Here is a 277,419-nt window from a genome sequence, read left to right on the forward strand (position 1 = left end):
CCCCCCCGACGCCTCCCACAGCTCTTGGGATTTCTTTTTTTTTCTTTTTTTTTCTTCTTTCTTCTCGTTTCGAGTTGACGCGTGGGAAAATTGCGGGCCGATCCAATACCTTGTTGACTCTACCGGGAAGCTCTTTTTCTCGTTTTACCGGTGGCACTTGCGGCAGATGAGAGTTGGTTCTTTGATGATCACGATTTGAAGAAAAATTTGAAAAAAAAAAAAAAAACTCCTTCTTGACGACCATTGACTACTATAGTTTGCAACTACCCGCGTAAGCAGGAAAACTCGTTATAGAGCCAGCTCGACTGGAGATAATGCAATTTTCCGGAAAGTTCGAGAAAGAGAGGGGAGTAAAGAAGAACGTGATGACCGATGCTCCGATCGATGGGTAAGGAAAACTCGTGAACTTTAACTTTGCGTTCGAGCCAACTTTTTCCATACATCGGATTCACGTGGTCATCGGACTCGTTTGTTCATTTTTTTGAGCCTCACAGTATAACATAAGTGTGTTATTCCTCTTTTGGTCAATTAGGAATAGGGGGTAGATTACGAGACAGTTTTTTTTTTTTTTTTTGTTGGACCTCGTTGTTTACGATGGCTATTCTCCGAATTTGTTTACCTGGGGCTCAGAAAAAAAAAGAAAAAAGTAGAAGGTGTTCTCTGGAAAACGAGTTGAGTTTGAAAAGATGGAAAGTAGTACTTGAGCGCTAACTTTTTCCCCCTTGGATCTCGCGAGGGAATTTCAAACGAAAAACTTTTTTCAAAGAAATTTTTCTCAGAGTCGATTGCGCGTTTATATGATTCATTGCAACTGATTCATCAGTGTAAACCAAAAGTTCAGTGTTAAAAGAAAAAAAAAAAATTTTATCGTTGAAATCGAAAAAGCAATTACACGTACATTTCCACCCCCTGCGAGATAACCGAGTTTATATACGATATTATCGCCTTTTTAATCACAAAAGCACGAGCTTCACTGCTATTGCGTAGAGTACTGTTTTTTTTTTTTTTTTTTTCCACGTGACACCTATGTCAATAGTCGTTATTATAGACAATATACGCTTACTGTATTGATTATCGATATTTCATTTATACCGTCATACAAAATTGATTCCGTAGTTTGCAGGTACTTAAATTTGTTATTTTTCTATTTGTTACTTTTCAACTTTGCCAATTTATTTATTCATTTAAACAACAAAAATGTAAACCTTGAAAGTCATTTCAAAAGACCCTGAAAATCACGAGGCAGCAATTACATTAATTTAAGCAGTAAAGTACGAAATGACGCGCACGTCTGACCACACGTTGACTCGTTCTACTGAAGCGAAGATAATAATGCTTTGGGGTACATTGATGAAATCTGTTCACGTGTACAAGTACCTGTATGCACTTACTCGTGGTGGGTAAGGGAAAATCCACAGATCACGGGTGATAATGCCAAGAGCGGGTCTTGATCTTGTGGTATTCGTACACGCGATGTACACGAGGCAAGAAGAGAGAAAGCAATTTGTTCCGTACGTGGGTGGTGTAGCATTTAGGGAAATTTCGCAGTTGACGGTTTTTTTTTTTTTTTTTTTTTTTTCTCTGAGCTGCATATTACACGAGGTGTCGCGTTTGACGCGCAACTTTGTTCCATACGTTTGAGGGACATAAAATTCCACGTGATTCCCATACGACGGGCGTAAAATGACGGTACGCGTAAGAAAACCGAACGGAGAAGGTATACATGAGGTTGCATCTGCGTATATACGTGACCTTATTTCCTCAAGAAAGAGCGAGAAGGAAAAAACCTATGTATTTCTCCTGTATCGTGGAATTGTACACGCGCGACAGAGAGTATACGAATAAAAATGCAAGGGAGGGCGGATCTCCGCGCGTGTACGCACAATGTACATCTCACACGAGTGTATAAGGGCAACTTATTCACTTTCACGTCTCAACTCGCGTGTATACCTTTGAGAGCCGCGTCCACTACGACACAAGTTGTATACACGAAATAGTCGGCCGATCGATAATATCGAACTCGTGTTGACGACAAAAGCAGCCGCAATGACAGCCAGCGGGGAGCAAAGCTCTTTTAATATCGCTGTTACTCGTAAATCGTGTGGCTTTTTATGGTCAGGTTGACCCACGTATATTATGTATAAGTACATATAGACGGGTGCTGAACTTGTACTGTGTATGTATTAACTATAGCTACCAGTGTACCCACTTATTTACTTTATTCGGTGCCACACGAGACAAACGTTTGTTTTTGTTTTGCCTGCAATGTTAGTCCACGTATGAAATGTGATGACGTCTGAAGAATAATACATATAGTTATATCATTTGAGGAAGATTTTTAATGTAACGTTACAACGTCGAATCGTGTACATGATTGTATTATATTACCATCGAACAAACGTAACAAAAATAAACGCGTGATAAAAATTGGTTTTAAAAAAGAAGAGAAAAGGAGGAAAAAATGTACACCGGTAGAGGCAAAAAGCTCACGGAGAGAAATTCTATATACCACGTGACGGAGTAAAGCCCGAGCTTTTATTTACAGTTCCAGGTAGCACGTGGGATACGTCGTATTTGTGTACGTTATTGAGAAGGACAGAGGGGTGAATCTACGTGAATATACTGCACGCGCGAATTCGAGTGAAAACTCAATGAGCTTCCGCAAGGGAATGATACCATAATGTAAATTCCACGCAGACCCGCTCCCCGGAGACTCGAACCGAATAAAATGCTGTCAATCTGTTTTTTTCTTTTTTTTTTCTCCGAAAAATAACTTTGTCAATACAAAGCCCACCGCGGTACATGGCCCGTTGGGAAATAAAATTCGTGTCATTCGAATACGACAAAAATAAAACACAACAAACATTGAAATGCATGGAACCCGATTCGAAAATAAGACAATCACCCGATGGACATGCACTCATCTTGCAGTCGATCATGTAGCTATATATAGGTACACGCGTCCACATTCAACGATTGTGCAGCGGCTCCTCAACGTGAAACTGATCGCTTGATTATTATCTACAAGTACACCTGTATAACTTGTAATGTCATCATTCCATCATTAGTTCCCCTTTATATGGATAAAATATATGCTCTCTCCTTTTCCTTCAAAGTCTCCTTTAACTCGATCCCGTATCCCGTTTTCTGCGACCCGTGCGTATACCTCGTTGCGCGGACAGGCCGGGCTCGACCTGTTCAGCCCACCCCCGCGTCGTTTGCCCTCGCCCACGCTTCCCTCTCCTTCTTTTCCCAGTTTGCGGGGCCGCGCGGTGCATTTCACTCCTCTCCGGCCTCCCTCTTCCAGCCCCGAAAAAATAGGTCAACTTCGCCACCCCCACCCTCTCTCTCCTCCTTTTCTCCCATTGTTCGAGATCACAGGGTAAGTCCTGCAGGACATGCACGTCTAAGTAGCTCCCTCACGCCTACGCCCTAAAGTGTACGCATACGTTTCATATACGTTATTTTTTCCTTCTCCGAGTCATTTATCATACATCGTTTCTCCTTTCCTTTTTTTCCTCCCACCCTCGGCTTGTCTATTGAAATTGTACCCGCATATGTGTATGAATTTTTTTTTTTCCAGACCATCCGAATGAAATAACACTCCTTTGGATGTGTATGGTTATTCGGAGCTGCTCACCGTCCCCGGGGGAAAATCTCGTTCGTGGATATTGAGAACAACTGCTGTTGCGGTTTTCATCATCCCCCCAATGCGGGTGATACAGACTAAATTTTTTTCTTTCTTTTTTTTTTTTTTTTTTTTTTCTTACGTTTTTTTCGCTCATAGCCAGATGTTTTAAAATGAGCACTCGCGTTTGTGTCGATTACAAGGCACGTTACGCATATTACGTGAAATAATAAAACGCGGCTGCAAATGCACCAAGTTTCAGGAAAAGTATTTCAATTTTCTTTCCGCGTGAGGTCAATTACTTTATGCAAACCTATGGGTTTTCTTTTTTCAAGTGGCTCACCTCGAACTCTGTCTTTGGAATAATTCGTATTTTAATGGCTTCTTAACCGATTTATTACACATTTCTTTGAAACACAATTTATGTATTCATAGTTTCTGGAAGATGTTGCATCGTCTATTTCAGATTTTTAATTGCACGACTTCAAAAAAAAAAAAAAAAAAAAAAAAACAGTGTCATACTAATATCCGAGTTTTTCAACAATTGTTTTAATGAGTAAAAAAAATACAGTTGCAACGTCATTAAAATTACACGAGAATTGTGCAAAGTATTGCAACAAAGATTTTTGTTATCAGGGTTGGAGCTCAAAGTTTCATGGCGAGGTGAGCAATCGATCCATCCACTAGTAAGTATCTTTCGAACTCTACACTCGGTCCAAGCTATTTTTGGTTTAAAAAATAAAAAAACCATTCGAAAGACGTATACGCTTGCTCGTTATGGGTCGAGAAAAAAAAAAAAAAAAACTAAATGCACAAAACTTTTAATCAAAGACACTTTGTTTTATTTTTCCTTAGCCACGTCTGACACCGTACGTGATTATCATATAAATTGCTGGCGCGCGTGGGAATACCAAACGGTCGAACAACCGACGAAACTGAGGTCAAGTCGGGTCATGCTATTGTCAATATAGTCCGGCATTTCCTACTTTGTACAGCTATATTTGCATCGCGAGATGACGTACTTTTAACGAAAACGAGCTCATGTGGGAAATAACGGTTCTTACGGTCGAGCTATTTATATGATTAAATTCAAGATATGTAATACGAATCGTTGACCAGCTGACGCACGGGAAATAACGAGTGTATTTCTGGAACTATAATTGACGATTTTATTGAAGTTTACGGTACACAACAGATATTAACAGCAGTAAGCGTTCATTAACCTGCGAGAGTTGGTTTTTTTTTTTTTTTTTTTTTTTTTTTACGTCACCGCATGCACGTCGACAAATATTTTTTACCCACAAGTAGAGTAATATAGCACGTAAAGAGGAAAAAAAACACTGGACGACCTGCATAACAGAGTATTCAAATTTTATTAAAAAATTTTTTTTCAAATCCTCGTAAGGCGCATAGCTACTTGAGATGCGTTGCCAGTTCGTTGCCTTGTCCACGTGTATATTTTGAAAAAATGATTAAATTAAATATCCACTGGTATTCAGACCACTGTAATACGGTATTTTACCACCAGCTCGTTTTTATTTATGGACCATTCACCAATTTATTTTTGGAGGGTAGGTAGCTTTTTTTTGGTACTAACAGCTCGTACGACACGATTATATGCGTTTTGTTCGCCATTTCATGAGTACTCGTAATTTTTATCTTTTACATGAAAAATTCGTTAACGGGGATGATAAATAAGTACGTGATTGGCATCAGTGGCGCAGTGAAAAAAATGCTCCGGTTCCACTCGAGGATCGTTTGTTTGCGTAATCCTCGTCAGAGCGCGTAAAGCTGCATAACGAGCGCTCCCAACAGCACGTGAAATTCGAATAAGCACTCGCGCAACACGTGCTTTTGTTTGTTTTTCCTTTCGTCAACGTGCATTAGTTTGCGGGTCCAACGAAGGAGGGAGAAATAAGGGGGTTGACAGAAGCCGAGGTTGACGAGACAAAAGGACCATGGAGTTATTGTTTCGTCGCATTGTCACTTCGCGATTTTTCGAATTGGAGCGATCCCTCCGTAAAAGCTATGTACATTCAAGCAATTGTTATTTGCTTGCTTTGAGAACTGCTTGCACAATAATTTTCCGAGCTTAGGAGTATTTAGGGGTGTACATCGATAGCCGAGAGCTCAAAGTTTTACAGCCAACAAAAACTATATGTTATTATTTCGAAACTGTAACGGATATGTATATTTATTCGCGATAAACCACCTTTATATGTACACGTAACAGGTGAACAAGAAAACTTCATATCTTTGACCGATTTGTGGGGGACGAAAAAAAAAAAAAAAAAAAATAGCATCTTCCTTCATACCTAACAAACTTACAAGTACACATATATAATTTGCACTCGATCCAATGCCAAACTAGCTTAACTTGTACAAAAATTATTAGTATGAATTCCTTTCTCCTGTAGCCTTTGTGATGGTGCTTCGAGAGATGGGAAAATGAAACGCACACGAGTCGAACGCGCACGTATAACTCTGTGTCTTGACGTGTCGCAATATACTTATGTACCTATAGAGCACCTATAGAGCAGCAACGGCAGCGAAGGTAAATCATTGGTTTGCGTAACGACGTGGAGGTCGGGCGTTTATAAAACATGCACGTGCGCTCGAAGGGTATATATAATGTGTATATATACTTACCTGTGTGTTGGGTGTATTGTGACGAAAGATCTCCTTGTATTATTATTTACTATTCACAGGAGAAGCCAATGAATTCGAGCTATTTATCATGGCTAGGTGTTTATTCGTATACACGTACGGGGTGGGTTGAATTTTTCATAGAAAAAAGACATCGGGAGTGAAAAAAAAAAAAAAAAAAATGAATTCTAATAAGTAGAAATGAATTATATGGTATGCGTATTAGAATTGGTACCGATGTAAGCATGGCAACGGGTTTTTTGTATGTATATATATGTATTGAGATTTGGAGGTAGAAAGAGAGAGATAGCAGCAGCACACCCACGCTTTGGCCCCAAACGACAACATGTATGGATATATACGTGGGAACGAATGCTGAGCTTCAACCATATAGCAGTTTACTAACAAAACTTCAAAAACTATTTTTCTTTAAACACGCGAGTTTTAGAGCTTCAGGAATATTTATGACACACATCCAATGCAGATGTTGCACATATATGTATGTGGCACAAAGTTTTTTTTATTTAGGCATTTTTATTCCCTCCCATTGATGACCATATTCTGTTACCCCGACCATAAGTCCATTTTACACCATGTACGCCAAGCAAGGACGAACTTTGTCACTGTTGTTTATGTTGCGGTTGCTTTTGTTTTTTAATTGATTTGAACTGAAAAAAAAAAAAAAAAATACCAGTTGCCAGTAGAGCTGTTTTCTACTTGATTCCTTTTTGCCTGTTAAATTTTTTATTTAATTACAGTAATTATTTTTATTAAAACATTATTTACGAGCTGACCTTTTGGACCTTTCATCCTTGTACTCAAATACCTCGTGCTGTGTGATTTTACGTATGTTACAACTATACGTTATACGATTAAAATGTTAAGGATAACATTTTTTTCACTCTATTCAATATTTCATATCACTTCCGTGAAGCAAATGGCCACAGATTTATTACATCGCAATACTGTACTCGTAGGTATGTGCTTATATTTTATCACCGTAACAATAAAATTGGGCGTTTCAAAATAATATCGCGACTCTGTGTCGTACAGGCAGTGTCAGCGTCTCTATTTCCGTAGGCACGTTATAGAATAATAAAACAAGAATTTTTCTATATCTCAGATAACGTGCCAACTGTTTACCTACGCAAGGGTATACGTTTCAATGGGACGCTAGAGTCAACCTCGAGCATTAACTACGAAGCGGCTACTATTTCAATACGTTTTGCCATAAGGCTTGAATAGATGATCGATTTTCACCTTCACATCGGAAAGCGCTTTAAAATAAAAATAATATCCATGACGCCATTATTACTTCACAACTGACTGTGACACGATTCTATACTATATACGGTTCTACATCAGGTATAATTAAATACAGACGTGTAAGTGTATAATATATACATACATGATATTGTATCGCAGTTGAAACATCTATCGACACATATATACATGTCTCTGAACAAGTGATTGTTAAGTCTAGCAAATAAACGTTATATAACTTCGTTCTTCCGTGCAAGTGTGCTGTGATTCAAATAAGAACGCGTCCTTGAACGAGTTTATTATTACACTCCGACACGAGGATTCCGTGATTTTATTTTTATCTGTACTGAATGATATTTTACAGCATAGTAAAATAGTGGTTTTTTTTTCTTAATTTAAATTATATTATTTCTACATTGCGAGGAGATAATACTCATACGTAAGTACCTTGTTTATTATTTGAGTAAAAAAATAGTTAAACGTGGTTGAGATCAATTTTTTTTACGTCGACGATGCAATCTTTGTAAATTTCGTCCAATTCTTCATCGGATGGTACTGTGTTTTCGACGATTTTCAGATAATCCTCGATCGGACAAATTTCTCCGCATTTTCCTAATTTCAACGCGAAGAAATCGTCGTCCTGACCCGTCCAAGCCAGCATCTGCAAGATTTACAAAACAAATCGAGAAATGTGTATGGTAAGACGGAATAGCTATTCATAAGTACCAAGAAATAAAATATTATCGAGGCTATATTTTTTTTTTTCATTCGATTTTATGGTTTTAAATATATGAGTGTATTTTTTTGGGTCAATTAAAAAAAAAAAAAAAAAAAATTTATATTGATTATTTGTAGAATGTAAAAAAACTTGTGTACTTATTTTTAAATAATTAACCAAACAAATTTCTGTCAAAAATAACTTTTCCATTTTATGGTTTATTTTTATTTTATTTTTTTTCCTGTTTTTTTATTCGACTGCTAAGTAACGTCGAATTGTGTACTTCTCTGAAAATCAGAACAGGGAAAAATATAATTCCACGGAGTGGATTGTTTGGAACTAAATTTTTTTCAAATTCATCAATAAACTATAAAATTCATTAATTTTTATTTTTATCGAACTTCAAATAATTTCATAAAAAAAAAAAAAAATTAAAAAAAAAAAAAACTAATAATTTTTTGACGAATTGTAATCAGGACTGTCGATAAAAATAAAATAAAAATGTAATTTAAACATAGAAAGGTATGAGAATTTTGAAAAATAATTCCTACCCTCACGTGAAGTTGTCCCTGAGGGTCTCTCAATTTTTCCACGACCACTGCACTACCGAAATCTGGATACTTCATGTCTTCCACCTCGTGGGCTCTCAAAAAGGCAGCCACGTTAAAATCGTGACAACTATAGAGATATATTTTTCTAGGATCCGTCATTTCGTCGTACACGTTAATATTCTCGAGGAATTTTCTGATCAAAGGTCCGATTAACATTTTCTTCAATTCCAGTGTCCCAGACATGGTGTCGAGCTTTTCAATCACGGTCTCCCGCAAACTGTCAAATATGTCATCCGAATACCATTCAGGCAGCTGACACTTTGCAGCTTTCTACATTGGATTAAATACTTTTTTTTTTTTTTTCTTTTTTTTTTCAATTACAATAACAACACGAATATACGTTATAAATTCTCACGTGAGTGTTTAAAACGTTGTAGCACAACAAGGCAGCTGAATGGCTGGATTCAGTTTTGAAAACATGCACGTCGGTATCCCGGAAAAATTCCTTCACCTTCAGAGCCACTGGCGATGATTTTTTTGCACCAGCCGTCTGGTGGGCGTGCAATTTCCGTGTGTACCTGTAAAAAAGAGCATGCATTTTTTTTACTACTTTCGCCAGCCCTACCAGATCTTTATAACAAAAAAAAGATAGAAAAAAAAGGTGCACCGACAAGAAGGAACAATTGGCACTTTGTACGCGCACATATATAATTATACTAGCCTTGGCTTGTCAAACATCAGCAGGAGAAAATCCAATTCTTTCGGAACTGTGACAAACGGCACGGGCATCCAGTTAAGACCGTCGCGAAAGCTTTGCACGGCCGAAGGGGGATAAAGTCCCGCAAGCACGAGCATCAACGACATCTTCGTGCGGCTCATGTCCGAGCTACGAGCGTACACGTCCTTGGGGTGATAATACGAGCCCAAAAAGTCATCGTAGCGCCCTCGCAAGGCACAACCGAGCTTGTACATTTGTGCTTTGCCGCACTGTGTGTTTTATTGTTGCATCGAAGCGAGCAAGAAACATACAATTGGTAAGTGTATATATTTATATTTTTTTTTTTTTTTTTTTTTAAGAATAATAAATTTACATTCAGCAGTTGTTCATGGCCGTAGGTTTCGTGTAGAGTTTCGTTTACGTAGTTGGGCATCGCCGCGGCTTCCTTGCTTCGGCAAGTTCTCGCTCCGTGTCTGAACAACTGTGCGAAATTTGTTTACCATTTATTACGTGATGGACTGTGTTTTTACCACGTGGCTATATTGCCTTTTTTATTTATTTTTTTTTTTTACTCACTATTTGGACGAGTTCCAATTTCATGTTGCCGGTCGACATTGTCGTCTGAAATTTCATTGGAAAAATGAGTACATGTGTATTTTGTTCATTGCCCAAAAAATATTTTTCACATGCATATTTGATATTGGGCAACAAATGTTAGCAGTTCAACGAAATTCATATATTTTTTAGGAACCGTTTTTTTTTTTTTTTTTTTTTGTGGAACTAAAATATGTGTGTACGCATACATAATATATACATATGTGATGAAGTTTACTGAACACCGGTCGGACCTTGAATATAATTTTTAACATACAGTCAACGACAGACATATGTTGCGACAGATATCAAGTGCCACAAGTGTACACCTTGAAAACCACAATTTAAGAATTTTTCACCTCAGAAAATCATAATTAATAACATGTGGAATTAAAGCACATGTAAATAAGCTTACTTATATTTAGTTGTTGTTTTGAGGTTATAAAAATGAAAAAAATAAATAAATAAATGAAAACGATTCCAAGACAAAATTAGACTACCTAAAATAATAATTCAATTCTTCAATTCTTTTTTTTTTTTTTTTTTTCAATTATTAAACTTTCACTTTACGATATTTAATTTAAACAACAGTTTTAAAAAACCAGTAACTTGCATCCAACTAAAATTTGGTAAATATACTCACAGTGCGTAGCTCAAATGCACTGATTTTTTTTTTTTTTTTTTTTTTTTTTTAATAAAACACTGTTCACTACACCTCACTCAAACGCAAATAGACAGTTTAAATTCGTTTGCAATAAAAATATCTCATAACTCTTACGTTGCTCGGACTGACGATTTTTCGTAAACGTAAAATATATTTTTACAAATATCGATAAGCCAGACGCCAGGTACACACAAGACACGTCTGCAGAGCGCTATCGTCGATTTCTCATTGTTAAGTATTCATTCAAGCAAACACTTTTTATTAAGCAACAAGTAGGAGATAACGAGTTGCAGCTTCCCACCATTATGCCTCATTAATTTCACGTTTCGAAACATCGAAACACTGCGTTTAAACGCATATACTGCATATTGTTTTTTATTAAATAAAAAATCATGACTCTACTGACCACGTATTTTTTTTTTTTTCATCGGTTGCCATACTTTTGATCATAGATAATTGTTTCGCATGTGTGTAACCCACTACACTTATCTTGATCAATGAGTTAACTTGCGAGCACGAATGCACGTGCAAGTTATGTAAGGTACATAAAGTAAAAAGATAATCTTTTTGCAGATTTATTCCCGGCGGTAAATTTACATCTCATGAAAAATATTTGTATTTAAAAAGATTTTTTTATTATCTAAGAGTGTTATTTCAATGCCAGATTTTGATTGGAAAATATTTTCATTTTCCTCATTTCTTTTCTTTCGTGGTTTTAAAAATTTAATTTTCTTGTTTTGCATCAGTCGCTGAGACTATAAAGTTAAAATTTTTAAAAATTTTATCATTACTGTATTATTGCTAGAATTTTATTTTGCTTTTATTTCCAATAAACTCTTAAAAGTTCGGGCTACAACTATATTTAAATAATTAAAATACAAGTGTCTAATTCGTCTACATACTCATAACTTTCTATTTATATTAAATCTTGTTTTATCACTCCAATTTAATTTTAATTTATATTTCGCTTGTATTATGCTATAAATTTTTTGTGTATCTAAAATTTTGGCTTATTTTAAGTTACGATACGAGGAACCATGTACCATTTATAAGTTACATTCAAATCAGCTGTCCTTTCAAATCTCAAATTTTGATTCCCAATCATCATTTTAAAATTAAAATAATTAAAAAAATAAGTTACTTTCCAAATTGCTATGTTTTATTTTTTTTATAACAGATCAGCCCAACGTAACAGCCGATGCAGTAGAAAAACCAGGAAACTTATTGACTACCTCTTTAAAACAAGGTAAATCGTAAAATTTCCTATGAGTAATAGTGTTTTCAAGAACAACTAATGGCTGATCTGATTTTTGCGCTTATTATCTGCGGTTACTCATGAAAATACCAATTACCTCTCGAAGAAGCAACATGAATGCACGCACTTGCACACTTCTTGAGTATATTATTTCCGTAGAAGCTAAGTAAGTGGTCAGATTTGGGCAGCTTGTGGTAAAGTAATTAGCAATGATTTTTATCATTATTTTTTATTCGTACTAAAAATATTTTCAATAAAATATTAAGTCTTAATTATAATTCTTTCCAAGTTCATGTTACGTATGATTTTGGGCGGAATGGCTCGTATACCCAATAATATATTAATTTATATATAATTTAAACCACCTACAAGCGTCACCGCTTTTTCCAAAATTTTTAAACTTTTTGTCTTCCACCGTGGGAATTTCCTCGTCGATCTTGTACTTGTTTTAGACCGACTACATGTTTTAAAATGTATCGTTCATCCCAAAGAGCTTTTCAAGACTTATGACATAGGAATATCGAGTAACCAAGTAAATATACTTGATGCCCTGCATCCAATAAGTGTTGCCTATATTTTCCATGCTGTTTCCATGATTACAAAAAATTATTTTAAGCTACTTATGATTGAGTGGATTACTATACATTGGCTAATATTATGTCCTCCACTCGACTAACGATGCGCTAGTTGCGCAAAATGGAACATTTGTGAAATTAAACATTTTTACAGTCACGCTTATAAAAAAAAAAAAAAAAAAAAGTTTATTTAAACATCCAAAAATTCTAGCACGTACACAGTAATAAATTATAAATAGTAACACTTTGTGTAAGTATATCCAGGTTGTATGTACAAAGAATGCAATCGGTCGACGGCACTCAACAAGTAATATTAATGTAGGGAATGGCCCCTTGCATCGTAAAACTAACGCATACCTCTCAATTTGCATCGGCGATTCGCAACGTCCGAGCGAAAATCTCAAACCATTATCAGACACATTTTTTCAATCGCACGCTGGTAACCGTCGATTGTCCTCTAAAAACAAACTGCGGTGGTTCCACCGCGCGCAAAATACGGCCCAACGTTTCAGATCGATATACCGATTTTCGGGTCATTGAGTATCTTCTCCAAATCACTGATTGTCAAATTCTTGATCAAACAGCGCAAGTCATCGTCCGTCGCGACGAAAGGACTGACAATCTTCAGGTACTTCTCGAGGGGGCAAACGCTGCTGCAGCCGTGCAACTTCAGTTCCGTGAGCTCTTGGTTCGTTCCGTTCCAATAATTTATCTGAACAATATAACAAAAAAAGTAATGAACAATCGAGGAAAGAAGGAAACATTAAACGTAAGACGAAAGTAAAAGTCGAACCTTGACGTGAGCACTGCCCTTGTGGTCCCTCAGCTTCTCAACGATGAAAGCCGAGCCATAGGCCGGTGACACCTTAAGGGTCAAATTGTGGGCCTTGGCTACCGCGTAAACCGTAAACTCGTGCCCGCTGTAGAGGTACAACTTGCGCGGGTTCGCGCCGGCCTTGTCCTTCGCGGCCATGTTCTCGATGATGCGTCGCACGAGGGGTCCGCCGTTCATCCTCGCCAGCTCCGGGGTCCAGGACAGCGAGTCCAGGTACAACTTGGACATGAGCCGGATCTTTTCGTGCACCGACCGCGAGTACCAATCGGGCTCGCGCTGCCTCAGCGACTTCTACAACGCCTCGACCATCGTCAAGTCTCTCGCCGCACTTTCTCATTGCCATTCAATTATAAAAACAACACGTGTGCATGTAACTTGCCTGTATGACGATGATGTTGTGGAGGTAGAAGAATTGCTCGAGCCCGAGATCGTTGGTGGGAAAGTACAGTTTCATGTGCTCGATCAGATCGGCGTTTTGATCCATGTACGCCTGGATCTCCTTGGTTCGTACGAGCTCGTTCCACATGTCGCTGAACCTGCAAAGAGATTAGAAATGGTTGAGTTTTTTTTTTTTTTTTTTTTTCCAAACATCAATCGGTTGACTTTTTTGTTTCACCGGACCTGATGCACGAGTACGTGAAAAACAGCAGATCGAGGTTACGGGGCAAAAAGTGTATGGGTATGGGTGACCAGTTGAGGTCCTCGTTCCAGGCCAGCTCGTTCGTGGGGGGGTAGAGCGAGGCGAGCACGAGCTGCAGGGAGTCCTTGGTGCGGTCGTAATCCGAGCTGGTCGCCAACACCTCCTCCGGCCTGTACTGCTCGCCCAAAAATTCACCGTACAATTTTCTCAGCTGCACGCCGATGTTGTACTCCTGCCGTTTTCCGTTCTGAAAAACAAAGCAAGGGAGAAAAATCAAGGAAAATCAGGAGAGAGAAAAAAAAAAAAAAAGGAGGCTCAACAATTGCTTCGTCCGCGTCATCGCGGATATTTTTCACCTACACACGTTTCATCGTTGCAACCGTTCGAGCGTAAAATTTATTGTTGCAAGGGTGACGGCTTCGCAAAGTAAATAAATAAAAGGCACGAGCGAAGAAAGAGAGCACGATTTATCATTTACCGCCGATTGCGGTGTTGTTGCGCCGCGTGTTTTTCTATCGGCGCTTTTAGTTGACTCAAGTGCTTATTGGCGCGGAGTAATGAAAAAACATGTGTATCAATTCGTGCTGTTACAGATGATGCATATAATATATACGTACGTTGGTCAGTTGAGAAAATCCCCATGGCTCGGCCATGACGCCAGTGGCGTTCGGTATCAGCTTGATCTCGTCCGCCTGAGGGGTTCGCTCGCCGTGCCTGAACACCTTGGGCCCCAACAAACATTTCATCGAATCAACAAATTTCTAATTTTTTTTTTTTTCTTTTTCTTTTTCCTTTAGCCTCATCATTTTTTTTTGCTTTTATTTGAGATGGAAAATATTTTTTCAAGCGCAAATGTTTATCGAAACATCGTTTTGCTCTGGATGTGATGGAAAAAAACAAAAACAAAATTAATTTTACCCCGCGAAGGAGAAAATAATGTTTCGAGTTGGCGTATACTTACACCCGCCAATCAAACGAAACTCTTTGAAAAGTATAACGCTTCGTATCTCTCGAAAAGCCGAAAATTTCATTTTCCATCTCATATAAATGTGAAAAAAAAAAAGAAAAAAGAAAAAATAAAGTAATTTAAATATCCGTCAGAGACATCCGGATAAACAGTATACACACAACTACTTACAACTTGAACAAGCTCCAATGTGAAGCACCCATGGGATGTGCAGCTACTTGTGCGTCCGATGAATCCAATGGTTAACAGTAGCGCGACGCACAACACGCACTTGCGGAACGCTATCGTATTGATCATGACGAAATTAACTGAGTAGTGGGCAGATTGGTTTGAAAAAAAAAAAAAAAAAAGACGGCACTTTGATTCGATCACGAAGTGTGTTGGTGCGTGTGGATGGGTGAGTGTATCTGGTGAGAGTAAAATCCGGAGCCGCACTGCGGCTCAAGCTCTCGTTCATTTTATATTTAAGCACCTGCTCGGGCGTCTTCCTTTATTATGCTTACTTGCTCGGGTATCAATGGAAAAGTGGAACTTGAAGAAAATGCCGATACGCGTTTACTTGAGCTAAACCCTCAATGCCTTCCTGTGTTTTTTTTTTTTTTTTTTTTTTTTTTTTCCTTTTTTTATTTTGAGTCGCATCCAAAAAAAAATAATCAAATGAGCTTTAATCGTTTTTACGATCTTTTATGAGATAATGGAATTCATGTCAATCTTGGTGTGCGTAAAAAGTTACAAAAGTGCTGCGAAGGTGTACATATACGTGTATATAATGAAGCCTACATTTAATTTTAATTTACAAGGAAACGTTTAATAACATGTTGCTAGCAAAATAATTTTCCCGATCTGGAATTTCAGGAAAATCGTGAGAAATAGATGTTTTTGCTCTTGGTAAGAAAATTCGAGTTTTATGTCATCCAGCATTCAATGTCAAATGTAAGGTGTTGAAAAAAAAAAAAGTTTCGATCCACTTGAAACAAAAAATAAATCATTGCAATTGATTTGCTGATCAGGTATACCGATCGAAGAATAATTTTAGTTGCGCCGCGTTTATACAGGTGAAGTCAATTAATATTTTTTTTGAGCTCGCATGCCGCTGTTTATTCAAACAGATGCGTCAAAAAGTCAAAACTTCCGAAATAAAACAAAAAACAAAAACAAAAAAGAAACCAATTGCTTGTTCCGTTTTGTGTTGTTTTTTTTTTTTTTTCTTTTTGCAGCTCGTGGTGTCGAATACATAAAAAGGGGAAGGACCGCTAATAATAAAAAAAAAAAAAAAATAATAAATAAAATAAAATAAAATACACGTGTGACGATTTTTTATGAGGAAAAATTCGTACTGCCCCACTTACTGTCACCGATAAATTATGAAAGTACAATAACTAGATAAGATAAATTTTCAGCTGATCTTTCCTCATTCCTTGGAAAGTAAGTTCGCAATTTTAATGGCTTTATATGTTTTGCACGTACATCAAATACATAAAATTCAATGATCCACACGCAATTCCCTATTTTATTTTTATCAAATTGCATCTACGTCGACTGATGGCAATTTTTACACGAGCTGACAAAAATGTTGCAATCAAAATTACATTATGCATTCGATTTAAGTGATAATACCCTTGAATTTTGATAATTTTTGTTCGTGTTATGTAATAATTTGTACTATGCGTGTGACGAAAATTATGTAAAACGTAATAAAAATTATTATGTACACGAGGCAAATATATGCAATACCCTCGCTTTCCTCGAGTATGTAATTTCTTTTATTTTTATTTATTTATTTTTTTTTTTATTAAAACACTGTTTTTAGTGCTCAAACGTCGATGTCCATGCAACAATTACACGGTATGAAATATAAAATATAATTGGATAAGATACCTTTGAAATTTATCAATTACTTACCAAGAAGCATTACAGCCCCACTTAAATTAATGTTGTATCAATAAGTTGGACGAACGTCAAGCTCAAAGAGTTGAAAAAAAAAAATGTGTATATATATATATATATATGTGTGTGTGTGGGTCTATACAGTCGTAATAATATACGGTAATAAATTACGTGCTTGATATAATATACGTGGAAGACTATAAATAAGACAACGCCGGTTGTTGGCATTCTTAATTGCACTTGTCTTAAGATATACTTAAATTATGATCGAGCGTGTAAAATATACAGCATCATCGAGTATGCTTTGTTTTGTTAATTCATTTATTTTTATTATATACATCAATTATATTACTCTAATATAATCAATGAGCACTGAGGGAAGGCAAGAGAAAGACGGTGGAAGAATACGGAAAATATATTTTTTCGAGTCTCATTGTATTTGTAAGTATTAACAATTAATTCGGTTTGAACAATGAATAATATGTTTTTGTCACTTTTTGCCACGAATAAACTGCTCGTTTGGATCGAGTCGTTCGTTTATCCCTACGATTTATGTGTTGATCATTAAAAGCTTGTGCCTTTTCAATTTTTATTTCTTTACAGAATAAAAAAAATTTGAGGGGGAAAAAATGCCTCCGAGTTAGCGCTTTCTTGAACACAATTTTGATTCGTCAAGTGGGTGCGCTCCACCTCCCATCAACCGAGATCTGTATAACTCTGAATTCAAACAAATAATGGTGAATGAGCAACGTTTTACCCAAACAGATTCGTCCGGTACAAATTTTAACATGTTCTGTTGCTTACAGCATTAAAAGAAACAAAATTGTTTAAAAAAACCACTCCGTCAGTTCCGTTACGCATAGTGGCGCCATCTATATTGCTTTTTATCGATGTTGTCAGGTATCTACTATACCGATAGTTACCTACTAAGCCGCCATACTTACCTACAGTGCATTGGGCAAACAGATTCCTATTTACCGTGAGTGATTACGATACACCGATGCACGATAGAAAAAAATATATATTGAGTGTGTGGCCGTGAACAAATAAATAATATTGACAAACATGTGTTACGTTGTTAATTAAACTTTTTTTTTTCGCCATTAACATGAATATCAGAGAAAAAAGCCAAAGTTGATGATTACTGTGCTGTAATAGAAACACAAAAGTGCTGTTTTTCCTCTTGGTTTCCCAAAGTGTTTTTTTAGGTTTAGTCGCGATGTCCAAGACTCAGCAGTTCAGCGTCATCGAGTATTGTTCCAGGCAGGAAAAGAACAGATGCGGCTACTGTTGCAATCCCAACACAAGCTACAGCCATGGTCTGTTTCCTCATTTGCTTATTTACCTAACGTCTAACCACCTTCTAATTAAATTACCTCGGAAATATAGCTCAAAAAATATAGTTGATGAAGCTCTTGTCTTATTTACAAACATCTGTTCCATGAATAACGTTAGTTCTGCCCCTTATTTAAATGGAATTTTAATCAGTGAAATCATATTACATTTCTTGACTCAGTCATTCTGATTTGAATTACCTTAAAATTAAGTTGTCATTATTTTTGCGTTATTTTTTTTTAGGAATGAGCGCACACTCCTTGACTGTGCAAGATTATCAAAACTTAATTGACAGAGGATGGAGAAGAAGTGGCACTTACTGTTACAAACCCATCATGGATGTAACTTGCTGTCCCCACTACACAATAAAGTAAGTTTGTTAACTGCTGAAATTGATCATTTGTGATGGTGGCAAACAAATTATTAACTTCTTTATTTTAGATGTGAAGCTCTAAATTTTAAGATATCCAAATCTCAGAAAAGAACTTTGAAGCGCTTGATTAAGTTTTTAAAGAATGAATTGCAAAATGACGAAAAGACTAGTCCTGTGGAAAAAGACACAGGTAAAAAAGCACAGTTAAGAAATAAAATTTCGTAAGAAATTGAAGTTACTGTTTATATTGTAGTCAAAAGCATGGAGATTGCAGATGTTCCTCAATTTTCTGAGACAAAAGAAATGGATGCTTCCAAAATGCAAGTTTCTTCAATATCAGAAGAGCTTGTCAGTAGTCTAAGTCCTAGTGTAAATTGTATTGAACTAAGTACAAGTATAAGTAAGCAAACAAACAAAAATGCTCAAGTATCAAACTTATCAAATCAGTCAATTGATGCATCAAAGCCAAGGTCTAGTAAATTTTGTGATTCAAGTATGAATGTACAAAAGAAAGCTAAACTTATACGTATAGAGAGAGCAAGAAGTAAACTTGCAGCTCAAGGAAAATCACCTCATGAAATTGATGAAATTGTAAGGAAAAAGAAGCTACAAAAAGCTGGTAAAACATTGGAGGATTATTTTAATGAAATAAATGGCTGCTCTAACAAATTAGAGGTAATTATAAGCCATTGATTTATAAATTTATTATCTGGCAGTCCTCTTTACTCCGACTTTGTAAATCTACAATTTTTGTAATGTTTGTCAAAGCTAAAACTTGTTAGGACGTCTCCAATTGAATCCTCATACGAAAAAACTGCCAAAGAGTCTTTTGAATTGTATAAAAAATATCAAATGGCAATTCACCATAATTCGTTGCAAGAACTCACAGAAGAGCGATATTCAAGATTTTTAGTCAGATCTTCTTTAAGGGTAATCACAACGGTTTTTTCAGTAAAAATATTGCAGTTTATTTTTGTGTACTCTGAAAAAAAAAAAAAAAAAAAAAAAAAAAAATTGGAGCAAAGTGGACCTGCCTTGGTTTAAATGATTTTGATGAAAAATTTTCATTTTAATACGATTCTTATTTATCAGATAAAGTCGTTAAGAGTCATGTCTGATGAATTTCTCGATTTACTCGATGATGAAGCTGATCTTTTTAAGAAATACCAAATGGCGATTCATAAAGACACATTGGAAGATTGTAATAAATTAGCTTTTTTTGAATTTCTTGTCCAAAACCCACTGCAGGTACACTTTCTTCAGTCAAATTACTTACGACAAAGAGTGTTGGGAGCAAAAATAAAATTTCATTTCGTGTGAATATAGGAGTGGACACCAGATGATGGTCCACCTCAAGGATATGGGGCATTTCACGAACAATATTGGCTTAATGGTCAATTGATAGCAGTAGCTGTGATTGATATATTGCCATATTGTATATCTAGTGTCTACTTATTTTATGATCCAGCTTACTCATTTCTATCATTGGGGACAATCAGGTGAATGTTTTTACTTTTTTACATTGACCTAATTGTTTTATTATAATGATTTTGTTATCGCTTTGTTACAGCTCTCTTAGAGAAGTCGTATTAACGCGACAATTAAACAAATATGCCCCAAGTTTAAAGTTTTATTACATGGGGTATTACATTCATACGTGCCCAAAAATGTGTTATAAGGCAAAAATGCGACCATCAAAACTCCTCTGTCCGGAATCTTATGTTTGGTGTGATATTAATAATTGTTTGAAAAAGTTAGATGTATCCAAATATAGCAGATTAAATGATGATTCAAACGCACAGGATGAAGATGGAAATGTAAACATAAACCAGGTAAAGATTTTTTTTTCGTTCTTTGCTAACGATAAGTTTCAGCAAACAATTTTTCGTATTAGTTTCAAATTTTTTGGGAAATATAATAAATTTCATGTTGAACACTACAAAGTTAGCTTGACATAGATAAATTACAGACACTTATCTGATCTATGTATCTATATGTATATATTTTTATGTGTTAGTACATATTTTTAAAATAATTTTTTATTTTAAAAAATCATATGGGTAACAGGTATTGGTACTCTATGAAAGGAAAGCCATGCATTACAGAGTATGGAAAAATCGTTTCCCCAACAGCGCAGTTGATAGCCTGATACGAGAGTATGCATGTCTAGTAGGTAAAAAATGTGCTACTAGTATGCTTTATTACATCAGAGATTAAACGAATATCATAAGGCATCACTATACAGTTTTCCAAAAAAGAAAAAAAAAAAAAAAAGCATTAACTAAGAAAAACTATAAAATATTCATCTGTAAAAACTACCGTGCAATTTGAAGCTTTGAATCGTCATTAAGTACTGTTACAGTATTTTAGTATAATAAACATTAATTGTATTAAATCATGACCATTTTAACAAATCTTAAAATTTTTAAGTTTTTCTGTTCGTAGCTTTTGATCAATTCTTAAAATTTTTAGCACCGCGACAATACTACTTCAACCGACTGCATAATAATACGTTAATTTTACAACGAACTGTTTGTTATAACCATAATAATAATTTGTGAAGTGAAAGTGCTTATATCATAAATTAAACTAAAATTTTTTTTAGTTTCAAAAATTCTCCAAAAAAAATTGTCATAATACTTGTTGAACTTGTCAAGGCATAATTATAAAAATTCAGTTCACTTTACTCGAAGTACGTGTAAACTTTTGTGAATATACAACGTAACAAAAATGTATATTTTTATTAAAAAAAAAAAAAACAAAAAAAAAAACGAAATGAATAAACATGTAGAAACTCACAAAGATTTTCGTCTTGACTCACTTATTTTGTATACATACGAGAGTATGCTTTGTAATGAACCTTTTTTTATTGAAAGAAATAATTCGAGATTCTACGAGATTTACAAAAATGTAAACAAGTACGACGATATATAAATGAAAACCTGCTTGCTAAGCTCTCGTTTCTTCTTGACGCGGGTCGTTCCACGACTGTACCTTGGCGCTTCCGCCCACCATGTAAATCACCGAGCTGAATATGCAAATGCCAGCACCTATCCAAAACACGGTTTGCCAACTCTCAATCGTGTTCTGAAGAGAAGAAAAAAATAAGTACAAACTCAGCCAAAGAAAAAGAAATCAAAGAATTAAAAAAACACTGACTCCTTGTTTTCCCGTGATTTCCTCAACCATCGGTGGAATAAAAATGCCGGGTATTGTGCCAATGGTGTTCATGATTCCATAGAGAAATCCAGCATAGTTGGGCGACAGGTCTTGGTTGTTGGACAGATTGGAGATGACGGCTGCACCGTTGAAGCCCAGACAAAAGAAGAAAAAGATATTGGCTGCAACGAACGAACATCCAACGTAGCCGACTATCACGAGACAGAGTCCAGGCAGGAGATGAGCTAAGACCAACGTGTGAGTTAACGATTGACTTGTTATTGTTCGAGCGTACGTGATAGTAATAAAAACAGTCGTCTCGCTTTCTCTTACAGAATACAGTCGCTAATTTGCGGAAGTTGGTCGGGGAGATGATGTTTGGGCGTCTCTTGACGAAGTCACCTATCCAGCTGAACAAGAGACCAAATATTATGCGCGCTAGCCAAGGAAGCGAAGCCAACATGCCACCCTTGGTAAGCTTAAAGCCCAGAGCGCGCGTAAAGTACAGCATCGACGTGACTTGATAGAAGAAGATTAAGTAGAGGTTGCCAAAGTGGAGTAAGACCAGGCAGATAAACGGTATTGAGGTGACGATCGCCAAGATCGGCGTTTGCTTCAGCGTCGGCTTGTCGACCCGCAAGCTGTTGCCTTGAGCTCTGATATTGCGAACGGACAAGCACACCATAAGCACCACATCACGGTGGCAACATGTTTCTCCGTACTCACGTTAAAATGTAATTCTTCTCCTCCTCACTGATCGTCGGATGATCGGCAGGCGAGTCGTAAGCTGTGAAGAACCAGATGACCACCCAGAAGAGCATGATAATCGCAGGTATGTACCAGCCCGACTCCCAGCATACGTTAGCGGCGAGGGCAGAGATTATCGGATAAGTTATAATGGTACCGAGAGCGCCACCCTGGAGGGACCAGACGAACCGGGTCTTTTCGGCTGGTGGTGCCCACTTGGCCACCTAATTGATGGTTTAGAGAAAGAACAAAAAAAAAAATATTCGTAGAGACAAAGAAAAGAGTCTTGAAAAGAAAATACTTAAGGCAAAGACAAACCATGGCGTGACAGGCTGGGAAAACCGCGCCTCCCTAATCTCCAAAATTAATATTTCATTTAAACAATGTTTTTTTTCTGCTATTTAAAATAACTTAATTGTAATCTTGAAAAAAAAAAAAATTAATTGCCATGAGGCCCACGAGGATGCGGGAGAATAGCAGTACGGCCCAGTGCATGTTCGCGAGGATTGGACTGATCAACGACAGCAGGGCGGATATCAGCGACGTCCACAAAATCGTTTGCCGTGGGCCAAACTTCATGGCCATTACACCGCCGATCAGGTTTCCCGGCACATTGCCGACACCGTACCCCGCCAACAGTTCCCCTGGTACGAGAACAAGTAAAACGGTGCACATAACTGATTGGCGATAGAAAGGGAGAAGGAAAGATAGAAACCTCGAGTCTGAGACGTCCAGTCGAAGGGTCTATTGCTCCACAGGTCCAGGAACTCCCGACTCTCGATCGGCTTACTGGCGTCGTCCTGACGTCTCAGCCTCGTGCTTACCTCGTCGCTCGCTATTCTGTACAAAAATTCGTCCTGGCCGCTGAGAAGCGACCGCGAGACCCGCGAGCCCTGGTCCTCGGGATTGATGCAAGCGCCGGACAGGTTTTTGTTGTCCCCGCCGGCTATCATCGGTACTACGAGGATCGCCATCTGTAGCCGGCACACGTACGACATCCAGCAAGCCATGAACATCATTATGGCGATTATCGCGCGCGTTGGCAAGTATCCTGGGGGTTGAAAACGATGACGGGGTTGATCGTGTGTCGACGCAAAACGGAAGAGATTTTTGGGGAGACGGGTGGCGTGCACCTTTTTTTTTTTTTTTTTTTTTTAATTCATTGTTAAACAAGGATAAGTGACGTAAGAAAATGGTTTTTTTTTTTTCAATGCGTTCTTGGCTTACGGCGTCGAAAGCAGTTGTGAAATACGAAACAGTTTTTAAGTTTAATGAAGCACTGAACAACATATCCAAATATTTTACATCGAGTTGCGTTGAGGTTTATTGAATTTAAGTGGTGTATATTTTTTTTTTTCCTGTGGTCGAAAGTTGAAAATTTACAGGTTACCCGATCATCAGCCGATTTTTTCAATAAATTTTTTATCACCGATGAAATACTTACGTTTCCAATTCATTTCGGTTCAATTTAATTTTTATTTAATTCAACGTGACAAAAATTGAATAAAAATGATGGAGAAAAATAGCATACTTTACTGCTATATGCTGAATTAAAAAAAACTAACGATAGCACGAATTTGTATTGCCATGACAACCTTTTTCCTTTGTTAAAAACAAAAAAATGAAATAAACAAACGATTGCGTGTTTTATCTAAATAATTGCCAATAGACATTGTTGGAAATATTATATTTATCAGCACGAACGAAGTTGAAAGAAAAAAATGTTGAAATTTTCTCTCACGTAACATTAAGAGTGTTTATGCGAAAATCGGCACGTACACCGATAATGTATTAGCTAAAGTTACGACTGCATTTTATTGGGTGAATCCAGCCCATTAAAAATTACATTTTCCTTTTTTTACTCCAATACTGTACGTGTAAACAATTTACAGGAATTTGTTTTAGAAAAATTACGTTACAACTAACGATTTTCGAAAAAATCGTCAGTTGAGCCAAAGCTGTTGTGGTAAAAACGCAATAAATAAAGAAGTAACATGGAACTTACGGCTGAAAAGTATCCCACCATAGCACTTTTTTCCCAACATGATTAAGAATCAATAATTACACGATAACCGGTAAAATGGAGAGTATTAAAGACAATTGGTGCAACAATCACGAGCGTAAAGTTGAAACAAAACACGAGAGAGAAAACACTCACTTAAGTGTAATTGTTAAAAAAAAAAAAAAAAAAAAAAAAAACAGATCGATGCGTTTTATGCAAGTGAACCAGTTGGAAAACAATGTACCGATACAACAACCAAAACGACGACGAGAGTGTATTATTTCTTTATATTATTTCATCGACTCCAACTCGCTCCGGTCGCGCGCTACAATGCGCGTAGGTACGGTATACCGATGTACAAAAGAGTCCGCGGAAAAATGAGCGAGGCATCAGCAGTAACAATCGACCGCGGCTTCTTCCTCCACATGTATAGATACAACAAAAGCAATAATGGTGTGGCAATCTCTGTTTTTTCCAAAATTTCAAAACAACGGCATTACAAGACGTACACTGAACACTTTTGTACTGCGATGTTTTTCATTACAGTAACACTGCACGATTATACTTTTTTATTACTGCTATTACAGGGATTTATAACAGGATTTACCGAGTTTTATCGTTGAAACTATTAAAAAACATTGTTGCGTGGTTTTTATCACAGCTATCGTAGAAGATGTTAGTGTTTTCCACCTGCCGTGCGAGCCAATTTTTTTTTTTTTTTTTTTTTTTTTTTTTTTTTTTTTTTCACTTTTGGTGGATCGAGGCTGTGAGAACATTTAACGTCATTTAATTAAAAGAAAATGGAAGAAAAATAGACAAGTCGTTCGATGCTAAAGTCATCTCCGAAGCTCGCCCGTGAGCTATCGAAATCCTTGAGTATCCGATTTCCGAAAGAAACTGTAGAGCGGAAAACGCGAGCGGATGGACACTGGAACACATCGTCAATTTTACTTTGTACAAAACATCTGAACTTCAGCCGGCAGGTATCTAATGATGTTTCCTACACGCGATATCGCCAGAAGTCATAGGCAAAAAAAACAACTTATACTGCCGGACAGGAAAAAAAAAAAAAAAAAAAAAAAAAAAAACATTAGGTGTTCGGGTGCGTGCGTGTGGTCTGTAATTTTCAAACTCATCACGAGCACGGACGAAAATGTGCCGAGCGTGAGTTTTCCGTGATTTTTCCGGACGAAATTTTCGTGCGTGTCTTTTATGGCGATAAGAGCAAAGATGAATCCTTGAAAATAATTTACAATTACCTTCCCTGCCATCGTAAATACAAATATCTCGCACTTTGATTTTCATCGTGAAAATTTTTTTTTTTTTTTTTTACTGCAAGCAAATCAAAACGAAAATCAAAAAGCTGTACAATAGTGTAGTATCACGCGATGACAATACACCTAGTGTGTGCACCTGAAGGTATACGTTTTAAAAAATATATAGCCAGGTAGCGTTGTTGGTATAGTTAATAAGCATTTGGGTATTATCTCGACTTCCTCGACAATCGCTTATCCATAATTATTAGTAGCTCATAACCACTTTTGTAATCACAAAAATATATTGTTGAAAAAAAAGAAAAAACATTGTTTTTTTTTCACCATACACCTGTACATACAAAGTGCCACTGTTTTGCGATTAGTTGGCAAGAAAAGTGCACAGGATCGGTTTTGCATACAAACGATTGAGAAATCGGCACTTTCTCTCATGAAAAATCGGTATAAGCTTTCGCAAGGCGTTGATCATATTGAAAACTAATTCATAAGTGCATTCGTCAGTTGATTCAAATTCTAGGTAAGAAAGTAAAATCGATTAAAGTCCGTTCAGCGAGCCAATGCTCATATACAATATACGTAATTATGTACCGATACGAAAAAAAATGGAAGGAATGTAATCGTAGTCATAAAAATTGAGCGCAGGCGTGAAATAAATAAATATTTATATAATCGGTATGATATGCGAGATGACGCGGCAAAATTGCAAAGGTAAAAAGCAAACGAGTATACTCTCCCGCACATCTTCATCCAAAATTTATCGTCACCAACAGCTCGCGAAATCGTAACAACACATTTTGTTCATCAAATGCGTGCTCAAGCATCCCTAGTAGGCGCTAAAATTTTAATAGTGACATATACGCAAGATATATGTGTGTAGATAGCGCAAATAGTGAATAGTATGATACTATGATTATAGCGTTTGCGAGTGGATGTACAAAGTAGACACGTATATGTTACACTGATTGTGTTGTATTTTTGGAAGTACAAACTGTACGCATAGTATGGCAGAGACGAATGGGGATCAAATTTTGGCGGAGGCTCTCAGAGATCAGGTATGGCTGAGCGTTTTTATATCATATTGATCACTACTAAACGGAAAAGTATACGTGACATTATATTGTAGGTTATAGTATTTATTTGGTTAAATAAAATAATTTTTGTTTTTAATTGAGATAATTTGGTTTCAAATTGGTGATTATTTACGATTGTTACATCGATGATAAAAATTTATAAGAATAATTGAACAAAAAAAATTATTCGGGGAAAAACGCTGTTTCCTTCCAAGCAAGAGAGAGAAAGAGAGACAGTAACGCCACCTGATTGGCGCCTTGTTTAAAAAATAAAAATTCAAGCTTATTATTCTGTATGAAAATTTTAATACAAATTGATACATGTACACATACTTTTCATAAAAAGCGGTGTATTTATTACAATTTAATTTTATTCCTACAAGAAAATTGCGTTAACTCTTGATAAATTGACGGCGAAACTTAATTACCTTTATTAATTGCCTATGTCAATCAATGGGACATGCTCGTTCGCAGTTTCGGTTTCACTCCAACTCATTATTCGATAATGGTATAATTAAAACACAGCATCAGTGAGAAATCGGTGATTAAAAAAAAAATAAATAAATTTTAACAGTTCAAATAAATGTAATTCTTAAGAACTACACTATATGTACGACGAACAAGTAAGCATAATTATTCCTCTTTATCGCGGTTGTAGACAAGAAAACAAAAGCTTTGCGTTTCTTTCACGCCCTGAGATTGCGAAATCTCCCAAGTTGGTAGGAAACTTACTGTAAGAAGATAACTCTGGACCGACCATAACGAAAACAACTTGAAAAGTATAAAATACAATGTTTGTCCGTAAACTGGATTTAGTTATCTTTTTTTTTTTTTTTTTTATCTAAAATGCTGTAATAAAAGGGAAAAAAAAAAATGTCAACAGGGTGTCCGGTATGTCTTTGGAATCGTGGGTCATCCAGTGATCGAACTGGCCCTGGCGTTGCAGGCCGCAGGATTGCGCTACCTAGGCTTCAGGAACGAGCAGGCCGCCTGTTACGCGGCCCAAGCTCACGGATTCCTCACAAGTGCGCTCTCGAGATACATATATATTAGTATATCATATTGAATCAAACAATGATGGATTAATTTTTATAAGGATGAAAAACAAGTATTAATAAAAATGACGATACAGGGAAACCAGCGGCCGTTCTGTGCGTTTCCGGGCCGGGGCTCTTGCACGTCATCGGGGGTATGGCCAACGCTCAAATGAACTGTTGGTAAGCAGCGGAGCTTTAACTCCAAGTATACTTATAACGCACTATAAAAACTAGTACAGATATAAATTTATATCTTTGTTGCCTGCAAGTCTATTAAAATTACGTAATTCAAAGTTTCCGCACAAGAGGATGTTGATGTAATAAAAGCCATCACGAAGCTATACTTAATCTAATTTACCTGCGCAACTTGTGACGTAAATCTGTGTGATGGGTACTCCTATATCTGTTTATAACATTTTTAACTTAAAAAATTGCCATTTGGATTAACAAACGGTTCATCGATGATGAAAAAAACAAATACGCAGCTAGAAAAAACTTCATACTTATGCGCTCAAACGTAATATCAATGATCGTTAGATAGTACGAAATCATGTCATTTGTGTGTCATTGTCGATTAAGCTGAAATGAAACCTTTTGCAATTATTATTTCTCCAAAAAGAACAATAGCTTTGAAAGACGGACGTTGTCGGTTGTACTACAGAACATGCAATGGTCGACGTATACAATAACTAATGACGAATGCATGTAGTGCAAAATACACTTATATTTTCGCGAAGCGTGGCAATAACAATAATAAAACATAACGATTGTCATTGCAAAGACGTTAACGATCAACACCGTGACATTTTTGTTAAAGTCAATTGTAACGGCTAATGAAATTAAAAAGAAAAAAAAAAATTTCAGGCCGGTCCTGGTGCTCGGCGGCTCGTGTCCCCAGGATCACGAGGGCATCGGTGGTTTCCAAGAATCGAACCAAGTCGAGGCGAGCCGTCCGCACTGCAAGTACGCCGCCCGGCCAGCCTCGGCCAGTCTCATTCCACTCCACGTGGAAAAAGCCGTGCGACTCGCCACTTACGGCCGACCAGGTACAAAAATAAGGTGTACAAGTAGGTACCGATGGAGAATTGATAAAAAATCAGTGGCCAAAACCAACAGGAGCGGCCTACTTGGATCTTCCGGCCACGCTGCTGAAACAGAGCATCGACAGCGATCGAGTCGCCAGAGCCCGGCCTGTCCCTGAGCCACCTCTGGTGTTCCCGGACACCCGGCTGGTCGAGGAGGCCGCTGATCTGCTCGTCCGCGCCAAAAAGCCACTGATCGTCGTTGGCAAAGGTCTGTTGTTCAACATCGCGCGAAATTTATCGAGTAAATCGGACAGATCGGCCATACCGAACGTATATAAATATATCTGTCGCAGGAGCGGCTTATGCTCGGAGCGAGGCCCAAGTCCGCTGGTTGGTCGAGTCTACAAACTTGCCGTTCTTGCCGACGCCGATGGGCAAAGGTGTAGTGCCGGATACCGATACCCGTTGCGTGTCCAGCGCCAGGTCGGCGGCTCTTCTGCAGAGCGACGTCGTACTGCTGCTTGGCGCGAGGCTCAACTGGATGCTGCACTTTGGCCGGCCACCGAGATACCGATCGGATGTGCAATTCATTCAGGTTGTTTTTTTATCTTTCACTCTTCTTTTTTTGCCATCAATATCTTGGATGTGCGATGAGATTTTTGAATTGTCGTGAGATCGGTATTTGCTTGAGAGTAGGTCGATATCTGCGCCGAGGAGTTGCACAATTCTGTGACGGCTGGTGTTGCGATCCAAGCGAGCATTGGCCCAGTGGCCGAGCTTTTGGCCGAAGCTCTGAAAAATCGGCGGTACTCGCACGACAGAAATGGTCCCTGGTGGAGAGAACTAGACAACAAAAGGAACAGCAACAGAGAGACAGTTGACGTGGGTATTTCTCGCACTATTGGTGGTGGTTTTCTGAGGGTTCGTTGCATGTTTTTTTTTATTGTCTTTTGCAGAGAATGAGCACAGACATCAGCCAGCCCTTGAACTACTACGCCGTGTTCAAAACCATTCAGGACACTCTGCCTGACAGTGGAAGTCAATCTTTAGTTATTTGAGCTTGCACAAAATGATGTTATTGATATACTTTTGCTTAATTGCATGAACCTTATGTTTGCTTGTAGACTGCATGATCTGTTCGGAGGGAGCAAACACCATGGACATTGGAAGAACAATACTATTGAACAATTTGCCAAGGCACAGACTTGATGCTGGCACTTTTGGAACGATGGGAGTTGGTCTTGGGTTTGCGATTGCGGCAGCTCTATACTGCAAAGACGAGCATCCCAACAAGAAAGTCATTTGCATAGAGGGAGACAGTGCTTTTGGGTTTTCCGGTATGGAGTTGGAAACAATGTTCAGGTACAAGCTTCCAATAGTCGTTGTCATTGTCAACAATAATGGAATTTACGGCGGATTTGACAGCGAAACATACACCGGTATAAGATCTGGTGGAGAGGCATCAGACTTGTGAGTGTATATAAATTCGATGAGTTTTTTTATGATTGTACAATTTATCTTAGAATCTTGTATTTATAATTATAATAATGCTTATTAGGACACCTCCAAATACACTGACACCTGATGCTCACTATGAAAAAATGATGGAACTTTTTGGAAAAAAGGGATACTTCTGCAAAAGCACCGAACAAATCAGGATAGCTCTGAAGGAATCTTTACAAATAAAAGATGCTCCCAGTCTCATAAACATAATGATTAATCCTCAAGCTGATCGCAAAGAACAAGCCTTCAGTTGGCTAACAGAATCCAAGCTTTAACGTCACCTGTACTATTAAATTAATTGAAAATTGTAATAGGGTGTTTTTTATGGTTATAAATAAGTAATGTATAATTTCGTTAGTAAATTATTTTATTATAAAAGTATAAAAATATATATATCTATACATTCTTAAAAAGTTATGTTTTATTACAAAATTATATGTAATTTTAATCACTTTTTCAACGTACGCTTTAGTTTAACTGCCAGTTTATCCGTGGCAGCAGCAATAATGGCAACATTTGATTGAACTGACGTGGATTTGCAGCTGGCCTTTTTTTGGTCACTACTTTCTGATTGACTTTCCTCTTCATCTGCAGACTCATTCAAAACACTCTCCAAATTACCCAGGTCGATTCCAGCCTCCTTGGCAATTATAGTCAACTTTTCATTTGCCAATTTCGCGGACGTCGGTAGCAAAGCGTTTTCTTCTACGAGGGCTTGTACTGCGGATAACTCGTCCTTTCTGAGACAAACTTTTTTTTTTTTTTTTTTTTTACAACGTAACAAAAATAAGAAGTGTAAAGTTTAAAACTTACATTTTAATCATGTCGTCGTTTATAGCTACTAGTAACTTTTGAATTTCAATTTTAGTTTTTTCATCTTGGCTGTTACTCATTTTTAACTGTTGTCTTAATTCTCAACAGTAAATAATGTTCAAGAATACAACAGAAAATAACCTGTCATACCTACTACATAAAAACGCAGAAGCGCGCACAAGAACATTAGAACAAGTATATTCGAAGTGTTAAGCGACTAGTAGCGCCGCCCTGAGGGTTCGATTTGGAACTATATGTTTCCCCAAAGTATGCGTTCAAATCCATACAATTTCACTTTTTTTTTCTCGACTTTCACGTTGTCTGCTGTTTTAACTGCAGCGCATATGGCCATATGGCCGCAGATTACGGAATATACAGCGCCAGTTTAATTCAAGGTATATAGTAAATAGTTGACTTACTGACCTGACGGTAACGTAGAGCGCAAATTTAAATTACTTGCTGGTGACGACGATTGCGGAAAACACCCCAAGCGGCGTTACCACCACGACCAACGTAACTTTACAGCCTCTGATTTTATCATTCTGGTAAAGAGAGCACGGTGGAAGATGTACGTGAAGTTATTTGTAGTAATTAAAGAAATTACTACTAAGTAATGCCATATGGTCGATTTTATTAAACCATATGAATATCTCTATTTTTAGAGGTCGACTTTTGAGTGAAAAATAGATTGTAAACTTGCCGCAAACAGCACAAACCACGTCAAAATTTTATTATCTATCTGTAAAATTAGTTGCGGCTGGTTTATAATTATCAAAGTGACTTTGCTGTAAATAGCAATAGTTATTTGGATCAGCGCCATCTAGCGGTCTTTATTTTTTGGCCAAAAGTGGCTCCTAAAATTCTCAATCAGAGCATTCAGGATTAGAGCCATCTAGTCAATAATAAACCAGCCGCAACTCATGATGAAGCTATAAAATGAAAAAATAACGATACATGTGTTTTAGGCGGCAAATTAACAATCTATCTTATGCTTGAAAATTTATCTTCAAAAGTACAAACACATAGGAGGTCGATTTTTTGGTAGAAAATAGATTGTTAACTTGCCGCCTAAAACACACGTATCGTTATTTTTTCATTCTATAGCTTCATCATGAGTTGCGGCTGGTTTATAATTGACTAAATGGCTCTAATCCTGAATGCTCTGATTGAGAATTTTAGGAGCCACTTTTGGCCAAAAAATAAAGACCGCTAGATGGCGCTGATCCAAATAACTATTGCTATTTACAGCAAAGTCACTTTGATAATTATAAACCAGCCGCAACTAATTTTACAGATAGATAATAAAATTTTGACGTGGTTTGTGCTGTTTGCGGCAAGTTTACAATCTATTTTTCACTCAAAAGTCGACCTCTAAAAATAGAGATATTCATATGGTTTAATAAAATCGACCATATGGCATTACTTAGTAGTAATTTCTTTAATTACTACAAATAACTTCACGTACATCTTCCACCGTGCTCTCTTTACCAGAATGATAAAATCTATCTACTCGCTGATCTACATTTTTTTTCCTTCGTTATGTGGAAATGAAAGGATAAAGAAGGGATAGTGGGAAATAAACAGATTTATACGCTTAGAAAATGAGAAAATACTGTTTCTTGACTTTTTTCTGAAACTGGATGTCATTGCACGATAGTTATGTACCCATCTGAGGGATTATTGAATGATCCAAACGAATGATGGATTGTCATCTGTAATGAATCAGTTAGCGCCAAAAGGTGCGCTAATTCACACGGCGTTTTAAAATTCGCATGTGCTTAAAACCATGTGAAAAAAATTGTTCTGAGGGGCGTGTGATGACAAAATAAAACGTGATTCTGTTGGTCAAATGTTTATTTTGGTATATATACAAAAAATAAATTTTACTGTTTCTGAAAAATGATATTTCAATTGCTCTTCAATTCACTCGTTTCATATGCGCTTGTACAAAAAAATTTAACTTTCACACTAGCTTACGAAAAATCACAGTGCAACTGTCTTACGAAAAAAAAAGTACTGTACTTGAGTACTTGGATATTTTCTTGAATTGTCTGTTTATTCAGTTTTGGATTTTGTATCGTCTTTGTAATGCAGAAAGACAATAGAGAACAAGAAAACGCCAACCATCATCGAAAAGGCACTAACGTAATACGGGTAGGCGCTTGGAATGAAGCGTTCATACTGAGTATGCTCTAGAGGTCGGACAGAGACTTGTGTTGTGTTGTACAGGTAGGTGAGGCCAATGCGAGTGTAATCGACTTTAAACTGGTAGACTCCATAAACGTCTGGAATTTTGAAACGAGCTTCGTACCGGCCGTTGCCAACGTGCTTCATCGTCTTTCTGATGAATGGATCGATTCTCACAAATTCGAGCTGGAGATCATCAGTAACAAATGGAATCCACTTGTCTCCATCAAGTTTTTCAGCAGTGATTGTATACACCACGTCGTCCATGATGGTATACGAAGCTGGTGGCTCTTTTTCTCCAGCCTTATGGTGATTAATTGACGACACCCTGACTACTCCGTTCTCTTTGAATACCCATTTTGTTATGGCCTCCGTAACAGCCTGGTTTCCAGAGGTTTCGTATTTTTTGCTATCTAGTATAGGAAGAAAAAAAAAAAATTAATAAAGTATTTTTACATGCTTTTTGATCAATAAGGGTAAAAGTGAAAAAAATTTATTTCCAATAGCTTTACCTCCATTTTTCTGAACAGAACTTTCAAAAGCTTCATCACTGAAAAAATACAGGGATCCAGAGAACACAACTCTAGCATTGTTTCTAGCTTGCAAAGCAGCAATAAGTAGAGTATTTCTGCCAACAGCATGTGGGTATTCCTTGACATGTTGATCAGGTTTGTAAGAATAAGCAGAGCTTGATGCAGTCAGCAACTTCAAGACCAACGGATTGTCTGAATTGGCTATAATTCCAGTTCCATTGTAGAGCATAGGTACGACATTTTTCTTGCCAACAATGACCGGGGCATCAATTAAATTTTCAGGATCAGCAACAATCATTGTATGATAGCCAGTGTCAGAGCTATCGTAGTTCATGTGATCAATGACACTTGTACCTTCTTCATCCATCTCAAATCCACACTCAGATGCCAAATCTCTGAGAGCATCTCCAGATTGGGATGAAGCAGCAACAAGAACATTGCCACCACCATCAATGAATTGAGTGATAGCATCTACACTCAAAGAACCACCAAACTCTTCAACAGTTGGGGCAAAGATGATAAGATGCTTGTAAAGAAAATCCCCATATTTAGACAGTAGCAGATTAGAATCGTCGGCCAATTTAAATGTGAGCGTGTAGCCAGAATCTGAAATGTTTCAAATGTACAATTATTTTTATTTACAATATTTTAAATCTTGAGAGAGAGAGAGAAAAAAGATGATTTTGTTCAAAGGTAAAGTTACGAAGTCGTGCAACGTAAATAAAAAAAAAAAAAAAAAAAAAAAAAAAACTGCACCACTAATCAGCAAAGGTGCGGAATACTCCAGATTTTCCAATTTGACCAGAAACAATATTTTAGTCGAAATAGACAAAAAAAATGTTAATAAATTAAGCAATATTATTATATAAATTATCGATAATGTACATAGGCTTATTTATGATCAAAGGTACGATAAGCTTAGTTAATTTTAAACTGTCAGGTGGTTGAGAGCTTGAAATATAACCATTTCAAGTACAAAAAAAACAACCCATACAAAGTTAGAGAATTGCTTATTGTGAGGAAAATAACAACACAGAAGAATAAAAAAACCTTCAAGATTTTTGAAAAAAATCGAGTGGGTCTCCTTGATAACGTAGTTGTCGAGGAGCACGAGGGTAGAACCACCGGCACTTGCCCCGGCTACAATCGCTAGGAGGCAGGCGATAACTCCGTAGGTGACTTTCATGGTCTTGTTTTTTTTCTTAAAAAAATGTTCTCGACCACACAAGTACACCACCGGTCGAAACAACACTTTAAACAGCCTCTGTTGATGATGGGTTGGCTTAATTTTTTAGACGTCGACGTTCGAGGGGAGAGAAAAAAAATGATAACACACCACGTCGGCGGATCGTCGTCGATCGTCCGCTAGATGCTTGCCACGACACGATTCACGATTCACGAACTCTTCGCATCGACAGTCGCGCCGCACTTGCATTTTGATGAAGCAGACTAAGTATAGTGTTTTAGAGCGAAATATTTGAATTTTGGAGCTGACACTGATAAGTACCTGATGAAGATTCGCCTTTCGTCATTATTAGACACATGATTTAGAATATACAAATTGTATAAAAATGATAAGCACGAGTTGGGTGATTAATTTCATGTTGAGCATGATATGATATGTCTTTGAGAAAGATTGCCACAAATAAACCAAAAACATTGTTATTTTAGGCAACACCGTAAAAAAAAAAAAAATTAAATTAAAACATAAAAAAAAAACTAGTACCTACGTAAATCGATAAAAGCCACGAATATTATTGGTACTCGAGTAGGAAAAAATATTCAGGTAATTATTTCAAATAATAATATAAAACATGCTAACAGTCTAGATTGAGTAAGGAAAAGTCATAAAAAAAAATTTTTTTTCAAATAACAGCAAAATTCACACTAACAAATCCTGAGAAAAAAGGGCAGGACATTATTTATACACTCACAAAGTATTTAGCCACCCACAGTTGCACATATAAATATTCAATACTAATGACAAATGTAAAAAATAAATATTATTGAAAACTATGTACTCCAGTACACCTGTGTGTACGTAATCTAAATAAATGACACATCGCGCAAGTACGCAAGAGTATGTACTTACATACATGAGTAAAAAAGAGCCAGGGTTAACGACGTGACCCAGAGGCGGAGGTGTGGAGGCGTGACAGAGTGAGAGAGAGAGAGAGATATTTGTGTATATATGTACATAAAATCCTTATCAACTCAGCGGATACGGATAGCGTTGTGCGTTGTGGCGAGAGATAAGAGTAGGTACGGCTGCGTCGAGAATAAAAGAGAGAATCCAATCTTTCGGATAGGTACCTACATGTTATTGTAAAATCTATGTATGTACGTGTATAAAAACGAAGCATTGGAGCAAAGCAGAGCTGCACAAAAGTGGGTAAGGGTAAAAAAACGCGAGGCAGTGGCAGTGCGCGCTCTCTTTCTCTTCTCAATTCTCTTCAGTATAGTTTAAGTACAATCCCGTTGAGGAAGACATCACTATTGCAGCCCAGGGGTGATTTCTACGCTTCTGTCAAAACGTCAGAATTACAATAATAGTAGGTGTGTATAATACAAGCGCTGTGTGTCGCGTGTCGAGTGTCAGCCGTTAGTTTTCCGTATATAATCTTTTGTACTCGTGTCATATCAGTAGTTGGGCGAGCGCCAGCTCTCCCATAATATAATACTTAGCTAAATACAGAGAAAGAGAGAGAGAGAAAGAGTACACAAAAAGAAGAAGGATTACTAAGTATACTTATTGCCAACGCGTTTCATATGGTTCGTGCAAATTGCGTTACATTTTAATATTTAAGTGCTGCTGTAGTATAAGTACAGCGTGTGCGCGGGTGATTCACAAAACGAAGAGAAGAAAAAATAACAGCGAGCAGAAGATTAAGGATGGAGCCAACTACGGAAACGTACGAGAGCGTGCTGCTGGTCAAGTCCGAGGTTTTCGTCTTCAAAATACCGCCAAGGTCGACCAACAGGGGCTATCGGTAAGTACGTTTATTCCTCGTCTTTATGCGTTGCACCACCTCGAGAATTTCGTTTTTCCATCTGGACGAAATTTTGACAAGCCTGTCTTTTCTCTGTTCTGTTGATTTTATCCAAGTATTTAGACAAAGTCAACTTGTATAATATGACACTTAGGTGATGCACACATGTTTCAGCGCCGCCGATTGGAATCTGCAGGAGCCCTCGTGGACTGGCAGGATGAGGCTGGTGGCCCAGGGTGACGCGGTTTGCATAAAGCTCGAGGATAAGGCGAGCGGTCAGCTGTTTGCCAAGTGTCCGATCGAGACGTATCCTGGCATCGCCGTCGAGCCGGTCACCGACTCGTCCCGTTACTTCGTCCTTCGGATACAGGACGACAATGGCAGGTCTGCCTTCATTGGTGTTGGCTTTCTCGACAGGAGCGACAGCTTCGATCTAAACGTTGCACTCCAGGATCATTTCAAGTGGCTCAAGAACAAGGACCAAATTGAAAAGGAGAAGCAACAGCCCAAGCAGGAATTAGATCTCAGGTTCAAGGAGGGAGAGACTATCAAAATCAACATGAAAATTACTGTGAGTTTCAATGTGTTTGCTCGTTTTTTTCTTTATACCATGCATGGTAAGATATATACTTACTCTTTGTACGTGGATGGGAGCGACAGTGGAGACGCTTTTTTTTTATATGTATGTATAACACAGGATGTATATTTGCTTTCACCATCAGTTTCATGGGTCGCTCAGATAACCGCGATGAATAATTATTTTTTCCTCTAACTTACGACGCAGTCCAAATAAAATGTTTCACAGAAATTTATCTTTTATTTTATTATGACGTTGTTGGAAATTTTGGAGGAATCAGAGAATCAAATTTTGTTTTTCAACGAAATCCATTGCAATTTAGTAATTTCTACGAAATTAAAGATAAAAGTATTATTGTTGAATCATACACAACATAAATATAAGTAAATTCGATAGTTTTATCAGCAAAATGTTTGATAAAGCAATAGTAAGTACGCAAAAGCTTAGCGATAATTTTTATGGAATATGACGTTTATACAGCACTTTTCCATTTATCTTTGTATTTGTTTCATCTTTTTTTTTGTTATTCATCAATGTTAAATTTATTTTATCAATTCCAGAAAAAAGATGGCAGCGAAGTATCGTCAAAGACAAAGCAGCGACCGAGTACAGGCATCGGACTTCCACCGCCTCCCGGTGGGGTAAAAATCGCCCCGCCACCAGCAAAAACACCTACAATGTCACCCGCGCACAAGCCTACACAGAATCCACAAAATCATAGTGGAACAGGTTCCGAATGGGGCGAATTTGCAAGTGCGTCGCAACAGCAACAACAGCAGCAGCAGCAGCAGCAGCAACAACAGAATACATCAGCAGCTCCCGCGTCCGCGACGAATGCCAGTTGGGTGCAATTTTAATAGATGTTTAAATTACAATTAGCTGCAGCATAGATTCTTGATTTCTGTATGTATAATTTATACATAAATATATTTATATATAAATATATATTTGAAAAATAGCGATGTTAAGCACATATATATTATATGCTCTTATATGGGTGTGAAGCGCGTTACGGTGGGATACTGAAAAATGAAAAAGTGTGGATGCATGGTCCTTAAGATTGTCGATATTTTAGTTTAGTTGATAAATGAATGTTAAGAGATGAAACGAAAAAAGACAAATTATAATGTTGCATTTACAGTAAACAAGAGCTAGACGTAAATCCCTGTTTTCCTTTTTATGTACTAGATTTTTAATTACAGTATTAGCATGAACTTTCTGTATGACGTTCACTGTGTTTCGTATGTTTTGTGAATTCAACTCTTGCGTGATGGGGAGAAGAATTTTCTCAACCCATGTTAGATAAGTATACCTTTCAAGTTTGTAAATATTGTTGATCTACGAAAATGAAGTATATTATACTAGAGAATCATTAGGCCTACATAGATAAAAAAATAAAATAATAAAAGATATTCACGCGTGTACGTTATGAGTTTGTTAATAATAATAATTTAAAGGAAAATGTATGGATTTCAAACTCGTCTTCGATGTACGAAGACGATAAAACGTTGCGTGCTGGTTTCAATGCAGTGACACACACACTTTATCTATAGTGTAACATAACATGTATCAGCGCGTTGCGCCAATCGTCACTGTTGTAATTAGTAATAGATAAAGATATAATAGATTAAGAATGTTCGAAAATATGCAGACATCACGGATGCTCCTATATATAAATATATTTTCTTCAAATATAAAATAGCTCTGAAATCCATTCCTATAATTTTCAGTAATCAAAACCTTTTCTCAACAGCAAAGCAAAAAGATTTATGTCGGTGGTATTGGCAGATAAGATAAGACAAAAATAACCATTCATTAATTTATTCGTTCAACAAAACTTGAGATGTTTAATCTGTATTGTAAATGTGTTCTTGATCAGCTTTCAAAATTTACACAAGTCACTTGAAAATTTATCAACACGTCTGTCACAGTTCGAGTTTTAAACTCGTAAATTTTTAGAAGCAGTTCTAAAATTATTATTGCTAATCAATATATTGTCAACCAATGATGAAAACAACAGATTATTATTTTTTATTGCTTAACAATTGGTCTTCCAAAATGTTTATTTATTTTTCTTCTTTTTTATTTTTTTTTTATTAGTATCACATCGATTTCGTCGCTTCTTGTTGTCATCTTTTACTTCAGGTTAAAACCACAAAGATTATTGCTGAGCAACGACGACGATGACAACAACAACAGGACCTCAAATCTTTGGCGTTCAAAGGTAAGTACTATAGAAGAAAAAAGAAAAAAAAGACGAAAGACGCACGATAAAAATCTCTACTGTACACTGCTTTTTTTCCATTGTTATCACGTATATCATAAATCACACGGGTCAGTGACATCAGTGTCACCGATTTCTTTTATGTTTAAAGGAAAACAACTTTTTTATTTTTTTTATTTTTTTGTCTCGTACGAAGAAATAAAAATAAAAATAATAAACACAGTAGAACTCGTCAGATCGGTCTTTCTAGGTATTGTAATATCACAAAGGGCGGAGAAGGGAGCTTCTTTTTTTATCTCATCATAATCGTGAGCTCATACTCAAGTTTTTTAACAGCGCTTTCCGTTGCGCGATACATTAAGCCGCAAGCTGCGCATCGCCATCGCGCGGTTGAAATGACGCTGGGCAGGCCTCTGGGTCTGCTCCGAACTCAACACTGGATCGTCTGCGTCGATGCTGCTTAGCACGAGCAACAGTGCTAAAAGTATCTGCACAATAATCCTCACTTAATATACGTATATATATGTATGCACGTGCGCATCCTTTGTCAACGCACATCGTTTATATTGTTATTTTGACCTCTACGAATTCTTTACAATGACAGACATACATACCAAGAGTACAATGATGACGAGCGTCCACACGTGTATACTCGCTATCGGAAGAGTCTCGACCTCTTTCAGAGCCTTTACCACCTCCTCCTGACCTGGCTTTAGATCAAGCGCTTGGCGCAAATGGGCAGCTGACTCTTGAAAATGCCCGTAAGCCTGTGGAAGAAAAACAATAAGTTACAATTTTCACACCTTAACACCGACATTGGTATTAAAAGAAAAAAATAATATCAATACGTATGGCCATGCCTTGTATATTTGACCGAGGGTAAGGTACTGTTCCCAGGCGCTACGGTCGGGCGGCTGGAGTTCGAGCGAGCGTCTCGCCAAGTGAGTAGCGTCGTCCAGGTATTCGAGCACCATGAGAACACGGGCGAGATTCAGCAAAACCTCAGCATTGTGCGGCGAAACTGCGAGCGCCCGTCGGAAGCACTCGATAGATCTCAGCGCGTTGCCTTTGATGCGCCAGAAATTGCCGATCTGATTGTATATCTGCACAGACTTGGGCTTCTACGACCCAAAGTATAAAACAATAAGCAAATAGGTTTTTTTGTATACATATTTGCGCGAGTCTGTGATAATGGTAGATATTCCCACCTCTCTCTTGGCCTTCTTGAGCCGCCGCTCTAGAAGGTCAATATCAAAGTCGGCGAGCTTTTCCTCGGGCTTGAGAAACATGTATGCTACATCTGGCTCGGGCACGAGCGGATGCTTATTGCGATTCGAAATGCCCAGCAGATTGTCATAGTAGGTGAAGTTCACTGGTTTGCCACAGTCGAGGACAATATCGTCGCACGACAGGGCGGTCGGGCCACAGCTCAGGTGATGGCTGTGCTGCTGGTTGCTAGAGGCGGCAACACCCAGGCCGAAGTTCTGCTCAGTTACGTTCGTCGTGCCGTACGCGGGGAAACGTCTGCCGGCGAGAGCGTATAGGCGGGGTAATAATTTTGCTTTCTGGCTTTTGACAGGTTTTGTATTTTTTGGTTCAAATGAGATTAAGAAAAATAGAAAGAGAACTAGGAGGCGTGTGTGCTTGAGCTATCTCGCTGATGCATGGACACGACAAGGCCAGGCCACACAAAACACACTAACTACGGGCAAAAAAACAGAAACAAACAAACGAACGATTTTACGCTACCTGTATTTGTTGTTGTAACATCGCAGGTGGGTGGGGGGATAAAGGTCATGAGAAGGGATTGTGTGACAACATAATATGAGGAATGATCATGGACATGCAAATTTTAATTGATGAAGTAGGTAATATGATCCATGGATTTAAAGAGCATTAGAGAAGGATGCCTTTTAGCTAAGTTTCAGGATAAGGCTGCTTGTTGCTGCTGATGGAGGTGATTAAATTTTAATGTAGCTACTGGATGCTGCACTAATAAAAATAATGATTAGATAATTATTAAATTTTTTAGAATGTTGTATTTGTGGTGAATAAAATGACATGAAAACAAATATTTTTAGTTATAACAGAGTATTTGTTAATCTTTTTTTTTTTTTTTTTTTTTTTTTTTTTTTTTTTTTTTTTTTAAGACTGAACGTATGTATAAAAGTGATATGTATAAAAATTTTAAATGAAGTTATTACATACATCTTAATTGCGTGATTTTTTTTTGTTAAGATGAGTACTCAGGATTTAAATAAATTGTTTCCCCAACACCACAAAAAAATTCAAGTAAATAAACATACTACATAATATTACAACAGTAGCAATTTCAAAGATAATCTATGTATGTTTTGAAAAATCAAACATACATAAAGTTATTAAATGCATCAAATAATGTTTAAGTTTGCAAGCAAAAAATTATTCAAACATAATTTGTCAACTTGTCAAAGTACTTTGTTCAATACTACTAATTGCTATCACAACCTTATTTTGTAAAGTTTATACATAGATTAGAAATGGTGCATGCTTTGTTTTATGTCTGTATTACAGTTGAGTGCTGCTTTTATCACCTTAGAGTAGACATAACTTTTGCTTGTTTTGAATGAACTTTTAACTCATAAATAATTGAAATGCCTGCATTGTACATAACGAAAATAAAATTCGTCACTAATACTTTTAAGTCACATACATTACGTTAATCATCTCATCCTTCTTTTAAATTACTTATTAGAAATGAAAACTAGAGTTCCTTTTTTTTTCAAGAATTTTGAACACATGTGTAACAATACAGTGAAATCAAAAGTCCACTATTAAATAAAAATTATGTTAGTCTTATCAGTATCGAGTCGTTGTTTCAAAATGTTATGAAAAAATGGAACACTAAATGGCTTTTTAATGGAGGCAACAAAGAAAAATATCTTAACCACTCTAAAGCAACAAAATCACCAGACACAAGTATCTAATCGACAACCAACAGTAAAAAAAACAAACAAACAAACATATCCCATGGGCAGAAATTCAAAGTAGCAACCCCAGTCACTCACCTATCCTGTACACCAGAATTGACGTATCCCTTGCACTCGTTACAGTAGACCTGCAACTTGTCCACGGTGGTAGAACTTGGGGCAGCCGACCTACTCCATCCCTGGCCATTGTCGAGGCTCGTGCTGCCCGTGAGTATGTCCAATATCGGATCATCCTCCAGGATCGGTTGCATGGATGCTGTGTCCTGTGGGGCGCTTATCTTGACGACCTTGTCGGCGTTGAGGCGCCACGAGGTGCGTGAGTTCGAGAGCTTCACCTGGATCACGAGGAAGCAGAGCGCATAGCTCGCTACGCACCCTCGTGCTCCCAACATTTCCTCCTCTGGATGAAGAAGCAAGAAGACTGACTGATGATCCTCTCAGCGCTCCCAGCCCCTATAGTATACAACATATCCGATGATGAAATATATATGTGTTATTATTTTATACACACACACACAACGTACGCACGCACGCGCTTCGTCCGCGTCTTTTTTTGATAAGAATATACCCTACCGACCTCCTGGAGAACATGCACTCCCTCGATGGAGTCTTGTCGTGCACTCTGCGAACGTAAAATCTGTACCTAAATAGATGAGTATAACAACCAACCCCCTTCAGAGAATCCAATGAGAGCGCGCGAGAAACAAGTAGGTGAATATTTATATATAGCTACACTACAATCTAGGGTTTTTTTCAAGATGAATTCCCCTAGATAAATAAATTCCGAAAATCGCAACGCTAGATGGCACTGCGTAGGTATTTTGATAGTGAATTATTTTTTTCTGGCGAAAGACCCTAGGTGAATATATATAGCTATATCGCAACACCAAAATCTAGGGTTTATTTCTCAAGACGAATTCCCCTAGATAAATAAATTCCGAAAATCGCAACGCTAGATGGCACTGCGTAGGTATTTTGATAGTGAATTATTTTTTTCTGGCGAAAGACCCTAGGTGAATATATATAGTTATATCGCAACACCAAAATCTAGGGTTTTTTTCTCAAGACGAATTCCCCTAGATAAATAAATTCCGAAAATCGCAACGCTAGATGGCGCTGACAACATAAAGTTTCCTTTGAGTTTTTTTTCTTGTAAAAAAATATAAGTACGATTCACAGAGAAATAATTAGAATCAAAATAATTGTCACAAAGTTTTATTTACACGTGCAAATGCATACCGTGTACAATACCAAATAGTACTGTTTATAAAGCGTTCGATATGTGTTCTTGCACATACAGTTTTATTAAACGCTTGGAACGTTGTCTGCGATGACGATGATTGTTGAGTTTTCACTTCCACAACGAGCTCCATTTGTTATATATCCTCATTGCAATCTGAATACTGTCACCTACCCAAGGAATGGAAAATGAGAAAATTAACCAACTATACTAAAAGTTAAATCAAGAATAAAAAAGGTGTAATGACCTGTGGGCTCAGTAGGATACGATTTATTCGCGTAACTGAAGGGCAGCTCTATCTCGTTGAAAATAATTTGTCTCACGCGAGTCGAGTCCAAAGCTTCGTGGTTCATCAGCGAACGACAAAGTTCTACCAGATAACGAGCCCACCTGGGCCCAAAGTAGTCCTTCACCACTCCGGACCACTGTTTGTTCGCGTAATCGACTATTTCGCCTTTCGGACCCCAGAGGGTTATCTGATTGCGCGCATTGAATTCAAAGTTGGCTCTCTCAATATCACTCGAAGCTACGGACTTGGCGGATTCCAACCATCTGCCCAGAAGGAAGTCCGGGGATGAGGCGAGGATCTCCTCGAGATCCTCGTAAAGGGACAGCAGTTGTTTCGAAGCAGATCTGAGGAAATCCATTTTTACATGAAAATGCGAAAAAATTTACCAGTTCATCGAGACAAAAGTGTGTCTTACTGCAATAATGTGACGTTTTGCAATTTATATGCCTGTCTGATGTCCTCGTAGATGAAATCGGCCGTTATTTGCAGGGCTTGTCTCGATAAATCAACGATATCGTGTTTGAACAACTCGCTCGAGGCCGTTTCGTTGCTCACCGTTACAAAGTTGCGCCAAATCCTCAAGAAATCTTTCAAATCATACCAATACTAAAAACGTGACGTCAAGAAGCAAATGAGACGAAAAAAAGAGCCATTAACATTATACACATGTCTACACGTGACGAATGATTATATAGTTTTATCAATACACTACACACGATTATTGTAATTATTTATTACCCATGGCTCTATTTTGAGACTCGGTCGCCTCGTTATGACGTAATGTCCTCTTATGTTGCGAGTATCATTGTAATTGTAGACAGTACTGCCCAGCTCTTGCCAAGCGATTCTCGTTAAATCATCGGCAACTCCGTATCTTCGGATCGCATAGTTGGCAAACCTAAAAAAAAAAAAAAAAAAATTGGAAAATGTGTTTCACGCGTAATATTATACACACGTGGGCTCACCAATCATCGAGCTTGACGGGACGTTTGGCTAAGGCCATTTCGTTCATTAATTCGTAAATTACGTAATTTTGATTGATTCCCTCTGGAGTGAGTCCCGTACCGATCATGGTGCTGCCGTTCATGAGTCTAGCTTCGAATACTCTCTAAAATTTACAGTTGATCATTTTACTTCAATCCATACATTGCAATACTGCCGATGTTTAAAAAATAAAAAAAATGTAATATCGTAGGTACCTCGTTTATGATCCCTGAAGACCCGAACATTCCAAGAGTACCACCAAAGTTGTGAAGCATGCACCAGATGAACGGCTGGCCGTAGTAAGACTCGAACTTTTTGTACCGAGGAAACTGCTCCGACTGCAGATCGAGAACTATCATTTTTCCCTGCGCGCGCGAGTCAGAGAAAAAACAAACCAAAAGTCACATTTTATTTTTCATTTTTATAGAATCAAAGTCCCAATAGGTACATGCATATAGAGTATGTGGTTAATTTTACGATCGGAACGGACGTGACGAAAGCTTTGACTCGTTCATTGGACCAAAAGTGATCGCTGTGCACAAACAGCCAGCCCTGCATCAACCTGAAATCGGTATGGTCATATATTATAACAAACTCGATCGTTCGATCAATGGGGGGTGGTGACTTATGATTATATACGTACCAAATAGCATCGGGATCGGCCCTGCTCATAGCCGAGAAAATTGCCTTTCCAGTGTTTCGCAAATAATCAGAGTCACCGCTGTAGGGATTGTTTTCATTGAAGGAATCACAATTGTACATGTTGTCCGTCCCGAATTCGCCGATGTACTAAAGTAATACACGTTTTTCACACACCACGAATGATGCTTTTGAAAAAAAAAAACCTTTTCTCTTGGATTGAACAAAGATCACAACAATAATAAGCCTTTACCGTTTTCAAAAACTCCTCTCCTACAACCTGAAAAAGCGGATCGGTCGGCTCCAAGGCATACGGGCTGCGTAACAACGTAAGATCGGTAAAATCATGACGTATCGGTCTTTGAGGGGGAAGGGAGGGAACTGCACTCACCAGCAGTAAGCGTCCTCGAAGTTATTCCACGGTTGGACCAGCTTGACGCTGGCGTTCGGAAAGACGCGTATGAAATCCCTGGGTACGTGTCCAGCGAAGGCAGGAAGCACGGGAATCATGCCGAGCTCTCTCATGCGTTTTAAAATCGAGTGCTGCAGCTTCACCGTGAATTCGTGCCAAGAAGACGTAAGGGGACCACCCCAACCGCGTATGTTGCCCATTCTAGCCCTGTAGCAACGATTGAAATCGGTATATACATATATCGGATGGACTTTTCGATCATAGTATACATGTGCCCTACCATGGCAGGAACGCGGGTCCGCCAAAGTGTTGATCGATCTCGGCCCTACTGAGATTCATCTTGAGGTAGACCCTCTGCCACACGGCCTCCTGCGCGTGGAAAGCCAGTGCCAAGTTGATGCCGTTCAGGGCCATCCAGTCGATGTTTTTTTCCCACTGCGGCCACTGCCACCAGGTCGAACTGTACCCGGCCGTGCACACGTTCTGATAGTATCGAAATCTGAGGGCATCAAAAGATCAACGAATCAAAAATCAACGCAAAATCCATGCATGCAATTGACAAGGATGGGTACGTATGTATACCGATCGTTCGACGCGACCATTTCGTCGACGTCCGGCAAAGTTTTTGGCAGCCTCAGTTGCGCGCCTTCCCAGGAAACGTGGCAATCGCAGTACCTCGTCAAATAGTAGTGCAAGCCCCAGGCAGCCGCGACACCGGAGCTACCGGTTACCAATACTTTGTTGTCACCGATCTTTTTCAACTGTACGCGTGACAATCAAACGCATCATATATTGCAAGCACAACTCGAAGAGAAAAAATCAATGTAAACAACATACTGACCCTGAAAGCGTCTTTTCCCGCTGGCTTGATTCCCTGGTCGACGAGCAGTTGGAACAAGTCCGCGTTCTTCTCTCCCAAAACTCTGACCGCCAAATCTCGAGCCGCGATCGTTTGCACTTGGGCCGAAGTCCTGGGGCCCAAGTGGCCGAGAGTACCCTCGAAACCTTCAACCAGGCAAATAATAAAATTACCATATCACGTTTTTCCAAACGATAATCATTATAACAATAATGATAATAATAATAATTGACGAACCATCGCTGCGATCGGCAACTACATCGACCAGCAACTGCTGCGCCAATAGGCACACCAAAAGCGCTACTACAACTGCAGCGAACCGACGATGCGGCATTTCGCCGGTGGACTACGTGATAATATATACTTGATGCACGGATGTAGCCGGACGACTAAATTCGTCGCTTCCTTTTACAGTTTTGCCATACCGAGACTTTCACTCCTACACTTGTGTGTGTATATGGACGCAAGAGCGTACATATATAATACAGGGTGTTCCCCTAGCGTCAATCTTGAATATCTTATCAAAAAGGCGTCTCTGGAGATACTATATAGTAGGTACCCCCGGGACGCCGCCTCCGAAGCTGGCGAACAAGAATGTCCGTCCGTCTGTCTATTCATCGCCAAACACTGTGCCTGACTGTATTATACGGTACATGGAGAAGACAGTTTTTCTCCGAACGCGATTTACGACGTGCCATTAGCACCGACGACGATTGTAATATATATACTACGGTTGTTTTTTTGTTTTTTTTTTTCCCTTTTACTCTTCGCTTGCAAGAAATAAGAGTGTTTATTTCAATTTGACTGTTTACCCTTCATTCGTTGTAGAGATAAACAGCAGGATATAGCACAGCTGCAACAGACACTTGTTATGATAAATTAAAAGAAAACTAGTTTTGCGCGATATCGAGTTTTACGACGCAAACAGAGATTTTTCTTCTTACAGTTTTTTTTTTTTTTTTTTCAGTCTTAAAAAAAAACGCATAATCGCTCCTCACGATGCAACAAGAAAGAAAAAAAAAAAAAAAACACTCGAGCTAGTGCTGTTTAAAAATATTACTCGCACCGATGAAAGAGGAAGAAGAAGCCGAGTGACTCCGAACGGATATGATTTATTCCTACCCATATAGGCTTAGCCCATTTAAGAAACACTCGAGCTTATCCCCATCACAACACGCAAGTTATGTTCATCGTTTGATTGTCCGCCGTTGATTGAAACCTTTTATTTTTTTTTTTTTTTTAAATCTTCCTTTCCGTTTCAAATGAATGCAAAGCAAATTAAGTTGCACGTGAACCACATCGGACACAACAACACAATATAACGTACGCATCATTTGCAATTAACAACGCGATTTCAAGGAACAGCGTGTATAAACATTTGTGGAAGCGATATGATAAAATAAGATAGCGACACGGTGTATGGCTTACGTTGTATCGGAATTACTTGGACTTGTATTCAGTGTCAAATGCGCGTCGGACGGGACAAGAAGTGCACGCGGTGTTGCGCGAATGACTAGTATCAGAAAGCGTTTCGATAAATCAAGATTACGCGCGTACGTTGATGTGTGCAAAAAAAAAAAAAAAAAAATTGTTGACCATTTGTACACGTCGTACGGGCAGTGCAGGTCCGCTACGGGGCGTTCGTTGATCAAACTGGTCACAAATTTTATTTTAACCGTTACGTGTTGTTTACCTTTACCTAAATACACAATACGTCACGTATCTATTCAAGTATCGCGTGTACACGCGCGAGGCGTCATAGATAAGTACCGCTCAAAGTGTACGGATGAAAAAGGGGCTTTTTAGCATGCATTCCATTGGCCGATTTTTATAATCTTTTTTTTCTTTTTTTCATAAATTGCAAAGTGTAGGCAAGTTGGGAGGGTGAAGGTGCTACGCTCCTTCGAGGAAAAAGGAGTCTAGCTCCCGACAAACAGGTTGCATAGGGAGCGCGTGCCTCGGGGAGAGCGAAGAGCCAATGTACACGTTACTATTAAGATACCTGGATAAAATGGCACGTGGTGGCAGTAATGTCGATGACGTGTAAAGTGTAGCGATAAGTATATATTGTTGGTAAAAATGATATTTCCAGACTTAGATTAATTGTTACTTTGTTGGTCGTATAAAATTTATATAATACCGATTTTCTGCAGTTAGATATAAACAACTTCGATTAGTTTGTTAAAAAAAAAAAAAAAAAAAAAAAAAACGGCACGCACGTTTACGGTGGCTAGCGTATGATAAAATGATTTGATAATATAATCGGATCTGGGTGTAGTTATGTAGGAGAGGAGAGGTATCGGATAAATAAAGTGGTGTATTTGAGGGGTATCGGGGACGTTTATCGGATTTGGGAAAAAAGATACAGAAAAAGAGAGCAAAGATTAGAGGAGAAAAAAAAATGTTCCGGCACTGGACGTATATACGTAACACTATACTTTTGGTAAACTGAATGGTGCTTAGTATAGTTAGGAGGAAGCGGTCGCGCAACTGCTTGGGTATATTTGAATCGTGAGGTGACAAATTTGTGTCGAGTGTTTTTTGACTTTATTTGGAGGCAGATTATTTTGCGCACTCGTGGAAAATGGTGAGTTCTCCCTTTTTATGGCGTGTTGGTAGATAATTGTTAACCAAGCGTGTTTATTGTTATATTGCAGAACGAATTGCAAACGTTTTTCATAGGCACGGGATCGATGACTCTTCTGAGTTTCATCATGTGGTATCGAAACAGAAAGATTACGTTGAAAGGTAGGTATACAATTAGCCCAGCCAAGGGTTGGTTCCTAACAATTTTTTTTGTTTTGTTTCGTTGTTTCTTAGAGGACGAGAAACAGAATGAAAAAATCTTATCGAGCCCGGACGCGTCGTGGAAACAAGTTGGTAAGGTGAAAGAAATCTTTTGCTACCCCTTGAAATCTGGAAAAGGAAGATCAGTCGAGATGTGCCGATTCGAAGAACGTGGAATCACAATAGACGAACCTGCGGTATTTCCCGTTAGAGACAGGTAAAATGATCATAATCTGTCACAGCCGACCCCGTCTCCCATGTCCCCGAATAACCCCGAACAACGAAATTAAAACGACAATAAAATTTCATACGCTAACTCATATAATTTTGATTTTTCAAACGAACAGAATGTTCATAGTGTACGAGGAGCAAACAGGAAAGTTCCAAACTGGTCGCCAGCACCCGAAACTCCTGCTGGTCAACCTGAGCCCGGTAGACGAGGACAGAGCAAAGCTGGAAGCCAACGACGTGCCGACGTGTGTGTTCGACGTGCCGAAAAACACCGACAACCGATCCAAAGTCTGCACGACTGTTACCATGTGGTTCGGCGAGCCGGTAATGTGCGTGGACTGCGGAGCCGAGGTGGCCGCTTGGATGTCCAAGTAAGCTTTTTTTTTTCACGGAAACGAGAGTTTTTATGGAATCTTGGATCACCCGGCGTGGGCGTGGTAGTACGGTGTGAAAATAATTCCAGGTATCTGACCGGATCGGACCACGGCTTGAGACTCGGGGTATTCCTCGCGAACAAGGACAGGGACATTGTGGGCGGAGTTTGGGAAGAGCACACGAGACTGTACAGCAAAGTGAGGAACGAAGACGCGGTTAGTACGCACCATCCGCAGAGAATTGAATGATTTTTTTTTTTTTTTTTTTTTTTTTTTTTTTAACTCAGCCTCCGTGCAGGGTTTGTTTTCAGACTTGTCGAGCTACATGATCATGTCCGAGGCATCGATAATCGACCTCAACGAGAGATTGGACAATCCGATTGGAGCTCTCCAGCTGAGACCGAACTTGGTAGTGACGGGCTGCGAGGCTTACGCCGAAGACGAGTGGGAGTGGATTAGAATAGGCAGCGACGCGATCATCCGCCAACTCAAGCCATGTCCGAGGTTTGCGTCTTTTTTTTTTTTTTTTTTCATTTTACAAGAGTATAAGTACTGATACACCCCGATCGTTTGCTTTCCTGGCAGATGTACGATGACTCGAATAGATCCTAATACCGCTGCTCTCGATTCTAGCTACGAACCCCTGAAAACGTTGAGATCGTGAGTATACCCGTAAAGATGTGCTAACTACAGAGAACGAGAATTGAACAATGATTAATGTTCAACTTTGTTGCAGATATCGAAAAATAAAAGATCCCGAGAAGGCTAAGTTTGACGATCACGCACCCATCATGGGCATCTACTGCGGCTTGTATCGTTCCGGTGTCGTTCGATCGGACGACGATGTTTTTGTTTACCAGCCGAATTGCATTGAATGATTTAATGAATATCACCTCCACATGGTGTTTTATCCACTTCAGACTTTATGTAAAACACGTCTGCATCTGCATAATATGTCCGTGATAGTTTAGTCGCATCTCTTGCAGTAACGACGTCGCTCGAGGATTTTTCAGCTCAATAATGCAAAGCTCCTGTATTTACTTACTTTAAGAACCTACTATTGCATTAAATAAATACTAATTTAAGAAAATCAAGAGCCTGAAGCTTTGTAGTTTTCTTAGAGTACCTAAAAAAAACAAAAAAAAAAACAAAAAAAAAAAACCATGCCGTTCAGAGAGGAACCCTGAATCTGCATCGGTGGTTGTTTGGGAGTCTTGGGTTGAGACTCAATAATTTGAGAGTTTCGCGCGAGCACGTGGGCGAGGATTCGAGTAATAAGGGTGTGTACGCACAAGAGAGAAAGAGCTTGACTGACTAGTCAAAGTCCTCCCTCGGCACCAGCGCTTGCTTGCGACTTGCGACGATGGCATGTCGTCGGCGGGCTGGGCTGAGACGCTACAGTTGTATGGATGAGTAAAAAAATAAATCATGGTATGACGTTACCTATGTCATTTTTTTCTAGGTATGCGCAACAGCTTACTTTAAGCTCTACTTGGACTTATAATTACTATAAGCGAGTACGAGATCTCTCTCGACGCGTATTACAAAAAAGAGGTGAATAAACGAACCATGTTTACGTCACCGTTGAATGGCATTCATCTTTATTTCCAGAGTAAGTCGATATTCAATTAGATTGATTATTTTTATACATACCAATATTTGAAAATAATATACCATATAGTTTTACAATCATTATAGTATTTAAAGTCTCATGTTTCTTGTTCTCAATGGATAACGATAAATAAAAACATCGTAATTATTATAATGAAGTATATATATATATTTCTTTGCAAGCTATGTTCATGGCATGTATAAACAACTTTCATACATCCAAAAAATTTAGTTTGTTACACATTATAGATTCCGTCTTTTTAAAAAAAGAAACAGCTCTCAGGGGAAAACAGTCGATCATATAGTGTCATACATACAGAAATACAACAAGTTATAAAAAATCATTATAAATGCTGTTGGTGAGTTATAAACGACTAAAGGCTAAAAAATCTATTATTCACATCGTTAAAGCACGTAAAAAAAAAAAAAATTCGTGATCACCTTTACTTTGGCATGAGAGTCAAGTACTTTTTAAATTCCGGTAGAACGCACTCTCGAGGATTCAATGAGGTTTCTTCCATCAAATGGTCGTTTAAATATTGCGGCGGGAAGCACAAGATTCCCTTGCTGGCCATCATTGCCCATTCAATTTGCTGATCGACTTGTTTCATATGTATGAAACAGTGTGTGATTTTTCGACTGTTTGGGCTAGTATCGTAAGGTGGTCTGCAATTTTATCGTAAGTATAATTTTAGTATGACAAAATCATTCAACACTAATAAACTGTTAAGGATCATTTTCTTACTTTGCTTCAACAACGATCCCACCACCAGCCTTTATAAGCCTCTCAAACTGATCTTTTTTGTCTTTTGGCGATATCAGCAGAGCAACCATACCTCGGAAAGCTCCACCGGGCTCATGCAATAGTTTCAATCGCCACCTGTAAGCCGCTCTCATGATTACTTTTTCACTCTCGCTGTGATTACCGGATATAATGTCAACGCTTTTCGGATTTCCTAATTCAAATTCTTCTTCCTGAAAATAAAAAATTATTCAACACTCAAAAGTAAGTTAAACAAACTTTACAGTAAAAACATTTCAAAAATACTTGCATTTACGAATGTCTTTTCTTCTTTACACGCTTCAATGTACAAGTAATGGAGAACCCACTTTCCGGCAGCGATGCTGCTGAGAATCTTTTCGTTTCTGGATGGTTTTAGGCAAATTAGGTGCGTTGCTGTCGGATCAAAGGCCGATTCAGAGGAGACTTCGCCACCGAGTTCTAACACGACTTTTTCAGCGCCACTTCGATCCTGTTAAAAAACTATGTTATCAACAATATTCAACCTAAAAATTATTGTATGAACAACAGTAATATGTAGTACTTTTATTCCTGAAAACATAAACTTAGGTGTCGGTTTTTCTTCCTCAACTATCAACGATGCCTCAGCATTTTCATTTTCATCTTCTAATTCGATAGGTTCTTCATTTATAATGGACTAAAAATAATGCATATACAGAATGGTGAGAATAAATAATTTAACATATTTTTTCGTTTATGTACATTTGTTGAATACACACCTGCCTCTGTGGAGGAATCCTTTTAATAGGATCTTCCCAACCAACAGATTCTGGCTGAGAATCTTTTACCACACCTACGGTTTGAATATAAAATTTATATTAAACAATTTTACACTTCACCATCACTCAAAATATTGACTTACATCTTCCTTGGATCGTTGATTCTAAGTGATAAGGATTGGCGTGTTCGGCACTCAATGACTGTCTCGTTGATGCTTCAGGAGTGCTTGAGGCCTTGTCGAGCATTTTTTCCAGTTGTGCAATTTGCCTGCAGCAAACAAAGTTGTAAAAGCATTTTCGTATAAGTAAGAAAAGAGCTTATTTTCCGATACTTACATATTGATGATGGGATTTTTTGGAGGCCTATTTGGACTATCTTCCGAAAACGATAGCCTTCTGTTAGTTGTTATTTGACTAGATTCTGATTCTTTACCATCGTTCTCTCCATTGTGCATATTATTTTCCTTTTCTGGAGCATCTTCATTTTCATTTGGTTCCTGCTTTAAAACAAGAAATAAATTATAATGTAAAAAAATTAATTAATAAAGTTTAAATCTTTTTTTACCTCCTGGGAATTTAATCGTCCGGTAACAAAGTCCCATGCTTGGCGTTTTACTTGAGACATTGGCTGTAATTAATTTTCTTAGGTAACATCAACATTTATAGAGTTAACAATTTTTTTTAAATTTACAACAATTAAATTACTGTGCTACATCTTCTTTTCAAAGGAGGCTCTTCTACCATATCCGGAAATTTATCAATCCAATTAGCCCAAGCTTTTCTCGTTCGTGGAGATGGATTCTCTTTGAATAGTTGTCCATAAGGAGTTTCTGGAGTGGTGACATGAAAAGGTGACTGCAGTGATTTATTGCCTATCAGACTTGTGACTCTTTTGTGAATAATTGGCGTTTCACCTGTTCCTCCCTCAAACTGATCTTGATTCTGAATTATATTATTTGTAAGTAGCGCTTAAAAAAAGTCTGACCAGAATGGTATCAAAAGAAATTGGACGGTATTTACCATAAAATTACTTTTCGAACTGGGCTTAGCTGGTGGTTTCATTAGCTTTGAATCGCTATTCTCTACTTCACTGTTTTTACATGTATTTATGGAATTGTTCGTTCTATCTGGAGCTTTTTCAGAACATTAAAACAAAAATTAATACGACGAAATTTTTCAAATAACATAAATACGAAAAATTACCAGTTGTTTCGCCAACGAGATAATCATTTTCATCCACAAGTTTCATTTCAGCAGCACAGCACAGTAACCAGTCGGCTGTTACCGCTGGTAGTCGCCATTTGACAGCTGCAATGTACTTGTCACCTTTTGGATTTGGGCAGACTAAATGTGTACTGCTGTACACATTTTTACTGAGATTCGTTTTACGAGCAAAGGTATCTTGATATCTAAAATGATAACTGCTGTCAATAAATTGGCCTAAAACTTTTTTTTTTTAATGATTCCTTAATCGTTTAGAATAATCTATTTTTTCTAAATGTCAGCCTCAACAACTGATACAAAGATTCGCAGTGAGATAAAAAAATATCAATTAAATTAGAACTGTAACTGTTTATAAAAAATTTTAAAGTTTATGAGTGCTTACTTTGCTCCAAGAGCTTCTGATAATTTGGATAAAAATGTTCTTTCAGCTCCGCAATATGCACTCATACCAATCACGCACTTAGCCAATGGTTTCCCGGATTTTGAAACCAGTATAGGCCTATGATAATATGCAACATCGAGCAATTTTTCATTATCTATACAATCTTCCTAAAGAACACGTAAAAATACAATTGTAAATATATGTATCTATTTTTCAAACAATAAAAAAGTATTATTAAAATTAAATCAATTACGATGAACAAGTCAGTAACGATTTCTCCCACAGTGTGTTTCAACTCAGCGCCAAATTTGGGAACGATGCCATAGTCAGGAATACCTGAATAATTTTGTGAGACAATTTTTCCCCCGAGACCGTGAATTTGCGCCACAACCTGAGTATACTCTTCATCCTCGAATCCACTAATCAGAAAAATCAATCCTTCAAAAAGAAATATTTTTTAACTTAAAATTTGTAAAACATTTTTTACACGGTTGTAACAGTAAGAAAAATACCTCGAAATATTTTTTGACTGATATAAGACTCTTGGCTAACTGGTATTGCACTATCATTGTCAGCATTGTCTCCATTTAAAGAAGCTTCAATCGGTTTCTTAGTTAAAGCATTCCATCGTTCTGACAATGATTTATTTTTTGAAGAGATTGAATCATTTGCAAGAGTCACATACTGCTGGACGATTTCTGAAAGTTCATCTTGTTCGTTTGGCTTGTTTGTTTCATCAAATAATGGAACAGCTGGTACTTTAGCACGTTGTAACAACTGTAAATTCTAATGAAGAAGTTGGTGGTTGATAAATATTTTATGAAGACTTTTCAAAAATCAAAAAAATAATCAAGTGATCAGAACTAACTTTTTTACTAAGTGGAGATTGAGGTTCCAGAGGTACTTGTTGGGCATGCTTTTTTTTATCAAAAAAGAAATTATCTTCAAGTGCTGGTGCTTGAACTTTAATACATTCTTCCAACCATTCAACTTTCAAAATGAAGGGGCTGAAACAAGAATAAATTAATGAATGCAACTTGGAAAGAAAGTGTTATTTAACAAAAAAACCATACTCACTAGAGACCTTTCGATTTAATGAGACGTAAATCAGCAGTTGCTCTTACAGGATCACCAACAATAACGTGCGTCAAAGCTTCAGATATTTCATCCAGTCGCGTTGCACTACCGACATTGAGTATCTTGTTGATTTTGTCTCTATGATTTGATGAAAAACCTGTCAAGTATATCTGAAAATAATCAACAAAAATATTTTAATAAACTTTTACTTTAGAATTCTAGTTATTTTTACAACTGTTCAGCTTACATTACATCCATCTAGAAAAGGACCAGCTTTTTTTGCTTCTGCAATACTTAGTTTGTCAACAACAGCAGAGTAATTTTCTTTTGATACAGTAGGTGCATTTTCTGATAGAGTTGCACTCAGTCCAGTGGAGCTCATTGTAGTTATAGAAGCTATTGTCTCATCCACACACACATTATTATCACCAGGTATTATGCTTATGGAAGATAGATTCATGGGAAGCCGCGCTAAATATAAGTTGATGTTATAAAGAAAAATTTGATGTTCAACTAAAATTATGTCAAACTGTATCTATACCTGCATTTTTTTCTGGAGTAGAACACGCTTGAGTAGATTCAATTAGATATTTTTTAAACGGCAACGAGTAACCAGCTTTTACACTGTCGTAAATCCAATCTATATTAAGACATGGTATATTATTTTGCATAGCATACTTTAATTTTTCACTCGGAGTACTGGATTTCACTGCAATGACGATTTTAATTTTAGTTCCATCTAAAATTCCCATAAATTCCTAAAGTGAAAAGCAAAAAAATAAATTAAAATTCTGATTGAAGGAAAACAAAATTTTTTTTTTTTACCATACTTAATAGCTAATAAACTTACTCCGCCATTACTGTTAACTAATTTTTTGACATCTTCCTTCTGCCTCTTGTTAAGATTTGTGGATGTAACTATTAAGTTCAAAAATACAGGGCACTTGAACTTATCAAATACCGGATCGGTTGCAAGCACGGTTTCTTTTAAATTTGTGTCCCATACAGATGTAACCCAATCTAAAGTTACAATTTTAATGTCTAATTCTACCGCACGCTGTACCGAAAAATAAAAAAAATTCATTACATATTCAAGGTTGGATGAGCCAAAAGATAATGTACTTACCTCATATTTTGCAGACATTACTATGTCTGTGACTAAGTGTGTTACACTACTTCTCAGCTGCTTTGTAAATATTCCACCCATGTATTCTACTTTCTTTCTGATTTCGTTCTACATAATCATAACATTGAATCATTCATAAGTTACTTAATCTTCCTAGTAGAAAGGAAAAATTAATTTATTGGATCTACCTTTACTGGAACAGAGAATCCAGATGCGCTTACAGTAATATTTCTCATGGCAGTATTAAATACTGGTGCAGAGCCATCGGGAATCGGTTCCCCTGATAAAAAACACGACCACAAACAAGGTGGCCCTACAATTCTAACAAAATAAAAATATTCAAATGCAACAACTAAATAGTATAAATTCATTTTGATATATTTTACCATTTATGGAAAAAAAAAATTTTAAGAAATTTGATAGTGGGTAACAGTTGGCTGCTTATTTGTTCCACAAGTACTTACGTGCATTTGGTCTCTTGCAACTTTTCAAAAATTTCACCCTCAAAAAGTTGCATAACAAAGACGTCTTTTCTATCAGGCTTGAGCTTTAGACAATCATTTTCAAGAATCCAATCAGGTTCGATCCCCAACTCTGGACATCTCTGAAACAATCGAAACATGAAATGTCAAATCCACAATGAAATAACGCAATAATTGGCATAGAAAGGAAAGATAATAACAACTGACATTGTACAAATCCCACATCTCCTCATCACAGGCGTCCTCATGGTCACATCCTTTGGGCAACACAAAATGAAGACGAATGTCATCGTAAGTTGTCTGATTAGTTTCGTTTTCCATTGTTGAGCGAATCACAAGAAAAGCATGACAAAAACTTCAACAATCACGATTTAATTTGATCAAGTATCTCTAAGACTGTATCTAACCTAAACCCATAAAATACATGACACTCGTGCAAAACAATTCATTTGAATGAATAAAATTCACTCGCATAGCATAATTTGATTCAACATTCGTTAGGATTTCAATAGGATGCACAGAAAGTTTATGAATTCTTAGGTAATTTGGGAGAAAATTCACGGAAAATCAGCGCTCGACGGTCAACGGCGCCTTTGCCTTTCTCCCGCTTTTAAAATATCAAAATGGTTGCGGAAGTATCTAGCCTTACCTCTCTGTCTTCCCTCTCTGCCGCGCAATTTTATACAGAATTTGTTTTGTAAACAGTAAACCATCAAAAAGTTTTGTCTTGATCAAAATGTTGATAAGTACTACTACTTGGTTTAATTTTTTCCTACGTAAGTGGTCATGTCGTTTTGCAAGTTACACACCTAGTTGTATTTAAATTGGAACCTCTCAAGTGAATTCCACTTTGGCAGAGAAAAAATTGGAGTTTCAATTGATTCATCAACAATTGTTCCTGATGAAAATCAAGTACTTGATTTCGGAAGTAGCATCTTACTATAAAAGGTTACTCAAATGCACATAATGAACTACAAGTAATATCAAGCTGTACAATGGTTTACTTTGTCAACAGAAAGACAAAATATTCACTGTCAATGAAAATGTTAGAAGATCGAAGAGAGAGGGCGGAAAAGAGGCGTTTTATCGCATTGAAGCAAGAAAAACTAACAGGAATGGAGTGAAATGGATTGGTATGTCGTTAAATTTGCGATTCTGATCTTACACGAAAGCATTTTTTATTAAAATACATTTTTTTAGCGAATAAAATAATTCTGATCCAGAGTAATATTGATATACGTCTTCAAGATAACTGTCCAGATAATACATTAAATCCTGGAGTGTATAGATCTCTCCGATAGATTCTAGAGTAATCAGGAGAGATCAGTGCGAGCTGCGCCAGTCGAACAGCTGACGCCACGGCGACACGTGGGTCTCTTCCTCTCTCACTTTTTTAACTTTAATTTCATTTTGTCCTAGAGATAAATTCGCGCTTCGTATGCAAAATTTATTTTCCTCTTCTTTAAACCTTTAGAGTCTGGAATTTCTATTGTTTTTTCTGCGCTAGTTGGATAAAAGTGTAATACAGTAAAGTTGGTGTTGGTCAAGTGATGCAAGCATGGGCTCACAGCTTTCCAAGGATGTCGAAAAGTAAGTTTTTCGTTATACCTTACAACATTGACGTTCAATTGATTTTTTCACTTTTTACAAAGCATTTATGTATGTGCTGGGAAAAAAAATTATCATGAATTCGAGAGAAAGGATGCTTACCTCGAATAGTTTCAATTCTATTATCTCTGGTTACACAAAAAAAGTATTTACCTACTAATTAACTTACTGTACATATAACTACTCCAAAAAAATTGTTCTTGGTTTAGTCATTTTGTAAGGGATTCGTAAATAGTAGCTTTGTGTAAAAATCATGGAAGTATTTAATTATTGCTAACAATTACCAAAGACCGTCCCGATCGATCAATATGTTGAATGTAGGATTTTACATGATTATTCATGCATACAGCTCGGAAAAGGAAAGTACCTTTTCAAACTCGTTTGGGAAAGAGCGCCACTTGAGAAATTCGGGTTTTATATTCAAACATCGTAACGTTAACGATATCGTTGGCTAGATTCTATATTTGAGATGGGGAAAAAATAAATAAATTCGAGGACAAACGTTTCCAAAAAGAAAGTTTCTGAGATAGCGCTTCACTTAACTATCGATTTCAATGTCAAGTATCGCCGCGTTTTTCTTTCCCGAGCCAAGTAACAACTTACTTCCACATCACGATTGTTCCTTCTTCCTTCAATCCGTACGATTGCGTGTTTTAAACATGAAAAAAAAAGAAACATCTATATCACTCAGTTATTCAACACTTGATCCATCTATTAATTTTCCTCGAGTCTCGTACAAGCCCGCATACCTAATGTAATCAATTTCAATTCAGGATGCTTGAAAAATCATGTGCATGCGCGCAAGTGATGCATTAATCACTCTCTTGTTATGTCATCATTGTGTTCTCGCGTTGTACCGATAACACGCAGCACACCACGTGCACCAGCAGCTGTGCATCTCTGTTTTTCCCTCCCTCTACTTATTTTCTTGTACTTGTTTCTACAACAACATAATTCTTACCTCTCTCGTGGAGCACCAGAAACAGCGCGCGCCGAATCGCCAATCCATTCAGTTCCTTCCCGCAGACTCGCGCGATCGAGTCTCTCTCCGTTAGCTCTCCACAGCATCCGATCGGCTTCTTTTCATCTCTTGGCGCGCGAAGAAAATCGAAACGAGTCCCTGCACTTAGGTATACACGCTGTATATATATTTTTCAAAGAAATAAAAAAAAACAAACAAAAGTCGCTGGACCGCATGTCACCGAGATTTTACGCGAATCGCGCGGCGATGACGAGGCTGATTGGCGGCGAGCTCTGCAGAGGAGGAACAACCGACAGGGGCCGCTTTTCCACTTCCGTTGCGCCGGACAAATTGACAGTTAACGATAAACATCAGGAGACTAACGCCAAATCGACCAATAGCCACGGTGTTTGGAAAATTGATCCCATCACTCATAGGTACCACACACGTATATACTTACCACATTGTTTATTGCTTCTCGTTCGTTGTCCCCCTAATATCGTTATTATTGATTTAAAATATTTCCTCATTGAATCCAAAAAGTCCGCAAGAGTATGAAAATTAAAAAAATCACCATCTCTCCTGTTTCTCCGATTTGGTTATGATATGTATATGTATGGTGTGCATCGCGTAATAAATGATGCAATGATGGCACATACTTCACAAAAGACGCTGCACTTTGATAAACAGCGCTTCATACATTTTTTTTAATTCATGGATGTCTGTGATTGAACCGTAGTTGTTTGTTTAGTTGAGTTGAATATGAAAATTTCAATGTAAAAGTAGTGGCAATGAACTATTTCCACGAGTATTTTTCTCATTCATTCATTTATCATCGAAATTTTGTTGGAGAAAAAACAAACTGCGTAATAATGATGTCCGTATTGAAAAGATGTTACTGCAGCAATGTATATTTAATAGCATGCATTAGAGTCGTCGTAAAAAATTTTATCGCGTTAATGCATAGTTTCGTCGTGCAATGATGATAAAATTTTTTGTTTTACAATGGATGCGATTGGACACGGAAAAATACGATATGAAATCCGCGTTTCATCCAGATGCATTCATTAAACTCTATCTCCACTAGACGCTACATTAATCAAAAATAATAATGTTCAACACAAATTAAAGAAAACAACAAAATCCATCAGATGTACTATTTGTACCTTATTGAATGATTTCAAGAGTAAACTTATTGTTGAAAAATTAAAAATTATCTCTCGTTTTCGTTGAAAATAATAAATGCGGTTAGCCTCAAATCAAAACGGAAAAATTGTCGACAAAGATAAAAAAAAAAAAAATTAACAAACATCCTCTGGTAAACCGTGTAATGTATTCTTGAAACATATAATCTAAACACGTGGTCATACTTTCCTAAAACTTCTGTCCTTATTTTTTGATTTCAAATAAGTACTAGTATCACTGTAAAAAAATCATTAAGTGGAGTTTTTCTCTTGTTTGCTCTTTATTTTTCATAATGTTTCGCTTTGAAATTTCGAAAATATACCTAAGTATACACTAGAGTGTTTTCCATATGCATTATGTTAACGTTCAAAACCCCCTGTCTTCTTCTTCTTCCCTTTTAAGACCCCCCCCCCCCCCCACCACACTGGAAAATCGTAGTGTCACGCGTCAATAAATACAGATATACAAATGTTTGCGACTTGCGCGCTTGCGTACAACAACAAAATATACCTTTATACCTACTCCACAGCTTTTGCTTGCAGGTTTGCTGCTGCTGATGTAAGTAATAAAAGGTGCAAGCTGCAATTCACACACACATACACACATTCATATTGTTGTCCCTCTTTTTCCCTCTCACACATACCCGCAACCTACACCACTGCCCCGCACCCAATATCTCGTCCAGCTCATTTTAAAAACCTCGAGGCTCGTCCCCTCGATCGCCACTACGTACGCGCACCTCCGCGTGGACGGACGACTTTAACTCCACTTTTCCCCGATCAGCTGTTTTCCGCGACCCCCTCCCCCCCTCTCTTCCGAATACCAATACTTCTATACGACCCAAAGTGTCAAAGCCTCTCGCCACGCTATATATGCTCTACTCGTGCATAAGTACGCATTTATAGATAGATCTTACACGTAAAAAAAGACGAGTTTTTTGCGCGCGTGTGTGTTTTCAATATCATTGTTATTGTTGTTGCCACGCGTCATAATATTTTATAATTTATATAAACTCTCGCAGGCTGCATCAGCAGACGAACCACAACAACAACAACAACAACAACAAGAAAAACGACGTCGACAGCAAGTGTCAGTGCGAGCAGACGACCGCGTTTGATCAGCAGCAGAAGACGAGCATTGGCATCATCAGGATGACGAACAGCAGCAAAAACTGCATCGGCACCCTCGAGCGGGATCAATTGGGCCAGCGAGCCCCCGGCGATACCACGACACCCGGGCTCGTTCGCGGCCTCGACCACGTCAGGAATCCCCAGCTGAACAAGGTCAGGGCGCTCTCGCGAGCTTCACATTCGATTATTATATACACACTCCTCGTTCGTCAAAAATTTCCCGCCCTAGTAATTTGAATGTCCCCTATTATCTCGTGACTATAACCAAAAAGCACAAGTTGTTTTTTTCTTCGTTATTGATTTGACGTTTTGAAGCAGCCGTTCGAGTTTTGCCGGCTCACTTTATTTGTTTTTCTGTCGGTTGAGTGGATCGATTGGTTTCATAAGTTCGTACGTATAGCCTTGTACTTGAGCGACTTGCGCTTGAAATACAACTGTACGTACACCTACGCAGGGTAGAATCGATGACGAACCGCTCGATCGAAGGGAGGCGCCTGCAAAGTATGTACCATTCAAAAATGCATGTTTACTTGCTTTGACGACAAAAGCCTCGTAAGCTTGATCGTATGGAGCGGTACTTACCGGTTTTTTGCATCACGTGCAAAGACAGTGTGTTCCGATACTGATGATTATTCGCAATAGTTCCTGTAGCGCGTTGCCGATTTGCAACTGTTGACGCGAAACTTTTCACATTGTATACGACAAATAAATTAACATTAATTGGGGCATATTTTGTACTTGTTACAGTAGTGATGATGATGATTCAGTGATTTTTTTTTTTCATACGAGCGTTATGAGGTAAGACAGCGAGTCGTTAAGTATTCTCGCGCTATTACAATGCACCGGCGTCATCGATGCGGTTCTGTAGTTCTACCACCTCTATACCTCACGTTTATTGCATTTTTCATTATTCAGCGACTCCGTGATAGTACATTTTTATCCATATCGAAGTATTATGGAGTCGTTGATCAAAATTTCATTGTTATCGTTATATTTTTTAATGAATATGCTCCACGTATGTGCCATTTATTCGTCGAGCAATCAAAACGAAATTTTAACACCACTTATAGGCAAACGATTTTATGATGTATTTACTTTGAAAACAGAGTGGCAATGCATTTTGTCGGTTCTTTGCTCGCGACTATTTTGCTTACATCATAAAATAAACGATGGGTCAGGGGGAAAAAAAAAGAGAGCTATTAAAATTAACAAACCACTTCGCCGAACCAATTTCATGCTCTTTGTAATACATGTGTAAGTGCAACGCGAATTTTGTCTAATAAAAAATGACCTCGATCACTGAAGCATGTTGAGAAAAAAAAACCAAGTAGGTAATGTATACGGTATGCCGTACACACTGGGCGTCACGGAGCTAAAAAGAAGAAAAAAAAGCACGAGATTTCCAAAAGAAAACTTAGCTACAATACGTAGGCTCGAGTCTGCATTAGAGATGGTGCAGGTATGGAACGTGTGTGTGTGTGTGTGTAGCTAGCATACCAAGGCCATGGAAATTTCCCCGAGAGAGCAGAAAAAGGAGGAATCGAAAATCCCACTGGAGTGGGTTGACGAAACGAAAAGAAAAGGAGAGCCCGAACACGTGATGGTGCGACTGTCCAACTGCAGCTGCTCTCTGTTCTCTAATGCGGGCTACGTGGATGCATTCTTGAGCCATTGATCGTTTGAAATGAAAATTCTCAACTGGCAGCATAACCGACTCCCGTTACACAATTCCCAAGCGAGTGAATCGGCAGCTCGAATTTCTTACCGGTTTTTCGTATCCTACCGCACAGAGTATTTAATATTCAATTTTCTTCATCACACCACTTTACTCGATTTCGGATGAAAAGAAAAAAAAACACGTGTCCACTCATCGTTATCCATACATTTATCATCAAATCAAATCAATGGACAATATCGTACGTGTTATGACTATTTTAAACCTCATCGCGACTCGATGTTTTTTTTTCCACACTAACAGATTAGAAAGAAAGAAAAAACAAAAAATAGCGATAATGAGATTCTTTGTGTGTCGTCATCTTACAGCTCGCAACAATCGATTGTGTTGTTAGTGTCGTATTGAGCTACGATTTTAATTACCAAAGTTAAATTCATTTTGCCGTGTTCTCGAACGAGTTTGCTGGCGCAAATTATTCAGGCCGAGTTTCAATTGCTTTTACCGAAAATCGGCGAGCAATCGCATCTAACTTTTGCAGTAGACTATACGTGTATAGAGCATTTGCACCCTTTACTGGTATCTTTGCAGTAATCGTATGTATTGCGTAATGTGTGTATTGGAGATGTGATGGGTAAAAAATGAGACAAATACTGGAACATCTAACTCTCTTCTATTTTTTGTCGATCTGAACACAAAAGCGAACAGATCGTTGAAAAATCAATTGAAAATTCTCAAACGTTACACTGCAAAGCACACACTAGTGCACCACGTGCGATTTTCCCTATCAACGAAATGAGTTAATGAGAAAAGAAATTAAAAACTTTACTAGCATCAATTTTTATCGTCCGATATCAGCGTATAATACGTATATCCAACGCATCGCAGCTCATACGGCAGTATAGCCCCTCGAGATTTTAGATTTCAAGGTCGGCCACTCGTTCGTCGTATATATAAATACATACGTTTAGGTATGTGGGTGTACGTAGTATCACTACAACTCCTAAGTAGATATATTTTTTATCTCGTGATAATTTTGTTTGTACTTATGTATTTATATATATATATATATATATATATATATATATATATAGATGTACGAGATAGCCTTCGGTGGTTTTTGCGGGGCGATATACTGCCATTGCGGTGGGTGACTCGGCACTAAGCGCTACGCGGCTCTATTTATTACAATACATACATTTGTATATGTCTATACACGGTGACGGAAATGATTAACACTTTGCTGCATTTTGTCTCGCAGACGCGTTATGTAATTTTTGTTGATGGATGTCGGTTTTTTCTTTCTTTTTTTTTTTTTTTTTTTTTTTTTTTTTTCAATCGCTTTGAGAGCGTAATCAAGTGAAAAACATAATCGATTTTTTTTTTTTAATGAGCCAATTGATCGGAGTTGAAAAAATACGATTCTCATCAGTTGGTTCGGGAACAACAATGTTTATTTATCGAAAGTATGTATTAAAGATTTCATGATTGAATCGGTCGTGAAATCGCATCTATAAAACAAAAAGAAGAAAAAAAAATCACTTTTATCTAATCAACCGTCACAGTAGCAGCTTGGAGGGGAAAAAAAGGTACGCAAAAATATTCCCCAATCTGCAAACCAATAACCCGATCTATCGCGTAATGCAAGCGCTGCGCGATAAGAACAACGCTATATCCCTAAAATAATTGGTCGTAATTTTCCTTTCCCCGCCCGCCCTATTTTTTTTTGTACTTCGTTCGACACATACGTATGATGCACGTATGCGGCATGTGCCAAATACATAAATCGAGCATAGCTCACGAATTCAGCCCCGCGATCGTAAACCATCCTAGTTGTATATATAGGCACACACCTTCACCACAGTTGATAGGTCACATTCATTTTCACGTCTTCCAAAAACATATTATATATGTAGTACGGGTATAACGAGGTGGGCGATCCCTTGTATCGATCGAAGGTAGAAATCGGCACGATCACATCGGTATGGATACACGCGTAAACATTTATAACCAATTCACCACCTCCACATCGTTCCATACAATATACAATGTCATGCTTGCCTATACGTTATAATATAACCGATGCAACATGCAACATGTAACTACAGTGCATAGCAGGCATGTATATATACATATAGTTACAATGGTTGAAGAAAAGGTGCCCGAGCACATTATAACGTTGGGGAGTACTAAGTATACATGTATGAGGTGTACGTGTTACACGGTGTACGTATACTTATATAAGTAAGGCAAAGTGCATCGGCCTTAAGGTTTCCGGCGGCCTATCGATTGCTATACTACTGCGCTCCGGAGGGCCCGGCCAAAGCTGGAAGGGATGCCTGCACTCCGCCCACAGTACACCCTTTCCGCGTCCACACGGGGCTCGTTCTTCAAGTTACACCCTCAGCTGGTCGAGTCGGCCGCCGAGCGCCGTGACGACGACGTCTCTCTCTCTCTCTCTGTCGTCACCCCCGGCAACCGATTGTGCCTGTATAGACCTCGTTTTCTTCTCTTGGTTTTTTTTCCTTTTTCTTCTTTTTCTTCATCTTCTTCTTCTTCTTCTCCACCGTACAGTCGTTCAGCTGCACGTGCATTTAGAAATAGTTAAGCTTATTACCTTTCGAACGAGTCGAGGTCGTATTATTCGCAACTGTCATGCCCACGATACCGGCGCCATGGACAACGACTGGTGGACACTCATACCCAACGAGGAGCGCCTGCCCCGTGTACCGGAATCTCTGCTGTCGATCGACGGGAGGGTAAATCATTCATTGCTTATTTTTCCCTTCGGCATCAAATTGACAATTTTATCGTATTGTATTTTTTTTTTTTTTTTTTTTTTTTTTTTTAAACACATTCGTGCGATTTGTAAATTAAAAAAAAAAAAAAAAAACACAACATCGCCCTAAAACTTGTGTTTATTGATTTTTCAAAATAATCAAGAGCTTTTTTTGCACAGCATGTATCTATATACCTACATACGCGTACGTACAACACTCGAGGGGAGAGATCGGGAGGAGATAATGGTTGCACGAGCAGAAAAAAAAAAAAAATTATGGTATACCTTGAGCGTACGGTATAAGGTTTGCATGTACGTAAGCGCCGCCAAGACAGATCGACGATAACAAACGATTCACGAGTCCGGCCAAGGGGTTATTGGATTTTATTTTGTTTTACCGCTGTAAGTATCGTCGAGCGTGCGATTTTAACTATAATCACTATTGATAATATACCATAGGGGAAAAAAAGAGCCGACCACTGGGAGCGCTAAAAGTTTTCACTCGTAAACAAAGTTCATGCCGATCGTCGAGGTCACCGATTACTTCCCACAAACTGCGTCTGGCGGTTCTTTTGTTTTTGTTTTTTTTATCCATTCTTATCAAGGTAAACACGAGACCATCAGACAGTGTGCGCTTTATCGCGAGCAGTCGCGTATTTATAATTAGGTGCTTTTAAATCGTTTGTCGTTTAAATATTTAGATCGGCGTGTACGTACATAAAATGCAACGAGTCAAATAAAGGGATGATTAACGACACCTTATTGCGACTTGAACGAAATCGGATGAAGCTATTGTCTTCCGTTCGGGATCATCGAGGACCATGGAAACTCCAACCGGTCGGAAGTATAGATTCAATAGGACTGTTGGCCAATGTGACTATGTCGTAATGTTTGGCAATGAATTTTGAAACCGTACGAGATCCATACGTAAAATTTTAGGCGCGATGACGCGAAAGCCCCGAAAAGACACATCGATTTTTACTTGTATGATGTTTATTCAATACGGACCGTGCCTTCGGATCGGCGTCGCGAAAATTGCATTTGGGTTCTCGCGTGTCGATTGCACTTTGCCTCGATCGCACGTTTTCGTCGACGAACGCGAGCCACGGTCTACGGTTGATGTGGCTAGATTTTTTTTTCCTTTGCCGTCATTATTATATACGTACTTTGACATCATCCGTACGAACAATGTCACGAATGCCTGTGTAGCGGTGTGCCGTGTCAGAGGGACCATTGTCGGGGTATCTGAAACGGGGCGTGTATACACCTTTTTATCTATACATGCATGTACAGCGCGAGCTAGCTCATGTAGCATTTTCAGTTCGGAACTTGGGTTTTTATGGATATTATGCCTTTGTTCCTTAGGAAGCTTGCCGCTGAACTTTTCCTTATACATGCCTGTACGTGCGATAGTACCCAGCACGCAAAGGGTTTTTCTTTTTTTTTTCCCCAGCTCCAGTTTCAAATGAGCTTTATGTATATACAACACGCCAAGTTTTATTAATCACTAAATTGTTTTCTCGCTGTACGAAAATAGCCGAGACACAGCAGCGATGTGTCATTGTTTTTATCAACGATCGACAGAACGATGACTTGCAGTAATTACACTAATGATAATAATAATAATAATAATAATAATAATAATAATAGTGGAAGGGAAAAAAAGTGCCACGTATATATAGGTGAATATACTGAAGTGGTCCCGAGAAAAAATATAAGCGGTCGTGTGTGTGTGTGTGTGAACTAAATATAGGAGACGGCAATGACACGAGGCCCGAGGCTATTGAGCCTTGCTCTAAAAGTATAATAACTAATGGCCATCGTAGGTACACCTCAATAGTTGACGACGACGAATATTGCCTTTTATACGAACAAAAGAGCTGATGTATAGATAGCGCCGCAATTTCAATGGGATCGGGTTGTTTTATATCTCCTAGGCAGCTATTGTCTATTTAACACAGCTCATGATCGTTAGCGTAAAAATAGCTGATGTAGATTGTTGTAATGCACCGTACTCATATCTATTATTTTCGTTACAAATAAAAGACTTAACTCGAGTAACAAAAGATCGGTAGTGCGGTGACGTGTTGGGGGAGATAGGGCTGGAGTGAAAATAAAAATCACTCATCTCAGTCTGAATGTGATTTATGTGTTAGGCATATACGCGGGTCGTATATATCTTGTGCGTTACGTACATCATGCAGTAATACACCGTAATCGGTACAAGAGCATAAAATCAACTTTGCGTGTAATAACATAAACACATGCGATAATGCACAAAAAAAAACAAAAAAAAAAAAAAAAAAAACAGATCAAACAACCCGTTTACATGGGTCAATGGCTCTCGCGCGTAAAGTTACACAGCACTCGCAACTTGCGTGGAATAATTAATTAGTCTTTTTTTTAATTAAAATCGACAGCAATTGTCGAACAATATAATATATATGTATTACAAATCACACCGAGTCGAATGAAATAAAACAAAATTGCGACTGGGACAAGTAAAACCTGAATAATTGCTGATCGGCATCGGGGCTCAATTAGCTCAATGATAAGCCGAGTCTTACATAAAAAAAAAAGAGTTAAGTATCGAGTGGCGCGTGCTCCTGTTATACGGAAGGTGGAAAAAAAAGAGTAGAAGAATAATCGGTATAGTCAGCGCGCTCTTATCGGGACACAATATATCAATCGGTCGCGCGTCTTCGGTCAGCTGATCGCGCGACACGAGCGATATTTTACGCTGTACACACACGCACGTTATACGATATAGGTGTTTATCTTTACACCAGCTGATTCATGCTTGAGCACAGATATATAGTGCGTAAAAAATCGTATCTGATCGGTATCGCATGTAAACCTGCGAGCTACGCTTTCACGCTCTGATGCACGTAATTACGGAGGTCGCAACTTTTTTTTTGTTCATCACGCTGGCTGTACCGATACAAGTGTACATGCAACCACTTCTTGCAATTTTTTCCCTTTTATTCATTCGAGTATGCTTCAACTTCTTTCCCTTAGTTTTTTCGGTCAACTCGTAGCCTTCCGAAGAAAGTTCAAGAGCTCTTTTTGCTCGTGAAATATTTTAGCATTAAAGTCCAATGTTATACCCAGTGAGGATTCCATTTGGAAAATCGTCGAGTTTCGTGACATATTCTTTATCGAGCGACTATTTGATCAATAAAATGAGAGGAAAAAAAAAAAATAATAATAATAACAATAAAATAAAACGTACGTATGTTTCGCGTGTCCGCAGGGCATGGCCTTCACGATCGAGGAACGACAGACCCTCGGCATCCACGGACTTTTGCCTGCGGCTGTTAAGACACAGGACGAACAGCTCCAGCTCTGCAGACTCAATCTCGACAGATACACCGACGAACTGTCCAAGTACATCTACCTCACGGGCTTGCTCGTAAGTTTAATTACCCTCCTCCTTCTACTTCTCTTTTCTTGATGCTTTTACACATTATTATTTTTGTCGATCCTTCGCGATTTACCGATCGATCGGTTGGTATTGAGTATACAATTTTATCGAAAATTCCTGCCATGGGAGGAAAAAAATAGCCGAATGGTTATTTTTCATTCAGCAGTACTTAGCTCGTGTACACTTGTATATTTTGCCGCCGATTGCCAACCGATCGTGCAAACGAGGCTGAGCGATGCAATTAAACGTCTTGTACAATAACAAGGGGAACAATTTTGTCTGTCGCATCGCAGGACCGCAACGAAAAGCTCTTTTATCGGCTGCTGAGCGAGGACGTCGAAAAAATGATGCCCCTCGTGTACACGCCGACCGTGGGTCTGGCCTGCCAAAAGTTTGGCCTGATCTACCGTAGGCCCCGGGGCCTCTTCATCAGCATCCACGACGCCGGTCACGTCTACGACGTCCTGAAGAACTGGCCCGAGCACGACGTCCGAGCCATCGTCGTCACCGACGGCGAGCGCATCTTGGGCCTCGGGGACCTTGGAGCCCAGGGCATGGGCATCCCCATCGGCAAGCTATCGCTCTACACCGCGCTCGCTGGTATCAAGCCCCACCAGTGTCTGCCCATCACCTTGGACGTCGGTACCAATAACCAGGTGAGCTTGCTTTACTTGAAAATCTTTGCAACCGTGTGCCATACATATTTAATTGGCACGTGCTCCTGGTAGGCCTTTTTGGACGATCCCCTGTACATCGGCCATCGCCACAAGCGCGTCACTGGCGCCCAGTACGACGCCTTCGTCGAGGAGTTTATGAGGGCGGCGGTCAAGCGCTACGGCCAGAGCACTCTCATACAGTTCGAGGACTTTGGCAATGCCAACGCCTTCAGGCTGCTCAACAAGTACCGGGACCATTATTGCACGTTCAACGACGACATACAGGGCACTGCCTCGGTAGCGGTGGCCGGGCTCTTTGCTTCGCTCCGGCTCACCAAGACTCGTCTTTCCGACAACACGATCGTCTTCCAGGGTGCGGGAGAGGTGGGTTTTGTATATACATCCTCGGCTTCGTTTGCTATAATATCCTTTGCGGTGTATTATATGTGTATTTGTGATTTAAACGCGATGCAGGCAGCTCTGGGTATCGCTTGGCTTTGCGTCATGGCGATGCAGAAGGATGGGGCCACGGAGGAGGAGGCCAAGAGAAAAATTTGGATGGTCGACTCGAAGGGACTGATCGTAAAGAACCGGCCAAGCGGCGGCGTCACCGAGCACAAGGTTCAATTTGCCCGAGACCACGCCCCGGTTGACACCTTGGAGGAGGTTGTCAAGATCGCCAAGCCAAACGTCCTCATAGGCGCAGCTGCAATTGGAGGGGCTTTCACGAGATCCATCCTCGAGGAGATGGCCAAGAATAACGCCAAACCCGTCATTTTCGCTCTCAGCAACCCTACCAGCAAGGCCGAGTGTACCGCTGAGCAGGCTTACACTGCTACCGAGGTGACTTGGAATGAAAACACTTTTTTTTTCTCCTATAATGTCGCGCCTATAACATGAACAATGAGAGTTTAAAATGAAATGAAATATCAAGGGACGCGCCATTTTCGCGAGTGGCTCACCTTTCGAGCCTGTCACGTACGGCGGCAAGACTTTATACCCGGGGCAGGGAAACAATAGCTACATCTTCCCTGGTATAGCCCTCGGCGCCATCTGCGCAGGCATGAAAACGATACCCGAAGAGACATTCCTCCAGGCCGCTACCACCTTAGCCGATCTCGTGACGGAAGAGGATCTGGAAAAAGGTACACTGTATCCACCGCTCAAGGACATTCAAAAGTGCTCGATCAAAATCGCTGTCAAACTCATGGACTACGCCTACACGCGAGGTGAGTGTGTACACGCTGTCCATCGGCGGATTTTTTTGTTAGGAAATTTCTTGGTAAATTGATAACACTTTTGTTCTTATATTGAGAATAAATATGGAGTATACTTATATTGTACAGTTTGTTACAATTTTTACAAAATTATTGGTAAAATCGTAAGTTCTTTCAATACAACCAATACAATGATCGCTCACAATTGAGATGATCTCGAGGCTCGAATTTTTTTCCTCTTTTTTTTTTTTTTTTGTTATCGAAATCACGAAAAAAATACTTTTTTCGAATATTGATCTGTGCTCCTAAAACTTAATCATGGTTCGCAATTCAACAACACTTTTCACCATGCACGGAGTGTCTTTATCAAACTAGCTTAGTGCATTCACACAACCAGACTAAAATCGAATTTTAAATATTAAATGTATTCTATTTTTTACGATTTCAGCGCTTGCAACAGTTCATCCAGAGCCAGACAACTACGAGGATTTCATCAAAGCTCAGCTGTACGACACAAGTTATACACCGTCAATACCTAGCGTATATCCCTGGCCGAAAATGTAGTCTCTCTTCTTCCCACTTGAAACAAACAAATTAATAATTTTCGCATACGTTTTTTTATTTCTCAGACTGTTAAAGCTGTTGTAAGTATACTATAAAAAGAAAAACATCAATCATATGACAAATCAAGCCTTGCCCCAGTTCATTGGAGCGTAAATTAAAAGGGCCTTGAAAATAGGGGTCCAATTTTTTTAGAAATACATAGCAATACGTATAATTACTTACATGAAGCAGTAAAACTTTTTATTTTTTTTTATTAAATCCCATTATTTGTAACGTCACTTTTATGGGTTTCTCGAAAAGAACGTAAAATACAAGAAGTATTTGAGAGAGGCTCTCAAAATTGAATTTCATATTTCTTGGCTGTTATGTATATTGTAAAACAATTTATTTAAGATTAAAGAATATTATTAACATACAAAATATTAAAAAAAAAAAAAAAATTAATCTACTGTTTTATTGCATTAATTGTGAAAAATTACTAAGTTGACTCTCAATTTTTTTTCTTTGACTGAAACAAACATTATTTATCTGGAATATTTCAACTTTTTATTTCGAGTAGTAAACTTCATAATGTATGATTTGTAAAATTTATATGTATGTACGACGTAATTGTACATTTCACAATTAAGAAAAGTATTATTTTAAGAATAAATTTATGTTGTTCACAAATAACAATTTAAATGTGTGTACATTTTTTGATGTTTCTTCAATTCAACTTTGAGATAAAGATGAATAATATTCAAGCCCTGGTTTTGTTTATAAAAATTTCAAACCTCCAAGTTTTACAACTTTTTTTTATTAAACGTGTTAATTTTTCTTTTGAATGTTTTAAAATCTACGTGAAAAAAAGTAATTATAATTCATGGATAATTTAATGTAATTAGTTTAAAATTTACGCACGTTAATCCTAAAAGAAAGTAGGTTTATGAAAAAGTCGATGATTTAGAGTTTTCAACATAATTTACTTATTTACACATCTGGCTTCATCTTCACATGGCTAGAGAGAACAAGATGAAGTTGAGAAAAATGTTTAAGTAAAATATTTTCACTTGTTCTCCACGTTAAGATTCAATTAATGCAACAATTATTTCGCTAAATTTATCCTACCCCTGCAAGTATCTTAATTTAAGCTTATCTGAAACATAAACAGACTTATACTAATCATCGATTCTTGGGTCATTCAATCCACACAACAATCAATCACAAATACACATGTGTACAGGTTTATTTTTCTTTTCTTTTCAATATTGATTTCACTTTTTTTCGATGTTGTGTTATTTCATACCAGGCATACCTAATGTTAAGAAAAATAAGAAATTTAAATGTACAGAAGATTCTTGAGAAAAAAAAACAAAAAAAAAAAAAAACGCAGTATTTCGAGGGACGCGCACTTAAGCTGCCTTCACGAACTCTTGACTCTTACAAATTTCAAATCACGAGAGTCTACAATGGTATGAAAAATTTCTTTTGTCACAATTAAAATCCTAATGATATATTTGCCTAGCAAAAAATTAAAATAATACGAGAAAATTTTTAGTGTCATCTTATTTTACACGAACAGAAGATTTTCTCGAAATATGCATGTGTACTCCAAAAGTAGAGACTTTGCCAAAAATAACGTAAAAGATGTCCTTAAATATAAATACGAGATGATTTTCTTGATTTTTTTTTTTTTTTTTCATCAGCAGGACCGATACTGCAAACTTATTCGCGATAACAAAGATTTTTTTCCTTCATACACAGAATAAAGAGAGTAGATTGAGTGTATCACAAAGCAGAAGAAAAAACGTAGTCACAGACTTCACAACATGAGTCATCTCGTTATTCTTAACAAAAAATAGACTCAAGGTACGGATGAATCTTTTATCTAATCGTGAATAAAGTCGATAATAATGTGACGTCGTCACGCCACAGAGTCAAAGTTGACGGCACGTTGATGATAATGATATCAGTGGTGCGGTCCCTCATCTAGCTTCATCGCGACAACGAGTGCGAGCGCTCATGTGACTGCTGAGAATCTCCAGCCGCCCTTGGATCGGCAAATCGCTGATGTGCTGGCAGCGCGTCGAAGAACGGATGTGATAGCGCTTCTTTTAACGTAATGCGAGTCGAAGGCTCGTACTCTAACATTCGCTGGATCAGGTCGAAGAGCTGCTTGTGCTCCTCGTCCTCTGACTGTTGATATCTCTACAAAAATATTAACACAGAAATTTTTTTTTATCAAGAGACAATGTTTTTAAGATAAATTTTCGACACTGCCGTTAAAATACTCACGTGCAAAGGCTTGCAATTATCACGAACGTATCTTCCAGCCGAGCCCCAGTCGAGTATGCCATGGTAAAAGTATTTAGTTTTGCTTTTACGAGCCATTCTGTGTGGTATGGTGCCGAGAATACGCTCCATCATTACAAGGTGCTCGCGATTGTCGTGCGTTTGGAATAGAGTTATTCCCAGGTACAGTTCAAAAAGAATGCATCCGATCGACCAGACGTCACAAGGCTGTGCCCATCCGAGTTCTAGAGAACAATTTTTTTTTTTTTTAGTATACTTGCTTCTCTTTAAGTACTATGTTACAAGAGACGTAATGTGAAGTCTCCAATGAAACGAACCTAATATAACTTCAGGTGCTCTGTAATGCCTTGTGCTGACGATAGTACTGTGGTGCTCGTTGTCAAACGTTGCGCTACCAAAATCAATGAGTCTGATGTCTGTTCTCTTAACTTTTCTAACTTCTTTTCGCTACAAAAATAAAATTTTCGTTAACACCACAGATTGTTTCTCTATAAAATTAACAATTAAGCTACAAGACACAAAAAAGTGCTATGTGTTTACTTTTTTGCTATTGTAAACAGTATCGTATTCAGAATCGACGAATAGTATATTTTCAGGTTTCAAGTCTGTATGGGTCAGCTTATTGTCGTGCAGGAATTTCACGGCGTAGCATAGCTGGTATCCAATGTGTCTCACATGTTCGATTGGGTAGGGTTGAAAATTATTGTCCCTCTGAAAAGGAAAACAGTAATTTATTAATATTGTAACCCGTTAAGTTTATGCAATCCTACAAAGTCGATATTAACCAAAAAATCGAAAACACTGAGACCAAGCATTTCAAAAGCGATGCACATGTGTCCGTGGTAGTTGAACCAATCGAGCATCTTGACGCATAAGCTGCGGAAAAACAAAACGAAATACATTATCAATTTGATTTATAATGCAAACACTCTAAAAGATAATTTGTTTTTTTGGGCTTTTAGTTGACAGAGCGAATCTTGTATATATTCTGAATACTCACTTTTTGCCCTCGGGATCCTTTCCTGCAATTTTCTCTAAAGCGTTGATCTCCAACCGGGCAGCTTCTCTGTACTTTTCTACGTTTTTTATTATCTTTAATGCCATAATGTGATCCCTGGAGAGAGAAAAGAAGCAATGCTCCATTATGAATAATCGCTAATAAAATGCGAAATACCTGCAGATATTTTTGCGAGCATTGGCTACCTAAATAAATTTATTTCAAGTAAATATTACCACATGAAAGTGAGTGGTATAAAAATGATACAGCAAAATTGTTCGAAAATTTGATGTTTGCAATTTATTCAGCGTGTTACAAATTAAAGTCTCGTCTCGCTGCTTTTGGCACTAGATTCAAACAGAGTGCTCTTAAAGGTCAACTATATAGTTTTTCTATTTATACTTTAGTTTGATCAATAATATCACTGAAAATCATTAAATTTGAAAAATGATTAGTAACTTGTCACGCTTGTAAATGAGAACAATTTAAATAACTTTGTATTTTAAAAAAAGACAATTTATGTAACGATTATTCTCATCTAAAAATGTATTAAAAAATAATATATAAGCACTATAATTTATATAAGACTGTGAAATTCGAGTATAATCATACTTTACTTAATCTTCGATACTTTTTTAAATAACCTATTATTGAAGAATTCAGATTTTTTTAGTTCATTGTAAACGTCTGGTTTATATAATTTATTTTATATTCTTTTCTTATCTTTTCTTACCTAGTACTAAAAATAAATATTGTAGTAGTTTGTCAAAGTCAAATAATTGTTTTACGTAATTTTCTTTAATTTATTTTCCATCACTTGTACAATGTGTGTTACCTTGGGTGTTAAAAAAAAAAAAAAATTGATATAATGTTTCGAATATAAACAAGGCATTTGATCATTTGAGAAATTTATGACACAGAAAATACTTCGGTAAGTGACGAATTTTATTTTAATACTAGACAGGGATATCAAAATATCAAGAGGCAACAACAACAGTAGTGATAATAATAATAATAATAATAATAATAATAATAATAATAATAATAGTAATAATAATTATAATTAATTGAATCAAGATAAATAAGTTAATAGTGGCAAATACTTACATTAGCAAGTCTTTAACCTTGACAACCTTTCCAAAAGTACCCTCTCCTAGGGTGGCCAGTATTTTATCTGCAATTGAAAAAATAGTGTCAATCCTTGGTTGTTCTTTGATGAGTGGCTCGAGCCATATTATTAAATTCATCTTAGCATCGAATTTCACTTGTATCATCTCTAAGTTAGTATGACGTTAGTATCAGTTTTGATCTTAAATTCATTTAAAATTACGTGACTCATAATAAAATAATGTTAAATAAGTTGAAAAGCACAAAAATTTCGAAAGATCTTAGAGATGGACAACAAATCGGCGAATGATAAATTTAAATCGCTCGGCCTTGCGAATTAACACAATCATTTATCTTATAATTAAAAGTTAAAAGTAAAAGTTGTTTTATTCCTGTCTTCTGCTTATTGACTGAATAATAAATTATTAAAAGTATAGAATAGGATAGGCGGTTCATTTATGCTACTGCATTATTTGTCACTAGATTGTTTTAAAATTTTTTTTGTCCATGGAGTCACAGACTGAATCGTTGTGTGCTCCAAAGACCTTCCTAAGATCCTATTTGTGGTAGAAAGATAGATAGGTTTTATTGTACACTTTTGCGTGATATGCAAACAAAATGGCGAGTAATGTTTCAAGATTTAAAATCGTTCGTTACGGTTCATATGCATTATTTTTAGAAACGAGTAGAAATAGTTAATAATAAAATCTTTTACTAGTGTTGCCAAATTTCAGTAACACTTTAATTTTACAATTTACATTTTTATTGACGTCAAAAAAATAAAATTTTTAAAAACGCACGAAGCGCATAAACCGTGACAAGAGCAAGTTTTTTTTCTTCTAATCGTTTTTTTAAGTTAATCAAGCAAAAGGTACTACTTTCCTATCGATCATGTGTGGATGATGAAAAAATATGTGAAAAGATGAAAAATAAGGAAAACTGTAAAACAAATTTTTTTTAATTCAAACAAAATATTCAAATTATTAACTTCAAAAAATTTAAAGAAGAAAAGTTTGCGCATGCTTTAGATAAAAAAAAAATACGTTCTTGAAATCGCAAAGTTTTAAGTTAATAATAATTTGAATCCATCGATGATTTTTATTCCAAAACAATTGAAAAAAAAAAACAAAGAAAAAATATTATTATAAAACCAAAATGACGTTAAATTAAAATTTATAGTATAAGAACAAGAAGGATGATCATATGCAAGACAGTAATAAGAGTAAGTTGTAGTCGTGTAAATAAAAACAGTGGGAAAAAAAAATTTAGTAGTAACAGTAAACAAATGAAAAAAAAAAAAAAAAAAAAAAATTCAAACATAAGTGTTTTGTAAATCTGTAGCAATAGGTCGATTGACACATCGTTTGTTACTATCCTTTTTCCTTTCTTCACTCAATGAAAGACGGAAAAACGGGTAGCGAGCACGAAAATTCACAATAAAAATTAGGTACCATTCTTTTTCTGATTACACACAATTATCTGCAATCAGCACAGGTGATGTTGATTTTGAAAAAAAAGTAAAATAGAATTTTCGTACACAAACCGCGCCGACCGATCGAACTCTGCTGTCTGTTTTGTCTGAATGAACAACGAATGATATCACGTGATGGCATGAGTGTGTACGTGTATCATGAATTGTGTGAGCGTGTGTAAAGTGTGTATGACTTGTGCGTATAAGTATGTTGTTGTTGTTGTTGTTGTTGTTGTTGTCATAAAATTCTACTACAATGAGTGTGTATTCACGTATTCAAGTTTGGTATTCACGAACATCTATTCGTCAGGACGTCGCCAGATTGGTAAATGAGGTGGCCGTCATCGTCGTCCTCGACGGAGGGCGCTCGTGGGCTCTGTGTTATTCGGTCGCAATTCGCACACGCATTTCGCACACACCGCAATTTGCGGATGAAGAAGAATTGGCATTTTGATTACGACGAAGATACGAAGAAGACGGGGGGGCGCAGTAGAAGATGATGGTCGTGGTTGGTTGGTTGGTTGATTGGCCGAGGTTCGGTGTCCAGGTGGGCAGGCAGGCGTCCATCCATCCGTCCATCCACGTGGTCCAGATGTTGCGTCGATGATTTCCAAGTTCACGCGTAATCGTGTATTCGCGGGCGCAGGGAGCAGACAACAGGAAAGAGGAGAAGAGACACAAGTAGCAGTAGACGATGACGACGACGAGAGATGCGCGTGTGCGTGCGTGCGTTAGATTCATTAACCACCATCATCATCATCATCATCACCACATTGATATTCATCATCACCATCATTGTCATCATTGTGTGCGTGAGTGTGACAGAGAGACAGACCCCCAATGAGCGGTGCCATTCCGTTCCGTAGCCATTTTCCATAATCAACGGAGTGATGGTAACCCAACAATCAGAGAGAAAGGGGAGAGGGCAAAATGGTTTGCCAAGTCAGACAAATTGTGCGACATTGTTTTTTTTTTTTTTTTTTGCATATATAAACTTATTTTATATATAATTTTTTTTTTTTTTTTTTATATATAATTTCATCGTATTCTCGTTGCGCGCATTTACTTTCTGATATTGATAAAGCGCACTTATTTCATACGTTTGTTCATCATTTCGACGTCATCGTGTTACTTGTTGTACGTTATATATACATGTACTCTCAATATGTAAAAGGTAATTCTACAATTCTCTAATGCTCATTACTATCAATATCGTATGATTTTTTTTTATTTTTAACGATTTCTGTACAACCATCAGCGACGAAGAGGCACAAAGTAAAAGTCGTATGGACTGATCAAAGTCAAAGACGATAGCAATTGTAAGTAAATGAAAAAAAAAAAAAAAAAAATTCGAAGCGTGTTCAAAATTTACAATTACTATCGTTTCGGTGACAACACATGAACCAGAACGATGTTTACCTTGCGCATTTATGTTCATCATAGTCTCGTATTTCGTGTTTGTTTTATTGTTTATCATAACTATATATATATATATACGATAATGACCCGCGCGTTTTATCATCGTATTTCGTAACGAAATGCAAGCCTCGCGGTTTCGCATAGCGACAATGCGATACTCCAGCTGCATCACTCGTTGTCAATGTAAACCGGCCACTTTCTTGTTTATGTTTATTGTTATTGGTATTATTATATTGATTCATGGACATGCATTAAATTAATTACATACTAATAAATAAATAAATAAATAATGTACATGTTGCATATGTGTATATAAATATATTTTTTTAATTTATACGCACCGTGATGTCAGTTAGAGTATGAGAGAAGATTTACAGATGGAGAGAAAGTATTTAGAAGTAGAGATGAGAAAGACGAAAAATGATGACAAACAAAAGAGAGGAAGTGTAGGGTTTTAGACAGTTATAAGGATTAGTTGGAAGATCATTGGTTTCAGGACATAGGATAAGAAAAATCCAATAACATGTAGATAGTTGATATTTACCAAAAAGACGTGAAAATTATTATTATCTAGCTCAAACATGTACGAGCTTGGAGTCACATTGTCAATAACTAGCGAGGAAATTGATCCGAAATACGTGACGGTTTTCATCACATTGTGCCAACAGCGTGACTCTTTGAAAACATGCGGTAGAAGCAGTTAATCGCAATGAAACGAAGTTAAGATTTGTAAACACTTGTGATGAGTAGACAAGCCAGGAAATGTAAATACTACATGAGTCAGACGTTCAAAGGAATGAAGTGCAGTTTGATCTTCAAAGCGCGAAGGAACTTTTGAAATAAGTGATAATTCACCATTAAAAATCACATGGGGTAAAGAAAACGACACGGTTGAATCGAAAAAAAAAAAAAAAAAAAAAAAAAAATTAATAAATAAATAAAAGAAGAAAAAAAAGAGGGTTGAATTGATTGGAAATGGGGACGATGACGGCGCGAAATATGGGTGCTCTCTCGTTGGGGCATTATTACCTGTACGACAACCTGACCTCGCCTCAATTTCGCGAACGCGATCGAAGGACGGCGCGCTCGTGTGCACGTGTATAATACACATACGTGTGAATGATAAAAGACCCCGAAATAAACTATCAGCAGCGCCGCGAAAAATAGAGAAAGGGATGGCAAGAGCCAACACGTGGTCTTGCCGTCAGCTTTGATAGGCCGTTTGGGAAGATATAGCCTTAATTAACCTGCCCTTACACTTGGTGGATGGCGTGAATGTATCTCTGCTGGGAAGTGGACGATTTTAATGTGTTACTTCATGCGTTACATGGTGTATGAGAGAGAGAGAGAGGGACAACATGTGTGCGTATTGTTTTTTTGCATCAAGTATGTCTGATTTCAAACTCACACACGCATGAAGAAAACCATCACTGTTTTGTTCTGATTTTCTGACGTCCGTATAGTGTGGGTGATACACAACAACGGGGGAGAGAACAAAGGTTAGTGGGAGCGATGCAACGATCATCAATATCAGCTTAACGAGACTCGTGTTACGAAACATTTCCCGGGCGTGACTCGACGGCCGGCAATCGGCTCGCATAAAAAACAAAAAAGTCGGTAGGGGAAAACCCTCGGTAAGTTTTCCGTGTGAATCCACTTTACGTCATTCCGTTGTCAGAAAAGCATCCCCTTTTACCGAAACCCTCGCCAGAGGAAAGCCAAAAACGTCCGATCCACAACTTACGATCGGCGCCCTTTTGTCGAACTTTTTGCTCGTCGGCCGGCTGCTGTCGGACACAACGACAAAGTCGTCCTCGTCGACCTCGTCATCCTCGACGAGCGTCTCGTTATTGTTATTCTTACGGTCGTCCGCAGTGGCGGTAGCCGTCGTTTTCGTCGTTACCACATTGTTGTTGCTTAAAGCACCCGAGTCCTTGGCCTTTTTGTGGTACTTGCTGGCAATGGCATCGGCCGCCGATTTCCCGTAGATGTCGTCCAGATCCGCGTACTTCATGATCAAGCTCTGGATCTCCTTGCGCTTGGCCTCGCGCTCCACGATGGCCGGGTCGTCGTCCACGACAGCTTGCGGCAACGGGGCACAAGAGTCGGGCTTGGCGGTCTCCTCCTCGATGACGGGCGTTTTTTCGGGATCGGCCGAGACGAGGGATCTGCTGGCCTCGGGCTGCTCGCTCTTGCCATACCGAGCTTGGGGCTGGACCTTGCGCGTCCTGCTCTCCACGTGGCCGGACTTGTGTCTCCCGTAATGCCGGTACGACTCGACCGGGCTCTGGAGCGACGTCGTCGACGCGTAAGGATCGTCGTGGTTGCTGCTCAAGTTCAGCCTGCTGCCACTGTGGCTGTTGCACTGGCTATACGCAAGCGCGGGGATTTTACGTGAGTTACAAAACGAGGGTAGTTGTCTTGCGCGTTGGTCATACGTGCAGGTATGGCTGGAGCTTTTGCACCGGACGTACGGGTGGGACCGCGGTGATGACGATATGTGCGACAAAGAGTGTCCATCATCGTTAATTGCAAGGTAGCGCCAGGGCGCGTTTAAAAATACGTAAACGCTTTTACCCCGATGTCCGTGGGGTTTATTATAGAGTGTCGCCGAAAAAGAAGAATAAGCTCGAGACGAGCCCGGAAACGCGGGGAACATTTTTGGCGACGAGAACGCAAAAAACATGAAAATAGAATCACGCGACCTTGACGCGGTTCAAAGTATAAGTGGGTGATATTACAGCCGTCCACGTCGATGATCCGAAGCGTCTACGAAATCTCATGAAGAATTCCCTGGTGTAAGCGCTTTTTTTTTCAAATTAAATTTTATAGCTTTATTTCGTACTTGCGAACGGAGACAACAACTTTTGTGTGTATTATTAGCGCGAGCATATTTTTTTTTCCATTCACTTTGCGAGCGATGAACTCTCGAAGAGGACTTTTTTTCCACGCAAAGACGCGTCGAAATAGTTTGCAATGGCTTCCGGCTTCGTTTGGAACATTTTTTAGTAACAATCTAATCGAGTTAATTAACCGCGAGATGCTAATTGTGTCGAAAGTTAATTGCGCGAGCGAGCCAAGGTATTCATCGTTATTGGGGGATTTGGGAAAAAGGATTTTCACGAAAATTAACCACCACCGCCACCACCACCACCGCGTTATACCATCTCTTTCGTTTTCTTTGAAACTTTCGTGCGCGCGTGTGTATCATCAATTGCGTCAGTGGCGAAAAAAAAAAAAAACGGTCGAGCGCGTGCAATGTCAACACAAAAATTGGAAACTCACGATGATACTTATTATACAACGAGCCTCTCACCAGTCGCTCGATTATTATTTTTAGCTTTTCAACGCTTTTCGCGGACTTAGCAATGATATTCCTCAATGGGGCTCTGATCGCGAGGAAACACCGCAGAGAATCACACGTGCTCTCTGGTGACAAAAGAAGCGAAAATTATTATGTACTGTATTCTCGCGCGTCTACCAAAAAATATTACCCGTTCCGTTCGCAAGTAAAAAAAAAAAAACAAAAAAAAAAAAAAACATTCTTGTCTCTTGCTACCCCTACAGAGCGATACTTGGTAATTTTATTTGGCGCACCTGCCAGGTTTATTCTTCGTCGCTTTGCGTGTCGTACCTTATAAATACTCGCCGATTTTATGATATTTTTAGGCAGCGATGATTCAAAATTCGCACAAGTGCGTGTTTATCCTTTCTATGTGTGCATGGTCAACCATGTACTGTACAATCCAAGTGGTACGACAACACGAATTTCCGATAAACAACGCCAGAGGACCGAGTAATCGTCACTTTGAATTTTCCGGAGCAGAAAAGACATCAACGTTGGGGTTTCATCGAGTCGTAAATCTAACGTCCTCTGCACCGCGCGCAACACTACCGCCACCGCTGCCAAAATCAATTATTGAATCGAGTGTAAAAAAAAAAAAAGAACAAAAAAAAAGAGATGTCGTGGTCCTCGTACAGCTCGGTGCAAAAACTCCGTGGTCCGGCAAAAGCGCGAAAAGCAAAATAAAGGGTGTACCCGCTGGCCCTGCCCTCGGCGTTTCTCCTGGGCCTCTGGGCCCTCCTCTCGTGTCCACTGGGCGTCTTGTCCCTCCTCACCACCGGGTTCACGTACGGATACGCCTTTTCGGTCAACAGTATCGTGGAGCCGCTGCTCGGGCTCTTGATGACGCTTCGCCTGACCGAGGGCTCGAGGGTCCTGTCCTCCCTGACGAAGGGACTAGGCTCCCTGTGCCTCGCTTGGCCTCTACCGCCGGCCAGGCCCAGGAAACTCGGCTTCCTCTCGAGGACCGACGAGTACTTATCCTCGAGCCTGCTCCTCGCGCTGGCGGCACCCACGTCGCTCTCACGATGACCGTTGGGGCGCCTGTGAGGGTTGCCTGGGCCACTGGGGGCGGTGGTGTGACGGGGTCGGGTCGACACCGGCGATTTGAGCACCGAAGCGGAGGAGGCGGACGGGCCGATGGGCCGAAGAACGCTGACACCAGAGGCACTGGTGAGCAGGGTGCCCCGGTCGTTGACCGTCGAGGGACCCCGTACTCGGTTGGTCAGCCTCTGGAGCAGACTCGAGCACGAGTCGCTCAACAGTTGGGTCACGCTGGTCGTCGAGGACCGGGTGTATCGGTTGTTGGTGCTGCGCCGCGAAGACGGCCCCGTGGTGCTACTCGTCGACGGCTTTGGGGGTTGCACGCCGGGGTCCCTCGACGAGCCAGACGCGAAGATAAACATCCTGCTGTTTTTACGGGAGACTAACGGATGATCGGGAGTGTAACCTCACGGTTCAACTTCCTCGGGTGAAACTTCAGGCAGCGCTTGTCATCGCACCACCACTGATTCTTTATCTCAGATCCCAAAGCGAGAGAGACGCGCGTCGCCTATCGAAAATAGACAGGGCAGCGCGTAGTGCAACAACCAACGGTAACGTATCGATGAGCACCCCGGCAGATGATGGCCCTGGTATAGCGTTACACCACACAACTCGATGATAATGTACGGCCGTTGTGTTTACCTCGTAGTCAGCGCGCACTTTTCAGAGTAAATGAGTAACGAGTGAAAGGGACGAGTCGTCGTCGCTTGATGATATTGCACTCGATGTGTTATTTATTCGTCCAACCGGGCTTTTAGTTTATTTTGAACTCGTCCTTGCGCATTTTCATGGTACCAATTAGTACTGGTGGCCCTTTGTTGATCCACGGCGACTCATTGACGGGTCGCCGCACTCGCGTCAAAAACAAAAGTGAGTACAACAGAGCACGACAAGTATTACCTTGACCTTCCAACAACGTTGAAAACTATACACACACGAGAGGAGGAGGAGGAGGAGGAGCGAAAACAATAACAATTAAAAATGGGTTATATGTTGTAGAGTGGTGAGCGGCCATCGGGCAGATTGGGAGTCGTCGATCGCCCGTGGGCCACTGAGTGCTCGCGCGGGTGCTTCTACCGCCGCTAATTCGTCGACGGGGGAATTTTCGAGAGGGGAGGACCCGCTGCGAAGACGACGTCGACGATCCAAGACCGAGCTGGGGGGGCTCTCTCTCGAGAGGGAGAGAAGGGAGGAACGGCTAACGCGCAAACTACTAAAAATAATCGGGCAGCCGAACCGAGGCTGGCTCTTTTCTACGCGGCCCCAACCGAGGCGAGGGAGACGGAGGAGAAATTCTGATATGTGACTTTTTTTTTTTTTTTTTTTTCCTTTTTTTGGGATTAAAAAGAGAGAAGACACGCCAATATATGGGCACCCGTAACCATCGACGCACCTGTAAATCAATCGAAAGCCCTTGTTGGTTGTATTCGTATGGCGCGGGGTTGAAGGTATTTTCAAGACTCTCAGTTGGGATCGATTAGTTCGTTTGCGATACCAAACTTGCGTACACGCCGATTTGGCTGGCGGGTGTAAACACCGGCCGGGTATTTATAGATCCTCGAGAGAGAGAGAAAAAAGCGCGAGTCTCAAGTTCGGGTGTTATAGGAAATTTCGATGTTTGGGAAAAAGTTGAATGAATTGAAAAGACTGTCGGGGGCACGCAAACATGTGCCGATATAGAAAAGACCTGCTGGTCACGTTTATTCGTGGACACGAGATGGTAGAAAAAAAATAAGAAATATGTCAGACGCACGTGTTTTTGCGCTCGATGAGACGTCTCAAATGATATATTTTTTCTTCCCCCCTCCCTACATAAAGCTTTGCAATTTACACTTTTAAAGTTTGGACGCTGCAGCAACTGAATTTTAAAGATTGATTAATGACGCATGACAGTGCGATCGACAAAAATAGGCAATAGTACGATATGGAAGAGCTTGCAACGAAAAAAACAAAAAGAGTCATCAAGATCAGCCCCGCGTACGAGGAAAGAGAGAGCCCTGTGCTCCATGGGTAACGAGAACGCAGTGCTGTCGCGAGACAAGGTCAGCAGCATCATGAGTGCGCTTCCTCGTTGCCGTCCTCTTTGCGGATCTCATTGCGAGGAGAAATAAGGGAGGGGAGAGCCTCCCACGCGAGTACGGCTCTCGTAGTTTCCGCGAATGTCCAAGAGTGCAACGCGTTACATTTGTTGTTATGTGGCTCGCGCGCGGCGCAAATAACGCGTATAAATAACCTCCGGGAGGGGAGGAAAATTGAGGCTCTATTATGATTGAATTTGCCCCCCCCCTCCTACCACAGTTACAGCTGGCTTTTCTATTTCGGAAAATTATTCGAGTGCGCAGGAGAGAGAGGCTGAACTTGAAAGCCACGCTCTCGGCGAAAACTTTAATTGACGCGCCGATGCTGCTTCGGTTTTCATCGCCAATGCGCCCATTGATTTACGACACTGGGTCAGCATCGTTTTATTTCAAACTGCGTCTTTTTTTTCCCCGCTTCATTTGACGGATCGCCCGTCGGAGAGTTGGTGCAATACAATATAAAGCGCGCCACGTGAATGAATTTAGCGATTTTGGATCCCGGCTGCGGAAAAGTGCAGATCGAGAAACTTCAACTCGGCGTAGATTCCGCTCTTTTTTCTTTTCTCCTTGAAAGTTACTTATTACCTTTCGATAAGAAGATGACGATCTCGTTGTATCGATGAACCTAATTACGCAGTTTGGGGCAACAAATCTACCTCGACGCTTTACAACGCGACGAGGGTGCGCAAAGACCGTAGGGTCGTTTGCCAAAGGAAACTTGATACCACGACGTACTTGTGTGCAAATTGTGTACGCGGGCAGCGGGCAGAGTTTATTTGGCTTGTTCGCGTGTGCGGCTCTCCGCTGTACCACCACGTTATAAAATTGCCCGCGGTGATTAGTACAGTTAATTTTAGGATTCACGCGGCCTACTATACTTGATTCAATGATATGCCCACTGTATACTCGCACTCGCGAACGCGGTGGCTTCTGCAATAAGTTACGACAGCAGCTGGGTGCATCTTAATGTTTTTTCCCCCCAATATATTCCGCCGCGTTTTGTCAAAGTTTCAAATATTCAGCGCCGACAGATCGCGCGAGCACTCAACGTGGACCGAAAAAGAATCGGCCGTTAGCGAGAAGGAACAAAGAGCAACACATCTCAACAGTAATTGCAATAGTGTTCTCCTCTCCCTCTCTCGTGGTTTATGTTTACCAGAGCCAGCTGGCCGCGGGAAGTCGTTTTGCGCTACGCAAACACACACGTACGCACCTACACAAGCGAAATCGATACGCATACCGATACAACGTGTTTGCATTGTGTTTTAAAAATCGTTACTGGGTCAATAGCTAGCCCGAACTAGATCAGTTCGCGGTCGTCGTCTGAGTAACATCATCTGCTGCTGGATGCTCTTGACGAGAGGTGTATATGCAGATAGGACGTTTCGCGATCGCGTTGCAACTGCTTTTGAACTTGTGAGAGTTTTGGATTTTTTTTTTTCCCCTTAATTATTTGACTCGCGGTTGGTTGGCACGCGTGTGCCGCGTAGGCGATTTTCTCACTTAGCAGCTCTGAATAGAGCAGAAAATTTAGTGACGGGCTCTAGTTTGCCGGCGATTTCACTGCGATGAATCGTAATTTTTGGGGTAATAGCTGCACTGATGCGAAACAAATGTCAAAAACAATTGGTTGAAGAATTTCTTACGGGTGAACAAAGGAAAAAAAAATCAAAGTCGTGTTTGATCAAGAACATTCAATGATTGAGAAAGGCGCGAATCGATGTCTCAAGTGAGCTTATGCTTGTAGTATTTACTCGTGTACACTTTACACACTCCCGAACCCGATCGCGTCAATTCAACAGATCCCACAGTAGCGCTCCATCAGTCAAAAGTTGTCCAAGTACGCTCGTTATTAATATATATTATATAAGTATTGTGTATTTCAAGTGCGCAGTTTCGAACACACACGAGTATCTGTGTTCATTCATCGAAGAAGGGTAAGCAGCGATGATTATAATTGGTGGCGTCATCGAGCAACAGCGAAACGAGCAGCTAACAAGACACCGTTGTACTTTAGGGCAGACACTTGCGTTATCATACAAACGTTGCGGTTTTCGGCCGACTTCTTGAATTGTTTCGTGCACGTGTATACAAATATATGATATGCGATGACAGTAACGGAATGTGTATTTTTCGGGGGTAGGGGGGGCCAGATAAAAGCGGCGCTGCTGTTGGAACACGCGTTACGTACAGTTTAATGTGGTACACGCGTTGAAAGCCGCTATCGGTGCGCTCGATGCATTTGAGCTTTAGCTTTCCCCCCCCCCCCCCGAAGAATGAGTATTTTTGACTATCGCTTGCGTACGCGATGATTCGTCTTCTCTGAATCGTTGGAAATTCGAATGAAAATCACTAGCTTTATTTTATTTTTTCTTTATTTTTAATCGAACAAAAGCTCTTTTTCATCGCTTTGACGCCGAGTTTTATCAGCTATTGTGCAGTTGATTGTGTTTTTAACGAGGAACAAACAAAAATAGACCCGTCACGCCCAACCGAACTCTGCGACTATCATTTTTTATAAATGATACTTTTGTTGTGACGAAAAAAATAAAATAAATAAATAAATAAAGTGTCGCACAAATTGATGCCATTATTATTTTAGTTGTCACTCACAATTTTCTCAGCAGTAGTAGCAACACCACCGCAACAACGGCCATGCACGTCACCACCAGCACTACGTCGACGACGAGCGTTCAGCACCTCGACGAACGCAGTGCTGATCAGCGGTGCTGGATGATGATGGGCCTCTGGCATCACTACGGCCACCCTTCTCTGTCCATTGTTGTTGTTGTTGTTGTTGTTGTTGATGTTACTATTATTGTTGTTGTTGTTGTTGTTATCTTTGTTAATGTTGGACTTTAGCTGCACGGGGTGTTGTAGCCAATTGGCCGGGCAAAGCCACCAGCTCTTTTCGACTATGTGCTGCTGACGGGGTTGCTGTTGTTCCGTGAACACGAGCCGTCTGGGTGGCGGCGGAGGTGGTGGTCGGGGCCTAGGAGGGGCCATCATCACTCGGAAGGTCACGCTGGGCTCCAGCTCTTGTCTGGACATTGCTCCGGGCATCGGGGGGGGGGGCTGTGCACAGCTTTCGATGTTACTCCACTGCTGCTGTTGCTACTGCTATGATGATGGGTCTCGGCACGTCTTTCGAGGGCAGGCAGAGAGAGAGATAGATGGACTCGAGCCTCCCCGTAGTATTTCTGGAAGCGCTTGGCCTCCTTCGTGCAGCGAGTGCGAGTTGGCTACTCTTGGCTGTTCTGCTTTTGCCTCTGCCTTCTCCTCTTCGTCTTCTAACTACAGGCCTACTGCTGTGCTAAACGTGCGCCGCAGCTTCTTCTTCGTCTTTGCAATATTATCTCTCGTACGGATTTCGATTTTCTTCGCCATGCGTTTCATCGACATCTGCTCTTCCTCTTCACCCACCTTCTCTTGCTAACTGTGACTTGGCTTCCAATGCTTGCGGGCCCGCTCTATACCACTTGGTGATATACTCTCGTTACTCATTGCTTTCGGAGCAATGTGTCACCCACAAATTACGTGTATCGCCTCTGGGTCACTCTCCCGAGTCGAAGCTTGCGCAAGAGCTTTCTTTCCTTTCCTTCTGCTCTGTCCTCGATATGTGCGGCTGTATACCAGTAAACGATGATGCACGTGACACTCGAAGCGAGGGAATTATCAGCTCGGTATTACCGCGTGATTACGCGCGTATATTCGTGTAAACAAACTTTGCACAGAAAAAAAAAAAAAAAAAAAAAAATTAAATAAAGGGAAAAGCCGAGGCCCCTGCACTCAAGAGGATAAATCTCACAATACCGCGGTGCAAGTCCCGCGTGGAAGCGCGGCCAGCCAGCCTGACCCACGTCGACGACGACTTCACTACCGAGTAACTACTGAAAAGCCTCTTTGGTGCTCCTCCTCGGACCTCACGAGCCGCCCGCTGTTGCTGCCTCTGTCGTCGACGCGCACATGAAAGCCAAGCAAGACAGAGAGAGAGAGGGAGGGAGGGAGGACGATGATACTGTTGTTCTTGCGCCTCCTCCCGTCCAAAATAGCCGGGTCGGTTCCGATATATATCTCTGTGTGCACGGCAGTGGAAGTAGGTGTGTTAATGCACGCACATCGGCAAAGCCTCAAGAAGAAGGAGATGGAGAGGAAGAAACGAGCAGTTGAGATCTCGGCTCTCCTCCCTTGCCGATGCTGCGTCGCGTTGGCCGATGGTGGCGTATTAAAATATATTACACGCGCGTTGCTCCTTTTTCTCTTTGCTGGTGCCTTTCTTCCGGCCTCTTGTTCCCCGTCTCCCTCGCTCCTTCGTGGCGACGCATGTACACACGACAAACAAGAGCCAAGAGGGGGAAGGGAGCTTTCTCGGGCGGCGCTGAATCATCCACTATATGCACCGTACGTACGTAGCGGTGGCGGGCGATCACGTGGCTGCTGCGAATCAATGGCGGATTAGCGTGTATTTTTATTCCCCTTTTGTGTTCCGGCGAGGCCGCGCGAGCTTTGTTTCTGCGTGTCCTCCTCTGCTTGTCCGCCGTCCAACGGGAAAAGCTGCACGAGCTTTGTCGGGGCTTTCCTGGAACCGCGGATTTCGCGAAACGGCGGCGATAACTAACGGGGGAGCTTCCGTTTCGCCATCGCAAGCTCTCCTTTCTCGGATATAACAGTGCCCGTGTGTTTACACTTGAGTTTCTCGTTCACCGTTTTGCGGACTCATCCATCTCTACCCAGGACAACGAGCAACGTACCCCGCAATGGTGCAACTCGCTCTCGCTCCGCATAAAGTGCGCATGGAACGTAATCGCTATACCCACACATTGTTGGGCCATTGCGTATCAATTGGCATTATCTGTATCTCTGTTTCTGCCAACATGTAGGCCTCTGACGTTTTATGTGTAAAGTCACACAAGTGGCGAAACTAGTTTGTCGTCGTCGTACTCTCGATCGTAAAGAAGAAATCGCGACTTTTATTGACTGCATCGTGAGTTATGTGAGAGCTAGATACTTACTGCTCTCCGTATTTGTAAGCACAAAGTCTGACAGGCCGCACATACAAGACACGTGGTAGCGAATCTCTATCTATTTGTCTTTACATAAACACCACCGTATTACGTGAGTTTCAAGGTAGTGCAGTGGTCGTCTTGTGGATTCTATATTAATTTTCAATACGAATCGTACACAACAGTTGTAGTTGTGTTGGTTATCTTCCAATATCTTTGTTCTATACAGGATACGTTTTTCTTTGTCGGCAAAAAATCATACACTCAAGTAAACGAAAACCTGTAGTTACACAGCTAGTGCGTATTTAAGAACACGGAGAGAGAAAAAAAAAAAAAAAAAAATTGCAAAATCATGGGGTAATACCACAACAGGGGTACCTTATTGCCATTCCTTCTTTCAGAGGGATCGGTGTGAGACAAAAGCTACCCGTTGAAACAAGAACGATGAAAAACCGCTGCAGGGCGAGCGTGGGTGCGAACGACAAAAGACGCAATTACTCAGCAACTGTTTTCTATATTTTGCGATAGTCTTTGATTCAGTGGCGTTAATGATGGAACAAGGGTGTACAGAATCAGATCACTGGATCTCTGTACCAATGGTTTATTCAGCTCGAAACAAAAATTCGAGCTTGAACATTGTTGAATAGAGAGTATCAAACGCACGAGAAAAATTTGGAAAAAAGTTAGAACCGTGTTAATCAAGTGTAAACGTACGTCGTGAAAAACGCTCACCTTTTCCACTGGCCACTTCATCCTCTTTGTCGGAGATGCAAGATGCTGGTAAACCTTACGCACGTGAAAAAGAAACAGCTTAGCGGCCAATAACATCAAAGTGTGTCTAACTTGCACAGGTTCCGACTCCGAGACCACTATTAACTATACGGACTACCACGAAGTGAAGGAACAAAAAAAAAAAAAAAATTCGCGCGAGGGTCGCATTGTACCGGTGCAATGCACGGTCGAGTATATACAAGCGCGTGAGTCAATCGCATGGCGCGAATCGAAGACAAAAAGAGGTGGGTATATGTGTGTGTATAAACGTGCGTGTACTTTGCGGGGAGACGGAAGTGCCGCTGCGCGACGCGAACAAAGCGCGGTATCGGGATCGGCGAAAATGGAAAGTTGTCCAAGACGAGAGGCCGGTGCTGATGCTTCGACCCTTTTTTATTTTTTTCTTTTCCTTCTTCCATCGCGATGGACAAAAAAAAAAAGGGGGTACGGAGATCGCACGCCGGGAACAAAGAGCTGAAACACACTGACGAATGGGCCCAGTGCGATCGCTTGGTTTTGACGAGGGAGAGTTTTCGCCAAGCGTTGACTCACTGCTTTGTTCCATATTTTTTATGCGAGCTAATTTTGATGTTTGCGCCCATGCTAGAGTTCAGACTGGTTAATGGTTCATACTTTGAATATGTCAGGTGGAGGGAATGAACAAAAACACTCTCGACAGATTTGTCTGTGAAGGATTAAAATATTGAAAGCACGTGCATCATCAGGTTCTTCGAGTAGACCTGCTACATTGGGACCAACAATTTTAGAGACATATTATGTACATGTAAGCGGTTGGTAGTGGGAAGCAATGGGTTGTAAGTGAACACAAGAATGAAGGAGAAAGAAAAGAAGAAGACTGAGACAGAGAAGAGAGAGAGAGAGAGAGATGATTTGAAATAAAAAAAATCGGTAATATCGGCCTCGACTCACCTGACTCTTGGAGCGCGTGCGGCGCTTGTGGTGGCTGCGCTCGGCCGGCGAGTCCGAGGAGCCAGCTCGATGCCGGTGCCCGGTTCGCTTGCTGCTGGCATGATGGTGGTGGTGGTGCTGCTGCTTGTTGTTGTTGGTGCAACTCGAGGGCGAGGTCGCGACCGCTGTTGTCGTAGTTGTCGTTGTTGCTCCACCCGTACCACCACCGCCGCTGCTTCCACCCCTGACGCTGGTAGCCACGCTGTTTGTCCCCTGGGCCGACTGGGAGCCCTGGGCCACGGCCGAGGTTGCCTGTGCGACGCGATCACGCTCACGCTCGCGGTGCACGTGGTGCTGGGCATGGGAGTGCTGCCGGCTGCTGCTCGGGGAGCGCCGGTGCGAGCGCTTGTAACGGCGCTCCTGACTCGTGCCGCGCTCGTGCTGGCGCGAACGCAGGGCCCGCTCGCCGCTTTTTGGTACACAACAAAATTTGGTTCATTACTTGCTATACGTCTAACATGGTGTTTTTTTTTCTTCCTTTCAACATCGAGTATGGTGCCATACAATCAATCTCTTTCATTTTTTTTTCTTTTAAAATCAAAATTTTTTTCCATCAAAGTACATCGACCTAACCAACTATCGGACAAATCGGAGTTTCGACGAGCTGTGGAGATGTTAACGACCCGCTCGACTCATTGAATCTACAGGGCTGCACTCGTAATATACCATACGTTTTCTCGGAGCACGTGGGGGGGTCGATTGAAGGAACCGAGGCAAGAGCGGTACGTGCGTTGGTTATATAACGCGTATGATGCACAGATTCCAGAGTTAATTCGTCACATGCGCTGAGGGTCTTTCAAAACAACTAGCTCAACGATGCTCTTCTTTGCCACTTGCACGCTGCAACTTACACATCATATGCGTCGTACGCGATATATTTTTACATATAGTTTTTAATAACACTCTCGATACCGTGTGGCCTCCACTTTGAAAAATAATCCGAGAAATATAAATCGCCCGGATAAACATCTCCCAGGGAAACCTTACAAAACGGAGAGACTTTGCTCGGATTTGTGTGCTATAATTGCTGATGGATCGATTAATACACCCAGCATGGAACTTAGCTTGTTGGCGAGAGCTTTTTTTTCCCTCTCTCGGTGTGGCGTAGCGTCTGATAAAATGGCACATTATGCGCGACACGTGAAAAGGAAGTTGCGGCACACGTATGTTTTATTCCCAGCTGTTGCTTTACCGCAGGTGCGACAGACTTGATAGTTAATAAAAAAAAAAGACACGACTCTTTGGGTGAGGATTTCTTCACCTTGTCATGTTTTTGACGCTGTTTTTATCGATTAGCTGTTCACGTAAATCATCGAGAAAATAATAGGGAATATAATTATATGCAACTTTTGACGACGACGAATAATTATCAGCAATGAGTATACCAACTTACACGAGCTAAAATTGCATACACAAATTCAAAATAATGTAATCGGGAGTACCGTGCACGGTTGAACGTCGATTTATGTTAATTACTAAAGTTCAACAAGTTCAAGAGGTTCAATTAATTACCAATTAAAAACCACGTACACGTCAGTAATGCGATAACTGTCTATTGGTGCTGTTTATGTAGCACAAACGAATTCGAGCACATCGTTTTCATTTATATATATTGCCTTTGCCGAGGACTCTGCTGGTGACGGAATAGCTTCGAACGAACGCGTGGTGAGAAAAATATTAATTGAAAAAACCAAATTGTACGGCGAGTGGATACAACACAACGCAATATATTTGAGATAATGCTAAGTTCGTACGTCGCGAGCTTCCATCCGAACGAAACCCTTCGCAAGCTCGCGTCGCGCCGAAACAATTAAATGTCGCAAGCACACCATAAACATCTCATTATCGCTAAGTTACGCCATGACAATGTGATGAATAATAATAATAAAAAAAAGTGTACGACGAAGCAAAAATCTGCACAAAATGAATAAACTTTGTTGTAAAACATTGCGCTCCTCCACGCGCACCCTTGACACGGATTCAAAGTATAATAACGCAGAGTGCGTACGAAAATGGCCAGCTGATAATCATCGATCGTTAATTTGTAAGCCAATGAGCGCACACCTTCTCAAAACTATACTGTGACCATCGGTCATGTAACTACATAAAAATGTATCCATTTTTTTTTTGTTACGATGTAAGTTTAAAATTAGGCGCTCATAAATATCAAGCGCACTCGCGCATCAAGTAGGTAATTTTCTGGGAGCTTGTTACGCAGCACATCCCGTACCGTCGCCCGCGCCGCAGTCACCGAGCCTAACGCTAGCACTACATGGAAGAATCACAATATGTGACTTGAAGCGACTACCTGTCTCTTTCTCTGGCACATCGGTATCATAAACAAGGACAGCGAAGATTCATATGCCGCCCTAAAACCGAGGTCTCATGTTGCAGCTAGAAGAGAGACCTGACACTCTAACTTTGACTCCCTTGCTTGGAAGGCTACGAGGCCTCTCTTTCCAATCGAGTTTTTGTTAGCAGTCATTTGTTGCGCGCCTTACAACACTTTGTATAAATCTCTTTCTTCCTTTTAATTCATGCGTTGATTAATATCATTATTAACTATTTCATAATCTTCGGAAATACTTGAAACGCAAATGTTTCATAAAGAAATTGTTTGTCATAATTATAATCCATTAGCGTCCTTATTGGCAAAACGGAGTAATTTTGTATAACCGACGTTCAATTTGGATTACTGTTATGGTCTTTAGAAAACGAGTTTAATGATAATATATAAATTAAACGTATAACTCAATGGTCTTTTTTTTATCCCCAATTTCGATTTATAATTATTTGGGTTATTCCTTCACCCTTCCGGGTTCGCTTGATCTGTTAAATCAAGTTAATAGTGACCAGCGACCTTCACCATTCCTCGGTGTTGTCCTTTCATGCCCCTTTTTGTTTAATAATCCTAGTGTGTGCGTTCAAAGGTAAGATATCGAACGTTACAATACACGTGCATAATATAATAGTCACGATCGAATCTTTGCCGAATGACCTTTGCCGTTAAAAAAACCGTCCCGAAAGGGAGAGCAACTGGAAAATAAAATAGACTCGAGACAAGAAGAAGTGGGAGCGTGGGTACAGCGCATCGTCCAAAGTGTAACAGCATTACGGTGTATGGGTTGTTCATCGCATGACGCACCGCGCCTTCTTCAAACTTTTGTTTTTCGAGCGGCAATAATTTTTCCCGCGACAGACACTGCGTCGACGACGTGGAAAGTTCAAGGCAAGTCGATAACCCCCTCCTCGACCGAACAACGGGGCATCGCGGACGTACACACACGTCCAGTTCGAGAGAGCAAGGGAGAAAGATGCAAGGTATCTTGTACACGTTTTAATGCACTGTTGCTTTGTTCGTAGGCTGCATGTTGTATATATATATATATGAGAGGTGGTGGTGGCGAGGGGGAGTTGTGTAGGTCTGGTTGACGCGTTTAAGTAGGTATACTTACTTACCTATACCCACCAACGCGCGTTGTACGAAAAAAAGTTTTGAGGAGAGGAGGAGACGGCCTTCGCTATGCAGGCACGTCTCTTTTTATGGGTGGTGTCTCTTCGGGTGGGCGAGCGAGCGAGGTCGACGCTCGCTCCGATACACGCTGTATTTAATTTGCACGCGGTCAAGTGTGTTTGTCATAAATTTTATGATAAGTATACCCGTTGCCGATACGTTATTATTTTAACTACCCGAGGGGTACGCGTTGCCCGTTATTATGGATAAAAAGCAAAAACAATATTTGTTGCCGACGCTCTATTTTGTCGATGGATGTAGAACAAAAATTAAAAAAAAAGTGTGATTGTCTTGCCTTTCATCGATACCCAACTTGCGATTATTTACCCTCGTTAATCGCGTTAGATGCACGAGATGAGCTTTCACGATACGTATATGGTTTTCTCGCCAGGATTGTTACAGGTGGGTGCAATCGTTGCAACGCCCCGTGATTTCGAGATTTGCTTTTTCTTGCACTACAGCGTTGCAACTTTCTCCATAACCATCGCGAGTGATGGCGAAGAGAAAGAAGATCACGTTGTGGTGTTCTCCGAGTGTGTATGGTACCATTAGAAGATCATATCGTGTACGGCAACATTAATATTTATTGTATACGAGTGAGAGAAGAAAAAAAAAGTATATGATGTGTATATAATCCGTGGGTCGGTAGCTAGATTTATTTGCAGCCAAGATGGCGTGTTACTTCCGCGGTGGTTGAAACTTTTGCAATTCGGAACAGAAGAAATTAGAAATTTCTCTTCTTCGACTCTGGAATAGAGTGCACATAGATAATATATGTATAATAATGATGTGGTGGTAGAAAGTGCATTGTGTGTCTCGCTTATGGTTGCTTTGAGCGACGATGTCGATGCAACGGATCAAAGAGCAAACTTGGCGCTGCTCATTTGATCTCTGCTCATATTTGTACATCACATGGCAATCCCAGCAGCTCCAGCTTCCGATGTAAAAATTTCATGAAAAAGTGCAAGCTTTCACTTTGTATGTACAGCGGGGATGAAAAAAAACAAAAAAAAAAAAAAAAAAAAAAAAAACACAAAGAATCAATATACGTAGTAGACGACGAAAAGTGAAAAAAAGAATAAAGGGCGCGTGTTTTATTTGGCAAAAGCGCTTCTTCCGAAGTTTGGACGGGATCCAGGGACCTTGAGCCGCGAGAAGAGGGGGAGGGGCCCTAACGAGAGTCCCTCGATCGCGAGGCTTCGGTGATGCTTGAAACTGCTGCCACGCGCACCCAACCGAGCCCATCTTGCGATGGTACAAGTATAAAAGGTCAAGCTGACGATGTGTACACTCCACCGAAGCCGCACAGCCCTTCCGTGTATACCCTTATTGTTATTATTTTTCTTTACCCTCTGGTTTAAGGTATAGGTGTAACTTGTATGGCTATCGGCTCTTTTGTTCGCGCCGTTCGCCAGCTGCTGCTCGAGGAGCTTCACTTTCGCTTTCGCGTGGGATATAACATCACAACTCGCGCGTGCCTAATTAGCCGTGTAAACTCGTTCCACTAGAGTTATCTTTTTTTTTTTTTCCCCTACATATTCCTTGCCAAGTGAAATTAACAACATTTTTGCAAAGTTCGATCGCGCGAACAAACGATATTGGTGTCCATGGCTAATCGAGCGCTTATTGTTAGAAGCGAGTAGGGACAATCATTTACAATATACAGCGAACGAACGAGGCTTGCATCGCGATGCCGCAAATTGACAATCATACCACGAGCCCGTGTCATATTTCATAACGAAAAGGAGTACGACCCATTCTATAGTTGTCACGCACAACGAATCAAATTTCCAGAGCGCTTGAATAGTTTTTCAACTCGCCATCGTAGTGCTCGTTAGGTAACCACTATAGGGATCAAACTTGAATCGTCCGATCGTGGATGAAACAAACAGTTAGTTGGCAAAGTAAACTTTGTTACTGCGGAAAAAAATGAGGAATTAAAAATTTAATTGATTTTTCACAATACCGCGAGTGCGTGTAGTACCTACATGTACACTACGGTAGCCTCGACCGTTGTTGTTGTGTTACAATAAAAGCTGTCGCATAACTCTACAACGTTATTTTTCTTGGTTTATACCAACGAGCTTTCGACAGCTCAATGTGCACACCAAACACATAGTATGAAGAAAAAAAAAAAAAAAAAAAAAAAAAAAAAAAAAATTGGCACCACTTTTATGTTCGCAGCTAGTTTGGCATCGATTTTTTTTTCTGCGGCTTTCATAATACATTAATGAGCGAGGTGTCGTGCAGTAGTGGCGACTATTCACGACAGCAGAGCTCGTTTAATATTTATATGACCAGTGGCTGCGAGAGAGGGAGAGAATACATCGGTATGCAAGAGATGCATGGACGGGTAACGTGAGAATACAGGGATACCGATTTTTTTTTCTCTTCTTTTCTTTATTTTTGCGCCAGCCGACGTTGTTTTCAAGATCGTACGGACTATACGCTGATCTAGAATGGGAAATGATTTGACGCGCCGTTGAATTAATTTGTTGTCATTGAATGAAAAAAGAAAAAAAAAAAATCAGCTGTTGATGTATTCCACTTAAATCGAACGAGAAAAATTTTCCATTCAAATCATAGAGCGCGCATCGTTTATAAAGAAAACGAAGAAGAATCGGGCTCGCGAGTCGCGTGTGCTTAAACGGCGTGTAAATTGTAAAAAAAAAACACACGAACGACGTACCTGCAGAGACAGTAAAAGATATTCCGAATCCTCATAAATTAACGCGCAACACGAGATCCCAGACTCGTTCCTCCGTGCCATAGCTTTGCACCATCGGTAGCACCGCCACCACCACGAGCGTTAATATACGAGTAGCAGTAAGGTTGCATGACGACGACGACAAAGAAGAAGAAGAAGAAGAAGAAGAAGAAGAAAAAGAAGTAGAAGAGCAATGACGGTGCGGTGGTTGTGTTAGCGTTGTTCCAGTGGTGTTAGTAGTGGCGATGATGGCAGGAACTGAGGTTACAGCTGTGCTGAGTAAGGTTATTGGGTGTTGTAGTCGTCGTCGTGTAAGTTGCAGTAGCAACGACGGCCGCAGGTACCTCAATAAAAATAGGGCTAGTGCCGGCATTCTTCTTATAAGGACTATTCGCTGCTCGCACGGTTCGAATTGCTGCTGCCGCCGTAGTTTATTTCCGCCCGGATGTCGTCACTCTGCTACTCCTCCATACACACAGAGGCCTGTACCACTGCGGTGTTGTTCAAGACCGATGGCGAGGCTGGCTGGATGCTCCCTCCTTACCTACTTCCCTTCCGTCGAGATTGTCACGATGCTACAGTACTTGAATTTAGGCACTTTTGTACACCCACGCCCACGCGATTTTTCTTCCAGAGGATAGTGCACGATGAGCTTTTGGTGAACGAACAAGCAAAGCGAATGTAGTACCAGGCGCTTCGATCGCGATTTTCTCGACCAACATCGGCAAATAAAATTGAGGGTTGATTATTTGAAAGGAAAAAAGAAAACAAAAGCGTTGACCGAAACTCATCACCACACGGTGGCAACCCTTATTCACCCGACAAACAAGAACCCACCACTCGTTTCGCCCATCGGCGGTTTAAACAGTATGCATATAGTCCTCAGTCACGTGAACGAAACAGAGATGGGGAAAAATGTAATCAAATTAAAAAACAGAAGAGGAAGGAAAAACAAAGGTAACAAAATTTTGAAAGAAACGCGAGGGTGGCGCGTGCGAGAGCGCGCACGCCGGCGAAAGGCGAGCGAGCGACTAACAGACCGAGTCTAGCCGTTGCGGCAGCGCTGCTGGTGAAGTGGCAAAAGGATTCGCTCCTGATGCCACCAGTCGCGTATATATGTATACGGAGCACGTACAACTACTCGTACAACCCAGTACTCATTATTCTCTAAGACTAAAATCCGTGTGTCTATGTGTGTACTAAGCCGCAACGGTAACTGTGCCGTGCTGCTTTGCAGGGACGATTTGCGGATGTATACGTGTATATATACTAGTGGGAGGCAGAGCCGAAAGCTGATATACGGAGGGGGAGACCGATGGAGCGCCCAGGCAGACACGGATAGAGTCGCGGCACTGCGTCATCGCGTTCGCCGAGGGGGAGCCAATTGCCGTAACGGAGTATGTATAGGTAGCGACATGGGGCTGGGAATTGGTTTTTTTTTTTTTCCTCTCGTGCTTTTATCATATAGGATTCGAGGAGCCAAACGAGAGGGAATTTTTCGCGTCTCTGCCAAGTTCTTGAGATAATGCACGGGTGAACCTGACCTAATTTTTTTTTCTTCTTACGCTACTATTCCAAAGGGAGGAGGGGCGGGACCTTTGATTTATCGAGTTTCGAGCTTTTAACTTATTGATCAACGCGTGACATCAATATTAATAACCCGATCGAATTTTTATGCCTATTTTTCTTTCTTGATCGTTAAAAACCTGTTTTGCAAAAAGTAAAACTAAAAATCCGTTCCTCATTGGTTTATCCAAAGTTAACCTCATTAGCACGACTAATGACTCTGCCCATGAACGAGAGGAGAAAGAGATGATTATGGATGAATATTGCTGACATCGGCATATTGTTGTCAACCAGAAAAGGCCAACGAGGGACGCGAGAAGCCTCGAAGAGACTCGCCCCACCTCCCACCCTTTCCTATACGTCAGACCAATCGAAGGAAAAAAGAGACACTCGCGCTTTTAAAACGTTTTATTGTAAATACCTGTCATTAGTTACTGGAGTATTATTTATTGTAGTGTTAGGCACTTTTTTTTGCACTCTTGTCGTATTAAAAGCAATGCCCAACATATGACTAGGAGATTATTATGTTAATGTAAATTGATAGGGCTTTATTAATATTGTGAATTCATATTTTTTTAGTGAGTACAAGCAGCCCTTTAAATGCTTTAAATTTTGCACGTTGATTGATTATTCTTATTACGTAAAAAAGTTTTTTTTATTATTCTTTCATTAATTTATGTTTCTCTTTCTTGTTTTTTAAAATATAACGAAGAATAATGGGTTATTATAATTTTATTCAGTATTTATTACGTTTTTGCAAAATAGGAAGAAACTTATTTGGTATGTATCTATGCTGATTTCACGAAGGTAAGTCATTGCAACACCAGGGACGCCTACATGTTCATTTCAGCTATTTTACGTCGCTTACCGAATACTAAAATACTTTGCTAGAAATTTGTTGTGTACACCATACTCAATGTTAAAAGTGTTATAATTATAATGTACGCGTTACGGTAATAATTGTTTCCGGTCGAGTATTGATTTTGAATAAATTAATAAACACAATTAGAATGAGATATAAAATTTATGATTACTAAGACAAAACGGCTTTTGAATGCTTTGATAGTTGTAAGACATTTTAATTGTAGTACACAATTAATTTTCTGCTGCTTTGTAAAACTAAATTTAGAATTTAAAAAGAAAATTAAAACATCAGTTTACCATCAGAGCAACTTACAGTCATTACCGACTGCATCGATAGTGGGTAAGGAAGATTTCTGTTTTACAACGTGTGTCATATTAAACAATAATAAAATTTAATTACCTGTAAGTTCCTTTACTGTGTGGACTGTCGTATTCAATACGACGCTTCTTGTGCTCATATTGTGGCGACGACGGTGTGTGAGCTCGCGAATGACTTCGCGAGCGGTGGCGTCTCCTGCTTCGTGGCATCTGCAGATAAACCATTGTTTATGTCAATAATTATTGTATTAAAATTGATGTACAATAAACATTGAATCAAAACTTATAATAATCATAAAAATGTTTTAACTCATACGCAGTAACAAAAATGAACACAGGCAGCAATAATACATTTGTTGCAGGCTGTATAAAAAGTTCCAACAAAGCATACAAATCTTGATCAAGATAAAGGTAAGATAAGTTCATTAGACGTACATGAAAAAATAAATGTGTTAAAGAAAGACAATGATGGTGCAAGGTAAGGGAGCCACCTTCAACCAGTACTTACATTAGTAAGACGGAAGAGGCTCACTTGATCCCAGAAATAATCAAAGAGTGATGATATCCAAGAACGTGAGGATGATGAAAGTGATGTTAGAGAAGCTTGCTGAGGTAATAAACTACTCTGTGATAATGAAGCAGATGGGGATGACATCTGCTTAAATTCTTCTGTAAGCCGATGTTTAATACAATGGTAGATGTACAATAAAATTTTTTTTTATCTAGTAGTGTTGTTGAATTGTATATTCGTCCAAGTTACTACTTTAAAATTACAGAGGGGAAAAAAAAAACGTTTCATAGAGATCTGATCACTTTGCTCATATGTATTCATATCTTGGTGGTTGCAAATTTGATTGTCACATAGGAGTAATCAATAGGTCTGTAATAGTTACTACAGAGATTAGTCCACATTAGAACACTAATGTGGACCAATCTCTCTTGAAACAACATCTCTTTATAAATTCAAATATAGAACCACATGTCTTGTGATCAAGTAATACATGTGAAGACATGTAGACAGATATTGTTGATAAGTGTTACAAATAGCATAGGAGTTGATTGTTTATTGAATGTATATGAAATATAAATAATATCAAGAAATGAAGTAGTACTATAAAAAAACTTGTATTAAGAAAGAAAAAAGTCCATTGAAGCATAACCTCTAAAGTGTTATGTAGAAAATATTTGAACTTCAAGTCATTCTGTCAAATTATTATGTACTAGTAGAAATAACAAAGTGATATAAAAGCAATGGATTTTAATTCCAAATATAGACTTGACATGATTTTTTGAGGGATAAGGAAACTTCAGGATAACGGTAGTGGAGAAAAAAAAGTTGTGCTGCAGCAAAGTGCTAGAAAAAAAGGATGCAGCACATGACGAACCCCACGCTCCATAGTGGAAAAAGGGGTTGGAAAACAACTGATGCAAAAACCTGGTATGCAAGAATCTCGGCCGACAATAATTGTGTAAAAGCAATGTAGGATCAATGTATGAAATGTATATGCAAGTATATATGCTTTGATCGATGCGACGCTGTACTTACGACGCGAAAGAAAGACAAGTTTTTCCGCCTTTTGGTACACCGAGTGGCGAATACAGATATACCTCCTCCGTGTATCTATGTGTGCATGCACGCACTTGCAAGAAATCTGAGTAGGGCCAAAAACACGTGTGTACACTACTTAGTTCGAAAGCTAACGATCAGAAGATTGTTAATTACTGAATAAGTACGCGGAAGAAACACTACACAAACAATCGTGCAAGAGAAACTGCGACATACGCGCGGTGCGTGTGCATACTTTCACGATGCGGCGGCCATCTTGGAACATCTGCTCGTGTTCCTTCTGATGCGCGCGCTGCCGATACTTCGGGCAAGCGGCGTGCACATCAAGATTGTGCTCCGTTACTTTTTACTTTCTACAATTGTTGAGAATGCCACAATAAGTACTTACTAAGTAGATGCATGGAATACTTATTGACAATTTTGGATAACTAATGGAACATTGGATACGTTAATATCGAGGGGTGAAAAATAATGAAAACAGGCGAGCCTTGGGGGCTAATCAGGATATAATCATTGTGCAAAAGGGTATGTGTATATTTATACCCACTGAAACATAACACAATTAGAACCACGATACTAACGATGGAGAATTCATTAATAAATCGATTTTACTTTTAGAAAGTAGGTCTCGACATTTTTACTTGAACACTAATGTCCATACTCGATTGCTCTCTCTAATTTGTAGTTCATTGTCAGAGAAACAGTCCAAGAGCAGTAGAGTTGGGGTTTGTACTTTTTAAAATTTTGAATACAGAACTCAATCATATTGAATAATCAGTTCTAGCAGATAAGAATGTATGTTAAAAATTTTAGTTACCTCATCCAACTTTAAAAAGAAATAACAAATTCATCAGGATGTAATTTAAAAAGCAACAAACTTTCGCGCGTTTCAAAAAACCCTTTAAAGTGACAGTATTGAGACAGTCGTCAGAATATGCGCGCACCAAAAGAACTCCGAAAACGAAAACCTTGTACATATAGGTACATTAATGTCCTTTTTTCGATAAACTTTGGCGATTAAAGAGCACAGAAGTTTGTAGATAACTTGGGTGATGTTAGAAAATTACAACTTCCGCGTACACCCTACAGATTCTGACATACAATACTTCAACGTGAGAAAGGGAAGGTGCAGTATGGTAACGATACCTAAAAACTGTATCTACTGTTATAAGAAGCCAACACTGCTGTGCAGTTGTAAACATCACTTACGTTTGAAGATAATTCGGAGCACCTCTCAGAGGCCTAAGCCTGGATTTTTTTCCCTTTTCGCACTAAAGTATATTATGTATTTCAGCCAAGGCAGATTTCTTTGACCACCCAATGCTCCCTCCGCGACCTGCACACGCCTTGATCGTGGTCTCAATTTATTCAAGTATTGAATACTGCACACTACAATATATTCTCATGCACCGCGATGCGCATATTGTTTGATCACACGCGACGATTAAGCAAAACGAAATAAACAATAATACGATTTGTTTATATAGAAAGCTAGAATATGGAAAAAATTACGTGTGACGCAGAACTGACTGCGCAATAAAACTAACAATTCGCGTAGTGTTCCTATGATGTGCTGTGAGGAGAGAGAGGTGTACCTATCCTTGTTTATTTCCTTTCTTTTCTCTCTATATATATACTCTTCCTCGATTGCGCTGTATGTGCAAGTGTGTGTCAAAAGTAAAATGCATCTAAGTAATTGAGAGTTTGCTGTTCAAGTGCTCAAGAGAGAGGGCAGTACTATTATGAACTGAAATGAAGATTTGCTCTCACATATAAGTACGAAGGTACCCCTGTTGAATATAATATGCAGAAAAATATAATGGAAAACGACAAAATAAAGACAGAGAGCCCCTGTACCTACGTATTTTATAACACACGATCAGCTGACTCGTTGGCGAAAGATTTAAATTTGGAGCAAAGACGAGGAACGAGCGAGTGCATCTGAACCGTGGTATGAGAATTAGATGAAAATGAGACGTCTAAGGGGATCATATTTCGGCAAGTACAAGGCTGCTTTTTAACGCTTTATGCTTCACGATTTTATTTTAACCCCTCAAGCCTTTTCTCATGAATATACAGAACGAGTAGAAGATGAGAGGATAATAAAAGTAACGAGAGGAGATGTTTAGAATGCCGGAGTAGATATACTTTTAAATCTTAACTATATCACGTTTTTTCAAGGCAAGGTGTAAGAGGGGTCAAACTGAAGATCGTTAAATAAAAATTAGCTTCTGCCTTGATTATTTTAATCGAATTTCACGATAACACTTAAATAGTCGGCTTATCTTTGACGCAACATAAACGTTTGTTGATAAAAAAAAGTAGTGACTTAATGGATTTTAAGTTTTTAAATATTTATATTCACTATAGAAAATTGTATTTATAAAAGTAATAATAATTAAATGAGTCAATTTAAAAAATATTATTTGACCTAATTCAAGTATCAGGATGAATAAAGGTATGTAGAACTGAAAACTAAAGCTTTCAAATCGTTGATGGGTGCTTGCATAAGTAAATAAGTATAAGAAATGTTATCTTAAGAGTACAGTCGTACTTTTAGAATGTCAATTATAAATTATAACGCCACAAACACATGCATTTGCAATCACAGGGCTGCGCATTAATTTTTTCTAAACAAATTAATATAGTTACTTCAAACAAGTAAAACAATTTGCTGAAGTGTTAACATAATACACGGCATAAAAAAAGCTAGTTTTCGTAACCAAAGGTTCATCCACCAATGCAGTTCCGAATTGAGAAGAGATTGACGATTCTTGACAGAAAAGTGTCTCAAGAATAGAAAATCGACCATCCCCAGCCAAGTGGGTAGTCTTGTGGTATGCTACAGCATAAAAGAAAGGGTCTTTGAAAACGAGTTTAGAGAGAAACCGGTAGAGTACTTCTCCACCTCTTTTGCACTGCACGATTCGTCGGCAATCGACACCATGTTTTTTTTTCAAACTTATTTTACCTTGCAGGACAGGCTCGGACGCGCGTGAAAAGACATGCCGGTTTTGGCATGATATAACCTTAAAAAAAAAACAAAAACAAAAAAAAACCGGCTAACATGCTGAATGCTCCGAATGTCTAGCAAAGAAAAACTTTCCAATATTTTCTGTCACCTGTTCCCTAACGAGGATTTTCTGCATTTTCGTCGGTTGGGAGTACTTTGAGAGCGTCACGTCGTATTTTATCTTTGTTTTTTTCTTCTTTTTTCATCCCCTTGACACTAGAATTTTGAACACGATAATTCCAAAATTTTTGAAGACAACAAGCCTTGCTTTTTTTCAGAAAAGGTTGGCCAAACTAGGACGGAGAGGGGGAAAACAAAACAATTGACTATCGTGAGATAAGTTATATACACGACAAACGCTGTACGTCTTATCAGGGGTACTTATAAGAATAAAACCGCTATTTTTTCTTCCCTTTGCACTACACTTGGCACTTGTATGTATGCAATGTAAACCCACACTTTTTTTTTGCTATTTCTGCAACGATACCGTATAAGAGAGCTACTGGTATTTTGCAACTAAAGTAGACAACACCTCCTACTTATGTCCGTGTCGTTCACATAACAAACCCCCGGTAAAACGAGAGAGTAAGTACCAAAGGGGACAAAAAAAGAGAGAGAAAGAGACGAAGAAGAAGAAGAAAAATAGTAACCACAACAGAATTTACCTCGACTTTGGTTTGATTCCAGGGATAAAACAGAGTCTTGACAAAATAATCGAAAACGCAGCGCAGCATGTTAACGTCCAGCTTTTGATTGATCTCCGAGGAGAGGAGACGATCACCTATCTGCCGTCGACATTTCGGTATTCAATTTCTCAGATTGTAAATTGTAAATGCCACCACAGTACCACACTTGTCCGGCACGAGGTGAAACAGAACGACTAAACTGAACCTGTCTGAACTCTTAACATTGGAGCTATACCTATAGGTATACTATAGTATCTGATGTGCAAAAAGTAGTAACTAGTAACGGCAAGGAGGCGCGCGCACTCATGTGCAAGATATGATTTGCAACGGCTGGTTGGAAAATTGCAAGTATGTTTGTTGTACTTAGGTATACTTATTTAGTTTATAGTTTCACGATGTGGAGAAAATCCAAGAAGAAAGTTGATAGACTATAGTTTTTCTTATTTTTTTTTTTTTTTTTTTTTTAGCTAAGCAAGCTTCTCGTAATTTATCGAAATAACATTATTGTTATACGGAAGATAGTTAATTTTGTAATTACACAGATGCAAGGTAGGTACTACAAATGCCTACATTGTCGACCGAATCGATACCACATACGGTAACTTGAGTAATATGTAATAACACCAAGATTAAGCAGATGGCGCTAAACTACTGATTTTAAATTAAAAACTTTTTGTTACGGATGTAAAACTTGGTTGAATAGTACATAAATACATGATTGACTATAAATATAACTCGAATAGTTCAGATATTTTATATTTTAAAAGAAAATGTTATTATAGCATCCAGGTACTGCAGCATATTAAAGTTTATCATTAAATTGTATTGACACTTCAATAGAAAAATATTTATGTATCTTAACAATCTCGATTTTTAGTTTTAAAAGTTTACAGGAATTTAACAACTGATAATTAAACCCTTTTGATTTTTACAGTGGTAATTTTTAAGAAAACTATATTATCGACAAATACAAATTTCCTTTAAAAAAGAGCAAAAAAAAATACAAAGGTACACATGAACCAATTTTTATACTCAAGATGTTTAACATATCTATTTCTATGAAGGCGTCTATATTTAATGAAACTTCAAACCACACCGGTAATTTTATTTACTTGAATCTTCAATGCATCTCATCAACAGCATGCAAAACATTTCAATATTATAAAACAAATACGCAGGCCTTAGAAAACGAATGAAACGGAACTGGTATCTTAATGTTTTATGAATAAAGTTCTGGAGGAAGATGTGAAAAATCTTGTTTATTATAATTATTTTTTAATGGTATACGTTATGGTGACGTGATTGTATTAAAATTTACAATATAACAGTATAAAAAATAAAAAATAAAGTTAGGATAAAAAAAAAACAAATTACTTGACTACGATATAAATCCACGAGATGAATTTAACATGAGTGAAACGTAAAACACGGGGTAATGAAACTACTCCACGAGCAATCAAACTTTATGCATAATGGCCAAGTGAGTAGATGAAAAAAAAAAAAATAAAATAATAATAATAATAATTGGAGTGATGATAGGTACACCTCACTGAAAAATACGTACTTGCAAAGCTAGTAAGGTACTGGTTGATGCAAAAACTTTTGATCGCTTTTTGTTACTACTGTCCGCAGTAATGTTCGGAAGTAATGACTTTGATGATGAAAGCACTGTTTTTAGCGATGTCATCCACAGCTTTTTACATGCCAACTGTAATGAAATCGATGATTACTAATTAGCACATAAACGTATATAAAATTATTATGAGATTTTACGAATAGTCACGCAATTACATCTTATTTGGAATTTATTGAATAAAAATGACGTTATTCGAAGCAACTGTGGTTTTCAAGGTCAGTCGTTCGGACCAAACAAAGTGCGGCCAAGTAATTTTAACGCAATGCGGTAAAGTCTCTCGAAACACGTCGAAACCTTCGTCATTTGCATGCGTCGATTGAAAAGCGAGATCTCGGAGGACTTGAGTATAATTTTATCGCTGTACGATTAATTCGATGATAAATGATATGTAAAGATACAAAAAATTCAATTATGCTGTGATTTTTTTTTTTTTCTTTTTATGGCGTGTAATAGTCGAACTATAATAATTAATCCTTTCGTTTCGAAATTACTGTTGGCGATCAGCGATAAGGTGTCAAAGATAATAATTATTGTATTAACGTGCAAAGAAATAGTTAACAACAGATATAAAAAGAACGATTGCATCGAAAATTTTAGAAAAATGGAGAAAAATCCACTAAAACACTGTGATAATTGTAGTAAAAAGAAAAAAAAAAAAAAAAAAAAAAAAAAAAAAAAACAAGTTTCGTGTACAAGAAACAGCGCAAGTTTGGGTGAAATCATGATTTGTTTACACGATTCAAATTACAGATGTAAAAATTGTTGTGGCTTTATACATTGCCCAAGTAGAAGAGCAGTTGTTTATCCAATTTTTCCTTCAGGGACTCCACACACTTGAAACTAATAATGTATAAATACAATTACACAGGCATGATGTGCAAGGGAGTACGTCTGACCTGTTCTCGCCATGATCTACTACTCGAGCGAGAATCCTCGAAATATGTTTAATCTCCCAAAACTAAACAAATTTTTCCTTACAAATGTGTGTTCAAGTGATCGAAAAACAAAATTATTGCACGTTTACGCAAACCATCGCTGTATCGTTAACGATTGTACACGAGTAAGTAGGCGTGGGAAAAAGTTAAGAAAAAGTAACAATAGACATACTAATATACTAATAAAAGATATCATATATAGATTGAAAAGAGCGTAAGGTATGGCGGTGTGCAGAGGGTCATGCATTTATTACCAAATTCCGCAGGTCCGACGCAGCATCATCGGGACGAGTCGCCCGCGAAAGGACACGTATGTAACATACACTTACAAGTGTGAAACATGTATATATATTTATACGCGTGAGTGTTGAGGTAAGACACGCGCGTATCACAGTTTTTTCTCTCCCTCTTGCAGCTCCTCTCGCTGAATATACGTACAATACTTGTATTGGCGGCAAAACAAGGCGCCCTCGAAACAATCCGTGGGTAAGTCTTATGTATACGGGCACGCGAACGCGCCACCGATGATGGGAGGAGAACAAACCTGTGCGGCCAAAGATCGCGCGGGAGTAGTCGACGAGCGAAGATGGAACAGATACTTAAAAGAGAGGGGAAAAAAAAAGAAAAAAGAAAAATGGTACTTTTGAGAAAACAAACACATTGGTTGACGATCAACGGTATAGAGATAGTTAACAACAAGAGCTTTCAGGGCCAACAAAATAATATTATTAATATTGCACGGCACGGGTATACATATATATGTATATGTGTGAGGTACCTTGCACTCGGCGAGGCGATCGAGGTACTTGGAAAAGGACCTCCGGGACGGTAGCGGCTGCTGTCCGTGGGGCACAAGCTGCAGACAGGACGAGTCGTAGGCGAGGATCAGCCGGCCGAGGAGGAGGACGGCCGTCCTCCTACTCATGCCTATGTGTGTGCCCAACGCGAGCCTTGGCGCTATCCACCGCGGCGACTGCGTGCGCGCCTATACACGCCCGTCCTTCCCTCCTCTCTCCATGTATGTCTTTTCCTGCGTGCTTCGCCCGATAATGTATATTATATATATCCTTGGACGCGTGTGGTGCACAGTGGAGGTGTATCGGTAAATCGTGCTGGGACGGCGTCTCCGCGATGTCTGGCTCGGGGAAGAAGTGCAGACACGGGCCCGCCCGCGCTCGCGTGGACCGATGTATTATATAGGTATTACAGGGATGGTATAATACAAAATAGCGTGTAACAACCCAATACGCAGACTCGCGATGGGTGTTATTGGTCGGGAGATCCGAGTAGCTGCTAAGGGCGCACGCGCCCCGACCTCCATTATTATTATCATCATCGTCGTCGTCATTATTATTATTATTATAAGGTATACTTGTACATAATGTCACTGCAACGTACCGAGCTTGCACGAGCTTTCTCGCTGTAGCGGCTTGTATATACATATATATCCGTTCCTCTTGGTCTTTTCTCGGCTACGTAGCGATTGGGCTCGATTACCACCATACACATACACCTATATGTGTACCCGCATGTTGTACTCCATACGCAAGAAGCTTGGGCTTTTCCAGTAGTACGAGGGCGGTTTTGGTAAGACGCTTTTTTGCTACACCACGAGAATTCTAGTCATTTTGGTCGCGGGATCCGTTGTTTTATTAAAATGATCACTCACCCGCTTTTTCCGGACCGGCAGTTTACGAAGCGCTCGAGGTTTTATGTAAGCTGCTCTCGAGATTTAAGAAAAAAAATATATATATAGATAACGCGGTACCCAGACAGACGTTGCGAGACTTACGCGCGATATCTGTTACTTATATACTGTCAATGTTCTCTCGCGATCGGGATTTTTGCAATAATCGTCATAGGCGACGTGTTTACAATTCGTATAATCTTACATGCCGTTTTCCCAGATGCGGCTTTGTTTGGCAACGATTGTTGTAATGTTTGTTGTCGGTGATGATGACTAATTTGAAAAAAAAAAAAAAAAAAAAACTCATTGTCGCCACTCAACATCAGAGAGATCGGGCGTCACGTGAATTCGTTCGACATGGATTATACACATTGCATTTGAAAGCACAAATCGGCACAAAAGGGAAACAAGTAATGCAATCGGATACCCCCGTTGAAACCACGCGAGTGAACGCGATCGCGCGAATAGGCGCTTTTGTTGTACTAAGTATTGTCGAGTGTCCGGCTGTTATAATTCGGCGCTTTGGGCCGAAACTGAAGATCGCCGAGTGCTGTAAGCTATTTTTGGTCGACGAACCGCTCTCAACTGACTGATAGAGAGAGGGAGAAAACGAGAGTGACCGCTGCCGGATGAGATAATTAAAGTGCTTTTCGCCACGTTGTTCACTGAATTTTGGATTTATCGAGAGAGAAAGATGAACCCATTTAGATATTTGGGACTGGCATTCTATCCTTTTTTTTAAAATTATTGTTGAGTAACGCATTTCTCATTATTATTTATTTTCATGTGATTTTCTTTTTTCAGTTATCTCGTGATCGAGGCCATTTTTTTTTCATCATTCAAATCTGGGACGCGGGAAAAGTTACTCGACCAGTCGAGGTATGAAATTTCATACGAACCGGTGTATTATTATTATTATTATTTTTTTATTCATTTATTCATAAGCAAAAAAAAAAAAATTATAAGTTTCGATGTAAAGTGTGGCTCACGCACGTGTAATAAAGTTTTGCGCTGTGAAAATCAACGATACCTACACGTTTATTCGAGTGGACTTTAGCAAAATACATTATTTACATGAAACTTTATCCATCGGGTGCTTTTTACTTTGTCGTGGATTAATTATTTGTTATTTTTCTCTTTTTTAATATTAAAACGTGCAACTCACGCGCGAAACAAAACAAGCACTGGCCTGTATAAGTATTATTCCCCGTTTGCGTGTGTATCCGCGTGTATAAATCATATCGCGTCGACATCACGCACACGAGACCCAACAAAGAACCTCCGACGTATACATACTCGTGTAATGATCGCCGTAGCAGCACTTTTCCTCCTGGTTGCACTCGCGTCACGCAAAACACGAAATTCATTCGTCTCAGAGATAATTTATCCGTACAGCCCTACCCCAACTCCCGCTCGCAAGCTCAAACACCGCAGGGTGTGTACGTGCGTGCACTTGCGGATATCATCACGTAGATTTTCCGTTATTACATTGGAAGCAAAAGCTGAGAAAATACACCTTCGTGCGTTTACACCCAACTCTCGAGCAGCTTTTTTTTTCTCCTCCCACCCCCTTTCCTCCTCTGGGTTCTTTCAACACGAAAAAAAATTTGCGTGCCCCCAATCCGGCGAGCTTTCACGTAAACGTTCATTATTATGTTTTTCTTCCAACAATTAAACGCACGCGACCTCATTTTTGTTTCCTACCATTTTATTTGGACGCGTTTGTTTCGAAATCGAGTTTTTGTTGTATACTGTGCAATAAAGTAAGAGGGTTGGGTCGCCCAATGGTACATTTGATACGATTACTCGCGGAGTGGTCGTACAAGAGGGGGGCACATCGATCGTTGCCGTTTATACGAGTTTTACGTAACGAAAATAACCGGAAATGAAGGAACAAGTAAATGCAACTCGTGTGTTTGTTTGTTTATTTCAATTAATTACCGAAAAATTCAGAGTATCGCTCGATAGCAAAAAGAGGGAAAGAATAATTCATCATTTTCGGCTCAACTACCTTGTGTGGGTATAACAACGAAAGCCAATGGGAGACAGGGCCGAATGTAGGTAAGTACGTATACAGAGCACACAAAAGCTCCCTCTCGCCCTCGTCTTCCATCGCTCTCTAAATAAACGAGTTGTCTTCTATCGAAGCGAGACCCTCTTCGATCGTGCACATATGGATCTATCCATCCATCCATGAAATACCAATGCGTATAAGCTCGAAGTTCGAGCTGGTCCTCGAAACTTTTTTGATTACCGCTTTTGATGACTTTTCTCGAGCCGAGAGTGCATATGTTGATCGAGCCGATCCATCGATCGATGATTTAACATTTGGATCGAGCCTCGGATTAAAAAAATTTTTCAACTTCCCCGCGATTACTCTATACGAATACATTTGCACCCGTACGTCCCATCTCGCATATAAAGTAAAACCTATGAAAAAAAAGAAAAGGCCTATAAAGTACACATCAGCATACGTTGAAGCTTCGCGACTCGCGCGCGTGCAGTGCATCAGCTTGTACAAGACCTCTATTACACGTATATACGTACAAAATTGCCTGTACGTTATAGCCACGCGGGGAATAGTGGGTCAGCGGGTGGCGGCGGCCGAAAATGAACTAAATCCGAGTATAGATGTATGTATAGGTATGCACATATCTGACCTGCCGAAAATCGCATAGCCTCGTCCGACCCCGACGTTATATTTCCCGCAGTCGCCGAGGAACCCACCGGTGTAAAATCAAGACAGATCCCCCCCCAAGCGAGCCTCGTGCAACGATAATCCACGAGGACAGTAATTGTCAAGAGCATACCGATTATGTAGGTGCAAAAATGAGGAGGACCAACGGTAGCACCAGGAGAAGGAGGAGGTGTACGAACCACCAACACACACGTGTGTGTGTGTCCGGCACACTGCGAGCAAACACGGTGTGTACGTATACACGGTTGCGATCGATACAATCGTCGTTTCCTCGGCGACGGCGCGAGCATCGGGGAGAAAGAGAGAGAGCATACACATATACAACGACTCGAGTGGAGGGGCTTAAAGTCCGCAAGTACTGTATTTTCGAGAGCAGCGGCGGGGAACACTAGGGCCGCTGTCCCGCGTGTGCAGCCAGAGTCCCCGCAGTACGGCACAGCCGAGCCTCTCGCGTCCTCCTCCTCCGGAGCTTGCAAGCTCTCTTTCTCTCCATCTCTCTCTCTCTCTCGAGCTGTCACTTTTTGGCACTTTTGGATTTTTCTTTTTTTTTTTTTCTGCTTTCCCCTCCTCGGTTTCGTTCGTTTATCCGTATACAAACGCGCACGTGCTTACAGTCGTCACCTGCAGGGGACGAAGGACGGGATCGCTCATCTCTGGGCTTTGATTTTTGTGCTCGCAGACGGAGCCAAGGAGGCTCGAGTGGAAAGATCGGCTGGAGCTGCACGTGAACGCAAGTGAGAGCACAATACATCATGTTTTTGTTTTATATTTTTTGGTTTGCTTTCATGGGTACCGCATGCATGTATACCTACGTACCTACATTTTATACATAAGGTACCATCGTATTGCACGTATAGCCTCTGGTCGCGATGGCACGTGCTGCACTGGGGACCGTAGCGCCGAGGATGTATACCTGTACAGATGGAATTTGATATTTTTCGTTGCCAAATATTCATTGAGCGATTAGGCGTAAAAGTTGATCAATTCGTTAATATCGTTGGCCACATGTAGTTCGATATTGAAAGAAATAATAAAAACAATTGTACCAATTTTTACTCCCACAATGCGTCACTCGTCGTCTTCTTGACCAAATGTATTTTTTCTTTTTTTTTTTTTTTTTTTTTTTCACGCGAATAAAGTTAGTAGGTTACTGCAGTGTTATGTATAAATAAACGGAGAAATTAAAAACACGACATAAACATGGACAATATAAAGCGCGAGACAATTTGCATCGTGAAATTATGCATGTTTGTATCATATACGTGGTTACTTATATGTATACGTACGTATCACACGTGCAAAAGAAAAAAATAAAATATAAAAGTACAGGATCTGATGGCGCAGGGCATCCTACTTAATGTTAGGAGGTAAAAAACTGCGGATATTGTACACCAAGAGCAGGGGGCTATCGGGTAAATTCGTTTTAAACGATCGGTTACGCTAATGGGGCTATTATAAGGGACAAGAGGATGGGGTGGCATCTCGTGCTAATATAAAGAGCGGCAAGTGAGAGCTTTATCAATTATTTTGCAATTTGGTACGGAACAGCTGCTTTGTTGGTGAGAATTTTTTCTTTTCAATAAACACTGAGAAGTATTTTTTTTTTTTTTTTTTTCATATCGACGTTACATTTTCATGGAAAATAATTTTTAATAAAACGACTGAGGTCCCTACGGCGGGGGGTAATCATGATTGCTGCAATAAACAAAAACAAAAATTGATCGCTCGAGATAATCAGATAATGTTTTATTGGTAAGAAAATAAAAGAAAAACAAAAATGAAGCTCCGCGTAAAACCGTATGAAAGTGCAAATTCGACAACACGATTATGTATACCAACAAAAGGCAACAAAGACGCTGGTTCTTGCTGCACGTGCACGCAATATCAGTCGAAATCCAAGCAAAAACCCGTGCCCACGGATTTGAAACAGTACCTACACTAGTCGGTATTCCTTTGAGAGAGTCGTGTACACCGGAGTCCTAATTTAAAATGTAAAAACCAGCTCTGCACGTCTTCCTGCCGCGTGTACTTATACTTGAAAACATAATAAGCACGTACCTATAAATATTACGCAGACCAGGCGAATTTGAAACAATTCCCAGGCAACATTAATGCTAACCCGATCCTTCGTACCTCATCGTTCTCTTTACACTTGTCATTGGAAAAGCTCCTCTACTTATTCCCAGTCGTACGTGCGCACACAAATGTACAGCCGACACCTCGGCGAATGCATTGCTAAAGTTTGAAAATGCTTGCTAACAATTCGAAGGATCCCTCAAAGTCGCATGATCGTATTTAATGCACGGGCTACCCGTGTCTTTCCAATTAGTAACAAAAAAATAAAATAAATTAATGATTCTCATAAAGATTCAGGCTTCAACGACGAGTGATGCGGGTGAGACGCGCGGTAGGCCGAGAGTCGAGGACCAGGTGACTCTGGCCCCGAGTCCCTCCTGCGGAGCATCATCGTCACCTTTGCCAAACCAACCATCAACGGGCACAGCAGTACCGGAGACGAGCGTTCTGGCGTCCGGGGACAATGGCCGTGCCGTGCGTAGCGAGCACCTCGGGGGAGCTCCGAGGGAAGCGGCCGCGACGACGATTGCAGCGACGGCGAAAACGTCGGCGGTGGAAATCCTGCCCAAGGGGGCCGAGCCTCGTCAATTGAAAACGAGAAAGGACCACGACGACTGTGATAAACCATCGGGGCTCGGAGGTACGGCTGGTGGTGGTGGTGCTCTGATGCTGTGGAGCGACATGCCCCCGCACCTGCAGTTCAATCCGCACATCATATCGGGCTACAGGCCCCTCATGAGCCCGGCCGAGTGCGTCGCCAGTATATTCCACCTGCACAATGAGACTGTTAATATTTTGACCCACGGTGAGTTACATCTAATGTTTTTCATCCAGTTTTTCGTTGCTTACACTTCATTTTCACTTTTTTACCTTTTAGTGGTGTACTTGATGTTTTATTCGTTTGGGCGGCTTTTTTATTTCGTTGAGTACTTGATTGGTTTTTTTTTAATTTATTTTTGGCACCGTGCGTGTTTCGAGGGTACGAGGCTGGCGATGTGTTGAGTATATTACGTCAACAGTCGAGGGTAAAAGTCACGATCGTTGCCCCGTAGATTAATAGGTATATACCTAAACACTTATATGGCACGTCATATTATGTATACACGTACAATACCAAAGTTTGTGGTCAGAGATAATGTATAGGCCGGATGATTGACACTCCGGCGTCACGCGTTCGGGTTGATCGCATTACTCGTGACCCTTTTAATCCGTCCACCCGCGTTTTGGAGGCCATCGATTTGTGCTTTCGAGTAATCCGCTGCTGCTTGGGTTTTTTTTCTTCTTTCGAGCGCCGAAAAATAAAACAAACATCGCAATCGTTACCGCGATTTTGCACGTTTCGCGTGGAGCAGCCGTTAAAAAATTAGGTCAATCATATTCGGGAGGGAGACCATTACCAAGAGAACCTACTACCATAGGTACTTTTTTTTTTTTTTTTTTTTTTTTTTTTTTTTTTTTTTTTCTTATTTCTTTCAACCAAAATAAAACAATGAAAATTACACATGCTTCGTTTTTTTTTTTTTTGCATTACAGAAATAAAATAATATGTATATATATATTTATACTATTGTAGTTTGTATGCAAAAACAATTGGCTTCGCAGCACATCAAACACTGCAGACATTAAACCTGATTCAATGAACCTTGGACTTTATTATTTTAATATTTGATCCATCATGTTCCAACGTTTGCATAACCATGCACGCGTTAAATAAGAAGGATATTATATACCTCTAAATAGATACGTACATGTGTGCACATTGTGAATTTGGTCGTGATTTCTAGTGAACGTTTCTGTTATAATTTGATGTATACTTATATTTTTAGTGAGACAAAAAAAACCTATGATTTTATGTCTTCGTATTAGGTTGTGCCACGTTATCAAAAAACACCTTCGGTCTATATGTTGGCAAATGTTTTCTTTATTATACATTGTACTGCAGTTCCAAAATAGAATAATAAAAAATACAGAACCGCGTACCTCGGGACGTCAAGAAGAATATTGCATAATTCATTGGTAACCGGTGTAAGGCAGAGAAATAAAAAAAAAAAAAAAAAACTCTTTAATCAATTTCGTTCGACACGGGCGCTTTTCGATTCAATCTAATACCTTCCCTCGCCTCGTCACAACGAATAATATCAATAATTGTATAAAGTTGATTCTCGATTTGTCCTAAATCCGCACCTCGTGCTTATTTTGGCATCGACTGAACGACGCGCGCGTACAAGTGTATATACTTACGCATTGGCTTTCACTAATACAAGACTAAAGTATATGCATACCTTTACGTATATACCAAAAGCAAAAGAGTATCGAGACCATGAGAACAAGTACCGTGACGTTATAAATATAGGTGTATCTATTTTGTAACAATATGGAAAACAACTGTTCAATCGAGTTCCACTCGCAAGACTTGATTTGTTTATGAATTTTTTTTTTAACGAGAAAAACATGCAAATGAGGCACCTTGCAATCATCGTAGATTAAGAGAAGAACATAGAGAGAGAGAGAAAAATCACATAAAACACGACGACAGTAATTGAATTCCCGCACTCTCGTTCTCTCAAATCCACGCTGCCGTATAAATTTCACGTTCACGGCCGGGAGAGAATGCATGCATTGTTTGCCTCAACCTTCGTTTAAACAAGTGCAATGGCTGTATATACGCACACATTCAACTAATCCATTTAAAGTAGCGATAAAAAAAATAAATAAACAAAAGGACTTGGTTTTTACTACTTAATTTTGTTAAACGTCGTTATGTCATATCGGCGCACTCGCGTGTACAGGATTTTCGATTTGAGCGACTTACTGGCATGTATTTTCCTTTGTCGAAACGCTTCTCTTCTCGTGTGAAAAAATCTCGACCGGCACGTAACATAAATCCACTCGACGAAACACGTGGTCGCGAATTTCGTTCGAACCCCCATTTCTTCGGAAAAAAACCCTCAGCAGCCGAAAATTTTACGTGTAATCACTGATAAAAAAAAAAAAAGAAAAAGAGCGATTCTACGTGCCACCCCGTTGCACGGCCTATGAGTAAGGGGCGAGATAAACCCTGAGCTTGCAAGCGTATAAAACCGTGCCACCGCGAGGAAAAGCCAGAAGCTCGATAACCGACACCCGCGTACACGTGCACAAAAGAATCAAAGAAAGAAAAAAGAAGAAGGTGGTGGAAAAGATGAAATGGAGAAGAAAAAAAAAAAGGGGGGGGGGTGGCCAGTGTCGCCGGCGAGCGCGCTCTATCTACATTTACCCCGCAGCCTTGACATTGGCGGCCCGCGAGCTACCTTCTCTTTTAATATCTCTCGTTTGCTCTTCTCGCGGTTTCAACTCTCGCTCTACATTTGTCTGTACGTGCCTATAGGGGGAGAGAGAGGAACAGATGAAAAAACTGGCCATTGAAGTGATGTACTATCGATTTTTTTTTTTTTTTTTTTTTTTTGCGTTCTTCAATTGTACCGATACACAATGTAGTGGTCACTTTGTTTTTTTCCTCTTTTGGATATCGGAATACGTGAGAAAAATGAGGCCACCATCCGAGCTTTTGAGCGAGACTTGTTGAATTAAAAAAAAAAAAAAAAAAAAAAAACGATTTATACCATATCCTCAGATCCGGAGTGAGGAACAATGGTCGTTTTCAAAAACTTTCGTCCGAATCGATCGAGTCTGGAATGATTGGGGTGAAATAAAAAACGAAAATTTAATTTGTCCTCCAACACGTTCAGGGGATGATTTTTCGCGGAAAACCTCCACGTTTCAAGAGTATGAAAAAAAAAAAAAGATGTAGAAGATGAGTGATGGCCCTTGGTAGTGGAGGGGTGCGTAAATAAGCGCCTTTTCTCTCGCCTTCTCAGCGTATTATTATTGTACACCTAAAGCTCGCCAGTGGGACACATCCGGCACTTCTCTTTTCTCTACGTATTAGGCGCACTGCTTTTCACTCTACCAAGGCCAAGGACGCTGCAGTACAAATGCAGTGCAGTACGCTCGCAGCCTCACATTATATATCATGCACTTGGATTATATAATACCTACAACTATAGACTAACCAAAATAATTCCCTCTCAATCGTGCATTTCCAGCCGCATTGGTTTTTCTCGTTTTATCGCTTCCTTTTTTTGCAAATCATTCGTCTATTATCCATTGAAAGGACTACAACGAGGGTTACTTTGGCAACGAGAAGGCGTGCAGTATACGTATACGCGCTTCTGAAACGCGTTCAAGACCTCCATCTGTCGCTTTTAAGTAATACAACGTACACCTAATAGCGAGAACGACAGTCGAGATTGTCTATTGTTTTTATTATCGTCGGATGGTAGCAAAGCTTATACATTGGTTTTAAAAAAAACCATGTGAGCTGCGAAAAAGCTCTTGTCAAAAACAAGCTAATGGGGCTTCAATGTACCGAATATAAACAATTTTTAAAAAATTTTACAAACGTTAGCGGCACAATGAAAGTTATTTATTTTGCTTGCAGGATTTGCCATTGTTTATATACTAGTGACAGTGCCGTTTTTACTTCCGTGGGGTTCGCGGGGCGCCCTCCCGGGCTTTTTGTCCTGGTGCCATCTAGTCGGCGCCGTGAGCCCGTGGATCGGCTCCTTTCTCTATCACGTCTTCATGAATCTCGAGCACGGCGAGGGCATATACCGATCCCTCCTCCAGATCGACATGCTCGGCATTTGGATTTGTCAGAGCTTTGGTGAGTTACACCGTTACCTACATAATTATACTGTACTAATTGACATTAAACGGCGCAATTTTTTTTTTTTTTTTTTTTTTACCAATCTCACTCGGAACGAACCACTTTGCTCAACTCGAATCGTTCACGGATCCAAAGTCTTATTTGTTAACTCGGCTATTCGTTAAAACTTACAACTCCCCGCCTGCATGTTCACGCAATGTTCATCAAGGTAACACTAAAAAAAACTCTTTACCCGTCACGTGAATGATTATTCCATCTAAAAATCCAAGGGACATAGCACTTCAGCACCGCGGATAGCTGCTCCAAGCCTCGTCTTTGCAACTGACTCCTGCATTATGAGGGATTGTCATTATTTTTCCCCGTGTTTTAACGCAAAATTTTTAAACGGCACTATATAGTAGATCACACTTAAAACAAATACCTTTGATCGCTGAATCGGGCTGCTTTTGTATGTGTTCATTAACAGAATTCGAGCCAACCACAGCAGTTAACGTCGTCCCGAAAATTTGTCGATATTCTCGTAATTTAACTGCAAAGAAAATGCGACGATTAGAGTTGAGTCAATCAAGACAGTTTGGTTGAAACATGCACACAACTTCAAGAAGTCAGTATTGTTCCGTTCATCATAAAATGGTTAATGGAATTGATTTTATGTTTAGGAGCAATGCCACTGATAGCAGCGTCGGTACACTGTTTGCCAGACATACTTTGGCACTTGTGCATTAGTACTTATTGTTTTCTTAGCATTTGGGGCCTTTTTAAAGCAAGTACACGTCTTATATATGTATATACCTATCATACAACATAACATACTTAACTTAAAAAAATTAAAAAAAAATGCATTTTATGCACGTTGAACGATATTAAAATGATCTATTTAATAATAAATTAAAAAAAAATATAATAAGTTTTTACACAAATATAGAATAGAATTGTTCATTTGCACAGGCGATGAACGCTTCGTCACCATGGGAGAGGCGATTGTGCTTCTCGCCTCTCTTCATGATGCGCATGCTGGTCGTCGCGTGTAGATCATTCGGACTTGGCGGCGGCAATTCCGAAGCTTTCCTACACGTAGTGCTTCAGGTATGAATAGGTTTAAACTTTTATAATCATCTACTCTCACAAACCAGTATGAGGCTACAAAACTATCATACATTTCTTGGATTTGACACATAAAACAAGGACTAATTTTAATTTGCAAGTTCACTTTTACGTTTATTCAATTTTTTTTCTACTCTACAAGAACACAAACTTAATGCCACACATTTATTACGTTTTCCACGTTCAGATGTACAATATTATTTTTATATTCTAAGGTACAAAACAGTTATCAATTTTCAACATAAACCGTTCAACAGGACATGTCTCTGAATAACGGAACAGACTTCTCGACACTTTATACAAAAATACAAAGTTTTTGAATATAAAATTAACTCTAATAAACGCAAAACAAATTCAGAAACCTTTGCTTATAGAAGAGCACATCTAAAATTTGCCGAATAAGAATGAAGAACTGAAAAACTTTTGAAAATCCTTTCTTAAAACATCCACAAACTTCCAGTGCATGATTTACTTTAAAAAAATAGTCTGAGAAAGATCTCTTTCACATATGAAAATAACACAAATATAACAAGCATTTCCAAACAAATTTTAATCAGTAAAGCTGGAAATGCAGAAAATTATATTAACTTTTTTTTTTAAAACCTGTAAAAATGAAAAAAGGTTTGTCAACTAAACACAAATTAATGGAAAAAAAAAATTTAAGTTCAGGTATTCATTACAGTAATAATTACTTTTAAATTTAAACTCAAAAAAGTTTGATACTCACAATTAACGTGTCTCCTCGTAGAGGTAAGGATTTGTGAATTAATATTTCTGGTGAAGCTTTTCATGTTGTTTGTAAAGTTCATAATACATTGCAAGATTTGTAGGTGTAACATACATACTGTATGCTACGGGTGTCATTGGTGCATTAGATAGACCATCAGAATTATCATAAGAGTAACCAGCTGCATTATTTTCTGAGCCTTGAGAAGACTGATTAGGCAACAATGTGTCAAGAGCCACAAAATCTGATAAGTCGTAACCCGTGGGCATTACTGGCTCATACTTGGGTGGATCTGGTTCCAGTGACGAGAGAGACACGCTCTTTTGAGGCTCCATTTTTGTAATTTCTTCTACAGCCCATTGTAGCTGGTTTATCTGATTGTGTGTTATTGTAGACCCAGATGGTGTAGTCAAAGGTATTAGAGGAATAGAGTTTGACTGTGCATTGACAGGTATTATACCAGTAGTATTCAATACGTGTGCTAGGCACGACGATTTGCAAGGTAATTTTTCCAGATTTTGATAAGGCTCCAGATTTGAATACTGCACATCTATGTTTGAATTATTATTCTCTAGTAGTAGATCTTCATAGTCATCGATGGTATACTGAGAAAACTTTGATCCTACTGGTGGTTCAACCTTCATCATTTTAAAGTAGTACAATGGATTCATGATATTTACTTTTTTTGCGCCATTGGGTGTCATCACATCAACATACCAGAGATAGTCTGTATTATCTAAATATGGGCCGTACACTGTCATCTTGCTGTTGAATAATAATACCTTACAGTCATTTGTCATAATCATAGTTTTTTTATGATTAACTTAGAATGTTTCATATCGATTTGCTAGGATAAAGTATGAAGGAAGCTTTTGGAAAGAAAAAGATAACCAATTGTTATGTTTTATATGTTAACGAAGTATAAATTATCATAAGCTTTGTCACAATATAAAAAAATTGAGGAAATGAAAAAAAAATACGTGCATGCAGTAGTATGCATGTGTTGAAGAATTTGATGAGGTGTAACTTCTAAATGGCGGGTGCCTAGACCGGAACTGGAAGCTACGATGTTATAAGTTATACATAAAAATACCCTTCCGAGGGCCCGCGTTTTCGAATATTTCCTTGAAAAAACACCCTATTTGCAAGAAAATTTTCAAAACAGTGTCTTTATAAGATAACAAAAATAACGAGAGACGTCTAACCTGTATGCAACGTGAAAGCTTTTTACTTAAACGTAATGGATATTCTCTTGCTAACGAAAAAAAAAAAGTATTTCCATTTCAAAAACTACCGTTACAAACCTTTTTTTCCTCGCAACGTTGATGACAATAAAAAGAGTTTCTTTGTAGTACTACCGTGGAAACTTCTCGAAACTTCAACGGTTACCGGCCGGTTGATGAACCGTCGATTAAGCAATAATAATATGAATATATTTAATCTTCGATGGGATGTTAATTAAGACAGTACTTATAACTAAAATGTGCAACGATTACTCTTTTTACATACACTTATTATGTTTTCTAAAGCAAAGAGTAAAATATTAGTTATAACTGTTGCTCTACGTGTAACCGGTGTAACGTGTATAGTACACTATATACTTAGGCTCGACTGGCTCGAGTCTCGTCTCGACACGTCGACACGACACACACACACTAGACAAGTGACGTCAGAGATCGCAGCTGTACGAAACGCGCGCGATGTTTACAATAATTACAATACATAAACAAAAGTAACAAAAGCTACTGGCATATTGATAAATATAGGTAACAGGTACTTATATATGTATGAGCCACATAATGGCCACATCTTGATCCAAAAAAATCCACCGATTTACCGACCGTTTCACTTGGGGGGGAATGAATTAAAACAATATATATATATATATTTTCTTTTTTGTTTCTCCGTGGCATTACTGGATAAATGTCATACTTAGTTTGAATAAGTGGCAACATTCTTTTCAACTTGAACAAATAATGTTCCTCATAATGTAACGAGAAAAAAAAAAAAAAGTCCCACAGCATATATTATATCCTTGACGAATGGGTTGCAGGACCTAGTAGCCGTGATCGGTGGTACGATCGGCGCGATGAGAGTGCCCGAAAAGTGGATGCCAGGCAGGCTGGACCTGCTCTTCAATTCGCACAACATAATGCACGTGATGGTCGTCCTGGCGGTCTGCTCGATGCGCTCGGCCACCCTACAGGACCTCGCTTGGATGAGCCAACCTGGTGTGTGCAGTTCCACCGGTTCAGCGTCGTTATCCACTGCAGCAACTGTGCAACATCACGAGGATCTCTGAACGAAACGCGTTTACATCATTTTACTGCAGCTGCCTTTCTAAAAAAATATTTAAGTATACCTATATACTTATACATACGTACACATCGTTTGTTATAATATAATACCGATCGATGCCGAAACAATTGTCATAGTTATATAATATACGGTAAGCGGAAAATCATTGAAACGAGAGTAGGAATTAAGTGAGGATGTGTATGTGTATATTATATATATATATATAGGTACGTGTAAAAATAATAATAATAATAATAATAATAATATATCATGACATGTGACCGGTATGGAATTCAAATAAGAGAGTTTACGTTTTATTAGCGACAAGACAATATTGTATTGTATATTGTACACAAGTGTATACTTATAGGGTTGAAATTAATACCAAAACTAACTCACGAGTATTAAATAGATATAAATAAGTAAACAAGCTTTGATTCTGTTGGGAGCTGTACCTATACATGCACATAATAATATATGTATACAGCAAGTAAAACGATCCTTCTTCTGATACCGATTTTTTCCTCCTTGTATAACTGTATCTATTATACATACATACATACGTATTAAATGATTTCGCTGCATAATTTAATGATCCGCGCGTTTATCCAGTTTATTTATTTAACATTACATATATGTATATGTACCCTCCGACCTCTTTGGTTACAAATACACGTATATATCCAACACTTATACACTTCGTTAGTAATTGCGACGAAAAAAAGTAAAAAGCTTATTTCTCTCCTCAGCGGAGCTTGATGGCGATGATGATGATATATTATTTAGATACATAAAAATTGTTAAATATTATATTACTACACACAGATATATAAATATATATTCCCATCAGAGAGTCTTGTATTGAGACGTTAATGATATGAAAGGATAATATATATATATATAGTATGCATTACAGAAACATGTGATTCAGAGGAATGGCTTTTATGTGATAAATTTACAACTAGGAAAGAGAGAGAGAGAGAGAGAAGAAAAAGTGAAAGCTGAGAAAGTAAGTATGCGAATAGACATATTTACTTGTTCTCGACTTTGTCGTTGTCGTTGACTTTTTCGATATTGCAATTATTAATGATACTTATACTGTACTCTCAGCGACTCTCAGTCATGAAATCGGGAATGGCAACTTCTCTACATACATAGGATACATGTATATAAATACAAATACATTTTCCATCCACTAATCGACCGTGGTGTGGAATGTTTAGACTGATTAGAAAAAAAAATTTATTGAACGATAAAGTTTACGGTTGCACATAGTTAGTCATTTTTTTTTTTTTTTCGTTTTCCAAAAAAATACAACACCAAACATCACGAAAATTGTTTAAACTTTTTTTTTTCCATCGATTAAAATGGCCTTGACGCGCGTAGAATATGTATACGTATATTTGTATATTAATGTCATCGCGCAAGTATTTTTACAAAATGGAAAATTTCATATCTCCCATGCCGAAGTTGCCATTTGTGTATATTCCCTAATATATTTTTATGTATAGCTATATAATTTTAGTTCCTCCCCCCTTTTTTTTATTTCTTAGGGATGCATAATCAAGAGTATATTGTTATCCATCTGCTACAATAAAAATAGGTAAATGCTTAGGTGACAATAGGATACATCATATTTTTAGGTTTTCAATGCTTCTTCTTTTCAAGGCCATTGGGACAATTGTTTATCAATTTAGCGTCATATTAGTTCTAAGTTTCGGTCGATGAATATATTCTAAAAGAATAGTTGTAATTTTTAGATACGTAAAAATGCACTTATGCATTAAAAAAAAAAAAAAATACATAAATAAAGCAATGACTAATAACAAATATTAACATAATAAATTTAATGAAGCAATTTATCGAAAGATCCTTTTCTTTCATTATAGCCATTTTACTGTTGTTTGGGAGTCAAAAGTATTATGTATATGGGCAATTATCGAAAACTTGTGTAACGTTTTATTTAGTTATACTAAAGATATAAAAAAAAAAAAAAAAAAAAAAACACAAGTAGACACATTATACATATATAATTGAGTGTAGTATGTAAAAATCATTTTAATAATCAAAGAGCTTATCAATATTTTGATGATAAAGAGTAAAATTTATTTTAGTTACTCAAATTTACTCGGTTCGTCTGCTGCTGTACCTGAATTAAAAAGTAAGTATAATTTCTGCGTAAGATTAATTAGTCTCATAAAAATATAAAAGTGTCTTCAACAAGATCGAGTTAACGATTTATGAACTACAAACCAATTGCATATACACGTTTGCAATGTGTTATTTAAATTAATTATGTGATGAATTTCTGGTTCACTAATACTGAAATTCTCGTTGAAAACCTGTAATTGTAATTGATGAATAAAAAAAAAAAAAAAAATGTCAATTCGATGATAAAATGTACCTTAAAAATTGGATATTGTACCGCATATTATTTCTCTTCAATTATATTGAGTGAATTCGACAAAGTTTTCTAAGTATACTTGTTTTTAAAAAGTTTCTATACTCTGGTATCGTTTAATAAATAAAAATGAATTGATTTCTTGTACCTACATCAGATTTCATCTGAAAAAATGAAATATGTAAACATGCAATGAAAAAAAATAAAAACAATAAATGATCGATACTCCATAAATATCTTAATGATTTTCAACAATCCATGTAATCCCAATTACCACTATGGATAAAAATATAAGAAAAATTTTTCATTTATCGTGTTTATTATTCTGTCGTTAAAGGAGGAAGGAAGAAAGAAGAACTTTGACTACAACAAAAATAAATTTATTGTTACAGTGTAACGACAAAAATCTTTGAAATCGAATTCTTACGGCTTTGACGTGGAATTAATTATTTGATAACAAACAAGATATACACAACAATTCGCTCTCGTAAATATTCTGCTACGCCTACATTTTATGTAGCAATTAATACATTGGTAAAAACTAAAATTCCAAAATTTCTGTCAACGTTAAATACTATGAAAAAGCTGTAAAATGTGTCGAAAAAGGGCATTTTTTAAAGATCTAGAGTTAACAGAGAAAATGTTTTTTTGAAATTATTCGTATATGCATATTTACAGTTGATTTTACTATATTTACAAATCATTTAACTATTGCAAAATACTTAAAAGGTTGAAAATAAATCTATTGCAGAGGAAACTCACTCTCCTGGGTGTAACTTTTGACTCGACTAAAACGAAACGACGGATACCTGCCTCCAAGACTTAAGTTTGTCGGTATTTCTTGTCCATTGATATATTTCGTATAAATGACGTAGCACAACCAAGTTAACTGAGAATTCGCACGTTTACGATATTTTTGGATCTCAAATTCCTGTAAAAAAAGTTATGGATCATAAAGTATGCTTGCTAAAATTTTTAATACTAATCAACTTACAATGTTAAACGTTTGTTCACCACTATCGTGCACTAATTCGTTGCGTTTGCGTCTACGATTCATGAAATTCACAGAATTATTTTTGGTCTCCTGACGTTTTAAAACGAGTGTTACACAATTATCATGCAGCCTATAGTGTCCAACCAGCACAGAAGTATTACGAGGATTGCGACTTTTTAAGGAACTAACACATGACTGTGCGTCATCAGTCGAGGTAAGCATCAAAACTTTGCCTTCAGGAAAAAATCTACAAACAACATTCATTAATAAAACATCAATTGTATAAAAAAAAAAAAAAAAATTAATTTTAATGGCACAAAGCATTATACCTTAAATATCGAAAGTATTCAACAAGATGCCAAGGCTTGTACAACTGATCTTGAAAGCTATTCTCTCCAGGTCTAATGTAGGTTGTCTTGCTAATATAACAGCCGTTGAAACGCAATCTTGGTCGTTGCAAGTACATATCACGCCACGATGTGTATTCTGGTTCATATCTACCACAGTTGACACCCCAGACACGAGCACAGGCTGCTCTCCATATTTCTGTGTCACGAGTGCAGACATACAATCCCCGGCAGACCCGTGAAATCATCTCTAAACTTCTAATATCTAACTCCGAAGATACCACCCATCTTAAAATGTATATAACAATTTCCATGGGAAGAGATGAAATGTGAGTATCCTATACGAATTGTACAAATTAATCCACTAAAGTTCATACAAGTAGGTTGCACTGATCTAACAAAATAACTTACACTCTGCTGATACATTGGACAGCAAACGTAACCATTTTTCTGAACAATTCTCGATAATTTCATTAATATATCATCAATGTCTTGATCGTCATCTTGATCTGTATCTTTAGATTCAACAACTCTATCCTCGTAACTGACTTCAACATCTTCCTGATCAATTTTTTCAAAAAAGTTTGATTTCGTTGACTCATAGAAACGAAATTCTATATCTGGTACAAGTTGGACAGCTTTCTTGTAGAATTGTATGGCTTCGTAGAGTTTTCCTGACTGTTCATTTTTCACGCCTTGCAAAAAAAAGTTTTCTGCCTGTACAATCAATTCATTAAATATTATTCATTATTTTTACAGTTGCAAAATGTAAAAAAAAATGTTATCTTTACTTTCGTTTCTATGCTCTGATCCTCCAATTCTTGAGCTTGCGTGTCTGCTCTACCATCATTTTCTTGAGCACTTATTAGAGAGCGATTGGTATGTTTGGGAGAGATTTCTAGTTCTCTTTGCCATTGCTCTCTAAAAGATTTCAGTGGGTCTGAATACTCAGAATCTTGCAAAGAAGAATTTTCTTGGTCTTCATCTCCACCTCCTTCACTGCTAGATTCACCAGAGCAACTCTATAAATGAATACATAATATATATATAATAAACCTATTGCTATATTATAAGTGCAAGAATAGAAAATTGCAAAAATTAATAGATAAAACAAAACAAGAAATGACGAAAAAAAACTATTATTTCGACACTATAAACTTTGCTGATTTGTTTAAAGGAATCATATAAACAAAACTATGACATATTTTCATCGATGAAGATATAAAAGTCAAATAGGTAAGTAAATGACAATATACACACATATGAACATGCAATTACGCAAATAACTTGTAAGTACGGCGCGTAAGAAATCCACTAACTCAGCAAGCACTCAGTTACTTGAAAACAAAAGTCAATTCCTGCTCTTGCATTAAAAACAAAACAGCAAACATCAATTTTTTGAAAAAAATATTAAAAATAAACAAACCATTCCGTTGGATTGCTGATGCAACAACAATCGAGGAGGTTATGTCTATCCCAGTTTAGCAGACAGAAAATGATGCAGCTTTGAATTCCTGGGGAAACAGCTGTATGGACACACAAAAAACCTTTCTCAAAAACTCACCATTAAAAAACACACTTTCAAGCACTCGTTAGTGTCCCATTTTATATCAGCGCACAAATTCTCGGTCGGAAAATCGCAGGACGGATCCAAAACGGTGTCGAGCCAGTTCAGCGGCCGCCATGATTCTACTATACAATCGTATGTAAACACTGTAAAGTAGTGTTAGTCGGTGTACTTGTCATATACTTGTCAATTTTTTATGTATATTATATTATATATGCATTCTCATACTACTGCTAGTACTGCAGGTGCATGAGGTGCAGCACTGCCACAGATAGTCACACACTACTCACCAAAAGTCACTTTTAAATCACCTTGTCTTTTGCCAAGAGCAAATAATACAATTAAATGTATTGAACTTACATGAAACGTATTATTATATTTGTATTATACGCACGATGAAATGCAGATAACACATAAAGAGTTTGTCATCACTATGGTAATCTCAGCTACTGAAGCTAACAGATTCTTACTATTCTCAATTTGTTTTCTTTATCAAGGCCATCTCCCATGTTTTGAATAATTAATGATAATTTTTTATTTTCATACAACTTTACAACATGATTTATGTTGATAGAACCAAACAGCTGACTTCACGGAGAGTTCAAAATCGCTTAGTTCGAAAAATCTCGGCTTCCCACGACAACAACAGAGCAACATTTTTTTATCTTTAACTACAGGTACCCGTTAGATTAACTTGTAAAAATGTTTTTTAGTAGCTTTAAACAATTATTTTTTATTGTTACAGACAATAAGTATGGCTAACCCTCGTATTTTTTTTCAAGCAATTAAGAGAGAGCAGTATAGTATACACATATGACGTTGAGATGTACATACACAATAAAGCAAAAGGTGATGAAACTCCGAATGGTCTCCTTGCCTACACAAGTGTAGGTAATTACACGCACTTTTTTTCTTTTCCCCCTTCACTTGAAATAACAAAACTGACACCTATATGATGTTGTGTCACACGCAAAATTTTAATAGCCTTTCACAAACGCCTATAGCACGCGGAGTCATTCCTTTTGTTAAGTACTGCTTCGTACATCACCCGTAGATTTTTTTCATTTTATTGTTTTTCCCCATGTGATATGTATAATATAGTATACAGGTATACCGCGCGATCGTGAGCACAAAAAGCATCACCCGTTTGAAAATTCATTTGATAAAAAGCGCTGTTTCATCGGTCGCGTTATCAATATCGAACGCCCGATTAAGACGCACGCAACTTCTCATCCCCAATGTACGCGAAGGCATATTATGTACATATCGTTTTAACGCAATAATCATACGTGTGTAGGTACTTTTACACGCATGATCATCGTGAGCCCGAAAAATCATCATCCCGAGTTTCGCCATCCCCTGTATATTACACCACGAAATAAACCTTGTTTTTTGTTTTTTTGTTTTGTTTTGTTACCATGTAGGTGCAAAGTGCAACCGCAACCCACACGACGATGACGACTCGAGATTAAACGGTCTCTCATCTTTATGTATGTACGAGCGCAATACATGTATGATATATATAATACTTTTTCACCGAGAGACGATGGGAGAGAAAAACTTTCTAGGAAAAATGGCATAATGGCGCAAGCGACCACAATGGAAAAACCGAGTTCTCGGCTCGTTAAAGTGAAGCATCAGCCCGTGCGCGCGTCTCTCGCTGCGTCAACTATGTTGATGCGATTTGGAAAATAACCCCCTTGCACGTATAGTATACAAAGATTAGACGATGATGAGTGTTTTACCCGAGCACGTACACCTAAATGATCTTGAGCGCCTTTGGTCCCAATCGAACGCTCACTGCTTTTCGAATTTTTCCTTTGTCGTTTGACGCGTTTTAATTGCCCCCTCCCCCTCCCCCCGTCCGAGCTGCCGTTAAGGGTCGTGGCTTTTCTCGTTTTTGCACCGCACGCGTTTCAACGCAAACACCGGTCGTACTTATTTCGTGGTTTCGTCAATTATATATACAATGTGTACCATATATGTATAATATATACCTACATATTCATAACGTATATTGTTGGTCCGATCGATTACTCGTACTCCCCATCAACGGCGATGATCGATCGGTGTGTGATGGCCTCCTCCGGCCGGTTGATTAATTATACGGGACGCAACTGTCGCGCAAACACGAGGGGGGGGGGGGCAGAGGTTACCACTGTCGAAAGTGACAAAACGCCGGTGATTTTTCAAAGTCTCATGTTTTAGAAAGTCGGTTTTTAAATCAATTCGTCAAAAGGTGGGTGCGTCGATGCGAAAATTTTGCGGGATCACGGCTATACGTGTGTGTGTGTCCCACCCCCTCATATGGGGAGGGGAAAAAAAAGGGTCGTCGATCGATGCGACATTGTCATTGAAACGTCATTTTGCGGTGAAATTACTCACGAAAACGCGCCGAGTATTTCGCGCAAACAATTTCTTTTTCCTCCGAACGAATGCGCGTGTTCGTAATGTGTACCTATACTTACGCGCACGCACATTCCGAACTTTCGTTTTCGACGACGCGGAATATTATACTGAAAAATCTATGATTATTTATTATTATTACTATTGTTATTTTTTTTTTTTTTTTCTTACGTCCGCAGTATGCAGTGCAACGTAAGCGCGTTGACACAACGAGTCGCTAATTTAACGTGTAATGTCCGCGTTGTATGGCTTTTTAGGTGTGTATCCTCGCAATTGGTATTCGGAGGAAAGTTTTCGAGCGAGTAAAGCAAGCAATGCATACATTATACTCTACTGGTATGGGGATTCATAACTCGAGAGAGGCTCGTCGATGCTGCTGTCGCTCATCGTTAAACTTTTCGCTTTCGGGCAGCGCTTTGCTTATACGTACTTTTAGGAAGTATAAATGTCAAGTGACTCTTTTACCGTCGGTATGCTATATACATGATTACGAAACGAAGATACAAGCCTTTTTTTCCATCATTATTTTTCTACTTACGAGTATATGCTCGTGAGGAGAGGTATTAATTTTTCATGATTAAGGAATTCACGTGGCGGTAATTTGTGCTTGACAATGTATACCTAAATTGAGAGAATAAGAAGAAAAAAAAAAACGGGCAGAAAATATGAAGACTTTCGTGAGAAGGATGATACAGTCTTTTCTTTCCTTTCGTGTGATTAATTTCAGAATTTAATAAATATCGACTCAAAGTTTGAGCGGAGCGTATTTATCTTGTGGTTGAGAAATAATGTCAAACGGGGCTGAGATGATTCTTATTTATACGTAACAGAGGTATCCTTTTTTTGCGTCACCCCCGTCTGATATGACAAGATCATTAATTTTGATTTTACTCGGGTACTGGGATTTTTAATCGATGACTACATTTTCCTTTTCTTTTTTCTCCATGAAATGCCGCATTGACTCTAATCAGACCGTCAAGAGTCACGTACATGTTTGAGTGCGCGTTGTGCGTTTTAATTGTTATTAATTCATTAAAAATGTACACACTACGAAAAATTCCAGTCACATTTATCCCTAACAAAGCAAAAAAAAGTTTTAATTTAACTTGAGGTCGTTGCTATATAATTGTAAACTCGTCGAGTAAACGGTATTTGTTGCGGTCAAGCGAAACGCTGAGATCTTTTTATTAAACTGTTCGGGAAATCACAGAGATAAGTTGATTTGTTGAAAACAAAACGGTAACTATGTAAGTTTTTGCGGTTTGAAATTAACTAACAAATTAAAAAGAGAAGGTATAGTTTGAACGGAAAGAAAATATACAGATGTACAAACAAATACGAAACGTGTATCAATATACTGTACTGAATTTGAACAAAAATATGCAAAGAAGAGATAATGAATAAAGTAAAGGTTTAAAACTTCACGTTTGTCGTGAACATCAGTGATCGGTCACGTGTCGGTGATCCTTTCGAGATTTGCGCGCAGCAATGCATGCGTTTCATAAAGTCACAGAGTCAATATTGCATTTAAGGATTCAATTAGAATTTTATTGATTCGAAAGTTACAAGGCGAGCCTCGATCGATAAATCACGCGGATGTTCATCCCATCGAGTTGTGGCGAGGCTCGATAAATTTAAATAATACTTTGTACGATTTCTCGAATTCATCCAATCGTTGCGGTTGTAAATTCCAAGCTTTTTTATTTTTTTTTCTCCATCCGTCGAGTAGGATTTTTACATTCATGAGCTGGTATCGTCCGAAAAGCCATAAATGCGAAAAAAAAGGAGCAGTCGGAATAAATCACAACAAGCATTAATACGAACATCCACTTTTTTTTTTTTTTTTTTTTTTTTAAATACACCTGCGATACAGTATAATATATGCACCAAGTTGTAAATGTATGGAGCAAAACTTGCTTAAATCACGCAATTATTTATTTAATTAATTCCTTAATAAGCCCGTATTATCTCGATTCGTGTGTTTCTATACATAAGGTACATTATACTCGAGAAAACACTTTCTTTTTTTTTTTTTTTTTTTTTTTTTTTTTTTTTTTTTTTTTTTTTTTTTTTTTTTTTAGCGAGACACGCCTCTACACGAGACCGCGCGAATTTTATTCCCAAAGTTTCAATAGTGCCGATTAAATATTCCCGTTGGGAGACAAAAAAAAAAAAAAAAAAAGGAAAATAATAATCGTCAAGTTTAATAGAGTGATAAATTCGTACGGGCGAAATCGCGCGCAATGCGCAAAACACAAAGGAATGATTTATCTATGGGATACGGCACGAGCCGTGAAAGCTAAATTTTGTTTTTTCTTCCCATACAATCAAACGCACGTTAGAGACCCACACATTTATCAAATTTTTCGTGAATTCCGAGATTCCTTGGGTACGATGAAGAAAAAAAAGGGGGTCGGTTTGATCATCGATATCACCTTCGTCCCACTTAGTAGGAAAACGCCAAACTGCAAACTATCGGCAATCACATATACTTACACGGCACGGCAGCGCGCGAATCGGCCACGAAATTGCAACCGATCACTTGTCCCTCGCTTCTTCTTCTTCTCGAAGGGGGAAAAAAAAAAAATCTTTTCTCAGAGTTTCACCAAACGAAGAGAGGGAGGGAGGGAGAAAAACAGAAAGTCACGAGAGCCACGAAGAAATTGCCGTTACGTAAGGTTTGAGAACGAAAGCTGCCCCCCGTTGCCGAGGGGGGGGGGAAACGACGACGATCGATGCATTGTTTACACACGGAGCATCAACGCGCGGCTCGTCCAATTATACCCGTCCGTCTGTCTGTCCGAGCGCGCGAACGTGGAGGTATACCAACGTATGTACAAGATCGCGATTGCCTGATTGTTTGCCACCAATGTACGTATACTTGTGTAGGCGTAGAGCGGCCCGATCGAGTCCGTCAGGTACATCATCACAATACGGGACCATACGGGTGTCTCACCGATAACGGTCCGATGGTGATTAATGTATCGGGGGAAGGGGGGGAGAGAACAAAAATAAAAAATATCGAGAGGGGATGACAGGTGGTCCGATCGATTAACAACAATCGGCAATCGATGATCCATCGATCGGCCACTTTATAAAATAGTATTTTTCGAACGTCCCGATTGTAGTATATTATGCACTTGAGTGATGTGCTTCGTAACGCTATTATTCCAGCGATTGTTTCTTTTCTTTTCGCTATCCCGACTCGTACCTCTTTTCGCGCATTTCAAACGTCAACGATTACGATGGCCGTTACGATAACTGATGTACATACATCTCATTGTATGGAATGTTCCTTACAATACGCGTCCTTTTTGTTCACGTGTACGTTTACCGATCCGACGATTTCGCCCGACGATCGAGAGAGAAAGAAAGAGAGACGCACGTCTCAATTTGACAATTATTCCGATCCGTCGTCCACCGATCGAGCAAACATCCATCACGATCGTTCGCGGCGTGTATACATATATATCTATATGTACAATTGCCCCCCTATAAACTGCCGCGACTCTAATATACCTTCTTCTTCTCTCGTTTTCTTACTTTACCTAAGCAATGCTACGCGCAGCTATACATTATATACATGTGTGTGGGTAAGTGCGACCGGTGGATCATCCAAATACAGTTGTTTTACATACACATATAATAAGCTTCGAGAGTTACAGGTGTGTGTGCTTATATTAATACCGATTATTACAGCGTTCTCGTAAATACCGCGATTATGGCGCACTTGTTGTACACCTACACGCCATATTAACCCTCGCGTACATAAAATATCCCCCATACATCGGGCGCAATCGAATATCGCGATGGCAATTCATTTCCTTTTTTTATTTTTTGTTATAAATTTGCAGTAGCGTTACATCGTATAGCCAGTTTATCCAAGCAAACGCATCATCCGAGTCGCAAAGTAATTATAAATATATATATATATATATACTTGGCTTCACCTGCAGACCTTGCACCCGACCTCACCGAGATTAATTCGTGTATTGCTCGTGACCCATCTTTTAAATACAATCAAAACGCGGCGTGTATATATATGACAACGACAATCGGTCGGGCGTACCGGAAAAGGGAAAAAAAAGGCACACTCGCGCGTCACCCGCTTACTTACGATATACTTCGATTAGAGAGTGTACATCACTTAGGGTTTACGGTATATTGTCGATCCCATCTCACGCGTGTCCCTAATATACACACAGGTATCATCGTTAAAACCGGAAGTGCTCCAAAGGCCCCCCCCCCTCGAGCGATCTCGAAGCTACCGGTGGGAGGGGGGGGGGAAACCGCACCTCTTGGCCCGTGGCTCGCGTCGAAGTTTGTTGGTAACGGAGGAGACGATGATGATCCTCGGGGGTGGGGGGGGGACGAGCCATGTGCAGGCGTGAGAGGAGGAGGAGATACCGATGCCCGCTCGAGAGAAAGAAAGAAAGAAAGGTCGGTCTTTTGGGGTTGCGAGCGCGTGTGTGTGCCTACGAGGCGCGGTGCAGATTCCCGGTGAAGGAGCCCCCGAGAAAAAGAGAGAGCGGCAAGCCCAATCGCGTACATGCCTACCTGCCGATGGTGCCGCGGGACCTCCGTCGCTTCAAAGTGGAAGTAGTTGTCGGGTAAAAGCGAGGAGCAGCGGACGCGCCAGCCACAGACAGCATCATGCGCTCGGTGAGTACATTACGATATTGTCTCTCATGCACACCATGTGTGTATCAACTAACTACTGTCACATATATATATATATATATATTACATACACGCGCCCTCGCTACTCTCTTTCTCCTCGGGTCGCGTGCACGTAAGACGTGATATTGTTGTAGGTACACCGTGGGTGTACGCGCGCGAAAGCATCTTCCTTCTTCCTTATCCTATTTTTGCCGCTTGTACTTATACTGCCGCAGCGTCGCCGTGTACATTTGCTGTGCTTTTTCTTTTTTCGCTCGCCGTGCGTGCGTTGCACTTGTAACCGCTGACGCGTAACTTTCTCCGTTGACGCTGCGCTTTGATCTTTTGTACCCGATGTGCCTCCTCGATCGATCAGTATTTCGATTTTTTCTTTTTTCTTTTCAATCCATTTAAGGTTTTTGGTTTTTTTTTTTTTTTTTTTTTCTCATACAGAGTATCAAGGTCGCGTGAAAAGTGTGCGTGTGCGCATCAATGTCGGCTCGTTTACCGAGTTTACCGAAACAGTGCAGTGCATATAAATGCACGTGTGCCGATTTCGCGGGCCCGTTTCATTCCCTTTCATTTCTTGCTCGGGATTGTTAATCCGCGATCTCTTTTCATTCTTTTGCTGTAGATGCGCAATTTTATACCTTTTTTTTCCTCTCTTTACGTTAGCGTTCAATTTTGATGCGTCGGCAACTTTTTCCCAATCATACCGATAACGATCCCAGAGTTGTGTTAATTCGTGCAGCCCCCCATTATTATTATTTTTCGTTGAAATATATATTTTATACGCCCGTCCTTTGACAAAAAGTGGTAAATCCTCATGGACCGCTTCCTATACAACCCCATACAAATATGCGTGGTCATAAATATATTACTGGTGATTTCCAATGCATGACAATGATCTTCGAATGAACGCGCATAGCAGCAGCGACATATTGTGTTGGAGTATAAGTGTACATTTTCATAGGCACGTCCTCCCCCGTTGTTGTCCGCCTCGACGTGCACGAGTATATATACATGTATTATGTATACCCATGTACGTGTGTGTACCGGACATTTAAGTGCGCGATCCGCGGAAAAGTGACAGTGAGTGATATTTTACCAGCTAAGCGGCCAAACAAAAGCTATTTAGAAAGCCCATAGGGTATACATATATGTGTATGGGCTCCTCTCCGCTCCGCTAATAGGTATACATGCGGTAGAAAGCGTCGTCGCGACTGTTTTTGTCCGGGGATCGATGGGTTGCGGGTCCGGCGATTTTACACGTCTCTCTCTGCGTGTGTGTGGTGCATACAGAGGGAGAGGAAAAGGAGCTACGGAAACACCAGTGCCCGGTGATAAGGGAGTGCGCGAACCAACCACGGGGTGGGGGGGGGATCGGTTAGAACAAGAGGATCGCTTTGGGAAAGTCACCGGTAGGCTTTGGGTTATCGAGGTATGGCTAGAATGATTGGCTCTGCCTGTAAATTAATGCCATGAGAAAGCGCTAAAACGTTCAAGTTCTCCTTGACGATCGCTTAACTTTTTTTTTTTTTTTTTTTTTTTTTTTTTTTTTCTCCCCAAGTGTGACTGCATGGGTCGCGTGATTCGGGGGATTTGACGATAAAAGTGGCGATGAAACATCGTTAGCAGCGGGAAAGTTGGCCAATCAAAAGTATGCGTGGTCCCAAGGACCGTCTTCGTCGCTTTACTTCCAACGTATGTGTACGTATAAATGTCAGTCGTTTATTCGTACGATCGTTAGATAATCGAAAGCACATCGTGAGGTGATTTCATAGGTATCAGCGATCATAAATGTGTCGTGAATATAATGTACCTGTGCATAATTGTGATTACGTTATACTCCCTAGATTGTTGGATATTCGCGATGTAATCGTCAATGGTGTGTTAAGTAAAAGAAAAGATTTTCCAAAAAGAGACTCGATAGTTTAATCGTGGATAATTTAAATTCTCTTGAGCATATATATATATATGAATAATGATGTACCTGTAGTGAAGCGTAGCGTATAGAAAAATGAGACGCGCACCCAATGCTTATCGAGCGAAAGATTTTCTTGGGTCGTTCTTGTTCCGGTTGCACACAGTTATGCACTTTCTCTCTTCGTCGTCGGTGCTGTTGAATACACGCGTACAGGGACCAAAAAGAGCAAGAGACAATGTCCCGAGTAATTGAAAAAGCGATTGCTATACTGCATCTGTGTATAAAGTGGAGCTACGGTAACGCTATACCGTTATACCGGGATGTATATATATCTCGTCAATTTGGCCGCTTGGCAAATGACGTTTTGGAGATCGTTATTGCGATCGGCACCGGTTATTACCCGTTCCCTCCTCCTCGCCATCTCTCCATATCGTGCGAACTAATGCGTACTTTGAAATAAGATTACGTCCTTTTTTTTTTCTTCCAAATAATCGAGTGATTTTTCAATAGCCCCTACACAAACGCGCTAAACGAAATTTGATAGCCCGAGCGTTAAAATTACAATCCATTACTTTTGAGTTGGTCATATATGATTAAAAATTAAGTTACTACCACTGCACGTGCGTGCCTGTGTTATTAAGTGCGCGCTCGCTTAAACATCACTTTGAATTGCCGAGAAACTTTCAAATTCAGGTTTAATTACAGCCGCGGTCATCATCACCCATAATCTTCACACGATCGCATCTCTATTATGTGTTTTTTTTTATTTTTATTTTTCGCTTCGGGTGATTATTAGAAAACCGGCCTGTCCGCCCGTTAGTGATCGATGATTCCTCGATAAATCGTTTGTTTTGACACACTATACGTATATTTTGTACATATATATACTCGTTAACGACAAAATTGCGTGCTAGTACCTATCAAACGTTATACCTGTACTCGCACTGGATGAATTAATTAATCGACTTTCTTCCTGTCTAACTGATTAAAGTTTTTTTTTTTTTTTTTTTTCAATTCAATTCAACGCCCACGTATGTTTTTGCAAATTGGGAAAATCGGCTTTTTATTTGACCGAGTGATTGATGTTCCTTCCTCCATCGCTACCTTCTTTGATGGGCGTCCTCCTTTTGCGGACGCGTGAGAAACTTTCTCACGTGTGTGCAAAGAAAAAAAAAAAAAAAAAAAAAAAAAAAAACGAATATATTACGTTGACCGATCGCCCACACGGATGCGAAAAAAAGCCAATGAACTCTAATTTTGACTAATTTTGTATACAGTCAATTTTAAGATTCCACGCAGTAGATACAGCCGCGTGTGGTAAGACTGTCTTGTAGCTGTACATAACTGCACGAGGGCTATGCTATACTTTGGATTTCCATTTGTTATAAACAAAAAAATAATTTGCAATTGTATTTTACTTAAAAAAACATTCCTATTTTCTTTCAACATTGCCACCGACTTTGGCACGCGAATTTACAGATTTCGGGAAGTAGATGCAGCCGCGTGTGGTAAGACTGTACTGTAGCTGTACATGACGGCCAGAGGGCTATGCTATATTTTGGATTTACATTTGTTATAAACAAAAAAATAATTTGCAATTGTATTTTACTTAAAAAAACATTCCTATTTTCTTTCAACATTACCACCGATTTTGGCACACGAATTTTAATATTTTGCGAAGTAGATGCAGCCGCGTGTGGTAAGACTATACTGTAGCTGTACATAACTGCACGAGGGCTATGCTATACTTTGGATTTCCATTTGTTATAAACAAAAAAATAATTTGCAATTGTATTTTACTTAAAAAAACATTCCTATTTTCTTTCAACATTGCCACCGACTTTGGCACGCGAATTTACAGATTTCGGGAAGTAGATGCAGCCGCGTGTGGTAAGACTGTACTGTAGCTGTACATGACGGCCAGAGGGCTATGCTATATTTTGGATTTTCATTTATTAGTAAAAAAAAAAAAAAACAATTTACAATTGCATGTTTAATTAAAAAAAAAAAAGTGATTACTTTCAAAATTGCTATCAGTTTTAATCGCGATTCAACGTGCTCTCGCTCCATGCACGCGTATGCAGAAATGAAAAAAAAAAAAGTTCTCGCGCATCACGCGATAAACTTGTTCATTTTCTTTTTAAAAAAATTATACGTGGCCACTGTTGCGCGTCAAGATCCCGTGATTCGCCTTAATTGCCCACGTTTGTAATCTTCCCCTGCTTCTGATTATGATGATTATTATTGTTATTATTATTAACGATGCACACGAGCATACACAGCGATACGAAAAGTTCCGATCATATTATTTTCGACGCGAGGCAACAATTTCGTTCTTCCCTCTCCCCCTCCCTTCTCTTACAGCCACGATTATAATCGTAAAACGCTCAACTCCCCGACGATCCCTCCGCAGCTGCGGGCCATCGTAAAATCAATGAGTCAAAGTTATAACGCCAATGATTACATGAGAGGGAAAAAAATCTTCCATGTTTGTATATTCATATGCACCTCGAAACTTTCGATAATGCCCGTGATGTATTGTGAAAAAAAAAAAAAAATATCCTTGCCGTACATAACACGACTGCGGCGTCGACTCCCATCATCTTGGCTTTCATCGCGGCCATCGGCGCAATTTTCACACCTTTCCCTGCGTATAGGTACTCATGGGTACACTTGTGTTTCACGAGCAAACACGTACATATCGGGGAAAGGGAGGAAAAAAAAAAAAAAAGAATCAGCCCAACACACACACGCGAGGGTTTTTTCATTGCCGGGATTGGGAGCGTCGAACGCTCGAAGACCACGTGCTTATATATATATATAGACATGCGAGAGCGATGAAAAGAAATGAAATGTATATATACGTATACGGCGGTGCGCGCATATAACGATCGAACATCAAGTGAAATCGAAAGAGGAGTCGACGACGATAAGTACACGAGGAGATCTGCGGATGCACCGTCTGTACCGTGCACACATGTGTACGTAATACGTATGGGTATGCAGCGGGCACACGTGTATGTGTTTACATTATATTCCGCTCGCGACATCCCGGCTTTTTCCGCCCGCGGCCGCCAGAGCCAACTTTCTTATTCTTTCTCCTCTCGAGTAGGTATTAGCTCTTTTTTTTTTTTTTTTCTTTTTTTTACGCACTTTTATGCTTGTGTACACATGCACCTGGTAAAACTGCATACGTCACCTGCATTATGTCCCCGTGCTTGCCTACTCGGCGCCTGTCTTTCAAGTGCGTGCGAGAAATCGAGTCGAGAGGGAAAATGAGGAAAAATACAGGAAGCATTTTTTTTTTTTTTTTTCCGAGCTGCGCGATTGTCGCGTAACCTGCTCGTTTTTCTTGTACGTGCTGATGCTCGCTTGACAATTACCACGCGGCTAATGCCTACTGTTAACAATTACTGGTTGACTCTTGTCCCGGTGATTTTATGTCAAAATACACCAAAACCGCAATCATTACATATTTGCACGTTCGAATTGGGGACACGAATATCTTTTCGATTTCGCGTGTATAACCTTATTGTAAGCCCGAAAATATACCGACATAGCAATACACCGTATGCATAAAAATAAGCTCAAATCGCAGATCCTGCTCGATGTAAATAAAACTTTCGGCAAACTCTCGGTGGCAAATGAATGTATGAATAATATTAACGTACAGCCAGACGCTTGGAAATCGATAACTTCTCCTCTCTCGGCTCTCGAAACAATAATTGATATGTAAATGAAGTCACGTGTGTCGGAGCAGCGGAAGAAAGTTTTTTTTTTTTTTTTTTTTTTTTTTTTTTTTTTTTTTTTTTTTTTCAACCCACATTATAGGTACACCCGATATCTGAAAGCAAAGAGACGTGACGTTAAACGAGTTAATTAAAATATATACGCGAAAACGGGAGAGAAAAAGATTTGTGTGTGTATATGTACGTGTGGCTGAAAAGAAGCTTATATCGCCAATTAAAATCGGTTGAATAACGAGCAGAGAGTGAAAACGTGTGCCTTCGTCGGACGACAAAGTGGAAAGAGGTTGGGTGGAGGGAGGGGGAAGGAAACGGTCGGGAGAGGTATTTTTACGATGTTTTTATATTTTATCGCCACGCGCGTTACACGGTCAACCGTAAAAAACACTCTCGCGCGGACAATCAAAACTTTACGACGCTACGCGACAATCGAAAGGTGCATTCAAGCCTCGCGAATTGCTTGCAGTAGATATACTTTTCTAAACGAGTCAAGATGTACCTAACTACCGATGAATCGAGGAAAAAAAAAAAAAATCGGTAAAGCGCCTTTACCCGTGCGATCGGTAACGGTACATAAAAATGTACAAAATATACTTGGGAGGAACAATCCCGCCGAATTATTAAACTCGGTGCCTGTACGTGGGTCGAGTAGTGACCCAACGAGAGATAAGTACGATGTGTATAGCCTCCACCCCTGCGTGCGCATATATATACGTAAGCGAAGAGAAACAAATTGCGGTTGGCTCTGCGTAATAACTTTTCTCTCTCTCTTTCGAGTGGATTCCCATGATACAGTTGTTGATAGGCGAGTCTGCGCCAAAAACGGAACGAGGAAAACCTTTTGCGAGCAAACGCTCTCTTACGTCTTATGGGTATACGTGAACCGACACCCGCTGATCAATCATCCATTACGTTACTTAATAATCCAACCTCCCCCCCTCCCCTCAACCCCTTTAGGCACACGTAAATATATACTCTGAAAACCGCAGATTTCACATTTTACATTTGCTCCGTTATACATATTGCATACGTATACATTGGACCCACATATAATACAGCATATACTCTTACTTACAAATGGGGGGGGGGGGTGACCGCACACGAATCGTCGAAGCGGTAGCCGTTTAATTGCCGATCTTTGTACATATATATGTATACCGGATTTATGCGCCGTTTAAACGAAATCACCCACAGTCCTCTATTTTTTTTCTTTTTTTTTTTTTTTTTTTTTACCGATATGTAATAAAAACCCATGGGTATACACGTTACAATACCTCGATGGTTAACGCGCACAGCGCGGTAAAAGGCAATAGTTTCGGTGAAACTTTCTTTTCGGCCGTGCCTATGTACACATGGAAACCTATATACCCAAAAGACACGAGGATAACGACGTTATATAGACACACGTATACGTACATAAAAAGCAGCAAAGGATATAGGTACAGGCACATTATCTTCTCATCTGACACACATACATGTATGTATACGTGTAGGTACATGTATATACATATTATATTGTGGAGGGATCGAGCAACGAAGCCTCCCCCTCGTTCTAATAAATCTGGATCATATCTTACCCGCGAATCTCATTGGTGGGTAGCAGCGGTAGCTAAAGCCCCCCCAGTCGTCGCCCTCGTAAAAAAGATACGTGTACCCTTTAACTTGTACAAAGTAAAAAATAAAAACAGCAACTCCTTGGAAGGAGATGGTGTTACGCAATGAAGGGGGGACTCGCGTATATATATGTAGGTGGACACCCGCGTGTAATCCTCGTGAACGAGCCATACGGAAGGACCGGCACGGGGCTTATGAGGAGCGAAAACACCTAATAAGTAGTGCCGATGATGATGGACCCCGTCTCATTTAGTGCTCGTGACACGGGGGATAGGTATATAACTCTCATGCACGGGCCATCCATGTATGCAGTACAGGTTCTTTTTTTTTTTTTTCCGCGGTGAAACAGCTCATCGCAGCAAGCACACACGCGTATTACCTTACACCGGGACCCTATACGTAAGGCACTCCGGCAAATGCGGAGGTACATGATATACTACGTATCGGAGAAATTACACACCTACACGACAAATTGGTAAGGTCGCGCGCCCCGAGTTGCGGGTAGGTAAATTATTCACAGCCGCGCTCGCCTTGCGCGATAACCCCGCGGCGTGTGCGTCTGGATGCGCTATATCTGCATTAGGTACCTATGTACATGTTGCCTGTATATATACGTGAACGTTGTGCTTTCGGAGCGCCATATATATGAGCGTATGGGTCGTGTGTCTCTCGTCGCCATGCGATGTACCGCTGAGTTCTTGTCTTTTCGTCATCAGATCGAAAGCGAGTTACCGAATTCTCGTTTAGGTACATTATTATAACAACGCAAACAGGGGGGTACCTACTCGTGATTACTACCTACTACAGGTGTATACACATATTCGTGTGGTACTTAATGAGCGTGTAGCCGTGCCCTATAACAGGATCTTGGGTTGACGAAGCGTCGACTCGTAACTGAAAACAAAAAGAAAACAAAAGAAAAAAAAAGTCCACTCGGGAATCATCGAGTGGTGGTTGTACTTCCGTAGGTATACATAATACGTCAACCGAGGAGTCAAGTAATTATCCTTTGCCGGATCGAATGTCGATAAATGCGCACATCACGTGGATGAATCAAAGCCACATATGGTGTCGGCAATAGTGCGTCCTGGCAAATTACGATAGCGTATCGCCTGCGTATACGTGTACCGTATATATTTTATGTACGCATACACCTGTACGTATTAATTATATATCAGGACTCACGATCGCCCGGTGAGTTATTACGGCGTGGGCTCTACGAAAGCGCAAGTGCGCGTTAATTAATGAGCTCGTTAAAATTCCATCCATGTATGTATATATATATCAATTATTACCCGAGTGACTCCTAATGTGTCTTCCCGTGTCATTTCATGTACACTACTTATGACGAGAGAGCTATTAATCTTGATTTGCTGTGTTTTTTTTTTTTTGTTTTTTTTTTTTTTTTGTTTCCCCCCCTTTTGTATTGGTACATCCGAAAGTAGTACGGCTGTGGTTTTTGCTCATCCGGAATCCGTGACCCCAAAAACCTCCCCCGCGTAAAACGGAACGAAACAGTGCTCTATTGCGTACAATACCGGTAACAAACAAAAAAATTAGAAAAAAAAAGCTGTTGATGTTAACGAGATGTATAGGTGTACACCCGCGCAGGAAACAAAAAGAAAGTCGATGATTTCCGCTCGCGATATTACTTGTGCCGCAAAATCATCGGGCACACACAAAAAAAAAAAAAAAAAAAAAAATGGACAATCGCGTAGCCCAATTGTACGTGGGTATAACTATCAATTAGGCAGATCTCGTCTCCCGTGTCTCATGTATATATATAAGTACACACACGCGTGTTTGTCAATCCATCAATTTGAAAGCGTCGCGCGACGTGACGTGTACAACATTGTGCAATTGACGATGCCGAAATTTCATTCCCTCACCGTGTACATCACCTTTATCTTCTTTCTCTTACTCCGCGAATTGTGGGCCACGAATATAACCATATACACTTTCGTCGTACGCATATATGTAGGGCGCGTGCACGCGTCATCGTCGCGACATGTGCATAATTACGTCATTTGCATTCGGCCCGTCACGTACATCGTTTCTTTCCCGTGTATACAGGTACATCTCCGTATACGCGTGTTAATCGTTTGCGGTTGTACAGCCCCATCTTCGTGTGTACCGTACATAACATTATCATTATTATAGCTTATACCGATCTTTTTAAACCTTATACCTGTATATGATATGTACCTGTAGCACTGCAGGGATGGCATAAAAGTGTGTGTATTATTCAACGAGGCAACGATAGTGTATACTCGAGGGACACTTTTGTGCTAAATATGATGATATGTGTATACATCGTGCGCCATCGGCTGGGAAAAATACATACTTTCGCTCTCTCTGTCCGTCCATCCGAAACTTTGGCATCAATGAGTTATTGTACCCGCGAATCAATCATCCGCCTACGACATTATCTGCGGAGAGAGAGTGAACGGGGGGGCCACCTGCACCTTTTCTCTCTCGTTCGAAATGAAAAAAAACGTTATGGACCAAGAATCGCCATACTTACACGTTGGATGGGATAAAAAGGTGGAGAGAAGGTCGAGTGACTCACGGGCTGGTAACGCGCGAGGTGCACAGCCGCAGAATCGCTATCTCGCCTCAGGACATTGACATGACGTTTTTCCCGCGCCGTGTGTATATAATATATATATACACATATACACGTATGCAGGATCGCGAATCGCGATCTTTTAGCGCGTCGCCGTTCACCTATAGCCTCTGCCTCTTATATTATATACCAGTGTTGGGGTATGTTGTCTGGCTTCTTCTTCTTTTGTGGGTATACGTGTACGTAGGCATGCCTACTGGCGAGGACTTGTACGAGGAATATCCGCGAGTTGCAGAGCTTTACACATAACGGCAAGTTCACGAGTGCATTTGTATGCGTTACGGGGTGAAGGTATGTATAGGTACACACGTGAGTGCAGAGATCGGACACGGTTGCATCTTTCTCCGATTCGCCGCGAGTGTGTGTGTGTACCTACGTGTCAACAGTATACACGTATAGCGTGTTGAGTATACAGTTATACTGTTTTGTACAGAGATCGGTATAAGGCACACATACATGTGTATATGGCGCGGGTGAAAGTCTCTCTCTCTCTCTCTGCAATGCTCTGTACACTTCACGTGCATTACACGTAGATATATATACATTATATACCACTATAGACTCAACTGGAGAGTGGAGGGAAAACTACGCCGAGCTGCAGAAACTCCCCCCATTCGTGTGAACTCCTCTGTCCTGCCCTCCCCTCTTGCTGCTCTTTCAACTGCCGATGTATATATAATCCGGATATATATCCGTAATACCTGATGTAAAAGAAGCATCCGTCGGTTGATGCGCTCTCGTCGAATCTTATTATTTTCTTCGCCCTTCCTCCTCTTCAGTCCGGTCTCCGCCCGTTTTCGATTACCGATCGTCAAGTGCAGGTTTTCCCTTTCGTCGCGACCATGCACGGGCCCTGTCGATTATTCACCCACCCATACGTACACATACCGTAATATGCATCCACGTAATACCTGGCGCTCGCGGAAATGAGCTTTGATTGCTCCCCTCTGATGGGAAAAACTCGGCTGTTGTTGGGTCGCGCCATCAGTTGAATCGTACCGCTGTTGGGCGTACCTGTAACTACACCTACCTTGTTTTTTTTTCCTTCCCCTTCCCCCCTTTCCTCATTTTTATCGGAAAAGCACCTACATACCCGTGTACCATTTCCCATGTATTGGCGCTCGCCCGCGTGTGTCGTTATTGCCGAGTACACAGAGGAAGGAAATTTGGCGGAAAGAGCCAGGCACTGATGAAGATTGACGGCGTAATTATGCCCGTGTGGGAGTCGTGCTGTACGTTCATACGTGCCTCTGCGTGTGGGAGAGATTCCTATGGACCAACATATCGGACTGGAGCGCGCTGTCCTATTGTATATATGCATGTGTACTTACATCGTACATTGCTCGTGTCACTTGTCCGACCTGGCTCGTTCTACTTAACACGAGGAATATTATATACATTGTTATACTCCGGATACGTGCATGGGCGTTATGTTTTTCACGGTCGAGTGGCTTTCGTTTGACTAATTAAGATGCTTCCTTTCCCGCCAATCGTTTGTATAGTGCAACCTAGTAGTATAGATACCGGTCGTGTGTTAGGTCATACCGATTTCATATGTATATATATGCACGGTGCGTGCGTTACATATATTTCAAGTATAGTTTTGCCGATGATACATCGTGTATTTTCCATTTTGGAAGAAATTCGGCATCGATATAATATTACGGAAAAGCTCACGGCAAGCGAGGAAAAAAGCGCGTAAACACCCTGTGGCGACTCTTTTACTTAGTATACACAGTGCACAGTGCAGCTTTTACGATTCATCAGTCGCACCTGTACGTATGTATGTGTATCTATAACCACAGAGAGTGTAAGTACACATATACATGAGCAAAGCTCGGAGAGTGTCTAATCGGCCTTTCCCGATAAAACGAAGAAAGCCGGATGGCCCGGGGCGAAGGAGTAGCGCGCGCTAAAGCAATTACTACTCCCATGCACGTATATATGCCTCTCTTTTCTCGAGGGACCATATATATGTATATACCGGCATGCGGGACGCGGGTTCGGTGCGGGGGATCGCTACCGAGATCTCCACCGTCTCCGTGTGTGTGTGTGATGAATAGTTCGCTTATCGCGAGCAGGAACAAGCGAAAGCTCGAGCTCACGTGGTTCGCTGTTTTTTGGGACCCGCTTGGGGTTTTTTGCTCAATGTACATACATGCAGGGCAACGTCGCCGCAGCGGGGGAGATCGCGCGATCGGCGCTGCGATGGCAAAAAGTATATATGCATAAGCTATGTATGCTCGGGAATTTTGGAATTTTTAGGGTTCTAGTTTGATTGCGCGAGCCACTCGGGCGCCCGTTTGGAAGATGAGCTTGGCGCTCGATCTGCGAGTGAAAGCATTGCATGGGTGCAATATATATGTATACGGACGTGACGGGTGTCGAGTTGACGAAAATTTCTCGCGAGTCTCGGGTTCTCTTTGGGTCTACTTACGTCATACACGCGTGGAAGCGCAACGGCAAAAGACCTTTCAAAGTTAAGTGCCCCAAAATGAATGGTTATTGGCTGTACGTCTATCGATGGCGCGTCTCTTTGCAGGGGTACGCGCGATGATTGCCATGCCGATTATTTTCCAGCCGCCGGCAACTGTGTATCCGTTAATCGATCGCTTTGAATTCGCGAATTCCAGACGATGCTTTGTAATGATTTTTTTTTTTTTTTTTTTTTTTTTTTACTGCGCTTGCGTTTATGCATACAGGTACCTGCATTCAAAGGATTTATTTTATGGCGTGTGCACAAACGAGCGTTCATTTTGCAAATGACAAGTACAAACAAGTGCAATTATCCGGGGACCATGGGGTGGAAAATTTTTTTCGTTTCTTCGATTGCATTTGTATGCATAATACGTAACGGGGGACATTCAATGTCGGTTTTCATAGTGGATAAAATACATAAATGTAATATTACGGAGAGCCTCACAGAGATGCACGAGAGCGATACCGATTTTTCCCCAATGTGTAAGCCATTACTTGAAAGTAAAAGGGACCGGCAGTAGAGTGTTTTGCTCGGATTGCGAAATTCCGGTGAAATAGTGGAGCTCGCGATGGCTACATTCCAAGACGGCTGTGGACCACATCAACGGGAGCCGATCTTTTATTTCCCCCTGCCCCGATAATTTATCGATTTTCACCACCTTCTTACCGGTAACTGCTCCCCGGCGTGCCATATAACCATCGCGATTACGGGCCTTAATTGGGTGAACTTTTCCGCGCAACCGGGCTCCCCCCTCCCACTGGGTTTTGCCTCATTTGAATAGAGACGTACGGAATCCGCGTGTCCGCCTCGCGTATAGGTGAAAGTACCGATGCGCGCCGTGGAAGCCAGCACATGAGATCGGTTGTGCCGATTTTTCCCAACCGATCGCGCTTCGATCTCTCGTCCGATCGCGGTTCATCCTGTTCGGGGTCTCCTTCCATGTGGCCCGACAAGAAAATGATTTAAGGGGCCGATTTTTGTGCGGTACAAGCGCGAATTCTGCCATTCGATCGAGAGAGGCAAATTATTTACTCCGAGTTGAAATAAAACCTTGTTATTTACGATCCTGCGCGTATCTTTGGCACATCCGAATAGTCACCTCCTCCAGCGCTGTATCGCGATCGGCGTTAATCAATCCATAAATTTCCAAGCCAACGCCGCGGCATCTCGAAAAGTCGTCTTTATTGGGAAAAAAATTACCATTTTACCAAAAATATTTCGGGAAAACTCTCTTTGGCATTCACGCCTAGGCATTGCACTGAACGAAAGTGGCAAAAATGTAATGCGCTGCTAGCGACATTTATTCAACAAAAGGGTCCCTCTGCCCTCCCATCAGATACATAGACATGTATAGTTAAGGCCAACCGAGAGAGAGAGAGACCGCTGTTATTCTTATCGATTTTATCTTTCTCCCCGCCTTTTCTGGCACATGCACACGCGAGAGCGACGATGAATAATGGAACGAAACACGCGCAAACAAAAATGGGGTACGGGTAAAAATGCGCACTCGGTCCAGCGGCACGGAGCAAAACAAAAACGCAGCCCCGGCTATTCGATTTCTATACCTGCAATTAATGCGCGCGTATACCCGAGTTGTTTGTAATTCAAAACAAAGTGCGCACACGCGCATTCTGTCGCGCTGCCGTTGAATAATAGATATTCAATCGGTTTCGCGTTCAAGCCGGACGTGCTCTCTCTCTATCGATTTTTTTTTTCCCCGCAGATTTATCGCCGTAGCTCCGAGTTGTTGCGATTCGAGTAGCCGTATAGGCTTAATTGGGCGCTTCTTTATGCACGAGCTGCGAGAAATCGGAAACTACCGGACGACGCGCGAAAAGAAAATCACCTCTGCCAATCGGGGCTTGACTCTCTTCGGACCTGTATGTGTGTCTGTGTGTTTTTCCACGCGCACGCGGCGATCGGTCGATTAGTCACGCGCTGATATACATATACGTATGTGTTTCGCGAGGCCGATCGCTCGCTTGCACCCGCAACGTCGTGTGTTCACGTCCGATTTCTCGCTACCGTTGGTTTTCGCTGTTATATACACACCGATTATTATTGAATCGTAGCTCATTGAGCGCGTGCCGATTTTTCGATTTTCTTTTTCGCTGCGCTACTCGATTACTCGATCTCGACCATGGGAAAACGCGCGTGCAAGCCGTGAAATGATAGATGCCGGAGTGACGTGTGCAGATACCGCGAAATGGACGACATTTCGAGAGAACGGAAATTTGAAAAATATGATTGTTGCAAAGATTCGATGTTTGGCACTAGTTAACTTTTCAAAACAGTTGAAAAGTTTGATCCCCCGTATATTCGTAAATAATGGACATGTGTGTGTGTGTATAATTATATACCTGTATGTACGTATCGAGCTCACGCGTTCGTGCATTAAATCGAAAGTGAAAATGAGTTCCGATCGGGCGATGCGGTGCATCGGATTAACGTGCGAGCGTACATTTGTATCAACCCGCGTGTGTGTGGGATAGGTACTTTCTCGTGCTCACGTATATACAGATATTCTTGTCAAGTTTTCCGACCATACATATATGTACAAAGTGGAAAATCTGTAGCCCCTCGTGGTATACCCGTATACACAATGTACCTACTATGGTATACCTGCACGTAATTGTGATTTTTCCTCGTATACATAAGCACATAAATATACGAGAGTATCTCCGAGTATAAGAACCAAGTTGCCAAGCCTTTCTTTCTGACTTGTGAAAATTACACGTTATTATTACGTACTTACTTTATACTCGCTTGAAAGAATTGTATATAGATATTACGGGTATACGTGTGCGTGTGTGTATTGCTACCGTTGCACGCCGATGCTATACATAAAGGTTTTACATACAATGTAGGTAATAATCGAGGGAATGTATGTATATATTGTACACGAGGCTCTGCCGCACTGACTAGGTATATGAAATAATTATAGCCCCAGAGAGAGAGAGAGATGAGGAAACTCGTCACTGTCGGTGATTTAATTTCTCGCGCTTTAGCATGTAGATGAGTACGTTGCAGGTAGTTCTTCGGCGATGATAAAAGAGACAGTTCGGGGTATGAAAAAAAATAAAAATAAAATAATCGTAGTAATAAAATCAAGTGCGTACGTGGACAATCATGGTAATTAAATTCCTCGGTAATTGCCGGGGTTGCTGCTGCTACTGAAATTACGCGGTTGTTAAAAGCGCGCGCTCCGAGATGTATAGCTACAGATCTCTATATTATATACGTTTTACGTTGGGGGGGTAAAAAAAAAACTTACGCCGACGCATACTTTTGTTTTTCCGCATACCACCGTTATAGTATTCGGAGTAATTGTTGTCTAAAAGCCGTAGCTTAGAAATATACAGGTGATTCGGACTATCTATAACACACGGTTATAGCTGCGTGAGAACTGTGGAAAGACAAAAAAATTTTCACTTTACCACTACCCACTTAATATAAACATGTACATGAAGAGCAGTAAATGGTGAATAATGTAATATAATATAATATAATGACTGCACGCATGCAATATAAGTATATATACGCGTATTAGTGAGTAACTTTATTACCGCAGCTTTTCTCCGATGTATCGTCGAAGCTCGAGCAGCTTCTTTTACAATATACATAGGTATTATTAAGTATGTAAATATACGTACACGTGCAATTATGACTATATAATGACACGTTTGTCTATAACATGTGTTATTATTTACATCGCACTCAACCGTATAGCTGTATGTATGTATACGATGCAACTCTCTGTCGGTATGTACAAATTGTACAATGTACGTGTCAATGTTGTAACCGTCTTATCCAAATGACTTCTGTAAAAAAAAAAAAAAAAAAAAAAAGAAAAAACATTGCCGTGCCACCCGCCCCCGCACACATGTACAATTCCATAACTGCTGTATCCAAAAGCATTAATCACCCGTACCGTACCAATATTTGGCCGTGACAAGAGCGCGTGTTTATTGAAAATAACGCGCGTATGGCTGATCCTTTATATATATATATATTCGAAGCTCGAAGCCGCGCGCGGGCGAATAAAGTTGAGACATTCGGGCAGGTCGATTATGCGCGGGTCCCGTGTATCTCTCGGAGTCATCGGGTTGTGTATTACATGTCCCGACGACCTGCAACGAAGATGACGGGGAGCCAAGAGAACCGGGAAGATCTATCACCCATTGTCTCGCACCTACTCCCTATATACCTATGACATTATATACACCGGGTGTACCTATACGGGTGGTGACAAGGAGCTGCCGTGTATAAGTATAGTGTACCCTACTCGCTGTAACTGCGGTTAACGGCCGAGACCAAAGGTACGTCGAGCGTGTGCGCATTGTCATGCAAAACGCGGAGCGTGAAAAGAAAGGGAGGGAACAAAAGTGACGCCAATTCGTTCGAGTAATTAGAGGTGATCTGTGCAACGCAGGTGCGCGGGAGCGTTTGGCCTCCGGGTGGATGGTCGTTGAAAGCATCGACCGGACGATGAGTCGCTTCGATGTATCGTGCCCCCCCTCGTGTCGTGTAACTTGTGTGTTGCGTCAACGGGGGGAAAAAAAAAAAAAAACAGCCAAGTAGAAGAGCAGATGGATCGAACGAGGACGTGTGAAAAAAAAAAACTCGCGCGTGCACGTCGGGGGATCCTTGCCGGGAGGAAGAATTTGCTGAGAGAGGCGCGAAAGTGAAACGCAGTCTCGGTGTCTTCTTTTCCCCGCGACCTCGAGACTGATTCGTGTGTACACGCGTACGAGAACGAGTTTGCCGGTGGCCCCCTGTCGTAAATCCCGAAGCGGTGCAATAATTTGTATATTATATAAAACACGGACAGCCGTCATCGTTATACTGCTGTCGTCCTCGATTATGGGAATCCCCTTTTGAAAACCATCCTTCAGCTGTGTGTTTTTCCTCTTCTTCTTCTTCTTCTTTTTTTTTTTTTTTGTTTTGTTTCGTTTGTAATTTTACGACCCCTCGTGACCCCCTGCATGCGGTTGCCGATCTTTTGGATGAAGGTGAAAAAAGTGAGAGCCAGAGAATCACGTGGCTGCTTTCTACTACGCCCGTCCGCGAGGTGAATACAATATACTCGATGGACGCGTTTGGTAGATTATATTTACCGCTTTACATACTCATGGTATATATTATACGCCTGTACACTCGCGGAAGCCTATAAATGTACACTTTTCCAAAATCATCGATCGAAGCATACCACGTACATTACTCATGTTTATCACTACGGAGCACGAAATTTGTCACGTCACTCTCTCATCTCCGATAGTCCGGCCAAGAGATACGTATCGCGCGTTATTACAAATCTCCTTTTTCGCGAGATAGGCGTATCGGATTGTCGATTCTTTCCTAACCGTGTATAACATACATGTACTCTAATGAACGCGCCTGCGGTGCACGGGCGTGTGTTTTCCTCCCCCCATGACTTTTCTCGTTGGGGCTTCAAGCTCGGCTGTAGGTGCACATATCAAGAGTAGATGCATATATACATACTTGCGCGGTTACGACCCGTACGTGTGCGATGGGAAACGGTAATAATGATAATTTCTCTTTCCTCTTCGGTGCAAGTGTATAATATACGAGTACCCCGTATATATACGTACGTGCGCTCGCCAGCTGGGCCATATAGCAGCAGTTTAGCCGCGCTCAAATTTAATTAACTCGGCAGCGCGCGATGATATCGCCGCCGAACCATATACAAGCCGGAGAAAGAGCCAATCATCTTTTATCTGCGGTTATTTGAAAAAAAATTAAAAAAAATCTCGTGGGGATCGTTTGGGTGTTGTTTCTCGGATGCTGGTGCCGTTCACGTGATGCCACGTGCAAGTATCGTCTCGTGTGCCCAATAACAAAAGGAAATTATATTGCCACGCGAGTGCCGTTGCAATTTTGTTTTGGTCGTCCAGAGCGAACACATGAACAAACTACTACGATAGAGGTACCGTTTTTATTTTTTTTTATTTTTTTTAGAAAGCTTAAGCGCGGAGTATTGTATATTGAAGTATATTGAATACCGTCGAGATAACGGCACGTAATGTAAGCTGTTTTATCGGAATCGAGACTCAAAATCAGGAACCGGGGGGGATAGTCGTCGAGATTTTAATTGCCCCGATGATGCCCAAAGACAAAAGCGATACACACCCACGGTCGAGCATTTCCAATCGTCTAGCTCATCCTCGAGCATCGATTTCACGCAAGGCCCTCCTATAACAATATCTCCCGGATAAGCGCTTTCTCGCGCGCGAACCATCATCTCCCCGCGCCTTTGTCTCCGTATATACGTGCAATCGATTCTCCCGATACCCATCGTAATAAGAAAAAAAAAAAAAAAAAAAAAAAAAACAAGCAGCAGCAGCCGTCAATCATCCGGGCTCTTTCGATTGTTAAATCTCAACTCGCACACCCGCACGCGGAATCGTGACTCTGTGGCTTCGTCTTAATCGCTTTCGGGGGGGGGGGGAAAGAAAACGTAGTTCCTACTTACACCCGCGTTATATGCAAAGAGAAAACAATGAGGATAATATACATATTTTTTCATCGGGAACACAATAGGAGGAGGACTACTCCCATATGGATACGACCAGCGAGTTTGCGCTTACACGGGCCTCGAATGTTGTTTCGGTGGAGGAGGAGCGTGAAAAAGACGGCCCCCTTCTTTGGATGAATCAATTGTTACAACAGTCGTGCAGGTAGAAAAAATAATTGTTGGGCCTGTTGCTCATCGGCGCTTTTGAGAAACAATTTATCTACACGCGGCGAGTTTGATCGACCGGCGAAATCATTTCTGCCCGCATATATATATATATAGGTACACTTGAGTGCCAGTGGCACGAATTTTATGTATGGATGTATATACTTTTTCTTCATCCAAACTGTTTGGCGGGTCGACGTCCGCGTAACATTATGCTAATCGCGTCGACGAGAGAGAGAAAACGAAACATATATACACGGGCGCGTGTGTGTTTTACGCGAGAAGGGAAAAAGTGTATATATATATGTACATGGGACGGATGTGACGTTGCGCGTTTTTAATTAATAATTCATATACGTGTGCTCATCCCCAGCATCTTCCGATCTCTTGGTGACCCACATTTTAATTACACACAAGCTCGGGTGTACATAATATTACCTCCCATTTCCCATTGGCTCGTCAAACCTGCCGACCTTTTGCCCAAATTAATATCTTTCGAGCGGAAATGGGAGCCGATATCGTTATACGAGTACGAACAAACGCTTACAAATCTACAACCACTCGCGTACGTCTCATGGCCTTTTTTTATTTTTTTTTTTTTTTTTAGAAAGTTTTCGAAACCTCTCGTGATTTTAACATATGCACGTCCACATGTAGCCCCCGGGAGTGTCTGATGATCTCTGGCCGCCAGGGATATATGTATGTATGCCTACTTTGTATGAGCGCGCGCGAAAGAAAGCAGCCGTGACTCTTGAGCGTTTGTCTTTCTCCCTCTCTTTCTCTTTCTGTGCGTGTGTGTGTGTGTGTGACACAGTTAAATAAATTAGGGTTTCATTAATAAATTTACCCTGAGAATTTTTTTTTTTTTTTTTTCTTTTTTTCATCCGCTGTTATCGCGCTGCCGTATATACGTGACTCGCGCGTGTGTATATCCTTACCTAATATATTGCACATACGTAAATGGTTTCCAGTCAATGGCGCGTAACAACGGCCATACTTTGCGTATACACGACTACATTGCTTTATTCATGCAAGTCGCATATCTACCGATCTTTTTTTTTTTTCTACTCATATCATACGCATTGTTACACTGCAAGTATATAGGTATAGACGAGTATCGCGTGTGTTCTGTATTATCAATTATCATTATCGCTATTGGTTTGCCTTACTTTGTAAATACATGCACCCACGTGAACAATGCGCTCGAGATGTTTTCCAATGATTTTAAAAGGCCCATCGTCAGGTATACGGAAATTCCCGAAGATGATAATTATTTGCGTATACGCCTTTCCAAGTAGTCGTCAATACTCGAGTACAGAGCGATTACGGTACTAAAATTGATTCTTCCCGCGGCAAAGCATATAATAAACGTGTACGTATATAACTAGGCGTGTTATTCATCGTACACGGTGGGCAAATGAGGAAAGTCCTGAAGGGTAATTTGTTTTATACGCTCTTCACGACCCGAGGTGCGCGTGCTTTCATTTAACGACCGTAGCATCCCAAAATCCACCGGTTGGCTCAATGGGACAGGGAAAAGTATATATTGCGAGGGCGCGATACCGATCGTCTAATTACTATGCTCTCGTCGTTTGGCACATTTTAATTATCAAGAAAAAAATCATCATCATCATCATCCACGTTACATCCACTTGAGGACAATTTCCCCAAGATCTTCGGGCCGACGTTAAAAATCTCCCCGTATGTGACGCTGTGTATGATATGTGTACGCGCAGTGCTAAATTTTTTGCACTAATCTTAATAACGAAGCGGTGTGCGCATGCAGATAGGGATCCGTTTGTCGGCGGTGAAGAAAGAAGAAAAAGAAAAAAAAAAACAAACAAAACGCGATAGTTTATCCTACTTTCCGGGCCTCCTGCCCCTTTCTCCGGGAGCCGAAGAGAGGAAAAACAGTTTTTCGAGAACGGCATTAAGTATAGCAGTCGAGTGCAGGACAGCACTGAATCAAGGCATACGTATACCTATAAGGGGGAAAGGAGGAAAAACAAACAGAAAACGAAGATGGGAAAAAAAAAAAAATCCGCGCTGACCTGTAATCCCACAGCGCAGGAGATTCGCGATTCATCCGCGGAAGAAAGGAAAAACAAACAAAAAAAGTATGCGAAGGCCGTGCCTTGCGCGCCACGGGTATACACTATGGGGGTAACACATATACGTGCACGGAAGAGGAAACCCATCACCGATTCTCTCTCGGCTGTCGATAAATTTCCCCCACCCCGCAACGCCCTCGTCCCGGGTCCATCGTGGGTGCCCACCTACAATATACTTACTTGCCTATCCGCTTCTTTTTTGTCGTACACGAAAATTTACAATTCGAGTTAGTTGTACGCGCGTACGCGGCTGTGGTATATTATTGAAAAATTGCCGGGCTCGTCGCGCTGGAAAATGAAAAGGTGGCCGTGCGCTTTCTAACTTGTAACGATCATTGGGGAGTGCCGGGTTGTAAATCCGTCAAAGGGGGGGATCCTCTCGTTTGACGGACGCGTCTCGTTGTGCCGCGTGACGCTGCTTCTTTCCTTGTTACATCGCCAAGAAATTATAATATGCACGTGTATATATAAGTATACACAAGAGGCTCCTTGTCGGCAAATCGATCGGTATATGTGATTGCAAAGTTGGACGTATACGCGTGTTATACTATTGTCATTGTAACTATTTTCATGGACAATCGTTGCGTTGTTCGCCTGTCGGGCTGTCGAGGGGCTTTCTAATGCTCGAGAAAACGATGTACATAAATGTAATTTACTCCCTCGTGATTGATTTTTTTTTTTTTTTTTTTTTCCCATAAACCGGGGATCGGGTTACGGATCGGCGAATCCACCTTACATGAGCAGATGTCTCGAATCGGGGGGATCATCGTCGAGAAGAGGCGTAAATGATGATTCATCATCAGAAATCGAAACAGCCCATAATTCATCCTTGGGGCGCATACGTAGACAGATTTTTTTGACCCCACCGGTATATAAACGACACGGCGCCAATCGTCGTGTGTATCCTAAATCACCATCTCGTCGTTACAAGCCCGCGCGATTTTAACGGCATAAAAACCAGGGAAAATTAATACCAAAGGCAAACACGTGGCGCGCCGCGTATTTAAATGTTTATATACACGATACGCGGGCATTTCTATATAATACGTGTGTGTATACTCTTTCCCAATTAATCGCGTCCATCTCTAGCTCGAGGGCCATCACGTCCATACGCACCATCCATCCTCGATGCGCTGCAAGGCATTCGAAAGTCATCCCTGCATCATTTGCCACCATTGCGTATTTATTATTATTATTATTATTAGTTTTGTTATTATCATCATCATATACCAATACCCGCGCGTACGGGCGCGGCTTTCGTCTTTCCCCGTGTACAACGTCGTCTCCTCGCATGGGTGTGTATGCACATCACTTGTTGCATAGGTGTAGGTAAACAACATTAGCCGCGTCCGTGGATGGACAAATTTTCTCTCTCGCCATCTCTTGTGACTTTTATAGCGCGAAGCATTGAGCTCGCCAACGTGAGAACACCAACGCCTGTGGGACAATGTTGTATTATATTATATGGCAGCTGTCCGCGCGCAAATACATGTATTTGCTGAGTGTGAGGCATGAAATTTTATACATAGAGGGGGGGATTTCGAGCCCACTGAGTTTTATCAAGGAGACGCGATAGATGTAGGTTTATTTTCGATCATTTGTATATTTACATTCTTATACGTGTGCATCGGAGGATTCGCGTAATTGGCTGAGCATATATAGTATTGTGGTTTTGAGCACTATGAAAAAAACTGAGGTTTTTTTTTTTTTTTTAACGGATTTTCACTTTCGCGAGTGAATAAATAAAAAAGTTATGAATGATAATGAAAAGGAATGGTTAATCCAAGTAAAATAAATAAAAACTATACATGTGTATATATGTATACTTGTAAGTACAGACAATCGCGTACGTAAACATGATAGAATAGTCGGGATGGACAATGACCTTTTGCAGCCGTGAGAGGATGACGAAAGTTGGTTTTCTGTGCGCGCGTGGGTATATACATCCACGTCGTGTTTACAACCATTTGTATCCATATACGTTGAATGTTGCCAGTCTAAATTGTCATCACTCATACTTCGCGCAGAGGCAATTACCAAGTTAGCCAGACACGAGTGACGTATGTATTACCTTTTACTTTTTTTTTCTTTCTTTTTCTTATAGTTAACGATGCTCGTAGGGGTGTATGATGCACATGATTAAAAATAACCCAAAACACCTTTCACTCGGCGTGACATAAACTACAACACCTGTTACACATTTTACAATAAATTTTTTTATGTTTTTTTTTTTCCTTCTTTAAGCAACAGTATCGTTTGCAATTCAATAAGTATACGTGTCTAAGTACGCGGGAGTGTAATTTACGGGCTTGAATTCACACACAAGTGCAAATACCCACAACTTTATCGAGCCGTAGGTCGGTAGCTGCCGTTGCACATACATGTATATATATATACGCGAAGCATCGGTTTTAAATGCAAGTCACGAGAGAAAAAGCCGGCAGCAGCGGTCGCGTGACTTGGCACCAACCCACAACTACCTATGTACTCTTGCCTCGAGATGCGCTGAGAAAGGCTGCCCACGTTTATGTATCGCTTCGATCTTCAAACAAAAAGAAAGCTGGCCCAACTTACCGGTGCTTTCGGAGGATAATTTTTTTTTTTTTTTTTTTTTTTTTTTTTTTCACTGCCACTCGGATAAATTAACAAAGGCCGAACACGTTAAGGTCTTTTTTTATTCTTTGCACTTAGTCAACGTAATAACAAAAACTCAGGTGTAAATTATCGTCTATGGCCAACAATACTTGTACGCAGCGATCGAAAGCCGTTGCAAAGCTCATCGCGCAACGAGGCAACCCGATGGCGGGGGATATTTTTATGCGTGATTAATAAGCTCCAACTCGTAGGTACACAAAATTCGTTACGTAAAGAAAAGGCAGTGTGCACCGGCGCGCAAAAACGCCCACGAGCCGCATCGCCGAGTGGAAAATTAACGAGCTTTTGGGGGGAGGGGGGAAGAAAACAATAAACACCGAACGCGTCCATCCGACCGTACAATCATCTTTGTATACACGAACGCGACCGCACCACTTGCGGATCTTTTTTATATACGTACGAGGTATGCGTATGTCCAATAGCCTCGTATTGTGCGTGAGTACATACAATTTGTAAGTGGGCATACGAAGGCAGCGGCCGGCGGTTAAGCTCGTTTCGAACGCGGAAACCTCCGTTGCGGTCATCACCCGGTCTCTTTGTCATTTTCCCAGAGTTTTCTCTCTCTCTCTCTTGGTGCGCGTACACGGGATTTAAACTCGAACGCACTCTGGTTTTGATAAGCTATAGAGATATCATGTGTACCTATATTGCGATAGAGAGGAACATCACCGTGCACTTTCGCCCCTCGTGACTGCATCGGAAGCGAGTGTATTATAGGTACTGTATATGGGTACAATCGTTTCACTTTTGATTACCGATCCCCTTGCGATTCGCACGGAAAAGCTCTTTCCCCCTCTCCCCCACACACTTTTATATATATAGTACTTCAATCAAATTACACTTTGGTACCGATAAAAATTGAAAAGATCGGTAAACCGATCTGCCGATCTCGGGGAACTATCTCTGAACGCGTGACGTAAAAAATCGTTATAAATTTCTCACGCCCCTGTACCGATATAAGTCCTTCCTATATGTAAGTACCCTTTGGAGCTTTTAATTGTGCCGGTGCAATGTGCTTCCGCACGTTTTGACTCGCGTTGTGCACGTGACGAGGTTTCGCGCACGTGATACGCAGCCTGCGTGACCGTTATAATTTTAACGAAACGGCACGATTATTATCATCATCATTCGATCGTAGCAATGTTTTTTGTTTTTTTTTTTTTTATTAACAACACTGTTGCTTCTCCGGGTGTTTTGACCCACGGAGCCTCGTTACTGCTTCGGCGCTGCCGATACGTGTACTTACACCGAGAGGCGGGTCCAAAAAAGAGTATGGGGGCACACAGATTCTCCTCTCTCTCTCTCTCTCTCTGCATGCCGCGTACTTTCTCTCTTATTAGGCGTACTTACCTCTTGGTATGTATGTACGTATGTATATGTATGTGGGTATACCAGGCGAAAGACGAAAATGAAAGTGCACTTGGGATTCTTTCGAGAAAAAGCATCCGCAACTCTGGGCGAGTGTACAATACATAGGCCTACGTGATTCTTCGGTATATATACACAGGTGTATTTTGTGTCAATACGCCGACATCCTGTTATAGATGAAACATTTTATTTCAAGATGAATAAAAGAAAGTATATGTATATTTAACATTAAAAGCGCGTATGTGGGCTCTTCTCTCCTTATTATTGATTTTTATTTATTGAAAAATTTGCGTACACACCGTATTATATTACAAAGTAATGCGCGCGCGTGTGGTGGCAAACGTTTTCCTGGATTGGAAAAAAAAAAATAATAATAATAATAAATGGAGAAAATTTCTCGAATTACTTGTACTTGGCTCGTATTCATTTTAGCGGTGAATCACGAGTGAATTAATTTTACCTGCGGCGTACGCGCATCAATTAGGCAAACGCAAATGAGGAATCAATTGAAAATCCCATGCGGTAAATCAAGACTTTAATTACAAGAGGAGTGTATCTCAAAGAAACACGATAGATCGGAAAGTTTAGACTAATACTCCGGTGCACGGGGTAAACAAGATGATTAAAGAGAAAGAATCGAGCGGAGATCTTTGATGAGCAAATTTTTCGGCATACTTAGTATGGAGAAAAGATAACGCCCATACCGATGCCGAGTTTGTGTGTATGTTGATGATTGAGTGTATCGGTAACGCGTGTTGATTTGCTTGTATGGAATAAAGTTGATTAACAACCATAGGAGCGAATATACATCCATAATGTACCCTATATAGCGATGGAGAGACAAAATAGCGCTTCTCTCTGAACTCCCAAGTCCGCACGAGTCTTTCGCAGCCTTGGCTACGAGAAAAATGTGGCTGAGCAGATGTGCGAAAAAAGTGCTAGTGACGCGCGCAATTTTTGCAAGAAAAGTCGTAAGTACGAGTGCGTACACGTACCCACACGTATACCTCGACCAAGTATTATACGTATGCGTACAAAAGAGTCAATACATAGGGAAAAGTGCCATTTCCGATTTTCTTTTCGTTTTTGTTTCGTCCGTCTCGCTGAAATTCTCACGCTATGTGCATAGCACTCGGGATGTAATGTTTTCGGTCCTCCCGGCACTTTGTACCTAATATAGACGTACGTGTATAATACGTTTACGTGCGCGCTCCGAGGCGAATGGCAATTATCGATGATTGAAGTTTAAGTAACTGTTGTTGTTTCGCTGCAGGGATAATACATAAATATATGTGTATATTACAGTCTCCGGCATATCACGCATGTGTATATTGTTTCGGAGGATTAGCTGTTTTTTTTCTTTGTTTTTCTCAAGTCGCGCCTTTTCGTACGTTATTACGTATTAGCGTATACCATCATCCGTGACAGTGAGCGGGAAAATGAAAGAAAAAACAGAAACACAATACTCGTATGATATTATACACACGCCCGTGGATCGGAGGATTTTTATTTGATTAACGGGTGCCGGCTGTAAGTACACCTGCGGGTTCAATTTGGATCCATGAATTTCGGAAAACAATAATACCGGCGGGCTTTGACGGCTGACGGGTCCGTTCCCACACGATGAGTGAAACAGAGAGGCGCTTAACATTATTATGTATGTATGCGGTATGGTGTCACGTCTGGGCTACTTTTAACATCCGTTTATGTACGTGGGCACATTCCTGCGGATTATTCCCAAGCGAGTCAAATTTTCCTTTGGCCCCCCAGGAATGTGGAAGAGAAAAAGAAAAACAGTCGAGCTAAACAACGCTTTCTCTACACAGTTCGGTCCTTCAAAAGTCTTTTTTTCCTTTCAAAGGTACCTCACGCGCCAGTACATGTACACCCACTCGAGCGTGTGTATACATGTATATATACATCAAGTGCGTGTATTATAAATGTTGTAACGACTCTTTGAGAATCCGATTTATCATGTATCTCCATCTCACGCTCCCCCCCCCCCATTACATATCAATATCATGTATACACCTATAACTGATTAGAATACCTCACAGGATAGGTACAAGTGGGTATCGGTACACGTACGCGGTACTTGTGTACATTATAATTATTATTATATATGTACATACACAATATCGCCCTTTCAAATGATTAAGATCACTATAGGAGTTTTATTCTTCTCTCCTGCCTCTATAATATGTATGGTATACCTATACATTATATGTATTTCAATGTCTAACGTCACGAATAATGACACTGGTGGCACAGATCTGACGCCGCGTATGTATCGTATTTCACACGAATAACAAAATTCACCTACTCTCTGTATGTATTTAATTATATATATATGTCGCCTTACGAATGCAAATTAATCCGTATATGGTGTATAAATCTTATTTGATAGAGATGAACGAGGGACATTAATGCGTTAAAAAAAAAGAGCGCACCGAAGGCGTGTACACAGCACTTTTGGTGCTTTCCGTATATCAACCATGGAGCTCCTCTCTCGCCCGTCCGCAGAAATGCCGATTTAAATGAGTCCATCGAAGAGGAGGAGAAAGACGAATCTTCATAATTGTCTTTTCCCTTTTGTGCGCTCCTTGTGCATGTATATAGCCACACGTTTTCCAAACTCCGATCGCGCGCGCGTGTGTAAACGACAGCAGTGCAAATATGTATATATATATGTAAATGGCATTTAACCCGCGAGGGAGAGAAAAAAAAAAAAGAGGCGCCTCTACCATGTAGCTTCGAGTCTAATACACGAGATAACGGAGAAGAGGTCGAGCGCGAAGAAAGTCCCTTTCTCGCATTGCCGCATACACGTATATACATACACACGCGAAGGGGGCCTATACGAAGAATGTGTGTTGCGGCACCTTTATAACACCACCTTCACGCTATTCTCTCACGCATCTCGCGGTCTACGTGTACCTATATACACATAGGCCCTGTATATCATATACCGATCTCTTTTACGTAAGCTGCGGTGCGTTATGCGATTTCGCGCCTCCTACACCCCGTATATGTACGGGCATGAACCATAAGTGCAACGAAAGGATGGAAAAAAAAAGTCTGACGCTTCGGGTGTACGTATGTAAATTTTTTTTTTTTTTTTTTTTTTTTTTCGCCAAGCGCGCGGGGAGCCTAATTGTACTCCCGTGGCGAGTGTCAGCTTGTGTATACGTGTACACCCGCGCTAATTAATCAGCCCGCACGTGCAGCCTTTCGCGCATTCGACGGGATTAATTAAGCCACGGCTATTGTTTATCGCCTCTGGGCGCGGTGCACCACCTATACGTGTCGTGTGTTGCGCCGTTGTTTGTAAGCATACATATACACACATGCGCATTTGTTACTGTTTCTACAACTGTTGCACCGTGTGCCAAAGGGGAAGGAAAAATATACTAAACATGTAGGAGTCATTTATCGTGTATACGTGTATAAAAGAGAAAGTGATGAATCGAGTTTCGCTGCCGGTTGTCCTGTAGCATTATATATATACGTATAATGTACTTCATTGAGAATCAAGTGTCCGATTGATCGGCAGCAAATGTGGTCCGAGTCCACGAAAGCCTATACGCGAATTAATTTTGCTGCTCGAAAAATCAATCTATAATATAATAAATAAACAACACGGTGTACCTGCAGTACTTTATTACATTGTCATTTTACTTCTATTGGATTAGGGTGATGCAGTTCGAAATTTAATCGCTGAATATTTGCTACACGGAAATCGGTTGGACGCATCGATCGAGTACGTCATACTTGATTAGATTAGATTATAGATTAATTCTTTATTCAAACCTTGTGGTACAACCACGTATGGTTCTCAAATAATTTACAGATAATTAATAGAATATATACGCCATGTGTACGCAAGTATATATATATTACTTGAGTATACATATATACGCCGACAAAAATATGCGATCCCCAAGCTGACCCGTGCACCAAAATATGAGAAAATAAAAACACACACACACACAAATGAATTGTAAATTTGTTCACCTATATACATTATGTAATATTATGGCAGATAACGACAGCAGTGTTGCTAGCGACGCTGGCCCTCGCCGGCGCCGTGCATCCCTTGGACCTCGTGGAGGACCTTGTGGCGTCGCCCTCGAGCCAACAGGAGAGCTCGCCGATCGCCCCGCCCCCGGTGAAGCTCGACAAGAACCTCCGGCGAGCTCTGCTCAAGGCCCTCGTGGACCTCGAGGCTGAGTCGGCCGAGCAGCACCACCAGGAGCAAGAGGACCAACAACAATCGACCACCAGCGGTGCCGAGGACAAGCCAACCGAGCGGCCGGCGGTCGACGAGGACCGGTACGACTTTTTCGAGATATCGAAGCAGAAGAGCGCGAGCTTCTCCTTCGACAGTTTCCCGGGAGACGACGAGCCCCCGAGCGAGGACAAGCTGCAGAACTCGAGCTTCGTCGAGAGCGACAGGTACGCGACGCGGAAGGACGAGGGCCCCAAGTCAAACAGCATACACCAGGACCCGCCCAAGGATTACACCAAGGGCGTGCAGGTGAGCCTTTTTCCATCTTCGTCTATTGTATGATGCGTGGGGGGAAAAGGGGCCCAGTACAAAATGGCACTCGATGAATCGCTGAATCGAGATACCGATCACCGCGGGTTTTACCAAATCGTGTGCAGGGTATAGTACGATGTCGCGCGCGAGCCAAAGGGTATACGATTTTACTGTATTTTGTAAATTCAGATTTATGGCTTTACTCGTCATTTTTCTCCTTTTGCCATTGTGCGAGTATTTGATACCGACATGGTGTACGAGATTAAAATTTACAACTCCGGGATTACTGGACCATACAACGATTGTATCTCCCTCGTCGAGACCTCGCGTTGGTCGTGTGGTCGCGCCCGCAAAAAAACCCTACTGTTACATCGTGGGAAGCACAATCACAATCACTTGGTGTAAAATGTACTTTTATACCTAATATTAAATTTTTACACCTTAACCATAAGTGAATTATATCATTTCACGATATTTTTGTATTTTTTGTATTTTTTGTATTTTTTTCTTGGCAACAGTACAAAAGGTATTTACTGTAACGATGTGTTTAAATTCATCCTTGCGGTGTGAAAAAAAAAAAAAAACAAAAAAAAAAAAAGATTCAATAAAAGTATGATGTTTGCGTCAAAGTCGTTATAATATCTATCGTAGTATTAATACCACATGGGATTGTTAAAAGCGTGACTAGTCCCTTAACACTCGTGATGCTCGTGAGGTCGTGAGTCCTTTCTGCACATTCACGTCACATTGTGCACTCGTGTATACATGTATAAACATTTAATAAAAAAAAAAAAAAAAAAAAATTCGCTTGCATTTCTCGAGTATCCAAGTCACGGGCCACGTCGAATATACGTGCTCGCTCGTATAAATAATACTACTGCATCCTCGAGGCGCTAACAATTCCCTGCATCATCGCGGCTTTACGTAAGTTTTTCCCACATCGTGGCGTGGCTTTTGCTTCGGTAACAATTCTCGCGTATCATATATGGGCACACAACGATCCGTACTTTTATAATATATTGAACGTGCCAGTGTGAAATATTGCGTAGAATCGAGAGTCAGCGCGCGCGCGCGTGAAACTATATACTTAATTAATAAAATCCTCGGCATTTGGGCGTAAAAAGGAGGATAAAAGTAAGCGCCGCTCATTTCGCGCGCGAGTTGTTTTCTATGGGTATACTTACATACCCGCGGTGCAACTCAATCGAGTCTATTAATAACAAAATAGTCCATCATCGAGCGTAGCTATTATCGCACTTTTGGCATTTTCTTTCCCATAACTCGTCGCACACGGCTATTTTCTTAACCCCCGTCCATCACGGCACGCGGTTTCTCCTCTCCGGTTCGAGAGAAGAGGAGAAAACTTCGCTATACGTCGTAAATACAATTTTTCACTCCCACCGAACTGTTGTTTTCCAACCGCCGGAGTGTACGGTTATTGTGTACGCGCGGCAAATTGCCGGTCATTAACGTTTGGACGTTTTCTCGAAAAAAAAAAAAAAAACGCGCAGCTGCTCCTGATTTATCGCCCCCGCGCGGGAGAAGAATTTTACTTTTCGAGTGAAAACAACGCACGAGAGAGAATGTTAGGTATAGTGTCGTAGTGAAAACAAAGAAAACGTAAATTTCATTGATGAGTGCGAAAAAAAAAAAAAAAAAATACGTCAATAGCCGTCCACCGCACGTGTTTTCCACCCTAGGTCCACCACGTGGTGTCCTCGGAGAAGGCCTCGGCGATCTACGAAACGAAGCCATCGTTGCCAGCCGAGCACCAGTTCCTCGAGAGCGCAGAGTCGCGCAACCCGGTCGTCCCCGGTTCAACCACGAGCAGCAGCACCAGCACGAGCAGCACCAGCCAAATCCAGAAGAGCGTGACTTTTGCACCGGTGGTGGAAACGCTGACGGCGAGCGCGAGCGGTAACGTGGCCGCGGCCGCAGCCAACGCCCTTGTCGCGCCCCGGCCTTCACCGTCGACCAAGCTGGACAACGAGGCTGGCTCGAATAGCAACGCGACCAACCGAGCCCGAGCCAACTCTGGCACGAAGATCGCGAGCAACAAGCAAGAGTCGGCCGAGGAGGTGAGGATCTTCCAGGCGCCCCTCGTCGCCGCGTTCACCGTCCAGCAGGACGAGCGCGGAGTGCCCAGGAGCGTCGTGCCCCTGTACCGCGCCGCTCGCAACGGCACCGGCCACGAGCAGCCCCTCACCCTCCAGGAGCAGCTAGATTTCAAGCAACGCCTCCTCGAGAAGCAGCTCCTCCAGTTGCAGGCCCAGCAGCTCCAGCAGACCCAGTTCCTCATACGCCAACGCCAGGCCTACGAGGAGCAGCTCCGCCAGAAGCAGCAACAGCACGAGTTCTACCTCCAACAGCAACAACAGCAGCAACAGCAACAACAGCGTTTATTACTCCAGCAGCAGTTTGGGCCCCCGGCATTGCCTGGCTTCCAGGCCCAGCCACAGCTGAGCTTCGTCCAACAGCTGCCCCATCAGCAAAACCCGTTCCTCCAGCAGCAGCCGTCCTTCAAAGCGACGAGTGTCCAGCTCCAGCCCAGCCTGAGCCTCGAAGTGCCGAGTGTGGTGTCAGCCCCGCCCTTCCAGTCCAGTTCCCAGGTTTTGCGCGGCCTACAGCAACTACCACCCCAGCCTCAGCAATTCCAGCCGTTCAACGTTCACCAACAACTTGAGTTCCAGCAGCCGCCCTCCCTGGCTGCCCCGGTCACGAGGTTCAACCGGCAGGAGGCCTTCAACTCCGTGGGCAACTTTGGCTTCAACAGCTTGTTCCCCGTCAACGAGGACAAGACCGCGTTTAGAAACAACAACAACAACAACAAGCAACAGCACTTTGTTCAGGCCAGACCGGCGGTGCCCCAGCAGCAGCTGCCCGTGCAGAGTCATGGCTTCAACTTTGTGCCCTTCAGGCAGCAGCAGCAGCAGAGGCCGTTCGGCCAAACGCCCACGACTCCGGCGCGCCAGATACAGGACCTCCTCTTCCAGTCGGGCATAGCCGGGGACCTCCAAGGTGCCGGCACGCGCAACCACCAGGAGGACATCAACATCGTCTCTAAGGTCCTGGCGCTCAACGTCGGGGCTTTGCCGGCCGCTGGACTCCAAAGGACGAAAGCCAACGGCTTCGCTGCCCAACACCTGCAGTTCGGTGTGCTGAAGAAGAAGTGAGGACGCCTTGGCGAGACATCTGATGCGAGAGAGTGATCGATTCTAGTTTTTTTTTTTTTTTTTTTTTTTTTTTCTCTTTTTTTCCCCCCTCAGTGATTGTGCGCCGATTGTGTCCACCGAGCCATGATATTCGTTTTTCTGCGCCGTGTGAACGCACGCATGTTGACCACACTTATTTTACGGTTTTGAACCTCGAAATTTTTTAACACAATTTTACTTCATTATTTGTATCGCTCAAGTAAACATAAGAAGAAGAAAAAAAGTAAATTACGTATAATCAACAAAGTGTGCGCGAGCGCATGACAGAGACAACATGAGACTTTTATAACATTAACAATAGCAATACATATTATTATTATTATAAATATTATTATTATTATTATTATTATTATTATTATTATTTCCAGCTAGCGGAACTCGCGCTATGCTAAACGTAACGAAGAGAATATTGAGAGTTCGTATTCTTAAGTACTTAATGTTGTACATATATTCAAAGTGAGTTGGAGTTCCGTTGCCTTATTGTTCTTATTCGCGTTCACATTTATATATACATCACATGACTATATTACCAGCAGCTTCACTGTCTCTCATCTTACGCGTTGTCGTGGAAAACTTTTGTCCATTCATAGTCTATTATTTTTTTAAATATTACTTGTTGTAAAGAAAAATGCATGTATACCATGGATTTTATTATAAAATGTATTAAGTTATTGCATTTTATTTTGTACTAATTATTGGGTATGAAAATATTCTTTTATGGGCGAAAATTTTTCCAACACCTATATTTTCCTCTCCCGTAGACTTAATAACAATTAAACAGCCGACAAAAAAATATATCAAAGAATGAATTCAATAGCTAACACAATTTAATAACTGATTTACAAAACAACTTTCTCAGCTGTAAGAGTTTATATATATATATAAAAAAAACTATGAAAAGAAGAAACAAATAACGTAACATTTTACGTTTAAAATATCTACTGTTTGAATAAACACTGTAATTAATTTTAATCAATTTTTATAATAATCAAATTATATTAAAATTAAGCGTCATGTTTTTGTATATGAATGTACGTATTTCGTGCATGTACCTGTAAAAAAAATCATGAAAACTCATCTGTTATGTATGTTATTTAAATAAATGAATTTTAACTCGATGAAAGTTAATCAGATGATAGAAAGGGGCAGGGGAATGAGAATTAAAAAAAGGGGGAATATGACTGTCCCAAAACAGTATGACGTTTCCAAAATATGTCTATTCTCCAAAACAATAGTAGTTTTCGTACCTGGTGGCGCATGTCTCCAGGGCAAGCACAAGGCTGGTGGTTGCCCTGGTTGGATGCACACCTGGTGCGAACTTTATTTTTCCTACCGAGGGCACACCCAACCGTCAAAGTAGCCCAAGGTAGGAAAAAATTTTTTTTCCTCCTCCGGGTGGTAAGTGAGGGCCGAACGTACTTTCAGCTTTCAGTGCCTTTTTTACGGGCGGAAAGTGAAACCTCCTGGACAGTAAGTTTCAGGTACCATACGCAATCTCCAAGAGAGCCATGACTATATAGACCTCTTCTCCACGATCTCGCGCATAATATGCATCCACCACCTTCCCCGCCTCAATTTTAATTGTTATCCGTCTTATCTGTAGGCTGCTAATGCAGCGACGCTCACTGTTAGTTTTTGTTCGTCAGTGTACCGATTTTTCCTTATCCCACACCATATTCCTTCCTGTCTGATTTTTAAGTGTCGAGTGTCGCAAAAGAAAGAACGTAATAACGCTATGATATACAAATAAAAAGGTATAGAACTAGATAATTTTGTCCCTCTGTGACGGAACATTGGGGTTGTCGAGTTTTTATACGATTGTTTATGAAAAAGTGATTAAAATATAACCATGAATACACCACACACTTTGTGTTAAAAGATGGTACGATTTTCGTTTGCGTGACAAGTATTTTATTGGAATGAGGTTTAACACATTTTTTGCCTTTTTTTTTTGTTTGATATTATGTTTTTACCAATTCTATATACAAAAGTTGATTCGGCTGCAAAATTTGCACTTCTCTCATTTGCTTGATTTTTCGAAGTACATTTATGACAATATGACACGCTTGTTATTTTAAGTGAAATATTGTATGATTGTAAAAGCGATAATTTGAAACACAAATCACCGCAGGTCTTAGTTTTTTTTTTCTTTTTTTTTTTTTCACTTTACAACTTACTTTTAATTTAATGTAACGAGGATATAAGGTATAAAGCGTTAAATTGTTGATAAATAAGGGTAAATAGTAACAACGAGAAGAAAAATACCAAAAAAACAAAAGAAAGCGGTGTTAAAAAAACATAATAAAAAATCTCTTCCAGTTAAACTTTTTTTTTCTTACACATTCAAACATTCGTTCTCTTTTATTAAAGAATTAAAACTCTAATTATTCATTTAATAGAAAAACTACTCTATTTTTTATACTTCTTATGAATAGTAAGCATTGACAGTTATGCCAACAAGATACGAAATTTTTCATTAATACAATAAGTAATGACAAATTAATGTTTTCAGTGACATTAAATTTTCAACATTCGACGTCTGTGCTCAATCAAAAAATTTCGTTCATGTAAATTTTTCCTATCGCCATTTCATCTAGTGTTGTAGATAATTTCATTAAAAGCCTTCTTGATACTGCTTCGAATCCAATCTAGTTTGAATGACCTCTAGCTGTCGTTTTGCTTCACACTGTGGGAAGTTTTGAAGATCGTAGTACTGAGGTGCTATTTTCAACAACCAATCAGCTGAAATGGCAACGAAATTATTATAAACTACTTCAAATTACTTTTATCATTAAATGACATGACACTTACGTTTAATGTCGGTCACTGTTCTGATATAATTTTTCGTAGTAAGCACAAACTCGTTATAAATAACCCAATCGGGTTTATGATCCAGACAAGTACTTGGGTGAAGTTGCACTATTTGATTATCTTTGATGGTCAAATAATGTCCAGTTCTTTCCAAATGCGCAACCTAAAATATATATACGATTCGTAAGTTTGATTACTAAGATAGATTGGATATTTGCCACCACGGGTTATTACCTGCATAAAGAATCCATTGACAAGCGCTTTCCTGATATTTATGTAATAGTCCTTGGATGTAAAATCCGTGGACGTCCGTTTCAGCTGGAAACGGTCCATGATTCTACTCAGCTGCTGCCTAACATTGTCGCCACTTTTCAAAGATCTATAGTTTACAAAGTTGTCATAGCACCATTGCGGATCTTCCTGATCTATAAAAATATTTAGAAGGACGTTTATTTGTACGTTTTGAGGAAAAAAAAAAAGTTAACAAGTTTATTAATGCTCACTTTGCTTGAATGCATGGTACACGTTGAGTAATGTGAGATGATCGCCATCGATATGCGCAAAACGCATCTTCGCTTCGTCCGCAGCTTTCTTCGCCTCGTTAGGCCTTACAAAACACTGTGGGACTAATAACATGTCAATCCTCATTAGAAAAACCAGATGACCTGATTAAACTCTTAAATGGTACTTGAGCCCAATACGGGAATTAATCTAGTGACTACATAAATATATGTATAACACTTACGAGACAAAGGCAAATCAAAATAAAGAAAAGAAATGCATCTTCTAAACTCATTTAAGAATCTTAGAATGTATAAAATTACAAGCAATCCCTGACGATTTTTCATACCTGACAACATAGCTGTGATGCTTAGAATTTCATTGCTGCAATTGTGATTGCAGGAGGCAATCAGCATTTTGGCTAGTTGTGGATCCAGTGGAAACTCGGCCATAATTGCACCCAAATCCGTTAGATTACCGTCATCGTCCAATGCAGCGAGATAATTCAACAGTTCCAATGCTCGCATCAACGTCTCTGGTGCAGGGGGATCCATAAAGTCAAAATGTACCTAAAAAATAGAAAAAAACAAAAAAAATCAAATGCTTGTCTTAAAATTGTGAAAAGTTAAAAAAAAAAAAAAAAAAAAAGTGTAAAAAAGCGCCAAACTCACCAGATCGTCGATGCCGAGTTTCTTAAGCTGTAACACAACGCTACCAAGATTCGATCTGAGAATTTCAGGATAAGTATTCTCCTGCATCTCGTTTTTGTACGCTTTCTCCGTATACAAACGGAAACACTTTCCTGGCCGAGTTCTACCGGCCCGACCGGCTCTCTGCTGAGCTGAGGCCTTGCTTATCGGCGAGACGAGCAAAGACTCCACGCGAATCCTGGGATTGTATACTTTCTGTTTGGCAAAGCCGGGATCTATGACGAAGACGACGCCGTCGATAGTGAGCGACGTCTCGGCGATGTTGGTCGAAACAACGACCTTCCGGCCGATGCCACCGTTCGATTTGGTGGGTGGCGCAGGCTCGAAGATGCGCTGCTGCAGATTGGGCGGTAGAGTCGAGTATAGCGGTATGCACTTGAGCTCTCCAACCTCGGGTCCGAGACTGTCCATCTCGCGCTTAATGCGCTTGCAAGCCTCTTCTATCTCTTCCTGGCCAGTGAGGAAGAGCAGCAGATCACCCGGTACTTCCTCGCACACGTGGATCTGGACGACGGTTCGAATGGCCGCCTCGAGATAGTCTCGTTCGGGCTCTGGAGTGTAGAAAATTTCGACGGGATGCGTTCTACCAGGCACATTCATGAGGGGCGCGTTGTCAAAGTATTGCTGAAACTTGCCAGCGTCGAGGGTAGCACTCATGATGACGAGTTTTAGATCCGAGCGCTGCTTGATGACCTCTTTCAATACACCCATGAGTAAGTCAGTGGCGAGCGTTCTTTCGTGAGCCTCGTCGAGCAGTATTACCTGGTATGCGTCCAACATTGGATCCGACATGCCTTCACGAAGCAACATACCTAGGATGAATGAAAAAAAGGTTATTGGTACTACAAGTATTGTTTTTATCATTCACAGCATACACGAAAATCAAAGAGACACACCGTCTGTCATGTATTTGAGGATTGTCTTGGCTGAACTGCAATCTTCAAAACGAATGCTGTATCCAACTTCTTGACCTAGAGCCACATCCATTTCCTCCGAGACTCTCTGGGCCACGCTCATTGCAGCTACTCGCCTCGGTTGTGTGCAAGCAACAGCCTTGTTGCCGGTGCTTTTTGAGTATTCCACGCACCATTGTGGAATCTGTGTTGTTTTGCCGGAACCTGTTTCACCTACAAGTACAATGCACTGGTGCTGGGCCAGCAGACGCATGAAATCGGCTCTGTACTCAAAGACAGGCAAAGTGATTCTTTTTTTGTAGAATTCATGGTAACGTGGCGTAAAAGGCAAGCCAGTGTATGGGTTTACATTAGCCGGATTCTTTTGCACTGCTGTAAATAATGGTGGTATAGCTGATATTTTAGTCACTGCTGCACCATCGCTACAAATAAAGAAAAAAAAAAGATTTCAAGTTAATTTATCCAACGTGGTTTTATAAAATGAAAATTGAAATATTTCTATGCAACAGAACTATGTATGTGAGATATGAGAAATATTACCAAAATTAAAAAGATTATACTTAGTAAGAGTGATCACATGAAAAAAAAAAAAGAAAAAAACTGGACCAAAAAGTTGAAGTTTAATTGTGTACAATCAGTAGGTGGGTTGTTGGGTAACATCAATCAAAATAATAAATTTGATACTTATAATTATATATACATATTATATATATATATATTTACACAACTATGTTTCTCTGCTCCAATTATGAAGGCTTTAATTCACTCAGAGGATAAAAAATTTGGAATCACATGTGTATAAACAAGCTCTATATGTATGAATAAATTAACTTCATGTAGTTTAACTATGTTGTATGTCTCACATCCAAGTCCTGCCTTTTGTACCAAGTCATGCATGGACTGTGTATACGTAGTGTTTACGATTTCACGTCAATATTAATTACTTAAATAATCCCTTTACGAGGAGCTCTTAATAAAAAAAAAAAGAAAAAAAAAATCATCTTGAAATAATAAGCACGTGTAAATGTTGTACAACTTACGTTCTCCTCTTGACGTACGGGTCGACAACTTCGATCCGCCGCTTAGACATGGCTTTTTCCTGTCGTTCAAACAATAATTTTATCCAATACTTGAATAAACTGACGACACTTGAAACAAAGGAGAGAAACAAAAATTAGGCTGCTCCGAGTTGTTACACGATGACGCCTTGTCACGCTCCGAGATTCAACTGTGGTTGCTGTAACTGCAAGACTGTAGAACTTTGCCTCCGACTCAATGGGGACACTGGGGATGACGCGAGTGTCGTGTCCCCGACTCCCCGAGACGATGATGTTCGCGACGACGGACGACGAACGACATACATACACCACGAGGCACGAGGGTCACAAAATGGCAAGCAAATAATCACGATGCTACCGCTGCAGTACGGATCAAGTCCGCCATACTTGTTTTAGATAATGTAACTATATAAATACATACAAAGTGTATCAATGTGTGGGTAAATTTAGAGAACTATACATATGTATATATATTGAATTAATTTACTAGAGTATATACTACATAGAAACTATTGGAGAGGTGGAGACTGCAAAGAGATTGTAAATTTGTAATGGCATGTACTCATACGATTTCCAAATCAATGTTCTATTTCCAAAGTGTAGTACTTAATAGTTGTAGACACGCCAATCGTAGAATTTATAGATTAATTGTAAAACTAGTTCAGTCAGTATGGAATGTTGGCAGCAATGGCAGCAGATTCCAATAGGTTCGTTTGGGGCTTAGCTTGGAGGAGCTCCGAGCTGCTCCAAGCTAATCCCCAAACGAACCTAATGAATTTTTTAACAGGTAAGCATGGAAATTCGATTTTATTTTTCTATAAATACATATCTTTGCCTTATTAGAAAATTACTCTGTTTATACAATATTATATGATACACAGTACAAACGAATGTTTGTTAAAAATTCCATGATCCATTCGCAATTGGTCATTTCAAAAAATCTCTAGTTTAATACAGCGCGTATTTCATTTGAGCAAAGAGAAACAAATGTTTAAAAAACATTCAAGTTTTTCATAACGTATATGGCTTCGTTATCGCATCCAAATAATAATGTACTTCTGTCGATGTCAATGCTGTTCACAGGTTTATGCAGTGTATGCAATGAATTCACTTGTAATTTTCCTTTGTTTCCTATTGTACACAACCAATGGGTATCTGTAGTATCTGAGGACAAACGTTGATATAAAGCACACTAAAAATAGTTGACGATTTTGACTCTTTAAACATTATAATTTTACCTAATTGTAATTTTGAATGCTGAGAATTGTTCCAGTGCCACACTTCACCAGTGATTGAGCAAGTGTAAAGATTTTCCGGTCTGTCCGGGTGGAACGCGATTTCACTGATGCTATTGGAGTGAGCACTTAATTGACTAATTGGATATGTTTTATATCGTAGATCCCAGACTGTAAGACTTCCATCTCCTGCACCAGCAACAACTATATGTTTTTGCGTGGGATGATGGGCAATACACATTGCTTCTGTCTGCAAAAAATTAATTATGATTATGAAGCAAGTCATTAGTTAATAACAAATTGGGAAAAAAAAAAAAATTACTTTTACTTGTTCTGAAAGCATGACAGTGGTCGTTGGTGCATCTTGATCGCTGCGCAAGTCCCATACTTTCATGTGTCCCCTAATGTTGCCAGTAAGAATTTCATTGTGCCTCAAAAAGTCAACACAATACAAAGAACAACTGTCAGCATTATCTAGAGAAAAAAAAAAATCAAGATTCTTCATGAAGCAATCCATCAATATTTTACTACTTAACTAATTAATAAACGTACCAATGCTCCTAACTGGGTCATTTTTCTGTGCTGTGAGAAAATTTATCCTGCCATCTTCCCCAACAGTGACAATATCCTGCCCAAACGTTGCTAATGCTGTACAAGAAACTGATTGTCTATTGCTGTAGTGCAGTAAAAACTATTAAAATATCAATGAAAAATCATAAGATTGACAGAAATTGTATCAACTTACTTTAATCTGTGTAGTTTGTCCCAAGAGTGATGTTCTTTAATCTCTGGATAGGGAACATCTTGGAGTTTCATTATTTTAGCATAACCGGCTGAAGATGAGAAAACAAACGTATCATAACTAATAAATTTGATTTCAGTAACATCGCCCAAAACTAAACTTGAAGATATGTTTTTAGGGTACAATTCGTCTTCCTCATTTTTTTGAAACATCCAGTAACCAATTTTATTGACCTGAGTGATAAGCAACATAAATCTTGAGTCAAAAACATGCGATTATTATAGATGCAAGTAATAAACACGCCAGAGAGAATAATTAAAGAATAATAATAACAACAAAGCAAGTATTTAACAAATTAATCAAACTTTTGATTAACAAAGCACTTGAGGTTATAGAACTCCATACCGGGTCGTCCCAACTGCCAGTGACAAAATATCTGGCATCTTCGAAGTTTTCGTGCTTAAACCTGACCTTGTTGATTTTTTCCGAGGCAAAAACACACTGGACGTTTTCCGTCATATTAATACATCAATTTTTGTTTTGAAAAAAAAAAAAGAGGTTGCAACAGTACAAAATAGAGTATAGGCGGGATCACACACACACGATAATTTTTTTCACTTGATCATTACGAACTTCGAACGTTTCTTCCTTGGCGCGTGTGTGACGTCCGCGCGCTCGAGTTTTCAAATTTCGATTGGCATCGATAATGAATCGATTTATATCAAAACGAATCGATTATCGATGGTTTTGAATTTTCAAAAGCAAAAAAAAAAATAAAAGCACGCACAAAGACAACAAAATAAAGTAAGTGTACGATTTATATTTAGAAAAGGGTAAAAAGACATAAACTACTACGGGGTGATGCTTTTCTCGCGGTTTTCGGCCTCTGTTTACCATATTATTCTCAGTTCTCGATCCGAGAGGGCAACGTACTCACTTGACGGCTGTACGATTTCGGAGTTGGACAAGATGTTCAAAGTGAATTTTGTCATGTGTTTTGTACTCACGATTGTTAGCTCGGACAATAGCGTCGATGGCCCAACCGAAGACCCAATCGCAAAAAATGGTAAGACCATCGAAAACGCCGTTTTGTTGAAGAAAAAAAAAATGAATAACTTGTTTTTCGCGTTTTATCACTACAATCTTAGATCATATGATTTAGATGGCGAAACAGATGCGATTCGTGTAAATTTAACAAATGGCACGATTGTTTCGGAGCTGCAGCACACTATATGCAGCGTAAAAACCGAAGACGTCGTGGCTAGTGCACAATCCACTGTTTCAAGAATATTTACCGGCGTCTGCACGTCAGGTGAGACACATTTTAAATATATAATCCTTCCCCCCCCATTATTTATTGTATGAGTATACCATACGGCTTGATATTGTTTCTCAAGTACCATATAGTCCAAAGTTCTATCGTCGATTGAAAGAGATGCATAAGTAATATTTTTAAATAAGAAAAAAATTGTGCTTATAAAATTTCGCCGTAAGATGACAATAAACTATAACGTGTCAGTATTGAATAACTTTTTTTCTGCCGTACATATGATTCAATCTTTTTCCCTCTTCACCGCTACACTTTACTTTGTGATTCGTCATTCAAAATCGATGAGAAGGAAAGTGGTGCCACTTGTTGCCGCGTAGGTGGTAATTGAATTGTTGTGTAGAGGCTTGGTCTTGCTAACACAAAAAAAAAAAAAAAAAAGTAAAGAATCAGATGTTCCTTGCTCCCATGTATGTGATTGTTTGAGTGTTACAGAAGAATTGACGAGAGCTTTTAAAAGTATGGAAAAGACGTTTCTGGAGCATCTGGAGAAAATGCAGCGAAATTTGGTGGATTTCATCGAGACAAAGTTTCGTCATCCCGTGCCTGAGAAGAAAACCATCAAGAATTCAAAATCCTCTCCCTTCATAACTGTCGATTATCTATTCGAAAGAAATATTTTTAAAAATTACACTTGATTCATTTTATTCGGAGAACTATTTTTCCTCTTCACGTAGCAGAAGAAAAAGATGAGGGAATGAAAGTACGCTGTTGATGTTACTTTTTCGACGTTGTGAATTTTTATTTATAAAATATATACAACAAATAAACAATACATTGAAATTCGTTATCTGCGACTTTGAATAAAATTAATTAATTAAAACATTTTGTGTCAACGAAAAATGAGAATCATAATACAAGAATGGTCACATTGAGTATCTAATTTTCGGATAGGCATTGTCGTACACCTATACTCCAGAAATTATACTTAGATTTTCATGATTTTTTGATAAATAAATTTTTTAATATTTATCTTTCCTTCGCAACACGGATGCTTTTAATTCAGTAATCTATTTCCCCCAGAAACCACTATCGACCAAAAATGAACCAATTAAGTGTATTTAATTAAGTACACGTTAAATTATGCGCGTCAAACGTATATGCGCGAGTTTGCATCATTAATGAATTAAATTTACATGATTACACTAAATGTATCTCGATGCGTTGATGCACAATGAAATAATTTCATAAACATCACAATCAAAGTAATGCATCTCGTTGAATTGTATTAATTTTCGCAACAACCAATTAAGTACATACAATGATTATTTCTCACTTTACAAAAATCACGTAAAAACTCGTCCCAATAACATTTGTTTGTTTACCTTGTCTAAACAAAAAACAAATACCCTAGTACCTACGAAACAAAAAATCACTCAAACATTCGTATTGTTTTTTCTTTCATTTTGGGTGACATTAATTTAATTGCATGACTACTACAGTGAACCATCGCACGCAAAAAAACAAAAAACAAAAAAAAAAAAAATAAGCCAATAACTGACAAGTACATACCTATTATGCTTTTCACCGCGACAGCGAGAATATTTTTAAAAATAGACAACGGAAAGGTATGATTCGTCTAATCATGACGATCGAAAGGAAAAATAATAACAAATAACGAGGGGTAAAAGTGTGCATATACGTGTATTATGTAAATAGGTGTGGGCTTCGTGAGGATAGCCATCAATTATTCAAAAGGGCACGTCGATCCCCCTCGGCAAAGCCTCCGGTCGTGGTCTCATCATTTGCCGTATGTCGGTGGACAGCGGAGCATTGTTGTTGTTTCTGGCGGCGGCTGCGATGCGCAAAAGCACCCTATAGGCCGGAATCGTCCGCTGAAGGTAGTCGTTGTTGATGTCGTTGAAGCCGTTGTAGCCGCCGGCCGGTGCCGAGTACGACGAGTCGCGCTTTTTGCCGCAGCCTGTGTTGCATTGTGTCAGGAAAATCGAATGAAAAGAAAAAAAAAAAAACAAAAAAAGGGACGGAGCAAGGGGGTAACTTTGTTTCCCCGTGTTTTATCCACGCACTGCAACGGTACTGTATAGTATAATGCAATAACGCCGTAACGATGATTGTCAGCGTTTTTTTTTTTTTTTTTGTTTTCTAAGGCATCCCCACTCGTATGCCAGTGATCTACATTAGATGGGCCACGTATCGGCAAACCCGAGAACTTTGTGTCAATTTAAAGTTTTCCCCGTTTACCTATATACATATACTATTGTCTTCGCGGGTATATATATAACTACACTGTACGTAATGCGTATCTACACGTGCAGGCGAGATGTTCGGCCAAGTTTTCCGACGAACGAGGACCATTTGCGCTCGCGAGATTCAACGGAGAAACAAATTGTTGCAATTAATTTTTCAAACAGAGAAATGTCATTGGGGGTGTAGAATTTTGAATGTCTCGCGTGTTAATTGAAATACACATATAGGTATATGCGAGGGAGCATTGAAACATGTTGATTGACTTGATCGACGAGATAATACGTACCAGTGAAAGCGTTGCAAAAGGGCCTTTTCATCAGCACCGGGGCCGCACTTTCGTCTGCCCTCGATACATCGTACAAATCGCCGACGATTATCATCAACGAAAGAATCAACTGTAAGATCTGAAAAACAATTTTCAAAATGAATCAAGGTGGAGGTATACGAGTCATTGGCACGACTCGAGAATCATTAGCTTCCGGTGTAATGGCACGGGGCAAAAGTTAATTCGATTGCAATTTTTTCGGGGTTAATCTCGACGAAGGAAAAACATCCGCGTTGGCAGGATAAATAATTCACGTGCTGTGTATGCCAACCGATGGAAAACAAGGGGGGGAGGGAGAAGAGCGTATGCTGGAAAAGCTTATCAACACGTTTATTGTGCTTTTTCCACATGGGGCCAAATTAAATGGCAATACTACGTGTGGTGAGACTCTCTTACCAGGAGAATCGGAAAAAACGCGTTTGGGGCCGAGATGTACTTTGTTTCTATTCAATTTTAATACCATACAATATCATTATTATCTTGTGGTAGATTATGCGGAAGAATCCTCTGATATTCGCAAGCTTTGCTGATTTAAACTGAATATCCTATACAATAAAATATTTAAAAAAAAAAAAACATGGGTAATTTAATGTATGAAATAACAGGTGAAAAAAAAAGAAAAAAAAAAAAAAAATCTAAATTTTTTCTTTCACGAGCTTGCAGAGCCGAATGAATAAATGAATGAGAAAAGCTTTAAGGAGATCGATGCATTCCATATGCATGTACGGATTTTCTGCACGCGCCCCTTGTAACTTGCTTCAAATGGCTTGGGTATACACACAGTATCGCATTTAGATAAAGTCATTGAAGCTTTTTCGAATAAAGAGCACAATTGTTTCTCGAATACCTGTAGGTACTTGCGTGGCACGTATATTTGGGTAACCACGAGGATAAGCTTATGTAAATCTATTTTTTTTTTTTTTTTTTTTTTTTACTGTACATCAAACACGATCTTAAAGCTACGAAAATTGTAACTTTCAAGCTAAAACTTGGGCGCGTAAGTGTAACACTTTTTTTATTCACCTAATGATTCGCGAAAAACCTTTGATCCTTTCTACGTGGGTAAAGGTATACCGTGACGTCGTCGGCACGTGAGACACACCTCACGTTTGCGAGTGTAATGACAATCGTGTCATTAATTTTTGCATCGACTAGGCCATTATTTTGAAAGAGCATCGGTGCATTTGATCTTTCGATTGACTCGTCGAAAAAGTGACCTTTTAGCGCGTTGTGTTACATAAATCGTTAATTTTACGTGGCGGTGTTGAGCTTTGCGCGGCTCAATGAACGAAATCCTCGCCCGTTCATTAAAAAAGAATAATTGAGTAGAAAAAAAGAAAAAAAAAAAAAAAAAAAAGCTTTTTCGATTGTCTCTAAAGGATAGACTGGAGGTGTACGGCAATGACAATGAAAACGAATGGACGGAGCGAGAAAAATGTTCCACCTCATCTCGATAATCCAAAAACTTTTGTCAGAAACTTTCCCGCTGTTTTGTGTGAATTACGGGATGGTACAATAATCTTGGGCACGATCAACCGGACGCATATGTGTCTTGTCTCGGATCTCTCCGAGTGAGCACGTGTAAAGATGGTCTTGAAACTTTGGCGCATCGCTTTGGAAAGTTTTCCTCCGAATGACCAGACCCTTTGGCGCGATAAAAATTGTTATCTCCCACTTGCAGGTATACAGGTATAATATGTGTGTACCTGTACAGCCCGACTTTTACAACAATGGACACGTTGAAGGGGGTTGTGCGAATAATGAGGTACCGTCGGCGTCCCCATTGTTTCGATGATTTTTATTTTTCAACCGAGTCGGTTTCAAGATGAATCAAAGGCAAACCTGTTGAGTTTACGTTACGTGGGTTCATGATTTAAGCAAACGTCAGTCTTTAGAACTAAAAATTAATTAATTGGAAGGAAAATAGAGCGAGATCATTATGTTACGTTTCGGCAATTTTTTTTTTTTTTTCAAGAAAATGATTAATGCAGGTATCGATTATTTCGTACTAATCATTAAATGGAGGCTTGATCGTAGGGGTAAACTTTGTTACGCGCGCACGTCGTTATCAGGAAAAAAAAAAAAAAAAATTGTTATTGGCTGTTACGACGTTTGCGCAAGTTTAAGACTCGACGTGTGCACAAGATAACGTTGGATTAGCGTGGGCACGGATTATAAATAGCCGCGTCATCGGAGCCTGTAAATTTTGGAGCGAACGAGCGCACAAGTACACCGTAAAGTGAATCCATCAAACAGTATCGGTCTTTAAAAAGCGTTCATTTCTTTCGAGTCACGCATGTATTTATTTTTTCCCTTTTTTTTCACGAGGGTATTTTTTATCAAATTTTCCGGGATTTTTTTTCAGAAAAAAAAAAATTTGGTTTTTCCTCCGGTAAATTCAATCCATACGTGGGAGTTTTATCCTGAAATACCCGAGTGTTAATAAAAATGTTTAAAGATCGTCCGACTATCGGGATGCGGCGAACGGGCGTTTTTTTACGAGCACTATGAAAAGTAGTATGGGATACAGAGATTGGTTTTTCCCGAATATGCTAATAATAAAATCTCGTATGAAAACGTTAACGAACAATATTTTCCGGGTTCGCGGAGCTGAAGCAAAGCTTGATCAATCCTATTTGAAAATTTTATCTGTTTGCTTCGTAAGGTAATGTGTCGAACCCAACCAGCGTTTATATAAAATTAAAAATAGTTGACCCAACATCTTTATGAGATGCTTCAAAAGCGTGTGTCATTTTTGTCAAAGCTGGAGGACGGTGTATACGAGTTACTTTATGGACAAAGCTTTTATCGTGTCTAAATTTCATTTTCTTAAAAACAACGATAAATTGCAAGTGCACGAGTAGTTTGGAAAGTATGGCCTTTATTTTTTGTACGGTATATACATGAGTAATAATTTTTTCAAGATTAATTGCGTACTTTAATTCGTATGCCGAAATTTAAAAGGCAACGCGAAGCACGCGGTAAATAAGTTTTCAATCTAAATTGATTCCATTATTTTACGAGCAAAAGCGCGCTCGACGGCAAATATTTTTACTCCAAAGGGGCAAATTGAAGCCATTATCAAGTTTTCCTCGTGTATCCATCTCACTAATGACCTAAATTTCCCACCGGGACGACGCGTTTGCTAACTAAAGTTACGCCGAAGACAAAAGTTTTATTTACCTATTGATGAATAAATAAATTTAAAAAAAAAACATATCCAAGTGAGTTTGGACGGTAATTGTAATTTTGCGACATTAGAAAACAATATAGTTAGGGCTTCAACTTGAAATGATTGTTTTATCATAAGCGCGCGAGTTTTGTTTGACCATCGATGCGCATTTCGCTAATCCATTCTGGGCTTGAACCGATTGTTTGAAAAACGTACGAGGCATGAAACAATCAATTACACGTATGGAAAATAAATTCACGCATTATTTGCCACCGAAAAAGAAAAAAAAAAAAAAAAAAAAAAAAAATATCCAAAAACTGACCTTCATGACGATACCGAAGAATGATGGGCTGTTGATTGCAGGGCGCCAACGATTAACGGTTCAGTCAACGGGATCGGGTGTCGTTGCAAGGAAACGCGGTCCCAACGATCACTCGACGCAACGTCCGGTGCGAATGTCCGGTGAGGGTTGAAATTGAAATCGACGCGGGCCGAGGGTGCCTTCGAACAAACCCTCCTCCTCCCACTTCTCCTGAGTATATAAAATGTATATATATGTATTTACGCGGCAGGGGGTGCGTTGTTCGCCGCCAACTTTGTGCGCGCAACGTCTATGGGAATACGTGTACGTGCTTGTGTATATACGTATACGCAATACGTGACTCCGTTGCACGATATAATTATAGGGATGCCCTTTCCAGAGAGTGCGATTGTTATTTCGCGAATGGATACCTTGTATGCTGCAACGTTTATTGGCACGTCAGCCCGCAGGGACGACACTTTTTCATACTTGTAATGTCGATTACGAAATCCATCTCATAAAGACAAGTGTATAGAGTTGTCACTGAAACAAATAAACAAACAAAAAAAGGTAATAGTCGTGAGCTCTTAGCAGGGGGCTTTCCACGAGAAACCGGACCATTATTCATTTTGGAAAAAATTTTAATACAAAAACAGTTTGTTCGAGAAATAAAGATTAGTTAATGACACATTTGTTTTTTACTTACCCGTACGCGTACTGTGACGATTAAGTGTTCAGTGCAACATTATTTATACCGCGATAATCGTTTTGCTCAGGTGTTGGACAATCAGATTATTTGTTGCATCACCTCGTTTCGTCAAATATATCATTTAGAATACGAGAAACACTTTTTTAAGTACCGCCAAATTTAACAATACCGTGCATCATCTTTTTTTCTTTCTCCTTGTGAAAAAATTCAAGATAAGTATTTATGATTCTTGCAAAAAATCTCCCTCGTTATGATACATGTGTATCTCGAGATCGGTTGGCCATTCTGATAAATGGCAAAACTCTAGTTCAATTTTGACGAAAAAAAAAAGAAACACAATTCAATACAAATGGTAAAATTCAATAACACGTAAACTTTCCTTTTGCTCTGTCAGCGTTTGAGGGAACGTTAATAAATCATGATACACATAATGCAATCGATGGAAAAAGTGTGCTCAAACAAAAACTGTATTTACCTTGTGGCAAGGCGAAAAAAAAAACGAACGCTTCGGGTTATTCATTATTATTTTAGTATTTTTGTTTGCACATACAATTCTCCCAACTTCAACGTATGACTATTCCATAGGCAAGAATTGTTGTAGAAAATCGTGCTCCATTACATGCAACGACGTAGGTATATAATAGTAGTACTTTTAGTAAAAAAATATAATTATTGCGTACAAAACAAAATTCCCAAGTTCATCGATCCTACGACCAATGTAAAAAATAAATAAACAAATAAATTTAAAAACTTTGCAGCTTAATTTGATTAGCTACTGAATCCAAGAAAGTAAAAACGTCGAGAGTCACATTAATTGACTCTTTATGTATATATTCATTAACAGAAAGCATTAAATGTATTCAAAGAGAAGAAAAAAAGGGGGGAGGAGCATAAAAACTAAAACTTTTCCTGCAGCAGCGTGCGCTCAAAATAAAAGTACATTGTGGAAGAATGTATTTGATGTTAGTAAAGACATCGGTTATTTTTATTATTAATTAACGTTTCTAATTGTCTCATCGGGTTTTCACTTTATTTAACGAGGCACACACTTTACTCTCTAGTCAATTGAGCGTACTTTTAACCCAAACTCATGATCTTAAAAAATTTGCTGGAAATTATCAATAGTTCTATTTTTTCTTTTCTTTTCTCTTCTTCTAGTCTTTGGTCATTTGCTAATAACTTGTGAATGTAAAAACATTTTTGTAATCAATTATGCTTTTTTTTTTACACGTATTAAGAATGGGCCGACATATTGTTTGTTCGCATTTTGATTTATGTCTTTTGATGATGGTCGATGAGCAATATTTTTCGAGATACTTATCTGTTCCAGATTGCACCACCTGTTTTGCTACTGGTTTTCTTTGAAATACATTTTTTTTTTTTATTTATTAAAAATATAAGTACGAAAAAATCATCGTTTTACAGCTGTACAGATGCCTTGGAAGGTCAAAAAATCACTCGATAAAAGTTTTTAAAAAATTCCTGTTGATTATATCCACGTATTTGACCTAAAATCGAGTAAACCATACCAATAAATTTATCACCTCACTGGTACTCAAATCGTAATGAGTACGAGCCTATGAGATAACAAAGATGACAATAGGTGCCCCCCCCCCATACCACCCTTACGCTCCGCTCATGTAGTTTTTCTTCTTAAACATAATAATTGTGAAATGAAAGGGGTGCATGAGGTAAAAAAAATTTTACTCTCACAAAATACGCTTTTGGATATAACGCACGGATAACAAGTGCATTACACATAAGTACCTACGGCTTATTTCCTTCAATTTGCATCCAATGATGGGATATTACGTGAAGTAAATAATGAAGTGCACGCCTGCATACATGTCATCAGCGCCCAAGTATGATGATGATTGCCATGCGTATATGTCAAGAGCAAAAAGCTGAACGAGATACTCCTTGTATTATTACGTGTACAGTTTTTGCATTAAATAATTTATGAGGGGATCAGGGGGGTACCTCAAAAATTACTCAACATATTTGATAAACACATTGTAGACAGTCTCTCTCTGTCTAAACTGTGTTGGAAGAAAATTTTTAATAGCTAAGTGTACCTTTTCCGCAAAATTTTACCGTGACCATTTAATTTCAAAAAGCGTATGAATTATATAAACTGGTTCGGGTGCAAGTATATTATGCTTTCAAATACACGCAAAAGTTATGTTTTTCTTAGTTTTTGTCCCCTTAATAAATTGTTTTGTAGCTCAAAGACTGTAAGTGATAAAATTTAAAAATTAATGACCAGTTCTTCCAGCATAAGTTGTTAGAAACGTATATGCAAGAGACGAAAAAAAAAAAAAAAAATGTAGGATGTGCAGCGACCAATTAATAGTTTTCCACTTGAAACAACAGTGGACACTCTGGATCGTCAAATATTGTATTTGTGCGTGTACTTTAAGGTCGTCAAAGGAGGTCAGCGACATGAATTGAATTGATACAAACAACTTTTTCAAAGTTCGGATCTAGTTCAAATGTTATGGAAAAAAAAAAAAAAAATTATTTCGTCAATTTCGTGCAAGTACGAAATCTCCTGTTTGTCTTTGCTACTTAGCGCTGAGCAAAGGAACGAATACTCACATGTAGGGGTAAACAAAAGCGAAATAAAGAGTCATGTAGGTACCATTTCATATTGTATGTATGTGTAAAGGTGGAAACACAACACATCAGAGCCCTATACCCTGCTGCGAGCTTATTTTCAACTATACATACAATCCATGTATTTGTGTATGCAACAGATTTTGAGCTATTTTGATGTTATTTTTTATACTTATTGATCATCCAACCATTGGTCGTTTACACCACTAGTAATTTACTGTTTCATTTCATGCATAATACTTGGTCATTGTATCTATCGTACAAGTCATTAAGGAGACATCAGTGATTTCTATTTAAACAACAGTCGGTCAGCAAAGGTGTTTGAATATTTCTTATCTTATGTCTAAAATATGAAGAAATTTCCTCACTTGGCACTTTGGCTGAACGCCTGTAACTACATTGTGATATAAAGTTGGAGCAAATCAGCTGCCCGAATAGCTCAGTCGGTAGAGCATCAGACTTTTAATCTGAGGGTCTAGGGTTCGAGTCCCTATTCGGGCGCATCTTTTGCTATTTCTGATATTTTGCAATGTTAATATGTTTGCAATACTCTACTGGTGTGTTTTTAAAGGTTTTTTTCGGATGAAATGTCGAAAGCACTACAAGGCTGAGTTAAAAACTTTTATATATATTTTGTTCAAATGTAAATACACCTCTTATAACATTTATATACTTATAAATTAATGGAAACTATTAACATAATAGAATATGACCCAAGTCCATCTAGTTATTGATGTAAATAGTCACAAATACAAAACTATTTTCGATTTTCCTTTTAATTTTTTCCTCAAAACATTTTTTTTTTTTCACTTTACTTGATATGCATATCACACTTGTTCTTTAACACTTCCATCAGGCATACCAAAAAACACTTTTTGTGCCATTTTCACAAAAAGGCCTGTTTCTAGTAGACCAGGAATCAACAACAGTCTTTGATTGATTGATGGCCAATCAGTTTCTTTATCAGGAAAATGCCAATCAAGAATGAAATTTCCATTGTCTGTCACTACTGGACCCTATAATGTTATAGGAGTGTTTAAATACGGTTTATTTTTAGTGACGATATTTTGATTTGAAACTTACAGCTTTAGCCTTTGCCATCCTTAATTCAACTTCACCACCAAACTCATCTTCAATTTTCCTCATAATAGGAACATAAGCCATAGGAACAACTTCAATGGGAAGACCTTTTTTGTACTGTTCACCAAGCCTTTGTGAATTTTTTCTGAACAACATGACTATTTTTAAAATCTTCACTTTTAATTTTTACTTAAAATTAACTTACGTATAATCTGCAATAACAATGAAAGTTTTGGTGCAAGAGGCTATTATTTTTTCTTGCAGCAAGCAACCTCCACCCCCTTTAATAAGATTGAGATCACAGTCAACTTCATCAGCACCATCAATGGTACAGTCTAACTGCAAGTCAGTAGGTCAAAAGATTTTTGAATTTGAATAGAAAAATAATTTATTGTGGGACGCAAAAAATTCTGTTCAACTAAAGATTGTTTAATTCACCTTGGGATGAGTTTCAAGATCCCCCAATGTTAAATGATTGTTAATTATTAGTTGACGAGCTTGAAATGATGTTGGTACACAGACAACATTGAGATTCTCTTCTTTAACACGCTCAGCTAAAGAATTTGACATATACCTTAATGTACATATCTCACATGTGAGAACTTGGATTACAGGTATAATGTTGATATGATTATTGTTAAGGTAAATTATGTAGATAAATATTAGATTGTACTAAATTATTGTTTTAGAGTAACAAGTCACAATATGTTTTACAATGAACAACCTCACCATATTACAGATTATTTAATCGGTAATGAGAAATCGTATGATTGTAATAAGTAATGACTAATATGAGTATACAACATACAATACTCATTTTCAAATATTACACCATTAATTTCAGAGTCCATATATGTTATGAGGAAGAATCAGATGTAAAAAGTTCATAAAACGCAGCATATGTTTATAGCGGATAGTACAGTACTTAACACTTGAAACTGTCATCGTAAAATGTTTATAAAATTCGAAAGCTCACCTAACCTTTGGACGGCATAAACAATCGTAGAGCCGCTACCTATTCCTATCACGTTGTTGTCCTGAAATGAAGCGGAAAAATCCAACTAAAATCAACAATCGATTCGCGGCAAATAAAATAAACATAATAGTATTGTAAATTGCATACCTTAACATATTCGTCAACAGCTCGGTGAGCTGCGACTTTTTTCGCGCTCTCCAATGATATTTTCGACATACTGAAGGCGTTTATTCTCCTCAAAAAACTTCTAAAAAACCACTGAAATGGAACGAAGCTTGCTATTATTTGCTATCGCAAATCGTTAAGTTTACACCATAACTTTTGATGTCAGCCGAGCATGTACTAAATTTTTTAATGAGTTGTCGCGCGGTTGGCTCCCCGAATTTTATGCTCTTATCTTTTTTTCGAAACAAAACAACACTGGTATATTTATTTAGTTATCGTTTCTATAGATAGCGCCATTCAAATTTACAATCAGCGCCATCTCGCGTGGCTGATTTCGAATTAAAAAGTAAGCCCCTAACACGGAACTGATAATACGACGGGAGAGACGGGAGTTGATAGCGTGTTGCTCGCGTGTCGCGTTAATCGTGTTTCACTAACATTTCTATTTCATATGATGAATCTGCTATAAAAGATCTTTTTGTTATGAATTTTCTTTTTTGAATCGAAATACTATAGTATATGTGTGCACACCACTTTATCATCTTATTTTTGTAACTTTTGTGATTTGTGACACTCGTGACTTCAGCAGACGTTATGACATCGTTTACAGTGCCGGTTACTGTTAAATTCGCCCGTATTGCGATGGAAGGGATTTTTCAAACCAACAAAAACATCTTGAGGTAAAGTAATTTTACAAATAACAATATTTGTCATTGCAAACAGTATTAACCGATTACACTACATTGCATCTTAATCGATCAAGTTTTAAGGTTAAGTGTTATCTAACAGAGATCGTCCAGTTGTGGATTTAGTGTGAATAATTTTTTTTTATAATTTTTCATTTCCTAATTTTTCTAATCACGATACCTACCTATAGCCATTAGTATAGGCAAAAAATTTTATGAGTGAGATCTGATGCAATTTTGATGTTGTATTCTCTACTTTTTCATCCATTGAATTTCGTCTGCTAATATTCTTATAGCAACAGATTACAACATTTATTTACAATATTTCTCTTCGAAAAACAATTTTTTTTTTTTTAGGCCAACAAGGTGTTCTTCTTATGTTGTACTAAAAAATAACTTAAGCACAGCAGCAGAACAAAAAAACGAAAGCAATCAAGCAAATAATGAACAAAACTTATCTGAAAATGAGAAGAAGTTGAAGTCAGAAGTCGAATCGTTGACAAAAGAAGTGACAGAATCAAAAGAAAAAAATGCTGAACTCAATGATAAATACAAAAGAGCATTGGCTGATAGTGAAAACTTGAGAGTGAGATTAACAAAACAGATAGAAGATGCAAAAATCTTTGGGATTCAAGGATTTTGCAAGGATCTACTGGACGTTGCCGATATCCTTGGTAAAGCCACAGAAAGTGTTCCAAAGGATGAAATCACGGAAAGAAATCCTCACCTAAAAAGCCTCTATGAAGGCTTGACTATGACTGAAGCACAACTTCACAAAGTATTCAAAAAGCATGGTTTAATCTCTGTGAATCCTCTCAATGAAAGATTTGACCCCAATCAGCATGAAGCTCTCTTCCAGCAGGTAATGCAGAATACAGAATACAAGTTATTTTACTTTTTGCTTCAAATTATTAGTTTCTATTTACATTTGCAGGAAGTTGAAGGCAAAGTACCAGGAACAGTCGTAGTTGTCTCGAAAATTGGTTACAAGCTGCACGAGAGAATAGTTAGACCAGCACTTGTTGGTGTTGCTAAAGGTTAAAGTTAGTATTCTAGATCACCAGAATACACGTTAAAATTTAATTAAAAGAAATTTTTAATGTAACTAAACATTACCTTACTGCAACGATAATCTGTGAGTTCACAGGCATTAAAAATATATTTAATTATGTACATTAAGTCAGACTCTATTTGTTGTAAAATACGAAACCAATAAGTACTGGTTAAATGGTGTCGCAAAATGAATAAATCGGTTGTTTTTTTTTTCAAATGTTAGATTTATTTATACAAACACCTCTACTCAAAACATATCAATAAATATACAATTTTAATATCACGTAATAAAGGATCATCTAGCTCAGCAGCGTTCAAAGATTTTGTACAAGTCTGGTAAATTAGCCAAAGTTGTCATGGTCAAATCTTGAAAATAAGTCTGAGGTGGCAAAAGACTCTCCTTGATTGCACTGTACAAAATGAATTCAGTAACGTGTTTCCATGAATCATTGGTAGTATCGATATGGCTGTATAATCTCGCAGTTTCTCGACATATATCACGAAAGCAAGGCTTTTCTTTGTTCCAATTAACTTCCGTTGACAATCTTAAAATATAGAAAGGAATTGCGGCTTGACTTGGAAAATAATTTTCTGAAAATTGTAATAAAATGTAACTGGCAATTTTAAAAAAATATAAATTTGTTAGTAATGAATAAAGATTTCGTATACCTATCAAGTAGGGTAAAGTCTTCAGACGTCCTTTTTTATCAATATATATTGAAAAATACTGCCGCAACATATCTGCCTTCTCCAACAATAGTTCTTGCACTCGTTCAGCTAGTTCATTTTTGTCCCCTGCTTCTTCAGTCCAGCCTGATTCTTCACATTCGAGACCAAGTTTAGCCAAGTCTTTGATAAGAATTGGCTCCTATGAAAAGTACATTGCAAAGAAGAATATATTTTACTTTTTTTTTTTTTTTTTTTTTTTTTCATCAATTTACTTACAGTAAATTTTATGACACCGTAATTTGCAAAATCATAGAGCATGATTTGATAAAAAAGATCTTCTCTGTAACAGAATAAAAATTTGATCCAGAATTGTAATCATGTGAGACTTGAGGTAACGATATTACAACAACTTACGCAAGTTTTTTCGTTTGACACGAGTATAATTGAGGTCCACTTTGAATCAATGCTGAGTGTTCATCAATGCATCCAACAAAAATTAAATTTGAAAGTACGACACGTAAACCTTGATGATATGATTCTTCTACTTCTTTTCTCAAAGTTAGTACACTCAATAATTTTGTCTCAACTTGAATTTCATTCACAGAATATGATCTAAAGTGAACAGGTGGTCTGATTTCAGGTGAATGTGGATCGTTTTTATCCATCTTATCAGCTTCTTCGTCGTTTTCTACAGTTAGAGTATCATTTTTTTCCAACTCTCCTTTCTCTGAATCCTTAGTAACTTCTGTTCCGTCCTTATCGTTTATTTCTTCATTAGCATTGGTAATTTGTATTGATACATCTGGAGCCTGACAATCTGATGAAGCAACTTCATAATCATTTACTTCATTATTTTTATCTGTAGCGATTTGAGTTATTTCGGCACTGTTGATCGTAAAATTGAATTTATCTAATTTTTGGTCAGCAGCATCCGTACGTACAAAATCTTTAGCATGAACTTTCTTTGGTTTGTCCTGGTTATCTTCAAAATCGTCTGACAAAACTTGTTCCATTAATTCCTTAGGTAACTCTAATTTTGGAGGTGCATTATTCAGGGTAAAAATTCGATAGTGATTATTATCAAGGAGTTTCTCGCTTATAGCATCTCTGATTTTTCCAATAATCGCATCTTCGTGGAGAAACCGTACTTCATGTTTTGTTGGGTGTATATTAACGTCAATGTTTTGCGGATCTATGTGTAATGAAATGTAACACCACGGATGTTTTTTTAGAGGTAAATATACAGTGTACATATCTTCGATGACTTTTTTCATTACTGAAAGTACAAAAAAATGTTTTTAACTTGTCACGATGTATTAAGAATAATTTAAAAAATTGATAACTCACTCGAAGATTCAACCAAACGATTGTTGATAAACAGCAGCATAGTCATTTTTTTGTCTGCATAACTAGCGCTGGTGAAGATGGCATGTAATTTAAATTTATACATAGTATCTTCCAATTCAACCTCAAACAGATTTAGAGCAACTTCAGCAGGATACAAAGATTTTATGTTGTTAACTTTCGTAGATGCAGAGGGAGTTTTAACATAAACCGTTGAGTGACCATGTCTTTTGAAAGTAAAACCCACATGCGCGTTATGAACAGCATATTTTATTACAACGTCTTTTATTCTTGTGTGCTCTTCATGTACGCTATTGAGGGCTTTTCTGCGCGTAGCAACGTTGTAAAATAAGTTTTCTACCGTTATTGTTGTTCCTCGGTTGCCGGCACAAGGAACAGGTGGTGCTTTTAATTTGCCATCCACGTACGACGCTCTGAAAACACATTTTCCGATAAAATAACATTTATTTATTAAATACATAAAAAATAGTTTGCTCGATTATTTACTTGTAAGCACACTTTTCTTTATCTGTCTTTGTTGTTATAGTAAGCTGGGCAATGTGACTGATACTAGCCAGGGCTTCACCTCTAAAGCCATAGGTGGCAATGGATTTAAGATCATTGAAATCTTGCAATTTACTTGTAGTAAAACGTTCACAGACAATATCCAGGTCCTCCTTGTTTATACCAGTTCCATTATCTTGGATCTTGAACGAGAAAACGTAATCAAGAAAATGAAATTAAATGAAGATAAGCAAACGGAGATAGACGAACTGTTTGATGAACACCTGCAAGAATTTTAATCCTCCATCCTTTATGGAAATAATAATATTTGTTGATTTCGCATCAAGACTGTTTTCAATCAGCTCTTTCAGAGCATTAGCCGGCCTCTGGATAATCTCGCCAGCGGCAATGCGATTGACGACCACCTGGTCGAGTTTCCGAATTTTTCCAGGAGTATGTGTCTCGCTCATTTTGAATTTCAACCACTAATGCACATTGTCATTTAAAACAAACAGCAACGACGGTATCCTTCGACTGGCCCGAATCCTCCTGTCAATTGTAGCCGTTGAAAAACAACACTCGACACTCTGGAAAAACAATCTTTGATGATCAATAATCAAAACAAACGCCCGCGTTTTTTTTCACAACTGTAGGTTTGTTCGTGTATACATGTGGTCCGCCGGATCGTACAAAACCACGTGTGCGAGTTGTTCTGTCGCGTTCCGACCGTCATAGGCGAATCAACAGAGTTTGCAGGTTCGTGCCAAAAAGACAGAGAGTCGTTGAAGCAGCAAACCCGACTTTTATATTAAAAGTTTACTTCGTAACTACATTATTCATCCAAGTACATGCGAATTATCAGTTTAGTTTGACCATTACGAGCACACTCGCATGATAAGAGCGAAATATATTAAATTCCTGCATGTTCTCTTTGAAATCCCGCCGATGATATGCGCGCGCAAGTAAAAAAGAGATTTTAAATTTGAAAAAACGCATGATGAAGCGCTTGCAAGCGCGGCCCGTCGCCAAGACGACGCTCAGCCGCTGAAAATGACAAACAATTCGACCTCGGCATCGATCACACTACGATGGCCGAATTGCACCTGATAGGCACGATCGCGTCGTCGAGAAACTTTCCCCAGCCTCGTTTATTCTGCAAATGGAGCTGCTCCACAGGCAAGACATGGGGCCCTTTTCTTTCTTTTTTTTTTTTTCCACTTTTCAATTTAAAAGCTGCTTTTCGGTGACGTTTGTGTTGCAGATAGCGGATGGAAGATAATTAACGGCAGTGCCGAGGGACAGACGCAGGAGTGCTTCGACGCGTACGCCAACGAGCCGGTCTGGGATCATCCGATCGACGTGCACTTTGCCACGCAGACGCTTCAAGGCTCGCCTAAGATTTTGCTGCAAGTTTTTTGCCGGGACAGTTACAACAGGATCCTGTTTGTCGCCTACGGTGTCTGTACTGTACCTCTAAAGCCCGGCTTTCATTCCCTCGAGTGCCACACTTGGAAACCCATTGGTATGAACAATATTCCCACATACTCATATCCGTTTCAATTTGAGCTCTCTTTTTTTTCTTTTTTTTTTCTTTACGTATGGTTTTTCAGGCGATTGGCAGGACAGGCTGAAGGATAAATTTTTAGGCACGACTCTGCAGTTGAAATCACCGGACGTTTTGGTCAATGCAGATGACAGATTCGAATTGCTCACCGAAAGCATGGGCACCGTTAAAATAGATCTTTACGTGCTCGTTAGGAATTTCGACAAGTTTGGCTGCCACTTATGACCAAACAGATAGGCAATTCAACGATCTTTTTGCAAACCCCCTTCTCGCCATGGCTGCAATCCGAAAACTAGTTTTAATTTTGTACTCGTTGTCATTCGTACTAGCGATATTTGGGGACGAGGCAGGAGATACGAATGACGATTCTTGCTCGAACGGTACTATTTGCGCGAATGCTACGGTTTCGGCTAATCCTATGAAAAATGGAAATAATAACGGGAATGGCGACGAAGATGACTTGGACGATGTAAATATTGAAGAATTAACCAAAGGTATTTTTAATTTTCCTGGAAGTACAAAAACTACCACGCAAAAGCCGGTTTCTGTAACCACCGAGAGTAACCCTGTAAATAAAAAGAATGCTGAACCAAGTAATAATAACGATTCACCGAAACTTCAAAAAGCACTGGAAGAGAGGTCAAAAGAAAAATTTTGCAATTGTGATTTAACTGTAAGTTTCGAATACTACTAATCGGGAATAAGCTGTTGGCCTTTAATATTAGTTTTCTTTTTTTTTTCTAGATTGATGTTTGTGACATAAACTGTTGTTGTGACTTAGATTGTAAAGATTTTCATCTTAAAACTTTTTCTCACTGTGTTGATCGTGATATTAATAAGGAAAAAGATATGTGGTCCTGCCATCAGAAACCTTTTTTCAGGCATAACGAAACGAGATTTATCTTGGAAAAAGTTGTCGATAGTTTATTTTGTATAGCATCTGATAATCTTCCGCCAATGTACAGTTTGACCAGCCATTTGGTAAGTTTTTTTTAAATTTTTATTAATTATCTTAAAACTAAAACTGATGTATTAAATCTACATTTAAATGTCATTCATAGAAAATTGACGATGAAAAAAGTTTAAGAAATGTTATAACTAATAATAGACCATCTGAATTTAAATGGAAACTTGAGACTAAAAAAATTGTCAATCAAGAATTCAATTTTTCAAATGTGTTCAGACATGGAGATACGATATGGAAGATTGACAAAAGCTCTTTGCTACCGTTCGGTAAAAAATTTTTTTCTCAGCCTTATAATAAAATGTTTACAACTAAAATTACGTGTCGGTACACTTAATTAATTTTTATATTCTTTATTAGAGCTCCCACAAGCTGGTTTCGGAAGAGGATGCAATTTTAAAAAGACTGTGAAATACCTTGAAGACTGGCAAACATCTTGTCATCAAACTAATCTCAACAATGACAATCTATTTCTTTTTCCAATTAATTTTGGCAATTTCTCTGTCGTAGCTCTACCTTCAAAGTTTAACACTCAGTATTTATCACAAGATTGTCCTAACAACGTCTGTCGCTCTACTAATGTGTTTTACTGTTCTGAATCTTTTAAACTTTGTAAAACGAACATGACCTTCAAAGGATTCTGCCGAGAAAATGTGTGCAATAATGTAGTAAAAAAAGCAAGATACACATTTTATCACAGTGGAAGTGACGGTATTCAACATATTGAGGCTCATGTACATCTAGCAAACGTATCTGCTGATTTTAAACAAGACTTTCAAGTGTTGTATAAATGGTTTGGACTCAACAACTCGTTTATTTTCGAAAGAAGCGGAAATCCTGGTTATATTGAGGGAAAACCAATATTTGTTGGAACCCAAATGGAAAATAAAACGGATGATACAGTCGTAAAGTATATAGTTTTCAACACAACTCATCCTCACTTAACTTTGCCAATGGCAGATAGAAACGGCGTGTGTAACGAAGTTAAGCGATATTCGGTGAAATTTTTAGAAAATGTTAAACTGAAGTGTTCCATTACTGTCAAAACTAGCAATTTTTCGACAACAACTTGCATCAAGCTGCAAAATCGTACGTTTGAAACACTTGTCAACTTCATGATGATGAAAAATTTTGACAAGATAAATTTAAATAGACAATTCATTTCAAAATCGGGTAATGCCACGGATAGTAATATCGGCAGCTGGGCCAAAATGTTTTTTGAGAAAATTCCTCAAAATGTAATAACTGCTCAGATAATAAATAACGAGATCCAGTGTTCAGGATTGGTGACTTCGGTTGCGTTTGACATAGTACATTCATTAATATCCAAACCAGGTACGAATAATAACCACGTGATTTTGGGTATAGGTGTGACATTTTCGCAAGAAGTCGATCTAAAATGGACAAAATGTACTTCGTACAATAGTAAAAACTGCATCGACACATTGCAATTGGATTTGGTCAATTATGCATCATTTCATGATGTTTCCAAGCCTACAAGGTATTATATTGCTGGTGGACCTAATTTAGATATAAGTTTACCTTATGACTTTTTCTATCCGTTTTTAAGTCAATCGAAATCGTGTGTGCCCACTTTGTCTAATAGAATACTTTATAATTTTTACACCATTTTTAGTATATTATATTTGTATGATTTTGTATAAAAATATAACTGAAATACATTTGTGTTCAATTTTACACGATTAAAGTACTTTCAATATGTATAAAATAAATAATAAAACCATTTTGAAATTTGGAAAACAGTTGTTTTATTATAAATAATATGTAACTCTTAAAAAGTAATTACATCTTTTTCTGGTACATAAATATTTGGAAAATTATTACTAGCTTGATCTCATCAACTTTTACTAGACTATTTCATTTTTAAGCTAGCTGAGGATGACTAGTTAACTTATGTACATTTAGAAAATGTTGATTTTTTTTTTTTTACAACTTCAAAAATCACTTGGAGATTTTTTGAAGTTTAAAATAATTTCACGTTGACCTTCCTTACACATTAGCATACAAAAAAAGGATTTCACACACAGCACATTGGTTTTCTAATACTTAGTGGAATGTCGATGATGACAAGCGACATTAAAAAGATACAGGTGTAAGTCAAAGCAAAGATCCAACATCTCAACTGATAACCAATAATATAACTTAGGTATAGCTATTTCCTGTCTGTAATCAAATGCCACGATCATCAGTTACAATGATTCTGAATTTCTTTGTTTTTTTTTTTTTTTTTGTTGGAAAAAAAAATCCCACATTTTTTCTTCAATAATCTAACCTTTTTTTGCCATTGCAAACCCAATGCCTAAGATACCGGCTACACCTACAATAGCTCCAGCTATTGCCATGCCTTTGAGTCCCTCTGAAAGAGCCGACAGTTAAAAACTTTTAAATACCGGATACTATTATTTTAACATACCTCTATCCATTTTTTTTTTGATAATCTGTTCCAAATGCTGTACTTGGGTATTCCCAGGTTCAATTTGAAGAAAAGAGCGAACGTAAGATAATGCTTGTGAATATTCCTAAAGAAAATAAACCACTTCAATAAACTCTATTTAGCTGATTGAATGACTATTAATAACGCAAAAATTTTCTTGGTAATGAGTAGATGATAAAAAAATCTTAAGGACAATGGAAGCATGAAATTTTTTAATGATCAAGTAATAAATCAAGGCAAGGAAATATAATAATAAAATAATAAATATAATAATTACCTTTATCCTCGCATTACCAATGGCAAGATAGTATAGAGAGTCCCTTTTTTCACTTTCACCATTATTCGCATACAAATCTTCAAGAAGCATAATACCTTTCCTGATGTCTGCTGGGTATTTACTCCGCACCAAACACCAGGCATATTGAAACTGTGCCTTTTGATCTACTGACCCATTGTGCAGCTGTTCATTGTACATACACTCATATTTCTGAAAAATACATTAAAATTATACTTTTTCCCAATAATACAGCTTTAAATGATATGTTTTACAAATGATCAATTTAATACGAGCTCAATATAAAGTTGACGCAATTTTTTAGCTTTTGACAGCTATGACGTGTAAGTACAGAACTGTTATAGCAATAGCTCTTGGGAATGAGTCATCGACGAAATTATGCACAGAGACTCATCTTTGAGAATGTAAAAATACTCTAGTTAATCAATTGGATGTATGCTTAAAAAAAAAAAAAAACCATAAATTTACAGACAAATGCGATTGTCATTAGTGATTTAGCTCTTTTCTATAGTTGTAGTAGGAAAAAGAAAACAAATAACGAAATCTGCAATCTGTAGCTTTGAAGAAGCTTTACAAAATGATGTGTTATTACGGAAAATATTTTAAAACACCCGACAAAGTAAAACAATGTACAAGACTGTAGGAGATTGTGAAAACAATAAGGGACGATAAAATTTTCTTGAAAACTCACTTTCAAATCCTCAGAGGAAACGATCTCGTCCAGTACATCCTCCATTTTAACGTTTACTTCACACACTGCAGCCGCATGTAAAAGAGAAACGCAAATGAATGAGAGCATAAAAAAGAGAGATCGGAGAGAGGAGAGAGGTAAGGTTACGTTAAATACGTATATATATATATATATATATATAAATATATATATATTTAAACTTCATACATATATGTACATTTTCAGGTCGATTTTCAGGTAAAAGATAAATTGCACACTTGCCTCAAATAGCACAAACAACGTAAACATTTGATGTTCTATCTATAAAATTAGTTGCGGCTGGTTTATAATCGATTACATGTCTCTACTACAAGTAGTAATTATTATTTGGATCAGCGCCATCTAGCGTTGCAGATTTCTGAACTAAAAAGTGGCCCTAAAATTCTGAAGGAGAGCTTTCGGCAGTTTAGGCCCTAGAGCCATTTTATCAATTATAAACCAGCCGCAACTAATTTTATGAATATAAAATAAAAATTAAACATTGTTTGTGCTATTTGCGGCAAGTTAAAGCAATACACGGTCAGTTAGTTAATCCAGGGTGGGGGTAGGTACCAACTTAATACTTTAACCAACGCATCATTTCCGAACAGAGCCTTGTTCATCATCACCCTTCATCTTGATGGCGCTCCTTTTTTATTTTTTTTATCCAAATCCCGCCAAACCCTCCGATCAGAAAGCAGAGTAGGCATGCAATCGAAGCAACCCACTTGCAAGCCAGACCAGAGAGGGGTTACGTAATTATACCTATATATGTAGCATGTAGATGTACCTAGTAGTAAGGTAGTAAGCTAGTAAGTATGTAACGCAAGTACACACACAGGGACACGGCAGCAAAAGCAAACAACGCGCATCGCGTCATACACATCAGGGAGCTTGGCAGCTTGCACTGCTTGCAGCAAATGCAACATAGAGGTCAGGTTAGAGGAGCTTTCCGGATAAGGTTGGGTTTGTTTTTATTATCGTCGAGGCGCGGCGCGCGTTTTTTTTTCAACCTTCGAAAACCGCGTGTGCTGCGCGCATCGCTAAACCGCGAATCGGGAAATCCGAAAAATCACCCGAAAATCGGCATGACAGCGCAACCCAAGGTCCTTTGGTGATAAGAGGACCGACGCCTTGCATAGTGCGACGCGCAGTTAGCCAAGAGACGCTTGATATTTTTCCGTGACGAGAAAAAAAAAAAAAAAAAAAAGTCCGAACGCAATAAAAGAAACAGGTGGTCGCGATTTGGCGCTCGATGCGTTTCTTGAAACTACAGTGGATCTAAGGATGGAGAATAAACCCCAGGTCAAAAGTGAGCCCCAGGAGGCGTCGGAGCCTGAACCTCAAAGTAGGTGGATACATCTTGAAGCTTCTTAGATGTTGCTTGCCCTACTTGGATTGGTGCATTCTTCAGTTGTTGATGTTGTTGTTGTCTTGCTGTTTTTTCTCTTTCTTTTGAATACCATCAGATTTTGAACCAGTTGAAAACAATTTTACGCCTTTGCATGAGCATTTTACGGGATGATTGACAATTTCTTAATTAATTAATGGGACTGTACGCTGCTCTTGTGATGTATGCCCTATTGGATCAATATAAACAGTATCCATGCCAAGTGTGTTGCTATTTATACTAGCTACAGTATATTTGTCTTGGATATTCCGTTCATGAAACGCATTTTGTTGTGTAAACACTAGTTTCTTAAAAAAATTTTTGTATTAGTATTTAATTTTTTTTTTTTTTTTTTTTCTTTTTCAGAAAAAGAAAACAGTAATAATACAGAAGATACACCACCAGCAAAAAAAGAATGTCATGGGAAAACTAAAAATTTGCAAATCATTGAAACAACAATATTGCCTCCCCCACCTCCTCTTCAAGCAAATCTATTTTTTGAGTTGTTCTATGATGGACCCTACGATTTGACACTGTTCAATCGCTCGTGGGGAATCCACAGAGTTCCACCTCCTAATAGAGCTATTGTCCTGTCAGAAATGACGCTACTTGACATGTCTTTGCCACCCTCATATAAAAAGAAGGTGAGTAATGGCCACAAATCTGCAGTTTGTTAATACTTACAAATGGTAAATCCGGCTCTTTGTTTGCAGGTCATATTGACAGAAAGTCTAACATTCAAGGCTTTTGTGTTAGATAAGCTGGTTGTTGAGAAAAAATTGGACAAAGACAATACAAAAGAGGACTTTGAGGATTCTTTTGTCGAAATTTTAAATATGATGGTTTGTAAAGGTGGTCCATCGGTTAAAGACATCGAAGACTTGGAGCTGATGAAATTTGCATACAAGGATTACTACAGCAATCGATGGAGACACAAATCCTGTACTATAATAATCGAGAGGCCAGATGCTTGCCGGCCGTGTACATACCTTGAAAAGTATTTTCAAGAATGGTTTAAGTACAATTCAAAAGATAAGCAGCTTTAATTAGCAAAGTAAATTTCGATTTTATCATGAAAATCTAAAGAATCTAGTTTAATATTTAAAAAAAAATGTAATGAAAGAAACTAGTTTATTATTTAGGAGAAAAACAAAAAAATGAGAGTCATCAACTTCTAACAGTATTTTCATATACATAAAATTATATATATTTATTTTTGAATAATCAGTTGGAAGATATATATTTATATACTTTTAGGTCGGATTTTTTTTTTTAAATAAAAATGTTAAGTATTGTTTTACCAAAGCTTTTAATTTTACTTCTAGAACAAAAAACGTAATTTACTTAAATGCTTATTGCGTGACTAATTTCAATAGACGTAAATAACAATATTATGTAGTCTGTGTATGTTTTATGTAACACATTATTAACCATGTAATATTTACAAATGACTATTTGTACTCTTGCAGGATCATATCCAACATTTCGTTTATTCCTTATTCACAGTATCATGCTTCAGCAAATAATTTGTTCAAATGTTTTATTGTGGAATAAAGTGGCAACCCCACAACTGTATAAAAGTCTCCATTTATTTTTTCCACTAAGCATCCACCTACCCCTTGTACTCCAAAACCTCCAGCTTTGTCCCTTAAAGAAAGTTATAGAAGCTCAATACATTTACACTCAACAGTTCCATGATTTCATCAGAAATACTTACAGTGGCTCTTCAGTATCGACGTAAGCTCGAATTTGATCTTCAGATATATTTCCAAATTTAACTTCCGTGGAATCCCAAAATTTTACTTCTTTCTTTGGTGTTTTCAAACAGACACCAGTAAAAACTATAAGCTTTTTTCCATTTAAACTGGAAAAATAAATATATATTTGCTATTATTGTTGTCTAGGAGTAACAGAAAAAAGTTTCATGTACCTTGACAGCATCTTGATCGCGTCGTTTTTATCTTTAGGTTTTCCATAAATTAAATCTCCTTGGGTAACAATCGTATCAGCTCCAACAATCAGTGTCGTCTTAGAATCATTGTTTTCTTTCAATTTATCATACACTTCTTGGACTTTGTGTGTTGCCAGATCAACAACGTAATCCCCATGACACTTATAATTACTCCTATTTAAGTTTTCATCAAAAGTTGACGGAATAATTTCGATTTTGATTCCCTGTAAAAATGATCAAATTTTCTAATATTACAAATATACTTATCAGGCAAAGTGTTGTTCTCTCTGCATACCAACCAAATTTTGCAATATTTCTCGTCTCCTGGGCGAACTGCTGGCTAGAATAATTCTTCCTTCTGTGAGACTTTTTGTCGTAGATTTCAACATGTTTGCTGTCTAATTTGCTACTACTAACTGGTACATTTGATGAAATAACTTCTATCATGATTAAATTTTAATTTAAGGTCTTAGGTTATGAAAAATCTCTCTACATGTGTACACACAATAAGTGTGTGAGTGAAGTATTTACATTTTTTTTACAAGGTCAAGGCCATGATCTATCTATTCTCTCTTATCTTGAACAAATTTTTGAGATAATTTTCGATTTAGAAAAAAAACTAAGTGAGTTCAAACGGTCAAACAGCAAACTAAAAATAGTTTGTTTTTCTGATAGTCGATACACGAGATGTCATTATAAAAAAGTAATTGCAACATTAAATTTTTCTTTTTTTTTAAAATAGTATTATAAGGCAATCAAAAATAAAGAATTCAGTGAAAACAGATATCCTGCTATTTTCATGACGTATTAGTTTCCAGCTTAATGGAATGATCGATAAATTTGTGAAAAAATAGTTATCTTATTCTTCTGATTATTGGATGTTTTTCCTAGAATGATTTCTGCTGACACCATCAAATTCACTGGTTACGAATTAATTCGATTAAAATTATTGTTATCAAACATTCTGAAAGTAACTGATATAACAATTAGGAGGGATGTGTGGTGAAAAAATTATGAAAACTCATGTATTATCTGTGAAGATCTGGATTTATTCAAGAGTATGATTGTATATGGTACATAAAATGTTTAGTCTGTTTTATGTTTCAAAGGTATATTAATATACTTTTAATTGTAAAAACTCAATGTAAATTACAAAACTGAAAAAAAAAATGTATCAAAACATACAATGATTTTTTAAATGTACATAAATACACTGTCAAAGTTCATTTCCATTCAATGAGAGCTTTTAATCCAGATAAATGGTAATACCTCGTTGATAATAATGATAATAATACAAGTAATAGTAATAACCATATATAACTAGTAATAATAGTAATAGTCGCCACTATAACACTACGTCATTAAATATTCTTTATACATGTACTACATTTTTTTTTAATTTATAAATTTTCATCGCTTATATTTTATGCATAAATACGTTCAGAATATTTGTTTGCATAGTTATTTCATTTGCTTCAATGATATATGGAATATTGTGTTAATTGTGTGTAATTTACCACTCGTCTAATGATTTCGTGCTTACATTTCGAAAATCGAGATTCTCTTATGTATAAATATTTATGATGAATATGCAAGACAATTTGGCTTTAGATTTTTTAATAAGGTCAACAAAAAATGTAACAAGCTTAGTAGATTTAATAATCCAAGGTCATAAAAAGCACCTTTAACAAGAGAATAGCAAAAATTTATTAATCGTTCAATAAGGAACTAACTAATGTTTGATTTTTTTCAACATAAATACAGTCTATCTTAATGCATTCAAGTCTTGAATTCAATTATGTTCGTTACTGAAGATCATTATAAGCAAGTACTAATGCAGTTGTATGTTGTATATACTTTACATAAAAAAATCTTAATGATTCAGGTGGTATATAAATTTTAATATCTAAAACACGAATCAAAGATTCGTTAGTATGAATGTATTTGAAAATTTAAAATTCTACATCCTAACATTTTTTCCTGAGAAAGTCGTAAGGCTTCTCTGGTACATGTATAATTCTTCTTATCAAACCTCATTCTTCATACGAATGTGTATTATACTCAGTATAAAATTGTGTAGAAAAAAAAGGCACTTTGTATAAATTCTGTATTCTAAAATAGGAAGATAAATGTGTCTTCGCCATGTCAAATTGCAAAAGCTCACTAACTCCGCAGTCACGTACAAAAAATGGTTACATATGAAAAATTGATTTTTTTTTTATTTTTTTTTTATTTTTTTTTACGGCAATGCATTATGTTCCACAAAATTTTGTTTTTGTTTTTTCCTTGCACGAAATCATTAGCAAGCTAAGTTTCGGTAAATAAAAAGATAGTCTAAAATTCTTACTCTACCCCACCTGTGTGTTTATTTATTTTTTGTCAGAGCATATGTATGTCTGTGTGTTTATTTTTAATTTATTTCTCTTAATTTTTATTCTTCGTCCGTCTCATGCTTTGCGCGCACTTTTGATACTGGGCGAAGAATCGTGGAAACGCATTAACAAATGCATCGGGTCTGCGATTCAAGGAAAAAGCCCGGACACGTCAACCTACGCTGTCTCCCATGACCTCGTTATCCGACGAGACCTTAACTTCATTTGTTGCTGATACTGTAGTCGCCGCCGGCGGTGCCTCTAGATCGCTTTGCGCATCAACGAAAATCTAAAGATACATACAACACAAAGGCACATGTCATGAATATATATATATTTTTTTTTTAATTACGAAATTGAACGTATCATTAGTAATTCGACATACTTCTTTATCCGCTCCATCGTTGGATGCGTCCTGGCTTGATTCACAAGTTGCTACTGCAAACAATTTCAAAGTAATTAGTATTTTTAAAGACAATCGAATTTATTTTTATTTAAAGGTATTTATCGACGAGTCAACTTACTTTGTTCATTTTGTACTGCATTCTCTGGCAGTGAAAAATTAACCTCTGTGGTCTCTCGACGTTGAACGTTGGCGTCAATCGCATGCAAACGTTCTCGGCTCCGCCGAAACTCCTTGCGCAATCTTTCTCTTTCCTCGTCTCTTTCTTTGACAATTTTCTGTAAATAAAAATAATCATCAGTCTCAATTCAGTCATTACCGTACAAGTATCCGCAAGTAATGTTAATACTGACGAGCAATTGCGATAACTGTGACGTCAAGGTATTACAAATCGGTTGTAGCGTTGCAACGGGAACCGTGGGTTCTAGTCTGTGGGGATGAGTTCGCGGTGCTGGACACCCTGTGGCCTCACATCCGACGGTGGCTGGGCTTGCGCTCTGCGTAGCGAGCACCGTCTCCGTCTCGCTTACCGTTAGAGCTGAATTGAGCAGCTCGATCAATTGATTAGCTGTAAATAATTTGAATGACTGCATTATCCAAGTAAATGGGAAAAATAAGTTGACCAATGTAGTCGCATCATTTTTCAAAGAAACTTACTTTGACCGATTGCTGAGAGTATGAGTTCAACGGGTTCCTTTTCAAGGACTGGAAGACTGGAGGGCGTTATTTCGGGCGCGCTCTCGGCGTCTGGTTTTGAAATATTGAGAATGTTTTCGACAATGGACTGTTTTTCAAGTAGGGCTTGTTTGATGACATCGTCCTTACGCCGAAGTAATTCTATAACAGAAGGACGAAATAAATGAATTACGGGTTCGTGGGGAAAAAAGAGCAACAGCGCCGATATTTCTTAATAATTTACTCACCGATCGGTGTAAAAACGGGTTCGGCAATGTGAACGGGCCTCTCTTCCACGCAAACTTCAACGGGATCAATGAGCGAGCATTGCGTGCAGGTGACCATCATCAGGGGCTCGCCCGTGCTCGTAGTGCCTACAATGGGAGCAGCGCCCGTTGCCCGTGCTCCGTTGTGCTCGGGCTTCTTGCCGGAAGTCCCGGCATCTTCGATGGGGGACACAGGCTTCGCCGCTGCGCCCACCGCATTCGTCGTCGTCGTAGCCGCTGCCGCTGTAGCTCTTTCTTCATCGTCGTGTTCAACGCTGCTGTTGCTGCAGCTGCTGTCGTTATAGGCGACTGCCGCTGAGTCTGTTAATTCTGTCTGTGGTTGCTGCGCGGCAGCTGTCGTTGGCGTTTCCTTGTCCAGTTGCTCTGGTTTGTCATTCGGGCGAGACACCTCATTGCTGTTTTGCTGCACCTGTTGGTGTTGTTGCTGCTGCTGATTGACAGGTTGGGCGATCGGTACGGGCTCAGGGAGGAGTTGCTGGTCCTCATTGACTTCGCTCAGATCGCCCGATGAGGAGCTCGGAGGTATGAGGCGCCTGGCCTCGCGGTCGCGGGCCTTGTGCACCTCGGCCGTCTCGGAGATGTGTTTGCACCAGAGCTGACGCTCCTCGTACGACGAGGCAACGAGATCGTAGATTTGTGCGCCCTTTTGGGCCGTGTTGACGAGATAGAGGGAGCTCTTGTCGACGGCGTTGTGACGCACGAGGACCGTCGAGACCCTGACAATGGGACTGAGCAGCGAGTTCATCTGGTTGAAAAACTTAAGGACGTACTTTTCGTCCTGTCGGTGCAGCAGAATGATGTAATCGTCGAGTAGAACGACGTGGAGATCAACGGGCTTGGCCTTGACGACGCGCCACTGCAATGGACCCTCGTAGATGAGCCGGTGCTTGGTAATGTCGAAATCGGCAAACTCCTTCACGGAGTCTTGATGGTCGACCTTGTCGAAAGCCGCGCGATCGATGAGGCGCTTCATTTCGACGAGCCTGTGATAATCCTCGGCCTCGCGCACCGCCTGATTAACCCGCTGTAAGATCTCGCGACTACGCTCGAGGCTACGCTGCACAGCCTTGCGCTCGCGCTCGTTGGACACGGGCGTGTACTTGTGAAGGTTCTCGAAGAGCAGCGGGTACTTGGTCAGCCGGATCATGCCCGTGAGCAAGTGGTCCTTGAGCTGCAGCCGCCGACACATGGGATTCGCCTCGACCTCGTTCAGAAAGCCATTGAGCTTGGGATCCTTGCGACGTTGCTCGCGCAGTGCGCGCAGTGCGACCTGCTGCTTGGCGCAGTACCTCGAAGCCGCGAGCTCGAACCTCTCACCCGGCTCGTTGTCGAACATTTCGAGCAAAAGGTCGCCCACGTCGGCGACGAGCGGGCTCTCCTTGCGCTTGCGTTTCATCGCCTGGTTGAACTGCGAATGGATCTGGACCATCTCGTCGAGGTTCGAGAAGAGTAGGTCTATCTGGTCGAGGGCCAGGACGGCCTCGTTCTTCATCGGCTTGTGGAAGACTTGCGACAGGACCTTGAGCGCCCGTACGTGCGACCGTTCCGTGTGAAACAGTTCTGCAACGAATCATTACGGGTATTTATAGTAAGTACCACACCTGCTCGGCGCGCATGAATATCATTACAGATGTAATACAACACAAGTACTGACCATTGATGACCTCTTGCCTCTTTTTCTCGGCGTTGCCGAGACTGGCGAGGACGTCCTCGGACACGCCCTGGGTCCAATCCGGGGGATCAGGCTCGACATCGACGTCGCTGTCCCAGGAGGCGGCGGCGCTCGCCGCGGCAGCTGTCGCGCTCCCGGACGAGTGAACCTGTTCGAGGCTCGTGCTCGGGCTGTCGAGGCTGCGCGTCGACAGGCTGCTGTTGGAAGAACTGCCCGCCGAGTTGCCCGGGAAGGCTCCGCCGCCTCCGCCGCCGCCACCGGCACTGCTATTCGCGTCGCAGTCGCTGTTGAAAAAGAAGTTATATATGTACCTACACCGATGCGTATACATAAACGGGCATCATATGTATACATGCACATGTACGCACACACGGAGGAAAAAAAAAAAGAGGAAAAAATTTTTTCGTTTTAGTACTTGTTTTTACAAATAAATTTTTGTTGTTGTTGTTGTATATACATCATTTAATTACTTGTACCAGTTACGTGTCTTGACATGGCCTTTACATGCTACATATAATACTGAATGGTTCATGAAATACGGCAAATAATATAGAAAACCAGAGAAAAAAGGCTAGGCTTTTGTTAAATGTACAATATTTTACGGTAAAGTAAAAACAAATTTATCAAATTCTTTCAACTGCAGCGAATATAAATTATGCAGTACGAAAAGTATTTGTTTTTTTCCTACTGAAAATTTCCACTATTAAGAACTTGTAGTTCACTACGGAGTGAGACATATTAGATCGAGCTGTTTCCACGTAATAGGTGCGAACGCGAACTTTTCAATTAATCATACGTACAGAGGATATTTCGAAAATTGTTCAATTAAATATGAACCTAATCAATCGACCACTAAATTAGTCACGCGTGCGTCAAAGGTCGTAAATAGTAACAGCCACATGTATGTATGGATGACACGCAAATCCCGCAATATCCCATGTATGTAACATGTTAGCCAGACCAAGGGTACGACCCGAAGAAGAATACTTCACATCGCAAAACAACGGAGTCATCCCCAGCGATATAAATTAGCGATAATCATCGTAGCTTGGAAACCCAACTCACAGGTAAACGGGGAAAAGCCAAGTCGCGTCCACTAGTAGTATTAGGAGAAGTGTCTGGGTATACCTATCACACGAACCCTCCCATTAATCTGGGCGCGCTATCTTCCCCAGACCATCCAAGCTCGATCTCCCTCTTGTTTTCTCCCCTATTGGTAAACCTATACCTACACATATACTGCACGTGGGTATGTTTCGTTGTGAATTTATGGGCGGGCGAATAAATGGATTTGCCAATGGTAAAGGTTATTTATTCATGGATTCCCAAAACTAAGGGTAAATTTTTTTATTTTTTTTATTTTCCATTTGTCTGTGCGGACACGAAATTTCGTCGGTCGCTGTTACACTGTACATGTATTCTCGAAAAAACAATCGGCGCGAGGAGAAAACAATCGGCAGGACTAGCTATCAGGTGTACGAGGGATGAAACGAGCCTTTATATATACCGTACGACGATATGATGAATTCGACTCAATGTGATTTAGCTGTCGCGACAACAAAGGGGTTGTACACATAGTTGTCGAGGCCATGTATCGTTGATGAATTTTTTTTTCAATTCTTTGTGTTCGTACTTGGTACTTTGCGTTACCTCTCGGAGCGCGTTCGACGTTCGGTCAGCTGCAGATTGCCACTGGCGTAAACCTCGTCGACGCTCGAGCTCGCCTTGCTAGCTATGCCTGGGCCCGTTGTGCTCTGCTGCTTCTGCTGTTGCTCGGGATCCGTCGCGCCCGTCCTCGAGCGCCCCTGCTGACGCATCTTCCTTGACCGCGCCACAATTTTTTTTTTGTTTTCTCTTCTTCCACTCTCTTTTTGCGTTATTAACTTTATTTTATTTTTGTTTTTTATTTTTTATTTTTCACTACCACTTGGAGGGTGGGTTTTTTGTTTGGTACCACTGCAAAAAAAACCGCTCGCTACTGCCACGTTTTATATCATCCCTATTTTTACACCGGTGACCATTTGTTTTTGTGACATAACAAATGTATAATATTCGATGGATTTTCCAAAGGAGGAAAGAAAGGGTCGGCCGAGCATCATTTTGATGTTAGGTATGGGAGGGACGCAAATAAAAAGAAAAATTTGTAAAATCTAGTAGAAAGTTATAACGATCTCGCGAGAGAACGGCGGAAAAAAGGTACTTTTACCTATATGCGTGGGTACATCTATAATCCCATTCGTAAACGTAGGCCTCCCAGGAGTCTATATATATATATGGGTAATATCATCCATGTACAAGTCAGTCGGAGGGGGAGCGATGATAGGGAAACGAAAGGGGCCGAGCCCTGTATATATACACCGAGGAAGAAACATATTACCACCCCAAGTGGATATACAGGTATGTGTAAGTACATATACGTACGGAGCCGCTCCTTCGAACGACACTCTAATCAAGCCTACCCCCCCACACACACACAATAAGTTCTCGCGCTCTCTTGTTATAACTGGCTCCTTTACCTTTCTCCCTTATTTTTCCACACCGCTTACGCTATCACACGAGCGAGTTAAATCTATAACTTTTCCCCGTTTGCACGAGCAATATCTCTTGTGTGTGAGTAGAGACACATGGAGCTGTCCTCGCGTTTGATACACCCTCTTCCTTGTCTGTAGGTGCAATAGATGTTTTTTTTTTGCGCAGCTGCTCGTGTATATGCACGAACCGATAAAGATTCTCGTGGGTGCAACGTAAGCGCGTCACTCGCTGTGACTACGTATACACATATGTTAAATTAATTCAATATATTTTCATTGAGCGCGAAACGTATAAATGACAAGGCAAAATCAATTGGAAATACCGATGTTTGTACTAGATGATTCAATTACAGGAAAAAAAAAAAAAAAAAAAAAAAACCTCATCATGGAATTACATAATTTAATTTTTCATGCGTTGCGGGGGAAAGTAAAAGAAAAAAAGGAGGTCAGAGCTTTTACAATCAAACGGCATATAGATGACGAAACTTTTCCCTCTTGGATCGTAAAATTCTTTCCGTCGATCCGGCACACATCGCGTAACTTTACAACCCCAAGACCCTCCCCCCCACCCCTTATGTGATCAACCCCTACGTACACGTGTCCATAAGCAATATATATGGACACATTCAATATACATATAGATTATGTCCGCAAAATAAACTATACGTGCAAATCAAACCCACCGCATAATCAGCGGTGCAGTATATAGGTATAGGTATGTCATAAACGCGGTAACGAGGTCGGTCTGATATTTTGTCTTTTACTTGTTTGCTCGTGCCTTCTTATTTCTCTATTCCACGGTATTTTTCCCACCCTCCCCCCATATATACGTATATAGGAACGAACGACGTGAATAGAAACATATTGTATGTTACACACGTGTATCGATATGGACGATCGATATTTACGTGTTGTGCGGGTGTTCTTTTCTGCCGCGGGAAGTGGAGACTGACGTAAAGCACGTAACGATCCGCTCGAGTGCAACAAATGCCCCGGGGATGAGACGAGTCATTGCGGCTCATTCGATTTCACGGACAAAAAGCTCTGCTCTCTCTCTCTCTCTCGATACATAATGCATACAGAATTCGAGTCAATCTCATTTGGGTGGCGCGTAATAGAAACCCCGCGGAGCCGCAAGATTGGCTTCTTTTATTTTTTGTTCAGTTTTCAGGTTGTCGCAGATCTATGATTTTGCGTTCGAGTACACGTATGTCGATTATACGATGAAAATTTTGGAAAGTAGCGTTGGTACAGTGCAGCCGTAAAGATTTCACGTATAGAAGCAAAAGTTCCCTCGAGACCGATTGAACAGTATAGAGCAGTTCACTCGGGGGAAAAAAAATATTTGTCTGACGATGGTAGCACACCTCATAAAATCGCGTGAAATTTAATTTAAAAAGTTCGATAGGACATTCATTTATACTCGGAAGCTGTTAAACTTTGTCAGATTTATTTTTCTTTTATATCTAGAAAGAATTTGTTTTTCATACCCCAGGAGAGAGAGAGAACTTTGTAATTTTTCGGGCACAATCGCTCAGGTAGTGCGAGCATGCAGGAGGTGCATAAACTTGCACGCGGTCTCGTCGAAAGGAAAAATTGTATTGTAATTTCCGTAGGATTCCCCAGAGGGTAAGAGCCGTATATACGGACGCTCGTTTGTCCTCTCGTCTCTCGTTCCCTCGGCGGGAAAAGCAGAAAAGCGAAAGCACGATTCGATAACCCAACTGCACAAACGAGAAAACTTTATTCCCAAGTGAGCCACGAGAGCGCTCATTTGCCGCACTGGGAAAAATAAAATAGTGATTCACTTTGTCGGTGGACAAGTGCGGGCTTTGAATGTTACTACACTTTGTTGTTGGTTGGAAAATATGTCCTTTAAAAAAATAAAATAAAATAAATCCCTCTATTGAGCGACACGTGTGACGATATACGCCAAAGAGAATAACATCGAGGCGCGTGGAGATGGAGGGGCGATTAAGAGGCCGCGAAGCTCTCTTTTATCGGGAAAATTTCACCCGGCACTCGTGTATCGGTACTGATAAAAATGAACCTGCTGCGCGATCGATGGTCACGACATACCTTACATATACTACACAAGTGTAGATTAATACAAAAGTACACGCGAAAAATTTATCAACACCTTGTATCCCTCAACATTATGTTTAAGTATAATACAGCTTTTTTATTTTTTTCGTTAATTCCGAAAAGGTTGGACGATATTTCGGCCGCCGAGGATCAAACAAAAAAAAAAGTGATAAACTGCACCCTCCGGTGCAGACGCGAAAAAAAGGCTGACCGATTTGAACGGGGGAGAGGGAATAAAAAAACACTGACCAAAGAAACATCAGTGGTAACGAATCGCGGGAGAAAGGGTGGGGGGGGAGGGGTAAATAAACGTCAAACCACTGCGCGGCCTGTGTTTTGCCACGGATGGATTCAAGGCCGCGGGTTGGAAAAAGAGAGAGAGAGAGAGAGAGAGAGAGAGACTTCATCGGCGATCAATAGATTCCCCAAGGAAGAGGAGGAAGGCACACCACCTAGCTTTCTTTTTCTTTCTTTCGCTCGCTTCCATGTACGCCTAACCTTTTTTTATTCCACCTTTCGTTTTACGCAGCCCACGATCTATCCCCTATACTGTATACTTTTTTTTTGCACACCCACACACCCACTCTTTGTCTACCACACACACTTTTTTTCCCCCACTTCGCTTTGCAGTGTACGTGTTTGTTCGTCCCGACGATTCGACAAATCGTATAAGGTGTACACACAAAGGACCTGCTGTTGGCAATACAACGCAGACTGTGGGGAGGTCAGGGAAACTTTTTTAGAGGCACAGTTTACAAATGTTTTCTTACACCTACCGATTAACGGTCTACTAACTTTCCCTCTGGTAGTGTACATAAAAATAAAGCTACGTGCGCTCATAACTTTCCTTGAACCCGCACACATGGATCGGAGTGCCGATCTCGCGCTGGAAAAAAAGGGCTGATTTCGATTTTAAGCCTGTCTGCGGCGAGGATTTATGGGTGGACCCCCAGACTTTTTTTTTCTTTTCTTTCTTTTACGATTGAGCAGGGACGCGCTGAGCACTGCAAGCTCGAACTTTGTACTTTGTACGCTGGTGGAGCATACGAAATTTTTTTTTTCCTCTCTCTCCTCCTGTTCGTTGAAAATGCGATTCTTTGTCACTTTTTTACTCGGTGAATATTAAACCGCGATGAAGCCAAAAAAAATGTAAAAGCTTCAAGTTTACCGATCGAGCGATCGCCTCCCTTTATGATCCAACTGCGAAAATGAATTTTCCCCAAACCGTAGCGCATAAATATTACCCGTACCTGAAAATTCAACAGCCAAACAGCTGCAGATATCGCACTATTAATAACACGCGTGTGTGAGATATTGAAAAATCGGTAGCACGCGTGCTCGGTAACTCGATGTACATACGTATACATATACCTCTATGTAATAACGAAAAGCGCGGCGCGACTCAGCGATCGGAGATTATTTTAAATTTAGTCGAAAGGCACAAAGTGCCAAATCCTCGAAAGAAGCACTCATTGCCGATCCCGACAAAATCTCGGCTCTGATTCACGATTTTTAATATTTCAGACGACCCGTATAGGTATGCATATACATCGAACCAAGCGGGCTCGTCGATTTTTCAAATCATCCCCGAGGTTCGCCACGTTAACAGTACACCGCACCAGCGTATACACAAATAGGCAAGTCAAGTCGGTTACAACCGCGGGATTTTCAAGCAGATGCCAAGGTGGTGGTGGGAGGGCAATTGCTAATTGTAATTATAGACGCCCGCGCGCGTGACGCAAACGGCAGGGGTAAAAGGACAGGAGGTGCGCCGAGAGAAGCAACGGACAAGGGACCCGAAAAAGAAAAAAGGAAGAGCTGTCCGAGAATGAAAAAACAACGCAGTGATAATAATGATATTGTACCACAGGTGTATCTATGATAACGCGACAGCAGCAGCGAGCGGTTTTTCTTCTTCTTTTCGTTTCCCCTCAGAAGTCGGGGGAAAACAATTGCGTACTTTGTATAAGACACTCGCGAGCTTTTTGTTCCCCGCACTAGACACTCGAGCGTTGGCAACTCGCGTCGCGATAGAAGGGCACCATCGGGATTCGGCGAGTTCAGGAAAGTTGTGAAAACTACCTCCCCCAAGAAACAACACGACAACAACGACAACGGATCAGACACTGCTCCGTCGCGACCCGAGCAGAGGGGAAGGGAGGTTGTCGTTGGCGACGACGAGCGTCCGACTGACCGAGTAGTAAGTCCAGGCGAGCATCAGACATGTCACAGGTACGCTGTGTGCGCGGCTTTTCGAGTCTGCGCCGCGCGCTCTTTTTCGATCAACCAAAGGTGCGGAGGTGGTTCTAATGTATATCTTCGACGCGTACGTATACACGCGAGGCGAGGGTGTGCGAGCACCCGCTATATAATATCGCGACGAGCAGGGGGACAGCTGATCCAATGTCGAAGCAGCGGAGTCAAAGATAGAAGAAGCTCCTTGGCCGAGGGGCTCGGAGCTGTGAATTAAGACGTTGGGCGCGTTCGAGCGCGAGGTTTTTTTTTTTTTTTTTTGAAGACGCCTGGCTTGCACGGGCCTCCTGAGACGAATGGAGATTTATACGTTGGTCCTTTAGGAGTTTCTCCTTTTTTTTTCCGGACACATGCGTATGAAAAATTTTGTTAATTTCCCACGGGTGACAACTCTTTGGGGACTTTCTTCACCGACAGCAATTGCAGGGCATTTTTTTATCGGTTGCTCTTTTGGTGATTGCCACTTTTGAAATGTATGTTACAATAATTTTTGTACGAACTTTGCTTTATTTGGCTAGGTATTGAGAAAATATAACGAGATAGCCGGGACAACAACGTAAAAGTTATAATGAAAAAGGAAAGGGCCAGGATTGGAGGAGAAATGGAGGGCACTCGTGATGGAGAAGATAAAATTTCGGAGGGAAAGCAACCGTAGCCATATGACGGAGAAAAAATGGGGGGAAGGGGAGTAAGGGAAAAGGTTCTCGAGGGGAAAATATGGGGGTCTGAGCTAGGAATACGTATACGCGGAGGAGGAGAAAAAGAAGTAGAAAAAGCCGAAGAGGATAAATAGAGCCGAGCGGCAGAAAGTTTTCCCGAAGGTGTATAAGCAAGTTTCAGGGGTTCAATAACGTCTCGAGCTTTATGCATGAAAAATTCCAATTTCAAGTGCAAATGGTTGCCTGCTGCTCCATCGAAATTCATATCGAGTCACTCTCGTAGATTTTATACACCACATCTGCACCAAATGTCTCTCGTAATTGCAATAACCAAACTGTCGACAGACAAAATTCGTGAATTTGGTTTACTTGCGCTGTGCTATGAATAGCCGAGCGCTTATACGCGTTCATTGCAATAAATACATTGTTTTCGAGTACTACAACAAACCACCGATCTAGCGATCGCGCGTAAACAATACCGATCTTCTCCGTTGAAAAATTAACGATCCGCGGCGTTAGAAAAAAAAAAAAAAAAACTCCACGCTTCGACGTCCTCGTAAATTTATACACAACGGTGCGCCCGAGTAAGGCTTTTACAAAAAAAAAGCTCTCGAAAGAGCGACAACCTCGAGCGCCTGCCAAGATGGAAAAAAAAAAAAAAAAAAAACTACAGACAACGAGCGGTGAGAAGAGAGAGAGAGAGAAAAAAAAACAAGGCTCGTGGACTGTAAATAGTAAAGGACAAGAAGAAGAGACGATCGAAAGCTCCGGAAAGCACATTACAGGCGTACACGAGCGTCTCTCGGCTCGGCTGCTCGCTTGATAAATAAGCTGGCCGAGTTTTCCGACCGTGAACGCGCTCTCGGTTGCTTCATTTTGTAACGGAGACGGCAAAGAAGAAAAGGAGGAGCGCGTGTCACCCGGCTCCTCGCGTCTCCCCCCAACGTTTACCCTACAAAATAACAATCGACAGCTGGGGTGTCGTCGCGTGGATATAGCTGCGCCCGGTACACTACAACGGGGCCGACAGACGTGTATATACATATAGTCTACGACGAAAAAGTAAAGGAGAGATTTTTAGAGCAGAGAGAGCTATTTTGCCTTCTCCTCGGAGAGGGGTGTAAAGTTTTCCAATGTACCTATATACTGGAGTAACTCGGCTCGTTCGACATTTATTTGCCGTCGAGGGATTCGCTGCCCCGATGCCTGCAGATAAACTTTTTGCGCGTGGAGAGTGCGGAGCTTGCAGGCGGACAAATCCCACGGGATTGTTAATTTTTTTTTTTTATATTATCAAAACTTTGTACCATATCATGACACGTAACGGTATATTTAAAAAAATGAAATAGGTATCGAGGGGTAAAAAGTTTACTCACTTTGTTTTCGAGAGATTTGGATCGCTGGTCTTTCGTTTTTCGCGCACTTGTCGCTGAAAGAATAAAAAAAAATTATCACCAGTTCTTGATTACACCTTTGGTTCGACTATTCCACTAGCCTTTACTTCGATATTCGAAATACTTGGAAATTTCCGGGATGCTTACAAGTCGATAAAAAAAAAAAAAAAAAAAAAAAAAAAAAAAATCAAGTCTCAATAAATAAAAGCAAATTATTACTTTACAAAATTAAACGTGATCGAATGTTACTGTTGGAATCGACAAGCCAACACGTTTGATGGAAACGTCTTTGAAGCTTGGGGAAATCAATAAAGACATATCATCAGACTCACCTTGTGATGTATCCGCTCCTTGTAACTTTCGGACCTGTTTATGTTTGACGTCTTTGGCTTACTGGAAATATTCTGCTGCACCCTAATTCGCCGTGAAAAATAAAATCATCTTTTAATCACGACCAAGTACAAATTTTTCATTTTATAAAGTAAAATTCGAAAGAGAAAAAAAAAAAAAGGAAGCAAAAGGAGAGGGTTCGTCAGCTTACATTTCGGAAATGTCCTCCCTCGACGAGGGATCGTCCATACTATCGGCGTGTTCGCCGCTTCCGAAGACGGAAACGCGGCCTCTCTCGCTGCCGGCCCGTGCGCTTCCCGCCAAGCCGCTTCCGCGATGCTCTCCTGTGGAAGCAACAAAAAGTCCTTGACATTAAACCTTTGTCTTTCTTACAGATAGCGCTATTTATCTCATTGGGTGTATGTATCGTTATTATTATTACGTTGGCGGCAAAGTGTTTGAGATACGAAAACATCATTTTTATCTGTTGGACGCATTAATTGGTGCGATTTTTATAGTGATCCGATTCAATAAAAAGTCTCAAATAAATAATTAAATGCTTTAGATTCGAAATTTACTGAAATGACGTCAAACAGTAAGCATCGTCACTACATTTAAAAAGGCTATACCCAGTCAATTTCGTAAGTGCGATAAGATCCTCGTTGCAGTGAATTTTCCTGCACTAGATAGTTTAGCGGACAGGGCCGAGGAAGCAGACCGGAAAAAAAAAAAAAAAAAAAAACCATAATTACCTTCGACCAAACGGAGAAAAGAGGGGGGGGGTGGTGCAACGCAACGCGCTCTGTTCGTATCACCCGCGGTAACAAAAGAAGCTATATAGCTGCAATCACGACAACGAGATCCGGCAGTGTAAAAGCCGCCACAGGATCACAACTGCATACTTACGTGACAAAATGTATACATATAGGTAATACGGTGGTGAATTTTCCACACACCACTAGCTCCCTCGTTAATCAAGTCCAACAAACCCAATCCAATATATATATACACACTATACGTATATATTTGCATAACTTTATGCAAATTTTACCGCGAGACGTTCGGCAACTTTAGCAATAAGTATATAACATGTATTGTAATATATGCGTACAATTCAACTGACACTCGCGCCCGTACAATACTTTGTACAGGTATAACGCAATTCTCGACGATGATGGCGAGAAGCACGTATGATATGTATTAGGTGTGTATTTTGTGCATTGCACCGGGGAGTTGGGGGTAAAAGAAAAAAAGGAATTAGACGCCTCGCGCACTGGTTGTTACACTTATGCATGTATGTATATGAGATAGGTGTATTATAATGATGTATGTCATACAAGTAGCGGCGAGTGTGTCACGCGAGTAACCGTATAGCAGCATGCATCGTGGTGCGGCCGATGTATTGTGTACTTATACGTGTATATGTATATATTTTATGTGGCTGGTGTTATAGACACGTACACAGATGTGGTACCCAACAAGACGCTACGGACGGCAAACAAAAGGAGGCGGCATCATCATCAGCGTGGAGGCTCGGTAGGATGGTGACACGGCGGCAACAATATACTACTTTTATATACAGAACGAACGAGAGATATATAGATACGCGGCAAAAAGAGCCGCAGTGGTATAATAACTTGGACAACGCGGCCCTTGCACTGTCATCGTGTCATCACCGTCTCTCTCTCTCGTTCGGCCACGCTATATATACCATACGGTATACTTGTATATATGCTCTTATGTCATATCAATTACACACACGCGCTCGGCGCAATTAAACAATCGAGAGAGAGAGATAAGCGAGCGATACGGCGACGGCCGGCTGTTTGTACCTCTGTCACCTCTGACTCTCTTCCTTCTTCACCAGCTCGATCAGCCCCCGCCGACCCTCTTGTTCATCATTCATTGGGTACACCACGAAGGAGTATAATGTATACTTTCTTTTTTTACTTTTTATTACAAACTTTTTAATCGAGTAAAGGACGAGGGAGTTTGTGTGTACATATATACTCTGGTCAGGAGCGCGAGCAGTGTGTTGTCGAGGTATACCTTCGCACCGCCCGAGAGCCGAGGAGGAACTGTGGCAGAGCAACGCAGAGGAGGTGTGCGTGATGCCTGCACGCTCTGTCGGCTATACGGGGCTGTGGAGGCGAGAGCTGTACCGCGGGCAATTTAGGTATACACGGAAAATACGGAAAGATCTTCGAGGGAAGGAAGGAAAAAAAAAAAAAGGGGGAAGATGAGACGACCAAGTTGCAGAGGGGAAGCTGTTCCGGATATGTTTGGGTCGTAGGGTGGGCAGGAGGATTCCCTTCCCTCCCCCCACCCCCCACCGCTAAGTATTTCCGAGGGTGTTTCCTTGAAAAGTGGCGTTTCTAGTTATTATAAGGGTCATTGGTTATTGTTGATTATTTTCATAACGTCTAGATGATCTTTCGGAAACAATTGATGCGCGAGGAATTCGCGGGTATACCATGCCTTTGTTGTACGAATATCGTGACGTGACTCGAGTCAAGATTTTTCACCGAAAAGATATTGTATGAGCACTGTAGAATTCCGACTGGGGGGGGGGAGGAGAAAAATTTGGAGGTGGCTAATCGCACAGAGTCAGAGGTCGCACGCATGCACGTAAGCCACACTCAAAAGTGTCAATACCCATAGGTATATTATATATTATACGCACTCCTCCGCAGCGGGGATTCTCTCTCCCTATATATCTGTGGAAGCAACGCGGTATAGAGACAAAAAAAAAAAAAGAAAAGAGGATGAGGAGACAGAGCCGCTGCCGAATGTATAGACGGAATGGAGGGAGGGCGGAAGCGAGTATAGAGAGGAGGGCCTGGGGCTTCCGGTCCGACCAACGGCGCAACGATCGAACGCATCATCGTTTGTACACAGGCATAAAAATACTGCTGCTAAAAATATACGCGAGAGGAAGAAGATGCTGTAGGTGCGATGAGATGAGAGATCATATTTATATACGTACATGTATAACATATAACACCTAGACTCCCGGTATTTAACTGCACGTGTCTTTTCTTCCCTCTATGTGACCTCGTCTGTGACGTAGGTAATAATATCCAATATAACAAAACGATTCCCTCCGTCGTCTAGGTATATGCTGCGAACGTGATGATTCGTTGTAACCGGTGGCGGCGACGACGAGGCTCGCCCTTTTCCCTTTCCATTAACTTTGCTCAGTTTCGTTTGTACAGCTAAAAGCGCAACGTTAGGCATATACACTTGTATCAGCTGATACGGCACGCACAAAGTAAAGCGTCGGGTATAGGGGGTTAATGTTGCCGGTCGCTGATGCACGTGTTACACATATATAATAAAACAGATTCTCCCCCTCCCCACTCCCCTTTTAAACCTCTTGAGACGATGTTCGAGTGCATCTATATATAAGTATACCCCCTTACGTGCATTTATGGAGACGTTTGTGAAATCGACTGGAAAATTTTGCTTCGATATTTCGATCTGTATGGACATATAGTGCTCTCGAGAACGGTACGTTGTTTTTCATCATTTTACGTATAGGTGTGTGCACTGCATCAGGTTGCCGGAGAAAATGGGTACACGCAAAATTATGCGATAAAAGGATCGACGGGTGGATGCTGCTTTGATGAGCATTTTTCCAATATTTTTATTGACGCGATGATGCATATTACGTAAGGTCGTGTAAAGGAAACAGGGACGAGGATGGACAATAAAAAAAAATGTTAATGTTGGGCACACGAAATTTTATTTAAACTTCGAGATAAAAAAAACTTGCGTACGTATCCTCTAAAGAAAGAAAGAAGAAAACGAAAATCAAGAATAAGTGTGTATATATATAAGTAAATCGAGGCATTCCCAAATATTTTTCGTCTCACGATCTGGCATGCAAAGCATGTACATATATATGTATACGTGGGTGCAGTACACGCGTGTAAGGCATATATATATATATATACGTATGATGTACAAGTGGGTGCACGTGTGACGAATTACAACGAACAAAAAGAAAATCTACTGTTAACTCTTACGTCACGTACATTCAAGTGCATGCATGCATACTATAAAAGTTGCGTGTATTATACTTTATATAGTATTGTATACACCCATGCACGAAGAGGAGCAAAATTTACCGTATAATGTACAATATGTGTATAAATGTGTATGTAAAACACAGATGGTTCTGCCGCAGTGGCGAACATATTTCTGATACTTTGCCAAAAGTTGGACGAGCGCGAATTATTCGAGATTTAACGAGTGCTATCGGTCGGCTAATTTAAGACCCCGCTACACACACGAGCAAAGCTAATCACTCGATTTGCCGATTGATTTTGCAGAAAAGCTCAAGCGGCGTTGGTCACCTCTTCTACGTCGGATGGATACCACGCGTATGCATACTATTTTTTTTCCGGGCGGTCTACGTTGTTGCTTCCCGAACGCAGGTATATTGATCTCCCTGTTTATACGAATATGCTGCAGCGCGTTTATTTCCATACTGCCGGTGTATGTATATACTAATGCCTTGGCTCGATCTGGCTTTCATATACGCAGCTTTGGTGCATTGTGTGCGGGGCTCTGGCGAGCGCGTTGCGTATAAGACGCTTCACTGACGTTTCAATTGATTCGCGCGCGAGACTTATACTTTATATGCGGGTGCACATCAACAAGAGCATAGCGCATCTCAGACGAGGTTCGCCCAAGTCCACACTGTTTATCGCCGTTTATTCATTTTTTATTCAATATTAAGATTTAAACAAGTTTTTATCTTTTAATATTCTTTTGATTCAAGATTTTTTGTATGTATAATATTTGGAGTGCAAAACAACAATCGCTGATCTAAAGAACGACGGATGGGCGTTCGTGTCGTTCGAAACTATCGATCCAAATAGGTATGTAGGGAAAAAGTTGGGCAAGAAAGTAGAATGTTTTGAAAGTGTCGAGCTGCTGCTGATTTCATCCCGAAAAAATGTGTTATCTCCAACAGAGGGACAGGGCGCGACAGGGACGGCCGACTTATAAGTATATTTTAATTTTATTGCGAGAAACCGCGCGATAGTCGGTGTGACATTCAACGTGTTTTCCTTCGGACTGAATGTATACCCAAGTTGTGGAACCCCAGGGGGATGTAAATTCAATTGGGGGGTTTTCCCGAACCAGTTGTTCTGTCTGGGTCGAATTTGGTTATTTTGGTCGCACCTACGTTGGGAAAAACATTGTTCGAGTACTGGAGAGAGAAACGGAACACTATAGACTAGGGCAATGAACAACAAAAGGACCCTTGGACCATGCGCTCCGAAAGCGTCACGGAAATTGCCATCGAATATTTAAGTATTTATTATTTTGCGGCAAGTACTCGACAACATGTATATGGGTACAATAAGTATGTCAAAACAAATTCAAACCAACAAACACAAAAATTCTATTTTAAAAAAGAAAAATCATCACAAGGTTTCTCTTTACGTAAGATTTTGAAATACTCGCACTGGCAATGTGCACTTAACAGGTGCACATGTAAGAAGTCGAATTCAGCGGAATTGCCGCGGTAGGCGCCGATCGTCGACGTAAGTATATGTATGAGTATGTTCGTGCTAAAGAAAGAACCGGAAAAACACGTCGCAAGGGCGCCTTGGCCACGCGCCGTCCTTCCTAAATGGGATATCGAAGATGAAGACGACGACGACAAGCTTGTAGTACAAAAACCGGCTCCTCTTCCTTTGCTTGCCAATTAAGTATATTATACCGGTATGCGTGTATTCCCCACAGGTTCACATCACTGTAACATCATGTGATCTACGTGACGGGCGCACTTGTTATTCGTACCTCGAACTACACTGACCACTACGAGATGTGGGTATGGGTGTACCATTTGCCGATTTTTTTTTTTTTTTTTCTCTCTCTTTTCGGCACGTGTGAGTATGAGTGTTGGGTTACAGTAGTAGCACTATCACAAGAACAGTAGAGCATCGACTCAAACTCAAATGAGCCTGTTGTAAGAAAGAGGACATTGACTCTCTGTTCTCGTAGTTTGTATGTGATTTTTGAACAGTGGAGGTTAACGGGTGCTTTGATTTCGTGTATTGTTGGTATATACATTCGAGCTTTTCGAAGTGGGATGTCAAATGTTAAGTGCTCATCAATAATTGAAGATACAAATCTCAGAGACCAAAATAATTTAAATTAAATTAAATCGGAGATGAACGCTTTAACCGATCGTTCCGTCGATTTGTATTTGTACAAGTCTGATTACATTTGTAAAAAGTCTGAGATTAGAGCAATGACAGAGTTGACGAAAATTCCGAAAATTAAGACCGATTTCCATTCGAACAACACGTTTTGCCCTTAAAAATCGGTAACACTCAAGAAGCCACGCAACTTTACTCGCAACCCACCTTTCTATAAACCGATCTTTTAATATACTACCATTCATATAGCCACACGTGTGCGTGGAGGCACTCTTTCTCTATACTTTTGACTGAAAGTGTGTACATGTTACACACACGCGCGCGAACTCCTAAAATAATAAATTCCCACGAGCGCGTGTGCGCATTAGCATACATATATACATACGTGCTTTTTGGCATTCGAGCAAGTCAGCGATTAATTGGCACAGAAGATGGAAATCGTTGATCGGTACACCGTACGTATACATCCAACACGACGATACGCAAATTTGTACGATATAAAATATATATATTTTTAGAAACACGGCAACACGGACTCACGATGTTTACATACAACACAAGACATCACGAATAAGGTAAGAATGGGTGATGCCCGCGTCAATGCGGCGCAAAGATCGTCCCACGAGATTTTTGCTCGGCTCCTATACAGTTTGGAGGAGTAAGTATACATATGGCTTGTGTGGTTCTTTACCGAAAAAAAAGTATAACCGGTATTTTCCCTACTCCCTGTCTCTCCAAATTATGCAAATTAATTTCATTTTTTAACACAAGGTTGTATCAGTTGCCGCGTGACAATCGTGAATCGGAGTCTTGTATACGGAATTTCATACAGTTTGCAAAACCATCGTAAAAACCTCTGTATCTGTGGCACGTAATGGAAAGAAAAAAAAACTGATTTGCATTAGATGTGATCGACATCGATCAGTGGAAAAAAAGTATCTCAAAGTAAATATTATACCGATTAAGCTCGTATTACATTGCATTATCGTCATTTCGAAACACCACCCGCATCGATGCAGACAGAATACACACGAAGATAAAAAAAAAAAAAAAAAAAAAAAAAAAAAAAAATCGATAGAAACAATAAAAATATACATGTAAATTCCCAGCACTCGTGATTGCAATTTACCGCATGTATGGGCATCAGACGGGCTCTTGAAATATCAAACATTGCTAAATAAATGTTGTCGCGCGCGCGCACACAAGTTCACGCGTATTTTTTCTCTTTCCCTAATACAACGCCTTCTCGAAACGCTGCAACGAATGCACGTGTATCGTGTAAGTAATACACGTCACCCCGGTGATTCACCCGCGAGATTGCATTTTTTTTCTCCTTTCGTTGACAATAGATTTTTTTCTTTTCTTATTTTTTTTTTTTTTTTCTTATTTTATAAGTAAAAAAAAATTCCTCGCGGTCATCACTTGGTGCCGGACATATGAAGATGATAGACAAGCTATTGTCAAAATAAACAATGAAATATGCCTGACGCTATTTACGTTTTAAATTAATTGTATGAATTCGTGTCCTTCTATTACAAAGTCCGAATTTACCGATTACAATAATAAATTGAGCTTACGTCAAAAAATTCGTACACTTATTTTCGTTTATTCCGTACACATTGAATTGTTTGCGACTCGTTAGAAAGCTTAAAAAAAACCTCTCATTGATGAATTTCACGTTTCACGGGTCACGAATAAAGTTCCAAGCAGAGTGCAATGTTTATGTACAAGTGATCATGACGCGATAGAGCGTATAGAGGAATAAAAGCAAAACACAAGAAATATGAGAGCTAAAAACGCACGGTGTTATCCTACGAGTCCTAAACGATGCAAGAAAAAAAGGCTTCAAACTTCATATTTTCTCGTACATACAGAGTTGGAGTGTAAAATTGGATAAAAGTGTAAAAGGTTCCAACGATCAAGCCGAGTTATTGATGATTTGGGCGTTGTTTCTCTTGAAATCGTTCGTTGAAACAAATAAACTGTTGATTACTCAATAAGGTATAAATGTAAGTTCCAATAAATCATGTAAATTAGTAGAAAAATAAAAAGAAAGGAACGACTGAAACCGTAACAATGGATACGTAACGCAAACTGGCGTATGTAAACATCGGTATGGAATTGACGTTTTAGTGTCAATGCTAGGTCAAACCGAGTAAATCGGAAAGGGAACGCGCGCACATGTATCTATAACATGCTGAGTGTCTGCCACGCGAGTTCATTAACGCTCAGATGGAAAATGTTATGATTAATCGGTGATTTATCATCGAAAAAAAAAAAAAAAAAAAAAAAAAAAAAAAGACTAACAAGCAGGATCCTCGCTTTTGCAGTTACACCACTCTTCGAAAAGTTTGAGTACTGCTATCTATCTACAACTCTTTTCTCGTGGTATGTTTAAGAAAAAAAAAAAAAAAAAATCAAAGTTTAAAAGGCTTGGAAATTTGATGGAAACACGCGTCCATTCGTAAGGCATTTTGCTTTGAAGTACAATCGAAAACTTTTACCTTGTGGACGACGTGAGCGCGCGTGTGACTTCGATATGTAGATACAACGAATTCGCAGATTAGATTCGTACGTCGAGACATTTTCGGCGACTTACTCAGCAGAGCTCTCTCTCTCTTTCTCTCTCGACTCATGTTTGCCTTGTGACTTTGCGTATAACTTAGTCATTATCATTTTGTCGTAACTCTGATTATTGTACCTACGGATTTATGCGATAAATCATGGCTTCGAGTTAATTAGCACTTTGTTTCGATGGAGTGTGTGTGTGTTTTTTTTTCAATAAAATACGCATACACAAACGATGTCGAAACGAGTTTCAACGGTAAGTAAATAAAAACGATTCGTCAGCTCGCTCGTGTTTCGCCTTCGAAAAATGCTTATCGATTTTGGTGATGCCGAGCGATGAATTAACACCGGGAGAAACCATATAATTATTTTAACTCTAGGGAGGGAGAGAAAAATGTTTTTTTAAACAAACAACAACCTCCGCCGTTCCTGAGGCCAGCCCTGGCAGCGCATTTGAGCTGTTCCTGCAACCTGGCGATCAGCGTGTCCTGATTAACGGTCTCGTTTTTCTTGCTGTTCGACCAGCGCACAGTGGCCAAAGTGTCCCAGACCCTGGCAATCGTGGAATTCCTACGTTTGGCATCTTTGGATGCGGCTCTATGGTGATGGGTTTTGTTGGCTGCCTTGGACCGGAATTTTCGCTGCGGCTGCCGGTTGCGTCCAAAGCGCTGGATCCGCGCAGTCGTCGGTATCATCGGAGTCGACGAGGCTGGCCGACTCGACTCGTCGTCCTCGTTGTCCTCCTCGTTGTTGTTGTCTTCGTCCATTTGGCGCTGACCCGTCAAACCCGCTATTATCGGCGAGTGCAGTTCCAACATATTGCTGTTGCAGTTTGCCTTCTTAATTATCGTCTTTGACTGTAGTTGTACTACTCTCGTCACATGTGATTCTTGATACTGACCCTGGTCCTTTTTCTTCTTCACTTTCTCTTTTGGTTTTTATAGCGAAGAGACAATAATTGACAATATTTATTTTTGTTTCTTATGAATAGACAAACTACTAGTCGTTGGCGAATTATTTTTGAAAACATTTCAAGCAAAGTAAAAAGCTGTGTCGGATGATCGCAGTTTTGTAAGTACCATGATTGCTCAGAATTTTAAAGAAGTAACGAGGTAACCAATTTCTTTTGACCGTTTAAAAGATGAAAAATAACAAGTGGTAAAGTTTGAAGATTAAAAAAAAAAAAAAAAAAGAGAGAACGTGCCAAGATAAACTTTTTATCAAGAAGCTGTATTTCATTGGGATATGTTTGCTTTTTGATCAACTCGCTTTTATTAAAACAGAAGTGCTGAGTAATCCGTGGTTACGAAATATATTATTTACAGAGCGATTAATCACAGACGAGATAGATACATTTAAAAATGAAGCAATAGAAAAATCATGCTCTTTATTAAGCAAGTCTGAAAACTTTGACAATATAATAATCTATACGCGTAAAAGTGTGAAGCTTTGTAACAAATGGCAGTATGAGTGATTGCAGCAGCCTTTATAAAAAACAACACAAGAAGTTGGAACCAACCTTTTGCTGTATCTCCTGCAATCTCTTGATGGCAACTAGTTTTCCAATATCAACATTATATTTATGTTGATGATATATCGTACATGCACAACAAAAACAACAACAAAACCTCAAAAGTAGTAGATGCCGATCTCTGGTTATTAACCTCGAATTTGATTCTTCACGTATATTTTATACACTCTTTTGCCAATCTGTTGAACTTATCTACACTTTTTTCTCAAAAGTATCATCAACAATAATTCGCCAATCTTATACGTAAGTTTAGGTATAATAGCAGACAGCAACGCGATAAACGGAACGAACGTTCAACTCACTTTTGGATTTCATAAATGTAAATCACTCCTCTTCAGCTCGAATTATAATATCCTCTTGTAACTTGAGACAAAAATTGTTTAAAACAAAGTAAGTATATGCAGAACACGCACTTGAACACTAAAATAAAACCAACGAACGGAGATACGGCAAGTTCCAAACAAATTCGAAACAAGACGCGCACTGTGTTGGGCACTGTTAATACCTTGGCGGGCAAATAAAAGGTGAAAAGAAGAGAAGAGAGAATAAGTATAGACAAGAAGCGACGAGGCGGCTGCTCTACACTGCTGCTCGTACTTCGAAAAAGACCGGCCGACTGTCTGTCGTTGCTGCTGGTATATGCCGTACAGCAGTTCTCTCTCTCTCGGGTAGTTTCAGCTTTGCTCGATTCCCCTCTTTCTCCGCCCACCAAAAGATAAATACAAAAAGGTTAAGGAACGATCCGCCAGCAGTCCCAACAACTTTCAATAATACGGCAGCAGCCGGTGGTCCTGTTTCTCTCGTATATAATGGAAATATGCGCGTATATAGAAATAGGAAAACTCAAACAGTAGGGCACGCGTCTGTATCTTTAGGTATATATACAATAGAGGATCCAACGGCGGCCACGCGTGTGTGCGTGCAGTGACGTACAGATACAGAGGTACTTTACTATTACTTTCCTCGTCGAGCCTTCGCTCCTTACTGAGTCAACTGAGAAGAGAGGAATGAGAACTATAAGAGGAACAGCGCACTAGCTGTCGGTGCCAAGCATATAAGTAAGCAGCTGCTGCTCGATGCCTGCTGCCGGCTGAGCGGCATGTATTATGCGCGTATATACAGGTATGTACGTGCACACGTTGTGCACTGCAGATGATCGCGTTGCCTCCCTCGGAACATCGGGACATTTTGAGCTGAGATTCGGCAATTGGAAGTACACTTGTTGTTTAATCATTATTAGGTACCTATCAAGTAAGTATTGGGACTGATTGTGCGGAGACACGAGAGAATCAGAACATCGCGTTGTCCCGTTTTAGCCAAATGTCATGTCAGGGCCATTTTTTGGTTTTACACGAGCACTGCGTACGGGTATAATTTTTAAAAGGTAAAACGCCCTCGTAACATAATAAGTATCTCTCGTCTTGTGCTGATGCTACAATTCTTAGTACGACTTTGGACTCGCAAGCCTTTTTTTAATTGATCTTTTTTCCTTGTTCCTCGAGACGTACTTTGGGACTCTCGAGTCCCATACGAATTGACTTTTATTATTATTATTAGAGCTTGCGTTCCGCCGTTTATTTCTACCACTCGCTGAAGTAATCAACAAAAAAAAACGACATCTTTCAACCTCAGCCTCAAAATTAAAACAACAAAACACGATGTCCAACTTTAATCTTCGGCTGCGTCAGACTGAGTGTACCTATAGTTGTATTGCTTAGTAACATTATACATATATGTGCTTTAATGTCACAGCTTTTTTGGTTTCTAAGTTCATCATCAACGGGACTCGGACGCGGTCGAACGCAGCTTATCTGGAAGCTATTCTCGAATAAGTATATAATTTTTGAGCTCTGATTTCTGAAGATCCTCCGTACAGAGACCACTCGTAAGTAATTATACTTATCCTGCATCTATCAAAGTTTCGGATGTAGATGAGCACAGAGTGGAAAGGAGAGTAACGCGACACGAGAGAGAGTGCGATTGTTTATGCGAAACGGGCCAGGGTGAGTATAACAACGACTCTTGTTTGCCGTTTGGGACTAATAAGCGGATTTCCGTGATTATCAATTACGTGCGTGTAGATGCAATGTACGTATAGTTGGGCGAGGGAGTGTATACATTGCGCCTGATCATCTCTGGCCTGAACAGAATATAATATTATATATACGCGCAGGGAGCAATCGTTTTTAGTTTCACGTACGGTGTACACGCATCATTCGGCGTTTTGCCAAAAATGAGTTTGCCGGAGGGGAGTCGGTGATAGGATCTAGTTGATGGTGTTGTTGTTTCACATCGATCAATCTTCCTTTTCTAGAGAGTAAGGTGCATTGCTCTTCGTGGTCATCAGGGTTCGGAAGAAATAAAATAACTGTGCTCTTGAAAACTTGAGCGGTGGATTGGAATCTTAGTAGAGTATACCCCCTACGATTCTTGTTCCACAAAAGATCATCATTATATTATGTGTAATGGTCTCCGCGTTTGTACAGAGATAAGCCTGCTCGGGTACAGTTATAACTTATACGTGTATAGGTACCACCGCGGCTTTGCTCGCCGTCACTGCTTGAAATAGGCATGGACTACACGTGAAGCCGAGTCCTCGCATACTTGATCGTTTGGGCGAGTAGTCTTTAAATTTTGTTACAATAGTTTATGTGAACTTTGATAAACATTAGAAGTTAATTTTCGTATCGTTATGGTTGAGTTATCAACGTGTGCATTAAAAAACATAAAGGAAAATTATTTCATTGCTTCTTCTTCTGATGTCACGTAGGTACAACTATTTTTGGAGACAATGAGAGTACGGTCGTCAAGTATAAATGTATGATAAAAAAAACGCATCCCCATCTCTCCCCATTGTAATTGCTGATTACTTTTTTAACGAGTTTGTGTGAATATTAGTGACGCTGATGGGTGCACGTCATGCACACAAGCACAGTATACCACCGCCAGCTATATGCAGTATGCAAGTCAATAGGTGGTCTATTATCTGCCGAACGCTTCAACCTTGAGTGGCTGTACTCTAAAGAAAAAGCGTTTGTGTATACTTGCGTGCGCGCGTAACGATTTCCCAGATCATGCGCATCTCGTTTTCGAGCACAATTTGTCGATTTTTTTTTTTCTTAACGTACGCGATCTCTTTTACTATCATGCCTTTTTTTATTGAGGAAATGACGACTGCACGCATTGGAAGAGAGAGGACGGTGCATTACGTAAGTTGGTTCGTTTGAGTGTCTAGGTCTATTTGAGTCACGCTAATTCGTTAGGCTATCGATAACGATGGCTTTTTAATCGACGCAACGTGATTTTTCAGACTTCGTGTTCGCAGAGGCGTCACGGCGCGAGTACTTATGTTGTGTTGTATTTATATTTGGAAGTAAAATTGTGTTTTATTCTCAAACACTTGCCAAAAATTATTCGAAATGTCAACATATATGATGGATTAACAAAGTTAATAATCATTTATACAAGCACTTACCGTTCTCTCCGTCACCCAAAGGACTGCTCTCTTCGTCAGCTCTCTTTTGACGCTCGACTATGGTTGGGAAAAGATCAAGCCATTAATTTTTGGTCATGCTTTTGAAAAAAAACTTTAAAACACGATATTTAACAAAATTACCATGATGGAACTGATTTTGATTCTGGTGTGACGGAGGCTTCTTTTCTAGACGAATACGTTCCATGAGTTTACTGATACAGTCATTACCTTTATCCTTTTTAACTAAAGGACCTGGACAGTTTTCTTCGACGATTCTAACACACTGACGATGAACGTTAAGGGTACAATCTAAAAGCATAATGAATTTTTAGTAAATTTTTAGAAATCGTTTGTAATTAAAAGTGTTTCACGAGTATTACAATACTTACTACTGCATTGATAACCTTGAGGGCCGATACCACCGATTATGAACTGGCAGTGATTGCAATATTGAACGGTGTAGTACTGGATGATGACGAAATTATGACCTTTGACTGACATCTTTCTCTGCTTAACAGTGTATAATCTAGCTTTGATATGCGATTTGTCCTTAGCAACGAATGTCGGAACGCGATCCACGAATGTCAGCCGCACTTGAAATACTTTTGTTAACACCGTGGCAACACCAGCTGCGATTGAAAATTTGCGTTGATCGATGTTCTCTTTTTCAATATCCTCCCTGTCCCAAAAACAAAGTATTCTCTTGAGTTTACTAAGAAGTGAAATAAACATTATTGCTTCTGAATCGTTTATCAAACTTACAAATATGTTTCCATTTTTGGTAAAAGGTATGTTTCGATGATTTTAGTTTCTACGTTTTTATCACAAGCGCTTTCGTCGAGTTGAGCATCGCTTGGTCCGAAAAGCGTACCCAACCCAGCTATTCTCTTCTGCTGAAAATCAGCTAACTGTTCGTTAAGCTCCTCCTTTGCTCGACTCCTTGCTTTCCAAAATATCTATCAAAAAACACATTGCATGAATATTTCAATACGGAAGCTTTTTTATGAATATGAGACAGTTTGCTTACTTTTCGCAAAATTTCTTCTTTGTCGGATTCGTTTTGTAAAACGTTATCGATTTCACGAGCAATATTTTCATCTACGTTATTAAGACGCAAAGGCTGCAAGCGAATAAATAATGTCAGTCACAGGAAGTTTTTAATTTCTTTAATTTGAGTTAAATTTTTTTTCAAGACTTACAGCTCCAGGTACTAAGAAAGTCGAATGAATTTCGTAAGCCCATTTTTTCATTTCTTTAGCATTTCCCTTCTTATAAAGATCGGTTATGAGGTAGAATAACTGAAATAAAAATAAAATTTGCTTACTAAAAATATCCAGCATTCGTTATTGTTCCAATGCAATGATTGTGTACGTGTTATTACCAGACTAGAGGGATCGCTATTGGAAAGAACGTAATTCATGAAAACAGCGAGATGAGCGTGATGTTGCCACAGCTTAGATAACAATTTAAACGGGCCATGATCTTCCAACTGCCCCTGTGTAAAACACAATAAGCATTTTTTTTTTCTTCTAGAAATACAAAAATTGACATAAAATAAAAGTAGATTAATTTATTTAAAAAGCCCTCACAACTTCTTGATCGCTCATATCGTCGTCCTCCATTGATATGATTGGCTGCTGAATCATTGGCATTCCTGGACTGCCTCCATCTATTACGCTCTGCGATCTCGGCGAAGATATTGCGTTGAAGTTATCAATAACACTCTAAGCACGTAAAAAAATATTCATCAATAACTACTGCTGATTAATGTATAGTTCATTGATAATCTCTATTCAAAAACTTTATCTCACTTCATTGAGAGACGAACAGGAGCTATCCCCATACGTGGGAGCTGGGTAGGGCGGTGGAGGTGTACCGGGTGGTGTTCTGTGTCCTGCCTGTGGTTCATCTAAATCTATACCGCTGTAGCGACCGCCGCCAGGCCTATTTAACGAGACTGACTGCTGAGCTAACTCGTTCATCAACTCCGTGGCAATGAAGCGTCGGCTAGCTTCGGCTGAAGATATGATGCCCAACTGCTCGGGACTCGATTTCGTACGTTGGTGCTTGCTTAGTACGCTGGATGAGCCCAAGTGGGCGCTGGAGAACTGTGAGTGATTCAGAGTTTCGAGTTAATTGATGAGTGTTTGGAGATATTATTTGTCGATTTTTCTTATCTGGTTTAGTAATACTTTTTTTTTGTCGTAAGCAAAAGTCAACCTCATGTTTCACATGAAAATATGCGTAATATAATTTATAAACAGAAAAAAGGCTAATAATAATAGTAATAATAATAATAATAATAATAATAATAATAATAATTATAATAATAAAATTAAAAAGTTGCTACAAAAATATAAAAAAGTTTAATTTGTACATTGCTGTAAACTACAACAATTAAATGTTGATGTAAAAAAAATAACTTATAATAACGAGGAAAATTGAAGCGTCTTGAGATTAAGCAGTTATATCACATACAATCAAAACACTAATTTACATGTACAACTGGTTAGAACAAATTATTGAATACATTCATTATATACAATTATGTGTAAACATGCAACAAAAAGTCAAACAAAGATATTTGATGTAATCTTTTATGATAAAAAATAATGTAACTCATCATTATAGACATCAACTAGTTTGTCAAATAATTGACACCCATCTGTTGTTGACCAGTACCGTGTTTTGTTGACTTATATTTTAAAGATACAGTATACTAGAAAAATACCAACAGTTTAAACCTTACATTGGCATTTGAGAAAAAAAATTTTTTTTAGCATACTGTATCTGAGAATTAGGTAACTTAAATTTAAAAAAAAAGGGCAGAGAGCGTGTACACGGCTATTCTACTTACAGTGTTATGCTTTTTACCGCTGGCGATGGGATGCGTTAAGTGTCTGTCTGGCTCTGACTTTACTATTGGACTCTGTGAATTAGGATTTGGTCGCGGCGGCAGGGGTGGCGGAGACAGGCTCTGCAAAGTCAAGCCCTTGCGGGAGGGCAGAGGTGGCGGTATGTCACTACTACCACCTCTGAAGGAGGCTGAGGACAGTGCGTGCTGATGGGGTAAGGAGACATTTGTTACCGATGGACAAAGCTGTAAGACACAACAAAAGTCGGTGAGCCTGATATTTATATTTATTTTTATGTTCATTTTATTTATCTATTTTTTATTTTTTTTCATTTTTTTTTTCATTTTTTTTTTTTTTTGACTAGATGATGGCTTAGCCATTATCGCAAATGGGAAATCCGAATTGTTTTCAAGGTATTTTTCCAGATCAATTGTAGTTGAATTATCAATGTAAAAACTCTCATTAGACTTTGGTTGTGATTTTCTTGAAAATATTGCAATAGGCTCTCCATGGTTAAAATTTTGTTAAAGTACAAACGTGGATGCATTAAACAGTGACTGGTTACATTAAACGTAAAAGTATGTGTACCCAAACAATAAAGAGCAGCAATAATAGGGTAATTCTTCATGAAAATTTAACGGGAGAGTGTACTGTATATAATTGCATTTAATCATGTATATCAGCAGGCTAACCATTCATATTGAAATTGGTAGTAAACGAACAAAATTAAATGAATGAATAAATCCAAAGGATGCAAGAAAAACACTTTTCATATAAGACATAAGCTCAGTTTCAATAAAAATATGTGTACATGTATGGACACGAAAAAAAAAAAAAAATCACTGCAAACATGTCTTTACAGATAGATATTTACATAAAAAAGATTGTAACCACACTCTAACACAAACTCGGGTAATGAGAAAGCATAAATTGATGTTCATACTTGATCAAGTTGCTCTTGCAACTTGTTACACCGGCGCTCCGCGTTGCCGAGCTCGGTCTGCAGCGAGACAATGCTATTAGCGTTGCCAGCAGCCGTCTGCTTAGCCAGTTCGCTGCGCAACTTGTCAACGTGACTCTGCTCATTTTCCAACATCAATTGCAATGTGAAAATACGTTGAGTCTCCAGCTGACGCATTTTTTCGTTCTAATTGAATCGATTCGTTAATTGAATGATTCGATCGATTTACAATGTTATCGCGGAAACGTGTGATGATAAAAATACGTTATCTTACGTCGACTGGCTGCGGTCCGGTGATTCTTTCCGTACAGGACGCCGGAGCGGTTGAGGCTCGGTGAAGCGACGTTCCCTGAACTGGGGAAACCAGCACGGAGCTCGTCGATAAGCTCGTTGGACGGTGATGGTGGGAAGACGACAGTCCGGTTGCCATTGTCGGATGCGATTGTTGTTGCACTGTTAATACTACTTGTGTTGATGCTGAAATAAAAAAAAAAAAAATAAAAAAAAAAATTAATTTGTCATTAAAATTAATTTTTATGACAGTTAAAATTCCACATTTTTTATCGCCTAATCCAATTTGGGAATGTTATTTATAATTATTATTTAACAAGGTTCGACAGAAATACATTCGAGTCAGAAAGAAACGTGGTCAGTTTATCCGTTCAACGACGCTACCTAACGAAAAAGCGGCACAATGTATCACGTATAGATATACGTGTACTAGGAAGGTGTCAGTGCTATAAACACTGTGCTTACATCATTTCATGCCTCAAGCACTCGAGTGCATAAAACATGTGTTTTTGTATAAGTAAGCTAGTGTACACTGTACACACGCGCTCAGTTCAACACGTTTATTAAAGTTTTATCTAAAGTAAATCCTTTTTTATTTATATTGACAGAAATATGACTTTCAAAGCTTAATTGTCTAGTTGCGAGAATTTCACTGTCATATTTGTACCATTTAAAATAGATAGATAATCACAATAAACCAAACGAACAATCATCACGGTAACTATACAGAACAATAAAATCGAAAAAAGTGTGCACTATATGGTAAAATGTTAGATGCTTTAGTTACCTTTGATGAGCTCCACAACTTCGGTGTGTGTTGATTGCATTACATTAACTCCGTCTACCTGTAAAACAAAACAGAAAATTGTTTTTGTTAGGAATCACAAAAATGTTTCGTCTATTTTTAAATAAAAAGACCTTGGTTTTATTCATCATGGCTTCAATTGTTTAATGTATAATAAATTATTTCATTGAAACAGACACGATAAAATTTCATATCGCGCTAACTTATTCGACTGATTTCAGGCGTTGGTATGATGTTATGACGTGCGTCAACAAACGAATCATCGCTCCCATATATATATATATATATATATATATATATATATATATATATATATATATATATGTACACACAATAGCTTTCTTGGTACTCTAGCTGGGTTGGAGGGGGCAAAAATAAAAAAAAAAAAACGAATACGACAGTGTATACGAAATATGGAAAGACCTAATTGAACATCATTTAATTTTTTTATTTGTTGATTCGTGTCTCGTCAGCTCGACCTCTGTCTTAAATGTTTTAAGAAAAGACTAGTCAAACGATATTTCGGACATTTGTGAACAAAAATTTCTTGAATTTTGGAAAGTCTTTCGTTTTATTGTCCAATACGACCATTTTATTATTGTATTATCGCGATGTTTCAATCAATATGCATGAAAATTGCGAGTTTAGGGAATTAATTGTATTTTGTTTGTTGAATTGCTTCAAGAATTTTTTGTGGACTACAATTTTGAACTCATATTTTTGAAAGAATGTTAGATTCGGGACGGAAAACTTTTCTTTTTTTCTAAATTTGCAGCCTATAGTTTCAGCTACAGTGATGATGTTTCGTCAACTCTCAAGCTATAATTTTTTTTTTTTTAATCGAATATAGATGACTGTTTAATATCAAGCGATTAAGCGAGTTCAATACAGTGGTTTAGCTCTACAAATCGTAAAGATATGCCTTGGGCTTCCTTTTATTTGGTAGGTAATTCGTGTAATATGAAGTAATTATAAGAAGTTTTTTTGCTTGTGATAGATCGATTTATTTATCAACCGGTTAATAGTTTGTTCAAAATCTTACTTACCAGTAGTATTTTCATTACGTTTACTTTTTTCTATGAACTAATTTTTTTTACTCAGTAAAGTTTTTTTAAAAAGATATAAATGTCTGTAACATGAGGATTTTTTAGCATAAAGTTGACAAAGTATACAAACACTTGAAAATTGTCAAATATCAAAAAGAAATCCATAGAGAACAGTAAAAAAAGTGGTGCAATGCTTCAGATATAAATCATTGCACACATTTACAGCAATTGAAATTTGAGTATACAAGTATACGTTTCAATTCGTGAATCATATTTTTTTGGAATAAAATTATTGTTGTATCACCATAAACTTTCTACTATCCTTAAAATACTGTCTTTATTTTTGTAACATTTTTTTTTTTTTTTATGAAATTCGCAATCAAATCTTACACTTATACATACAGAACATTTCTAAAATAATTAACACTCAAACACGTTTGGCACCGATTAACAACCAGCATCTATATAGTGTACACAAACATCCAAGAACTACATACATATGCAAGTGATTAACAATGACTCAAGTTTGATTCTTTAGGCCTTATATAATGTCAACTAAAATGTGCTGAATTGAATTTACCTTGATTATTTTGTCACCTGCATGAAGGCCGGCTCTTTCTGCTGCACCACCTAAATAAATCGAAATAACTTTGTGAATGGTTGCATCAGAAAAAAAAAAAAAAAACTTATGTGGACAACAGTTTGTTGGAATTCAATCATCAAGAAACAACACTGAGCTAAATATTTTATTGGAAGCAGTGTATTTATTTCATTTGTAAATCCATTTAAAAAAATGCTTTCATCGTAAACCTTGTATGGATGTGTGAATGTAATATTTTGCTCCATAAAATAAAATATTACCTTCTTTGACAGACTGAACATAAACTGGTTTGTCTCCTGAAACTTTCATCCCATATCCCATCTGGTCTTTATAGACAACCACTGTGGCAACAGGAACTGCTTCACCAATCCCACTGCCACCAACACTGTGACGCAGGCCTGTTGTTCCATTCATCCCTTCTAAAGGCTATTGAAAGCCAAATAAAATTGTAATGCTCCTAACACCGTCTGCTTGGACAACCAACTTGAAAATAATACATGCACAAAATTTAGTGGCCTTTAAAATTACCTACTGTGACACATTTAAAACTTGTGAAACATAATAACTATGAACATTTCAAGTGTAACATATAATTGAACAAGTCTGTGTTATTTGAAAGAGATACAAATGTAACAGAATAAAGGAGACTGCTAAATATAGACTAATCGTGAAAATCAAAGTGTAACAAAGACTTGGTTAAGCTTATTATTATCAACGGCCAAAATTTAACTTTCTATGCATCTGTGGACATATATCAGCTAAACAATGCTTGTGACAATACAAGAGACACATTTAGACCTCCATTATACATCCAGCCAAGCCATAACAATGTCTATGCCAGAACGACAAAGCTCACGACAGTATTTATCCATCTTATCAAATTTGTAATAATTATACTCATTTACCTTTAAAAACTATCATTTCCAGTTATCTGCAAACCACATCTTGTCCAGGTGTATCCTTACAGGTTCCAACGCAAAACATCCTAGCTAGCTTGAAGTAGAAACAGAACACACGAATATGTAAACACTTGCACACTAATGTATAGAAAAAACTGAGAAAGTCCTAAAGGCACTTGAGCACGCTCGTCTTGGATTATTGAAGTATAAAAAAAAAGAATTCAGTCTCTCGCTCTCTCTTGTTAGTCTCTTTCTTTTAATCAGCTTCGTCTAAGAGTATAAGTATATCAAAAGTTCCATGCATCATCATCATCATAATATCACCGTCATCGTCATCGTCGTCGTTGTCGCCGTCGCCATCATCATCATCACCACCATCACCTCGGACACAGGGGCACTTTGGCCAGGGCAGTGACGTAGTTGATGATCCATTAAAAGAGGATAGAAAGGAGGGCTAATGCCTTGATAACAACAACAACGCTCTTCCGTCCGTTGCTCCAGCTCGTCTTTTTCGAGGACGATAGATGCATTCGTACGTTATATTATACCCACACGTACGGACGTACCGAAAAAATATTATTATTGCTGTCGGGATGTATACAACATACGATTGATGCGAGTAGATGCGTATACACATACGGTATGTGTATGTATGTATGTATAATGTACGCTCAGCGTGGGTACCTATATACCTATGAGTGTTTTATTGGGCCCGCTGCTCTGCTATTATATATACGAATAGGGTACTACACTTTTGCTGCTGCTGTTGGCAGACAGCCGCCGCCTAATACTGCCTGATGGTGTGCTGCGGGAGTTATGCCGCCACCGCTGGTCTCTCCTAACTCTCCACTTGCTGCAATAGCAGCAGCTAGCGGGGCATACTCGCGAGAACCACCACTTCCTCCTCTCTTTCTCGTGGACGTCCGTGTCCGGGTCGTTATTCTCGAACACAATTATAATTAGTCCTCGGGACTCGGGACTATTGTATAGGTATGTAGACCTCCCGCGAGTCCCTGATCCCAGGACTGTTTGTTTCTTCTTCACATCACTTTTTCACTGCTGCAGCATGCTCGATGATTGTTCGTTCGTTCGTTCTTCTTCCTCTTTTCGGCGTCGCACGTAAGAAAACTCAGTCAACAGGCTTCACCATTACGCGTAGGTATAAAATATGTATCTACTTATACTGTATTAACACCCCAATCACATCACATCCACTCAGTCCACACTACGGTTCCTTACTCCCTTACTATTCTTTTCACATAGTACATAGCTCCAAAACTCCAAATCCCAAACTGGTCGCTGCCGTCAGTGCCGTCTGCGTATACACTCACACAACACACATACCAATACTGCCACTGCAATTGAAAAAAAAGAGAGAGTTCCATGGGTGGGGTAAGGAAGAGGAGGAAAACAGACACACCAATATATGTATATGCATACACAATTCAGTGCGCTCTTGTGCGGGGGTAATGCGGTCCACCACTGCTCCCCCTTCTTTGACTCCTTTCCTTGTAACAGGGAGGGACCTTGTCTGTCTCGGATATGCAGCTCAGCGAGTGAACTGAATGTAATCTGTGGAGTCTCCAGAGAGAAAGAAATGACAGCTTTTCCAATCAATAATACCACGGTCTATACGTAAAAAGCTGTGGAATTATGTTTCAGCCAGTAATAACAATCGATGGAACTTTTCTTAATACCCGCATCTTCAGTGTAAAGAAAAAGTTTGGCAAATTTTGCAAGAGGCAGTTTATTCAGCTAATGAATTGCCATAAAATAAAATTAAAAACTCTTCACTCGCCAATCATATGCATTGAATCGCTAGCAAAAATGAAAAAATCGCCATTTTGGCGATAAATCGCCACACCTGCTCCCGCACAAATTCGCGTAAAGAACTAAAGCTGACTTGGGTTTTAAATTCTCCCGCCTCGCAGCTCAGCATGTTTTGTTTAAAAGAGAAAAAATCTCTAGTTTCTTGTTGTCAGCGCCATCTAGCGTTGTGATTTTCGGAAACTATTTGTCTAGGGGAATTCATTTTTTGAAAAAAAACCCTAGATTTTATTGGTGTATATATGTTCACCCTAGGAGTTTCCACCAGAAATAATAAATCACTATAAAAACACGCAGCGCCATCTAGCATTGGATTAAGAGAATCCTGTCGTACCGACGGCCGACAATGTGCATGGAAGATACCTTCAACGGGTAAGATAAGCGTCGGTACGGCAGGGCCCGTGTTTCAGAGTCAATACCGACAGTGCGATCTCTGTATAGTGATTTCCTTCTGGCGGAAAACCCTAGGGTGAACATATATATACATCAATAAAATCTAGGGTTTTTTCAAAAAATGAATTCCCCTAGACAAATAGTTTCCGAAAATCACAACGCTAGATGGCGCTTGCACTCTGCCACACACGTGTGTGATATTAAAGTTGATTAGTTTTGATACTTGAGCATGTTTGTTAGTGAGGTTATAGCGTTTATTGTTATTTGATTAATTTGTAGTATGGAGATTGTTAAAAAAGCCGATAAATAAGGGGGTAATAAATACATAATTTCAAGTACGATGGCTGTGTCAACACGTAAGTAATAAATTTATATTAACATTTTCATGTTCAATACGTTGATTTTTCAATTTCAAAATTATTTAACTAACGCAGGATTAATACGACGTTTGGAAGGCAGTGATATTAATGACGAGCCTCTCGCCAAACGTTTGAAACTTGCTGAAAATGTTTTGTGCAGCCCAGACACGCTGATTGTTCGGAAAGAGGACTGCGTATTTCGCTGGTTGTGCAACGAACTGTCGTCCGAGATAAACGACACTGAAGTTTGGATGACAATCCATCGTTGTTTATCCTTGGATCCAAAATATGTTTCTAGACTAGCTCTGACTACGAAAACTTTGCTGATTGAAAAATTAATTGGTAATCTAAAAAACTATCCTGACAGTCAAGTGTCGGAGGAGATGTTAAAGTGCTGTAGTTGTATTTTTTCAAGTTCAGTTACACAGAGTTATTCGAGAGAAGATTTAGTTTTATCTTTGATAGAAGCCTCACTTGAGTTTGCAGGTAGAACATTAAAAGCTAACGATGAGGACAGATTTGTTGGAACTAATGTTATTTTGGAGTGTGCAGAGTGTGCTGTAAGCACGTTTTCTCAAAGTTGCAGGCAAAGTTTTTCAGAAAAAAAAAACTTTATGATTATTTTCACAGAAAAACTATTATTTCCTGTTTCATTGCTTACACATATTATGAAAGAAAAAAAATTGTCTTCAAAAATAACTTTGGAGACTCAAAAGTGTATTAAACGATTGTTACTTGGCTCTTTGAAAAATATCACATCTTCTAATGAAGCAAACATCAAGATTTTGGAACTTGAGATTATTTTTGATACTTTAAAAAGTAAACTTAGCTCAATGAATATTTCAGATGTCAAAATTGCATTTACTTATTTGTTTCAATCTGTGGTTAATATTTTTCATCAGAATTCTTCTCTCATCGACGCCGTACTACGTAAATTGGTAAACTGCACCACGCAAAAAGATCAGTCCAAACAAATTCTCACTGTATTAATTGAAAATTCTATCGATGTGTCCTTTAATTTTGATAATGAAATCGATGGAGTTTCATTGAGAGCTTTCTTAAAAAATCAGATTGAACAAGTTCTTGCTAAGAAAAAAAATCTCAAGTGCTTTGACTACGAGTTATTAACCATTGTGGCAAAACTCAACCCTGTGATTGTTGAAGATCTTACACAGAACATAATGGAAAAAATATTATTTGCAAAAAAGAAAAGTGAAAATGAAGAGATCGCGCGAAAAGTTTTGATAAAGGAATTATGGAAATCTAGCGTGCGCTTAAGAAGGCATCACAAATTCATTTCGAAATTCTTATTGACTATTAATAGTAATACGGTTCAAGATATGGAAGAATTACAGTTAATAAATAAATTCGTGTTGCCTACAAGTTTCATAGTTGAGTTTAGTGAAGACTTAAAAAGTAAAACCACCAGTGCTCAAATTATGGCTATATTTCTCACATTAATTTATCATTTTAAATCAGATTGTGTTGATAATCTTTCCGATTCATCTTTGTTGGGTAGCTACAATAATGTTATTTGAATCCATTCGAAATGTAATCAAACGAATTCTAATAGATGTTTTTCTTTTTCAGCTCAAAAGTACTTGATGATAAAAGTTGTTGCTCAATTGTTTATTACTTTCTTCGAGTCTTCCAATTTCTTGGATAGCTCGTTGCCACGTGATTGGCAAATTAAATTTTACAACACTTTTTCTGATTTGAGAAATTCTCTTGCCCTGTTTGGTGAGAAACTGTGTGAAATAGAAACTAACATTGACAAAGAAGTGTTTGTACCTTTTTCAGACATGATCAAGACATGGTGTGAGGTTTATGATTTGTTACACAATTATTTGCCTCACGATGTCTTTGGTACTATAGCTTTTCCCATCCAAGAAGCTAATATCAATGAACTACAGCAAATCATTAAAAAATCTAAAAACCAGGATTGCAAAGTGGCATTGGTAAGCGTTATAAATTTACGTAGTAATAAAGATAATTTAACCACATACATTTATAATATATAAAATATAATCTTGATTTTTTTTAAATTTAGAATCAACTGTTATTTTTTGAAATAGTGATTTATAATAAAGACAATCAGGAGTCAATCAAAGATAAAATGATACAACAACTTTGGTCATTGATTTTGGAAAATCACTTTGAAATCGTTGAATCATTTGATGAAAAACAAATGCTGGAACTAACTCTACATCTTGTTCATGAGGCATGCAATTCACAGGAGAAATTACTCCACTGGACTTTACATTTAAAAAAAAATTCTTCCAGATTAACAAAAAAGTTCGCCACTGCCTTAATTCTTCAAGTCACTATAAATCTTGTTGAAGATGTGGATTTGTCTACTTCAAAAACTGTCACGGAAAAGATTGATTTTATCAGTGTATTGCAATCACTGGGTGATTCCACTAATCTGAAAAATGTTTTTAAAAAAGCAATGAAAGAATTTTCTAAGCAAAATTTCAAGTCTTTGGATACTGTGGATATTGATAAGGTGAAGAGGAACTTGGTATTTCTATCAAATTTACCACTTTCGTTCCTTGATACAGACGTGAAAACATTTTTATTCATGGTACTATATACTTTTGAAGAAGAAATACAATATAGCTTTGATGTAAAAGATTTGTTCACCAATTTATACCTGGGTAAGTGAAGATTATAAAATTTTTATGATACATTGTATCCATGGTTGCTAATAATTTTAATGAGAATTTTTTAAATAGATTTTCTTTGCCACGATGACGTTAACATATTAGATTGCGTAGCACAACCGGCAGTTCTCATTCATCATTTTAAAGACAATGAATTAGTTCTCTTTAAAATTGTCAAACTATCAATAAGTAGCTTGTCAGTATTAAACTTTTGGAAAGAATTCGTCAAGACAAAAGAATGTACTAAAAAAATGAGTTCTATGCTTATAGTTTGCATTGACAGTGTAAAAGGTGAAGCTTCCTCAGATGAACACAAAAGTGCCTTGCACGACTTGTTCTTGAAGTTAAGCAGTAAAATTACAAAAGAACTTGATGAAAATGTTGATGATGCAGATGAAATTGCTGGGCTTAGGATTGCTTTGAAAGTTTTACTTTTAGAGAAGAAAAAGCTCAAAGATAATCTGAAAAAACTCGTGCAATCAGTTATTAAAAATGTTGTTAAGGTAAAAATAAAAAAATAAAAATTGGTTGCATACCAAATATTTTTTCAATGTTTTATTAACATTTGAATTTTTACAGAAAATAGATAATGTATGCAACGATAAGTTAGCTCAAGAAATATTGCAATTGTCTTTAATTGTGTTATCACACAGAGAGGATTTTGTTATTGATGAAGACGAATTGAAAAAGTTGTGCGTTGCTTTTATAAAAAGTCCCAACGAAAAAATTTTTTTCGACTTCCTGGGAACTCTAAAAGACAAAGAATTCGACTATTTCTCAAAGTGTCTTGGCAGTCAAACGGTACGTCGCATCAAAACTTAATGTCAATTCTTTTGTTGAGTAAATATTGTTTCCTACCTACAGAAAAACCTATTAATTAGCGGGGATGTCGAAACTCTGGAAAAAGTGACTGTGATATGGGATAATCTTTCAAAGGCCGAAGTGAAAATGTTGCGCTCAAAATCACTGAAATCAGCCGTCAATACTTATTTCAATGAATTACTCAGTTTAGACTTGAACGAAGCATCACCCACGTATTTGTTAAAAATTTGCCGAGCCATTGCGCGGTCGAAAATAATGATACGTTTTTCGGACGATATAATTGACTTCATTTTCGTTATGTCGATCCAATGTTTGGATAAATCGAGTAAAGATAAATTGAATACTTGTCAGGAAGCTCTGGGACTCTGTTTGGATTTCTTGAGATCAAAATCAGAATTTTCCTTGGACAGATTGTTTGCCCTTACAACTTTGTTTTGCACAGTAGTTCAGGTAACATTGCAGGTGGGAAAAGAAATAAATTTTTCCGATGAGCAGACCTTCAGGATTTTGGCAGTAGATATCGAAAAGTAAGCACAACATCCAATGACGATAATGTATTTTTTATTTAATCAGTCACGGTAACGAAAATTCAAATTTTTCAGGTTTTGCACATTTTTTGCAAAATTAAAAAAACACGTAACAAGAATAAGTTCGTATCTGATCGCTGATCTCATCGATGTATCATTGCGCTTTGGAGTTTTGCCAACTTACTTGAAGGTATAAACGTCTGTTTATTCGCATTTTATTACAGTTTGCAATAAAAATTCATCGATTTTGTTGTTTCGATCGCGTAGGCCTCGCTAGATTCGTCGATCTGCCATCTCCTGAGCAACTGCGATCAATACGCCATAAGTTTTCTGTCGCGAACACTACCCGTATCAACGCAACAAGTTTTCAAATCGATTTACGACAACTACAAGAAATATCACAAGTTCACCGGAAAAATCTAGATACTCGCTCGCATTTCCCATTCGTAAGTACTTGCGGCAAATTGTACATATACATAAAATAAAAGAGAAAAAAAAGTTTTATACAATTCACGTCCTTGCATCATTGCGTTTTAATGCACATAATTGGAACGATCCCTTAAAACCGAAGTACATCCCATTCACTCCTCCCGCGAGTACATTTACTCATTTTCTTTAAAGTCAGATGGACGAACGGAGTGTACTAAAGCCAGACAAAACGTACGCAATCCGTACAACAAAAGGCAGTCCTGTATCTTCAATCGCACAGCCAAGCGCGTGAATAAACGAGCGAGGTGAGTCGGAAGTAGCCGTTTTCTTTCAAAAGAGCGCTCGGCAGCGCGCACCACTCGAGCGCGCGCTGAGCTTTTTTTCTTTTTTACGCAAGAAAAGAAGCTGCCGTTGCTGCTGAACGGAGGGAGATTTTTCAAGGCTTCGTCTTTTACGAGCGAGCGAGGGCTCCGAGAAAGAAGGAAAAAGAGCGACAAGGGAGCGCCGCGTAATGACGCAGGAGAGTATAGTACCCTCCGCGACACCATTTGTGCGGTGAGATGCACACACACACACACATGTCTGTAATCTGTTCGTGTAAAATTTAGGTGCATTGTATACAAGAAAACAAAATTACACGGATGTAATGATAAAGTTCCGGTGAAAAGTCACGCGTCCAAATCAAACTGTCAATTGGTTTTTGTATCGTTAACCCTTGTTTCCTCGTGCCTTTTTTTTATTCTTACCCGGGCCACCGATATGGCCTACTTCCAAGAGAGTTTGTGCATTCTTTTCTGAAAACAAAGATAAATTTGTTCAGCAGAAGGTATACTAATTATCGGGCAAGAGGCCGACGAGGAGGATAAAGAGGAGAGCTGGAAGGGCCGAGCAGCGAAGTGGGAGGGGGGGGGGGACAAAAAAAAGTACGAAAGAGAGATGGAAAAAGAGATAAGAATTCACGTGCATGGGTATACCCGCGCGCGGTGCCAAGTCGAGGATGGGCTTGAGTTTCTTGCGGTCTTTCGAGGAACGCGACCCGCTCTAATGTCAGTCGCTCGCGCCAACGAGAGACAAGATCCCGTATACTTACCTGTACGTACAGCCCCTTCAAAGTGACCAACGGCATCGATCTTTGGGCCATACTTGAGATCGAAATTTTTGGCCCTTACATACCGTTTATCCTCTTTTTTTTTTCACAGAAATCGTTAATCATACCGTCGCAATGACTGTTGCAGGCCCATTTACCGCGAGTCACGAAGAAATCGCTTTGAAACGGTAAATCTATGTTAACTGCAGAGGGGAAAACACGTGGGCATACTTATAGTTTGGTACTTTCCGATGATAAAGAGCATACGAACGAGAGATGGAGCGCTGACCCACAGTCACCTTGTACACGCTGAATCTGAATACCTATGTTGCGTGTACTTGTACGTGCAAAAGCGCAAAAGATGAAGAAGATGAAAGGATCGCGAGATAGCCGAGGTTTTCTCTGTTCGAGCAAACCCGTAAAAATAAATTATATTCACAGGGATCGTGGGGGGGGAGGGGGAGGGTGGTGACAGTAGTGGTATTAAAAAGTAAGAAATAAAGGGATATAAAACACGCGGGGCCGCGACCGCGAGCCACGCACTCCGACTTGTAATCAGAGGGTGCGAGAAATTTTTTTTTTTTGTTTACCTTGCGCGCATAATGTGTATGGTGTTTTGGTATAGGTGTTCATGCAACGATGATAAGGCCGTAGCGATCTCAAAAATCGACAGGGTAACGGAAAGGTGCCGATTTATGATCGGTAAGGAATCGTCGAGCAATCGGTAATGTTTTTATTTATTTTAATTGTTATGTTTTTCCTTGTACCACCGCAGGGATTTCACCATTGTTGTTTTTATGTAGTTGTCGCCGACATCCTACCGATCATTGTATTCATACGAGTCAATTTCAAGCGGAGCTGGTGTCGGAAAGTTTGAGATGAGGAAAGGATCGAGGAGAGAACCTGCCGTAAGATATTCCGATGTTACCCACGTATACATAAGTATGCGTGTTCACGAGGCGGCAAAAGACAAACAAGAGTCGTCAGAGATCGGCACCTGACTGACCTGACGTGTACTTTTATAACAGTGCGATGCTGCAAACGAAAGGGTGTGGAAGGTAAACGAGAGAAGCGTACACACGTACTGGACATTAAAGTAAGTATAAACAGTCAAACGTGTGACGGTTTACTTATGTATGAACTTTTACACATGTCTGCCATGAGTATGATACAACCAGCAGATTTCCGTACAATACATGAGAAAAATGACACATGGAGTAACTACGATGGTGCCGCACAGAAAGTATGGATACGGCTGTCCATTAGCAGAGTCGATCCTGCCACAAGTAAGGATAAGCTGCAGAGAGAAAGAGTTGGCCCGTCCGCAAAATAACAGCATACCCTAGTGTGGCGTATGGACAAGCATTTATCTATCATTTCAGAGAGGTGTACGGGACACATCCAGGAGGAAAAAAGGGGTGGCTGATGATGGAGCGAGAAAAATCTTACCAGCCCAGCAACAGCATCAGAAGTGAAAATTGAGCAAAGAGAAGGAAATAATCAACATAAAAGCGAGAGCAGAAGGCGACACAGCAGCAGAGTTGCAAAGGTATTATTATATAGGAGTATAAGAGAGTGTAGAACAAGAAGAAGAAGAAGAAGAAGAAGGGGAGCAAACGTAGGCTCTAGCGGGCGTATAGCGGCAGCTACGAGGGAAAAAGCAGTGGGTATACACATACCATGCCTACATCTACAGAGGCTGTGGAGAGAGAGAAAATGCAATGGTGATGGTGCTGGGTACTGGTGGTTGTGGTTGTAGGAAAGTATGGACGGAAAGAGACGAGACGCCGGCGGCCGGCAGCGGCGACGACCTACACGACGACGATGACGACGTTGGGAGTGTTGGCACTGGATTGGAGTTGGACACATATACACGCGCATACGAACACATACCATAACGCGATGTGGGCATGCACGTGTACAAGGCCCTGGTAAGGAAGGCGCACCACCACCACACCATAGCCCTATGGTGTATAATGTTATGGTATGGTACAGTATACGCTGGCAGATCAGTAATACTGCGCTTGCCGCGCGATGTTGTCGAGCGCTCTCAGTCCTCCGTATACGTACCTACAATATAAATTATATCAGCATACCAATGGGTGTACATTATCGTTCTGACCCCTGTCGAGTGAGGCCAAAGTTTTTGTGATCAATCAATCAAAATTGGCATTGCGCTGTTGTTATCGTTGTCGCTGCTATTATGAGATATTACTTTTGCGAGCTCGTGTGCAGGGTTCGTGTACGAAGGGCCGCGACGAACCGGCAGCTGATATCAGCGTCGCCTCCAAATAGAGGGGAATAAACCCGACTGCTGCTATCTGCTCTTACTGTTGCCTCCATAGGCTCCAAAAATATTGCATAGGTGAGCACACACATACACGTTTGCTTGGAGTAGCTGCTTGTTTGTTTTTTTTGCATTACTTGTACATTTTGGAGTCACGTACGGTTTTCGGTATTTATTTTTGTTTTTCATCGGGCACAAGATATATAATTGTACATATAGGTACTAAGTTAATGGCAATCGAGAGGAGAGGGAGAAACTTGTAGAGGGCATATCTCTCTGACAATAACAAGAGAGTAAAGGCGTGGGTGAAAGTCGCGTGCAGAGGAAGAAAAAATATAAAAGAGAGAGAGAGAGAGAGAGATCCAACAGACATCTTTATCCGTGGGAACATACGTTTGCACGATTTTCTGTTCTTTTTTTTTTTTTTTTTTTTTTTTTTCGTTTCTTCATCGTTTATCGACCATTCGTTTGATTCGCGAGTCGAAGAAGAAGAAACAAAAGCGTCGTGCTTGAATGATGCTGTGTGTACATACACAATGGGTCCTGCAAGTTGGATTGAGAGCTATTATCTGCCGTGCCGATGGCACTTTACTGTGGCGATGCTCCCCTTTACTTTCGATACGGTATCAAGCTCGGTATCAAGTGCATATAGGTACACTTAACGTATAGGATCTTACGTATGTAACAGAGCTTTTTTTTCTTCCTTTTTTTCATTGATTCGGCGATACATGTGTACTATTATGTTTATTTTATAATTGTTTAAACGTTTCGCGGTGGCCTTGTAAATATTTCGTGTCGACGCTGAGTGCAGAAAATACTACCAACATATGCCAAGTGAAATACTAAAAAATCAGTTAAAACTCACGATAATAACACTATAGTATCCGATTTATTAAGCTATCGTTGTTTCAAGTACCGATAAAATTCCACGTATTTCGAAGCGAAGGGACAAACTTAGAAATACGCGATTTTTTTTATCGGTTCCATCTCTCTCGATGCACAAGTACTTGTATACATCATAAATAACTGTCGACGCCATCACGCACGGAATGAAATTTATAGGTACCACTGAGAACAGCAGCTGCATCGCTTTTATTATGTTGATCCATCAATCTCAGCGTTGTATTTTACTATTTGATGGATACACGCAGCCAGGGGTAACAACAACCCAGCAACTGTTGATTTCAGGTTTTCATGATGAAAAACCAACGGCAGCGATGGTCGATTACTTATATTTCCGCGTTATCTTCTCGAGTCAACAGTATATTTTCGTACAGGTTGTACAAGCAAAAGTCGAGAGACGATCAGATTCCCAATGAGGCTTGAGGGCAATAACACGCGCGCGACTATTTGTATATGCTGGTATATACCGTGTGGCACGGGCTTCGTATCGTGTATAGGTATACACACTTGTAGATTTTTCTCACGTGCATCAGCAGCTGCAGGCAAAGGATAAACGAACGGAATTCAAAAGTTCGCCGTGAGCGTGTATAACATCTCTCTTTTTTCCTTACCCTCCTCGCTCTCCCTTAAATATACAATATATGTAGTATTACACGCACGTGTGTATATATATATACACAACTTTTCACAGTCACGTTTCTCCTCATCGTTGAATCGAAATCACCTCGTGGATTTCAAGCCGATCGTTTCCACCTACATAGGTATATGCGGGGGATATTACGTGGTGCGCGATGGTGCGTTTGTGCACGTAACGATTAACTTTTCTGAATGACAACGTTTTCCCTCACTTTTTCTTTTCTTTTGCCGTTTACTCAAGTACACGCGTATGTATACGAAGGGTTCAATGTTCCCCTCGTGTCTCGTTTGCTCATTTTTTATTCCCCCGGTGACCGGCACGACAGAGCCATCCAACCATGTCTGGAGAGTTTTTTTGTTTCATTCGTTTTTCGGGGCATTTTTTTTTTCAAAAATCCCCGTAATTAAACTGGCAATTTACATTGTTGTGTATAATGATATAAATCATTGGCCTTTACATATATATACTACTCGATTTGATACCGATTCAAGTGGTCTACGTGTGTATGGATGTAAATCTTTATTATTTTAAACCACGCGTGAGAAAGTGCTCATAATGATTATGTACTTATACTCACAACGCGTTGGTAATCCTCCTCGATAAAATAAATAAACAAGGATTTCCACTGGAGACAACCAGTTTTCTTTGTTTGTTTTTTTTACATAAATTTTCAACTCCAACTCGAAGGTGAAACGTAAAAAGAGCTTTACGGGTTGGTCGTACACACCACCGCGTCGTTTTTTCCATCAACTCGAGCGCACACGCAGTTGTTCAATTTGCCCACGATGAAATCATGTGGCGCAATCCACCCATATATTTATACGCTCATCGATTATACGTTATATTATTACAACAGCTGCCTTCCGATATTGCGCAACATTAAAGTAACGCTACCTTAACACGGTGTCGTGCGCTTTTACGTGAAAAGTGCAGCCCATTGTATACGATTCTTACGGATCGGCTCATTTACGGCGCCAATAAAGGAGAAAGCATCGATCAATCAAACAATAAGCCAGCCCTCGCCGAGCTTGCACGTGTATGCACGGACACACACACTATTTCCTTTCGATTGAATGGGAAAAGTCGTGGGCCGGTGATTTCGCTCTCTATGCGCGCGTGATGAAAAATGGCACGCGCGAGAGTAGCGCGTGGGAGTGTTCACGTGTCTCCATATTGCGATAAACAATAGGTAGGTAATATAATACCTTATACTAGTATGTATACGAAAGTGTATCACTTAGTTTTACGGGTTGCATGTTAATAACGCACATGATATATATGTATGTGTTGTACCCACCGTATAATGTAATATAATATACTATATGTAATGGGCAAGTGCGAGAAATGTTGAAGAGAAAACGCGGGCGAAGCTCCCATTTGGCATCTCCGAATGGCTTTCCTTGCTAAATAACGTCCCGGCATCCCTCGCAAATTTTAACACGAAGAATACACTTTTCTTCAAGGTATATAAGTACGAATCGGCTCTACATACCTTATACATCTCGTGAATTACCGCCTATACATGAGGAAGTGCGCACAAATAACGCGGGTAGGTGGATTTTCATAATTTTCATACGGCCTGCACGCGAAACCGTGAGATACCTAGTGAGAAAGCCAACGACATTGGCATGCTCTTTTTCTTCAATTAAAATAGGTGTACATATTATATGTACCTATGTGTATATAAGTATACTTATACTCGATAGTTTAGGCTCGCGTGAGACAAGGCATCCGTGCTTTCTTATCTGCTTGGGCATTCGTACACTCTTAAATGCATCGAGAGATATTGCGAATGCATTTTTGTTTACTAGTGGCGTGGAAATTACATACGGGATAGAGAGGTGCACACACACATATATATATATATGCACCATACTAGAGAAAGAGCAAGTAAAAGTGATTGCGAGACGAAGAGAAACTGAAAGTCGAAACGACAGAGAGAGACACGTTGATACATACATACCTATGTAGTACGTTATACATTAGGTGGACGTTTTTATTATTAGGTAATCGTCTTTGCAATATATATATATATTTTTTATTTATTACGTGAAATACAAAATACGCGGAACCGATTGCTTATTTTTTCACGGCAAAAGCTGTATGGTTTTTTTATCATCATCGAATCCTTGGAGAAAAAGTTGAGGAAACAATTATTTCACCCGCTGTTTAATCTCTTGTTTAAACAAAGATGCTTGATTGTTTCCAAGAATTGTACGTATTTGTGCTATGTATATATATATATATATATATATATATATATATATTATATATGTTTATGACTTTTGTCGGTACATCGATGAGTTTCCGCATTGATTTACGCGTGTAACACACATATAGTTAGGTAACGTACAAGTATAGCTGATATTGTATATGAAAAGTAAAGGTTGAAAATAGTAACATTGAAAAGTCTGTATATGTATAATACCGATCAAAAACGCCCTCCCCTTCCCTCCCAACTGAATATAGGGAAAAAGAAGACCCCATGATGAGCCTGAAATCTTTGAATCTCGCGCGAAAAGCGCAAAAGCTGTACCGATCTCTCGTTCGCTTTTTTTTTTTTTTTTATTTCATCTCAAAAGACATATACATATCCGGCTGAAAGGAGTCAGGGGTATAAAAAATAGGTGCGCGTGCGTAGGCGTTCGCGAATATCGAGCAGTTTCTCTCCTCCGGACACACGCGCGCGCTTATATGTGTATCCTTTCGCAATATCTCTCCCGCGCTCCCTTCCTGCACTATACATGGATATATCATACTTACACGCTCGCGTATACGTGTACGTAAAGCGCACCTACACCTGCATAGCTTTTACACGCACTTGTGCGTATACAATATACCTCAGCATGTGTGTACATACATATATATACGCGCAAAAATTAAAGAATATCCCCCCGTCCCCTTTGGACGTATCCGCTACCCCTTTTTGTCCTCTCGGGCGACACGCGTTCGCACATGTATATATATTCTCCCCGCGTCCTTTCTTTATGTATGTATGTATGTACATGTGTATAACACCCTGTAGCTTCTGTATAGGTAAACGCGCTCCTCGCACTTTGGATCAATGGACAAGCGAAGAAAGGGCCCCGCGAGATCGCGTTCTCCGACACTTGTGCGAGAGTGCGCATTTTCCCCCGCGTCCGCCACCATTTTACGCTTTCCCGTGGCATTACTGTGCGGGTGGGAGGCTCGGGCCATTGCGAATTCTTTCGGCCTTTTTTTTGTTACATTGAAACCTCGTTACCCTATAATAATATATGCATTATATACCTAGTTTGAAAAAAATTAAATAAAATCAGTTCTCCTTTTTTTTTTTTTTTTTTAATCCGTTGATTATTGAAACAAAAATAATAGTCATAACAATACACGTGTAGCTCTCTCGGGACAAAAAAATAATCAGATTTCTTATGAAAACTCGCAAACAACGCTCTCTCGATCGTGTGCAAATAACATACACGCAAGGCGACGTGACGCGATATACATCTTCGAGATCTCATCCTCTCCACCGGAGCAGCTTCCCCCGTCCCATTGACTCGTGAAGTGGTCTTATGCTTGCAGTACATCCATACACAAATACACGTATATATGTACCTTATTCACGCTTGTCGCGCGTGTATATTATTACATAGACATGTATATACGTGTGTATAGACGAGGAGGTAGGCTCTCATCGCGTCGTCAAGCCGGTACCGGTTTCCCCTGATGCCGATTTTTCTCATCCACCGGCTTTTCTCCTTTCCAGACCAACAACTGTCTACTTATCCAGCGCTGCAGTATACATACATACATATATATTCATACTCACTTTACTTACTCGCTTGGCAGCTACCGCGGCTCGTATTTTGCGTCCTGCCTGCCCTCACTGACGCTTCATGGCTGATGTATATACACCAATATATTTTCTTTTTATCATCATACCAACGTTCAATTTGATCCTCGAGTTGGACAATTTTTGGAAATTATTTTTACTTTCATTTGACAATTCAATTATTTACTTGTTATGAAAAGTTATTACAGTGTCCAAAAAGATAATAAACCCACCCACAAAAAACTTTTTCAAAACTTACGAAGGTGTATCCAAAAGCTCTATGCATCAAGGCATGCCTAAGAGATCACCATATACCATACGGTCGTTTTCTATGTTAATTTACATTGCACACTGTATAAATGAATAAGAAAACAAAGAAAAGGAAAAAAAAAAAGTACCATCACGTGAACAACGCAACTAGAGAGGTGCGAAGGGGAATTAGGTAGGTAGAGCGCGTCAAAGCATTGCACGCCGCGAAAATGCACGCACGGTACCGTTAACTTGCAACGGTTAAGTTCAGGCTCAGGATAGAGCGAGTACACCCACACACACATATTATACACTTGTATATCATATAGCTGTGCACATGAAAGTTTATGCGAATTCGCGTTGCATTTGTATATATAATACATACTTGCACGGGCTCGGTAACGTTGATGTATGAGAGCCGATAAGAGCATGTGTGTATTGTATCATCGAGTTTCTCTGGATATTTTCTTTTTTGTTTTTGTGCTATTTTTATTGCGGCGAAGGAGAAAAATAGAGGAAGCTTTGGGAATCTCATCAAGGCTAAATAGATCTGATAAAGGCATATCGCACGAGGATTTCATTGAAATTGTTATCGAGTGAATTATCTAGTGCTAAAAAATTATATAGCGCAGAATGATCCCGCAATATCACACATTAATGTAAATGAAAAGTGAATGAAGATTCAAATGAGTCGTATACATTTTTTTTCTTTTTTTTTTTTATCTCAATGAATAAAATTTAATTGACACTACGATGAGAGTCTTATTTATGTGATGTCATAAGTAAAACTTTTATCGTAAATGGACATTAAATTCGACAAATTGACATATCAATACAAAACGACGGAAGCTGCTCCCGGTAGTGTCAAACTGTTTGTTTTGACCTTACTTCCGGCAGTTATTCCCGACTTAGTACTCGCAACATAAACCTCAGCGTCTTCCGCAACGTTGGCCCAAGCCTGAGCATCGATTGTTACGTCAGCGTTACTAAAATTGATCAGTAGAGCAACAGTCCTCTGACCAGCCAACCGCCTGACCACAGCCAGGACATTCTCTCCAGCCAGAAGCACTTCGGTCCTGCCCTTCTGAATGACTGGCGTCTTCTTGAGCTTCGTCGTCGCCTGGAACAACTTGTAGTGCGACACTGCGTCCTTCTTCTGCGCCGCCAAGTTTAGAGTCTTGTAGTTGTCGTGGACCGGCAACCAAGTCTTGGTAGACGCCGAAAACCCAGCGCTCGTCGTGGCGTCCCACTGGTAGGGTGTCCTCTCGGGGTCCCGGGACTTTAGGTGGTACCTATCTGGGCCGGCATTGCAGCCGGCAGGATCGACCGTCTCCGCGTACGTGAATGGCCGGTCCACCATACCGATCTCGTCGCCGTTGTAGACTACGGTGATGCCGGGCAAAATGGCGCTGAGGAGGGTCAGCTGGTCCTCGCGCTTTTCGCCGTACCTCGTGGCTACTCTGTGGTTGTCGTGGTTGCCCACGACCCAATTTGACACTTTGCCCTCGGGTACAACGTTCAACCACCCGTCGATCTTCCTCTTGAAGTCGATGGCCTTGGAATTGTTGTTCAGGTCGGAGATGAACATGAAGTTGAAGGGGTTGGTGCCAACCTCGTAGAACTTCATTGAATTCGAAATATTCGTGTATGCCTCTATGATCATGAATTTTCCGTCAGTTTGGAAATTCGCCACGTATTCGTCGATCAGCTTCTGCCAAGATTTTACTACGTCGTAAACCTCGGGCAAGTCTCTCGTGTAAATATGATTCAAGGAATCCGGGTCGTCGTCAGGTACCTCCGTATTACCAGACTTTGGCTCGTCCATTAAATTTTCCACCTCAAACAAAAAGTTAACCGCATCGACTCTGAAACCATCGACACCACGCTTCATCCAAAAGCTTATCACGTCCTCCATCTCCTTTCTGAGCGTAGGGTTTCGGTAGTTCAAATCTGGCTGGCCTACAAAAAAACCACTGTTTTTTGAAACACAAAGTATATGTTTTATCCATACACCACACGATCACTACATAACTATACTAAAGTTTCTGGGTAGGTAATGAATAACTTGTAACATACCTTGAGCAAAGGCGTGATAATAGTACTGTTTGCGCTGCTCGTTCCACTCCCAGGCGGATTTTCCAAAAGCTGAGAGCCAATTGTTGGGCGGCTCACGCTCACCACTTGATCCAGTTTTTGCATCTTTCCATATATAGTATTCATCATAAGGTTTTATGCGCTTGACGCTCTTTTTGAACCACTCGTGCTCGTCCGAGCTGTGGTTGGGCACAAAGTCCAGGAGCACCTTGACCCCGAGCTTCTTGGCCTTGGCGACCAACTGGTCGAAGTGGTCCAAAGTCCCGTACTCCTGGGCGATGTCGGTAAAGTTTGAAATGTCGTAGCCAAAGTCCTTCTGGGGACTGGAGTAGATGGGCGACAGCCACAAAGCGTCAGCTCCGGCGTCCTTTATGTGCTCCAGTTTCTCAGTTATGCCGTTGAGGTCACCGATGCCATCGCCGTTGCTGTCCTTGAAACTGCGGGGGTAGATCTGGTAGATGACGCTGGTCTTCCACCAGTCGAGGTTTTGTACTTTGCCGGGAGCTTTGCAAGCTTCCGCGGTGATGGCTAAGAGCCCAAAACCGAATAGTTTAGCTATCCACATGGTCACGCACGAGCTGAGGATACCTCACGTCAGCTCGTGTATTTATACACTGCGAGTTTCCGCAGTTCTCGGAAAAATTTCCCTCCCTCTCCGGTTGTTCCTTATCGCGATGGTCTTTGAAAATATTGTTTATCGTAAGATTAGATGTTTTTCTCTCTCTTGTTTTTTTTTTTTTTTTTTTTTTTTTTTTTTTTTTTTTTTTTATTTAATGGCAAGAACTCTTTACTCGGGATTACAAATCGCATAACAGGATGTTTTTACTCGCCTCGAAAACATCAAGTCTCCTAGTTACTGTTAAAAACAACGAAACATACGGTAACACCGTTTACTAATTTTACTTTATTTGCGTTTTTTACGATATAAAAATGCTTACAATATATTATGAGGATTATTTATTGATTGAATGAATCTGATCCATATAGTTACACTAAATCGTGTTATGATCGATCGACCGGTAAAGGCCCATGTATAGTAAATCGATAGGACCGTGACTATAGTGTTGGTCAACAGCCCAAACCTTTGGAAGGACCTTGCACATTTACAGTAATTCTGAAAGCAATCGTGATCGTCGTGGCTACAGAAAATTCTGTATTTCGTTAATTATACATTGACACTTATGGTTCTAGGCTTAAAAAACAAAACATGTTTTTTTTTTTTTTCAATTCGTGGCTTTTCGAAACCTTTTCATCACTGATTGGAAACTAATTTAAGTTAAACGAAGCAGTTACCGTTTCAAACTCCTTAGTCACATATTCATGTGAAGTTTATGGCGCGGAAGGAATATGATAAATGGATGATAAGAAATACAAAAAAGCATTTGCATATAGAACCACGTCCAATATCTAGGTTTGCTAGTTTCATTTGTGGCGTCACTAAGGAAGAAGCTTGGTAAGTTGCGCACCACTCGCCCATTCTATAGGAGAACGCGTGATGTGCGCGAGGACGAGACCTCCATGGAATGGTGGCGCTTTCCTCTCCGGCTCAGCTTCAGTTCTAACAATTGGCGTGGCACCTTAAACCGTTCTTGTATGCATTGCGATGCGACGTCAAGTTTTAGAGCTGGATCTAAACTGTAGAGAGTAAAGATGTAGACGCCATCCAAGTCGTGGACAAAAATTCCATACGTGGATTCGATTGGAAAAAATATCTTTGTGTTGATTACAAGAAACTTAAGATCTGACGTTTTGATGAAGATTATGCAATAAGAGCAAGTTACAACGATGTAATCTAAACTTTTTTTTTCAACTTAATTTTAAACAATTATTATGGTACCATTGTAGTAAAAAAAATTACGATTGTTAATTAGTAAAAGAAATCAGGTTTCGTATACAAACCTAGAAAACCTGGGAATTTTATTTCACCTGGAAATCTGTTACCTAATGCCGTGTAGTTTCGTAATTGCGTGGAAATCGGTAAAACTGTTGATGTGCGGGAAAGATTACTGGGACAGGATTTGTAAAAAAAAAAAAAAAAAAGGTTAGGCATGGATAATAAACCGATACAACAAAGACCAAATGATCTGGATGAAGTTCCAAATTAAATATAAAATTTGAAATTTACATCGTATTATCCAGCACGTGTTGTTCCAAAAGACGAAGCATTTACGTACGCAATCAATAAACAATAAATTCACATACAATGACCGCAACATTAAACCGACAATAAAAGTCGTTGCATACGATTAACAAATTTTTATTTAACTATATCTTTTCTTACATTACGAGTCGATCAAGTTATTACTTGAATCGTACAATTTCAATTGCCTAATAGCCTTTAATTGTTGTGACTACGAGAGAGAATAAACGTTTGTTTAAGCTCGCGAGTACAAAATGACCGAGGCAGCTCCAGGAAGGGTCACGTCGTCCACCTTGACTTGAGCCCCGGCTTTCAGTCCTGACTTGACGCTAGCCGCGTAAATCTGCGCCTTCATCGGGATGTTGAGCCAACCTTTCGCGTCAACCTTCACGGGCTTGTCGCTGAAATTAATCAAAAGCGTGACGGTCCCTTGTCCGCTCAACCGCCTGACCACAGCCAGGACATTCTCTCCAGCCAGAAGCACTTCGGTCCTGCCCTTCTGAATGACTGGCGTCTTCTTGAGCTTCGTCGTCGCCTGGAACAACTTGTAGTGCGACACTGCGTCCTTCTTCTGCGCCGCCAAGTTTAGAGTCTTGTAGTTGTCGTGGACCGGCAACCAAGTCTTGGTAGACGCCGAAAACCCAGCGCTCGTCGTGGCGTCCCACTGGTAGGGTGTCCTCTCGGGGTCCCGGGACTTTAGGTGGTACCTATCTGGGCCGGCATTGCAGCCGGCAGGATCGACCGTCTCCGCGTACGTGAATGGCCGGTCCACCATACCGATCTCGTCGCCGTTGTAGACTACGGTGATGCCGGGCAAAATGGCGCTGAGGAGGGTCAGCTGGTCCTCGCGCTTTTCGCCGTACCTCGTGGCTACTCTGTGGTTGTCGTGGTTGCCCACGACCCAGTTCGACACTTTTCCCTCTGGGATTGCGTTGAGCCAGTCGTCGATCTTCCTCTTGAAGTCGATGGCTTTGGAATTTTTGTTCAAATCAGCGATGAACATGAAGTTGAAGGGGTTGGCGCCAACGCTGTAGAACTGCATGGATTTGGGGATACTGGTGTACGCCTCCAGGATCATGAGTTTGCCGTCCGTCTTGTGTTGAGCCACAAAGTTGTCGAGGAGCTTCTGCCACGATGCGACGACTCCATAAGTCTCGTTGAGGTCTCTGGTGTAGGTGTGGTCCAAAAAGTCGTAATCATCCACTGGTACTGCCTTCCCGCTTCTCGGCTCGTCACGAAGATTGGCTACCTCGAACATGTGGTTGACGGCATCAACCCTGAAACCATCGACTCCCCGCTTCATCCAAAACGTGAGCACGTCCTCCATCTCCTGCCTGAGTTTGGGATTCCGGTAGTTCAAGTCGGGCTGTCCAACGACGAAAGCGTGATAGAAGTACTGCTTGCGTTCCTCGTTCCACTCCCAAGCGGATTTCCCAAAGACGGACAGCCAATTGTTGGGTGGGAGTCGCTCACCTTTCGGCCCAATTTTCCCATCCCTCCACACGAAGTACTCGTCGTAAGGTTTTATGCGCTTGACGCTCTTTTTGAACCACTCGTGCTCGTCCGAGCTGTGGTTGGGCACAAAGTCCAGGAGCACCTTGACCCCGAGCTTCTTGGCCTTGGCGACCAACTGGTCGAAGTGGTCCAAAGTCCCGTACTCCTCGGCGATGTCGGTAAAGTTTGAAATGTCGTAGCCAAAGTCCTTCTGGGGACTGGAGTAGATGGGCGACAGCCACAAAGCGTCAGCTCCGGCGTCCTTGATGTGCTCCAGTTTCTCAGTTATACCGTTGAGGTCACCGATGCCATCGCCGTTGCTGTCCTTGAAACTGCGGGGGTAGATCTGGTAGATGACGCTGGTCTTCCACCAGTCGAGGTTTTGTTGCTTCGCTGCTTTGTCCGTGGGTTGGGCGCCGATGCCCACCAAGAGCCCGAAGCTCACAAAAAACAGTGACCACATGGCTGCACACAGGATATACCACTGGTAAAGCTGAGGAGTCCATGTCGGCGTCCCTCGTATTTATACCGAGCCGTACGTGCCCCGTCGTACTTACCAGGAATATACATATACATATATTTTCTTTTTATTTTTATTATCTCGCGCTCTGACTCTACCCGTGTGTCGTTTTTACTATCGCGATGGCCTTCGGGGTAGTTACTTTATCGATAGATTAGATTTCTCACATTACTCGGTGAATTTTAATTTTTTATCATAAATAATCAGGTATATACGATGCTATTGTGTGTGGGTGCAGTACTTATAGGTACCGTCGTGTGAAACCTGTGTGTTTTTTGCCTAGAGCAAATCAGGTGGTGTGTGTATGTCGAACGTGCAATATTGGACATTGCATAAATGACATAATCCAAGTGTTTGTACGGTTTATCGTGATCTCTGCAAATATGAATGAGGCTCTATTAAAATTCCTTACGTTATCGATTGTTTTGCGGTGATCAAAGTCCTCAGCTGTGCCTTGATCTTGTTTTACATTGTATAAGATGATAAAAATTTTCTTTTTTAAATTGTATATTTCATAGTAGTAATGATGCGAAGCCTCGTTCATCCATGTAAAAATTCAATGTGGCTTACACGCGTATTTTTGGATGTTTAACGTTTGTCAAACATTGGATAATAGTGGCTAAATTTGTACGAGATAATGGAAGGGTCGGAACGAGCGATTATCGAGACATACTTTGGTAGTCAATTGATCTACTGAGTCCACGAAGTTCAGGGACACGTTAATGTAAATTGTTTATTATTCCTTCCCAACTTGTCGTACCGATCAAACCCTACCGAAACGACCAAATAAATTAAAACATACCCGAGCAGATTATAATTATATATACCAATTGACATTATTTTGTTTTATATCGCCAAAGTTGAAAAAAAAAGAACAGGGGTTTCGTGAAAAATCATCGCGACTAGAATTTCGCAGCAGCCCGTGTCAGGTGGATCGCCAAGTCATTAGCCTCATTGCAAAAGCAATAAGTAATAAAAGAAACATTAATTTGTGCGCGTTACGTGATTAAAATTAATAATACTTTTATTTTTTTTTTACATAAATACACCAATACCATATGGACATTACGCCATACCCTCGTAACGTATTGTATAATATCATGTTATAACATATGTGAACCCTGAAAAAAAAAAAAAAAAAAAAAAAAAAAAAAAACAACTATGCACGACGCTTCTAGCTAGCCAGACCGGATTGTCGAAAGTATAATTTGAGAAAAAAATGACCACCAAGGTTCAAAGGTCCCCCGAATGAACGACCGAAAACATCAAGTACACAATAGCGTCCTCGTACGTGTCCGATTTGCGCAATACCCAGCTCAACGCTCGTATATTCTATCCACGTCGGCCGCGACGATAAACCCATATAAATGTGCCCTCTCCCCCCCCCCGTATAACCCCCTACGCGCGATTCTTTTTACAAGGCGCCAAAGGAGTCGAAGGACCAGTTCTCTTGCACTTGAAAAAATGAAAATAAGATTGCCTTCGCGGAGCACGAGTCCTCGGGGCCCATCGCGTCTCAAGTTGACCACTGCTTCAATCGTGATCATCGAGTGATCATCATGTTTACGGTACAATTAACGTGGAAGGCGTAAGAAAAAAAAAAAAAAAAAAAAAAGGGGCCACGCCATCGATGCATCATCATACACGTGCTAGTGTATACGTATATATATATAAACGTGAGGGATGCGCTTGCAAGCTCTGGCCACTCGTGTGTCGTGTGGATGTTATTCTCGATAGCTCCGTCGTTTCGTGGCGCGCAGGCGTTTATTTTTCCCCGTGTGTACGGGAAAAGGGGCTCGCAAAAGGGACGATCACGTGCGAGCGGGGTTTGGCCAGCAGTCGGACGTTCGCGCGACCACGAGCTCGAGCGCGCGCCTCATTGTCCGCTGTTAATTGTTGCACCCGTGCACGTGTCGTTACGGTGCGATGGGGTTGTTTCCTAATAATCGCTTTGTCGAAACGACTGAGATATGTGTGTGTGTTTTTTGTTTTCGTTTTTAGTCACACGCGAGATGTAACTTGTGAACAAATAAAAAAAAAAAAAAAAAAAAAGTCATGATGACTCAGTAGCCATAGGGGCTGCAGAGGCAAGAGGTGGTGGTTATATCTCTGACTGACAAGCGGAGATATATATACGTATACAATAACGATATAATGCAGTTACTGTCGAACTTCATGGCGCGACAACTCAAGCGCGCTTCTTCCCTTAAAAAAGGTACTTTTCTTGTTTAAAAAATCTACCGGTTGCGTAAGTGTACTTACGCACGAACGATGGAAAAAAAAAAAAAAAAAAAAAAAAAAAAGGATTTGGTATTTTCCTTCGTAACACTGCAAAAACAGATAAGTGTGGGATGATACGTGCGGTGTATATCCGATAAATGACAACTTTTTCGTTTTCGTTCTTTCACACGCGCTTTTCATTGCTTATCTATCTGCGCTCGCTGTTGGGCACTTTTGCATCGGTGCTATCCTCAAGATTAGTATACAAGCGCGTGGGGGAAAAACCCCGCGATTGCCATTTTTTTTTTTTTTTTTTTTTTTTCAAGCTTTTTAATTTTTTCAAATTATCGGAAACTAAAAAAAGAAAAATCTGACGCAAGGGCAATCAAGGTAATAATTCCATCCCGCGAATAGCAGAGAAAACGCTTGTGTTTTTCCAGCTAATGGCCCAAACGTCTCAATCATCGTCACGAACAGGCCATCATCATCGTCTTCCACATTTTTTCGAACAAAACCAAAAAAATGTATTTTTCCTCGCATCGAGAAAGTACAGGAATTTACCCTCTATGCACGCGTCCGAATGCCATATATACGTCACGAGGAGAAAAAAAAAAGGCATTCCTTTCTTTGAAGTGTGCACACATGGAATAACACACATTTGCTCGTCCATCAGCGGCGCTTGCACGCGATATTTGCTTGCTTGCGTTGGCTGGGTAGCCCCGTACACCGCGGCAAACACAATCCACCTGCAGTAATAACCGGGAAACGAGAAAGTGTGCACTTTAACTTTTTTTTTTTTTTTTTTTTCCTCCCTCTATACGTCTGCCCGCGCACTCGATTTTTCGTTCATTTGTACATTCATGTGCGTGCACAACACGATGACGAGTTGTCTGTATCACCTGCATGCGCGAGCTGTTTCGGGAAGTTGGACAAAGTTACACACAGCCGGTAGGGTTCATATTCTACAGATCTCGAGTACTATCCTTTTTTGATCGGTATCACTATATCAACAGATGAAGCACCAGCAGAGGAACGGTGAGTTTCGCCAAAGTGCATCCATTCGTTAACGCGTGCGATTTGATGAAATTTTCGTGCCCGATCGCATATTAAGATATCGACATACCCAAAACGAATGCCCACTCGCGATAAATTTCATACCACACGCATGTGTATACCTACTACCTATATGCATATATATATGTATATGGATAAAAAAAGAGATTTATATACATATAGAGCGCCGCGACCGCGTTGATCGCTACCCCGCTGATAAGATTCGAATCTCTACCCAGGTATGCGGTGCACACGTTTTTGCTCGTCCGGTGTCTATTGTATATATACACAGAGCGACACATTTTTTCGCGCGTTATCAAATTACTTGTCTAATTTTTTTTTGTTTTTTTTTGTTTTTTTTTACGTCGACCGTCCATATAGATAATACCGAGATGGAAATCACATGGAGCCGTTATTATTTTGAAAAGAACAAAAGAGAAAACTGTGCGCCACGCTGAGAACAATAATAATCAAGGTACACACAACAGAGTCTCGCTGCAACGATATACACACGTCATATTTTATTCGAAGCGTCATTTTCGCGGGTACATTGCCAATCAATATATAAGTAGGCTGATGCGTCACACACAAGGCATATATACATATAGGTACCCTTTATACGTATATCGTAATTCAACGTTCGAGCACGTTACAATATATACGTATACGTATGTATATATAATTGAGGCCCCGCACTCTCTATATACACGAAACTCAAAGTCACGCGACTCGTATTTACCGCGTGTTTGCGCCCTCTATATATGTATATGCACGTGCATTATACATACAAACTGTACGTAAAAGGGGCCGCCGAAAATTTCTTATCTTTCCCTCTGTAACACATTGCCCACTCTTCGTTTTCGTCGCGAACTCAACCTCAACCCTATTACATTCATGTACCGCCACGAGTGATGGCCTACATTCGATGGCGAGCAATCGTTCCCCCCCCCTCACCCTCGGTTTTTCCACGGGAAACAAAAGTCAAAATTAATTTGTCCGCAGTGGCCCTTCGTATCGAGTGCGCGGTACTTATTGATACACGCCCTCGAATGGTATAAATAAACGGCCACTGCAAATGAATTCGAGAGAGAGAGAGAGCCCCGAAGTACTGCACACGTGTGCCAGGCACTTCCTCTTTATGTTACCCGTATTTACGTGTATACAATTTATACGAGTGTCCAAAAAGTCGGCAAGTCGGTTGTACCGATTTAGACCGAAACAAACGATTTTCCGGTTTGACAATGTTAAGTTTGTACGCGTACGCGATACATGTCCTTACACAAATATACACATTGTGTTATACCGAGGATGTCCACGAATTTTCTAGTCCGAGGACACACACGCTTGTACCGATCCGATTGCGACGCAGGCATGTTATATGTATAATAGTACATATAAGGAAGCAACCGATACACACACTCACGAAGGTCTCGTAGGACCTCCGCACTTTATTCGGTTCGGAGAATTAATTGTCTTGCTATGTTAGCACTTCCGTCGCATGTTGTGTAATACTTATGCATCGCACGTACCAAAGTCCGGTATACCTGCTGTGCAGACGTCGTCGTGTGCTCTGTTTCCGGTGCTCCGAGGGAATGCTCCTATATTGTTTCGGCTGATGACACACATAAAGTACACATGTATATTTATATACCTACGTCAAACTGATGGACTTTTCTCGCGTAGAAATCGCCGATCGATCGGTATGGATCGGACGAGACTTTCAGTTCGAAAAAGTAATTTTTTTTTTTTCTCCTCTCCATGCAGTGGCAAGCTTATTAGGATGTGTCCATGAGAGCTACACTGGATTAACATTACATCAATTGGTACCTTATGCATCAAAGGAGAATCCCATCCGCAGTACACGCTTACACGTCATGATGGAGATTTCGATCTTTTACACTACCTATAATTATAATATTACGCAGGGCAGGAGAGAAAAAAAAAACAAAAAAACAAACATCGCTCTGTAGCGTCATTATATACTTTTTTCCTCGAATGTAATAATTTGAATGAGGTAAAAAAGAAAAAAGGTCATATCCTTGCAACATTTGTATGTTCCGGACAGGTAAGCGCGAGGGCAGCGGGTCCAACAACAGTCCGGTCGGCGCGGACTACCTTGGCTCGTCGGACACGGCGGCAGCTATCCGATCGTTGGCTGCCGATCTTCCCGCGCAGTGCATCCTACCGACAACGGCCAAGATGACGCCCGACGACCCAGCCGACGAGGAATTTGTCTTTGGTGCCGCGCAAAAGACACTGGTACGTATTATAATTATATACCTATACACGCGATATATGTATTTACAATTGTACGGGTGTACGGAAAAATCGTCGTTTGCTCGCGATCGGTGTAGGATTCCGATTGTAGATAATTCGTAGGAGGAGGTTTAAGTTTTTTTTTCCTCCCTCGATCGATTGCTCCCGATTTGCACGTGGTAAAGAAAAAGAAGATGAGTCACCGCGATGATTTTTACATTATTTTTATAGACATATAGCATCACCGGTATATCTTTACGATTGAGCGCGATTACGAAAACTGGAAAATCGAGTGATAACGATTGTGTTTCGGCTCGTGCAGGGTGCATGTCGCCTCCTTTTCCCAGTTATTTCCCGTTGGCGATGTGTTTGCACGGCCCCCCCCTAATAGTCTCGAAATTCTTTTTTCCTCGTCACCGAGCAAAATGATACAAAATAGATATTCAATTAAATTAGCCCAAGTTTGGCATTCTTACTTCAAACTAGCGAAACAAATCGTTCTCCGGTTTTCTGCCGATCTATCCAAATGTGCAGACCGGCACGTCCAAGACTTTTGTACATATCAATCGTGACGTAATTTTTATCTCTCCGACTCGCGGGGGAGGAGAAACTGATTTCGGATTCCCGAGGACTTGATCGAGTGTTCTCTCTTTCTCTCGCGTGTATTATACATACATCATCAGCAGGCTCTAACGAAACGGGGGTTACCGGCTCGCGCTCACGCAAAGTTGCGTGCGTCCGCGTCCTACATCTTTGTCTTGCATTTATTCTCGAGTCCTTTAACGTGCATACGTATACATATATACTATATAGTTGTGTTGTGTGTATTTATACCACCTAAAACTGGACACTCGCGGCCTCACATTTGTACAAATGTATGACGATACATCGTAAGCACATAAAACATTTTGGTGTACCTATACGTTATACATATTTTATACACGAGTCGTACATACATGCATTTATATACAACATGCCCACATTGTATTATAATTGGTACGCGTTAATAAATATACGCATGTGATTTGTACTACACAAGTTCTATTGAAAATGTCACCCCCCCGCGTATTGATCCTCCTGCCGATCTCGATTCGTACACGTATACAAAAACCAATACCAAACAAGAGATATTATTATAATTTATGGTTTACCGATCTTGGTTTGAAAAAAATCGGTTAGCGCAAGTAAGTACACCCATAGGTACATAATATGATGTTATATGTGTGAAAATCGTGCGCAGCGCAACGCCGAAGCCCTGCGCGGTGCCCTGCTGCTCGGCCTGATCGTCACCTGCGGCTGGTTCATCGGGTTGACGGGCTTTTCCCCGGCGTGGCTGGTGCTGTTGCTCTTTTTGGCCGGCACGGTGACCAAGACGCGGATCACGAGGCTCCTGCAGCACGTGCTCCAGCAGGAGTTGGCGAGACTGCGCAGGCGACGCGCTCTCTACAAGGACGAGACCGCCGAGTGGCTCAGTTTGTTGATCAACAAGTGGTATATGGGTCGCCGTTGACTTTTTTTTACTCTTTCTTTCTCTTTTTTTTCAACCTTTGCCTCTCGGGGGGTTTTCAGGTGGAGGTTCAGCGCGGCCAGCTTGTTTTCCCTGGCGAAGGAACGACTGGAGCCTCTGCTGAACGACGCCAAGCCGGCTATATTGGGTAAAGCTGGCATATTATCTTCTTTTTTTTTTGTTTTGTTTCGCCATCAACACAAATGCACACGGAATGAAATGTTTTGCTTCGGAAATAAAAGCGTTTGTTGGCGCGCGATCGCTCAATGCATCCGTCATTCGACAATCGGCAAGGGCATCGTGTATATGTATACACCTCGGCTGATAAAACAATATAATATATTATACACTGCCCCCACATTGTGTATACCTAAGTTATTTATTCAAGATATATCGGTCTCGGACAGTTTGAGCGCGCAGATAAATTTTAAGCGAAAAGAAGAAAAACAATGTTGCCCCCCCCCCCTCCCCATTAGCTCGTTCTCCCCGCACAATACTCGTCGCGCCAATTACCGGCACACGCCAATGATGCAAAAAGGGGGTATTGGTTGGGGTGAACCTGAAGCAACATTTGTATATAGTCTCTCTCTGAACATTGGTTTGACCACTATAAAATATGATGATGATGATTCAGGGTCTCTCGAGCTGAGGGAGCTAACGTTGGGGGAACAGACGCCCTGCGTGACGAGGATACGCACCCTCGAGTACAACGGTGACGAGGACTCGAGTTTGTCGGCCGGTGGTGGTAGGCCCCAGCACTCGACGAGGCTCTGCATCGAGGCCGACCTAAACCTCGACTGCGAGCAGTTTCGCATGCTCATCGCCACTCGGCTCTTCGGCAAAGGGTGAGTCGACCTACTCCATACCACACAAAATATATATATAGAGTCAGTATATATGTATCCTTGGCAATCCCTGGGGCGGAAAGCAGTATGGGCATGGACATCGACTTGGCCGTGGAAAAGCTGTCGGTGTCGGGGACGATCCTCGCCTCGGTGACCCTGGACACGAGCGCGCCCTTCCCTCACGCCAGCCAACTGAGCTTGAGTTTCGTCGAGAAGCCGGACGTTTGGTTCAGCGTGCGCCTCCTGCGCTCCGTCCAGATGATGGAGGTGCCGTTGCTCAAAACTTGGATACACGCCGTCGTTTCGGACGCCTTGGCCAGCTGGCTGGTCGATCCCGGCCACTTTGAGTTCGACCTTCGCGCCACCGAGCGCCCCGGCCCGGGTTTCGATTGTCTCCCCGTGACCACGCCCCAGGCCGTTCTCACCGTCACCCTCGGCCAATCGGCCCCGCCAGGTAGAATACACACTTTATCCGTGGCGCATCCAAGATATTATAGGTATAGTTAATATAATAAAACACGGGGACGCAAAATTACCAGGTAACAGTACGGCGGGCGACGAGGTGCGTTGGTTGGTGGTGACCGTAGGTGAGCAGCGACGCGTCACCTCCCAATTGAGTCCAACCTGGAGCGAGGACGCGTCGTTCCTGGTGGGGGGCCTCGAGAACGAGCGCATCGTCATCAAGCTCAAGGCCAAGAGGCTCGTCAGTACCATCACCTTGGCTCAGTACGAGCTCGCCCTCGGCGTCTACAACTGGGACAACTCGCAGCTGTGAGTTTTTTCTTTTTATTCGCGACAACAACAGGGGTGAGGGAGTTTTATTTTTACTCGTCTCGCTAGGTTTTTGCGTTATACTTTCGCTTGGCTGCTGGGGTATATATACACAAGGTTTCCTTTTTCAATATATTAAGGTTTAAAAAGGAATAAAAAACGCGTGCAAACGATCGAAATACGGTTTATGATTTTAGGGGTTCCCCTTCCGCGTCTCTTGATTTTTGATGTATGATAATGTGTAAATTTTGAAAACCTTGCAGTGTGGAAACGGTGCTCCAGCAAAAGAAGCCCTCGAGGAGCAGCACCAGCATACCGAGCATCAGCGCCAAGCTCGAGTACGTGCCACTACCGACTCTCGAACCGGACGCCGTCCAGCCCAGCGTGCCCGACCCTTTAGAATCGCACACGGCTGGTATGCCTACGAAATATAGGCTCTAGCTCTTTTTTTTTTTCACTCGCTGGTATTTTTTTTATTTTATTTTTTTTGTTACTTGCAGGAGTACTCGTGGTGTACATACACTCGGCCGATAATCTCAACACCGACAACGCCCAGTGCAACCCGTACTGTCTTCTCTTCAATAATCGTAAAAAGGTGAGTATCCGAACGATTCGTTGATTGAACCATCAGTACAGGTGTATACTCTGCAAGACCCAACTGTTGGAAAAAAAAAAAAAATAATGTGTATACATGTCGTTTCAGGTGAAAACGACTCACTACATTCGCGAAACGATTTCCCCGCGCTGGGAGTCGAGGGCCGAGTTTCTCGTGCAAGATTACACCCAGGTGTCCCTGAGCTTCGTCATATATTCGTGGAACATCTCGAAAATGTCGGACACCGACATGCTCGGCCTCGCAATGTTATCTCTGTCCCCCGTAAGTACAAATGCGAGTCTCGTCGGGGGTGTCCTTTGGAAAACGAGCACGATCCGTCTATACAGATGTAGTAGTAATGCTCGAATTGTCACACACGTAATATGTTTTTATATAAATAAAACTCGACTCGGATTTTATCGCTATTCAGGAAACAAAGTGGATAGTTCGCAAGGAATTGACGCTAAGCGGATCTAACGGCATGTCGACGATGACGGTGTCGGTGCTGTTTCACCCGGTGCGGAGTGTCCAGCAAATGACGACCAGCCGAAAAAACAGCGACAACCAAGTAGTCATCGAGGACGAGCCCAAGAGCAAGAGGAACAGCTTACCTTGGATGCAGCAGGCAGTTAGTATCGTTCAACGCTAATCGCGTAGGAAAAAAAAGGACAAGAAGAAAAAAAATAAGAACAACAATTAGTCTTTTCCAATGTTGCAGAAAATGCTGTTGACGCACCGAGAGGCCGATGCAACGTCGGACGTATCGAGTCTTCTGTCGACGGGAAGCGGACTCATGGAGGTGACGCTGTTGCGCGCCAAGGATCTCGTCTCCAAGGATCTCAATGGTTTCAGCGATCCCTTTTGCGAGTTAAGGCTCAACAATGAAACCAAATACAAGAGCAGCGTCAAGAAGAAGACCCTCAATCCGTGCTGGGACGAGAGTTCCATTATGGGCTTGCCCCGGTCCGGCGAAACGTTGGACGTTGTGAGTAGACAACTCGCAGGGCGAACCTTCAAAGAACCATCCTCGATAAATCTACTTTTTTTTTCGCAGGTTTTGTGGGACCACGATACTTTCGGTATGAAAGACTACCTTGGCAAAGTATCACTGACCCTCGAGGAAATCCGCAGACTGTCGAGTACGGACCAGCCGTACTGGTTCACTCTGCGGGGCACGAAATCCGGATCCATCGAGCTCAAGGTCAAGGTTTTGTCCGAGGAATGCGAGGTGAGCGTATTATACACACGCACGCGCCTGACCCCCCCTACTATCGAACACCATCAATAGAATCACCCCCTTGGTTTTCTCCCCAAGACTCAAAGTACTTACGCGACAAGTACCATAAGCGAGGCCTCGACCAGACCCAGTGACATCCAGGACGTACAACCAACGGCGCCCGTGACGAGCGGCATCCTACGTCGGCCGTCGATGGAGAAGTCGAGAATGAAATTGCACCTCGAGCCCGTTATACCACCCCCGCCGCCTCCCAGAACCGTCACTCTGATCAAGGCGCCAATTGTACCGCCGAACCCTAACTCTGCCCAATCGTCGCCCAAGAATTTTCGAAACGCCAACAACACCGGTAACACGTGGACAACCACCACGCATGAGGCCGGTGCGCGTTCACTTGACCCTTTTTTATTTTCGTAGGTAAAATTCTTTCGAAAGCCAAAGAAATCATCGAGGAGTGCAGCGAGACGACGACAAACAATCACTGGAGTCCCAAGAAAAACGGCGAACAGCAGGTCGATTGCGCGGACGAGACCGACGATTCGAAGCTGAAACTGGCCTCGAGCCAGCACAGTCTGTCCAACAGTCCTGATCCGAGTTTTGGCAAAAAGACCCCGCAGTACAACAGTTTCCGGTTGATGAAACAAAAGGTGGCCATACTTTGACGGTTGACTAATGAAATCGACATGAATTTTACAAAATTATCCCCATATACCTACATGTGATGATGTGTGTGTACAAAGATGAAGCGTGGCCTGAAGCTACGGAGGTTCAAGTCCGAGGTGAACATCGAGGAAAAAGCCGAGTCCAACAAAGGCGTGAACCTCAGTCTGGAGCCGCGGCGGACAGGTGAAACCGACGCCATGGAACTTTTGCAAAACTCTGGACTATCGCACGCAGTCTCGCAGCCGGATATGCTTGCTAGAATCCGACAGGGTAGTCCTAAATTGAGGTTTCGGTCTAACGGTATATAAGCGCCTTTTTTTCCATCGTTCATTTTGGAATTTGTTTTTTTCTTTTTAAATCACTTACAATCTTGTGCATACAGAATTGAAGGTCGTGAACGGGGTGCGAGAAAAGTACTCGGGGGTTGAAGGCAGGGTTCTCCAAGCTCAGGGTCTTCACGTAGCGCACATAGCTCAGTTGTTTTGTCGCGTGAAGTTTCAAAAGTACGTTTCCCTTGTAATTTATTGAAAAAATGTAATTTCTGCTCTTTGTCGCTAACCAAATGTTGATTTGATATTTTTTTCTTTTTTTTTTTTTCCAAGTTGTACGAGTCCGGAAAAAATGACAACATCGTTGACCGGTGGCAAAACAATCGCCAAGTCTCGACTACTACCCGCAATGCCGAATCCACAGTTCTGTATAGATTTTCAGCTCGACTACGACTCTGTGCCTAGACAAGCCACACTAGTCTTTGAAATTCGAAGTGCTAGCAAGGAATTGCTCGCCAGTCGTAGAATAACGCTGCACGAGTTGCTGGGTAACCGTTTTTTTCCCTTTTTACCTTTTTCCATGGTATATACAAGTTATTGTTGATTGATCAAGGTTAGATGGATTTTTCTTTATTTTTTGTAGGTGCTTCCTCAGCTACGAACGAAGTGCGTACATGGCTTGCCTTGAACAACGGAGCCTCCCTCGAAATTCAAATCGCGCACGGTCGAGAAATCAAGCGATCGACGAAGAAGCTTTTTCGCTCGTGGTCTGTTAAAAGTATAGGAAAACTCTGAAATAAATACTCTTTTTTTTTTTCTTCTTTACAAACGAAGCTTTACGTAAACAAGCCTTTTGCCATGCATCGGAACGCTAAATTGTAAAACACGATCACTTGAATCCAAAAAGAAGATCTTGATCATCACTGTCTGGCTTTGCAGAAAACGAAAAGGCTTGCAAAAATATTACTTTTACAGTACTTACAGCAGTTTTAGGAATATTATTTATATTTAGATTCAAATAATACCCACATTCCGCGAACACTAAAGTTGTAACCCCCTTCTCATGTGAATTGTGATTTATAATTGTAGAAATAAAGTGTTGCAATTAGATTAGAATAGCGATATTTCATATTTTTCTACTTCAGTATATTTAAAAGTAGTACAAATATTTAGCATTAGTGCTGCGAGAAATATTATTTATTTCGAAATAAGGTATGGCAATTTTTTGTAAGATATATTTATACATATATATTTAAATATAAATATATGTACATGTAGAATTAAAATGTGACCTATTATAAATATTATGATCCTGATTGGAAAATGTACAAATCGCTATAAATGGCAAATAAAATTTCTTTAATAAAAATATTTTGAAAATATTGTAGTCAAGCAAGGTATTACATGCTTATCAATTTGGAGAGATGAGGAAACGTTGTAGATTTTTATTTATTGTATGTACTTATACTACAGACGTCCATTCGAATCCCACACGTGACTGCCTGATTTTCTTGCTTATTTTTAGCAATAATACGATCATAAATTTGTAAAACTTATTCACTTTATATGAAAACAGAAAATAAAAAATGAATTTCAATTATAAAAAACTTGAATGATGCTGTAGGAAACTTCCCAAATTCCAGTAAATAAATTGTTTACTCCAATGTGATTTTTTTTTTTTTTTTTTTTTTTTTTTTTTTTTTGTGAAAATCAAGCCAGAGAGTAAGTATTTTTATAAAAAGTTAAGATACTTTAAAGGAAAGAAAGCTTATAAATAAAAACAATTGTATTAAATCTTGAAGCGCAAAAAATTTTTATTTAAATGTATAAATAATAAATCTAGTACATTAAATATTACTAAGATTTTTGTAATATTGAAATAATTAAACAACAATTAGGTGAAAATTGTACTGCATTTTAAATATAATAACTAGTAGGTACAGTTGTATAGTTTTAAAGATCAGTAAATTTTAATATGAAGCAAGATATAATTAAAAACTCTGAGACATTGTGTAACTCATTAATGTGTTCAGTTAAGTATCACATATTTTTAAGAACTAGATAACTATTTTTATAAAATTTCAACTAATATGTGTGTTTTAACATAATGACGAACAGCAGATAACAATTTTTTACAAGCAATATAGATTTTTTTTTCTTATCTTACAAATACATTTTTTTTTTCTTAACAAAAGTGTATATTTTTTTTACTTTTTATGAAAAAGATATATTTAAATACAAATATTAATTAATACTTCAAATCATCATTTATTTAAAAAATGTAGTCCTTTAAGGCCAATAATTGTATATTAGTCAAT

General features: G+C 39.8%; 36 protein-coding genes and 1 non-coding gene across 60 annotated transcripts in view; 14 read left to right on the forward strand and 23 right to left on the reverse strand.

Moving 5' to 3' along the window:
* Positions 1–6,922: 6,922 nt before the first annotated feature.
* On the reverse strand, positions 6,923–13,079 carry LOC106640577 (venom acid phosphatase Acph-1-like). 3 transcript variants are annotated; one of them, XM_089589316.1, is made up of 8 exons: positions 10,897–11,074; positions 10,101–10,145; positions 9,898–10,005; positions 9,528–9,793; positions 9,222–9,384; positions 8,807–9,136; positions 7,985–8,198; positions 6,923–6,942 (listed from the first exon to the last, which is right to left on the reverse strand). In XM_089589316.1, the coding sequence occupies exons 2-7, from the start codon at positions 10,137–10,139 to the stop codon at positions 8,013–8,015; spliced, it is 1,092 nt and encodes a 363-aa protein (XP_089445442.1). In that variant the 5' UTR covers positions 10,140–10,145; positions 10,897–11,074; the 3' UTR covers positions 6,923–6,942; positions 7,985–8,012. The 3 variants fall into 3 exon arrangements, with proteins under 3 accessions (XP_089445442.1, XP_089445443.1, XP_089445441.1); XM_089589317.1 differs by lacking the exons at positions 6,923–6,942; positions 10,897–11,074 and adding an exon at positions 12,970–13,079 and having other exon boundaries at positions 7,685–8,198; XM_089589315.1 differs by lacking the exon at positions 6,923–6,942 and having other exon boundaries at positions 7,685–8,198.
* Positions 13,080–13,099: 20 nt separating this feature from the next.
* On the reverse strand, positions 13,100–15,476 carry LOC106640906 (venom acid phosphatase Acph-1-like). The gene is made up of 6 exons (XM_014355091.2): positions 15,226–15,476; positions 14,705–14,809; positions 14,069–14,334; positions 13,827–13,983; positions 13,406–13,738; positions 13,100–13,324 (listed from the first exon to the last, which is right to left on the reverse strand). The coding sequence occupies exons 1-6, from the start codon at positions 15,349–15,351 to the stop codon at positions 13,121–13,123; spliced, it is 1,191 nt and encodes a 396-aa protein (XP_014210577.2). The 5' UTR covers positions 15,352–15,476; the 3' UTR covers positions 13,100–13,120.
* A 2,463-nt stretch (positions 15,477–17,939) lies between these two features.
* On the forward strand, positions 17,940–20,904 carry Ate1 (arginyltransferase 1). 3 transcript variants are annotated; one of them, XM_089589581.1, is made up of 9 exons: positions 17,940–18,260; positions 18,520–18,646; positions 18,718–18,839; positions 18,903–19,324; positions 19,418–19,579; positions 19,742–19,897; positions 19,976–20,148; positions 20,220–20,481; positions 20,717–20,904. In XM_089589581.1, exons 1-9 carry the CDS (start codon positions 18,161–18,163, stop codon positions 20,864–20,866), a joined length of 1,674 nt encoding a protein of 557 aa, XP_089445707.1. In that variant the 5' UTR covers positions 17,940–18,160; the 3' UTR covers positions 20,867–20,904. The 3 variants fall into 3 exon arrangements, with proteins under 3 accessions (XP_089445707.1, XP_089445708.1, XP_023248172.2); XM_089589582.1 differs by lacking the exon at positions 19,742–19,897 and having other exon boundaries at positions 17,941–18,260; XM_023392404.2 differs by lacking the exon at positions 19,418–19,579 and having other exon boundaries at positions 17,941–18,260.
* A 549-nt stretch (positions 20,905–21,453) lies between these two features.
* On the reverse strand, positions 21,454–24,722 carry LOC106640727 (vesicular glutamate transporter 1). Its single transcript, XM_014354862.2, has 8 exons — positions 24,561–24,722; positions 23,271–23,606; positions 23,003–23,199; positions 22,874–22,906; positions 22,535–22,779; positions 22,142–22,464; positions 21,809–22,053; positions 21,454–21,736 (listed from the first exon to the last, which is right to left on the reverse strand). Exons 1-8 carry the CDS (start codon positions 24,598–24,600, stop codon positions 21,599–21,601), a joined length of 1,557 nt encoding a protein of 518 aa, XP_014210348.2. The 5' UTR covers positions 24,601–24,722; the 3' UTR covers positions 21,454–21,598.
* Positions 24,723–26,738: 2,016 nt separating this feature from the next.
* Hacl (2-hydroxyacyl-CoA lyase) lies at positions 26,739–30,769 on the forward strand. 2 transcript variants are annotated; one of them, XM_014355255.2, is made up of 10 exons: positions 26,739–26,883; positions 27,785–27,926; positions 28,034–28,118; positions 28,803–28,984; positions 29,055–29,231; positions 29,317–29,558; positions 29,660–29,845; positions 29,920–29,995; positions 30,088–30,433; positions 30,522–30,769. In XM_014355255.2, exons 1-10 carry the CDS (start codon positions 26,833–26,835, stop codon positions 30,739–30,741), a joined length of 1,707 nt encoding a protein of 568 aa, XP_014210741.2. In that variant the 5' UTR covers positions 26,739–26,832; the 3' UTR covers positions 30,742–30,769. The 2 variants fall into 2 exon arrangements, with proteins under 2 accessions (XP_014210741.2, XP_089445662.1); XM_089589536.1 differs by having other exon boundaries at positions 30,088–30,424; positions 30,525–30,769.
* Positions 30,770–30,891: 122 nt separating this feature from the next.
* Positions 30,892–31,420, reverse strand: LOC106640586 (uncharacterized). Of its 2 annotated transcripts, none has more exons than XM_014354668.2 (2): positions 31,280–31,420; positions 30,892–31,206 (listed from the first exon to the last, which is right to left on the reverse strand). In XM_014354668.2, the coding sequence occupies exons 1-2, from the start codon at positions 31,357–31,359 to the stop codon at positions 30,915–30,917; spliced, it is 372 nt and encodes a 123-aa protein (XP_014210154.1). In that variant the 5' UTR covers positions 31,360–31,420; the 3' UTR covers positions 30,892–30,914. The 2 variants fall into 2 exon arrangements, 1 of the variants encoding a protein (XP_014210154.1); XR_016292879.1 differs by having other exon boundaries at positions 31,142–31,216; positions 31,280–31,360.
* Positions 31,421–33,128: 1,708 nt separating this feature from the next.
* Positions 33,129–35,394, reverse strand: Ost48 (dolichyl-diphosphooligosaccharide--protein glycosyltransferase non-catalytic subunit Ost48). Its single transcript, XM_014355000.2, has 3 exons — positions 35,050–35,394; positions 33,979–34,605; positions 33,129–33,879 (listed from the first exon to the last, which is right to left on the reverse strand). Exons 1-3 carry the CDS (start codon positions 35,183–35,185, stop codon positions 33,335–33,337), a joined length of 1,308 nt encoding a protein of 435 aa, XP_014210486.2. The 5' UTR covers positions 35,186–35,394; the 3' UTR covers positions 33,129–33,334.
* A 781-nt stretch (positions 35,395–36,175) lies between these two features.
* LOC106640719 (NECAP-like protein CG9132) lies at positions 36,176–38,978 on the forward strand. 2 transcript variants are annotated; one of them, XM_014354844.2, is made up of 3 exons: positions 36,176–36,989; positions 37,164–37,560; positions 38,127–38,978. In XM_014354844.2, exons 1-3 carry the CDS (start codon positions 36,892–36,894, stop codon positions 38,421–38,423), a joined length of 792 nt encoding a protein of 263 aa, XP_014210330.2. In that variant the 5' UTR covers positions 36,176–36,891; the 3' UTR covers positions 38,424–38,978. The 2 variants fall into 2 exon arrangements, with proteins under 2 accessions (XP_014210330.2, XP_089445590.1); XM_089589464.1 differs by having other exon boundaries at positions 36,920–36,993.
* A 393-nt stretch (positions 38,979–39,371) lies between these two features.
* LOC106640695 (uncharacterized) lies at positions 39,372–43,395 on the reverse strand. 2 transcript variants are annotated; one of them, XM_014354809.2, is made up of 6 exons: positions 43,337–43,395; positions 42,838–43,212; positions 40,999–41,314; positions 40,651–40,911; positions 40,405–40,557; positions 39,372–40,278 (listed from the first exon to the last, which is right to left on the reverse strand). In XM_014354809.2, exons 2-6 carry the CDS (start codon positions 43,149–43,151, stop codon positions 40,120–40,122), a joined length of 1,203 nt encoding a protein of 400 aa, XP_014210295.2. In that variant the 5' UTR covers positions 43,152–43,212; positions 43,337–43,395; the 3' UTR covers positions 39,372–40,119. The 2 variants fall into 2 exon arrangements, with proteins under 2 accessions (XP_014210295.2, XP_089445589.1); XM_089589463.1 differs by having other exon boundaries at positions 43,292–43,391.
* A 576-nt stretch (positions 43,396–43,971) lies between these two features.
* Naglu (N-acetyl-alpha-glucosaminidase) lies at positions 43,972–47,623 on the reverse strand. The gene is made up of 14 exons (XM_014355345.2): positions 47,420–47,623; positions 47,165–47,328; positions 46,906–47,084; positions 46,604–46,822; positions 46,303–46,530; positions 46,165–46,228; positions 45,916–46,061; positions 45,750–45,834; positions 45,488–45,637; positions 45,254–45,396; positions 45,027–45,186; positions 44,704–44,894; positions 44,247–44,632; positions 43,972–44,169 (listed from the first exon to the last, which is right to left on the reverse strand). Exons 1-14 carry the CDS (start codon positions 47,514–47,516, stop codon positions 44,111–44,113), a joined length of 2,271 nt encoding a protein of 756 aa, XP_014210831.2. The 5' UTR covers positions 47,517–47,623; the 3' UTR covers positions 43,972–44,110.
* A 1,707-nt stretch (positions 47,624–49,330) lies between these two features.
* LOC106641077 (mitochondrial amidoxime reducing component 2) lies at positions 49,331–51,611 on the forward strand. The gene is made up of 8 exons (XM_014355311.2): positions 49,331–49,769; positions 49,840–49,930; positions 50,003–50,186; positions 50,317–50,571; positions 50,664–50,790; positions 50,873–51,078; positions 51,160–51,234; positions 51,311–51,611. The coding sequence occupies exons 1-8, from the start codon at positions 49,767–49,769 to the stop codon at positions 51,450–51,452; spliced, it is 1,083 nt and encodes a 360-aa protein (XP_014210797.2). The 5' UTR covers positions 49,331–49,766; the 3' UTR covers positions 51,453–51,611.
* A 760-nt stretch (positions 51,612–52,371) lies between these two features.
* Positions 52,372–58,588, reverse strand: mus101 (mutagen-sensitive 101). Of its 2 annotated transcripts, none has more exons than XM_089589626.1 (23): positions 58,205–58,588; positions 57,980–58,119; positions 57,704–57,836; positions 57,516–57,623; positions 57,240–57,446; positions 56,931–57,147; positions 56,637–56,860; positions 56,390–56,559; positions 56,181–56,319; positions 55,825–56,098; positions 55,566–55,750; positions 55,313–55,479; positions 54,910–55,115; positions 54,727–54,839; positions 54,412–54,648; positions 54,272–54,334; positions 54,043–54,203; positions 53,850–53,974; positions 53,707–53,780; positions 53,511–53,624; positions 53,238–53,438; positions 52,931–53,160; positions 52,372–52,851 (listed from the first exon to the last, which is right to left on the reverse strand). In XM_089589626.1, the coding sequence occupies exons 1-23, from the start codon at positions 58,316–58,318 to the stop codon at positions 52,629–52,631; spliced, it is 3,825 nt and encodes a 1,274-aa protein (XP_089445752.1). In that variant the 5' UTR covers positions 58,319–58,588; the 3' UTR covers positions 52,372–52,628. The 2 variants fall into 2 exon arrangements, with proteins under 2 accessions (XP_089445752.1, XP_023248158.2); XM_023392390.2 differs by having other exon boundaries at positions 54,043–54,206.
* A 760-nt stretch (positions 58,589–59,348) lies between these two features.
* Positions 59,349–73,874, forward strand: Men (NADP-dependent malic enzyme). Of its 4 annotated transcripts, none has more exons than XM_014355888.2 (8): positions 59,349–59,587; positions 62,773–63,034; positions 70,586–70,744; positions 71,050–71,412; positions 71,485–71,796; positions 71,887–72,255; positions 72,347–72,641; positions 73,078–73,874. In XM_014355888.2, the coding sequence occupies exons 1-8, from the start codon at positions 59,556–59,558 to the stop codon at positions 73,191–73,193; spliced, it is 1,908 nt and encodes a 635-aa protein (XP_014211374.2). In that variant the 5' UTR covers positions 59,349–59,555; the 3' UTR covers positions 73,194–73,874. The 4 variants fall into 4 exon arrangements, with proteins under 4 accessions (XP_014211374.2, XP_014211366.2, XP_089445446.1 ...); XM_014355880.2 differs by lacking the exon at positions 59,349–59,587 and adding an exon at positions 60,588–61,003; XM_089589320.1 differs by lacking the exon at positions 59,349–59,587 and adding an exon at positions 62,420–62,642.
* Positions 73,431–86,187, reverse strand: Doa (CDC like kinase darkener of apricot). 2 transcript variants are annotated; one of them, XM_089589319.1, is made up of 11 exons: positions 84,957–86,187; positions 84,519–84,887; positions 82,224–82,848; positions 79,358–79,436; positions 77,590–77,656; positions 76,486–76,599; positions 76,271–76,361; positions 76,026–76,196; positions 75,803–75,932; positions 75,468–75,709; positions 73,431–75,380 (listed from the first exon to the last, which is right to left on the reverse strand). In XM_089589319.1, exons 1-11 carry the CDS (start codon positions 85,226–85,228, stop codon positions 75,168–75,170), a joined length of 2,373 nt encoding a protein of 790 aa, XP_089445445.1. In that variant the 5' UTR covers positions 85,229–86,187; the 3' UTR covers positions 73,431–75,167. The 2 variants fall into 2 exon arrangements, with proteins under 2 accessions (XP_089445445.1, XP_014211066.2); XM_014355580.2 differs by having other exon boundaries at positions 84,519–86,187.
* Positions 86,188–102,802: 16,615 nt separating this feature from the next.
* Positions 102,803–111,588, reverse strand: LOC149375245 (uncharacterized). The gene is made up of 4 exons (XM_089589321.1): positions 111,272–111,588; positions 109,487–109,630; positions 103,165–103,325; positions 102,803–102,866 (listed from the first exon to the last, which is right to left on the reverse strand). Exons 1-3 carry the CDS (start codon positions 111,416–111,418, stop codon positions 103,251–103,253), a joined length of 366 nt encoding a protein of 121 aa, XP_089445447.1. The 5' UTR covers positions 111,419–111,588; the 3' UTR covers positions 102,803–102,866; positions 103,165–103,250.
* A 3,832-nt stretch (positions 111,589–115,420) lies between these two features.
* Positions 115,421–126,432, forward strand: LOC106641525 (progestin and adipoQ receptor family member 4). The gene is made up of 6 exons (XM_014355977.2): positions 115,421–115,612; positions 117,246–117,759; positions 121,435–121,659; positions 122,322–122,425; positions 122,611–122,748; positions 125,547–126,432. Exons 2-6 carry the CDS (start codon positions 117,621–117,623, stop codon positions 125,793–125,795), a joined length of 855 nt encoding a protein of 284 aa, XP_014211463.2. The 5' UTR covers positions 115,421–115,612; positions 117,246–117,620; the 3' UTR covers positions 125,796–126,432.
* On the reverse strand, positions 122,869–125,132 carry LOC106641533 (uncharacterized). The gene is made up of 3 exons (XM_014355987.2): positions 124,798–125,132; positions 123,494–124,258; positions 122,869–123,369 (listed from the first exon to the last, which is right to left on the reverse strand). The coding sequence occupies exon 2, from the start codon at positions 124,252–124,254 to the stop codon at positions 123,532–123,534; it is 723 nt and encodes a 240-aa protein (XP_014211473.2). The 5' UTR covers positions 124,255–124,258; positions 124,798–125,132; the 3' UTR covers positions 122,869–123,369; positions 123,494–123,531.
* Positions 126,433–128,589: 2,157 nt separating the features above from the next.
* LOC106640973 (F-box only protein 9) lies at positions 128,590–131,258 on the reverse strand. The gene is made up of 6 exons (XM_089589425.1): positions 131,098–131,258; positions 130,325–130,555; positions 129,945–130,250; positions 129,516–129,871; positions 129,187–129,433; positions 128,590–129,123 (listed from the first exon to the last, which is right to left on the reverse strand). The coding sequence occupies exons 1-6, from the start codon at positions 131,098–131,100 to the stop codon at positions 128,935–128,937; spliced, it is 1,332 nt and encodes a 443-aa protein (XP_089445551.1). The 5' UTR covers positions 131,101–131,258; the 3' UTR covers positions 128,590–128,934.
* Positions 131,259–161,272: 30,014 nt separating this feature from the next.
* Positions 161,273–171,434, forward strand: LOC106640597 (uncharacterized). Its single transcript, XM_089589740.1, has 4 exons — positions 161,273–161,281; positions 161,414–161,428; positions 167,434–167,928; positions 169,632–171,434. Exons 1-4 carry the CDS (start codon positions 161,273–161,275, stop codon positions 171,102–171,104), a joined length of 1,992 nt encoding a protein of 663 aa, XP_089445866.1. The 3' UTR covers positions 171,105–171,434.
* Positions 171,435–173,489: 2,055 nt separating this feature from the next.
* Dhx15 (DEAH-box helicase 15) lies at positions 173,490–177,544 on the reverse strand. The gene is made up of 8 exons (XM_014354927.2): positions 177,120–177,544; positions 176,062–176,501; positions 175,127–175,977; positions 174,805–175,024; positions 174,458–174,580; positions 174,189–174,379; positions 173,955–174,117; positions 173,490–173,885 (listed from the first exon to the last, which is right to left on the reverse strand). Exons 1-8 carry the CDS (start codon positions 177,167–177,169, stop codon positions 173,758–173,760), a joined length of 2,166 nt encoding a protein of 721 aa, XP_014210413.2. The 5' UTR covers positions 177,170–177,544; the 3' UTR covers positions 173,490–173,757.
* A 431-nt stretch (positions 177,545–177,975) lies between these two features.
* On the reverse strand, positions 177,976–179,739 carry LOC106641105 (nucleoporin Nup43). The gene is made up of 6 exons (XM_014355357.2): positions 179,520–179,739; positions 179,118–179,347; positions 178,925–179,046; positions 178,695–178,846; positions 178,376–178,622; positions 177,976–178,301 (listed from the first exon to the last, which is right to left on the reverse strand). Exons 1-6 carry the CDS (start codon positions 179,631–179,633, stop codon positions 178,129–178,131), a joined length of 1,038 nt encoding a protein of 345 aa, XP_014210843.2. The 5' UTR covers positions 179,634–179,739; the 3' UTR covers positions 177,976–178,128.
* A 2,233-nt stretch (positions 179,740–181,972) lies between these two features.
* On the reverse strand, positions 181,973–186,520 carry LOC106640602 (uncharacterized). Its single transcript, XM_023392383.2, has 3 exons — positions 186,469–186,520; positions 182,936–183,053; positions 181,973–182,362 (listed from the first exon to the last, which is right to left on the reverse strand). The coding sequence occupies exons 1-3, from the start codon at positions 186,472–186,474 to the stop codon at positions 182,133–182,135; spliced, it is 354 nt and encodes a 117-aa protein (XP_023248151.2). The 5' UTR covers positions 186,475–186,520; the 3' UTR covers positions 181,973–182,132.
* Positions 186,521–190,200: 3,680 nt separating this feature from the next.
* TRNAK-UUU (transfer RNA lysine (anticodon UUU)) lies at positions 190,201–190,273 on the forward strand. The gene has a single exon. It is a non-coding gene; the product is annotated as a tRNA-Lys (tRNA).
* Positions 190,274–190,488: 215 nt separating this feature from the next.
* Positions 190,489–192,229, reverse strand: Rpi (Ribose-5-phosphate isomerase). The gene is made up of 6 exons (XM_014355847.2): positions 191,976–192,229; positions 191,829–191,889; positions 191,291–191,406; positions 191,058–191,191; positions 190,856–190,997; positions 190,489–190,788 (listed from the first exon to the last, which is right to left on the reverse strand). The coding sequence occupies exons 1-6, from the start codon at positions 192,042–192,044 to the stop codon at positions 190,600–190,602; spliced, it is 711 nt and encodes a 236-aa protein (XP_014211333.1). The 5' UTR covers positions 192,045–192,229; the 3' UTR covers positions 190,489–190,599.
* Positions 192,230–192,371: 142 nt separating this feature from the next.
* Positions 192,372–193,945, forward strand: Roe1 (grpE protein homolog, mitochondrial Roe1). Its single transcript, XM_014355857.3, has 3 exons — positions 192,372–192,673; positions 193,037–193,541; positions 193,614–193,945. The coding sequence occupies exons 1-3, from the start codon at positions 192,588–192,590 to the stop codon at positions 193,719–193,721; spliced, it is 699 nt and encodes a 232-aa protein (XP_014211343.2). The 5' UTR covers positions 192,372–192,587; the 3' UTR covers positions 193,722–193,945.
* On the reverse strand, positions 193,944–196,855 carry Mlh1 (DNA mismatch repair ATPase Mlh1). Of its 2 annotated transcripts, none has more exons than XM_014354754.2 (7): positions 196,534–196,855; positions 196,253–196,452; positions 195,749–196,179; positions 194,816–195,677; positions 194,678–194,741; positions 194,402–194,600; positions 193,944–194,277 (listed from the first exon to the last, which is right to left on the reverse strand). In XM_014354754.2, the coding sequence occupies exons 1-7, from the start codon at positions 196,717–196,719 to the stop codon at positions 194,093–194,095; spliced, it is 2,127 nt and encodes a 708-aa protein (XP_014210240.2). In that variant the 5' UTR covers positions 196,720–196,855; the 3' UTR covers positions 193,944–194,092. The 2 variants fall into 2 exon arrangements, with proteins under 2 accessions (XP_014210240.2, XP_014210233.2); XM_014354747.2 differs by having other exon boundaries at positions 193,945–194,323.
* A 482-nt stretch (positions 196,856–197,337) lies between these two features.
* Positions 197,338–198,038, forward strand: LOC149375246 (B9 domain-containing protein 2-like). The gene is made up of 3 exons (XM_089589562.1): positions 197,338–197,425; positions 197,511–197,771; positions 197,860–198,038. The coding sequence occupies exons 1-3, from the start codon at positions 197,338–197,340 to the stop codon at positions 198,036–198,038; spliced, it is 528 nt and encodes a 175-aa protein (XP_089445688.1).
* Positions 198,039–198,087: 49 nt separating this feature from the next.
* Positions 198,088–200,441, forward strand: LOC106640610 (B9 domain-containing protein 2). Its single transcript, XM_089589742.1, has 4 exons — positions 198,088–198,486; positions 198,558–198,794; positions 198,875–199,046; positions 199,138–200,441. The coding sequence occupies exons 1-4, from the start codon at positions 198,088–198,090 to the stop codon at positions 200,439–200,441; spliced, it is 2,112 nt and encodes a 703-aa protein (XP_089445868.1).
* An 80-nt stretch (positions 200,442–200,521) lies between these two features.
* Positions 200,522–202,326, reverse strand: Fis1 (Mitochondrial fission 1 protein). Its single transcript, XM_014355868.2, has 4 exons — positions 202,219–202,326; positions 201,510–201,719; positions 201,212–201,317; positions 200,522–201,154 (listed from the first exon to the last, which is right to left on the reverse strand). Exons 1-4 carry the CDS (start codon positions 202,324–202,326, stop codon positions 201,066–201,068), a joined length of 513 nt encoding a protein of 170 aa, XP_014211354.2. The 3' UTR covers positions 200,522–201,065.
* A 1,105-nt stretch (positions 202,327–203,431) lies between these two features.
* On the forward strand, positions 203,432–204,797 carry LOC106640618 (uncharacterized). The gene is made up of 3 exons (XM_014354715.2): positions 203,432–203,584; positions 203,993–204,270; positions 204,340–204,797. The coding sequence occupies exons 1-3, from the start codon at positions 203,524–203,526 to the stop codon at positions 204,670–204,672; spliced, it is 672 nt and encodes a 223-aa protein (XP_014210201.2). The 5' UTR covers positions 203,432–203,523; the 3' UTR covers positions 204,673–204,797.
* Positions 204,798–204,924: 127 nt separating this feature from the next.
* Positions 204,925–206,056, reverse strand: LOC106641069 (uncharacterized). Its single transcript, XM_014355297.2, has 4 exons — positions 205,877–206,056; positions 205,557–205,801; positions 205,344–205,490; positions 204,925–205,273 (listed from the first exon to the last, which is right to left on the reverse strand). Exons 1-4 carry the CDS (start codon positions 205,964–205,966, stop codon positions 205,135–205,137), a joined length of 621 nt encoding a protein of 206 aa, XP_014210783.2. The 5' UTR covers positions 205,967–206,056; the 3' UTR covers positions 204,925–205,134.
* Positions 206,057–206,605: 549 nt separating this feature from the next.
* Positions 206,606–242,764, reverse strand: RhoGEF2 (Rho guanine nucleotide exchange factor 2). Of its 6 annotated transcripts, XM_089589686.1 has the most exons (27): positions 242,634–242,654; positions 241,456–242,172; positions 240,811–241,033; positions 240,530–240,579; positions 238,886–238,943; positions 238,082–238,284; positions 237,790–237,993; positions 236,849–237,091; positions 235,803–236,099; positions 235,581–235,715; positions 235,373–235,486; positions 235,191–235,289; positions 235,019–235,111; positions 234,754–234,947; positions 234,381–234,670; positions 234,133–234,300; positions 233,992–234,048; positions 220,450–220,582; positions 220,241–220,322; positions 219,891–219,943; positions 210,969–211,297; positions 209,276–210,874; positions 209,010–209,189; positions 208,706–208,920; positions 208,474–208,630; positions 208,335–208,387; positions 206,606–208,238 (listed from the first exon to the last, which is right to left on the reverse strand). In XM_089589686.1, the coding sequence occupies exons 3-27, from the start codon at positions 240,962–240,964 to the stop codon at positions 208,122–208,124; spliced, it is 5,277 nt and encodes a 1,758-aa protein (XP_089445812.1). In that variant the 5' UTR covers positions 240,965–241,033; positions 241,456–242,172; positions 242,634–242,654; the 3' UTR covers positions 206,606–208,121. The 6 variants fall into 6 exon arrangements, with proteins under 6 accessions (XP_089445812.1, XP_089445813.1, XP_089445815.1 ...); XM_089589687.1 differs by having other exon boundaries at positions 210,969–211,270; positions 241,456–242,764; XM_089589689.1 differs by lacking the exon at positions 237,790–237,993 and having other exon boundaries at positions 241,456–242,764.
* Positions 242,765–243,890: 1,126 nt separating this feature from the next.
* On the forward strand, positions 243,891–248,786 carry LOC106641045 (uncharacterized). Of its 2 annotated transcripts, XM_023392384.2 has the most exons (10): positions 243,891–244,025; positions 244,104–245,543; positions 245,619–245,986; positions 246,079–246,685; positions 246,764–247,194; positions 247,271–247,492; positions 247,556–248,040; positions 248,116–248,230; positions 248,308–248,486; positions 248,662–248,786. In XM_023392384.2, exons 1-9 carry the CDS (start codon positions 244,010–244,012, stop codon positions 248,461–248,463), a joined length of 3,840 nt encoding a protein of 1,279 aa, XP_023248152.2. In that variant the 5' UTR covers positions 243,891–244,009; the 3' UTR covers positions 248,464–248,486; positions 248,662–248,786. The 2 variants fall into 2 exon arrangements, with proteins under 2 accessions (XP_023248152.2, XP_089445489.1); XM_089589363.1 differs by lacking the exon at positions 248,662–248,786 and having other exon boundaries at positions 248,308–248,524.
* Positions 248,787–257,903: 9,117 nt separating this feature from the next.
* LOC106640629 (maltase 1-like) lies at positions 257,904–260,113 on the reverse strand. Its single transcript, XM_089589328.1, has 2 exons — positions 259,517–260,113; positions 257,904–259,399 (listed from the first exon to the last, which is right to left on the reverse strand). Exons 1-2 carry the CDS (start codon positions 260,097–260,099, stop codon positions 258,270–258,272), a joined length of 1,713 nt encoding a protein of 570 aa, XP_089445454.1. The 5' UTR covers positions 260,100–260,113; the 3' UTR covers positions 257,904–258,269.
* Positions 260,114–261,775: 1,662 nt separating this feature from the next.
* LOC106641310 (maltase 1-like) lies at positions 261,776–263,673 on the reverse strand. Its single transcript, XM_014355697.3, has one exon. It carries the CDS (start codon positions 263,629–263,631, stop codon positions 261,910–261,912), a length of 1,722 nt encoding a protein of 573 aa, XP_014211183.2. The 5' UTR covers positions 263,632–263,673; the 3' UTR covers positions 261,776–261,909.
* Positions 263,674–265,842: 2,169 nt separating this feature from the next.
* On the forward strand, positions 265,843–276,351 carry LOC106641296 (uncharacterized). 4 transcript variants are annotated; one of them, XM_089589370.1, is made up of 19 exons: positions 265,843–265,903; positions 269,027–269,234; positions 270,454–270,708; positions 270,787–270,872; positions 271,359–271,569; positions 271,656–272,023; positions 272,109–272,340; positions 272,604–272,755; positions 272,841–272,935; positions 273,044–273,217; positions 273,366–273,563; positions 273,654–273,920; positions 273,990–274,163; positions 274,251–274,518; positions 274,587–274,816; positions 274,910–275,132; positions 275,203–275,335; positions 275,435–275,649; positions 275,745–276,351. In XM_089589370.1, exons 1-19 carry the CDS (start codon positions 265,843–265,845, stop codon positions 275,894–275,896), a joined length of 3,702 nt encoding a protein of 1,233 aa, XP_089445496.1. In that variant the 3' UTR covers positions 275,897–276,351. The 4 variants fall into 4 exon arrangements, with proteins under 4 accessions (XP_089445496.1, XP_089445497.1, XP_089445495.1 ...); XM_089589371.1 differs by having other exon boundaries at positions 269,027–269,220; positions 270,458–270,708; positions 272,604–272,768; ... (1 more) ...; positions 274,605–274,816; positions 275,215–275,335; XM_089589369.1 differs by having other exon boundaries at positions 269,027–269,220; positions 270,458–270,708; positions 275,215–275,335.
* Positions 276,352–276,907: 556 nt separating this feature from the next.
* Positions 276,908–277,419, reverse strand: part of Svip (small VCP interacting protein) — a 1,661-nt gene continuing 1,149 nt past the window's right edge. Inside the window, exon 3 of the mRNA XM_014355412.3 lies at positions 276,908–277,419. This exon is cut by the window's right edge and continues 511 nt beyond it. The gene's annotated coding sequence lies outside the window, so the exon portion shown is untranslated.

The sequence above is a fragment of the Copidosoma floridanum genome, unplaced genomic scaffold, assembly GCF_036245765.1.
Source record: "Copidosoma floridanum isolate Cflo_tuat_1 unplaced genomic scaffold, Cflo_Japanese_pri ptg000009l, whole genome shotgun sequence".
NCBI lineage: Eukaryota > Metazoa > Arthropoda > Insecta > Hymenoptera > Encyrtidae > Copidosoma > Copidosoma floridanum.

Bases quoted from the DNA above. Each gene is read 5' to 3' on its own strand.
- LOC106640577 (XM_089589316.1), bottom strand. From the start codon at position 10,139: ATGTCGACCGGCAACATGAAATTGGAACTCGTCCAAATA. The intron at 10,006-10,100 runs GTGAGTAAAAAA...AATTTCGCACAG, and splicing joins AATTGGAACTCGTCCAAATA to TTGTTCAGACACGGAGCGAG. The intron at 9,137-9,221 runs GTGAGAATTTAT...AATCCAATGTAG, and splicing joins ACAACGTTTTAAACACTCAC to AAAGCTGCAAAGTGTCAGCT.
- LOC106640906 (XM_014355091.2), bottom strand. From the start codon at position 15,351: ATGATCAATACGATAGCGTTCCGCAAGTGCGTGTTGTGCGTCGCGCTA. The intron at 13,739-13,826 runs GCAAGTTACATG...GAGGCGTTGTAG, and splicing joins ACAACATCATCGTCATACAG to AAGTCGCTGAGGCAGCGCGA. The intron at 13,325-13,405 runs GTTCGACTTTTA...TATATTGTTCAG, and splicing joins AGGGCAGTGCTCACGTCAAG to ATAAATTATTGGAACGGAAC.
- Ate1 (XM_089589581.1), top strand. From the start codon at position 18,161: ATGTCCAAGACTCAGCAGTTCAGCGTCATCGAGTATTGTTCCAGGCAG. The intron at 18,261-18,519 runs GTCTGTTTCCTC...ATTTTTTTTTAG, and splicing joins CAACACAAGCTACAGCCATG to GAATGAGCGCACACTCCTTG. The intron at 19,325-19,417 runs GTAATTATAAGC...TGTTTGTCAAAG, and splicing joins GCTGCTCTAACAAATTAGAG to CTAAAACTTGTTAGGACGTC.
- LOC106640727 (XM_014354862.2), bottom strand. From the start codon at position 24,600: ATGTTGGGAAAAAAGTGCTATGGTGGGATACTTTTCAGCC. The intron at 23,607-24,560 runs GTAAGTTCCATG...TTCAACCCCCAG, and splicing joins TGGTGGGATACTTTTCAGCC to GATACTTGCCAACGCGCGCG. The intron at 22,907-23,002 runs GCAATTAATTTT...TTTGGAGATTAG, and splicing joins GCATCCTCGTGGGCCTCATG to GGAGGCGCGGTTTTCCCAGC.
- Hacl (XM_014355255.2), top strand. From the start codon at position 26,833: ATGGCAGAGACGAATGGGGATCAAATTTTGGCGGAGGCTCTCAGAGAT. The intron at 27,927-28,033 runs GTGCGCTCTCGA...ATGACGATACAG, and splicing joins AGCTCACGGATTCCTCACAA to GGAAACCAGCGGCCGTTCTG. The intron at 29,846-29,919 runs GTGGGTATTTCT...TGTCTTTTGCAG, and splicing joins GCAACAGAGAGACAGTTGAC to AGAATGAGCACAGACATCAG.
- LOC106640586 (XM_014354668.2), bottom strand. From the start codon at position 31,359: ATGAGTAACAGCCAAGATGAAAAAACTAAAATTGAAATTCAAAAGTTA. The intron at 31,207-31,279 runs GTAAGTTTTAAA...AGTTTGTCTCAG, and splicing joins AACGACGACATGATTAAAAT to AAAGGACGAGTTATCCGCAG.
- Ost48 (XM_014355000.2), bottom strand. From the start codon at position 35,185: ATGAAAGTCACCTACGGAGTTATCGCCTGCCTCCTAGCGATTGTAGCC. The intron at 34,606-35,049 runs GTTTTTTTATTC...GAAACATTTCAG, and splicing joins TTTTTTCAAAAATCTTGAAG to ATTCTGGCTACACGCTCACA. The intron at 33,880-33,978 runs GTAAAGCTATTG...TTCCTATACTAG, and splicing joins TTCTGTTCAGAAAAATGGAG to ATAGCAAAAAATACGAAACC.
- LOC106640719 (XM_014354844.2), top strand. From the start codon at position 36,892: ATGGAGCCAACTACGGAAACGTACGAGAGCGTGCTGCTGGTCAAGTCC. The intron at 36,990-37,163 runs GTAAGTACGTTT...CACATGTTTCAG, and splicing joins TCGACCAACAGGGGCTATCG to CGCCGCCGATTGGAATCTGC. The intron at 37,561-38,126 runs GTGAGTTTCAAT...TATCAATTCCAG, and splicing joins AAATCAACATGAAAATTACT to AAAAAAGATGGCAGCGAAGT.
- LOC106640695 (XM_014354809.2), bottom strand. From the start codon at position 43,151: ATGTTGGGAGCACGAGGGTGCGTAGCGAGCTATGCGCTCTGCTTCCTC. The intron at 41,315-42,837 runs GTGAGTGACTGG...TCTCGCCGGCAG, and splicing joins AATTCTGGTGTACAGGATAG to ACGTTTCCCCGCGTACGGCA. The intron at 40,279-40,404 runs GTATGTATGTCT...ATTATTGTGCAG, and splicing joins TCGTCATCATTGTACTCTTG to ATACTTTTAGCACTGTTGCT.
- Naglu (XM_014355345.2), bottom strand. From the start codon at position 47,516: ATGCCGCATCGTCGGTTCGCTGCAGTTGTAGTAGCGCTTTTGGTGTGC. The intron at 47,329-47,419 runs GTTCGTCAATTA...GCCTGGTTGAAG, and splicing joins AGTTGCCGATCGCAGCGATG to GTTTCGAGGGTACTCTCGGC. The intron at 46,062-46,164 runs GTAAAGGCTTAT...GTATTACTTTAG, and splicing joins GAGAGGAGTTTTTGAAAACG to TACATCGGCGAATTCGGGAC.
- LOC106641077 (XM_014355311.2), top strand. The intron at 50,187-50,316 runs GTAAAATGATCA...TCAAACGAACAG, and splicing joins GTATTTCCCGTTAGAGACAG to AATGTTCATAGTGTACGAGG. The intron at 51,235-51,310 runs GTGAGTATACCC...ACTTTGTTGCAG, and splicing joins CCCCTGAAAACGTTGAGATC to ATATCGAAAAATAAAAGATC.
- mus101 (XM_023392390.2), bottom strand. From the start codon at position 58,318: ATGGAAAACGAAACTAATCAGACAACTTACGATGACATTCGTCTTCAT. The intron at 55,480-55,565 runs GTAATTGATTTA...CGTGTTCTTTAG, and splicing joins TCGTTACTGACTTGTTCATC to GAAGATTGTATAGATAATGA. The intron at 52,852-52,930 runs GTAAGAAAATGA...ATAAAATTGCAG, and splicing joins GGGATCGTTGTTGAAGCAAA to ACCACCTTACGATACTAGCC.
- Men (XM_014355880.2), top strand. From the start codon at position 60,801: ATGTCACCGAGATTTTACGCGAATCGCGCGGCGATGACGAGGCTGATT. The intron at 63,035-70,585 runs GTCAGGGCGCTC...GCGTGTCCGCAG, and splicing joins GGAATCCCCAGCTGAACAAG to GGCATGGCCTTCACGATCGA. The intron at 72,642-73,077 runs GTGAGTGTGTAC...TTACGATTTCAG, and splicing joins GGACTACGCCTACACGCGAG to CGCTTGCAACAGTTCATCCA.
- Doa (XM_014355580.2), bottom strand. From the start codon at position 85,228: ATGTTTATCTTCGCGTCTGGCTCGTCGAGGGACCCCGGCGTGCAACCC. The intron at 76,600-77,589 runs GTAAGTATTTGC...TTCTCTCTCCAG, and splicing joins AAGGTTAAAGACTTGCTAAT to GGATCACATTATGGCATTAA. The intron at 75,933-76,025 runs GTAAACACATAG...TTATTTTTGTAG, and splicing joins CTGTTTACAATAGCAAAAAA to CGAAAAGAAGTTAGAAAAGT.
- LOC149375245 (XM_089589321.1), bottom strand. From the start codon at position 111,418: ATGAGTAGGAGGACGGCCGTCCTCCTCCTCGGCCGGCTGATCCTCGCC. The intron at 109,631-111,271 runs GTACCTCACACA...ATTTCATTACAG, and splicing joins ATCGCCTCGCCGAGTGCAAG to TTGGCATGTAAAAAGCTGTG. The intron at 103,326-109,486 runs GTACGTATTTTT...ATCGGCTTACAG, and splicing joins GTACCTTACTAGCTTTGCAA to AAGAATTTAAGCAGATGTCA.
- LOC106641525 (XM_014355977.2), top strand. From the start codon at position 117,621: ATGCTGTGGAGCGACATGCCCCCGCACCTGCAGTTCAATCCGCACATC. The intron at 117,760-121,434 runs GTGAGTTACATC...TTTTGCTTGCAG, and splicing joins TGTTAATATTTTGACCCACG to GATTTGCCATTGTTTATATA. The intron at 122,426-122,610 runs GCAAGTACACGT...TCATTTGCACAG, and splicing joins GCATTTGGGGCCTTTTTAAA to GCGATGAACGCTTCGTCACC.
- LOC106641533 (XM_014355987.2), bottom strand. From the start codon at position 124,254: ATGACAGTGTACGGCCCATATTTAGATAATACAGACTATCTCTGGTAT.
- LOC106640973 (XM_089589425.1), bottom strand. The intron at 129,872-129,944 runs GTAAGTTATTTT...CAATTCGTATAG, and splicing joins GTCCAATGTATCAGCAGAGT to GATACTCACATTTCATCTCT. The intron at 129,124-129,186 runs GTAAGTTGATTA...CTTTTTTTACAG, and splicing joins GTGAACAAACGTTTAACATT to GAATTTGAGATCCAAAAATA.
- LOC106640597 (XM_089589740.1), top strand. The intron at 167,929-169,631 runs GTGAGCCTTTTT...TTTCCACCCTAG, and splicing joins ATTACACCAAGGGCGTGCAG to GTCCACCACGTGGTGTCCTC.
- Dhx15 (XM_014354927.2), bottom strand. From the start codon at position 177,169: ATGTCTAAGCGGCGGATCGAAGTTGTCGACCCGTACGTCAAGAGGAGA. The intron at 174,118-174,188 runs GTAATAACCCGT...TATATATTTTAG, and splicing joins TCAATGGATTCTTTATGCAG to GTTGCGCATTTGGAAAGAAC. The intron at 173,886-173,954 runs GTAAGTGTCATG...TTGCCATTTCAG, and splicing joins AACAGTGACCGACATTAAAC to CTGATTGGTTGTTGAAAATA.
- LOC106641105 (XM_014355357.2), bottom strand. From the start codon at position 179,633: ATGACGGAAAACGTCCAGTGTGTTTTTGCCTCGGAAAAAATCAACAAG. The intron at 178,847-178,924 runs GTACGTTTATTA...TTTTTTCTCTAG, and splicing joins TGACCCAGTTAGGAGCATTG to ATAATGCTGACAGTTGTTCT. The intron at 178,623-178,694 runs GTAATTTTTTTT...AATTTTTTGCAG, and splicing joins TGCTTTCAGAACAAGTAAAA to ACAGAAGCAATGTGTATTGC.
- LOC106640602 (XM_023392383.2), bottom strand. The intron at 182,363-182,935 runs GTACGTATTATC...AATGCAACACAG, and splicing joins CTTTTGCAACGCTTTCACTG to GCTGCGGCAAAAAGCGCGAC.
- Rpi (XM_014355847.2), bottom strand. From the start codon at position 192,044: ATGTCGAAAATATCATTGGAGAGCGCGAAAAAAGTCGCAGCTCACCGA. The intron at 191,890-191,975 runs GTATGCAATTTA...GCTTCATTTCAG, and splicing joins CTGTTGACGAATATGTTAAG to GACAACAACGTGATAGGAAT. The intron at 190,998-191,057 runs GTAAGTTAATTT...CATGTTGTTCAG, and splicing joins ATTGTTATTGCAGATTATAC to AAAAAATTCACAAAGGCTTG.
- Roe1 (XM_014355857.3), top strand. From the start codon at position 192,588: ATGACATCGTTTACAGTGCCGGTTACTGTTAAATTCGCCCGTATTGCG. The intron at 192,674-193,036 runs GTAAAGTAATTT...TTTTTTTTTTAG, and splicing joins ACCAACAAAAACATCTTGAG to GCCAACAAGGTGTTCTTCTT. The intron at 193,542-193,613 runs GTAATGCAGAAT...TTACATTTGCAG, and splicing joins ATGAAGCTCTCTTCCAGCAG to GAAGTTGAAGGCAAAGTACC.
- Mlh1 (XM_014354747.2), bottom strand. From the start codon at position 196,719: ATGAGCGAGACACATACTCCTGGAAAAATTCGGAAACTCGACCAGGTG. The intron at 196,453-196,533 runs GTGTTCATCAAA...TTCTCGTTCAAG, and splicing joins GAGGATTAAAATTCTTGCAG to ATCCAAGATAATGGAACTGG. The intron at 194,324-194,401 runs GTATACGAAATC...TACAATTTTCAG, and splicing joins GACTTTACCCTACTTGATAG to AAAATTATTTTCCAAGTCAA.
- LOC149375246 (XM_089589562.1), top strand. From the start codon at position 197,338: ATGGCCGAATTGCACCTGATAGGCACGATCGCGTCGTCGAGAAACTTT. The intron at 197,426-197,510 runs GCAAGACATGGG...TTTGTGTTGCAG, and splicing joins CAAATGGAGCTGCTCCACAG to ATAGCGGATGGAAGATAATT. The intron at 197,772-197,859 runs GTATGAACAATA...ATGGTTTTTCAG, and splicing joins CCACACTTGGAAACCCATTG to GCGATTGGCAGGACAGGCTG.
- LOC106640610 (XM_089589742.1), top strand. From the start codon at position 198,088: ATGGCTGCAATCCGAAAACTAGTTTTAATTTTGTACTCGTTGTCATTC. The intron at 198,795-198,874 runs GTAAGTTTTTTT...TGTCATTCATAG, and splicing joins ACAGTTTGACCAGCCATTTG to AAAATTGACGATGAAAAAAG. The intron at 199,047-199,137 runs GTAAAAAATTTT...ATTCTTTATTAG, and splicing joins AAGCTCTTTGCTACCGTTCG to AGCTCCCACAAGCTGGTTTC.
- Fis1 (XM_014355868.2), bottom strand. From the start codon at position 202,326: ATGCTCTCATTCATTTGCGTTTCTCTTTTACATGCGGCTGCAGTGTGT. The intron at 201,318-201,509 runs GTAATTATTATA...TATTTTCTTTAG, and splicing joins TTGGTAATGCGAGGATAAAG to GAATATTCACAAGCATTATC. The intron at 201,155-201,211 runs GTATGTTAAAAT...CGGCTCTTTCAG, and splicing joins CAAAAAAAAAATGGATAGAG to AGGGACTCAAAGGCATGGCA.
- LOC106640618 (XM_014354715.2), top strand. From the start codon at position 203,524: ATGGAGAATAAACCCCAGGTCAAAAGTGAGCCCCAGGAGGCGTCGGAG. The intron at 203,585-203,992 runs GTAGGTGGATAC...TTTCTTTTTCAG, and splicing joins GTCGGAGCCTGAACCTCAAA to AAAAAGAAAACAGTAATAAT. The intron at 204,271-204,339 runs GTGAGTAATGGC...CTTTGTTTGCAG, and splicing joins CACCCTCATATAAAAAGAAG to GTCATATTGACAGAAAGTCT.
- LOC106641069 (XM_014355297.2), bottom strand. From the start codon at position 205,966: ATGTTGAAATCTACGACAAAAAGTCTCACAGAAGGAAGAATTATTCTA. The intron at 205,802-205,876 runs GTTGGTATGCAG...TCATTTTTACAG, and splicing joins GAGAAATATTGCAAAATTTG to GGAATCAAAATCGAAATTAT. The intron at 205,274-205,343 runs GTAAGTATTTCT...ACTTTCTTTAAG, and splicing joins GTCGATACTGAAGAGCCACT to GGACAAAGCTGGAGGTTTTG.
- RhoGEF2 (XM_089589686.1), bottom strand. From the start codon at position 240,964: ATGAATGGAACAACAGGCCTGCGTCACAGTGTTGGTGGCAGTGGGATT. The intron at 235,716-235,802 runs GTGAGATAAAGT...TTACGTGCTTAG, and splicing joins CCTGTTCGTCTCTCAATGAA to AGTGTTATTGATAACTTCAA. The intron at 220,323-220,449 runs GTAAGCTGACGA...ACGGCGAATTAG, and splicing joins AGGGAGGACATTTCCGAAAT to GGTGCAGCAGAATATTTCCA.
- LOC106641045 (XM_023392384.2), top strand. The intron at 247,195-247,270 runs GTAAAAATAAAA...GAATTTTTACAG, and splicing joins TTATTAAAAATGTTGTTAAG to AAAATAGATAATGTATGCAA. The intron at 247,493-247,555 runs GTACGTCGCATC...TCCTACCTACAG, and splicing joins AGTGTCTTGGCAGTCAAACG to AAAAACCTATTAATTAGCGG.
- LOC106640629 (XM_089589328.1), bottom strand. From the start codon at position 260,099: ATGTGGATAGCTAAACTATTCGGTTTTGGGCTCTTAGCCATCACCGCG. The intron at 259,400-259,516 runs GTATGTTACAAG...GTTTTTTTGTAG, and splicing joins TTATCACGCCTTTGCTCAAG to GCCAGCCAGATTTGAACTAC.
- LOC106641310 (XM_014355697.3), bottom strand. From the start codon at position 263,631: ATGTGGTCACTGTTTTTTGTGAGCTTCGGGCTCTTGGTGGGCATCGGC.
- LOC106641296 (XM_089589370.1), top strand. From the start codon at position 265,843: ATGCAGTTACTGTCGAACTTCATGGCGCGACAACTCAAGCGCGCTTCT. The intron at 272,756-272,840 runs GTATGCCTACGA...TGTTACTTGCAG, and splicing joins TTTAGAATCGCACACGGCTG to GAGTACTCGTGGTGTACATA. The intron at 275,336-275,434 runs GTACGTTTCCCT...TTTTTTTCCAAG, and splicing joins TGTCGCGTGAAGTTTCAAAA to TTGTACGAGTCCGGAAAAAA.